General features: G+C 43.9%; 8 protein-coding genes and 3 long non-coding RNA genes across 36 annotated transcripts; 3 read left to right on the top strand and 8 right to left on the bottom strand.

The window, feature by feature from the left end:
- Window positions 1–10,123: 10,123 nt before the first annotated feature.
- Window positions 10,124–12,250, bottom strand: LOC105018356 (complement C1q-like protein 2). The gene is made up of 3 exons (XM_010883697.1): window positions 12,152–12,250; window positions 11,602–11,754; window positions 10,124–10,485 (listed from the first exon to the last, which is right to left on the bottom strand). Exons 1-3 carry the CDS (start codon window positions 12,225–12,227, stop codon window positions 10,196–10,198), a joined length of 519 nt encoding a protein of 172 aa, XP_010881999.1. The 5' UTR covers window positions 12,228–12,250; the 3' UTR covers window positions 10,124–10,195.
- Window positions 12,251–32,553: 20,303 nt separating this feature from the next.
- Window positions 32,554–33,652, bottom strand: LOC117593425. The gene is made up of 2 exons (XR_004574821.1): window positions 33,549–33,652; window positions 32,554–33,448 (listed from the first exon to the last, which is right to left on the bottom strand). It is a non-coding gene; the product is annotated as an uncharacterized LOC117593425 (long non-coding RNA).
- On the top strand, window positions 33,266–149,868 carry tjp1b (tight junction protein 1b). 7 transcript variants are annotated; one of them, XM_034288438.1, is made up of 33 exons: window positions 33,266–33,738; window positions 34,984–35,074; window positions 62,494–62,716; window positions 115,288–115,344; window positions 117,241–117,365; window positions 118,102–118,204; window positions 118,648–118,969; window positions 119,667–119,773; window positions 119,949–120,135; window positions 120,783–120,927; window positions 121,693–121,713; window positions 122,034–122,096; window positions 127,020–127,156; window positions 128,271–128,376; window positions 129,093–129,243; window positions 131,377–131,485; window positions 131,738–131,957; window positions 133,044–133,228; window positions 133,538–133,633; window positions 133,742–133,824; window positions 134,101–134,311; window positions 135,296–135,396; window positions 135,561–135,743; window positions 135,834–136,013; window positions 136,773–137,054; window positions 138,606–139,505; window positions 140,016–140,107; window positions 140,946–141,155; window positions 141,344–141,459; window positions 141,646–142,135; window positions 142,702–142,919; window positions 145,445–145,588; window positions 147,943–149,868. In XM_034288438.1, exons 1-33 carry the CDS (start codon window positions 33,297–33,299, stop codon window positions 148,035–148,037), a joined length of 6,195 nt encoding a protein of 2,064 aa, XP_034144329.1. In that variant the 5' UTR covers window positions 33,266–33,296; the 3' UTR covers window positions 148,038–149,868. The 7 variants fall into 7 exon arrangements, with proteins under 7 accessions (XP_034144329.1, XP_028971104.2, XP_028971103.2 ...); XM_029115271.2 differs by lacking the exons at window positions 121,693–121,713; window positions 122,034–122,096 and having other exon boundaries at window positions 119,670–119,773; window positions 119,949–120,117; window positions 145,445–145,528; XM_029115270.2 differs by lacking the exons at window positions 121,693–121,713; window positions 122,034–122,096 and having other exon boundaries at window positions 119,670–119,773; window positions 119,949–120,117; window positions 145,445–145,549.
- On the bottom strand, window positions 45,248–45,749 carry LOC117593426. The gene is made up of 3 exons (XR_004574822.1): window positions 45,681–45,749; window positions 45,467–45,555; window positions 45,248–45,342 (listed from the first exon to the last, which is right to left on the bottom strand). It is a non-coding gene; the product is annotated as an uncharacterized LOC117593426 (long non-coding RNA).
- A 2,103-nt stretch (window positions 149,869–151,971) lies between the features above and the next one.
- On the bottom strand, window positions 151,972–162,977 carry LOC105018359 (very long-chain acyl-CoA synthetase). The gene is made up of 11 exons (XM_010883710.5): window positions 162,168–162,977; window positions 161,527–161,648; window positions 161,305–161,392; window positions 159,939–160,097; window positions 159,605–159,729; window positions 156,458–156,652; window positions 156,274–156,364; window positions 155,023–155,221; window positions 154,710–154,807; window positions 153,428–153,558; window positions 151,972–153,099 (listed from the first exon to the last, which is right to left on the bottom strand). Exons 1-11 carry the CDS (start codon window positions 162,643–162,645, stop codon window positions 152,923–152,925), a joined length of 1,863 nt encoding a protein of 620 aa, XP_010882012.1. The 5' UTR covers window positions 162,646–162,977; the 3' UTR covers window positions 151,972–152,922.
- A 403-nt stretch (window positions 162,978–163,380) lies between these two features.
- Window positions 163,381–171,936, bottom strand: LOC105018378 (very long-chain acyl-CoA synthetase). Of its 3 annotated transcripts, XM_034288441.1 has the most exons (11): window positions 171,793–171,936; window positions 171,094–171,481; window positions 168,648–168,857; window positions 168,166–168,321; window positions 167,059–167,183; window positions 166,213–166,407; window positions 166,028–166,118; window positions 165,227–165,425; window positions 164,888–164,985; window positions 164,185–164,315; window positions 163,381–163,852 (listed from the first exon to the last, which is right to left on the bottom strand). In XM_034288441.1, exons 1-11 carry the CDS (start codon window positions 171,934–171,936, stop codon window positions 163,676–163,678), a joined length of 1,914 nt encoding a protein of 637 aa, XP_034144332.1. In that variant the 3' UTR covers window positions 163,381–163,675. The 3 variants fall into 3 exon arrangements, with proteins under 3 accessions (XP_034144332.1, XP_034144333.1, XP_012994374.2); XM_034288442.1 differs by lacking the exons at window positions 171,094–171,481; window positions 171,793–171,936 and adding an exon at window positions 169,975–170,506; XM_013138920.3 differs by lacking the exons at window positions 164,888–164,985; window positions 165,227–165,425.
- cep152 (centrosomal protein 152) lies at window positions 171,891–196,597 on the bottom strand. 6 transcript variants are annotated; one of them, XM_010883713.4, is made up of 30 exons: window positions 196,268–196,597; window positions 195,986–196,101; window positions 186,247–186,353; window positions 185,529–185,598; window positions 185,165–185,320; window positions 184,683–184,907; window positions 184,287–184,443; window positions 183,584–183,724; window positions 183,199–183,338; window positions 181,803–182,003; window positions 181,387–181,534; window positions 181,193–181,284; window positions 180,920–181,092; window positions 180,320–180,515; window positions 180,059–180,193; window positions 179,589–179,719; window positions 178,892–179,020; window positions 178,666–178,801; window positions 178,073–178,258; window positions 177,488–177,771; window positions 177,045–177,171; window positions 176,650–176,781; window positions 175,742–176,476; window positions 175,242–175,317; window positions 174,801–174,968; window positions 174,300–174,390; window positions 174,132–174,214; window positions 173,895–174,051; window positions 173,429–173,541; window positions 171,891–173,250 (listed from the first exon to the last, which is right to left on the bottom strand). In XM_010883713.4, exons 2-30 carry the CDS (start codon window positions 196,070–196,072, stop codon window positions 172,277–172,279), a joined length of 5,550 nt encoding a protein of 1,849 aa, XP_010882015.2. In that variant the 5' UTR covers window positions 196,073–196,101; window positions 196,268–196,597; the 3' UTR covers window positions 171,891–172,276. The 6 variants fall into 6 exon arrangements, with proteins under 6 accessions (XP_010882015.2, XP_010882014.2, XP_010882013.2 ...); XM_010883712.4 differs by having other exon boundaries at window positions 195,986–196,097; XM_010883711.5 differs by lacking the exons at window positions 195,986–196,101; window positions 196,268–196,597 and adding an exon at window positions 186,857–187,226.
- Window positions 179,770–186,850, top strand: LOC109614695. Its single transcript, XR_002195639.2, has 5 exons — window positions 179,770–179,913; window positions 180,077–180,242; window positions 180,368–180,536; window positions 186,274–186,422; window positions 186,754–186,850. It is a non-coding gene; the product is annotated as an uncharacterized LOC109614695 (long non-coding RNA).
- A 261-nt stretch (window positions 196,598–196,858) lies between the features above and the next one.
- On the bottom strand, window positions 196,859–202,513 carry cops2 (COP9 signalosome subunit 2). 5 transcript variants are annotated; one of them, XM_010883719.3, is made up of 13 exons: window positions 202,276–202,513; window positions 201,795–201,908; window positions 201,615–201,692; window positions 201,041–201,166; window positions 200,750–200,839; window positions 199,610–199,744; window positions 198,957–199,131; window positions 198,524–198,702; window positions 198,361–198,413; window positions 198,132–198,229; window positions 197,904–197,986; window positions 197,755–197,813; window positions 196,859–197,670 (listed from the first exon to the last, which is right to left on the bottom strand). In XM_010883719.3, the coding sequence occupies exons 1-13, from the start codon at window positions 202,327–202,329 to the stop codon at window positions 197,526–197,528; spliced, it is 1,389 nt and encodes a 462-aa protein (XP_010882021.1). In that variant the 5' UTR covers window positions 202,330–202,513; the 3' UTR covers window positions 196,859–197,525. The 5 variants fall into 5 exon arrangements, with proteins under 5 accessions (XP_010882021.1, XP_010882018.1, XP_010882019.1 ...); XM_010883716.4 differs by having other exon boundaries at window positions 196,862–197,670; window positions 202,261–202,513; XM_010883717.4 differs by having other exon boundaries at window positions 196,862–197,670; window positions 199,622–199,744; window positions 202,261–202,513.
- A 58-nt stretch (window positions 202,514–202,571) lies between these two features.
- Window positions 202,572–209,003, top strand: galk2 (galactokinase 2). 2 transcript variants are annotated; one of them, XM_010883722.4, is made up of 10 exons: window positions 202,572–202,820; window positions 203,033–203,121; window positions 203,544–203,667; window positions 203,856–203,946; window positions 206,056–206,202; window positions 206,425–206,523; window positions 206,929–207,081; window positions 207,435–207,645; window positions 207,884–208,091; window positions 208,323–209,003. In XM_010883722.4, the coding sequence occupies exons 1-10, from the start codon at window positions 202,771–202,773 to the stop codon at window positions 208,528–208,530; spliced, it is 1,380 nt and encodes a 459-aa protein (XP_010882024.2). In that variant the 5' UTR covers window positions 202,572–202,770; the 3' UTR covers window positions 208,531–209,003. The 2 variants fall into 2 exon arrangements, with proteins under 2 accessions (XP_010882024.2, XP_019896104.2); XM_020040545.2 differs by lacking the exons at window positions 202,572–202,820; window positions 203,033–203,121 and having other exon boundaries at window positions 203,655–203,745.
- Window positions 209,004–209,859: 856 nt separating this feature from the next.
- On the bottom strand, window positions 209,860–243,425 carry atp8b4 (ATPase phospholipid transporting 8B4). 8 transcript variants are annotated; one of them, XM_010883723.4, is made up of 30 exons: window positions 243,319–243,425; window positions 237,240–237,310; window positions 232,283–232,341; window positions 231,850–231,963; window positions 231,219–231,317; window positions 230,940–230,998; window positions 230,641–230,713; window positions 230,011–230,081; window positions 225,658–225,740; window positions 224,695–224,853; window positions 224,258–224,346; window positions 223,907–224,109; window positions 220,480–220,600; window positions 220,266–220,353; window positions 220,072–220,115; window positions 219,477–219,642; window positions 218,909–219,097; window positions 218,446–218,561; window positions 217,605–217,769; window positions 217,008–217,119; window positions 216,717–216,822; window positions 215,891–216,032; window positions 214,741–214,924; window positions 213,429–213,652; window positions 213,075–213,158; window positions 212,331–212,576; window positions 212,036–212,174; window positions 211,678–211,808; window positions 211,405–211,554; window positions 209,860–210,850 (listed from the first exon to the last, which is right to left on the bottom strand). In XM_010883723.4, exons 1-30 carry the CDS (start codon window positions 243,393–243,395, stop codon window positions 210,563–210,565), a joined length of 3,852 nt encoding a protein of 1,283 aa, XP_010882025.1. In that variant the 5' UTR covers window positions 243,396–243,425; the 3' UTR covers window positions 209,860–210,562. The 8 variants fall into 8 exon arrangements, with proteins under 8 accessions (XP_010882025.1, XP_019896180.1, XP_012994412.1 ...); XM_020040621.2 differs by lacking the exon at window positions 243,319–243,425 and adding an exon at window positions 237,738–237,798; XM_013138958.3 differs by lacking the exon at window positions 237,240–237,310.
- Window positions 243,426–245,045: the final 1,620 nt, after the last annotated feature.

Genomic DNA, 245,045 nt, shown 5'->3' with positions numbered 1-245,045 from the left:
CCCTAAAGAATCGTCTTGACAAGTTTAATTGAAAAAGAAATCTGATGCATCAGACATTTTTAAGGTTCTTGAAAAATAATACTCCTACAGTGCTTGTCATTGACACAAAATGCTTCAAGAGGAAAAAACAAACAAGAAATATAATGTGTCATGACAGGCCTGCCAACTGAGGCCAAATCTTTGAGTGCTACATCCTCCAACAACAAATCAATCAATCACATTTATTTGTAAAGTCCTTTTTACATCAGCATTCGTCACAGCCTGAAACTCCAAGGAGCATACAACAATAGTGTTGAATTTCAGTGGCTAGGAAAAACTTCCCAAGAAGACCGAAATGTAGGAAAAAAACCTAGAGAGGAACCAGGTTCAGTGGGGTGTCCAGTCCTCTTCTGGCTGTGCCGGGTGAACATTTTAAGAGAACAAGTGGTAATAATTAGTAAATGCATTTGGGTTGTGTCCAGAGTCTATAAATTCTTAACCAGGTCAGAAGAATGACCAGATGGACAAGGACAGGGACAACCAGGTGGAGGGGGGGTTATCAGACTAGCAGCTGAGATCATCAGGAATTGTCTTGATCTGCAACACAGCCAGGAGGACTTTGGACAAAGAGGCTTGGACAGGGAGGAGTAGTCAGAGGTAGATGATAGAGGATGGTAATAGAGTCTGCTGATAATCTTGGTTCCCTTAAATCAATATTTGTTTTGCTAAAGTATTTGGCCAATGCTTAATCTGCCCAGACAGCCCTAACTGAAACTAAGTGAATCATATTTATATTCTGTGAAACAAGGAAATACAAGAGTATCATCAGGTTACCTTGTAAAGCCTGATAAGTATGTTTCAAGTTGTTTCATGTACGTGTCTATGTCGGGAACCTCATTGCTGCTGCCCCTGCATTTCAGTTGCACATACTACCTTACACCCCCAACTTGCTCGATTGCACAGTAAGAATTGCCATTTGTACTTACATTTGCCTCATTGCCCAACTATTGATTTCCTACTTCTACATACATTATACATACATTTCCTGCCCTCTTCTATTTGCACTTTTAGTTAGATGCTAACCGCATTTGATTGTACTGTACTCCATCCATCTTCTTCCGCTTATCCGGGGCCGGGTACTCATACTGTTTAATGACAATAAAGTTGAATCTAAAAAAACAAAACAGGTTCAGTGGAGTCCCATACTTTATGAAGCACAAGGGCTGCCATCGATGTTGACAAGCCATCCCTTAATAACTTAAAAGATATATTTTATATTTCAAATACCCATCTGTTTGCACGCTTCACACAATCATGAAAAGGGTTTTGTTTAGCCTTAAAGCAAAATTGGCTTCATGTGACATTGGTAAATAGGACAGATTATCTCCAAACTGCGGGCAGTGATGTGACATTCCTGTATTGAGAAATGGAGCCTCACAGGCCAGGTAGCAAGGTGAAGTAGCAAGGTGGAGGCCAGAATTCCTTTGTCCAAGTCATCATGAAAAATACTTATCACAGTCCAATGCAAATACGTACATTCCTGACACCAAATGGACCAAATACTTATCTTTGGTGAAAAGGGAGATTTAGAGACACACAGAGATTTAGAGAGATGTCAGAATGTCACCAGGATGTACTGTGGGAAGACGACAAGCCAGTTGAGGGACTGTGATGCAATGGGCAATGTTCTGCTGGGAAGCCCTGGGTCAGGGCATTCATGTAGATGTCACTTTGAAAGGTGCCACCTACCTAAACACTGTTGCAGATCACGTGCACCCCTTCATGGAAATAGTGTTCCATGATGGCGGTGGCCTCTTTCAGCAGGATAATGCACCCTGCCACCCTGCACACACTGTTCAGTAATAGTTTGAGGAACATGATGAAGAGTTCAAGTCGTTGCCCTGTCCTCCTAATTCCCCAGATCTCAATCCGACTGAGCGTCTGTGGGATGTGCTGGACCAACAAGTCTGATCCACAGTGACTCCACCTTGCAATTTACAGGACCTGAAGGATCTGCTCCTAATGTCTTGGTGGCAGATACCAGAGGACACCTTCAGAGGTCTTGTGGAGTCCATGCCTCGGCTGTATTGGTGGCACGCAGAAGACCAACAGCATATTAAGCAGATGTTCATAATGTTTCTGGTCATCAGTGTATTTTATACTACTTGGCCTAAAGTGGACTGGCCCCAGGCAGGGGTGCCGCCAGGAATTTTGGAACCCATGACAAAAAATCTAATTGGGCCCCCTCTGCGCAGCTGTTACCTATTTTTTGGGGCCCTTGTCAGTCATGGGCCCTTGGAATTGTCCTAACTTTCCCCCCTATACTGTGCCCCCGGCCCCAGGCTTCCCCAGCCAAAACCAACCAATTGTTCATGTTTAGATTAAGCCAATTTAATTGCATTGGCAATTAATGCCCATAGGGTAAAGTCCTATTATAATGTCTGTGGTGGTAGAGAGGGAGACCTACACCCTGGATTTAAACCGTAGCTCCTGTCGTCTAAGACAAGAGCCTAACCATCTATACACTCTAACTAAGAAAGGTTCCTGGATGATCCTTTTAAAAGGTATCTTTGAGGAACTCATAGAGGTTCTTCCTAAATTTCAGTTTGTAGTACCCACTAAAGGATATTCTAGAAAATGTAAGTGGTTCTACCTCAAACCAAATGATTCAACCAAAAACTGTTCACCACCGAAACAAAAAAAATATTTTCACAGCCAAAGAACCCATATGGAAAACATTTATTTTGAGTGGCTGTGTGTATTACCAGGTTGAATCGAGCTGAGGCTGAAACTGAGAACAAGTCTTTGAATGCTGCTCCCTCCATAAAAGGACAGGGTCAGGACATGGCCTGAGCACAGAGAGGTGGCAGGGGAAGAAAGTAGAGGACAGCAAGGGAGTCTGGGAAAACAACCTGATCTTGAAGCCCTGGCTGTCACAATATCAGATTTTCGCTACACGATTATCGTAGCCAAAATAATTCACGGTAATGATATTATTGCGGTATCTATAGAAAATTGTAAGTAAAAAAAAAGCTATCAGTCAAATGAAAACGTTGTTTAATACGTTTTTTTTCTCTTTTTTGGCAAATTAATAACATTACGAGTGTATGGAGGTTGAGAGAGTCTGTAACCATAACTCTACAAATAAAAAATAAAAAGCATACAAGAAGAACAATTGCACTTAATTACCTCATTTGCTTCCAGCTTCCAGCGTTTACGCACCTGTACCCAGGCACGTGCACAGATAAGGCTCGACCTGTGCAGATCACATGCCCCTTTCCAGGTGACATGTGCCCGTCGGCCTTGGTGATGTGCGTCGCGCACCCTGACGGTCATGCGTTGTCTGTCTTAACTAGAAGCGCCACTCACTCCGTTGAGCATACGTCATCCGTTTGTTTGCATCACACACTCCAACATATTTTCCGTCCGTGTGATCAAAATCTAATTAATTTACAATCTGTTAAGAATAAGTAGGCCAACAGTATTCAACCAGCTGATAAGGGACTTGATTGCATTAGTGTCTACAGGATACAGGCACTTGTGTGTCCCGGAATTATGTCGGCTGCAGGAGAGAGAGACAGGGCAACTGGGACTCTGAGAGAGGAGCTGAACTAACTGTACACTCTAAAAAGAAAGGCTCCTGGAGGATCCTTTTGAAAGGGTTTGTCCACTTATAGAACTTCCTAAGCAGTTTCATTTGAAGAACTCTTAAAGTATCCTTAAGGAACTAAAACGAACCAAAATAACACACTGCCCTTGTACAATCTTGGTTGAAAGTTTATCCCAAATGGTACCCTTCTCTATATTTAGTCCACAACCTTTGACCAGGGGGCTTTGGTACAATGTGCACTCTAAAAATAAAAGGTTATCAGGTTATCAGGTTATCATTCTAATTGAAACTGTGGGGAAACACCTGTAAGTTCTTCCAGGAAAAATGTGAGAGTATATTCAATGCCTTCTACTTGTTACTCATAAACCTTCAATCTTCAGATAAAAATGTTTGGTTTAGTGCCATTATGTACAAGTGAACCTTTTTGTAATACACACCTATTGTTCTTCATTGTTGGGACAAAGCACTACACACTGCTGTTAAAACACAACAATCAATGCTACTGACTCCATTAAAGAAACAGCCCTTTGATTCATTTGAAGATTAAAATGAAGACAATAGCTACATAAAAAAAGAGTAAACACAAAATAATAATTACAAAACCTATTAACATTTAACAATAGGTCATGTGATGTGAGATATCAGAATCGCCTTTATTTGCTAAGTACATTTACACAAACTCAGACTTGTACTTGGTGTAATGGTGCTGCTGGTGGTAGACAACATGTAAGGACAGAAAATGTAGCTGTGAGTACAATCTATGACAAGCTGACACACCATTGCCAAGTTTAACAAACACATTAACATACTACACCGAGATTGCCTGGAAAAACAAGAATAAATTAGAGTGACTGTACTCAGTAAGGCAGTTGGCAGTAAGGCCTGGCTGCTCATTGTGAGCTGATAATTTAATAGGGTGTGATGGCAATTTCATCGATCAGAACTCTTTAATGAGGAAATACAGAGACGAAATTCTCTTGGCACAATTTAACAGTTTATTACTTATTTGCAATTAAGAGAGACGCGTCAAACGCTTACAAACATAATCGTCCGAGGAGTCTCTAACTCAATACAGGTCATTCCACAGTATTTATTACAGTTAAAAGGGGTGTGGTCAGTTGTTGCCCATGTGACCTAGGTCAATTGTCACGTCCTGGCTATGCCCCTAGCCATCTCTGCGCTGGGCTCGGGGCATAGTCAGGACAGGACAGGAAGTGGCACATCTAGCCACCTCCAATCCTTTTGGTCTCCCCAATTGGAGGCAGGTGTAGATTGTTGCCTCTAATTGGGGATCCTATTTAAGTTCCTTGTTTTGCTTTGCCGGTGTGGTTCGTTTTGGTTTTGCCTGAGTATCAGTTAGCCCCAGGTCACTGGTTGCTGCTTTTTGTTTTGTTTGAGTTTTTGTTTTCATTAAACATGGATTATCCCCGTTATCTCGACTCTGCGCCTGTGTCCTTCCACACTTCAGCACGTGACATCAATAAAACACATACCCTTTGTTCTGTTACTACCTGAGCTTCACACAAAGGACAAGCTCTCCTTCCCCCTATAGGTAACTTCTTCAATTCTAAGAGTTCTTACAGCATCTGGACAGACAACAGATGCCCTGATGAGTTATACAGATGCGTAGATAAAGAGTGACCATTTCATCTGCTGATACCAGTCAATGATGCCCCCTATGCAAATACCAGATCCCCCACTTCCACATTCCTTTCCCAATTTGAACAATGGAACTCAGTCGTTTGATCAGTGAGAATACATTGATTAGACACATTTCCACAACATAGGGCCAGCTATACGATTAGCTTCCATATTATTATTCTACACAGAGAACATTCGTAATATACTTAAATGTTTCCTGTTGCCAAGCAGTAATACATGATTGAGCTGTAAAAACGTAGGGTACAGACCAGTCATTGCATAATGGAATGTCACAGATTAGCTCAATAATTAAAAAAGATAGGATACCCTGGCTGCTTTTACAATGTTTGGATTTTGGGTAAAATAGCACATCTGATTGAGAAAATACTAGATCAGAATCGAACTGCCTGTGTAAATGCATCAATCAAAATAACTGCTCTTGAAAACCACCAACAGCCTAGGCCAAAGAGGAAATAGTGCCAGTGGAATTTACTTGCCCAGTTATTAAGATATTTAATAGAGATAAAGAAACATATTTATTGAAATTTTGTTTTCATAGTTTGTCATGCTATTGTATTTCTATATATTGTGGTCTTCCAGCTCCTGGTTCTGCAACTCATCATTAGATTTTTGTTGCGTGTGCTGTTTTTTTTTTGTATCCACAGCTGCGTGTCTTAATACAGTACATTCAGTGAGGTGGAGCATCAGGGAGGAGGGAAAGCTGCTGTGCCATGTGGTGCAGACATTACAGTGCCAGGGCTCGGACCAGTTTAACCCCTGATTGTTCCTTTTGTAAAGTAACAGGACTGGTTTGCTTTCAAAGTTCCTAACGTAAAGGTAAATTAAATGTAACTTTTAGCAGAATAAAACAACCAGGATAAAGTTTTAATACTAAGAATGTTTTAATATTTGTAAGAGGTGAAACAATGTACAATAAATCAGAGTAATTATCAAATCTAAGGTACAGTCACCATAGTGTCTAAGACGGTTTTTCTCAACCCTGCTCTAGGACAAAACATTTTTTAATAAAATATGAAGCTCAACTACCATAAAACCTCACACACAACCGGGTATATTCAGTTGTATTTAGATTCCATCAAAGAAAAGTTTTTTTTGTTTCTTATGTAATTTCAAACAATGTATTCAGGACAGAAAATATGCAAGACTATTTGGAAAGGGAAAATCCATTATTAAATAATATTTGAAAAATAAATACAATTGTAATTTTTGTTTGTGTGGTTTTTAAGCAATTGGTCAATTTGCCCCCAGAAGAGGCAACTTACCCCTTGTCTAGGATCCACTTATCCCTACCCTGGGCAATCATATTTTCAAGGCCCTTTGTCATAGATGCATTACTGTCATTTCACTTGACATCCTGAACTAAGGGCAGATGTATGTGTTTTATTTTGGTCTCTAGTCCCCTTGACTATGGGACAACCTAAGTAACATTTTAAGGGAACCAATGAGGAAGGGTTTAAATGTGAAAGCAAATTGGGATTAGTTAAATCACTGTAAATATATTAATACAAACCCTGAGACAACCTCTCATAGCTGAGACTATAACATGTTGGATCTTCATGTATCTGCTGTACTGTTGCCCTCTACTGGTGAATGTGGAGAACAGATCTTCCAAGAAAAGTATGTGCCTGTGTACAGTATTACTTTGATGATCATCATCATGATGTATGTATTAATTGCATTATGGACACCAATAAGATTCAGCATGAGGTGTATTGTGTTTATTGATAAGAAACCTATTAAACTGCTCTCTAATACCTAGTGCAATAAAAGGACAGTGTCATACTAGGCCCAAATTTGCTTTAGGCTGTTCATGGATGACAAGGATAGACGAAAACCCAGGTCAGCATGCCCTTATCTCAGACGGGATTGTAGCTACAACCGAAGGCATCAGACCTCAACCTATCATATCTATAACACCAACCTGGTCTCAGGGGAATAATGACATTGCTACAGATAGCTCTAAGGTGAAGTGGCTTGTGTCTCTTCTGTCCTTATTTTTGGGTAGAACAGAAACAAGTGGTAGCTAAGATCAGAGGGTCTATTAACTTGGACCTAGCACTGTGGTTGCCATGATAGCATAAAGTTATTCACTGGACTTGAGCGGCTTCATTTTTTCTTTAATGGGGATGTTCTAAGAATTTTGACCAGTAGTGTATCTCTGTCTGGTGCCACTAGCCCAGGACAAGAACAAAACTATTTTTTTTCCTCGGTTATTGTCAAACCACAAACAGAACAGACTATAACAAGAGTAATTCCAAAACAAAATACTGTAGTTAGCAGTTAGATAGTTAGCTACTACAGTGCCTTGCGAAAGTATTCGGCCCCCTTGAACTTTTCAACCTTTTGCCACATTTCAGGCCTCAAACATAAAGATATAAAACTGTAATTTTTTGTGAAGAATCAACAACAAGTGGGACATAATTATGAAGTGGAACGAAATTCATTGGATATTTCAAACCTTTTTAACAAATAAAATACTGAAAAATTGGGCGTGCAAAATTATTCAGCCCCTTTACTTTCAGTGCAGCAAACTCTCTCCAGATGTTCAGTGAGGATCTCTGAATTATCCAATGTTGACCTAAATGACTAATGATGATAAATAGAATCCCCCTGTGTGTAATCAAGTCTCCGTATAAATGCACCTGCTCTGTGATTGTCTCAGAGGTCCGTTTAAAGCGCAGAGAGCATCATGAAGAACAGGGAACACACCAGGCAGGTCCGAGATACTGTTGTCGAGAAGTTTAAAGCCGGATTTGGATACCAAAAGATTTCCCAAGCCTTAAACATCCCAAGGAGCACTGTGCAAGCGATAATAATGAAATGGAAGGAGTATCAGACCACTGCAAATCTACGAAGACCCGGCTGTCCCTCTAAACTTTCAGCTCATACAAGGAGAAGACTGATCAGAGATGCAGCCAAGAGGCCCATGATCACTCTGGATGAACTGCAGAGATCTACAGCTGAGGTGGGAGACTCTGTCCATAGGACAACAATCAGTCGTATACTGCACAAATCTGGCCTTTATGGAAGAGTGGCAAGAAGAAAGACATTTCTTAAAGATATCCATAAAAAGTGTTGTTTAAAGTTTGCCACAAGCCACCTGGGAGACACACCAAACATGTGGAAGAAGGTGCTCTGGTCAGATGAAACCAAAATCAAACTTTTTGGCAACAATGCAAAACGTTATGTTTGGCGTAAAAGCAACACAGCTCATCAACCTGAACACACCATCTCCACTATCAAACATGGTGGTGGCAGCATCATGGTTTGGGCCTGCTTTTCTTCAGCAGGGACAGGGAAGATGGTTAAAATTGATGGGAAGATGGATGGAGCCAAATACAGGACCATTCTGGAAGAAAACCTGATGGAGTCTGCAAAAGACCTGAGACTGGGATGGAGATTTGTCTTCCAACAAGACAATGATCCAAACATAAAGCAAAATCTACAATGGAATGGTTCACAAATAAACATATCCAGGTGTTAGAATGGCCAAGTCAAAGTCCAGACCTGAATCCAATCGAGAATCTGTGGAAAGAACTGAAAACTGCTGTTCACAAACGCTCTCCATCCAACCTCACTGAGCTCGAGCTGTTTTGCAAGGAGGAATGGGCAAAGATTTCAGTCTCTCGATGTGCAAAACTGATAGAGACATACCCCAAGCGACTTACAGCTTTAATCGCAGCAAAAGGTGGCGCTACAAAGTATTAACTTAAGGGGGCTGAATAATTTTATAATCAGTTTTTTATTTGTTAAAAATGTTTGAAATATCCAATAAATTTCGTTCCACTTCATGATTGTGTCCCACTTGTTGTTGATTCTTCACAAAAAATTACAGTTTTATATCTTTATGTTTGAAGCCTGAAATGTGGCAAAAGGTTGAAAAGGTCAAGGGGGCTGAATACTTTCGCAAGGCACTGTAAATCTATAGTTGTAATTAGATATATTCTGCTATTCCCCATGTAGATGCTAGAGGGAGGACATTACCAACTTGTCCTTTAATTGCCAGATATTGTTAGCTTTGTTTGACACTTTATCACAGTGTCACGCTGGTAGATATGGAGACGGAGGCAAGCGCAGAAGTTCGAGGGTTTCTGCGTTTTATTAAACAAAAATAATGAATAACTAAACTGAGTGCCGGGCACTACGATAAGTCCAATGGGGCAGGAGCACATAACAGATACACACACAATGACCAACAAGGACAAGGAGAAAAGGGCTGAACTAAATACACTGAGAAACGAGGAGAACAGAAACAGGTGGGGGCTAAAACACAGGTGAACTGAATATACCGTTTAACAGAAACAAGAACAGGAAAGACCATACAAGGACAAGACAAGGACACACAGAAAACACGAAGTGGATTGGCCCCTTCAGGAAGGGACCATTACACACAGTTAGCAGATTGCCGGTTGCAGAAGGCCGAAGTACAGGGAAATATACTGTACTGGTTTATTGGTCATCATTTACCTGTACAGTAATGAATTGCAGTTTACTTCTCCAGAAAGAAGATTCACACCCAAACCAGATTGAGGATATTAGGATGAACTCTAAAATGAATGTGTACATTTTAAAAGAAAACGGTCAGAAAAGATTATTGAAGAAAAGGGTAGAACTTTGAGTCTCTGAACTCTCTGGAACTCTTGTTCTGCTAATTCTAGACCTTGCTACCTCCTCTATCCTCACTCAACCCTAAAACCTCTATCCCAGTGTCCCTCACTACACATATCTCATTAAAACATCTTGCTGTATTATGACACTTCTGTTTTTGCAGTTGGTAAGAAAAACCTAAGAACTTGAATTACAATAGTAGAACTGATTATCAATAACAACAACAACATATTTTAATGCTTTAAACATACTTTTATTGTTGAAAGTATTGTATTTGAAGACATTTTGTGTTTACAATTGATGTCTCTCACAAAGGGTTTAGTATGAAATACCCTCTCACACAGAGTTCAGGAGGAACCCACTGAAGGTGGTGACATTAGAGCCTTCACGGCTAGTTATTTGCATCCCTTGGGGAAGACGCACATTAACAGTGTCCCCCTTTTCCAGCTGCAAAACGACTGCATGGGTGGCAAAATCTTCAGTGGATACTTTTTTGACTCCCAGCCACGCCAAACACATTTCTGTACCGTTCTTGTACAAGCCTGCACCAACGGTCTCTGCATTGGCCCAGCCATAAATGGTGAAGGTCATGTAGTAGACTCCTTTTTCAGGAGCAGTGAACACACCTGTTTCAGAGAAGACGAAAAAGGCAGGTGTGCATTTATAATCATTGCACACTTAGTGAAACAAATAGCTCCCAGAAATTTGCAATAGAGCCAGTAGTGTTAACATTTGGCAGAAATGTGATATTGTTTACTGAGACCTGTATTGACATTTATATGAAAGCATTTACCATGTGTTAAAGTTACTGCACTGTATTTTTCTGTTTAGGGATATTACTGTAGCTGTAATTTCACATTAGTCTAATTGAACTGCTGATTCTTGACAGATATTCTAGGTTTCAGGGCGAGGTTTTTTATGTTAAAATATGGCTGAAATTGGAAGTTGTTTCAGTTCTGCTAGCCAGTCATCAAGCCTCCCTGATCTTCAAGGGTGAGGCAGTATTGTTGACCAAAACAAAGTCTGTTTCAGACAAAGACATTTTTGCAATGTTGTTCTGTTGACTTCATGTTGGAAGGGAAGAGAAGGTTTTATTTGACTCCAATGGGTATCCTACATAAGTTTATTAATATTTATTTCAGATCTCATTTAGTGCTTTAGTATCTTAGTCAAATATCTGTGTGTATCCTGTTTGCTTCGCCACCTAGTTTATTCAGACACTCCTCGTCCTGTGGACCCAACCCATCTAATGTGGTGTCCCCTTGATTAGCTCATTTCCTGACAATGACCCAACAACTCATAATACTGGATCACTTCAAACTTTTGCCATCTTTCCCACTCTTTTTTTCTTTTATTAAACTCAATGTTCTTCACCCCTCCCACTCACAAAGCAGGGAATTTGCTTGATCTCATCCTTAAGCTCCTGTCAATTGTTTCATGCTGTAATTTTCTTTACTACAATGAAATAGATTTGTACATGCATTTCTACAGTAATAGAGCTGTACTCCTAAGTCTTTTTTGATAAAACAGATGTTTACTTGTATATATGCAGATGGATAACATCTCTGATTTTATTATTACCCTGAGAAGCTGCTGTCACATTTATTTTGAAGCACTTCCTTTTACAACTGTGCTGCAGTTAATTGTTTAATCTCTGATACTAACACAGTACAACTAAGTAGAAAGTTTATATAAAGTTAAGTGAATAGATGCCCAATCAGAAATATTAATAAGAAGCTCACCTGTTTTTTTGTCATAAGCATCACCAATGTTTGTGATCGCCTCCTGGAAGATCACATTGGCGAGGTGGTTGAATGGTCCAGTTTTGCCATAACCATCTCCAATTAATGGTCCTTCTGGCCTAAGTGATGCAGAAAAAGCCACCATGGTTCTTTCTAGGAAAGAAAAAGGAAAACTTAACTTAGCTGTTCATGTTCTGTTGGAATGATTGGTCCAGAACCATTAATGTAAAGTCTTGATAAACACATTGTATCGGATCTCCAAACAGTTTAAATATCCATATTCATCCAATATTCTCACTGATGACATTTAGTACAAACAGTATATGGTCTGTTTAATATGTATTGATCTTTATGAAAACAAATCTGTTCATAAAACTCCATAAGAGTTACCTCTACATACACCCAATACACCTGACATTACAATTCAGGAAAACACCATTTCATTTGACCTCAATCATCCAATATATTTTTTTGGTCCAATATATTTAGTCCAATATATATATTTTGATTTTGTCAAATTACATGAAGAAAATCCAAACTGTGTTCTTACTGCCTATGGTTTTCTTGAGGTCCTCCACCATAGAACGCAGAGCTTTGATCTCACAAATGCAATTACAGTCACCCATCCTGATTCCTGGTCTTTAAGATTTCTTTGTTTCTTTCTTTGCGGTTTGGATCCTCTGAGATGCAGAGCACCCCTTTATATTCCCTGAAACACAACAAAGAAAATTAGCTGGAATCAGGGTGTGACCTTATGAATATTCCTTTACTTCCTGATCTGATTCTAAAGAAAATCTATGAAACACATGTTGTGTTGGATGCTGATATGGGAAGGGTAAACATGGAAAACAGATTATTATTATTTAGAGGCATATCAACGATACGTTTCACAGACAAATATGTTGCAATTAAAGTAAGAGTGTTGCGTAACAAAGAGTTTTCAATCAATGATTGGAGAAGATGTCTTCAATAACCACATATGGGATGGATTTCTTTTTCAAATGTGATAGTTGGAGTGAACTCTAAGAATTTTGCCTATTGTGAAACATAGAAATTAACTGTAACAGATCACCTTTCGCTCTTGGACTAACTGATTGTAACAATGACTGAACATAAAGAATTGCACTACATTATGTTTTGATTCCATAACCAGTGTAGTCATTATACATAATCTAAAACCTCTTGAATATTTCTTTAGGGTCCCGTGTGCTGTTATTAAGGGCACAGATGACAGATCCCAGTTGAGAGATTTAATGAAGGTTTTCAAAAGAACTGGGATACAAAATAGCACGGTTACATAACATGGACTCCATGGTATGTAGCTTGACAGTTATTTGAATACATTTGTGTGTGTGGTTCTGAAAACGAGGAGGAAATAAATGCAATAATGATTAGCATGTGTTAACTTAATATACCTGTAATATAGCATAGGGTATAATCAATAAGGAACAATGAGCATAGTGATAATAAAATATATTTTAAAACTCCTGTCAAAAGTAATGCATGTACATTGTTTGAACATAATGTATTTCAATGTGAAACGTCTTTCTAGACGACACTTCAATGTTTGATGTTGTTTGTTGTACTCAGATGAGCTTTACATTTAAAACAAATATAAGATTTAGATAAGCTGTTACGTTTTTTTGTACTGAAAGTGGTGAAATATAACAACATGTGTGAAAAGTACCAAAATGACAAAGAATACTGCATTTAGTATTTCCAGTAGGATCAATAGTTTAGGATCAATAGCTTATTTCAATAGTTTAGGATCAATAGCCTACTGTTGCTGTTAATTATGTATTATCATGCACACATGTAGTCTGTTTGAGTGTTATACATTACATTATGTCAATCTCAGAGTACCTATTCATTTTGGTCATTTGAATGGTAGTTTACTAAAAACATAACATTCTGTCTTGGAAACCGACCAAGAAATTCAGATATGCAGACAAAATGAATGTCTGTTATAACTTTCACTCATAATATAAACATAGTGTAATTCACGCAAGTCTATACAATTGCAATGTTTATTTTTTTAAATTGCAAAACCTTTCGCCACCCATGACATACGCAAACTGTTATGGAAATAGAATTGCTTCTAAATTATTGCGAATGTGCAGATCACAATGTAAACATTTATATTGCAATGTGTACAATTTACAAATGAATACAAAATCCACAAACAAATGTCTCATGATCTGCAAATAAAAAATACGATCCACAAATATATTTCACTACCCATAAATAAACTCCTTCCTACTTATACCTCAAAGCAAGGATTTGAATATATGAAAAATTATTTCCGATTATCCCACACCTTTGAACAGTTACGCTGCTATATTATTGTGCTGTGGGATATGAGGAATGCACTTCTCAGGTCCTGGTCCACATCTGCGGAGTACCTGGTTTGGGTGGCCTGTTGCTGTCCCTGTCCTTGTCGACCTGGTCATACTTTTGACCTAGTCTAAAATCAAATAGACTCTTGATTTAGCCCAGAGAAATTTATTAATTATTCCAATTGGACTCTTAATATCTCACCTGGCACAGCCAGAAGAGGACTGGTCACCCCACTGAGCCTGGGTCCTCTCTAGGTTTCTTCCTTAAATTCGGCCTTCTCAGGGAGTTTTTCCTAGCCACTGAAATTCAACACTACTGTTGTTTGCTCCTTGGGATTTAAGGCCGGGTGTTCCTGTAAAGCACTTTGTGACAACTGCTGTTGTAAAAAGGGCTTTATAAATACATTTGATTGAATGATTGATTGATATGGTGTTGGTAACAAGTTTATAATAGCAAAAACCCACCTTGGGGGTTTCTGGCACATTTATTGCTTAATTAACACCCCTTCCTATCCATAGGTGTGTCTAAGACCACTACCACTCAGCTGTCAGAAAAGAAAAGGTCCCACGATTTGGAGATGGCCAAGATGAAAGCAGAATGGCAGCAAGAGAAGATCAATGAGCTGACAAAGGAAAGACACTTTCTGAAGGAGCAGTTGGTATTAGGTGAATCTCAACAGATTACTTACATAAATTATAGGTAAACTTGATCTGAACTGAATGTTTTGTTGGCGGCTAAATGTATAGTGTCATTCAATTACAATTAGGTCCAGAAATAATTGGACACTGACACAATTTGTGTTATTTTGGCTGTTTACCAAAATATATTCAAGTTACAGTTAAATAATGAATATGGCCTTAACGTGCAGTCTGTCAGCTTTAATTTGAGGGTATTCATATCCAAATTGGAGAAAGGGTTAAGGAAATACTGCTCTATAAGTTTTAGCCCCCTCTTTTTCAAGGGACCAAAAGTAGGTTTGCGCTATTCCTATGTTATTTCCTCATCAGTTAAGCAGGTAAAAGGTCTGGAGTTGATCAGTGGACAGTAGAGTGAGATACAAGGTTAATTTTTGTTTACTTTCTTGTCGTACCATTGTACCTTAACTCCACATAAACATTTTAACAACATTGCTGATTAGTTTACAACAGTTCAAGTTTTCAATTGGTTCAACAGTTTGCCTATCTTGTTGGTGCACCTTTCATTTAGAAAATTTGCAATTGCCTAAAATAAATCCATATTGAGAACATTTAGACACTGCCCTTATTTATTTATTTAAGAAGGGCAGTGTGTTAACCCAATACTAAAGCCACTCATTTTAGTATTCTATAAAAATGTAAGCAATGTCGACACAGGCTTGATCTTTACTTTGCTCTGATTCAGCCAAATTCAGCCATGTTGATTGGATGGCGCTTCTGCAATGACCAAGTCAGTCACCTGATCTCAACCCAATCAAGTATGAATTTCACTTGCTAAAGACAAAACTTAAGGCAGAGAGACCCACAAACAAACAACAACTGAAGACAGCTGCTGTGAAGGCCTGGCAAAGTATCACAAAGGTGTAAACCCAGAGTTTGGGGATGTCCATGCATTCCAGACTTCAAACAGTCATTGCCTGCAAAGGATTCTTGACAAAGTATTATAAGTAAAAATTTTATTTATGATTGTGTCAATTTGTCCAAATACATTTGAGCCCCTATTAATAATAATAATATTCCTTTTTTTGTAAGCATATGCTGTGAGATGCCATGCGCTACAGACATGCCACTTTGCCCATAGGTGTATACCATCTGCTGAATTCATCTATAATTAGACTATGGGTCCAGTTGAACCCTAGGTGGCGCTATAATAAGCAATCTAAACCACTTTAAAAGCTACACTGGCATATCCACCCTATATGACCTAGAGGTCTGAAATTCATTCCATAGGTCCCTTGGGGTCCCCTGCTGGAGCTGCTGCCCCGCGACCCGATACCGGATAAGCGTATGAAGATGAAAGAGGTCCCTCTTCACTTATGGAACAAATTTACCTCAAGAACCCATCAAGTCTGTTATCTTGGATTTTCTGCCTTTTTTATTTATGTCTAAAACACTCAAATGTTATCTAGCTCTGCACCGATCTTCACGCCTCTCGGTGTGTCATCTTGGGACATGTACCTTAAGATTCGATATAAGGATTGTTGATATCTGTAACAGAGTGACTGATATAGACCAATGAAAATTTGTGTAGGCGTGGTCTCAATTCAAATGCTCATATATGCATGATAGTGAGGCCAACTGCAACCAAACAAATTATATGGGTTCAGGCCTATGGCAGGAAGGCCTCCAAAAAATGTTTGGGGTCAAAGGGGTATGAATGGGAGTCAGTGGTGATTCAATGGTAGTCAGTGGGGAATGAATGGAGACCAATGGGGAATGAATGGAGATCAATGGGGAATGAATGGAAGTCAATGGGGAATGAATGGAGATCAATACGGAATGAATGGAGGTCAATGTTGATTCATTGGGAGTCTATGGGGAACACAGAAGTCAACGGGGAATAAATGGGGGCAATGGGGAAATAATTGGGATCAATGGGGAAGGAATTTAAGTCAATGGGGAATGATTGGAGGTCAACAGGGAATTAATTGAAATCAAGAGTAATTAAATGGGAGTCGGTGGGGAAAGAATAGGAGTTAATTGGGAATGAATGACAATGAATTCAGAATGAATGGGTGCAATGGCGGTCCTGGAAGGAAAGGACTTGTTATGGAAATTCTTGAACTAATGTACATTTGAGAAATGTCTGCCTTTCTATTACCTGGTATGTAACTCTGGTCTTTGGTTGTGACACACGTCTGTATAATATCAGAGCATCACTAGGTACTCTGACCATCTGTTCTTCTGCCTAGACCAGTAAGGGTATCTGTCCTATGTTCCTTAGGAATGTAGGAGAGGGGGATCTGGTATTTGCCTAGGGGGGCATCTTTGACTGGTATCAGCAGATTATTGAATTACTCATTAATATGCCAATCTGTATAACTCATCAGGGCATCTATTGTCTGTCCAGGGTTGAAGAGGTTACCCATATGGGGAAAGACACAGGGAAAGAATAATACAGGGAAAAACATTTCAAAAATGATTCATATCAATGTTTGTTGGCAGCTCAGTTATCAGGGTGTGTGATCTTGACATTCAGTTATATTTATGTGTGTGCCATACCATGGAAATTGGTAGAATACAATAGGGAACTCATGAATAGCCAGTGTGAAATACCTAGCCAGTCATCCGTCAACTCCTGCTACATTTCAATCGTTGAGTCACTTGTTCAAAGACCTTAAAGTAGTTTTTCTCGCAAGTCCTTGCTGAACTTTCATGGGTACATGGCAAGCGGAAGGCAGTTATACTGTTACACTAGCGCACCAACTAAACCCAATACACTGCTTAATTATATTGAATCATAACCTCTAGTTCCAGGGTTGCCCAAAGTTTTGGTCTTGGTAGTGTAGAAAATGTATTTATTGTTATATCCTTGTTTATTCATTATTCTGTTAGAAGGCCTTTGTACCCTGTATGCTTGAATAATTACATATACTAAAATACTTTTCTTTCTCTGTTTCCAACTTATGAGGCCAGTGTCTGTGTTCAGGGACAGTGATGAATGGAATGTCAGCTGAGCAGGGTCTTGGCTCCTTTTAGCAGTATGAGGCCTCTGCCTGTGCCATAAAACCACCATAAGAGACTGTTCTCTACGAGGAAGCTCTGGAACAGCAGGAGGTTATTATTACTTATATCCTACAGGTGAACAGAACTCTATTCCTTATTGGAGAAAGCTTAGTTAACCAAAGGCCCCATATAGTAACTGTCCAGATTGATATACCTCAGCCTTTGACCGGGTTGTCAGAGCAACCAACATTCTATGCTTTTCTGTGCCTCCTGGAGCCGTCTGTGTGTAACCTTGCATTTTTAGACTACCTCATAGTGGCGACTATTCCTAAAACGTACATTCTGCAAATGCTAATTCTGTCATCTGTACTGTAGGCAGAGAAAATAAGCTTGAACCTGAAATGCCATAATCAGACCAACTGTCATGACACCACTCTGTGTTGATCTCTGTATTTGTACTCTTTTTGTCATGATGCTTGTTCCCGTATATACAATTAAACCTGAAATAATTAACTGTTATGCTAATGACGAAGGAGTTTTTACTTGATAAATTGCAAACATTTCCCATCTTCCACAGTAGACCAAAATATATTCTGGCTGTTGGTCTCCAGGCTGGACAGAAACATGATCTATTATGTATAGAAATGTGAAAGATACAAAAAGATATTGTTTGGTGTCACGGTCGTGGGATGGAAAGGACACAGGCGCAGAGTAGAGGTAGGGAAGGTAATCCATATTTAATCAAACAAAAGAAAGAAGGACTCCAACAAACAAAAAGGCAGCAACCAGTGACGTGGGTCTTCCTTACACAGGATACACAAAACCAAAATAAACCACGCCTTGGGGCCTACAAACTAAACTTAAATAGGGTCCCCAATTGGAGGCAATGACTAACACCTGCCTCCAATTGGGGAAACCAAAAAAAAAGGAGTAGAGGTGGCTAAAGGCCACCTCCTGTCCTGTCCTGGCTATGCCCCGAGCCCAGCGCAGAGATGGCTAGGGGCACAGCCAGGACGTGACAGTACCCCCCCCCAAAGGCGCGGGCTCCCGACCGCAAGACCGGGACGACCACACCCGGACCGGCGGAGGCTCAGCGCCCGGAGCCGCCGGCACAGGCCGGGGAGGCGGAGCCGCAGGGACAGGCCAGGGAGGCAGAGGGTCAGGAGACGGGAGAGCCGGCGGAGGGACAGGAACCGGCAGGAGAGCCGGCGGCGGGTCGACAGCCGGCGGAGGAGCAGGAGCCGGGGGAACCGGCGGAGGGTCGACAGCCGGCGGAGGAGCAGGAGCCGGGGGAGCCGGTGGAGGAATAGGAGACGGGGAAACCGGCGGAGGGTCAGGAGCCGGCGGAAGAGCCGGCAGAGGAGCAGGAGACGGGGGAGCCGGCGGGGGAATAGGAGCCGGCGGAGGAGCAGGAGCCGGGGGAGGCGGCGGAGGGTCCGGAGCCGGCGGAAGAGCCGGCGGAGGAGTAGGAGCCGGGGGAGCCGGCGGAGGAATAGGAGACGGGGGAGCCGGCGGAGGGTCAGGAGCCTGCGGAAGAGCCGGCGGAGGAGTAGGAGACGGGGAAACCGGTGGAGGGTCAGGAGCCGGCGGAAGAGCCGGCGGAGGAGTAGGAGCCGGCGGAGGAGCAGGAGCCGGTGGAGGAGCAGGAGCCGGGGGAGCCGGCGGAGGGTCCGGAGCCGGCGGAAGGGCCGGCGGTGGGTCCGGAGCCGGCGGAAGAGCCGGCGGAAGAGCCGGCGGAGGGTCCGGAGCCGGCGGAAGAGCCGGCGGAGGAGTAGGAGCCGGGGGAGCTGGCGGGGGAATAGGAGCCGGTGGAGGAGCAGGAGCCGGTGGAGCCGGCGGAGGGTCCGGAGCCGGCGGGAGAGCCGGTGGAGGAGTAGGAGCCGGGGGAGCCGGCGGAGGAATAGGAGCCGGCGGCAGGTCGGCAGCCGGCGGAGGAGCAGGAGCCGGGGGAGCCGGCGGAGGGTCCGGAGCCGGCGGAAGAGCCGGCGGAGGAGTAGGAGCCGGGGGAGCCGGCGGAGGAATAGGAGACAGGGGAGCCGGCGGAGGAATAGGAGCCGGCAGCAGGTCGGCAGCCGGCGGAGGAGCAGGAGCCGGGGGAGCCGGCGGAGGGTCAGAACCCTGTGGGAGAGCCGGCGAAGGAGCCGGAGACGGGGAAGCCGGCGGAGGGTCAGGGAGAGCCGGCGGAGGGTCAGGGAGAGCCGGGACAGGCGAGGGCGCCGCTGAGGCCGGGACAGGCGAGGGCGCCGCTGAGGCCGGGACAGGCGAGGGCGCCGCTGAGGCCGGGACAGGCGAGGGCGCCGCTGAGGCCGGGACAGGCGAGGGCACCGTAGGACGATGCGGGGGCTCCTGGGCAGGTGAAGGCGCTGCGGGACAAGGCGGCCAGTCCACCGCGGGCTCGGGCGGCGGCCAGTCATCCGCGGCCTCGGGCGGCGGCGGCCAGTCATCCGCGGCCTCGGGCGGCCAGTCAACCGCTGGCTCGGGCGGCGGCGGCCAGTCATCCACGGCCCCGGGCGGCGGCGACCAGTCATCCGCTGGCTCGGGCGGCGGCGGCCAGTCATCCGCGGACCCGGGCGGCGGCGGCCAGTCATCCGCGGGCCCGGGCGGCGGCGGCCAGTCATCCGCGGGCCCGGGCGGCGGCCAGTCCACGGCGGGTCCTGGCGGCGGCGAAAACAGGGCAGCGGGAGGAGCTGGCGGCTGAGGCCACTGGGCAGCGGGTGGAGCTGGCGGCTGAGGCCACTGGGCAGCGGGTGGAGCTGGCGGCTGAGGCCACTGGGCAGCGGGTGGAGCTGGCGGCTGAGGCCACTGGGCAGCGGGTGGAGCTGGCGGCTGAGGCCACTGGGCAGCGGGTGGAGCTGGCGGCTGAGGCCACTGGGCAGCGGGTGGAGCTGGCGGCGGAGGCCACTGGGCAGCGGGAGGAGCTGGCGGCTGCGGCCACTGGGCAGCGGGAGGAGCTGGCGGCTGCGGCCACTGGGCAGCGGGAGGAGCTGGCGGCTGCGGCCACTGGGCAGCGGGAGGAGCTGGCGGCTGCGGCCACTGGGCAGCGGGAGGAGCTGGCGGCTGCGGCCACTGGGCAGCGGGAGGAGCTGGCGGCTGCGGCCACTGGGCAGCGGGGGGCGCTGGCGGCGCTGACTGCGGCTCCCAGGCAGCGGGGAACGCTGGCTGCGGCTCCCAAGCAGCGGGGGACGCTGGCTGCGGCTCCCAAGCAGCGGGGAGCGCTGGCTGCGGCTCCCAGGCAGCGGGGGACGCTGGCTGCGGCTCCCGGGCAGCAGGGGGCGCTGGCGGCGCTGGCTGCGGCTCCCAGGCAGCGGGGGGCGCTGGCTGCGGCTCCCAGGCAGCGGGGGACGCTGGCTGCGGCTCCCGGGCAGCAGGGGGCGCTGGCGGCGCTGGCTGCGGCTCCCAGGCAGCGGGGGGCGCTGGCTGCGGCTCCCGGGCAGCAGGGGGCGCTGGCTGCGGCTCCCGGGCAGCAGGGGGCGCTGGCTGCGGCTCCCGGGCAGCAGGGGGCGCTGGCTGCGGCTCCCGGGCAGCAGGGGGCGCTGGCGGCGCTGGCTGCGGCTCCCAGGCAGCGGGGGACGCTGGCTGCAGCTCCCAAGCAGCAGGGGGTGCTGGTGGCGCTGGCTGCGGCTCCCAGGCAGCGGGGGGCGCTGGCTGCGGTTCCCAGGCAGCAGGGGGTGCTAGCGGCGCTGGCTGCGGCTCCCAGGCAGCAGGGGGCGCTGGCTGCGGCTCCCAGGCAGCAGGGGGCGCTGGCTGCGGCTCCCAGGCAGCAGGGGGCGCTGGCTGCGGTTCCCAAGCAGCAGGGGGTGCTGGCGGCGCTGGCTGCGGCTCCCAGGCAGCAAGGGGCGCTGGCTGCGGCTCCCAGGCAGCAGGGGGCGCTGGCTGCGGCTCCCAGGCAGCAAGGGGCGCTGGCTGCGGCTCCCAGGCAGCAGGGGGCGCTGGCTGCGGCTCCCAGGCAGCAGGGGGCGCTGGCTGCGGCTCCCAGGCAGCGAGGAGCGCTGGCTGCGGCTCCCGAGCAGCGGGGGGCGCTGGCTGCGGCTCCTGGGCAGCGTGGGGCGCTGGCGGCGCTGGCGGCGCTGGCTGCGGCTCCCGGGCAGCGGGGGGCGCTGGCTGCGAGAACCGGTACGGCGGGTCCTGATAGCCCCACCAGTCCTCACATCTCCCTACATCAGGGAAAGCCCTCATAGGCCCCCCCGGCGTTGTTGCCCGACGCCTAGGAGCTGGCACCGGGCAGGGCTGGGGCACCTGGACTACCCCACACGTGAGCACGGGTGGCACGGCCGCGTCCTTCCATTCCGCCTGCCCCCACAGCACCCCGCCAAGAAATTCTTGGGGCGGACACACGGAGGTTTGCTTACGTCGCCTCCGTCGACGTCTCCTCCGGGGTGGATGCTGTGGAGGCCCAGTGTGCCGCAGAGGACAGTAGGGGTTCTCCTCCTCCTCGGTGTCGCTGTCCGGCCAACCGAGGAGTTCCCCTACCGTCCATTTCTGCTGTGTCTCTTGGTGGTGGTTTATTCTGTCACGGTCGTGGGATGGAAAGGACACAGGCGCAGAGTAGAGGTAGGGAAGGTAATCCATATTTAATCAAACAAAAGAAAGAAGGACTCCAACAAACAAAAAGGCAGCAACCAGTGACGTGGGTCTTCCTTACACAGGATACACAAAACCAAAATAAACCACGCCTTGGGGCCTACAAACTAAACTTAAATAGGGTCCCCAATTGGAGGCAATGACTAACACCTGCCTCCAATTGGGGAAACCAAAAAAAAAGGAGTAGAGGTGGCTAAAGGCCACCTCCTGTCCTGTCCTGGCTATGCCCCGAGCCCAGCGCAGAGATGGCTAGGGGCACAGCCAGGACGTGACATTTGGTCTGAATTTTGAAGATATGTTCCAAGACTGAAAAGTATAAAATCTTTTTTGTAGACTGCCACACAAATGACCAAAATGTCAAAACACTCAGAGACTGTTAGGTTCTGGTTTCGTTCTGTTTGGTTTTTTCCTTTCTTCTTGAATGTAGCCCTCCTTTTTACATTGTTTTTCAGTGTCTCGTTAGCTCCCTGTTTAGTCTGCCCAGTTCTGTTCAGCCAACATTGAGTTCAGCCCGTGAGATGCGTTTAGCAGCTGTGCTGCTCAAAACTGGAATTAACTACCAGAAGATCTTAGACATTCCCCAAACATATCCATTTTTATATACAGGTTAAAAACACTTCTCTTTCCACGTGCCTATGACTGAACGCTTAAAATTAACATCACTGTTAAGCCTTACAGCTTTTATAGCTTCCTCATGGAATATTTCTATTTTTATATTATCTCTTTCTTTGATTCAATGTTTTATTATTTTGTTGCTATTCTTTTTCTATTTTGCTATGTTTCACCAATAATTTTTCTGTAGTGCAACTACTGCTATCAGAGGAATAACCTCTGTGTAAATGTAGCAATCAGCTGATGACGGATAATGCAAGTTCTTGTGCTGCTGTTTAGACATCGATGTAGGGTATTATCTCACAAATGGACTGACAGGTTTATCCAAGAGCTGGAGTGTGAGGATTGAGAATCCGGGGTGGTTCAGTAAACAATTATGGAAACTGTAATTAAAATGCATGTACAGACATGCTAAAAAATTTCTACCTGGAGAGTGGTTAGAAAATTGTAACAATCTGACTTTTTTATTCTATTGCATTTTCATATTTTTCTTTTCATTGTAAAGCATACTGAATTGCTTCTATGTATGAATTGTGCTATATAAAGACGCTTGCTTGCTTATTGTGTGCCTTGCCTGCTGTTCTCTGTGTTTCTGCCTGCCTGCTTTGTTCCTGCCGTTTGGTTGTTTTTACCTGTTTCAGTTTTGTTATTAAACCCTTCGTTGTCCGTTAATTCTGTGTCTGGCGTCCTGTTTCCTTAAATCGTGGTGGAGACTGACACACTGAGATCAATAAAACTCAAACTAAATGTGTGCATGATAAAACACAATTAACAGCATTAGAAAATGAAATAAGCTATTTATGGTAAGCTATTGATCATATTGAAACTATTAGCTAAGTGCTGTTTTTTTTTTTTTTTACGTTTCTACTACTATTCACACAAGTACATGTACTGTATGTGGTTATATTTCACCACCAAAAACACAATAATCAAAAAGTGTTTTTTCAAAAAATCTAAGCACATCTGACATTAACTGAGTACAACAAACTACATGGGGTTTAATAACTGCTCCACACTTTATACCCAAAAGATATTCATCCTGACCCTGTGTACCCTCCGGTACCTCCTGTAGTGTACCACTTGCCCTGTTTGGCAAGATTCGGTGCCTCGTTGCCTAAAGCCCTTATTTGGGCCTCCGGATGTAATTCAGTGGTAGAGTAATTGTCTTAACTATCATAGGTTAAGGTTACAATGATAGATTCTATATAAGCAGGAGGGATCAGCTAATTCGGGAGAGATTCCTTGCATGCGGACTCTCTCCATGCAGCATGTTAAAACTTATTAAAAGACTCAGCTATACTTTGTAAAAAAAAGGTGTCTTTGTATTATTAATCTATCAATATCTATGTGAAATTCCACGACAACTGCTTATTACATTACAGCCTCAAGTTCAGGGGGGGTCCAAAGTTTTGGTCTTGGTGGGCTGAAACATATTCTGGCTGTTGGACCGCGGGCTGGACAGAAATATTATCTACAGTGTAAAGTGATGTGAAAGACAAACAAAAGGTTTATGTCATCAGTGTGTGTCATCTTGGGAAAAGTATCTAAAGATTTTGATAAAGGATTGATGATATCTGTAACAGAGGGGCTGATTGTGGGCGTGGTCTCAAAATTATTGTGGGCGTGGTCTCAATTCAAATGCACATATATGCAAGATGGTGAGGCCTACTGCAACCATACAAATTATATGGGTTCAGGCCTTTGGCAGGAAGGCCTCCAAAACATTTCAAGCTGATCAGCCTGATGGTGGAGCTATAATCAACAAATAAATGGCGCTCCATAGGAAATGAAAGGAAGTCAATGGGGAATTAATGCAAGTCTATGGAAAATAAATCAGGTCAATGGAGGGTGATCGGAAGTCAATGGTGATTTAATAAGAGTCTATGGTAAACATATGGAAGTCAAAAGGGAATGAATAGAGGTCAATGGGGAATTAATGGAGGTCAATGGTTAATGAGAGAATGGGAGTCAATTGTTGTTCAATGAGACACTATGGGGAACACATAGAAGTCAATGGGAAATGAATCAGTCCAAATTAATTAATCCAAATTGTCAATAAATGAATGTAGCAAATTTAATTTAATATATAAAAAGTGAGGGGAAATTATACTGCTACACAAGCACACCAACTAAACTCAATACACAGTGTGGGAGAAATTTTATTTATCTAGCCTTTAATTTCGAATCCTTTCCATGTGTTATATTTCTAGCATAGAAGCCTCTTGAATAATAAAACTAAATGTGTGTGTGATTACACACAATTAACAGCATTAGAAAATAAAATAAGCTATTGATCCTAAGCTATTGATCTTATTGAAAATACTAAATACTGCTTTCTTTGTCATTTTGGTACATTTGTGGTAACATTTCACAATTTCTAGTACAAAAAACACAGACAATCAAAAATTTCCTTTTTTCAAAATTTTAAGCACATCTGATATTAACTGAGTACGACAAACAACATCAAACATGGATGTGTCATCTAGAAAGATGTTTCACATTGAAATACATTATGTTCAAACAATGTACATGCATTACTTTTGACAGGTGTCATGGTGCGGTGAGCAGCAGCGCCACCGTGCCATAGTTCCTCAGTTCCCATACCTCACAAACACATCCCGGACTGTCACATGTTTCCAATCTTCCACACCAGGTCCCAATTTGTATCATTTGTATGTGTATATATGTTTCCCCTCTGCTCCCCACATTGTGGATCATTGTTTCTGTCGCTGTCATTGTTGCTGTCTGTATGCTGGTGAGTGTTGTTTGTGCTACTGTTTGTATGTTAGTTGTTAAGTCGCATTGTTGCGCACTTTTATTTTCATTCAGTAGAGTAGTTATTGTTTTCTGTTCGTGTTCGGTTTGTTGTTTGTTGTTTTAATAAACCAACGAACGTGATCTCTGCCTGCGCCTGGTTCCTCCAACACTACACCACAAGTGTTACAGAATGATCCACCCCAACTGGAGCCAGCAGGCAGCCCCTCCAGAGAGGGTGTATACGTGAAGGGGCGATTGGGGGTCTGACTCCCTCTCATCGGATGATGACGAAGCTGTCTATGAGAGAGTGGAGGAGGATCCCCTTGGGGAGCAGTGCTGGGGGTTGCCCCAAGACTGGTTCGTGGTGCCGCTGTGGGGCATGGACCAGTATGGAGTGGTCAAGCCCCTCACCAAAGAACAAGGGGAGCTGGTGAAGGGTCTCCTGCAGGACATGCAGGAGGCAGGAAGGACAGGACGCAGGCGAGGCCGGAGGAAGAAGAGGGCGAGGTGCCCAACGCTCGGTCCGAGGTCCCCCCAGGAAAATTTTAGGGGGGGGCTGAGTGGGTGCCCGGGGGAAGTCCTGACGACGCCCCCTCTATGTCCGGTGCCTCCTCGACCCCGTGCAGGCTGGCCAGGCTGTAGGCTGGCAATTAGGCGCACACCGCTTCCTGCTCACCGCCTGAGGCCGAGGAGGAGTGGCCTGCACCGCCTGAGGCCGAGGAGGAGTGGCCTGCACCGCCTGAGGCCGAGGAGGAGTGGCCTGCACCGCCTGAGGCCGAGGAGGAGTGGCCTGCACCGCCTGAGGCCGAGGAGGAGTGGCCTGCACCGCCTGAGGCCGAGGAGGAGTGGCCTGCACCGCCTGAGCTTGCCGGGGTTTGGCTGCCACCGCCCTCTCCTGTCCCGGCCGCCCCGGCGCCCCTTCCTGTCCCGGCCGCCCCGGCGCCCCTTCCTGTCCCGGCCGCCCCGGCGCCCCTTCCTGTCCCGGCCGCCCCGGCGCCCCTTCCTGTCCCGGCCGCCCCGGCGCCCCTTCCTGTCCCGGCCGCCCCGGCGCCCCTTCCTGTCCCGGCCGCCCCGGCGCCCCTTCCTGTCCCGGCCGCCCCGGCGCCCCTTCCTGTCCCGGCCGCCCCGGCGCCCCCTCATGTCCCGGCCGCCCCGGCGCCCCCTCATGTCCCGGCCGTCCCGGCCCCTCCTTCGGCTCTTCCGGCTACCGACCCACCGTCGGCTCTTCCGGCTACCGACCCACCGTCGGCTCTCCCGGCTACCGACCCACCGTCGGCTCTCCCGGCTACCGACCCACCGTCGGCTCTCCCGGCTACCGACCCTCCGCCGGCTCTCCCGGCTACCGACCCTCCGCCGGCTCTCCCGGCTACCGACCCTCCGCCGGCTCTCCCGGCTACCGACCCTCCGCCGGCTCTCCCGGCTACCGACCCTCCGCCGGCTCTCCCGGCTACCGACCCTCCGCCGGCTCTCCCGGCTACCGACCCTCCGCCGGCTCTCCCGGCTACCGACCCTCCGCCGGCTCTCCCGGCTACCGACCCTCCGCCGGCTCTCCCGGCTACCGACCCTCCGCCGGCTACCGACCCTCCGCCGGCTCTCCCGGCCTCTGACCCTCCGCCGGCTACCGACCCTCCGCCGGCTCTCCCGGCTACCGACCCTCCGCCGGCTCTCCCGGCTACCGACCCTCCGCCGGCTCTCCCGGCTACCGACCCTCCGCCGGCTACCGACCCTCCGCCGGCTCTCCCGGCCTCTGACCCTCCGCCGGCTACCGACCCTCCGCCGGCTCTCCCGGCCTCTGACCCTCCGCCGGCTACCGACCCTCCGCCGGCTCTCCCGGCCTCTGACCCTCCACCGGCTACCGACCCTCCGTCGGCTCTCCCGGCCTCTGACCCTCCGCCGGCTCCTGATCTTCAGCCGGTTCTGCCTCCCCGGCCTGTCCCGACGGCTCCGCCACCCTGGTTAGTCTCGGCTGTTCCGCCCCCTCGGCGGGTTTGTGCCGATGGGGGTACTGCGCTGCCCCGCCCCCCCTCCCTTGGGCTGGGGTTCGTCTTGGCCCGTCCGGTGGCCGGGCCTTTGGGGGGGGGTACTGTCATGGTGCGGTGAGCAGCAGCGCCACCGTGCCATAGTTCCTCAGTTCCCATACCTCACAAACACATCCCGGACTGTCACATGTTTCCAATCTTCCACACCAGGTCCCAATTTGTATCATTTGTATGTGTATATATGTTTCCCCTCTGCTCCCCACATTGTGGATCATTGTTGCTGTCGCTGTCATTGTTGCTGTCTGTATGCTGGTGAGTGTTGTTTGTGCTACTGTTTGTATGTTAGTTGTTAAGTCGCATTGTTGCGCACTTTTATTTTCATTCAGTAGAGTAGTTATTGTTTTCCGTTCGGTTTGTTTGTTTTAATAAACCAACGAACGTGATCTCTGCCTGCGCCTGGTTCCTCCAACACTACACCACGACAAGTGTTACAACAGGAGTTTTAAAATACCTTTTATTATCACTATGCTCATTGTTCCTTATTGATTATACCCTATGCTATATTACAGGTATATTAGGTTAATACATGCCAGTCATTATTGCATTTATTTCCTCTTAGTTTTTAGAAACACACACACAAATGTATTCAAATAACTGTCAAGTTACATACCATGGAGTCCATGTTATGTAACCGTGGTATTTTGTATCCCAGTTCTTTTGAAAACCTTCATTAAACCTCACAACTGGGATCTGTCATCTGTGCCCTTAATAACAGCACACGGGACTGTGCTTTACAAAGAAAAAGAAAAACAGTTTACAATACAATTGGATAAAAACATATACTCAAATGAAAACATCAAAACAACATCATAATATTAAAACATAAAATAAGAAAATAGAAGTAGAATAAAAATGGGATGAAAACATAGGAAGCTTTAAAATCGGTAAGGCTAAACAGTGCAGGTAATTTTAAGTGCTCAGTCATAAGCATGTGAAAAGAGATGTGTTTTTAACCTGGATTTAAAAATGGATATGTTTGGGGCATGTCTAAGATAAGGTAGTTTCAATGAACATGGGACTAAGGTAGTTTATTCCAGTTGTGTGCAGCATAACTGCTAAGCGCAGATTCTCCATGTTTGGTTTGGACTCTGGGTTCTACTAGCTAACCTGTGTCCATGGATCTAAGAGCCCTGCTTGGTTTATATTCTTCAAACATTTGAGAAATGTATTTTAATTCAAGCAGGTGGTATAGCTGCCCATTTGTCTTGGCAAAGGGCCTCCAGGTCATGCAAAGTCTTTGGTCATCTTGCATGAAATGCATGTTTGAGATCTCCCCAGAGTTCGATGATATTAAGGGCAGGAGACTGTGATGGCCACTGCCGAACCTTCACCTTTTAACCACTGGAGGGTCAACTTGGCCTTGTGCTTAGGGTCATTGTCATCCTGGAAAGTCCAAGAGCATCCCATACGCAGCTTTCGTGCAGAAGAATGCACATTTTCTGCCAGTATGTGTTTACATGCTGCATTCATCTTGCCATACATTTTCACACGATTCCCAGTGCCTTTAGAGCTCACCCCCCCCAAAAAACATCAGTGAGCCACCACCATGCTTCACTGTGGGGATGGTATTCTGTTCACTATAGGCCTTGTTGACCCCTCTCCAAACATAGCGCTTATGGTTGTGACCATTAAGCTCAAGTTTGGTTTTGTCACTCCAAATTACAGTGTGCCAGAAGCAGTGAGGTGTGTCAAGGTGCTGTTTGGCATATTGTAACCAGGGTTTTTTTGTGGCATTGGCGCAATTGTAAACACAAAATGTCTTCAAATACAATACTTTAAACAATAAAAGTATGTTTAAAGAATTAAAATATGTTGTTGTGTTATTGATGATCAGTTCTACAAATGACACTACCACACAGTTCAGTAGTGAGTACATTCTAATCAATGAGTCGCATAATCACTGGTGACGTTGAGACTGGTGTTTAGCAGGGACATGAAGCTACCAGTTGAGGACCGGTGTGGCCTCTGTTTCTCAAACTAGACATTAACATATTTGAATTTTGCTCAGTTGTGCACCGGGTCCTCCCACTCCTCTTTTTATTCTGGTTAGGGCCAGTTTGCGCTGTTCTGTGAAGGGTGTTGTATACAGTGGTGTACGAGATCTTCAGTTTTTTTCCAGTTTCCCACATAGAATAGCTTTAATTTCTCAGAACAAGAATGGACTGATGATTTTCTGAAGAGAGTTATTTGTTTCAGTCCATTTTGAGCCTCTAATCGAACCCAGAACGGCTGATGCTTAAGATACTGAACTAGTCTAAAGCCTATTGAGTGTAAATTAAGAAAATTAGATTTCCGCCTATACTGCCATTGCCCACTATAACTGCAATTTATGTGCACATACAGTGAGGGAAAAAATATGTGTACGTTTGCCCACTGACAAAGAAATTATCTGTCTATAATTTTAATGGTAGGTTTATTTGAACAGTGAGAGACAGAATAACAACAACATAAATCCAGAAAAACGCATGTCAAAAATTTTATAAATTGATTTGCATTTTAATGAGTGAAATAAGTATTCGAACCCCTCTCAATCAGAAAGATTTCTGGTTCCCAGGTGTTTTTTATACAGGTAACAAGATGAGATTAGGAACATACTCTTAAAGGGAGTGCTCCTAATCTCAGCTTGTTAACTGTATAAAAGACACCTGTCCAGAGAAGCTGTCCATCAATCAGACTCTCCACCATGTCCAAGGATGTCAGGGACACAATTGTAGACCTACCGAAGGCTGGAATGGGCTACAAGATCATCGCCAAGCAGCTTGGTGAGAAGGTGACAACAGTTGGTCCAATTATTCGCAAATGGAAGAAACACCAAAGAACTGTCAATCTCCCTTGGTCTGGGTAGTTGCAATGATCATGAGAACGGTGAGGAATCTGCCCAGAACTACACAGGAGGATCTTATCAATGATCTCAAGGCAACTGGGACCTTAGTCACCAAGAAAACAATTGGCAACACACTACGCCTTGAAGAACTAAAATCTTGCAGCGCCCGCAAGGTCCCCTAGCTCAAGAAAGCACATGTACAGGCCCGTGTTCATGGAAGTTTGCTAATGAACATCTGAATGATTCAGAGGAGAAATGGGTGAAAGTGTTGTGGTCAGATGAGACCAAATTTGAGCCCTTTGGCATCAACTCAACTCGCCGTGATTGAAGCAGGAGGAATGCTGCCTATGACCCCAAGAACACCATCTCCACTGTCAAACATGGAGGTGGAAACACTATGCTTTGGGGGTGTTTTTCTTCTAAGGGGACAGGACAACTTCATCGCATCAAAGGGACGATGGACTGGGCCACGTACCGTCAAATCTTGGGTGAGAACCTCCTTCCCTCAGCAAGGGCATTGAAAATGGGTCGTGGATGGGTATTCCAGCATGACAATTACCCAAAACACACGGCCAAGGCAATAAAGGAGTGGCTCAAGAAGAAGCACATAAAGGTCCTGGAGTGGCCTAGCCAGTCTCCAGACCTTAATCCCATAGAAAATCTGTGGAGGGACCTGAAAGTTCAAGGTGCCAAACATCAGCCTCGAAACCTTAATGACTTGGAGAAGTTCTGCAAAGAGGAGTGGGACAAAATCCCTCCTGAGATGTGTGAAAACCTGGTGGCCAACTACATGAAAGCCTGACATCTGTGACGGCCAACAAGGGTTTTGCCACCAAGTATTAAGTCATGTTTTGCAGAGGGATTGAATACTTATTTCACTCATTAAAATGCAAATCAATTTAGAACATTTTTAAACATGCGTTTTTCTGGATTTTTTCTTTGTTTTTCTGTCTCTCACTGTTCAAATAAAACTACCATTAAAATGATAGACTTATAATTTCTTTGTCAGTGGGCAAACGTACAAAATCAGCAGGGGATCAAGTAATTTTTTCCCTCACTGAATGTTGTCAGGACATGCACAGTGAAGGCATTCTGTATAAAATACACCTGGGAGATTGAGGAATTCATCAGAATATAGATTGGAAGAAAAAAGTTTTTCATGCACAAGCTAAAACACACAACAAAAAAACTTTTTTACTTTTTCTATTCTTTCATGGACAGGCTATAACTCAAATATTGATATTCTCAGCTATACACACATCCTATGGTTACACAAGCATGTCAACATCATTACGAAATAAATGTGGATTTATAGACATACGTGCTAGATCTGGGCAGCTATTTGAGTAAGTGGTGTCAAGAGCCATTTCCAAGTGTCCCCTTTACTTCAGATCTGTACATTTCATCATTCTACTGTTTGATGTACATCTGTAATGTTTTTAGTGACATTTGTATAGTATTGAAAACCATTTTCTACAATAAAAACACAAACATTCTGATCCCATTGTCTTTACATGGGACTTTCGACCTATTGCGCAATGAGGAGCCTACAATGGGCCCATGAGCATCAGAACTGGGTGCCTACAATGGGCCCACGTAGCAATGGAAGAAGGTGGCATGGTCTGATGAATCATGTTTTCTTTTACATCACATGGGTGGTCGGATGTGTGTGCATTGCTTACCTGGAGAACACAGCACCAGAATGCACTATGGGAAGAAGGCAAGCTGGCGGAGGCAGTGTGATGCTTTGGGCAGTGCCACAAAGCAAAAATGGTTCAGGAATGGTTTGTGGAACATAACAAGTTCAAGGTGTTGACTTGGTCTCCAAATTCCCCAGATCTCAATCCAATCATGGATCTGTGGGATGTGCTGAATAAACAGGTCCGATCCATGGAGGCCCGACCTCGCAACTTCCAGGACATAAAGGATCTGCTGTAAATGCCTTGGTGCCAGACACCACAGCACACCTTCAGAGGTTTAGTGGCACCCATGCCTCGACGGGACATGGCTGTTATGGTGGCAAAAGAGGGACCTACACAATATTAGACAGGTGGTCATAATGTTAAGGCGTAATTTCAGATGACAAGGTCTGTGGCAGTGTCTGTGCAGTTAACTTGCCAACTGTTGCCCTCTACTGGTGAAGAAGGAACACATAGCCATCTCTGTATTATCAAAGGTCTTTATTGAGTAGGAGGTCTAATCTGGCAATATTACATTTTTTATAGACAAAGCATGATAGCTGTATTCTTCCTCATTATAATCTAGAAAGGCTGATCCTGGATCCGCAATACTAAACAAGGACACTTGATACATGCAACTCCACGGCCTGTAACAGATCTAGGATCAGTGTAATGAATTAGACACAGGGCCTGTATCCAGACTGAGAGTCGGAGTATTGATCTAGGATCAGTCTAATGAGTAAGATACACCCTGTATCCAGCCTGGTATTGGGTCTGATCCTAGGTCAGCGTACATCCTGTGACCATTGACTGGATCATTTCTCTTCGGGATGGATCCAAATCTAGACAAACAGTATATTCAATGCATGAACAGAAACACTAAAAATAGATTTTTTGAATCAAGTAACCATAACCAAACTGACATTGAACCCATGTGGTGTCTTCCAGGTGCACCAGTGGCACTGAGCAGTTTGGAGCAGTGTACTTAGACAACTCTGATAATCCTCTTATCTCATCCATCAGCACCAGGCTACAGTGGGATTTTGCTGCAGGCCACTGTCCAGATTAGTCTCTTCCTGTCCCAGACACTCAGTGAACCACAACAAAGCCGGGACGGGTGTTTGTTTCCAGGGGGAGATGGTAGGACATGTTGATGCCTAGGCTTCTCCACCAGGGGATGCAGGACGTGTCATGGATGGTAGCCTCACCGGTTTGAAACATCAACATGCGATCTTTCTCTCTCAGTCGCTGTATCGAAAGAACCGTTGAAGAAGCCTTGGTCCAACTCGTCAGCCTCAAGATGTTCGGGAGTGGAGCCAAGAAGTGGTTCATCACGAAGCAGAAGAAACAAAAACCCGCGAGGTCGACCAGGAAACCCTTCGGCCGGGGGAGGAAGAAGAAATGGGCAGCGAGGGTCGTGAGACGGAACCGTGAGACGATTCTGAACGAGCTGGATGTAAACAGCGTGCTGCCGTACCTGGTGAACGACAAGGTGTTCTCCCTGGTGGAGTACAAGGAGGTACTGGGCCAGGACTCCAGCAGAAAGAGGGCCGAGGTGTTCCTGGACCAGTTGTCTTCCAAGGAGCCGTCTGCATTCTGCGCTTTCTGTTCCGTGGTGGAGGAAGTCTGTCCCCACCTGCTGACCTGCTTTCTGTTGAATTGTGAAGGTACAGACATTGTGTGTGTGTGTATTTTAGGCCGTTAGGCCCATTAATTAACCAACTGTTATAGCAGCTAGCCATGATAGTCACCGGTAAAAACAAGAACTGGGGAAATTGTACATAGTGAGAGAGAGAATGGAAGTGAGAGAGGAAAGGAAAAGTTGGTAGAAAGGGGGGGAAAGACATCAGCCTGCCTGTAGACTCTAGGCCTGTACAAAAGGACCTGTTACAGTACAACTAACAGATGTGTAGAAAAGACAGAACAAACACAGGGAATTCCATGTACAGAGAGAAACAGAGACAGATGAACTGTAGAGAGAGAGACCCAGAGAGAATGTGAATCTGTTTATGTGTGCACTGTTGCACAACGCTCTCATGGAGCACAGATTAGCATCGAAGAAAAAAGACCTAGAATAAAACATAATGAAAGAGAACACAATAGATATATACTCATTTTGGATCATATCGCAACAGACCACTTGACAGTAGAGCAAGTTAAGGCTTCCTGATAAGGAAGCAAAAAATAGTATCTTAAAACTGTCCGGTTTAAGAGATTAGGCTACAAGACTAGCCAGCTCCCAGTCGGCTCCTCACATACCTGACAGAGACCATATGGACTCAGCAGGGCTTCTGTCTAGTTTTGCTGAACTGCAGCTCAGTCAGTAGAATATGATGCAGCAGAAGGATTATCAGTGGGATTGGGACTTTAAAGGCCGGTTTCAGACTCCGGTTAAGCCTAGTCTAGGACAAAAAAATATCTAGTTCAATAGAAAACTCCACTGAGCTTGTTTTTGAGTCCTACAGTAGACATGGCTTAATCTGTCTCTGCGAAATTGTCTCAATGTCACTTAAATAAACGTGTGTTTTCATTATTATTATAAAACTGTAAATTATTATTAATATTAGTATTAGTAATGGTAGTAGAAGTACTGTAGTAGAAGTAGTTGGAGTAGTATTAATAGTAGTAGTAATAGTAATATTAGTAATGGTAGTAGTAGTGGTAGTAATAGTAATAGTAGTAGTAGGTACTAGTAGTGGTAAAAGTATTAGAGGTTGTAATAGTACTGGTAGTAGGAGTAGTAGTGGTAGTAGTAGTGGAAGAAATAATAGAGATGGTGGTAGTAGTGGTGGTAGTGGTAGACAGAGTAGAAGGTGTATTGGTAGTAGTAGTGGTAGAAGTAGTAGAGGTAGTGGTAGAAGTAGTAGAGATAGAAGTAGTAGTGTAAACAACTTTCATGTCTCCTCCCACAGAGGGTCCCTGTGAGCAGGGCAGCAGGAGGAAGGACTCCCAAGAACTCCTGCTGAGCACCTCCATGTCCGCAGACCCAACATATGATCCCAGGTCAGGTCTCCTCCTACCTCCCATCTCTCCATCTCTTCAGTTACCCTGCCATCAAAATGTTGTTTTACCTTTTTTCACATTGGCAACATATTAGACTACAGTAGGAATGGCAATTCCACTATCAATATCATTTATATAGTTATAGTTAAACAACTATAGTTTATCATTAATATCACAGTATGATACAGATGATACAGTATATCCTATACTATGTTTTAGTACAGTTAGTGTTCATTTAGTAGAGAATAGTCCAATAGTCCAGTTATCTGGGAAGGCTGTCATTGTGTCAGCTCCTGTCTACCAGTGGGTCATTGTGTCAGCTTCTGTCTACCAGTGGGTCATTGTGTCAGCTCCAGTCTACCAGTGGGTCATTGTGTCAGCTCCTGTCTACCAGTTGACCATTGTTTTAGCTCCTGTCTACCAGTGGGTCATTGTTTTAGCTCGTGTCTACCAGTGGGTCATTGTTTTAGCTCCTGTCTACCAGTGGGTCATTGTTTTAGTTCCTGTCTACCAGTGGGTCATTGTGTCAGCTCCTGTCTACCAGTGGGTCATTGTTTTAGCTCCTGTCTACCAGTGGGTCATTGTTTTAGCTCCTGTCTACCAGTGGGTCATTGTTTTAGCTCCTGTCTACCAGTGGGTCATTGTTTTAGATCCTGTCTACCAGTGGGTCATTGTGTCAGCTCCTGTCTACCAGTGGGTCATTGTTTTAGCTCCTGTCTACCAGTGGGTCATTGTTTTAGCTCCTGTCTACCAGTGGGTCATTGTTTTAGCTCCTGTCTACCAGTGGGTCATTGTTTTAGCTCCTGTCTACCAGTGGGTCAATGTTTTAGCTCCTGTCTACCAGTGGGTCATTGTTTTAGCTCCTGTCTACCAGTGGGTCATTATTTTAGCTCCTGTCTACCAGTGGGTCATTGTTTTAGCTCCTGTCTACCAGTGGGTCATTGTTTTAGCTCCTGTCTACCAGTGGGTCATTGTTTTAGCTCCTGTCTACCAGTGGGTCATTGTTTTAGCTCCTGTCTACCAGTGGGTCATTGTTTTAGCTCCTGTCTACCAGTGGGTCATTGTTGGCGGTGGGTTTCTGTGGTCAAGCCCTGGAGGGCTCTACCCTTACGGGGGGAGGGGTGAGTGGTCAAGGAGTGAGGGGGGGGACAAGGATTGAGGGGGGAGAGGGTTGGAGGGTGACACGCAGAGAGAGAGGAATTGAGAGTATGGGAGAAAGAGATCGGGTGACGGGGAGAGAGTGAAAGGGAGAAAGGCAGAGGGAGGGGGACAGAGAAAGGGAGAGAGAGGGGGGATGAGAGGGATGGATTGCTCCGCAGACCATTATGAAGGCCTCTTTTCCTGTCTGACAGACAAGTCAGCTCAGAGGCAATCGTATCCCAGCAGTCTAGCCCTGAGCTAGTAGCAACCACTGACACTCAGAGCTAGGATGAGGACATGCAACAATACACACACACACACACACACACACAGCTCTAAACTAGGGCATACTATGGAGAAAGTTACCTTGTGTGTTACCTTGTGTGTTGCCGCTGGATGAATGAGAAGAGGCACAATGTGTTCAGGGCTACATGGTGACGTTTCTGGCAATTACCCGAACGAACAGACCCGTGCCTTGTGGGGTGAAAAGAGATGTCATGGTACACACACTGAAACATCTTACGGTGTAAAGCACCTGCTCAGGGACATTGTCAATGCTTGCAAGTGTTTCTTCATGAGGTGACTTGAGGGCATGTTTGGCAAATTAAACAGCGCCGGCGAGACGTTCTGCTAAATGAACAGATACCTGGTACTGAGGCAATGTGAGGAGAGATGAACGCGCATTTCGTGTTCAGAAACAGCAGTGACATGTGTATCCCATAATCAGAGGGGGTGGTTGCGTGTAGGAAGGCTGGTAAACATGATGCGTGAACACGCCTTGTTGTTCCATCTTGATATGTTCTCTCACTATCTATGTAGAAGTAGGACAACCAGTGCCTCCATACACAAATGCTTTACTTTTGAGTGTTTCTATTCTTTTGTGTCTATGTGTATATGCATTTGTGTGTGTGCATGAATGTGTGTGAGAGAGAGACAGTGTGTAGGTTTAAGCAAATGTACACAAGAAAACAATATTATCTACACCACAGAATAATAATCGAGATGATATTCAGAGGGTCTACTACACATTGTCTGTGTACAGTCTAGCAAGAACAAAACAACTTGTTTATTTTGAAAGCTAGGCTTACAAGAACTAGAGTACAGTTGTATAAGCAGATGGATTGTGGGATAAGTAGTTTTAGATTGATGGGATGTTGTGTATCTTTCTATATGTCAGGCCGCTGGTCGGTTCCCTGCTGACTACTGGAACCAGTTCATCCAATCGCTGGATCTCTGGGGTGCCTGAGTGTTTGGGGACCCCTTCACGGCAGCCATGCTTATTTTTGCGAAGTAATGTTTCCCTTTGGGTCCCCGCATATGTATAGTTTTTTTGTCTCTGTGTGTCGGTGGAGGGTGGGTTGTAGGTGTGCACACATTTAAAGAAAATAATAAAATTACAATTAAATTATGGTAATATAGATGGTTAATTGATTCAACACTGTTTCCAAAAAAGTTGAGAGGCAGCATAAAATGCTAATAAAAATAAAATACATTTATCTCTATATTTAACAGAAAATAGTACAAAGACAACATATCAGATGTTTAAACTGAGAAATGTTTTACCACAAATTTACCACTGTATCGAATCATCTCTTCTTTTAACAATACTTGCTTGATGTAGTTTTCAATGGGTGACAGGTCTGGACTGCAGGCAGGCCTGTTTAGCAGCCAGACTCTTTTACTACAGGGCCATACTGTTGTAATTTGTGCAGAATGAGGTTTGGCATTTTCTTGCTGAAATAAGCAAAGCCTTCCCTGGAAAAGACATTGTCTGAATGTGTTGCTCCAAAACCTGTATATATTTTTCAGCAGAAATGGTGCTTCCACAGATGTGCAAGTCATGCCATGTGAACAATTGAACCCTCATACCATCACGGATGCTGGCTTTTGAACTGTGAAATGATAACAAGCCAGATGGCCCCTTCCTCTTTAGCCCGGAGGACCTGGTGTCCACAATTCCCAAAAAGAATGTAACATTTTGATTCGTCAGACCACAGGACAGTTTTACAGTTTGCCTCAGTCCATCTTAAATGAGCTCCAGAGAAGGTGGTGGCGTTTCTGGATCTTATATATGGTTTCTTCTTCGCATGGTAGAGTATTAACATGCATTTGTGGATGCAGCGACGTACTGTGTTCACAGACAATGGTTTTCAAAAGTGTTCCAGAGCCCATTGTATCTATTTTTAATGCAGTGCTGCCTGAAAGCCCTAAGATCATGGCCATCCAGTATTGGTTTTCGGCCTTGTCCCTTGCGTACAGAGATTTCTCCCAAATTTCTGAATCTTTGAAAGTTTACATTGAGAAACATTATTCTTGAATTGTTTCACTATTTGTCTGTGAAATTATTCTCAGAGTTGTTAACCCCTCCCAATCTTTACTTCTGAGAGACTCATCCTCTCTGGGATGCTCTTTTTTATAACCAATCATGTTACTGACCTATTGCCAATTAACCTTATTAGATGACAACAGGCCCAGAGAAGGTGGCAAACATCTCACAACATATTAATTGTGAGATGTTCCACCAGGTTTTCTTTTAGCATTACACAACTTTTCCAGTCTTCTGTTGCCCCTGTCCCAGTTTTTTTTTATCGTGTTGCTGGCATCAAATCCAAAGTGGGCATGTATTTTTCAAGAAACAATAACATTTCTCAAGATTCAGCATTTGATATGTTGTCTTTGATATGTTGTCTTTGTGCTATCTTCTATTGAATACAATAATTAATTGCACATCATTGCATTCTGTTTTTCTCTACATTTGACACAGGCGCCCCAACTTTTTTGCAAACAGTGTTGTATTTAAGTCCTGCTTGACAAGGTTTGGTCCCATATTTCATAAGCTGAAATAAAACATCACAGAAACAATGGGAGGGGTACATTTCACCAAACCTTGGCATCTGGCATTGTAGCCAAACAAAATGTCAATGATGTGATGGTAAAGGTAGAGGTGTGTTGCAGTCTATTTGTATCAGTCTGTAGCAGTCTGTAACAGTCTGTAGCAGTATAAAGCAGCGTGTATCAGTCTGTAGTAGTGTTAATCAGTCTGTAGAACAGTGTACCAGTCTGTATCAGTCTGTAGCGGAGTATATCAGCCTTCATACTATAATACACACACAGTACACCATCTGTATCAGTCTGTACCCGTGTTTATCAGTCTGTAGAAGTGTGTATCAGTCTGTAGCAGTCTGTGAACACGTGAAGTATGATAATACCTCCCAGATTTTCCTGAATATGTTGTTGATTTGCTGAAAGAGTCACACACACAGAGACTTAGGTGAGCTGAGTGGAGTCGTGTTGGTCATGTGATCCCAGGGATATTATAGTATGTATGTGTAGCTACACACGCACACACACACACATGCATGGCTACAGCTTTACATAAGTCACTATGCTGCTGGCTGACCTAAGTGAGCCAAATTGAGAATTTGGCAAAAGGAGAGGAGATTAGTGCGTGTGTGTGTGTGTGTGTGTGTGTGTGAAGCTACTAGGTATTGCTGCATCTCTGATAATGACTCACCTCACAGCTCACAAACACACACACACACACACAGTGAGTGGGAGGGTGAGAAAAAAAGAGGGGAAGACATTGAGGGAGGGCAAGGGAGAGTTAGAGAGAAAAAGAGAGAGAGTTGAAGAGAGAGGGAAGGTGAGAGAAAAAGAGATTGGGAGGTTGAGAGAGTCAGGGGGGAGAGATAGGGAGAAAATGACAGCTAAGAGGTAGGACTGTGGATGTGTGGGTGTGTGTGTATATATATTTGTCTGTGTGTGTGTTTGTATATTTGTGAGCGAGTGTGTGTGTGGTGTAAATATGCTTGTGCATGTGTGTGTGTGCATGTGTGGTGTACTGTAGATATGTTTCTGTGTGTGTGTGTTTCCAGCCTGCAGGCTGTGTGTTCCAGGTGTGAACCTGCATGGTCGCCTTCTGTCTGATCTCTCCTTGGTGCAGCTGAGAACTTCCTCTGTGAACTTCTCTGTTAGTGCTGAAGTCATAAATCACACCTTCCAGCAGGAGTCTCCGTGTCCCCAACGGAGTCCCAGGGTAGTTAGGCTCTACTCTGGACCTGGGCCCATAGGGGATGCATTTGGGAGTCCTACAAACCAGTTCAGGGGTTTTTTGTTAAACAAAAGATAGTGGACAGAAGGGAGAAGATATCAGGACACAAGAAAGAGCACAGGACCCTGTGTGTTTGTGTGTGTGTGTCGTCTTTGTGAGTGTGTATGTTTGTGTGTGTGTGTGTGTGTGTGTGTGGTGTCTGTGTAATCAAATGACACAGGAAGGAGGCTGGTCTAGCTACTTACAGAGACACATCACTTCCTGCAGTGTTGGGCTGTTTATGTGTCCATGATGTATTGTCAGTGTGTTTCTGAAGAAAAGTGCTTAACTGCACAAAAATGAGCCATACTAGAGGGAAAGGTGTGTGTGTGAGTGAGTGGGTTCTTGTATGTGTGTACATGTTTGTGTGTGTGTATGTGTGAGTGAGTGTGTGTATGTGAATGTGTGTTTCTGTACAGTGGGGAGAACAAGTATTTGGTTTTCCCACTTACAAAGCATGTAGAAGTCTGTAATTTATATCATAGGTACTCTCCAACTGTGAGTGACGGAATCTAAAACAAAAATCCAGAGAATCACATTGTATGATTTTTAAGTAATTAATTTGCATGACTTAAGTATTTGATACATCAGAAAAGCAGAACATAATATTTGGTACAGAAACCTTTGTTTGCAATTACAGAGATTTCCTGTAGTTCTTGACCAGGTTTGCACATACTGCAGCAGGGATTTTAGCCCACTCCTCCATACAGACCTTCTCCAGATCATTCAGGTTTCGGGGCTGTTGCTGGGCAATACAGACTTTCAGCTCCCTCCAAAGATATTCTATTGGGTTCAGGTCTGGAGACTGGCTAGGCCACTCCAGGACCTTGAGATGCTTCTTACGGAGCCACTCCTTAGTTGCCCTGGTTGTGTGTTTCGGGTTGTTGTCATGCTGGAAGACCCAGCCATGACCCATCTTCATGGCCAAGAGATGGCCAAGATCTCGAGATACATGACCCCATCCATCCTCCCCTAACTACGGTGCAGTCGTCCTGTCCCCTTTGCAGAAAAGCATCCCCAAAGAATGATGTTTCCGCCTCCATGCTTCACGATTGGGATGGTGTTCTTGGGGTTGTACTCATCCTTCTTCTTCCTCCAAACACGGCGAGTGGAGTTTAGACCAAAGAGCTCTATTTTTGTCTCATCAGACCACATGACCTTCTCCCATTCCTCCTCTGGATCATCCAGATGGTCATTGGCAAACTTCAGACGGGCCTGGACATGCGCTGGCTTGAGCAGGGGGACCTTGCGTGCGCTGCAGGATTTTAATCCATGACGGCATAGTGTGTTACTAATGGTTTTCTTTGAGACTGTGGTCTCAGCTCTCTTCAGGTCATTGATCAGGTCCTGCCGTGTAGTTCTGGGCTGATCCCTCACCTTCCAGATGATCATTGATGCCCCACGAGGTGAGATCTTGCATGGAGCCCCAGACCGAGGGACATTGACCGTCATCATGAACTTCTTCCATTTTCTAATAATTGCGCCAACAGTTGTTGCCTTCTCACCAAGCTGCTTGCCTATTGTCCTGTAGCCCATCCCAGCCTTGTGCAGGTCTACAATTTTATCCCTGATGTCCTTACACAGCTCTCTGGTCTTGGCCATTGTGGAGAGGTTGGAGTCTGTTTGATTGAGTGTGTGGAAAGGTGTCTTTTATACCGGTAACAAGTTCAAACAGGTGCAGTTAATACAGGTAATGAGTGGAGAACAGGAGGGCTTCCTAAAGAAAAACTAACAGGTCTGTGAGAGCCGGAATTCTTACTGGTTGGTAGGTGATCAAATACTTGTCATACAATAGAATGCAAATTAATTATTAAAAAATCATACAATGTGATTTTCTGGATTTCTTTTTTGATTCCGTCTCTCACAGTTGAAGTGTACCTATGATAAAAATTACAGACCTCTACATGCTTTGTAAGTAGGAAAACCTTTAAAATCGGCAGTGTATCAAATACTTGTTCTCCTCACTGTATATGTCTGTATTTGTGTGCAGGGTTAGTGTGTGTGTGTCTCTCTGTGTGTGTGGGTGTGTATGTGTGAGTGAGTGTGTGTATGTGTGTTTCAGTGTGAGCATGTGTTTCAGTGTTTGTATGTGAATGTGTGTGTTTCTGTATATGTCTGTATTTGTGTGCAGGGTTAGTGTGTGTGTGAGTGTGTATGTGTGTGTGTGCGCGTGTGTGAGTGTGAGTGTGTGTGTGTGTAAGTGTGTGTGTGTGTGTGAATTGGAATAAAATGTGTCAGCAGTGGGTGCTCATGTGAGAAGGGTAATGATGGGCACCAGAGAGGAGAACAGAGGAGGGAAGAGGAGAAGAGGGGAAAGAAGTGGGTTTAAAAGAGAAGGGGGAGAAGAGAAGGACATTCGAAAAAGAGGAGAAGAGAGGAGGAGGGGTAGACGAGGAGGAGAGGAAGATGAGGAGAAGAGGAAGGGGTCATTCTACTTAATACATAATGTATATATAATACCGTTCAATACTTTAGAGACGGGTAACATCCTTGTGAATATTAATTGTGTGTTTTGCAGTAGAGAAAGATCCATTCCCATGATGACAACCGCTTTGTTCCGATGGTCTTTGTTCTAAATGTAGCCCTCTGGACACAAACAAATGATCTGAAAACCGATTGATTAGGTTGTCATTCTAGATGCAGCTACTGGGTCGAATGGAGTGACAGTGCACTAGACCAGAGCCATAAGGGCCCTTGGTCAACAAAAGAGTACTGGGCAAGGCAATAGAGTGGCTAGTTAGGGGAAACGGCAAAGTGAACATGACAAAGGAGAGTGAATGTGGAGAGTGAACGTGTAGAGAGAACATGGAGAGTGCAATGATAAAGGAGAGTGAAAGGCGAGAGTGAACATCAGTGCCGGCTCTAGCTATTTGGGGGCCCTAAGCAAAATTAGATTTGGGGACCCATCTCCCCTAGCGGTCAGGGCTTACTGGCGGATGGGGGCCCCCTAGTTGTCAGAGACCCAAAGTGACTGCATAAGGCTCTTATGCTTAGAACCGGCCCTGGTGAACATGTAGTGTGAATGTGGACATTGAACATGGAGAGTGAAATGACAACAGAGACTGAACATGGATAGTAGACATAAAAAGTTATCTTGGAGAGTGATCAATAAGAGTGTGAACGTGAATAGTGTAATCACAAAAGAGCATGAACATGGAGATTGAACAAGGAGAGTGAAACGTGTAGAGTGACTGTGAAGAGTGACTGTGAAAGTTAAACATTGAAAGTGAAGATGGAAAGTGAACATTGAGAGGGAACATTTAGAGTGAAGATGGAGAGTGAACATGGAGCGTGAACATGGAGAGTGAGGATGGAGAGTGAGGATGGAGAGTGTGGGAAGAGTGAAACTTCATAGTGAACATGAAGAGGGAAGATGGAGACTGGACACAAAGAGTGAAAATGGGGAATGAACATGAGGAGTGAACTAGGACATAATGGAACGAACATCTTCCTGCAGTATGATACAGCCCAGGGCTCAGCTGAAACATACTAGTGTCCCAAAAAGTACCCTATTCCCTATTTCCCTACCATTCCCTACTTCTCTACCATTCCCTACTTCTCTACCATTCCCTACTTCTCTACTATTCCCTACTTCTCTACCATTCCCTACTTCTCTACTATTCCCTACTTCTCTACTATTCCCTACTTCTCTACTATTCCCTACTCTAAAGTTCTGTTGAAAAGTAGTGCACTATTAGGTGAATAGGGTGCCAATGAAACACATATATCGGCAGCTGTGTTTAGTTTCCTCTTATGTCCTGAAGGCTTGAGGCCTCATTGCCAGTGGTGACCTGGAAGAAACTAAGAGGCAGCCATAAATAGGACAGTTGTGAAGGGGGAAAGAAGATCTTCCAGCAAGTTCGTTCAGCCTAATACAAGAGGACAAGGATGAAGGAGAAGAAACCCTTTCTTTGGGCATGTTTTCACATTGTGCTGCTGGGTTTTTAAAACGCAGTGTCTTTAAAATGCCCCTTCATCCACATCATGTAAATTCCCTGGACTGTGAGCGAAGGCAAAATGCATAAACTACTAGGTTATTGGTATGTTGTTATTGTATCATACTGTCAACAACTGTCATATTCATTTTCTGAGTGCTCAGAGTGAGTTAAGAGATCATCATAAACCATCAAAAAGGAAATCAGGTCCAAATTCTATCCTTAAATACAACTGGTCAATCCCCAATATGTACTTTACAATCCCTGATATGTACTTTACAATCCCCGATATGTACTTTACAATCCCCGATATGTACTTTACAATCCCCGATATGTACTTTACAATCCCCGATATGTACTTTACAATCCCCGATATGTACTTTACAATCCCCAATATGTACTTTACAATCCCCATATGTACTTTACAATCCCCGATATGTACCTTACAATCCCCGATATGTACTTTACAATCCCCAATATGTACTTTACAATCCCCATATGTACTTTACAATCCCCAAATGTACTTTATGTTGCCTAACCATAGATAATGACATGGGACATCTGTAGTTACTGCAGAACTAAGTCTGATAGATGCTCCAGACTATGAGGATGGTCTGTGGAAGCAGCCATTGTTTGAATAAATCTACACATTCACAACTTCCACAATGCATCCAGTCCCTCAGCCTGAACAGTCTTCTGTTGTCTAGATTAAAACAGTCCAGACCTGTTGGCTTCTAATGCTTTGTCGTTGCTCAGGTGGTTAGACTTATTTAGAATACTATACAACACAAGTCATGAACACACACACATTTCCTGAACACACACTCACACTTCACTTCATCAGTAAAGTAGAAAACAAACTTCTGAAAAACTGTAATTGGTCAGGCCTGCATAAGACTGTAGCCTATATTCAACTAACCTAATCCCTAAATAAGTCTCTGGGCCTAAACATTTTTGTAGTGGGGAAAATTCAACTATATTTAAAAAAAGGGACTGTTCCCACCTGAAATGGTCGCTGTCCATTACCGGGCGGTGCTGAATCGGTCTATGGACTTTAGGGTCTGTCCCTGTTGCCCTTCCTGGTGCTGAATTTGCTACAGGTGCTGCACAGGAAAGTAAGCGTCCAATGACTAGTAATCTTATGTCACTCAGCACAAATGATAAAATCAGTATTAGTGTTGTTTAGACTCATACTGATACAAATACTTAATGATTAGTAGGACTTACAATCACGGACTGTGCGAAAATAAAATGGAACATGTTTTTCTTTACTGTGAGGAGTTGAAGGTTGAAAGTATAGCTCCGATGTTTGTCTCCTTAAGTAAACGCGACAAGGGATCACATTCTCAAAACGTATTCACTTCCAACTGCCTCCTCCCCTCCCGCCCTGCTTCACTCTCCCCCCTCGAGCTCATTACAGCCTACACACACACTCTCCTACCTCACGCGCGGAAGCTAGAACCAACGCCGCAGAACAGATCGTTTTTCCAGACTGTTTTCCAGAAAAGTGCCCGCGGTCCGGAGGAAGAAGGAAGGACATAAAATAATGTGTATATCCTGACCAACGGTCGAATGGATTGCTGATCTATTCTGAGTGCTAATACGATTAGACGAGCGAAGCCCAGGCAGCCTCGTGTGTCACTGCAGACATGGCTCGTAGCCGCGGTATGGCACCTTTCGCGCTGCTCCTTGGGGAGTGTTTTCCCCGTCAGTCCTTCACCGCTACTGGAAATGGCGTTGTGATGCTGCTCAGCAAGGAAGACGCAGTGAAGGCGGACGCTGCCAGGGAATAAACTACTACTAATATATGATTACCTGTGCTTTTCTTTGGGTTGGATTCTTAGTAGCGGTGGACAATACCATGGTGAATTACCAGAAATATATTACTGTTATGCAGCTGGCTCTGGGGGTGACCTCTTACAACAAAGAACATCATCTTCCACCTAGGAAATCGTTGTGGTGAGTATATGAATGTGACTTCGTGTAGCTGCTGCTGCGGATGATTCCGAATTATTATGGGATGCAGGCAGGCGGTTCAGTTTGAGCCGGGCTGATCAGGGAAACGCTACAGCGAGGGGCCACGCGCCAAGCTGTCGCCCCCGGCTTCCGCACATCCTTTTATAATAAGGGGTTTTGAGCAGAGACGATCAGAGGACCGTTGTACGTAGTTGCGTTAGCTCGACCGAAGTCAAATTTGCAAAATTAGCATTTTGTGTGACACTAACATATTTTACTTTTATTTTAGTGATTCTTCTATATCGTTCTTACAGCCCGCATGCAGGAGGAGTGCCCGATCTTTAACCTTGCATCATGTTGAAATTATTAGGCTACAACAACCTCAGGTAGTTTAGTGAATGTAAAATAGACTAGATAAACTAAGCATGTCCTGAGTTTCCCAGCGCGCATGTTTGTGTACGCGGATGTCTTTGAGTGCGCGCTTGCATTCATGCGTGCGCTTGGGGTTGGTGCTTAGACACCGGTGCGTTATAGCGTTTTTTTGATATACTTCATAAACATAACCAAGTTCACTGTCATAAGATGATGTCATTTCATTATATGCTACTCACTGTTGTTTTCTTCTCAGTAACTTCATGCTTTGTTCTATGCTTCAAATTCTGCTTTCTCATACACTCGTTCATTACCGTAACTAATTGCATAGTCTTGTGTTAAGTCATCAATAAACCCCTCTGTGAATTATCACAATGCAAGTAATTAATTAATAAAGATGAATAGCATGAAAAATGTACACTCTTCTCCTGTTTTTCTTCAGTATTTTCTATTTTAATGTGCGGCGTTCCGGGCCTTTCACAGCCTTGCATCCCGTCCCAAATGGTACTTAAACGTCTACGTGGAGCACTGCTTCTTACCCCAGCCCCGTGGGTCCCAGTATGTTCAGTGCACTACATAGAGAAATAAAGTGCCATTTAGGACACACCCTGTCCTCTCCTCTAGACTCTCATTAAACTATTCATACTTCACTCTTTCCACTGTGTGTTTCTGTGTCCTTTGTGTTTACAGTGTTCATTCATTTCACTCAGTGGCTTCCATCTGTTTTAGAATGCTGTGTATGACCTTATCTCCAGGGCCTGTCAAGTGTCTCGGAGTGGGAGCGCCGGTCTGGGATCAGTTCAGCCGTTTCAGGTCATAATGAATCCGATTATGAGGACTGATTTGAGATCGGCAATCCTGCTCTAAGACGCTTTACGGCGACAGGCTTTGATCCTCCTGTCCTGCAAAGCTCCCCTGTCCGCCGTTGTTTTCCTCCAAGGGAAACTGTCTTTGTTTGGTCACTCCTGCAGCGAGGCAGATTGGTTCTGGGCTGTGTTCATAGAGCATCTCAGAGTCTGAGTTTGGACCCAAGATCTTGTTCTCTCTTTCCGTCTAATCTTCATTATGATCTGAAAGGCAAAAGTGGTCGTAGATCAGCAGTTACAGACCCAGAAGAACGATCTGTTTTGTAGTTGTCAGTCATTCTAGCAGTAAGCAGAATGGCTCAGTAGTCTTTATAGGAGCTGTGCTGGGAGAAGGCTTTCCCTACTTAGGACAGGATTACAATCCTCTTCAGTAGAAAAAAAGATGGTTAATTATCAGTCAAGAGCCTCTTCAGCACATCGCTGTTGCTGTCTGACTGACAAATGTGGTAGAACTCTGGATTCGCTCCATTTGAGGGTTACATCTTCACAAGAACAATTTCCAAACAAACAGAAAAGATCATAGAATAATATAATAAGATACAGTAAAACTGAATAGAATAGATTACAATAGATGGGAATGGAACAGAGTTGATCAGATTAGAATAGAACTAGAATGTTGTCTAAGAAGGCTCTCTGATCTTGATCATTTCAATTTCTAATTAATGTCATAAAAGAATACTTCTCCTTCTGAATAACATCCTTTATTATGTAATTGTGAGGTCTCACACTAATTTGGTCTCATTACATTTGTTAATTCTCAGAATAAATTGAAATACTATTTGTTCCAACTCAGGCCTTTATCTTGTCCCATCCCATTAATGTCACTGAACCATCCATTCTAATCAACCTCCTCACACCTTGTGCTTGTAAAGCTAGCACTGCCGCTTATGTAATAATAATGTCAGTTCTAGTGATTTTGTTTCTATGCACAAAATCCTTTTTCTGTAATATCCAGAGAGGGGTGACATCACCCCCAGTCAGTTAGGGACCGAACACAGAAATGTGATTAATAGATGGGTAAAATGCTTATCCAACCACGGTAGTTAAATGAGGATTACCATTCTAGTAATTGTATTTATATGCGACCAACCATCGTTGCCATGGCTCCGAAAATCTTATAAAATATTTTCACATCTGTACAGTGGAAGCAGCTACAATATTTACTGCTCATACTGGGCTGTTCAGACATTGTAACGTTGAGGGAGTTTCAGGCCAACAGGCTGCTCTACTGGGGCACAATGCAACAGAGAGCAGGCAGAGACCAGCCACAGAAATAGAATTACTAGAATGGGAATTGCCTCAGACTAAAACATTTCTAAAGGTTCTACAAGATTGTCCACCACGGTCATTCTCTGAGTACTTCTATTGGGTCATCAACCGTGGTCGCCCTCTGTATATTTTCCATGGTCCGCCATGCCTGTCCTTAGTGTATTTCTAAGGGGTTTTCCACCATCCGGGGGCTGTGCCCTCAGCCAGACAGTAGGTGTCAGCCTGTCAGACTGTTGTAGTCCTGTTGCCACGCAACTGCACTTCATTCCAAGGCATAGCCAATCATTTTCCTCATTCATAAACTACCATGATTTCTGCCAGTTTTAAGAGGAAGAAAAAAACCACTGATGTCGTTGTTACTCACATCTCATTCCCTAACCGATGTGCTGGGCTAAGGTGATTCTAATCATTTTCAGAGTAGGAATTAAACTATTTCTTTCCAAAGTGGTATCCTGTCTGCATTACCTGCCTGGCTAATGTGTTTTTGCTCCTTGACCTTGGCTAAATGCACATTTTGTTGTGGCTCTCAAGCTGTGTAATGAAATGATATTATCAGTCCAGTGACAACAGCTTTAGCATCATTTTGGGAATCAATAGCCCAAATTATATTATTCTGGTTCAGAATGCTGTTGGTTCAGAATGCTGTTGGTTCAGAATGCTATGGGTTCAGAATGCTATGGGTTCAGAATGCTATGGGTTCAGAATGCTATGGGTTCAGAACGATATTGGTTATTAATGCTATGGATGTGGCTCTGCATGGCACATTGGTCCAAGTCACAGCTTCTGCTACATCGGGCTCCGCCCCCCCAGGCGTAACAGTACAGCAAGCGCCGACCCATCCCACCCGTGCCTAACAATAAGCCCTTTATTTTAGTTATATCGAGACCAAGGACATCTCAGAAGGCCTGACAGGGAGGGCTAGCCTTAGGAGTCATCTGAGGAAAATTAAACAAAGTTACTCAATCTCCAATCAACCTTAGACCCTCTCTCCGGCAGGACAACAGCTGTCACCCCGACTTCTGAAGATAATGATTGGAGAATAAATCAAGGAGTGTAACTGATCACCTTTTCAGGATCAAACCCCAAATCTTCTCAAGTAAAAGGATCGAATGTCGTGTGAGGATGAAAGTGTCTCGTTCCCGTGACAAGAGCCACACAATGGATTTCACGTGTGGTCGTGAATGTCAGACAGCCAATCGAGGCGGTGTTTAAAGGTGTATTCAGCTGGCAACATGGTGGTTGTCATGTCAACTGATTAGTTCTTAGACCCAGGCTGGAATACCATTTATACATTCGCTCTCATTTCGCTTTCTTTTTATGGAAAGCAAATTGAAATATATTCACGTTGGCCTAATTTGTATGATCAAGTGAAAGAAGGGGGGATTTCAATTCCTGTTTAGTGAATATATGTAGCCACAGCACAGCAGTCTGTGTCTATCAAAATCCAAAATGTGTATGTGCACATAAAGCAATGATCTAGAAGACTGGACCGTTAACTTACATTTAAAGGTTCTCAGAAGAGCTCAACTGTCAACATGCTGCTGTCAAGTATAACGCTGTTGACCCTAACAGGTGCAACAACTTCAGTCCTGTGTTCTCTAAGCCCTGTGTTCTCTAAGTCCTGTGTTCTCTCAGCTAATTGTTCTCTAAGCCCTGTGTTCTCTAAGCCCTGTGTTCTCTAAGCCCTGTGTTCTCTAAGCCCTGTTTTCTCTCAGTCCTGTGTTCTCTAAGCCCTGTTTTCTCTCAGTCCTGTGTTCTCTAAGCCCTTTGTTCTCTCAGCTAATTGTTCTCTAAGCCCTGTGTTCTCTCAGTCCTGTGTTCTCTCAGTTCTGTGTTCTCTAAGCCCAGTGTTCTCTCAGCACTATGTTCTCTAAGCCCTGTGTTCTCTCAGTCCTGTGTGTTCTAAGCCCTGTGTTCTCTAAGCACTATGTTCTCTAAGCCATGTGTTCTCTCAGTCCTGTGTTCTCTAAGCCCTGTTTTCTTTCAGCTCTGTGTTCTCTAAGCCCTGTTTTCTTTCAGCTCTATGTTCACCAAGCCCTGTGTTCCCACACTCGTGTTCTCTCAGCTCTATGTTCTCTAAGCCCTCTTTTCTCTCAGCCCTATCTTCCTGCAGCTTTGTGACCCTCGGTCATGTGTTCTCTCCCCCCTACGTTTTCTCAGTTCTATGTACCCTCAGTCATGTGTTCCCTCCGTTCTACATTCCCTCAGTCATGTGTTCTCTCAGTTCTATGTTCCCTCAGTCATGTGTTCTCTCAGTTCTATGTTCCCTCAGTCATGTGTTCTCTCAGTTCTATGTTCCAACAGTGATGTTTTCCCAGTTCTATATTCCCTCAGTCATGTGTTCTCTCAGTTCTATGTTCCCTCAGTCATGTATTCTCTCAGCCCTCATTGTCTCACATCAGATGGTGTCCTTGCATACTGGATGCGTCTCCAGGAGCCAGTTCAGGCGGAATCGACGCGCTCTCTGACGTGAGACAATGCTCAGCTCCATGTTCCCTGGGGCATAGACATGCATGCCGTCGTTTACTTACAAAACAACTGACTGAGAACGAAAATGAATTTTTAAATGTCAAGTAGATGATCTTCAAGTCATATGGTCATAAGAAATGTTAGTAACGACCACAGGAGATACTTGCTTCATTGCCTTATTTCGGGGATGACATTTTACTAGCTACTCTGAGGCAGTATCTCAGTGGGAGGTTTTCTTTAGAAAACCCCTGAGTAATTAGGAGAAGAAACATGTATCCTCCCCAAGGGCAAGAAGAAGTTAGTATTACAACATAATAATGAAAACATTATTTATTATTCATCATATTACAAAACATGGACGGTTTGCAGAACAACGGATAACACTGCATGTGTGCTAGGCTGACAGAAACTGGTTGACTGAATCACAGCATGTAGAGTTTAAAATGCTAGACTGTATGTCTATACAATCTGAAAGGTTCCTGGAGGATCTAATGGGATTTTTAAAATGTATTTTAACTACTAATTCTTTGAGGAACACTTGAAAATGTTTCTTCAAAAAATCCTGGTTTCTCAAAAACAAAATTTTTGAATTTCCCCACCTTTTTTTTTTATTTAAGGGACATTTGAAGTACCCCTTGCATATGTGTTGCCCAATAGTTTCATTTTGAAGAAAAACATCTTAGGGAGTCTCCCACTGTATGGCACCCCATCCCCACTGTCTGTGTTTGGATACATGCCTGGATCAGGAATCTGGTACATATGACATGGCGTTGGACACAGCGAACATGTTTACACACGTACAGCGAACTTGGATTAAACATCCCTGTATCACATTTACGACATGTGACATGTGCCTGGTTACCTGCCTGGGGATGAATCTGAGGGAAACTACATTAAACAGTGTTTCCCGTGTTGACATTCATTGGCTGTGATGTTTTAATTTCTGGGCCATCCTTGCACTAGCTACCTTTCGTCCCATTGGCCAACACACAGAGCTACTACCTGGAGTATCCAAATGACAGCTGGCCATCAGAGGGTGGGACATACTGGTAAAATGACTGTGCAAGGGAGTGTTCATATTTTGCAGGAGACATTAGTATCTGTACAAAATAATTAGGGCCTAGTTCCAATGTTGTCTGATCTGACCTTACGGCCTGGTTCTAGTGTTATCTGATCTGACCCTTAGGACCTGGTTCTAATGTTGTTTAATCCGACCTTAGGGCCTAGTTCCAATATTGTCTGATCTGACCTTAGGGCCTGGTTCCAATATTGTTTGATCTGACCCTTAGGACCTGGTTCTGATGTTGTCTAACCCGACCTTTGGGCCTAGTTCCAATATTGTCTGATCTGACCTTAGGGCCTGGTTCCAGTGTTGTCTGATCTGATCCTTAGGACCTGGTTTCAATGTTGTCTGATCTGACCTTAGGGCCTGGTTCCAATCCAAGTGTTAATAGCGTTTTACTCCAGGCGTTTACATCAGGTTGTTGCCCTTATAACATTTATTTTCCCTTGTTTTTCTGGCAAGTCTTCCAACAGGTCTGTTGTCATTGAAAGGGGGGTTAGTTTTGGAGACAAACTTATGGTAATTTTTAGTTATTTGGAGCCCATTTTATACACTTGATTTGGATAAATGTTTTTTTGCTTATTTTTCAAAGTGCCATTAATGTTGGTGGTGAGTGTAGACTGTAAATGATTACACAAATACTAATGTTCCAGTACGCCAGCAGTAGAGGATTTTGAGTGGAACCAGGCAGGTCTGATCCACTGTCACAGTGCAGAACTCAGCCATGTTCCGCCAGGTGAACGCTACAGAAAAAACGTTCTCTCATTAATAACCAGGTTTCACATACACGTAAAAAAAAAAAAAGAAGACTGCGATGAAGACTGGCTGAGACCTTCTTCCCCTTAAATAACTGCTGAACCTGAACAGCCACCCAGTCATGAATAGAGGTGGGTGGTTTGAGGTGAAAGCATATGGAGAATATTACCCATAACTCCCCTGGAAGAACAAAAGACACTGCTCTGACACAGTGCTGCTGACGGGGTTGAACACAGGAGCAGTGACAGGACAGCAGGCTGTTCTACTACACTAAATCAGTGTTACAGTTAGCAGACAGCTGTTCCCCTCCCCTGCAGTCTTGAAAAACCCATTTCCCTTCACACACACGACGCACACGCAGCACGTGACTATGCACATGCCTACACACACAAGTGCACACACAGCACCTGATCACGCACACGCGAAAACACAGATACAAATCACAAAACCATGCACACACCAATACACACGCAACCGTGCACGGCACGCAACCACACGTATGCCCGGAAACACAAAAATACTCACACAACACGCAGCTACACCCACGCCCCAAAAACAGATAAATGGCATACAATCACGCACACGCCTATTCACATACACACACACACACACACACACACACAACACGCATACACATGCACATATAGGAGCACTCACAGCTCTACTGTCTCTCCACTCCACTGTGATCTCCTTGAGCTCTTCTGTCTCTTCACTCCACTGTCTCACCACTCCACTGTGATCTCCTGGAGCTCTACTGTCTCACCCCTCCACTGTCTCACCACTCCACTGTGATTTCCTGGAGCTGTACTGTCTCACCACTCCCCTGTCTCACCACTCCACTGTGATCTCCTGGAGCTCTACTGTCTCACCCCTCCACTGTCTCACCACTCCACTGTGATTTCCTGGAGCTGTACTGTCTCACCACTCCCCTGTCTCACCACTCCACTGTGATCTCCTGGAGCTGTACTGTCTCACCACTCCGTTGTCTCACCACTCCACTATCTCACCACTCCATTGTGATCTTCTGGAGCTCTACTGTCTCACCACTCCACTGTCTTACCACTCCACTGTGATCTCCTGGTGCTCTACTGTCTCACCACTCCACTATCTCACCACTCCACTATCTCACCACTCCACTGTGATCTCCTGGAGCTGTACTGTCTCACAACTCCACTGTCTCACCACTCCATTGTGATCTCCTGGAGCTTTACTGTCTCATCACTCCACTGTCTCACCGCTCCACTGTGATCTCCTGGAGCTCTACTGTCTCACCACTCCATTGTGATCTCCTGGAGCTTTACTGTCTCACCACTCCACTGTGACCTCCTGGAGCTCTACTGCCCACCACCTCACTTTGAGCTCCTGGAATATTATGGTGACAGTGACACTAGCCACATTCTGACAGCCTGGCTTTCCTTTCCTACACTTGAGTGAGCTGTCCCTAACTGACCCTCCTGTTATCTCTCTCAGAACAATCTCCACGACCCTAACCAGTCAGGCTTCAACTCGGGTCACTCAACCGAGAATGTTCTCCTCTGTGTCACAAAAGCTCCTTGCACTGCCCAGACTGACCCTATCTCCCCTGTTCTCATCCTCCTATATTCATCCTCTCCTGTCGACACTATGAACCATCAGATCCTCCCCTCCGCCCTCTCAGGGCCGGGGGTCTCAGTCTCAACAGTCTGGGGTTGTATCCCACCTGGCAGGCTTCTCCAGATGATGTGGGGAGGATCTGAGTCCCCTGGTGTCCCCCAGGGTTTGGTTCTAGATCTTCTTCTCTCTAAACAACAAGTCACCTGGCTCTGTCATATCCTTACATGGTCTCTCCTGTCATCGCTATGGACAAATTTTTCAGTCCTCCAATTGACTTACATCTTCAAACCTGCAAGGGTCCACAAGGGTTCCTGGATGTCGCACAGCTGGGATGAAAACCCCTGTAGTGACAGCGGGAAGCAAACCTGCGCACACGCGAGGTCTACAGCAGTTAATGCAATAGACAGGTTGCCAGATCGAATCCCAGAGCCGACAAGGCAAACAATTTTGAGTCCCCGTGGGGGAGAGCGTCCACTAAATGACTGGAACGTAAAATGCCCAGAAACTGTGTGTGACCGGATGAGAGACGAGTTTCTGCCAACATCCATAGTGTCACTCGGGGCAACGTCATATTTCTGAGTAAAAAGGGAATGTTCACCGCCCACTCTGGTCTTGGCACCTGCTCTCTAGCCGGCAGTCCCTAAATACAGAGAGTGTAGAGCACCCTGGAGCGCCGGCTACATGATGAGATTATTGTGGATAAGAGCGAGATTATTTCCATGTCAAACGGCCGTCACGCATCAGTCATCATGTCACCGGGATGAGACCCTCGATGATTATCGTAAAGGAGCATTTTAGCTCATTCCCATGCACTTACAACCGCCCTGCGAAGTTCGTCGTGGTGTCTTTTTATCGTGCGCCCCAGTTATAGTGGGAGGGCCATAGACGTAATCCATGGGTGGCTGTAATCACGACGAAGGACTAGAAAGAAAATGTTGTTGCCACAAAATAATAAGAAAGATACATGAGGAACAGTTCAGATGCACAGATGTTTTAGTAACAGAAGGACAGTTTGTGGTGTTTCTGAGAGAATTAGCATTTTTAATTCAAGCTAATGTATTTTAGTTAAAAGGGATGGTGAACTAGTCCTTGTGCAGAAAGTTGTATGGTTTGTTTAACTTTCTATTTAGTTTGACATAAGAAATCGTCCCAGAAATGTTTCAAATGCACATACATTTCATTTATTTCATGTGTAATCCATGTATTATGTCCTAATGACTGATTTACATACAGTATCTCACAAAAGTGAGTACACCCCTCACATTTTTGATAATATCTTTTCATCTGACAATACTGAAGAAATGACACTTTGCTACAATGTAAAGTAGTGAGTGTACAGCTTGTATAACAGTGTAAATTTGCGGTCCCCTCAAAATAACACAACACACAGCCATTAATGTCTAAACCGCTGGCAACAAAAGTGAGTACACCCATAAGTGAAAATTTCCCAATTGGGCCCAAAGTGTCAATACCTTAATCCTCTTGGGCATGGAGTTCACCAGAGCTTCACAGGTTGCCACTGGAGTCCTCTTCCACTCTTCCTTGACGACATCCCGGAGCTGGTGGATGTTAGAGACCTTGCGTTCCTCAACCTTCCGTTTGAGGATGCCCCACAGATGCTAAATAGGGTTTAGGTCTGGAGACATGCTTGGACAGTCCATCATCTTTACCCTCAGCTTCTTTAGCAAGGCAGTGTTCGTCTTGGAGGTGTGCCCTGCTTTAATACTGAGTGTTCGTGTTGGAATACTGCCCTGCGACCCAGTCTCCGAAGGGAGGGGATCATGCTCTGCTTCAATATGTCACAGTACATGCTGGCTCATGGTTCCCTCAATGAACTGTAGCTCCCCAGTGCCGGCAGCACTCATGCAGCCCCAGACCATGACACTCCCATCAACATGCTTGACTGTAGGCAAGACATACTTGTCTTTGTACTCCTCACCTGGTTGCTGCCACACACACTTGACACCATCTGAACCAAATACGTTTATCTTGGTCTCATCAGACCTCAGAGAGGTTCCAGTATGTCCTTAGTCTGCTTGTCTTCAGCAAACTGTTTGTGGGTTTTCTTGTGGATCATCTTTAGAAGAGGCTTCCTTCTGGGATGACAGTCATGCAGACCAATTTGATGCAGTGTGCGGCGTATGGTCTGAGCACATGACAAGATATACTCAAATATTTACAAAAATGTGAGGGGTGTAACTGTAACTCAGTAATTTTATTTTACAAATTGTATATATTTTTCCCAGTAGTCCTTCTAAACTATGCGTCTAAGTGTCACTTTTAAGGTGGAGTGTGCTGGTCAGACTGGACACCTTTGTATATGCACGTATGGTATGTACAGGGTTGGATTATGGCAAGAGTTAGATTTGTGGCTAGGGAATAAAGATTTCACTGAGTTAGGGTTAGATCTCGACAAGGATGGAAAACCACAAGCGTGTGTATGTGTGTGTTTGTTCGCTTGTGGAATAGGGGATATGACACCATTTCTAGTAAAATGTGAAATTAGTATTAGACAAGCTGGGAGGATGGAGCGTAGTATCATGTATTGATTTGCTGATGAGGCAGAACTCTATCGCTTCAGCCAATCACACCTGATGGCTCTACAGGACACTGAGGCACACACACACACACAGAATTAGAAAGTCTGAGACAAAGATAAATACAGAGAGAGAGGAATGGACAATGAGAGAAAGGGAGCAGGAGAGACAGAGAGAGAGCAAGAGAGACAGAGGGACAAAGCAATGAACAATGTGAGCCACAGAAAGATAGACAGAGAGAACGAGAGAGAGAGAGCTGCAGACAGAGAGAGACCGAAAGAAAGAGAGAGAGAGAGAGTCAGTGAGAGAGACAGAGAGAGGGAAAGGGGAAAAAAGGAAAGAAGGAATATAGGTTTGGAGGAAATCGGAGGAGTCCGCAGGTTGTAAAATTCCATGAACCTCCAACAAATTCCCTGGTTTTAGATTCCCTGGTTATAGATTCCTTGGTGATAGATTCCCTGGTGATAGATTCAGACAGCATTAAATCCTAACCCTCTGTACTGGACTCCATTATTAGTCTCTGTGCTAAATTGGTATTCGGCGTCATGGAACTTGGCAAATTGGCATTGATCTTCTTTTTCACTTCTGTCTCTCTCATTCTAATTCCAGTTTGCAGGCTCTATTGAGACCACTTAAAGACACCCACATACAGATGGAATAAGACAACCTTAGCTTAAAGACACCCACATCCCCATGTAATCAGACATATTAGTTTAAATACACCCACATACCCATGTAATAACACACCTTAGTTTAAAGACAGCCACATACCCATGTAATAAGACACCTTAGTTTTAAAGACACCCTCATACCCATGAAATAAGACATATTAGTTTAAAGACACCCACATACCCATGTAATAAGACACCTTAGTTTTAAAGACACCCACATACCCATGTAATAAGACATATTAGTTTAAAGACACCCACATACCCATGTAATAACACGCCTTAGTTTAAAGACACCCACATACCCATGTAATAACACACCTTAGTTTAAAGACACCCACATACCCATGTAATAAGACACCTTAATTTAAAGACACCCACATACCCATGAAATAAGACATATTAGTTTAAAGACACCCACATACACATGTAATAAGACACCTTAATTTAAAGACACCCACATACCCATGTAATAACACACCTTAGTTTAAAGACACCCACATACCCATGTAATAAGACACCTTAATTTAGGTGGAAAACCTTAGACTTTCCATCACCATATGGGGTATTGAGGGCATGATGTGCTCAGTTAATGAGGAGGAAGATTAGGAGTTGTCTTTTTAAATCTTGTTTACCCTTGTTGTTGTTTGAATAAGTGTTTACTTTACTGTGGGGCCTAAAACATGTATTTTGTCTTTTCTCTCTGTTTCTCTTATCTCTCTCTCTCCCCACATTTCTTTCAGTCGTTCTTTCTATTTAATTTTTCTCCGCACACGTTGTTTCCTGTGTTTCACTGACGGACATGGCTCTGCAGCAGCATCAATACTTACATCAAACTATGTGAAACGCTTGCTTGCCGCATTGTGATTGTCTGTGTGTTGTTTTGAGCGTATTTGTGTGTGTGTGTAAAACACCAATAATCCTGATGTCCTGATGTAGTGTGGATTTGCATCCCTCCCGCTCTTCTTCCACTGGGTTAAACTGAATAACTCAGACGGTCCAGTGTTGTAATTGAAAATCAAAAACATGATCTGGCTTGGTCTTAACCATACAGGTATGTGTGCTAACATGTCATGCCAAGATCAAAATGTTTTTTTGTCGGACCGCATAAGCGGAGCAGGCCAAGTAGAGCGAATGTCTCTTACTGAGTGACTTACTCTTGTTAAATAGCATAGTGGTTAGAGACGCGGACTGCCATGTGATCCTCACCTCGGGCAGAACTAAGTATGCATTAGGATTTGTTCAGGATAGACAAAACATTTGCTGGCTAACAATATAGATCACAACCCCTTGCACAGTAAAAGAGGATGGGTTTCGCCGATTCTCTTGTCTTTTCACTTAACGAAAAAATCTGTCATCTTCACCTATATTGATAGTTATTGTATCAATGTCATTCACAAATGAAAGAAAAACGAATGCCGTGCCATGAAATGAAGTGTAAAGTTAATCTTCAGTTTCACTAGCAATTGCTCAATTCTTATGACTATTCCAAGTAGTAAGTTAGTAGATACTAGTAAGCCTATTACTGGCTAATAAGCTGTTAAAACGGCCAGTGGCAAAAGCCATACAGTTCATCGATGCTATTTGTGGTAGATGTTTAGCTAAATATAGCTAAAGTCTAGCTAAATAGTCAAACTTTGGAGACGCAATTTTATGACGAGGCAATATGAACAAATCCCTACAGCAATCTCTTTCTAATTTAATGTATTGAATGTTGTGTATCAACCCTGTTATACCTGTTGTTGGTTTGGATGTTCCCTAATGTAGGGAACTAGTTTTGAGAACCGTGGAATTTCGATTAATTGGTTTAACAATGCAGAACACTGCATACGTATAGCTTAGTGGGGTAGTGGATGAAGACAGCCTGTCACACAGGAGATCCAGGTTCGAATTCAGCGAGTACAACAACATTCATTCCTTCTAATCGCAGGCCGGCCAAACTAGGCTTTTTTGGTTCCTTTTCTTGGTTTTAAATAAAAGCAACCAAATAATTGTGTTTCCTAAATGGCACCTGTACATAGTACTCTGACTTAACCAGAGTTATCAAGAGTTACACATACATAGTACACTAACTTAACCAGAGTTATCAAGAGTTACACATACACAGTACACTGACTTAACCAGAGTTATCAAGAGTTACACATACATAGTACTCTGACTTAACCAGAGTTATCAAGAGTTACACATACATAGTACACTGACCTAACCAGAGTTATCAAGAGTTACACATACACAGTACACTGACTTAACCAGAGTTATCAAGAGTTACACATACACAGTACACTGACTTAACCAGAGTTATCAAGAGTTACACATACACAGTACACTGACTTAACCAGAGTTATCAAGAGTTACACATACACAGTACACTGACTTAACCAGAGTTATCCCCACATGGTGCATTGACTTAACCAGAGTTATCCCCGATATAGAGCAATAACTCAGAGTTATCCACTACATAGAGCACTAATTCAACAAGGGTTACCACCTACAGTACATAGTACACTGACTTAACCAGAGCTGCCCTTCATAGTACACTGACTTAACCAGACCTATCTTCTACATAGAGCACTAACTCAGAGTTATCCACTACATAGAGCACTAATTCAACAAGGGTTACCACCTACATAGTACACCGACTTTACCAGAGCTACCCTTCATAGTACACTGACATAACCAGACCTATCCTCTACATAGAGCACTAACTCAGAGTTATCCACTACATAGTACACTGACTTAACCAGACATACTGTAACCAGAGTTTTGCTGAAAATTAGAGCAGTATGGACATGCTACCATTCTGGGGACAAACACCATCATGCAAGCCAGTCCTCTGTCCTCGCTCTAATGACTCTGATATGTCACGCCCTCCGGCCGAAGGCTATTGGCTTGTGTCCATGCTAGAGTCCACCTCTGAGAGGAGGCAGCCGATCGTGCAGGTCTGACTCCAGTCTGTGATACATCCAGAGGGGCCAGGTCTCTGTCCTGTCAGCTGCTGTCCTGGTCACTCGGCTGCCCCTCGAGTACACTGGACTGTAAGATGAAACAGCCTGACGGAAGTGTATTGGCCGCATTCCAATAAGTCCTCCAGTCTCCTGAGGTGTTAACCCTTTCACTACTCCCATCCAAGGCTTTTAAAAGCGTTTGACTGATGCAGGGATGAATGGAGTTTCCACCGTACTTCCCTTATTACTTTTCCCTCTTTATACCAGAAAATGGAAGAGACTGGATGCGCACTTCACAGGGAAGTGGATGCTTTTGGCACGCCTCCAGTTAACATAATGAAGAGGTTAGAGGTCGTTGCTATATTAGAGTGTACAGTGTCAGGAAAAAGGATTAGAGGTCATGTTTAGGGGTTCTCTCAGGGGGTAAGGATAGCACTATAAGCTGGGTAGCCAAAGTCACAAAGTTCAGCTGTACCTCCTCCCACCTTTTAAAATGACTTATTTTATTTTTGTGGTCAGGGTTGGTCCAGTGTTGTGAAGAGTTAATCAAAGTCCACAGACGCAGAGACAAAATAGTCCAGCCTCCAGTTGTGACGTAAATGCCTCTGAAACAACAGGCCACCACCAAGGACTCAATGTATTAGCAAAACGTGTACAGGCAAGCACAGTAGTGTTGTAGAATAGAAGGCGTTCAGGCCTCCCTAAATTTCAGCAAGGGTTCAGCGGTTTTCCTGTTGAATCAATTTGCGGATGTATACTCAGAGTCCAGTGGTTGCAATCTTTGGGGAGTCACTGTTTTGGTTATGTGTCCCCATGTTTATAAGCCGGTACTAGATCTGAAAAGGACGCCTGACTATCTGGTCTCTATGCACCTTGAGAGATTTACAGCCTTGGTTATTTAACACGACAAGACAATAGAAAGATAACCTCTCCATTACTCCCAAACAAGCTGCTCTGGTACACTCTGTCCTCTGTTCATATGAATGAGTTGACAGCTGGAGCTGTGCGGAGAGTAAAAAAATAAAACAATGAATGCCAAAGGTCCAATGTTCTTAAACACTGATGTGCTCATTCAAACACATTATTGGACATTTTAAACCATGGAAAGGTAACAACAGTCAACCTGCGGTTTGATCATAGTTCCTGGTATAGACATTTGTGTGGCCTGTCTCAAGGCTGTTCGGCTATCAGGAGCTCCAGGTTCAAGCCAGAAGAGTCTCCACCACAGGGCCTGGATGGTATTCAATCTAAATGTAATCATGTTACACACAGCTGCTTTAAATGCCACTTAATACAATGGAGTGTGGTTTCCCCTGTTATGTCTGTCTGTCTGCTTGTTGTGGTGTTTCTGTTTTATTGTCATTTACTCCATCAGGCTGGTGGCTTTTTGGCTCCTGATGAAAGCTGACAGTTGAATTTTTCTGCGTGTGATGTCAAATGTAATACAATCGCGGATTTCTCAGGCAGGCCAGAATTGAAGACAAATTCTTTAATTACACGCAGAGATCATAAAACAATTCAGTATGCTTTTTTTCTGGTGCAGATGGTCTCAATCAAAAGTGTTGTTTAGTCCAGGTACTGTTCATGTCCAATAAATAGAAAATTGCCCACTGATCCACGTTTGTTATTTAGCTACAACTGCGATTTATCTGTCCGGGGCATTCTATTCTATTCTCTTCCATTATACAGTATGTATATTATATTATTCTAATATGTTCACTGTAAAGAGGTCTCACTATCTTGATGTCTGACCTCGGCAGGATTCACCCCAGCCTCCTTCACCCCGGTAACCTCCCCCACGGCAGAGCCAGCCGCGGCCAGGGCCTCGGAGCTCACGCTCACAGCAGCGTTTACGGGAGCGGCTCCATCTCCGCGTCGTCCTCGGTGAGCACCATCCACCAGGCAAAGCCTTCGCTGCGCCGGATCAAGGGACGCATCCACCGGAGCAAGAGCCTCGACAGCATCGACCTCCTGGACGCTAACGTAAGGCCCCTCCTATACCCTAAGTCACTGGTTTCTCAAACGATGGTACGTGTGGCTCCCTTTAGTGCATATATATTCTGGGAAATAACTGCCTAAGTGATGCGTTTGATGATTCTGCATCGCCTTCATCCTAACTGTCACGCGTAAAAGATGGACAACTGCTTGTTTTTCCAGAAAGAAATGAACCTGGCTGCGGTTGCCATGGCAGCCATTTTGGAATCAGATTTTTCGTAGGTTAAAGGTGACGTGACGTACATTCCATGCATGGCTGCTTTGGCTACAGCTAGCAGGGATTAGGGCAAAAGGGGAGGTTTTCTGGAAATAAAAGCAAATGTAATAGTAGGGATGATGGGAGAACTGAGTACAGACCCAGTTCATATACCTGGATTGGGGTGTGATCCACAAGCCATTTGTCACAGTGGCTTCCAGTTGTCAATTTTTTGGCTTATTTAAACTAAAAGTGAAAGAAAAGATCAGGTCAGCTAGTCTGGCTAATGTAGCCTGTTCTTTTAACCAAACAGACCAAACTGTCAAGATTTACCGTGACACAGCATTTATAGACACACACACACACACACACAACTGTATACACACACATACACACACATGCACACAGACGGACACAAAATGTTGCTTTGAATTGGAATGCGTGGATCTGTGTGTAGGAACATATTCACACTTCTGCGTGAAAGACACCATGATACCACAACCAAGAGTTCCTCGGTGGACCACCCTCACTAAAGTGCTGCCAGTGGCTTAAAGTCAAGTCAGGGAGTTCAGGACAGTGGATCAGGCTAATGAATGTAGCCATAAATCTCAGGCGTGTGTTTTGCTAACATTACAATCACAGATGGATGTTCTCCGGATCCTCACAAATATAAAGGGTGCAAGAGACTAATGTCTAGTAACACAAACTCTTGGTAAGCGTGTCTATGTAAGGGCTTGTTGGTTTAGATTAGTCTGGACCTGGCCCATACATCCTGGTCTGGTTAGGATCTCAGAACGCTGGTCGTGGTCTGGCTACCGAAGAGATGGATAGAGGACTGAACTCTGCTACGTTGTCATGTCAACTCAAGTGAACACAGCAGATACGGGTCAATGTGAAACTCAGAGTTACAAACTGAATTACCCTGATTTAATATAATCAAAACCCATACAGGGTCTACACCGTCCGCCTCTCACAGATGATTAAGAACTCACCATCCAATCCCTGCACAGTAAATCTGACTATTCTGACGTTGTGGTTCAGGGTAACTGACAGGTTAATGGATGTCCGTGGCTCAGAGGCAGCAGGAGAAGCTGCTCAGGCTGGCTAGCCTCCATTTTTAATAGCTAGCGGACGGAATAAGTGTTCTTGGTTCTGTTTTCTCTTTTGATTTGCGTTCAAGTCATTTAGCAGACAGTCTAACCCAGAGCAACACACTGTAGTGAGTATGTACATAGAAGACTGCTCCAGCAGGAGACAAAGTACACCAATTATCAGGGATAATAAATACTAATGAATAATAATGAATGATAACGATAATAGGTTTTTTCCATTGTTGTCCCTCTGTCGGCTGTTCTCTGTCCAGAGAGAGATATGGAGATGGAGAAATAAAAAGTGATAGAGAAAGTGATAGAGGGATGCAGACAGATAAAGAAAAATACTCACATTTTATCTGAGATTTCGATCTCAGAGAACACACGTCTGCAAGTTCACACAGACACACACACACAAACACACACACCCACAGGTTTAAACTCTACGCCGCGCAGTCGTACAGTCCCTGACTCATTTTGGGGGTTTAGATGCCGTGCCTCATCGCACTCAAGCAGACTCTTCAATCAATCAATCAATTAAATGTATTTATAAAGCCCTTTTTACAACAGCAGTTGTCACAAAGTGCTTTTATATAAACACCCGGCCTTAAACCCCAAGGAGCAAACAACAGTAGTGTTGAAATTCAGTGGCTAGGAAAAACTCCCTAAGAAGGCTGAAATTAAGGAAGAAACCTAGAGAGGACCCAGGCTCAGAGGGGTGACCAGTCCTCTTCTGGCTGTGCTGGGTGAGATATTAAGTCCAGAGTCTATTTAAATTTAGACTAGGTCAGAAGTATGACCAGATGGACAAGGACAGGGACAGCAACGGGCCCCCGAAACCAGGTACTCCGCAGGTGTGGACCAAGACCTCATGTCCTCCTAAAGTTTAAAACGGGAGGAGACTGGGAAAATTCAGTAGTAATTCAATAGTGGAGAAAGAGAACTTAGTGGGGAAGGAGAACTGACCCAATCCCCCAGCACAATAGTATAGCAGCTTGTGGCTGCTGGTCACCTCTGACCTCAATCTAGATGATAAAAGAGGGTGTGTCCCACCCAGTGTGTAAGGCTTGACTAGACTTGCTTGAGCAAGGGGTATAATGAGAATCAGAATGGCAGAGGTGCGTCGGAAGACACACATCTCTACATCAACTGTCCCGGGTGTGCCAGGAGTTGCTGCGATGACGCACAGACTTGATCACTAATTGGACACCATGAAATTGGGGAGGAAAACAAAAGTAAACTTTTTTTTTTAAGTCACTGAACACAGCTGATGGCCTCTGGCCCTTAACACTGTGTAATTCTTCAACACACACTAGTTGTGTGTGTTTTTGTGTGTGTGTGCCCATGTGTGTGTTCGTTGTGCGTATGTGTACACATCCATGTGTGTGTGTGTGTATACCACACAAGAGGGGGAAAGGGAAACTTGCTGACCAGCTGGAAACCCAAATACAGCTGATGGAAGGAAAGGAGCAGCTCACACTGAGTGATGAGGGTCCGCAGCCAGGAGGAGCGGGAGGGGAGGAGGAGTGAGGCAGGAGGAAGGGACAGAGGAGCTGTCAGCTAAGCTCAGAGAGGTCCCGGCACTAGCACAGCACCACCCATCCCCAGTCGGGCCGGATCGGAACCAGAGGACGTCCCTGGCATTTCTCCCACACCAGTCCCGTTTTCAACCCCTTCAGACTGGCCCATTACTCTGCTTGAGGCCAGTGATTATCAAACAATCGTTTTGCTAAAAATAAAAATAAAATATGTGTTGGCCCACAGGGCTCGAAGTGAGGCGGCCCACGTGGCATTTTCCAGAAATGCTGCAAGGTTAGAGAAGGGGACAAGACTGCCGCTACAGAAATGTTTTATTCATTCATAGTTTATTTGGATAGGGACAAATGCATTGAGTAAAGACAGCAACATCATCCCGCTAAAACCTTTAGCTGAGGTGGGGGTGGGAAGTGGATTTAAGGATCCCAATCAGCTCCTGCCAAAAGCCACAAGTCCACACCAAGCATTACATAACAGAAAACCCTTAACATACAAAGCTTAATAAAAGGTCACTACAACCTATATTTAAAACGCGTGTATAACATAAAAAAACAGAGAGAAATGTCCATTACTGTGAAGTCTAACATTTGTTTCAACCCTGAAGAAATATAATTAATTCCAAGCTGCTACGTTTAGACAACACCAGTGCCGAACACGCAGACATGTCTTACATGTTTTAGCCAGCCCATACATCCTGATCGCATATGTTCTCTTAACACGGAGAAATCAAAACAGTTCACAAGGCAATGAATCACACAATATCCCATTGAACAATAACAACAGTGTTGCTGTCCATCACTCTGCTGAGACAATCGAGGGCATGCTGTCGGACTTTGGAGCAATGAACCTTGACCTCGTTGTCAGACACTGAGATTTACGGGTCTCTGATGGCATTGCACTAGGACTCGGTTGTGTACATGAAATAAAGCTGAACACTCATAAAAGATGTAGTCGCATGACGGTACTGTTTTCTGCAATGCTCTAAATATCACATGTAATTTATAGTGACATGCAACATTATGACCATTAGTTTAATTTAATTCTCTCAAAGCTAAAGTCTCCCTCACACAGTGCAGGAGGACAGTCTTCTGAAAGCCAAATTAACGTTTGATCTTGCATTAGGTTTTGATAGAAGATGTGGTTCTTAGTGACTATTTCATACATTACTTTTATTCTGGCTTGATGCAGAAACGTTAATGTTTTAATGTTTCAAACTTCTTCCGTTATCATAAAAAGCACGTCACAGAATGTTACTCTGAAATTTATATTTCAAGTTAGTGCATTTTCTTTTAATTGCACTAAAATATTAGTTTAAACATTAGTGTTGTTATCACCTTAAACTTTTAGTGTTTTATAACAATAAACCTTATAGAAATGGTTTGATGACACTAAAACATTATACAGCAATAAAACCTCTTAGCATTGGTTTTATAAGGGGTAATCCAGCCACACAAACAATGTCATCCAACTCCTATCAATTTGGTAAAAGGCTTTGTTCTATCAGTGGGTAAAGTACACAGCTCACCACCAGATTAATATCCTTTCTTATTCCAACTACCACGATGCAAAACAGTTTTTAACTCTCTTCCCACGTCTCCCTTGTAGCAGGGAAACTATGAAACTATTTACCTGGTTCGATCTTAACTATAAGGGTGTGTAGTTACACATCAAGATCAAAATACCTATCTGAGGCCCTCAGAAGAAACGTTATTGATGCCAATGACTCTGAGAAGGGTTATAAACCCATTTCCAAACAACTGAAGTACTTTTCACCGTCTGACAGATCATCTTCAATGGAGAAAACTCCAGATCATTGCCAATCTACATAGGACAGGTTGTCCCACCGAATTCAGCTTAAAAGCTGACCAAAAGATGCCCATAGAAGTCTTTAATGGCAACATCAAGGGATCTGCAGGCCTCTTACCACAACCATTGTCAAAGTTCATGAGTCAACTGTTAGAAAGAGATACACAAACTTGGCCTACATGGGAGGAAGAAAGCATCTGCTCTCAAAAACCAATATTAAGACATTTGCCAGACAACTCCTGGGTAAAGACCAAAACTACTGGACAGATGAGTCAAAGGTGAAGTTGTTGGACCACAGTGCCATAAGCAATTTTGCGAAAAACAAATAACTGCCTTTGAACAGAATAACCTCATTCCAACCGTTGCTGCTTCAGGGACTGGTAGTGGGCCATGGAAGCAAGACATAAGAGTAGGACAAAATCACTCCAAGTTGATGTAGACGACTGATGGACAGTTACAAGAAATTACTAGATGAAGTTATTTCAGCCACGGGGCCAAGACCAGCTGTTGAAGCTAGAGATGTACATACTTTTTTCTGCACTGTAACATTTTATTTCTGCTGATTTTTGATGAGTAATTTATTGCGAAGTATAATCTTTCAGGGTAATTTGTTAAATAAGGTTAGGTTTATCCGCCAATAGGTTTGAAGTCAAGATTACATATCCATATGTCCAAATACACTCACCTAAAGGATTATTAGGAACACCTGTTCAATTTCTCATTAATGCAATTATCTAATCAACCAATCACATGGCAGTTACTTCAATGCATTTAGGGGTGTGGTCCTGGTCAAGACAATCTCCTGAACTCCAAACTGAATGTCAGAATGGGAAAGAAAGGTGATTTAAGCAATTTTGAGCGTGGCATGGTTGTTGGTGCCAGGCGGGCCAGTCTGAGTATTTCACAATCTGCTCAGTTACTGGGATTTTCACGCACAACCATTTCTAGGGTTTACAAAGAATGGTGTGAAAAGGGAAAAACATCCAGTATGCGGCAGTCCTGTGGGCGAAAATGCCTTGTTGATGCTAGAGGTCAGAGGAGAATGGGCCGACTGATTCAAGCTGATAGAAGAGCAACTTTGACTGAAATAACCACTCGTTACAACCGAGGTATGCAGCAAAGCATTTGCGAAGCCACAACACACACAACCTTGAGGCGGATGGGCTACAACAGCAGAAGACCCCACCGGGTACCACTAATCTCCACTCCAAATAGGAAAAAGAGGCTACAATTTGCACGAGCTCACCAAAATTGGACAGTTAAAGACTGGAAGAATGTTGCCTGGTCTGATGAGTCTCGATATCTGTTGAGACATTCAGAGAATTTGGCGTAAACAAAATGAGAACATGGATCCATCATGCCTTGTTACCACTGTGCAGGCTGGTGGTGGTGGTGTAATGGTGTGGGGGATGTTTTCTTGGCACACTTAGTGCCAAGTGCCAATTGGGCATCGTTTAAATGCCACGGCCTACCTGAGCATTGTTTCTGACCATGTCTATCCTTTATGACCACCATGTACCCATCCTCTGATGGCTACTTCCAGCAGGATAATGCACCATGTCACAAAGCTCGAATCATTTCAAATTGGTTTCTTGAACATGACAATGAGTTCACTGTACTGAAATGGCCCCCATAGTCACCAGATCTCAACCCAACAGAGTATCTTTGGGATGTGGTGGAACGGGAGCTTCCTGCCCTGGATGTGCATCCCACAAATCTCCATCAACTGCAAGATGCTATCCTATCAATATGGGGCAACATTTCTAAAGAATGCTTTCAGCACCTTGTTGAATCAATGCCACATAGAATTAAGGCAGTTCTGAAGGCGAAAGGGGGTCAAACAGAGTATTAGTATGGTGTCCCTAATAATCCTTTAGGTGAGTGTATGTAAAAGAAAAAAGATAGGGGTGTACTTTTTTGATTGATAGTGCTTGATTATAATTGTGTAGATACCTGTATGTTTTGTAGACGGAGGAATTGAACCTAACCTGTCTGCCAACAGAGAGCATTTCACTGCAAAGCATTGGTTTTATCACACTAAAAACTCATAGCATTGGTTGTATCACATAAAGCCTTATAGCACTAGTTTTATTACATTAAAACCTTATAGGGTTAGTTTCGTTGCTGCAAAACCTCATAGCATTGGTTTTTGTCATACTAAAACATTGTAGCCTTGGTTTTATCATAGTAAAACCTCATAGCATTGGTTTTATTACACAAAAACGTCATTGCATTTTTTTTAATTGAAGACAAGACTGTAAGAGCTGTGGTGTTTCTGCTAAGGTCTCAGGTTTTCTTGTGTTGTCAATACTCATAAACACAATCCACGCTTCATAGCATTTAATTCATTTATGGATTCTTTTTGATAGACCCATACAGAAACACACTGCTGTATTGGATAAACAAACGATGCCCCTGATCCTTTGCGCTACAGCGTGTTTATGTACTGTGTAATCTATGCTAGTTTTCAACACCTAGGCCTTGTGGTATATAGCAATATCATTTTGAGCCTTGTTTCCGGAAGAAACTTTGCGGTAGCATTCTAATATATGAATTCAGCAGCTACTGATGAAACTACCGGGCCACAGTATTGTTTCCTGGGTATTACCTGTTGGTAATTTGGATTACTGTTGTTTTGGTTTGCCCCTTTTTCATCTCTTCATGGCACGGGAAGAAATTCAGATATTGGCCTACTTTCACCATCATCTGTGTTGGCAAGATGAGCACTTCATCACAGAAAGCGTGAATCTGCTGTTCTTATTAAAGCCACAGAAAGTCCTGGGAATACATGGATGGGATTGCTGAGTCCCTGGACGAACAGAAACGGACAAGGGGACGAGAAGCGGATCAACCGTTTTTACAACTTTCCTGACATCTCTTAATAAATTAATGCATTTGTCTGTCCTTATTTCTAGAAAGCATGACAGTAATTACATTTACTGTATATCTTTCCATAGAGCTCTTTGTAATTCTCGATTATACTTTATTCCCAACCAGCACCCATGTCTCTGCTGTTCAATCACTCTTCTGTCCTTTCTTCCACAGACATCCTTATCTTCTCATTGTACTTCTCCACTTTCTACCATTTTATTGTTCTGAAATGTCTTTCTTTTCACCTTAACCTTTACTGTCTTCCTCCTTTCCTCTCTCTCTCTCTTCTCCCCCATTCCCTCCATCCCCGCCTTACTAAGGACAATCTCAATGTCAGGGACAGAACACACAAGTCCCAAATGCCACCCCATTTTCTAAGTAGAGCACTGCTTTGGACCAGGGCTCCTACAGTACAGGTTCTCAGGTCGGCGGCCTATGTAGGGACAAGGGTGGCACTTGAGCCACAGTATGAGGAACTGTATGGTGATGTAACTGGACAACGAAAGCCTGATCTCTCATATTCAGCAGTAAATGTATCATCATACACGGTTTGCTTTGAGGACATCAGGATTTCTTGGTCAGGAATAAAGTTATGTGAGTCCTCTGTCCCACTGTTCAAAGGCACTTGAATCCCGACACACATTTGAAGTTACACACTGTGGCACCCTAATCCCTCTGATCTAAAGTAATCACACTGTGTGGGCAATAGGCTGTGGTTTGGGATGCAGGTTTAGTTTCATGCGGTGGTGTCCTGGGGTGTTCCTCAGCATCTACTTGCTCCCATTCCCTGAATGATAATTTGACTTCTAAGAGCCAAGATATTAAAGATATGGAACTAAGAAGATGTGTTTTTATAATGCAGCGTTTTTCTTGCACCCCTCAGCTATTTGAGAGTTTAAAGATATCAATGTTTACCGCAGTGATGTTAGTGTTTATCCCAGCTAGACCTGATTCATTCCAGATAGGCCAGATGTTAGGATTCATGCCAGTTAGACCAGATGTTAGGATTCATTCCAGATAGGCTAGATGTTAGGATTCATACCAGACAGATAAGATGTTAGGATTCATTCCAGATAGACCAGATGTTAGGATTTATTCCATATACACCAGATGTTAGGATTCATTCCAGATTGACCAGATGTTAGTATTCATTCCAGATAGACCAAATGTTAGTATTCATTCCAGATAAACCAGATATTAGAGTTCTTTCCAGACAGACCAGATGTTAGAGTTCATTCCAGACAGACCAGATGTTAGGATTCCTTCCAGATAGGCTATATGTTAGGATTCATACCAGACAGATCAGATGTTAGGATTCATTCCAGATAGACCAAATGTTAGGATTTATTCCATATACACCAGATGTTAGGATTCATTCCAGATACACCAGATGTTAGGATTCATTCCAGATTGACCAGATGTTAGTATTCATTCCAGATAGACCAAATGTTAGTATTCATTCCAGATAAACCAGATGTTAGAGTTCTTTCCAGACAGACCAGATGTTAGGATTCATTCCAGATAGGCCAGATGTTAGGATTCATTCCAGATAGACAAGATATTAGAATTCATACCAGATAGACCAGATGTAAGGATCCATTCCAGACAGTCCAGATGTTAGGATTCATTCCAGACAGACCAGATGTTAGAGTTCATTCCAAATAGATTCTCATTAGATGTAGACATGCAGTCATTACATTTTTAGAACTGGGTTTCTAACAATTGCACGCACCCTATCCCCCACCAGACTCTATTCCTATAAAGTACACTACTTTAGACCAGAGTCTATTCCCATAAAGTACACTACTTTAAACCTGAGTCTATGCCCATAAAGTACACTACTTTAGACCAGAGTATATTTCCATAAAGTACACTACTTTAAACCTGAGTCTATTCCCATGAAGTACACTATTTTTGACCTGAGTCTATGCCCGTAAAGTACACTTCTTTAGACCAGAGTATATTCCCATAAAGTACACTACTTTAGACCAGAGTCAATTCCCATAAAGTACACTACTTTAAACCAGAGTCTATTCCCATAAAGTACACTACTTTAGAATTGAGTCTATTCCCATAAAGTACACTAATTTAAACCTGAGTCTATTCCCATAAAGTACACTAATTTAAACCCGAGTCAAATATCATTAAGTACATTACTCAAGACCAGAGTCTATTCCCATAAAGTATACTACTTTAAATCCGAGTCTATTCCCATAAAGTACACCACTTTAAACCTGAGTCTATTCCCACAAAGGGCATTAATTTAGACCAGAGTCTATTCCCATAAAGTACACTATTTTAGAGGAGAACTGCCATTGTGAATGCAACCAAACAGGAAGGGTTGTAGTTATCTGATGAACCAGATGCAGCTTTAGGCCCGAGATAAAAGCTCTAATTAAAATAATCACCATTTAAAGGTATAAGGATCACTCAACTCATTGGCATTCTGATTGACCTCGCTTAAAGTCTCAATCTGTTATTCAGTCATATAGATCTGTCTCACACAGCCTCCCGTTGTACTCTCACACACACACACACACACACACACAGTCCCCTGACTGCAGTGTGGTCCACTGTGGACAAAGCACCCCTCCCCCACCACCACCACCCCTACTGTACCTAAAAACCCAGTCGTAAGCACTTCCTCTCCGCTCCCTCTGCTCAGCCTCCTGAAAGTGCTGCAGATGCATTTTATAGAGCGGAGAGCGGACAAGCAAATGCAGCTGAATGAACTGATTTGCATATTCATGGTCTGTTGGAGGGAGATGACTCCCGTGTAAGGGGACGGGGACGGGGGGCATGGAGGAGCCCTGTCCGAGACTGAACAGGTGAATAGGAGAAAGAGGGGAGAGAGGAGGAGAAGGAGGAGCATGGGTTGGAGAGATCCAGTAGAAGGGAGGTCTAGGAAGAAAGAGGAGAAAGGATGAAGGTAGCCCCCTCTTACCCTGAATGCAGCAGCACGTTTGCTAACAAAGGCCAGAAAAAGAGCACGCATATTTTAGAGTCCCTGAATTGGCTGCCTTTTAGTTTTACAATAGATTTTTAAATGGATGTATTGATTGTTAAAGCCCAACGTTGGGTTTCAAGACATGCTTTTAAGATATATGCCCATTTGGTTCCTCAGATCCTCTGTAACTGGCCTTTCAGGTGTTACTCAGGGGAGGGAGAAGGTCTGGGGGTAGAGGATTGGACAGAGGGGGGGGGGGGGGTTGTGGGGGGGAGTGGGGGAGAGGAGGAAACTGGGGAGAAGACTGGTGTGTTCTGGAAGAGGGAGTGATATAGTTATACAGTAGTGTGAAATGTGGAAAAAGGATAGGGCGGGATTGGACAGGACAGGATGGGTTAGGACAGGACAGGATGGGTTAGGACAGTGAGGGTTAGGATAGGACTAGATGGGTTAGGACCAGATAGGATGGTTTAGGACAGGGCGTGTTAGGACAGGACAGGATGGGTCAGGACAGAATAGGACAAGATAGGTCAGGATAGGATAAGATAGGACTGGGTAGTATATGGAGAAGCTGAGTTTGGGTTAGCATTAGGCTTGGGGATTGGGTTAGGGAAAAAATTGAGAAATGTTTTGGTCTCCACAAAGATAGTAAAAATGTATGTGTCTATGCATGTGTATCAGGCCAGACTTAAAGCGTGATCAAGACACCACTGTCCCTGTGGACAACAGCAGATGTTGGAAACAGTGAATCAGGAGCATGGTCTTTGGAACAGGTTGTGTGTGTGTGTGTGTGTGTGTGTGTATGTGTTTTGTGCATCAGTTTGTAGGTGTGTGTGTGTTCCTACAGAACAGGCATATGGCACTTCGTTGCGTGTGCTTTGACTGTGGCGAAATAGAATACCACCGCTACGCTTCTCCTACTTTGCATTGGCGGGCGAGCCAGGAGACCGATAGAGGACTACTGCATGTTCTCTGCGGTGAAACATATCTGATTTATAGTTCCTGTCCGCCTCCCCTTCACATCTATGGTATCAGAAGCCTGTCTACTGTAGGACTTCAGGGCTTCAGGGCTCCACTCATATATCATGGAATAGGCTTATATAGGGTAGACATATCCCACTGAATTCAATATATTTTCATTATTCCCTCCTCTCTATTTCATAATATCAAATTCACCATAACGGCCTCGCCTCGTCTTAACAACTTGTGTGTCTGTGTGTGTGTGTCTGTGTCTGTGTGTGTGTGTGTGTCTGTGTGTGGGTGGGACAGTCCAACATCTAAACGTATGTCCTCTGATGTACATTTCCCCAGGCCGTCCTGCTTCTTGTCACATCACTCGCTTGACCAGGAGGTTTTCACCAGCACGCACACGCACACGTTTTCAGTGATCTTTGAACAGGATATGAACACCTGGCCGCAATGAAGCGGACATGGTGAGAGGGGGGACTCAGGGCAACACACCAATCGGGGGCCTGAATTAACTTGATTGACATTTTCCAATCAGGGGAGGGATTGGGTAAAAAACTAATGAAAGAGAAAGGAATAAGGGGGGACATTTCTGACATTTTCTTTATGCACAGCTTGTAATTTAAAAGTCGATGAACCCCATGAAAAATGTAAATAAAATATTGATACTCATACTGAATTCTGAATTTCTAATCTACATGATAAATTTTGGTTGAATGTGGATGATGCCACCACATTCTGAACACTATAATTGTACTGTTCACACACACCAAGGTCAATGCTTCATTAAGGGAAATCAAATAGGAACTCAGCGATGATGAAATACGTGTTACATTTGTTAAGGTCAGACAGGCCTTGACTATAATAAGCTTTAATGGTTGGTAGTGACAGGTCTTGACTATAATAAGCTTTAATGGTTGTTAGTAAGGGGTCTTGAGAAAGTGCTTATTGTATCATCATCGTGATTGTGTGAGAAGAGTGCGAGTGAGGGAGAGCAAAAAGGAGGGAGTGATAGAAAGACAAACAGTGGGCGAGAAAAAGTGAGAGACAGGGAATGAGAAGGAAAGGATGAAAGTCAGGGAGACTCTGCAGTAAATCCCAATGACTCTATTGACTTTCCGTTCATGATTTACGACAGAGGCAGAGACTGTGAACATTAAGCGCAAACAGTAGCCACAGGATTAGTCCAAATAATGAAGAACTTAGCTAATAAAGGATGGATTGTTTAGATCTCCTACCAATCTGTTTACAGAAGGTTTCAGTTAAGCTTTGATAGGGGTTTGAGATGTGGCTTTAAAGAGAGGTTGATACGTTCCCAGTGGTTTGTGATCGCTGAGTTGGGGTTAAATGAAGGACGTCGGCTTCAGCAGTCAACCCAGCGCTGATTCACATCTGGAGTGTCACAAACAAGATGGCGGCTGTGGAAGAAGATGTTAGAAAGGCAGAGGTTGCATCCTAAACAGCTTCCTATAACCCTACGGGCTCCGCGCGCTAGCTTAACATGGGTGTCATTTGGAATGCAGCGCACTGTCATCATATGAGCTCTGCCTTTTCATAGGTGTTAAGAGACAGTTTAAGGGCTCACAGGGATCATGACGGGAGGAATGTGGACATTCAGACAGTGAACCCGTCGGTAGACAGCACTGAGAGGACACGCTTGGGACATCACTGAGAGGACACGCGTGGGACAGCACTGAGAGGAAACGCGTGGGACAGCACTGAGAGGACACGCGTGGGACAGCACTGAGAGGATACACTTGGGACACCACTGAGAGGACATGTTTGGGACACCACTGAGAGGACACGCTTGGGACATCACTGAGAGGACACGCGTGGGACATCACTGAGAGGAAACGCGTGGGACAGCACTGAGAGGACACGCGTGGGACAGCACTGAGAGGATACACTTGGGACACCACTGAGAGGACATGTTTGGGACACCACTGAGAGGACACGCTTGGGACATCACTGAGAGGACACGCGTGGGACATCACTGAGAGGACATGCTTGGGACATCACTGAGAGGACACGCTTGGGACATCACTGAGAGGACACGCTTGGGACATCACTGAGAAGACATGCTTGGGACAGCACTGAGAGGATACACTTGGGACATCACTGAGAGGACACGCTTGGGACATCACTGAGAGGACATGCTTGGGACATCACTGAGAGGACACGCTTGGGACATCACTGAGAGGACACGCTTGGGACATCACTGAGAGGACATGCTTGGGACATCACTGAGAGGACATGCTTGGGACATCACTGAGAGGACACGCTTGGGAAAGCACTGAGAGGACATGCTTGGGACAGCACAGAGAAGATACACTTGGGACAGCACTGAGAGGACATGTTTGGGAACGCACAGAGAGGACACGCTTGGGAATAGCACTGAGAGGACATGCTTGGGACAGCACACAGTCCACACAAAATACTCTGGTCAAAGTAGTGTACCCTGAAGGGAAAAGGCTGATACTGGGACCACGTGACAGGTTTGGACAGTCTAAACCCATCCAGGGTTTTTGCATTGGACTCTAACATCGCCAGTGAAATTCAGTATTAGCTACGGTATCTCCGGTTGGCACCCTATTCCATTTATAGTGCACTATTTTTGACCACAGCCCACTATAAAGGGAACAAGAGTCCATTTAGGACATCAGGGTGCCACTATAAACAGAGTAGGGGCAGTTTAAGATATCAGGGTGTCACTATAAAGAGACTGCAGTCCATTTAGGACACCAGGGTTTCACTATAAAGGGAGCAGGGTCCATTTAGGACATCAGGGTGCCACTATAAAGGGAGCAGGGTCCATTTAGGACGTCATGGTGCCACTATAAAGGGAGCAGGGTCCATTTAGGACATCATGGTGCCACTATAAAGGGAGCAGGGTCCATTTAGGAGGTCAGGATGTCACTATAAAGGGAGCAGGGTCCATTTAGGACGTCATGGTGCCACTATAAAGGGAGCAGGGTCCATTTAGGACGTCATGGTGCCACTATAAAGGGAGCAGGGTCCATTTAGGACATCACGGTGCCACTATAAAGGGAGCAGGGTCCATTTAGGAGGTCAGGATGTCACTATAAAGGGAGCAGGGTCCATTTAGGACGTTAGGGTGACACTATAAAGGGAGCAGGTCCATTAAGGATGTTTGGGTGCCACTATAAAGAGAGCAGGTCCATTAAGGATGTCTGGGTGCTATCTCCAGCTGATTGGGTAACTCTATCAAGGGGGATTATCACACAGTGAGTCAATTGTATTAAATTGAAATATCTGGAATGGAAGAACGGCTAAAAGAGTTTCCGTTTCAATGGACAGTGATGTTGTGTTCAGTTATGCATGCATTCTTTGTTTGTTGTAATGGAAATAATTTTAAAACTCACATTTAAATTCCGTCTATATCTTTATAGCAACTTCTGCTGAACGAGCATAGTGTCTAATGTACTACAGACGTTCGACACTATGTGTTCTGCAGATTTTTAATAGGAAGGTGTAGAGTTGAATGTCAGCTCGGTTAATTAACTTAATTCAGCTGTATCTACATGTGTCATAACCTTACATTCAGTTAGTGAAAAGCAGAAGGTTATATCAATTAGATCGTCTGCCACAGACAATACAGTAGAATAATATGAAAGCAGCATTTCCATTGGCAGCAAAGTTCTTTCCACTAAATGGTCTTTGGAAAAATCTCTCTGCAGCTGCAGAGTTGACCTGATTTATATTTAAAAAAAAACTGTCAAGTGAGAAAATAAAATATCAGATTGTCCAAAAAACAAACTAAGGCATGACAAAGACTGAAGTGATTCACCTGAAGTCTGGGAATTTCAATTAACTGTCTGGTTTAAATCAGTCTTCGTCTTTTTTTTTTTTTATGAAATTGTGCAACTTGACATGAACAATGAACGATAAAATGATTACGAAATCTTACAGGAAGACGAATCGGTCCTAATGTGATGGAATGTGATATACATCTGTCCGTGTGTTTGAGTCAGTTTGTCATTGGATAGTTTATCAATTAATAACTGTGTGATTTTGTGTATATGATATTACTGTGTGTATGTCTGTGTGTGTATGTGTGTAAGTGTGTGGGTTTGTGTGTGTGTGTGTGTGCCCTCTGCTGTGTTACTGGTCATGTGTTGGATCTGTATAGACGCCCAGGGAGCCACCATCTGTGTTCAGGAGAAATACCCTGCCACACACACACACACACACACACACACGCACGCAAATGTGCACTGACACACGCATAAACACCAATTTATGAACACACACATATACACACAGAGACTCAGTGATACTCGTTTCACGGGTCACGCGACTACGCGCCGTAGCGATTTCTCCGTGACAACCTTGACGCGGGCGTCCTGTGTCGTGGCGGGTCCCTTCCTGTCTTCACGTTCATGCTGATTTGCCAGGTCGGCTCATCACACTGCAGGTGGCAGGGTGAAAATCAACCCAACATGACACCGAGTGGCATCCATAGGGCCATTATGAGCCTGTCTCTGTGTGTGCCGGTTCAGGCTGGTGTGTGCCATGGGTTTTGAGTGTGCAGTGGCGGTACAAGGCCGGCTTGATCAGTGCGTGGGATCACGTAATGTGCGGCAAAACGTCCTGCAGAGGGCAGAGTTTTACTACCTAAAATCCCATAAGAGCCAACCTGGTTATTGTGATCCATGCCTGCACATTTGAAGGATGAGGGAACCAATTTGCGCTGCAGTTTCCATAGGCCGCATGGTGCAAGGCTGGGTGTCTCCATCTAATATGGTTGTTAGTGTCCTTAGAAAAACAGGCATGCTAAATTTTTATAGAGGTTCAAACTCTGACTGGGAGTCCTGAGTGATGTGCCTGTTTCATTCTGATTCACTTACTGATTGACTCACCCACTCACTCACTCACTCTCTCACCCATTCCCTGATTCACCCATTCACTCTCACTCTCCCAAGCACACACTTGCATTTGCACTCCTTCAGGAATCTTGAATGGGCCAACCCATCCTGGCCAACATTATAATTTGCCCTTTTAAACAGGCCAGCATTGTATTTGATAGCTATTTTTATTTTTTTTTTTACATGTTTTATCCATGAACAAACCTGGTTGGAATGAACAAAGAGCCACTCCAGTAGAAGTGGGAGGTGTTGGTATAGTATAGTATTGTCTGGGGCCATTTTGCGCAGTGCGGTCGATTAGCCCCTGGTTGATTTGCCCCCTCCCCTTTTCTCTCCTACTCTCTTACCCCTCAACCCTCTCACCCCCACGCTCCAATAGGAACACCTGATCCTCTCACCACCAGCCCCGCTACTTTATTGCTTTCACACTTTGAGTCTCCAAATGGGTGTCTTCTCTCCTCTCCCAGCCTCATCTCTCCTTTAGTCTTCTCCTCTTCTCCTCTCCACTTATCACTCCTCTAGTCCTCTCATCCTCTTCTCCCCAGTTATCTCTCCTCTAGTCCTCTCCTGTCCTCTCTTTTCCCAGCCTTATCCCTCCTCCTCTCCCCCATCCCTCCCCTCTCCTCCTCTCCTCCTCCCTCTCTCCTCCATCCCTCCTCTCCATCATCCTTCCTCTCTCTTCCATCTCTCCTCTCTTCTCCTATCTGAGAGCTTGCATCTAAAGACAGCCCCCCCCCATGCCAGTATCATCCCTCTCAGATTTAAACTGCCTTCAATTCAAAAGACACAAACGTCCCTATAACGCCCTGTAGGCAACATGCTACACTGTGCGAACATTATGGTAGATCTGGGAGACATAATGTCTGCTAAATAAGAGAGATAATTAAAGGGATGACAGTAAAAGACTTTGAATAATGAAGAACCTACTGAGGGGCTCCTGTGCTGTGGAGACACGGTAGTCTCTGATACTCACAACACACACACACACAGGCATACATATACGTACACACACACACACACACACACACACATACATATACGTACACACACACACACACACACGCATACATATATGTACACACACACGCATACATATACGTACACACACACATACATATACATACACACACACACGCATACATATATGTACACACACACACACACACTCATACATATAAATACACACACACATACATACACACACACACGCGCGCACCGACCAATAACCTATTGTGTCAGTTGGAGCCTAACTAGAAACAGGATTGTGGAAGACGTGAACATGAGACGTTATTATTGTTAACTGTTTTAAGTGTTTTAATGATCCAGAATCAGAATAGACACACACACCCACACACCCACACACACCAAGCCTTTAGCACCTGTAGAGATAATTAATATGATTCATTAATCTTCCATCTCCCTTCCATCTCAACTGACAGTCTCCAGTGGCCCAAATGGCCCCCTAAGCCCTCTGCAGCACACTACTCTGACCAAGGCCCTAGGGGGGAATAGGGAGCCACTTGGGACCCCTCCTCTCTGTCTCTCTGGGAAATTAGAGTTGCATTGATCAGTATCCAACTGCGTCTAAAAGCTTTCATCCCCTCGGGGGAATACATCCTTGTTGGAGCCGGAATTTCCTCTGTAATCCGCGATCTTGGCTCGCGTTCAAAAGCAAAAACAATTATTCAAAACACTGTCCTGCCAGCTTTTCAGATCCGCTTCCTTCAGAGGGAGTCATGCATTGGTTCTACATCCCTGGTATCTGCATTAACTGATTGATTCAGATGGTTCATCATTATTAGCATTTGGGTCGCTCCCCCACCCACCCCCCGCATGGGGTAAACATACTTATGAGATTGTTTCTGAGACAATTACAGTAACTGTACCGTGCTGAACATGTCACAGTCTAGCCCATTCCTAAAGAGGGAATGTCAGAACATGTCACAGTCTAGCCCATTCCTAAAAAGGGAATGTCAGAACGTGTCACAGTCTAGCCCATTCCTAAAGAGGGAATGTCAGAACATGTCACAGTCTAGCCCATTCCTAAAAAGGGAATGTCACAGAACATGTCATAATCTAGCCCATTCCTAAAGAGGGAATGTCAGAACATGTCACAGTCTAGCCCATTCCTAAAAAGGGAATGTCACAGAACATGTCATAATCTAGCCCATTCCTAAAGAGGGAATGTCAGAACATGTCATACTAGCCCATTGGCAAATGGAGTGTATTCATTCCCATTTAAGGAATGGTGATTAAGCTGTGAGGAATACTGAACAGTCTGCGGTGCTTCGTCAGTTGGCTGCCTCTAGTGTGCAGCGAGAGCACACTCACAGCCACGTGCGCATGTCTTACGAGGTATGAAGACCGCTCCCCAGTCAGCTTGAAACGATGTGTGAGGCCTCAACCCGATGCAGTACTGGGAAAGTGGCTGGCCAGGTGTGTTGTGACACACCTCAGTTAGCAGCGTGATGTCATTTTCACACACACTCTTCTGCATCATAGCTCAGACTCCCAGAACATCAGTCGGGGTTCGTTGTGTCCTCTAGACACCTGACAGCACCGCTCCCTTTAAATGAAATCTCTGTTTGTTCCCGGGTCTGAAGTGATGGTTGGTGAATGGCACTAGTGAGGACTTTATCCCCTGAAACTAACCCTAACTGTAACCGTAATCCAGAAACCCTAACCCTTAACGTAGCCATTAACTATAAACACCAAACCTCATTTAGGGAGGTGCAAAATGTATGTACTTATTCTGATATGCCATGTTTTTTTATATATCAGAAGTAGAGTTACACACACAGACAGACAGACACACACACTTAGGAAACCAACACAACGTCATTTGTAATGAGAATGGAATGGTGGTTAAAAAGAAAAAATTATCTTTACTTAATCACTCCCTTAGCTGCAGTATTGACCGGCCTGGAGGCCCAAAATGAGTCCTCCTCAAAATCAATTGCTTAATTGCTTAACAGTTTGGCCTGCCTTATCAAAGCTGACAACACAAAAAACGTTGAAGGGGCAAGAATGGCCTGCGGCCTGCATCAATACCCGTGAAAATTGTTATCCGAAAGAGAGAAATCTAATCCACAAACTGCATGCTTTGCATCTGACTGCAATACAGCTAGCTAGCCGTGTACAGTAAGTCAAGACGTTATGTACAAGCCGTGCTAGCTGTAGGCTACTTCACTATGAAGGGTTACATAACTGGGCACACGTAGCGTTTCCTAGCAGTGCGCTGTTCGAAAGATGACAACATCGAGGTACATCTCAGTCCTTGTATTCTGATTGGACAGCTGAACTCTTCGATGTCATGACAGGCTTGCACAGCAGTTCTCTCTGACGGTCCATGACAGAGGTTCGCCGAGGTCACATTACGGGTTGCTTAAGCTGCGGACCTTTTATTTTTCAGAGCAAAACGGAGACGATTGCGATTCGCTCCCAGATACTGTTGGCGTGCTGGAGGTGCAGAACAACAATTAATTTTAGGTTAACTGGTGACGAATGACCCCCTCTGCTCTTTCTTACATAAAACACTTTATTTCTATTAGATGGTTTTAATGTTTTTATTATGTTGAATGGACTACAGGGAAATCATCTGCCCCTGGCTCCTGCAGTTCTTTATCCCCCCCCCCCCCCAACCTCCCTCTCTCTCACCTAATTCTATCTGTTCAGTCCAGTGTGTTAGTCTGTGGGATGGCCAGTGTGCTGACCTTTGGACAGAACAGACTACTAGCCAGGTATATAATATATCAGGGTGGCCCAGCAGTCTGCATCTACACTCCTGAAGAATGGATGTAAAACCGGCCCAGTGCTTTTCCAGCTAAAACTCTATCCTATCCCCCCCCCACTGTCTCTCTATTAAATCATCCGTCAAAAAGCCTGAAAATATAAAATTAAAAACAATGAAATCTTCTCTAGTGTCAGTTTTTGTGTTAAGAACAGAGGGCTAGATTTGAACTTGTGCTGCAGCAGTACATCCGCCAGACTGCCCCAGGCCACAGACTAACACGCAGAAGCATCCGTCATCCCGGGATATCTGGTATTGACTTAACACTGTTACTCTGCATTGCTGTCATGTCTTATGAACATCCTTTGCTTTGCTTAGTGAGCTGTTTGTGTATTTTTGTGTGTGTGTGTGTGCGCGTGTGTTTGCTGTGAGGTAAATCAGTGGCAAGGTTGCTACAGTAAACTTTAACAGAGGAAGAGCTCTTTGTGTCCCAAATGGCACAGCAGTACTATTATGGTCCAGATGTAATGCTCTATACAGGGAACAGGGTGCCATTCAGGACAAAGACCCTGTTGTGAACACAATTAATTAACATTTTGCACCCGTGTGATTTGAATTTGATATGGGAATCAGTTGGAATCCTTTTATTCTAATCTTAAAACTGTCTGGGGATGAGGAAATTAACTACATTATTCTGTGGTACTAGGATTGAAACTCCCACTGCGATATTTGTGGAACGCACAAATAAACACGCACGTGGGCATTTGAGCCACACACACCCACACACACACACACACAGAGGTGAGGAGGATATTAAACTTACTGCTTGTGAAACTCCTGCTCGGATTCAAGCTGGCAATGCATACAAACACACACAGCCATATACTGACACATGCACACACAAACACATACACACATACAGTCTAGTATTACTTACCTGTTGGGGAAGCACAAACATTACCTTAAGCCTAACCTAATCGTAACCTTAACCTCAATAACCTAACCTTTACACATAGACTTAACCTAGCCCTAATGCCTAACCCTAACCCACGATGCCTAAACTTAACCTAGCCCTAATGCCTAATCCTAAACCTAATTGGAAGTTTCTCTCAAAACCAATCAAGAAAATCAAGCCTTTTCTGAGTCGCGACATGCCCACAAGATAAATTTTTTCTGTTTTACTTACATTCTGTGGACTTTTGCTGACTTTTTGTCCCCAGAGGGTAAATAAAACATGCCTACACACACACGCCACATGCTCTCACACTCCAAACACAGTATATGAGTATATACACTCCAAGTACAGTATACTTAGTAGAGGTCATTTTAAGGGCTGAATGTAGCTAACACTGACGATAAGCCCCATGAGCCAACACACGAATCCCTCTGGATGGAAATCTTGGAAACAGGCTCATTCATATATGCAGAAAGGCTTGCTGTTCTCATGGGAGCTTATACTGTGGATGACGGATGGTTCCATTATCTGGACCTTCTAGTAAGCACCCGTTGCTGTAACGCTGCGAGCATGGTGTCACAGCAAAAATTGTTAAATTGCCGTCATTACCCAGAGCGACTTACAGGAGCAATTTGTGCTAAGTGCCTTGCTCAAGGGCACAGCGACCTTGCTAGGCTTACCTACGTGTGGTTTGCAGAGCCAGGCTTAGGGCGCAGGTTGAGGTCACTTTATTTTCCTGCCTCCTTTATTGGCTACTGTGTGACCACAGAGCAAGGTGTTGGTTTCCTTAATGACAGGTGTCTGTCCCACGAGTGGAATATTATCCAAGACAGTAATCCAGGATAATAGCCCAATACGTTTTCTCATAGCTCTGCTGTTTGTCATATTATTCAATGCGACTGATTTGCAGTCCATGACCAACTGTCCTTGTTAATCTCCTTCTCATGACCTTGGCTGACTCACCCTCCTGCCTACATTCTAGATCTCCCACCATCCCTCACTCAATATCCCTCATCATCCACTAGAATCAGAAGCAGCAGTGCGTGGGTGGGTGTGTGTGTGTGGGGGGGGGTTTGTGTAGGTGGGTGTGCGGAGGGTGTGTGCAGCTATCATTACGTCACCGTCATCACAAAATCTCCATGCTCTTCACTCCAACCTTATTTCAGCCCCTACCTTTTACTCCTACGGTAGAGCAGTGTGTGTGCGTGCACTGGTTCGTGTGTGTGCGTGCCCGTGCACTCATTAAAGCACGTAGCTTATAGGTGACAGGAACGGTCACACTGTCGGAGCCACGGAGCTACTGAGGAGCGCTACAGAATGTGCTCCGAATTAGGAAGTCCACCACCAGTTCTAAGGCCGGGGAAAATAATATGGAATGCAGCCGCCTCTCAGAGGGAGTAGAAACCCTGTAGTACAAACCATGAAGCATGCCTGGATTTGGTGCAGTGCAGAATATACATTTCCTATTGATTACATCGGTGTTCCATGTGGGAGAAAAATAGCGAGTATCACGACTAAAGGAGCCTGGTACCTGGGTTTAGGGTTTCCTCCACCTCTCCCCCTCTGGAGGCTGTAACGGTCTCCCTGTCCACGTCCCCAAATTGCTTCCTATTCCCTACGTGGCGGACTACTTTAGACCTGACAGGACACAGGTTTTCAAATGTAAGCCCCTTAAAAGTATATGTACAGTCCCAGCTCTGTCTCATTGAACGACAGGTTATCTTTGACATGAACTTTCTCCATTTTTGTCCATCTTTTCCTAAACCTGCAATTTTATTTAGCTTGTCCCAAGAAAGGTCTTGTGGAAAATGACATTTTCGGGAAAATGACACATTTTGCTGACTCCGCACTGAGGCGCCCAGTGAAGAGGTTTTACTGTGTGCTGTTCGGGTAGGTAATGAATGGCTAGTACAGGATGACGTGTTTTAGTTGCTACTCACACACCGACACACTTAAATCCACATAACATGCAGTACCAAGTGCAGTGAGTTTCACAGGCGTCATCTAATCCCGTACGCCTTTTTTCTATTCGGCACTAAAGCACTTCGGGAAGAGTGCATCCAATGTGGCATGGTACTATTTAAATGCATCATTTTATATGATGTAACCTTGTGTTTCACAAGGTTGTATAATTTAAAAAGTCAACATGTATCACACTATATTGCCAATATTTCAACACCGATACCTTCAGAAAGACACCAACACATAAGCCTATACTGGTGATACTAACACGCTCTGCATACACAAACACTGCAACGTATATGTCAGAAATTCACAGACCACCCTGAACTATTTCTGTGAGACAAGCGAATGAAGATTAGCCCACCGGTGCCAAGTCATGGGTTTTAATTATGGAGGCTTAACCTCTCCGCTAAATCATGTAGAGACAAAGATTGCAGCCTAAATGGTACCCTATTCCCGACATAGCGCACTACTTTTGACCACGCTCATAGTTCACAACGCAGTGTACCGTTTGAGACATGGGAAAAACTTGTGGAGCGCAGAGAGTAGAGTATCAAATCGTAACGACTATCCTGAATTTACTAAAAAGATAATTCAGAATGCAACAACCAATGCCTTTTATACAGCATTATTATTCCCGCTAATAAATATGTTATTATTGGTAAGTTGTTTTTAGCATCACACATGACACGGTTATCCATTTCTTTTCCAAGAAGAATACTTGATAAGGCAAATGTGATAATGTGTGAATGTACTGCACCAAGTTCAACTCGATTAGGCCATGGTTATCTGGGAATATTTAACACGGCATTCTTATTTTTCTGCGCAAAACCCTACTTACATAATTAACGCATGGGCCAAACCAATATAATTACCAGTAACTGGTAAAATATTTAATTTTTTGAATAGCGAAGTGAATGACTGAATAAAAAATTAAACAGAAATATTGACAACATCTTAAAAATATTATAGACACCTTATTTTCGACACCTGGTATCCTTGACACGACTCCATTGGTGTCAAACATGGGGACTTCATTTTAGCTTATCTTGTCCAGGTCTGAGCCACAGGTAATTTAAGAAAATGCAGAACGTTGTTCATCTCATGACTTGGTGCTTGAGGACATTGGGTAGTTAAATTGACTCGACTTCCTATGGCCTTTTTGTTAAGATACTGTTACTAATTGATTTGCTGGGTTATTTTTGTGCATTCATCTGTAGCATAAACTCATTTTGGCTCTGACGGAATAATCTGCATGGCTAACTTAATGTACGTGATTAATATATGTGATTTAATGCAGCAAATCCCAAGGAAATCTGGACCGGCAATGTCGTGACACGTGTCTTTGGCACATCCGATGCCATTCTGGTTTTTATAACACTGTGTACACATCCAGTTCATACCAAAATCCTCATCCTCTCCAGACCTCTACATCAACAGTCGCCATTCGGAGTCACTAGAGCGCAACGAGGCAAGTCACCCATAATCGATTACTAAACCGACAAACCAGTACCAGACTGGTCTAATGCACCCCCTGAGCTAATCCATGAACCAGTTTTAAACCGGAAGATTGAATACGGGTAACTTGGTTGATGCGCAGAGGTGCAGGTAAATTGTATACAGTACATGTAAGCTACATAACCTTTCTGGAGGGTGCTAATCAGCTAGGCTATTATTGGGGGTGTTTTGACGCAATCTCGGCCCTGCCTGGAGCCCCACATGGATTGGATGATTTTCCAGGTTTATTACTGATCTGTTCATTTAGAGGCGTGGCCTAATCCCCATTGTTTGCCCTGCAAATCCTCTCTAATCAAACTGAGTAAGAGCCCAGCGGCCGTTCGATTGCAGACTAAACACCTTCTTGTCCGCAGAACAGAGCCTGTCTCCCTTCCTACACTACAATACAGCGTCAATTTGCAGTGTTCGGTACCGTAATAAACATCCTATTGTCCTGCCTATTTTGTTGCCACAGGCTACTGGGCTTGATTGATGGAAAATCCATGCAATCGTAGGGATCGGTAGAACTGCATACAGAGAAGCACATCGACAAGTGACAGGCTAAAAAAAAAACAAGACACGAGCCAAGAGTTACCTCTGTATTGAAATCAATAAACAGTATAAAAGTAATCCAAATTTTGTTTACTCTTTTGCAACATAAAATCTGTATGGGTTTGTCGTCTTTTCTATCAAGAGTGCAAATGAAGAAAAAACATCTGTGACAAATGAGAATAGGAATCATATTTTCTTTATTCAAGTGACCTTCTAAGTACAGAACCCATGCCAGTCAGTTCTTTTCACAATGCTGCCCACTTCATCAAGTAATAGGCTAACACCAGAGGAGAACACCCACAGCCAATGACCACAATGTTGAGCTTGTAAGTTTCCCAAACACCACAAGGAGTCGCTAGATCATAGTGCAGCAAGGCAACCCTGTCTGACCATCCCTCCCTAACATGGACCATGCTGAGACAATTGACACACAATTGCAGTACTCTCAGGCGTGGCCCATATGGCGACCAGAATATGAACCTGGGTCACAATGCCCTGCAATACAATGCCTCTCTATAGAAAGTATATTAAATGTACACAGTAGATGCTATTATTTATTTTTCCTCGTGACACTCTCCCTTGCTTAATTACGCTACAGTTGAATTAAATTGAAAGAGCATCAATTTGTGGTTCAAGCACACCAATTTGTTTTGGCTGTAGGCTATGATGTCACAAGACCCCCCCACACACAAACGCAGTATGTCATTTGTTTGAATGCATGTCACATTGAAGGTTAGTACAATGGTTGAACTGAAAATCGTATTATCATTTTAAATGTAATGCTCGATAATTACGCTGGTGCTGAGGCATGGCTCAGCCTACCGAACTTGTATCAAAACGCTTTAACAGTGGAATGGCGCGTGATGCTACTGTCTTGCTTTTCAAGTACCTCTAGTATTCCGCTCTATCCCACCCCTGGAGAAAAGCATTGGTCTATCCCTGGCAGACCTGTCACTGTCGCCGCGCTGTTGTGAAGAAAATCGAATCGCACTGGTAGAGGGGGGGAAAGGCATCCAGTGCCTGCCATTGCAGTGCGGCTGCTTTGGAGCCACGCGGGACGATTTATCAATTCCTTTCCTAAAAGGATTTCACCCATACATTTTAAGGACCAGTACACCGAAAAGGTGAATGCATTTATAAATACATATGTGTTATACGTTTTAGAGGCAGAGATGCCCGTGTGTGTAGTGCGGGTGCGGACTGTGATTAGCGAGAGCATACGCTTCCACCCGTTTAGCCAGCTAGCTGCCTTGCTAAGCTAGCTAACTAGCTAGGTCAAACTTTTCATACATTTGTTGTCATGTTGTTTAGCTAACGGTTGAGGTTATACAGGCGGTTTGCAATGATGTATTAACGTTGGTGCTATGAAACAGATTTTTGCTGTTGCGATAGCTATACGATAGTTTGCTTTACCGGGAGTAACAAAATGTCGGCCACGGTTTCTTCGAACCGAAGCCGAAGGAAGCTCCGCTAATCGATACTATTGTAGCTGCCTGGTAACATTAAACCGAGGACGTCTGTGAACAACATGGTGTTTGAATTGTGCCACTGTAGTTGCTATACTTACGTTTAAGACTTAGGAGTGTTTATATGGATGTTATTACTAGAGTCGAACACCTGTCTCGCTCAACTTCAGTCTGACGTCGGCGTTGTTGCTCATGTCAGCTGGGTTTGAGCTGTACCGTTAACTCTAGGTAATTGCGGTTGCTAGCTAAGGTCGCTAGCTAGTAGCTCCGTAGCTAGCGTAGCCAGTTGGTTGTCTCTGACCGGCCGCAAATTTCAGGCAGCAATGAATGATAACACGAACTATATCAGACACCCCATGTTTGTGTGAATTATATACAGATTCTACTGAGTTGGTAAGTTAAGTGACATTCTAGGTAGATTAATAGGTGAAATATCGCTTTGTCGTCGAGAGCAGGGTAGTAGCCAACATAACGCACCCCTTACTTCGCGTCTATATCATGGGAGATGACTAGGCTAACGTTAGCAATTTGGGCAAAATTGTCAGCTCAGCTCTTTGGATCACATTACAGTAGTTGTTTAACAATGATATTAGATCGGATGTATGCTTGGTGATTGTTTATTATAATAGCAATTTATACCTATCTAGCCAAGTATATAGTTCTACCTAACCCGTCAGCTGGCTAACTAACGTTAAGTTGTACTGACCGTACTGTTCATCCATAACCGACCTGTTGAATATCGATGACCATGCAATAAACATCTTTCCTTGGTAGCTACCCCCAGGTAGTTACATGCTAGACCGGTAGGTAACGTTACAAGGTACCTACTTAGGACAGACTACGGTCTGACTAGGTTACACTGAGAGACAGAGGCTATGACTGTTGGTTGTGTTTATTTGACATTGTCATTGGTTTTGGTGTGTACTGTAGTATTTGATTAGAGTGTTTTCTTCTGTTCTCAACCCTTTTTTTTTTATCAACTCCAGTTCACGGTCACTAGAACATCCCCTGTGACTGATTTTCCTTTTGTATTATATGATGAATGATTACCCAGAAACTAGTTCTAATTATACACATTACAACTAAATTGAGCTTTTGTAAACAAAATCCTTCAGTCACAGAGAAATGGCACATATTTTTAAGTGTGCCATGTGAAATGGCACCTCCATTTATTGCTGTGTGTCATGCAAGGTCATACAATCAAAATAAACCTGAAAGGTTATATGCACTTGTCATCCGATGCTTGCTTAAAAGATTAGAGATTTATCTGGTGATGAAGCACCGAAAATAAGAAAATGGTAGCGTGCCATTTTTCCTATATTGTGCTGTAATCATTACTGACATTTAAAGTCTCTTGAGCAGAGCTTCTTCTGCAAAAACATTGGTGCTCACCTTGAGAAAGGTTTAGTTTGTAGCTTGTCTTATTAATTTAGCTTCGGTAGGCCAGGCTGGGATGTGGCATTTTCTTTTCTCAGAGTACAAAGTGATTTAAGGAGTAAGGTCATTATTTTTATCTTTAGGTCAAACTCCTTTGTTAACATCCAGTGATGTCTTAAGTTTCATAGCTTTTAAACAATAGTAAACAATTGACATGTCACATGGTGATAAGATTAATAATAGTAATAGTCTGCGAAACAGTCTTGAGTCTTACAGTCGCTGACATATGCCCAGTCATATGCCCAGTGAGTGTCAGCTGTGCCCTTGATATGGTTCCAAAGAAAGCGATGGGAGTGCTGTTACGATATGCTGGTAATATGTAGAATCCATGCGCTCCTAATATCATGGGTCAGCGTAACATCCAACAGCAAGCAAATCTGCAGTATTTTTGTAAAAATAATGGCTAGCAATGGTCATGTAACTGTTGCAGTAGGTGTCTAAATCTGTAAATGGGCACAGCACCATAGCCTTGATTTAGTTGTATAGTTAATATAAGCGTCATACATTTACTCAGAACTTCTTTGTGTTAATACGTCTTAGCCTACAATGGTTAATTTTCAGGAATCCTGTGAAATGAAGAAATATATGCAGTGGGGAGAACAAGTATTTGATACGCTGCCGATTTTGCAGGTTTTCCTACTTACAAAGCATGTAGAGGTCTGTAATTTTTATCATAGGTACACTTCAACTGTGAGTGACTTCAACTGCACCTGTTTGAACTTGTTACCTGTAAGAAAGACACCTGTCCACACACTCATTCAAACAGACTCCAACCGCTCCACAATGGCCAAGACCAGAGAGCTGTGCAAGGACATCAGGGATAAAATTGTAGACCTGCACAAGGCTGGGATGGGTTACAGGACAATAGGCAAGCAGCCTGGCGAGAAGGCAACAACTGTTGGCGCAATTATTAGAAAATGGAAGAAGTTCAAGATGACGTCAATTTCCCTCGGTCTGGGGCTCCATGCAAGATCTCACCTCGTGGGGCATCAATGATCATGAGGAAGGTGAGGGATCAGCCCAGAATTACACGACAGGACCTGGTCAATGACCTGAAGAGAGCTGGGACCACAGTCTGAAAAGAAAACCATTAGTAACACACTACGCAGTCATGGATTAAAATCCTGCAGAGCACGCAAGGTCCCCCTGCTCAAGCCAGCGCATGTCCAGGCCCGTCTGAAGTTTGCCAATGACCATCTGGATGATCCAGAGGAGGAATGGGAGAAGGTCATGTGGTCTGATGAAACAAAAATAGAGCTTTTTGGTCTAAACTCCACTCGCCGTGTTTGGAGGAAGAAGAAGGATGAGTACAACCCCAAGAACACCATCCCAACCGTGAAGCATGGAGGTGGAAACATCATTATTTGGGGATGCTTTTCTGCAAAGGGGAAAGGATGACTGCACCGTATTGAGGGGAGGATGGAAGGGGCCATGTATCGTGAGATCTTGGCCAACAACCTCCTTCCCTCAGTAAGAGGATTGAAGATGGGTCATGGCTGGGTCTTCGACCCGAAACACACAGCCCGGGCAACTAAGGAGTGGCTCCGTAAGAAGCATCTCAAGGTTCTGGAGTGGCCTAGCCAGTCTCCAGACCTGAACCCAATAGAAAATATTTGGAGGGAGCTGAAAGTCTGTATTGCCCAGCGACAGCCCTGAAACCTGAAGGGTCTGGAGAAGGTCTGTATGGAGGAGTGGGCCAAAATCCCTGCTGCAGTGTGTGCAAACCTGGTCAAGAACTACAGGAAACGTATGATCTCTGTAATTGCAAACAAAGGTTTCTGTACCTAATATTAAGTTCTGCTTTTCTGATGTATCAAATAAAAAACCTGCAAAATCGTCAGTGTATCAAATACTTGTTCTCCCAACTGTATTTGATAACCTGCAAAATCAGCAATGTTTCCCACCTACAAAGCCTGTAGAAGTCTGAATTTTTATCATAGGTACACCTCAACTGTGAAAGACGGAATCTAAAACAAAAATCCAGAAAATCATATTGTCCATCCATCCATCTTTTTCCACTTATCTGGGGCCGGGTCACGGGGGCAGAAGTCTAAGCAGAGATGCCCAGACTTCCCTCTCCCTAGACACTTCCTCTAGCTCTTCCGGGGGGACACCGAGGCGTTCCCAGGCCAGCCGGGAGACATCCCCGGAAGGTGTTCAGGAGACATCCGGGACAGATGCCCAAGCCACCTCAGCTGACCCCTCTCGATGTGGAGGAGCAGCGGCTCTACTCTGAGCTCCTCCCGGGTGACTGAGCTTCTCACCCTCTCTCTAAGGGATCGCCCAGCCACCCTGATTTTTAAATAATTTATTTGCATTTTATTGCATGACATAAGTATTTGATCACCTACCAACCAGTAAGAACTCAGACTCTCACAGACCTGTTAGTTTTTCTTTAAGAAGCCCTCCTGTTCTCCACTCATTACCTGTATTAACTGTTTGAACTCGTTACCTGCTAAGTTAAGTATTTGATACATCAGAAAAGCAGAACTTAATATTTGGTACAGAAACCTTTGTTTGCAATTACAGAGATCATACATTTCTGTAGTTCTTGACCAGGTTTGCACACACTGCAGCAGGGATTTTGGCCCACTCCTCCATACAGACCTTATCCAGATCCTTCAGGTTTCGGGGCTGTCACTGGGCAATACAGACTTTCAGCTCCCTCCAAATATTTTCTATTGGGTTCAGGTCTGGAGACTGGCTAGGCCACTCCAGGACCTTGAGATGCTTCTTACGGAGCCATCAGACCACAGGACCTTCTCCCATTCCTCCTCTGGTCATTGGCAAACTTCAGACGGGCCTGGACATGCGCTGGCTTGAGCAGGGGGGACCTTGCGTGCGCTGCAGGATTTTAATCCATGACGGCGTAGTGTGTTACTAATGGTTTTCTTTGAGACTGTGGTCTCAGCTCTCTTCAGGTCATTGACCAGGTCCTGTCGTGTAATTCTGGGCTGATCCCTCACCTTCCTCATGATCATTGATGCCCCACAAGGTGAGATCTTGCATGGAGCCCCAGACCGAGGGAGATTGACAGTCACCTTGAACTTCTTCCATTTTTTAATAATTGCGCCAACAGTTGTTGCCTTCTCACCAAGTTGCTTGCCTATTGTCCTGTAGCCCATCCCAGCCTTGTGCAGGTCTACAATTTTATCCCTGATGTCCTTACACAGCTCTCTGGTCTTGGCCGTTGTGGAGCGGTTGGAGTCTGTTTGATTGAGTGTGTGGACAGGTGTCTTGTATACAGGTAACAAGTTCAAACAGGTGCAGTTGAAGTCACTCACAGTTGGAGTGTACCTATGATAAAAATTACAGACCTCTACATGCTTTGTAAGTAGGAAAACCTACAAAATCGGCAGCGTATCAAATACTTGTTCTCCCCACAGTACTTGTTCTCCCCACTGTATGTGTGTGTATATATACAGTGGAGCAAAAAAGTATTTAGTCAGCCACCAATTGTGCAAGTTCTCCCACTCAAAAAGATGAGAGGCCTGTAATTTACATCATAAGTACACTTCAACTATGATTTTATTTTTCTCCAGAAAATCACATTTTGAATGAATTTATTGGTATATTATGGTGGAATATAATAATAATAACAAAAGTTCATCTCAATACTTTGTTATATACCCTTTGTTGGCAATGACAGAGGTCAAACGTTTTCTGTAAGTCTTCACAAAGTTTTCACACACTGTTGCTGATATTTTGGCCCATTCCTCCATGCAGATCTCCTCAATAGCAGTGATGTTTTGGGGCTGTCGCTGGGCAACACAGACTTTCAACTCCCTCCAAAGATTTTCTATGGGGTTGAGATCTGGTGACTGGCTAGGCCACCCCAGGACCTTAATGCTTCTTACGAAGCCACTCCTTCGTTGCCCGGGCGGTGTGTTTGGTATCATTGTCATGCTGAAAGACCCAGCCACGTTTCATCTTCAATGCCCTTGCTGATGGCAGGAGGTTTTCACTCAAAATCTCACGATACATGACCCCATTCATTCTTTCCTTTACACGGATCAGTCGTCCTGGTCCCTTTGCAGAAAAACAGCCCCAAAGCATGATGTTTCCACCCCCATGCTTCACAGTAGGTATGGTGTTCTTTGGATGCAACTCAGCATTCTTTCTCCTCCAAATACGACGAGTTGAGTTTTTACCAAAAAGTTATATTTTGGTTTCATCTGACCATATGACATTCTCCCAATCCTCTTCTGGACCATTCAAATGCTCTCTAGCAAACCTCAGACAGGCCTGGACATGTACGGGCTTAAGCAGGGGGACACGTCTGGCACTGCAGGATTTGAGTCCCTGGCGGCGTAGTGTGTTACTGATTGTAGCCTTTGTTACTTTGGTCCCAGTTCTCTGCAGGTCATTCACTAGGTCCCCCCGTGTGCTCACCGTTCTTGTGATCATTTTGACCCCACAGGGTGAGATCTTGTGTGGAGCCCCGGATCGAGGGAGATTATCAGTGGTCTTGTATATCTTCCATTTTCTTATAATTGCTCCCACTGTTGATTTCTTCACACCAAGCTGCTAACCTATTGCAGGTTCAGTCTTTCCAGCCTGGTTCAGGTCTACAATTTTGTTTCTGGTGTCCTTTGACATCTCTTTGGTCTTGGCCATAGTGGAGTTTGAGGTTGTGGACAGGTGTCTTTTAAACTGATAAGTTCAAACAGTGCCATTAATACAGGTAACGAGTGGAGGACAGAGGAGCCTCTTAAAGAAGTTACAGGTCTGTGAGCGCCAGAAATCCTGCTTGTTTGTAGGTGACCAAATACTTATTTCACTGAGGGATTTACCAATAAATTCATAAAATGTCCTACAATGTGATTTTTCTGGATTTCTTTTCTCTCCATTTTGTCTCTCATAGTTGAAGTGTACCTATGATGAAAATTACAGGCCTTTCTCATCTTTTTAAGTGGGAGAACTTGCACAATTGGTGGCTGACTAAATACCTTTTTGCCCCACTGTATATAAGCAAAAATATACCTTTTTAAGACACGCAGCATGCTTTTTCTGTGTCTTAGTGGCTAAATTCCAACTGTCCAAATGATAGCATGCCCCTTTCACTTACTCAGTACATTGATGGACTTTAACATAGAAATATAACTGATTTCCCCAGCTTGTCATGTAGCCACCATGGAAAAGGCAGTTGTCCTGGTGCATTCTGGGGTGTTTTGCTTCCGACAAGTTTAGGTCCGTGTAGGCTCGCTGCAAAGATTTAAACACAAGGATCCAGGGTATAGCCTCACAAACCTCACTGGTCATCAATGAGAATTGGAACAGACTTCACATTTGGGGATGTCCCAGAGTGAATTTCAGGAGTGAATTTTCACTCACTCAGTCTCACACACACACACACAACAGAGTCTGTCATTTACCTACTCAGCCTACTTATACACACTAAACCTAACCAACACCTACCCACACTGGCCCAGTCTCAAATTAAGCCCTATGCACTTGAGATGATGTGATTGGTTGAAGCATTGAGGTTAAATGTCCACCTGTCTTATCAGAAGGCCAAATGGAGCCACTGAGTGCATGTTATTTCATACTGATATACAATTCAACCAACAAAAGTTATCTTGCTCTCTTAAAATAGGCATGGATTTAGGCTAGGGTCCTAGGTAAGTGGAATCTTATTTGTCTGGGTCACAAAAAAATAGAAGAAGCCTAACATTGCAAATTGAACACCCATCCGTGGTGCCTTCTGTAACAGATATAAACAGCAATCTTACAGTTTAGCCCTGTGCTTCATCAGCAGATATTAGCTGCCTATATTAGGCAGATATCACACACTACACACTTTTTTGCCAGGCCTGTTCAGTCCAAAACAGGTAAACATTACTAAACAGCAAAACATTTTTATGAAGCCCGTTTATACCTTCCTAAAACCCTGAAGAGCAAGCATCAGCTGAAGATCTGACACTGACTTCAGCAAGGCACGCATCATTTAGCAGATCCTGTGTGACTTGCAGTAGTAATTAGTACCTACATTTATAACGCTTACTAGCCTGTACCAAACCTAGCCTGTGTCAGTCACTACATCCACTCATTTGAAGAAAAAATACATGTAAAATATATTTATGCTGCATTTTAGGACACGTGGAAGAGAACTATTGTGCAAATACAATGTTTAATGCATTTTGAAATGGATGCCACATTTGTAAATGTGTTTGGGCCACATACAATTGTTAGAAAAAACATTGTTCACGGAAACAATATATTTCATATGTTTTTGAGGTTCTTCATCTGTATTGTTTTCCCTGGTGTTGGAAGCCTTCCAGGATTGTTCAGTCATCCAGGTAAACAACCAGTACATTAGCTAGTGAAACAACTACCCTGTCCTTAATGGGGTTAATGAGCCTTGGTTTGAACTTCCTGGTACCTTCTGTAGTATTTCCTGCCTGATGACACCTGCTGTTGTAGCCCTGCCTATGTCCTACCTCATAAGTATTACGCACTAGCTGACTCTTTCTGCAGTATTCAGGTAGAAGGTGAGGTCTTTTATCTGCTGTCTGGTTAAAGGCTTAGATGTGCATACAGAAGTTCTCTGGTTTTTGTGTATAAACATACAAACACCGTTTACTCTGCTAAGTAAGGTGAAGGCAGTCGGCCACATATATTTATTTTACTGTGCTTCATCAGCAGTGGTCGTGGTCCGTGGTTGGTGCAAGTTGCAAGGACTGACTGATCTGCCAGAGTAGCAGCTCTGTGGTGATGCCTGCAGCTCACCCTTCAGTAAATCACAAGTCATCATAAATCTACCATCCTGGCTTTTGTGATGACCGCGAGGAGCGGAAGAGGGAATTACTGGAGGCCAGGAGAGGGGCTGCCTCGTTCTGCCCACCCCTACATTATTATCCAAGATCTGCGTGGGTCTCCCATATGTGCGGGTGGAGATGTGGCCCCAGGCTGCATCAGCCCACTGTCTCCACTGTTCCCAGACGACTCCCTATTGTCTTCTAATCAGCGAAAGAGAGAGCAGAGCCCGGGGCAGGACGGAGGCACAGACAGAACTGGCCCTTATCAGCCCATTCCTGCTGTCAATGTGCAGCTCCGATAACTCCCACTGGGCTGACGGAGTCTTGTAGATACCGCCATTGATTTCCTGGCACACGTGGCCCGGAGCAGCCAGACTGCCCAGCTCTGACGGCGGCCTGGTTATCATCACGGCACTTATCAACCCTCCTCCGCGGTCTTCACCAGCTTCCACCGAATACAGGAAATAGACCACTAATTGCCAGAAAACGGATGGCCCTCCAGTCGACACTGTTACAACTGGATACTGGAAATAGCCTAGAACCTGGTTGTAAATGAGTCGGAAACTAGTTGCCAGTCACAGCCGGTTCTTGTCTGTTTGGGTTAATGGATAGATGAAGGGGACTGTTAGTTGTAAAGAAAACCTTTCACTGTCACACAAAGCTCCTGCGGTCAGTATCCATGTCTTTGTATGTCGTTAGCCAGATTGTGTGACAGCAAAGTGCAGAGCTGCATCAAGGGTTGCTCTGCTCTGAGCTAACAACCTTCTCTCTGTGTTCGTACTCCCCAGTCATTGCTCTTAAGCAGGGCTTCTCCGTCAACTTACCTGACCAAATTTGGTTAAGAAGAAAGACAAACGTATCACAAACAAACCTATCCCTGTCTCCACACGTGATCAGTCCTCCATGCTAACGCCACACAGCCCCAGTGACTGGAAAGTTTATCCTGTGAAATATGCTGCAGGCTCAGCCAGCCGGAGGTGTTCTATAGTACACGGACCGGACATCCTAAATGATTACCTATGCCCTAGTAAGTTCACTTCCTTTGATCGGGAAACGCGATTACATCATATGGACATCGGGTACAGAATGCCTTCTTTCTCACCAACTGGAATCTGAGAACCAATCATTACATATGGAATTCCTTATAATACAGTGGTGTCAGCAACCTTGGGCTATAAATAAACCTTGATGGAGAATAAATGCCAGACGGAACCCAAGCGTGCCTTTTACCTCTTATCCACCTCTTTTTCATGGCTGTTTAAAAGAAATTCAATCTCTGTACAGTCCTATGTAACCCAACTCATCCATCGCTATAAAAGCGCTCTTATTTTCTGTATAATCTACATCAGTATGTTTGATGTGACCTTGTCACTCTTAGATGTGGATCTATTGTAGGAGGACAGTGACACATTATCTCAGGATGAAGATCAGGTCTGTTAGGCTACAAAATACCAGTAATTCAACCATTTCATCTGAATGCTGTGTCCCTGTCTCTTGTTGATGGTTATTTCTTTAATTCAATCCCAGTGACTGGCCTGAGGTGAGCGCAGCAGCAAGCCAGCGCAAAGTGAGACGTCTTGCTGGGGAATGTCTCACCATTCCGTGGCTCTGCGCTGGTGAACACTGTAATCTGTCTTGTTGACAGATCATCTGCGAAGCCGGAGAAAGTATCTCCTCAGACTTGGGCTGCAACTAGCAAGTCTTTTGTTAATCGATTAATTTGTGGTTTGCTACTTTGGTTATTCGGATAGAAAAAATATGTATAAATGTACAACAATAATTCCCAGAATTAAATGCAAGTGTTTTATTTAACATAAGTTAAAGTTTTCAGTGTTGGTCCTCCTGTTAAACGCCCACAAACGCGCAACTGTTGGTGAAGCGAGTGTAGCTGGATTAACCTATCAGCGGCTAAAGACCACCCACTTGGATTGATTGACATATTCTTGTGATCATGAAAAATGCTTTGAAATACGGCATTAAATGTTGAAATATGCCTTTAAATTATAGAATACACCATGAAATTATGAAATATGCCTTGAAATTATGAAATAGGTCCTAATATTATGAAAAAGGCCATGATTTTATTAAATATTATGATGAAAAAAAGGACTGGCAAATACAATGTATTACAATGAAATATATCACAATTTTAAAAAGGGGCATTATAAAAAGATTTCCTATTTATCCATCTTTTTTTACAATGCCTTCATTAAAGTACAACTTTAGGCAGTTGTTATAAAACAAATACAAGTTAATCACTCACGTAGATCACCGGTTTGGTGGTGGAAAAACTTGACATTAACTAAGCCGTGCGTTCAAGATTATTTCTCAATTAAAACCTTTACTCCTTGAATGCAGACCAAAGTTAATGATGAATTTGTATTATTATAATGTACCGTGCTGAGCCCTCATCTTCTGTCATCAAGGCAACCAACGTGTTTTCTCTTTAAATGCTCATGCATTATAGTCCTGCTGCAGTACCGTGAGAGTTCTGCTTTGCAGATTTTGCAACAAACCTTTTTAGTTGAATTCTTCAACGTAATGTGGTCCCACACTTAAGAGGTTTTGGGTCGTACGTGACTTCCCTTTAGTGCATTCTCTGCCATCTCAGCCTCCGCCATCTTTTTTTGTTGTTGTTGCTGCTTATGACCCAACTTCGCAACAAATGTCCATTTTGACATTTGTTGCAAAAAAAAATGATCATCGCCCTTATAACTGTTTTTTTTTAATGGATTAGTTGTTGCAGCCCTGCCTCAGACACTGGACACATTGCGGGTCCGACACAACGGGAACATGTCTGGCTTCGTTGTTGATCCTCTAAAGTGTAGTCTGTCCCTCTGGCCTGATGATTTGGGGACCTGGTCGGACTTCATTGTCTTCAGAAGAGCCTGAATTCTTCAGGGACGTTGATCTATGCTGACGTCATGGTAGTGCATGATTACATATTGGTACATTCATGCTGCCAACAGGGTGCCTACATGTAAACAGATTGTTTACGGAGTAAAAACTTCCTTTTATGAGATATTTGGGTGTTTGATGAGCTGACGGGCAGGAAAGTTATTTGGTTCAACAATGTTCGAGGGGAATTCACCGTAGTGACTTCTTCCCAGGTTAACTGTTGCTTTCGGCCAGTTGCCCTGTATGTTGTATCAAGCTGTGACCAACCATGTTTTGTATCAAGGTCGGCGTGTTGAATGTTTAATACACCTTTCCGTATGTCTCTGCGTGGAACACTACTCTGGTGGTCCTTAGGAGGGTGTTTTCTGCCCTGTAATGTCATTATCGCAGCAGGTTGGGAAGGTGTGTGTTGTTTGTACTCTCCAGTCTCACCTCTGGCGCGGCGAGGGTTAACTCCGATACAGCAGTTTTCACTGCGGTGCGCTGGCCGCTGTTCTGTTCGCCGGTACTTAGAGAGAGAGAGAGTGAGCAAGATTGGAGTCCTAGGCTATAGCGGAACTGCAGAACCCAGATAGAGAGATCTCTGCCAAGCCAGGGGGATTCACTTCCATCCTAGGACTGTTTACAGGACACTAGGCGGTGAGAGATTGAAAAAGAAAAGAGAGAGAGGGGCATGAAATAGGGAGAGCAAGAATGGAAGAGAAAAAGAGGGTGAGAGAGCAAATGGGAACAAGCAATAAAGAGAGAGACCGAAAAAAGGCAGAGTGAGGGAGAAATAATTGAGGGGCGATGGTAGATAGGGAAAGAAGAGAGCCGTATTGAGCAGCTTGGCATACGAGGGACCTCTGAAGCAGCAGGTGTATAGTGACTGATGGTCTCTTCTCTGACTGTGGAGGGATTCATTCCACCATAATGCCTCACCTGTACTGCTACTACAGAATCTATAGATAGACAGTTGATCCTGGGAAAAGAAGGGAGGGGCCAGTGTTCTCTTTGCTCCAATTGGCTGCGAGGCATAATGCTCCGTAGTACGGAGGCGACCACTGCCGATGTGCGTTTGCAGGAATCTCCTGCTGCTGAATCTGTTGGGGAGGAGCAGTTGGAACTGGACTAGGAGAAAGAAGCGTTTTGCTTGGCTCTGTGAGTTTCTGTACTTGTCTGTCTCTCAGACTCTGCTGACCAGGATGAACTAGTAAGCTGTAAGTACAAAATTCTGGTCATTCCATTCGGCGAGGCAGAATTTAGCCTAGCTTCTCCACAGCTATGTAGCTCAGTGCTGTTGCTTTCAGCCTATCCGGTCAAGCAGTGTTGCTCAGCACTGCTCCTTTAAAACAATTGATTTAGGTTAGACGTCATCGTCCCTAAGAAGGAATACAAAGCTGTGCAGTAACGTTTTACTGACCGCTCCTGTGTCAGCATCATTTCTGTTTGATTTAGGCTTTGTGTTTTTGAAGTTGTTAATAATAGGTGGTAACTCATGCGTGACCTTTGCTATCAGCAGTGTGCTGCTGCGTTAGCCTCTCTCCTTAACGGCTCTGCAGTGTAACCAGTTGCACTAGTGGTCTAGCATTGTGCCATGTTCACAATGTCACCAAACTCCCTGGGGACCCCACCTCCCCCTCTCTACAGCCATACTGCTTTGTCTCTGTCTCTCTCCATCTCTTGCCCTCTCTCTCATATCAGCGTTTGAATAGTTACTCTGAGTCTGAGGCAGGGTTTTAGTGGTTGTCAGCAGTTGGTCCCCCTCGGCGCATCGTTTTCAATTTCTGAAGTGATCAATCATGTGGTTGGGCTTGTTTTCGGACTCTGTGCCAGGATGGGCCCACGCCGGAGGCCCTGGGATTCGGATTCCTCCATCCCAAGTGTGTGTGTGTTGGTCTCTATCAATCTTCCTTTGTTTGGCCGTTGTACAACCCAATGTTCTCAAATATTATTCAGCCGTTTGGTGCTCTGTTCTTTGTCGTTGTGTTGACAGGGGTCTTCGAGATCTTAAAGGGGAATTTGGTAGATTTTTATCTCATCAGAACCAGTCAATGTTTCACATCTCAAAGAGGAGCTACAGGGCGAACTTCCCGAAACTCTAAAGACGAGTACTGCCTCTGTTTTGAAAAGCCTACCTTCAGGGGTGGGAACCGGCATCTTGTCAGGCTGTCTTTGTATAGCCGGAGAAAATTTGTTAACCTGGTTATCCTGCTATGTCATGACCAAGAGGAACGTTGTTAAGACAAGTCCAATCGCTCTATTAAAGAGGCACAATCATATCTACCCACCACTAGTGTGATCAAACAATCGGCTTTGTTAAATACTACAAAACACGACTCAGTTCATTTTTAGATCAGAATGCAGAAACAATGAACTTTCACCAGAGCAAAATGTCAATAAATATGTCTGTGGTGCATAATTATGTCTGAAACACCACCAGTCACCACCAATCATTATACATTTTGTAAGAAAACTGAAATACCCTAAATAGTGGTTTAGGGTGGTATTTCCCTTTTAAGATTATATGCTGCTACAGTATTAATAAATATTAACACTGTGCACTATTTTGAGTGCCATTAACTAAGCAGTAGAAACTTGGGACCATTTTCTCTTAAAACAGCTGTTTTTCCAATCCAGCTCTTCTGTCATCTCTTCCCCCTCTCCATACTGTTCCCCCTTTGTCCCTCCTCTTATCCACTGTAGAACCATACTGTTCCCCATTTTTCCCTCCTCTTATCCACTGTAGAACCATACTGTTCCCCTTTGTCCCTTTTATCCACTGTAGAACCATACTGTTCCCCCTTTGTCCCTCTTATCCACTGTAGAACCATACTGTTCCCCCTTTGTCCCTCTTATCCACTGTAGAACCATACTGTTCTCTCATTGTCCCTTCTCTTATCCACTGTTCTGCTGCATCCAACAGCAGAGCTAATGAGAGCTATATTTAGCCCTTTTTCTCTCCCATGGTGGTCAGAATGGAATTAGATCTGCTTCATAACTCCCTCAGACCACAGCATACTGTAAAACACTGAGACACACACCTCAGTCACATCATACTGTAAAACACACAGACACCTCAGTCACAGCATACTGTAAAACACACAGACACACCTCAGCCACAGCATACTGTAAAACACTGAGAAACACACACCTCAGACCACAGCATACTGTGAAACACACAGACACACCTCAGACCACAGCATACTGTAAAACACTCAGACACACACACACCTCAGACAACAGCATACTGTAAAACACTGAGACACACACACCTCAGACCACAGCATACTGTAAAACACTGAGACACACACACCTCAGACCACAGCATACTGTAAAACACTGAGACACACACACCTCAGACCACAGCATACTGTAAAACAATGAGACACACACACCTCAGACCACAGCATACTGTAAAACACTGAGACACACACACCTCAGACCACAGCATACTGTAAAACACTGAGACACACACACCTCAGACCACAGCATACTGTAAAACACTCAGACACATAAACGCCTCAGTCACAAGCACAACACTACATCTGTTATACTAATGAGAGAGTTAAATCGCCTCCACCAGGACCTTTTATATTGTCTGCTCTTCACAACACCAGGATCTCTTAGATCGGGTCATCTGCTCTTCACAACACCAGGATCTCTAGATCGGGTCATCTGCTCTTCACAACACCAGGATATTTTAGATCGGGTCGTCTGCTCTTTACAAAACCAGGACCTTTTAGTTTGGGTCTTCTGCTCTTCACAAAACCAGGACCTTTTAGATTGGGTCTTCTGCTCTTCAGAACACCAGGACATTTTTGATTGGGTCTTCTGCTCTTCACAAAACCAGGACCTTTTAGATTGGGTCTTCTGCTCTTCAAAACACCAGGACTTTTTAGTTTTGAATGAGGAACAGAAGCATTCAATTTGCAGTGGTCTCTTAATTTGAACCCTTCTGTTCCTCACTCAAAACCTTCCTTGTTGACTTTTTTGGAAAGGAAAGAAAAAGGTGCTGTGGTCTCTTCGTTTTTTCCGGAGCTGTATGTATATAGTGTTTATGCTGTACATAACCTACTGTGATTAGAATTGACCCCCAAACCAATGTCCTATGTTTCCTTATTTCGCCACTGATGTCCGGGTCTCTGAGTGTAGAGGTGGAATGATGTGTTTTTACAGGCTGACATTGTGACTCTGCCTGTTTTCAGTTCAGGTTCTTCCCCGACTCAGGACCGACTTTCTAAAGAGTGGTGTTCAGTTTTGGAAAGTACAATTCATCAATACGGGCTCTAGCTAGTTGCATCGGCTACTTAAATCACAATTGGCCTGCAACATTGACGAAGGAAAGACTAGTGGATTGGAACAATTCCTTTGTGGATTATAGTGTGTTGTTCTGCTTGCATGACTTGTTTCGAGATTTTACATGTCTGGCTTGTCATGTTGGCTAGCCAGAGACCGGGGCCTGGACGACTGCATCTATCACACAGCAAATGCTCAGCTGTCAGTTCCATCTGGGTTGTAGAGTGCCACAGCAGCGTGGGTTCTCTGCACAGAAATAGCATTACTAGAATGGAAATTCCCATTGATGTCAGTGGTTTAATAACGGGTGCACATGTGGCTGTATTGAATCCGTTCGTACCAGGCGGTGCACCAGTCAAAATCTCTGTGCTGGTGGGGCCTGCCCCGGCTGTTCTATTTCTGAGGTAATCCTCTTGCCATGGTTCGACGGGACGTGGCCAGCCTCCCAAATGGCAAACAATTCACCACATGGTGCCCAACGTTAGTGAATAAGGCAGTGTTTGGGACCCGGCCCTGGCCAACGCTGTTTGTCCAGAGGCCCCCGGCTGCTAGCACTGCCAAGCCCTAGTTCCAACCAGTCAGAGTAGAGCCTCTTTCTGCTGGCACCGTCTGGTGGACTTAGTGCCTGGCCTCAAAGGGGCTGCACACACACACACACACACACACAAAGTACATAAAAGGGTGGGGGGGTGTTCACACACGGTGCACAGCGGCGCTGCAGAGTGTAGAAGAATTCCTCCGTGCACAATAATACAATAATGTTTTTTTGTTTTGCTTTGTAGTAAAGTTGATTGGGGATTGGTCTCTGGGCCTATAAAGAGGCTCTGCGCCAGTCCAGATTAAGTGATTACTTACTTTGGGATTCAAGTTTAAAAATGCCATTGATAATATCTGGCGTGCGCGGGTCGTATCTGGCGTGCGCGGGTCGTATCTGGCGTGCGCGGGTCGTATCTGGCGTGCGCGGGTCGTATCTTTGGGTCATATCTGCCGTGCGCGGGTCGTATCACCGGGTCGTATCTGGCGTGCGCGGGTCGTATCTGGCGTGCGCGGGTCGTATCTTTGGGTCATATCTGCCGTGCGCGGGTCGTATCACCGGGTCGTATCTGCCGTGCGCGGGTCGTATCTGCCGTGCGCGGGTCGTATCTGCCGTGCGCGGGTCGTATCTGCCGTGCGCGGGTCGTATCTGCCGTGCGCGGGTCGTATCTGCCGTGCGCGGGTCGTATCTGCCATCCGCGGGTCGTATCTGCCGTGCGCGGGTCGTATCTTTGGGTCGTATCTGCCGTGCGCGGGTCGTATCTGCGGGTTGCGGGTCATATGTTCAGGTCGTATATAGGCCGGTTGCGGGTCGTATCTGCGGGGTGCGGGTTATATCTGCCCATTGTATCTGCAGGACACCTGGCTTTATGCTCATTAGCTGCTAGTTAGCATCTTTTTGTATTTATCTGTGATTGAACTGAACTGAAAGTTTTCCAGATCAAATTCAAAATGTATCAAATTCACATGTTTTTTTTCACATGCTTCATTAATGACATTTGTTGACTAACAGTATGTATGTGTGTTTGTATGTGTTGGCATAGTGTGGTGTGCATATATTCCATACTGACAGTATAGTGCAAAAAGAGACATTTGATAATCATTGACATTCGTTTGCCTTGTTTAAATCTGATGCCTTGGGTTAGAAGCTGTGTGTGGTTCTGACGGTTTCTGTCTCGTTTAAGTCTGAGGTCTGGGGCTAGAAGCTGTGCGACGTTATGATGGTTCGCCATATGTTATTGTAGAGAATAGTCTGTGGTGTGGGTGGCTGGAGTCACTGACTATATTCCAGATTTTTCTGATTCCTTTTTTTTTTTTTTTAAGCTGCCAGCACAAACACCTTTGAACAGCTACTACATTAGGTTAGTGTGGTCTGCTGTTCACACTGGAACAACTTAGTTGGTCTGTAAAGAAACGGTCAAGCATGGTTGGATTAAGAGTTGCTCTCCCTCCCCTCAGACTGACCCACATGCTTTGCTCCAGTCAAAATCACTCATTCATTTCACAGCACCACTGTGCCCTTCTGTCTCCAGCCAAACATCATTTGTGAATCATAGCTTGATATTGTTGTTCTAGCTATCAATCTGTGTTTTATGGTGACTTTCTGTAGGCAGTAATTATTTGACTTGCCATTGTTTACTAAGTTGTGTCTGACCAAAATATTCACCACCTATATTATCACAGAACGATTTTGGGTTTTCTTCGGGTTTCTGTCATATCAATCAATCAAACTTTATTTATGTGTCACAAATCATAACATAAAATGCATTTCAAAGTGCTTAACAAGTAAAGATTGGTTGCAAAATTGCAAAACCACAATGGTTAGAAAGTAATTAATATAAATAAAAACAAAAAATATAATATCAATAAAATAAAGTTATTATTAAGGCTATCAAGGAGGTTACTACTTCCAACAAATTTTCAGAAAGGTTGTCCCAAAGGACAGAATCTAAGTGGCTGAAAGCATCAACATATTTTCTTTCTGACCTTTGTGACAACTAAAATGCCAGTGCCAGAAGATCAGTGGGACACACCAGGCACATCTAAAAGAAAATGACACATGTATTTGGATAAAAGGCCATGAAGGACTATAAAAATAAATAAAGCAGTGTTATAATCGGGTCTAAAGCTAACAGGCAGCCAATGCGGGGATAACAGGAGTTGTTCTCTAGTTTTGGTCTTTGTTAAAACTCCTCTGCATTTGGAATTGGTTGCGTCCTGAATAATTTATTAACTTCGTTTTTTCGGGGTAAGATCAGAAGAGAGAATTGCAATAGTCAAACCTGCTAGTGATAAAATAGTTGGTTAGTCTGTGCTATGTTGGCCTGGCAGAGAAACCTTTGCAACGTTTGATGTTTCTTAATCGATAAAGGCTGATTTTTATCTCAAAATCGAGTTCGATAATCACACCTGGAGCTTTATGTTGTCGTGTGCAGTCTAGATCTAGTGAGTCTGGATGTCCCGGCAATTTCTCTTTTTGGTTCTTAACATGGCAACCTGTGTGTGGGTCCTAAGTGTTGACTGCTGGCCTTAGACTTTCCCTATCACATGTAGTCGGGCTGTTTAGTGTTACAGATGATTGTTCCCTCTTTAACACAGGGACTGTTGCTTTATTAACAGCAGAGAGAGGGAGAACCCCTTCTGGTTCTAGAAGCTAAGCCCCCCAAACAGCCCACATCTTTGTTGTGGCCCTGGACAATTCAACCAATTGAGGGCCTGAGAATTTAAAACTTGAACTCAGGTGTGCTCGTCTGGAGCTTCAGTAAATATGTATCCCGTTTTATTCAAGGACTGGAGTTCGTGACCAGTGTTTTACAGCAATGTGTGTTTGAACAAGTTAATTGTCAAACAATTATAAAAAAGTGCTTTTACAAAAAATACCCAGTGCTATAAATTCTGACAAAATGCTTCAGAGTAAAGTTGCATCAGCGTTTTCACAGCGGTAAGCAGCTTTGAAACAAATGCATTAATCCAATGTCCCTTAAAAACAGAACTTTTCCGCACAGATTTCAGGGCCAAGGCCTGTCTGTAATTATACCCTATTCCATATGTGGTGCACTACTATTGGACCCCGTAGGGCGCTTCTGACTGGGGGGGGGCCCCCGTAGGGCGCTTCTGACTGGGGGGGGGCCCCCCGTAGGGCGCTTCTGACTGGGCGGGGCCCTGTAGGGCGCTTCTGACTGGGGGAGGCTCCTCGTAGGGCGCTTCTGACTGTGGGGGGCCCCCTGAAGGGCGCTTCTGACTGGGGGGGGGGCCTGTAGGGCGCTTCTGACTGGGGGAGGCCCCTCGTAGGGCGCTTCTGACTGGGCGGGGCCCTGTAGGGCGCTTCTGACTGGGGGAGGCTCCTCGTAGGGCGCTTCTGACTGTGGGGGGCCCCCCGAAGGGCGCTTCTGACTGGGGGGGGGGCCTGTAGGGCGCTTCTGACTGGGGGGGCCCACCGTAGGGCACTTCTGACTGGGGGGGGGGGGCCTGTAGGGCGCTTCTGACTGGGGGGGGCCCCCCGTAGGGCGCTTCTGACTGGGGGGGGGGCCCCGTAGGGCGCTTCTGACTGGGGGGGGCCCCCCGTAGGGCGCTTCTGACTGTGGGGGGCCCCCCGAAGGGCGCTTCTGACTGGGGGGGGGGCTGTAGGGCGCTTCTGACTGGGGGAGGCCCCTCGTAGGACGCTTCTGACTGGGGGAGGCCCCTCGTAGGGCGCTTCTGACTGGGGGGGGCCCCCCGTAGGGCGCTTCTGACTGTGGGGGGCCCCCCGTAGGGCGCTTCTGACTGTGGGGGGCCCCCCGTAGGGCGCTTCTGACTGGGGGGGGGGCCCGTAAGGCACTTCTGACTGGGGGGGCCCCAGTAGCGCTCTTGTTAGAAATGGTGCACTATGTTGAGATTGAGAAAAAAGGTTTCCCTCTGGAGATTAAATACGAGAGCCTGTGTTTCTTTCTGCTTTCCAGTAACCTAATAAATATTCACAAACCACTCTACTTTTCCCTCTCATCTTTGTGAAGTGAGTGCATAGGCCTGTTCAAAGCCAGCGGGAGTTCTCTTCTTTGTTTAAACGTTTTGTTTGCTTAGCACCTTTTTTGTGGTTTTATTTCCCCCTAAAGCTGCTTATTTGAAGAGGGTATTCACTGTTGCTGTTGAACCTCTGTAGCAGGCCCCTGTGGGGGGCCATTCAGTTTCCCATAACCCCTGTTCTGCTCTCCAAGGCTAAGGGTTGGCCCTGTGCCTACCCAGCCAGCAGGAGGAGACTCACATCTGGGCCCTAATTGCTGAGGATTACAGTAGTACTTAATTGTCGATCTTACAAGAGTTTTCCTCCAACTTAGTAAATGCGTGCTATTCAATATGTAGCACACGTTTACCAAGTGTCTTTATATAGATGCGGAAACAATGGTATTAAAGTTTCTTCCCCTTGAGGGAGTGACAACTCCTTTTCCTCAAAACCCATTGAAGGACAAAGCGGGAGGTCACTCCAATTGGACCGTCTCTTCTGATGGGTTTAGAGAAGGAGACGAGGAGATCAGCTACTAATTCTTGTTTTAAGATAGTCATGTCGTATGTGTCCATGCTAGAAAATATAAGTACGGTTTTGGATCATTTATGTGTAAAACCGTTTATTTTCTGGTCTCATTTGATAGTTTGTAGTGTTTCCCCTTTATGCTTGGTTGCAGTGTAGACCATACAATATTGAGTTTAGAGTGCATAGTTTGTCATTTGCATGCCTTTTTAGCACATGGGAGGATAGCCACATTTGGAAATTGACTGGGGAATATAAAAGGAAGGCATTTGTGGAAGGTGGAACATGGGCCTTATGAATTGTGGTACTGGTTTAGTCTAGGACCCTTTGGTAATACAATGTATTTTTACATCACTTGTCATGGTATTGGAGTTGGGTGCTGGGAATAGAGTAATCTGTGAAGAAATGAAAAAGGTGAAGTGGTATAATTTTTTTTTCCCCAGAGCTGTATATTCCAGAAAAAAGAAATACAGTAGCAGCAGCAAAAGAACGTGAGCTAGCATGTCAGAAAATTGCTGACCGAGACAATGCGTGAGCATTAATAAAAATAAAGTCACATCTCGAATGTTCCTCTCATTAAACATGTATATAATGTGTGTCTGGGGGTGTAATATCAAGTTCAGAGTTTATTCATCAAATGCACCGAGTAACGCAGCGTCATTCTGACCAGTGAAATTCTTGTGACATCCACACATCAGCCTAGTAAGATTTAAGAAATATATAAAATATAGCAATAATATACATAAGTAGCAATTGTAAAAGTAGGATGGGAAATATGAACAATATGGGTAGAAGTATTGAATATTATAATGAGTATAATATGCCGATGAATGGTACGTAATGGTACACAAAAGCATATTCTAATGTACATTACATAGAAAGACATCAGAGCATTTGGAATGTTTGTGTGTGATCAGAATGATAATAGATCAGTGTTGCTGGTTGAGGAGCCTTATGGCCTGAAGGAAAGAAATGTGAGTCTGGAAACGCGTGCCCCTATGCTCCGGTAGTGTCTACCAGACAGCGGTAGTTTTGATGATGTTCCGTGCTTTCTGAAAGCATTGTGTATGGTAGATGCCTTGCATGGAGGGGAGGTGGCAGCTGATGACGCGCACCACAGACTTTGCCACACTCTGGAGGGACTTGTGATCGGAGCAGCTGCCGTGCCAGGCAGTAATGCAGCCTGAGAGGATGCTCTTAATGGTGCACCTGTAGAAGTTGGTGGGCGTTTTTACAGACATGCAAAACTTCTTTAGGCTCCTCAGGAAGTATAGTTGCTTTAGGGCCGTTTTCACTGCGGAGTTCGCTTGCCTGTACCATGTGGGGTCATTCATTTATACAGGTGCAACCCTATCTGCACATTAATGCCGTGGAAAGACTTCACATAATTCACATAATCTCCTTAATTTACTGAAGGAGCTGTGATAGGTGTGCCATCTATGCAGCCAATCCCTGGACACCCTACAATATGGACTGATAAGTGCTTTAAGTCTCAAAGCTTCGTACTAAATAAACTGATTACTGCTTAGACTGATACCTGCAATTCTTTGGAATTCATTTTTGATGAGTCTCGTGGGTCTGTGACTTGGGAACACTACAAAAGTGTACAGAAAACATTTCAGTGCAAGAGTCACATCTATGACAGCCCGACAGATACGATTGGCTTGGACATAATGCTCAGCATCACCGATGTTATACGGGAAACTGCAACACAAAGAATTTGTTTCGATGTATAATAGGAACGATATGAGGGCTGAGAATATTGTTCAGAAGAATGATCGCTTGTGCAGAAGAACGGTAATGCTCAAACAAATAATAATTAGGGAATTATAAAAAATAAAAAAACATCCAAGCGGGGTCTGATCACTTCCCGACAGAGATTTCTGCAGAGTATTTGTGCTTCAAGTGGCTCTTCGAGAAAAGGACACGCCCTGTCTGACACGTTCAGAGAGCACGTTTCAGTTAAAGGGTAGAACAAACTCAGTTAGATAAAACCTGATAGCGAGCAGTTGGACTTCACGGAGTATGTTGCCGTAGTAACTGACTCAGAGTAACGCTGATCTGGCTCTTTGAAACCGTAATCCCAGAGTTGCCCTCAACTCTGAGTCAACTAACGGCGAGTTTTCATTAAATCCGCTTTCTGAAATACCCCCGATGTCAAGGTTCATCGAAGACATCTGATGTTGTGTGGTGAAGTCAAGGTTCATCCATAGGTGGTAATCCCAGGGGGGACATGGCTCCCCCATCCTGGGGAAAACTATGACCCCCCCCCCCCCCAACACTCTGAATTACAGGTCACTCGTTATGTTAGCTAGCGGTTAGCTGATGTTTGGTAGCAAGCCACAGTAACATCAACCAGCTTTTGCAGCTGTTTGAATTCGAGTCAACGAGGGAAGCTTGCACTGCAGTGTATGTAGTGTTACTTAACTTCCTTAAATGAACGTGAGGCTAATCCAGTAAATGTGTTTTATGTTGGTAGGGTTCACACACAATAGCTGAATTTGCAGAGCTACAGTAGCAAGCAAACCGATGGTGCAAACTAAAACAGTATTACTGCACTACTTTTGGTGTCCCCCTTAAAAATTGCTCTTGAGAAAATGTAATTTTATATTCCCCTACAAACTTGATTTCAGATTTTCACCCCTGGGTTCATCGAAGGGAGGTCTTTTGACAAATGTACATCTGATCTTGTGTGGTGAAGTTATGATGGAAAATGTATTTCATTTCTTCATTATTATTATTTTTTTGCCAAGTGCCAGTTTTGTGAGAATCAACCAATTAGGCTAATCCCCCCTTTTTACTAATCCCATTCCTGCTTCATTATGCTTTAATGTGCCTCCTTAAACATAAGCTCGTGATTTGGCCAGTGTGCTCTCCTTTGGTGGTCCTACGTTCTGGGTAGAAATCTGGGAAAAACTAGGCCAACTGAATTTGGAACAGTCGACACCCATGTGATAACCAGTATATACACATATAAGGTATGCGCACATAATATGGTGAGCTAGCCAATCACCTCGGTTCAAGTGTATTTGAGTTCTCCCACAGACACTAAGTGGTTTGAGTCAGAAGTAGGAGTCTCAGGCCAGTTTCCTAGTGTTCGACTGCCACTGTAACACATGGGCTCAGCTCAAGGTTGAATTGGAGTTGCATTTCTTGTCAGTCTGCTGTAGGGGAGGTTGGGTGCCAGCAGTGATGCTTTGTGGATGAGTATAGATGGGGTGACTGAGGAGGGCCACGGCTGTATTCACCATGTACCAAAGAAGCAGACGGCAGAGTTCGTAGCCGAATCTCTCTGGACAGATGATGCCAGTAGATCTGTTACTATAGATCTGTCATAAATCATGATGCATCCACATACAGGAAGAACAGGATCAATTCCGGAGTGGATATTTCACCTGTTTACCCAGAGTCTGTAATTTTCAAAGAGAGAACGTCAATTGGGAAGATTAGAGAGATTAGTCCAGTTGTCAAACCCTAATTATTGAGCTGAGTTTACTTGGTGTTGAAAACAGAGGACCGTCAATGTGCTTAGTCCACAGCTATAGATTAAGTAGTGTTCAGTAACTTGCCCCGGGACTGCAATCAAAATAATAGCATCTGGCTAAAACTACTGCTTTCACTGAACATTTTTATTATTTTAGTATGTCCCTGCTAAAAAATGTTATACAGTATTTTCCGTGGCCTCTGCTTCACTTAGTTTAGTTGTGGTTGTTGTTAATGTGTTGAAGTCATTCATTGAATGTTTAATGACAATCACTGAACACACACCTCAACTTGCCTTGTGACAGTGGGGTCGTTACCGTAGCAGCCAACAGCCCATGGTCTTCTGTGGCCTGTCGAGCAGGGTCCGCTCGGCATTCTATTATCCCCCTCATTCATTCACTGTGTAAGGTGTTAAAATATCTTTAATGTTGTGTGTGTGTGTGTGTGTGTGTGTGTGTGTGTGTGTGTGTGTGTGTGTGCAACATGGATGACTGAACTGTAGCTCAGTTAGGTTAATCCCTGTAGCTCTGTTCAGTAAAACCAACCAAGCACAAGACAGTCAGTGGTGCTTTTTATAGGTGTGTGTGTGTGTGTGTGTGTGTGTGTGCGCGCGTTTGTTTGTGTGCGTGTGTGCAGCACCAGCAGCAGCGTTTAGCAACAGCGTTGTGAACCCAGAAACAAACCGCTTCCTCCCAGACAGGTGCTTTCTCCCAGCCTCCATAGCTGGCCGTTTGCAACCTTTCTCAGTGGAAATTTGTGAAGTGTTGAGTGACTGGCCACTGTCTGTCTGGGTTGAGTGACTGGCCACTGTCTGTCTGGGTTGAGTGGCTATCCGCTGTCTCTCTGGGTAACCTGTAAAGCCAGTAAAGAGAATACTGTTATCCACGGTAATTAAGGAAATATGTTCCCAAGTATTCCCAGAAATTCAATGAGAAGTTATGTTATCATGTCTCTATGTAATCACGGTATGAAATCATTTTCAACGACACTCTCTTTGTCTTCAATTAGCCGTCTGCAATTATACATCTGCGTCATTGTGTCCGGGAGTACCAATCCTGGTTGGGTCATACCGACAGATCCCTAGGGCGGTGCAAATTGGCTGAACACTCTCAGGGTGGGATGCCGGACCAGACTGCCTGCCTCGTCATACTCCAGTGATTCATTGTGTTGGCTCAGGTGCTATGATGATGCAAGGCTAGCTTTTGTGCCTCCTTTTGACCAATTGTTGTAATGATTTTTCTTTTAAGTAACTAAACAGTGAATGCCAGCTGACTGGGTATGAGAGGTACTGTAAAAATCTAGTTCTGTCAATGTTAGCTGACTGGGGATGAGGTACGGTAATTGTCTAGTTGTGTCAATGTTAGTTGACTGGGGATGAGGTACGGTAATTGTCTAGTTGTGTCAATGTTAGCTGACTGGAGATGAGGTACGGTAATTGTCTAGTTGTGTCAATGTTAGCTGACTGGTGATGAGGTACGGTAATTGTCTAGTTATGTCAATGTTAGCTGACTGGAGATGAGGTACGGTAATTGTCTAGTTATGTCAATGTTAGCTGACTGGGGATGAGGTACGGTAATTGCCTAGTTTTGTCAGTGTTAGCTGACTAGGGATGAGGTACGGTAATTGTCTAGTTGTGTCAATGTTAGCTGACTGGGGATGAGATGTACAGCAGGTCCAATCTGACTCTACAATCTGACTTTCACTGCAATGCAGGAGCCATGTAAATAAATAAATTAATAGAACCAGCGCCCTCTCCTCAAAACCTCTGCTGGCTCAGTTGCAGATCACCCAGAGGTCTTTTTTCCTGTCTTCCTGCCCCCCTCCCCAACACAATGAGCGAGTATCTGCTGCAGGATCTAGTGTTGGTAGGCTGTACTCTGCGCCTTAGGATGTTAGAATGGTTGCTGTTCATACAGTATGATACACTCTCTTGTCCATTTTCACTAAGTTGATTTGGAATGTTTGAGGAAAACCGTTCATTTTGGCGGAAAAGCTCTTCCGTGCCATGATAGACCTGTGATGAATACTGGTTGTTCCAAATGTTTGTTGGATTCTGTGTGGTGTTTTGAAAATGTATTTGTTGATATATTGGGGCAGGGAAGTGTACTTTCCTTAAATGACAACATCTAAAGCCTGGGGACTCTGGTTCTAATTGGAGTGATCATCATGGTGAAAGTAACACTGTTTCTGTCTTTTCTTTTAACAGAGTGCAGCGATGGAGGAGACCGTAATCTGGGAGCAACATACTGTTACTCTCCACAGGGTGAGTACATCACTCTCTCTCTGTATATACAGTACCCGTCAAAAGTTTGGATATCTACTCAGTCAAAGGTGTTTGTTGAGTTTTATTATTTTCTACATTGTAGAATAATAGTGAATACATCAAAACTATGAAATAACCCACATGGAATCATGTAGCCTCTTGAATAAATCCCCCCTCTATCAATACCGCGGAGGAACGCGGAAACGCTGTGAAACAATGCAACTTTGTCTTCCTAATTCCTTCAAAGCATCCATTAGTATCAGTCTAACTGGGCTAATACAAAGACAAGAGCAATGGTTATGGACTTGTGATCCGTGGTAGAGAAAGGAAGGTTTCAGTACGTTCTAAGGTGTAGTGTCCCTCCCCTACTGGTTTCAGCAAGCTGGTAGTATCCACTCGATGCCATGTTTCCTGCCATGTTTACATATTGCGCTTTATTTTGTGCTCTCATCAGGCATTATATATTCTTCCTGGATCAGTGTTACGTCTTTTGCCAAATCAACTAAAAACAGATTTTTCCTATCCTGCTCTCTCTTCCCTCCTATCTCTTTCTCCCAATCTCTTGCTCTCCTGTTCTTTCTTTTTCTTTCTTTCTTTCACTTTCTTTCATTCTCTCTCTGTCTCTGTGACCTTGCCTGCCTTCCATCTTGTCATCTTTCAGTCCCTCCATCTTCCCTTCCCACCCTCCTTCCTTCATCTTCCCCCTCTCCTCCTCCCACCATCTTTCCATCTCTCCCTCCCCCATTTTCCCCACCTCCCACCCTCCTTCCGTCATCTTCTCCTCTTCCCCCTCTCCTCCTCCCACCATCGTTCCCTCCCTCCCTCTCATCCCCTCCTGCATCCATTCCCTCCCCGGTCGGCAGCCTGCCAGCCAGCTGTAGTCCAGTCCGCTTGCTGAACGCACAATTACAGGGCCTTGTTCATTAAGCAGCAAATGGAATTAAACTTTCACAATAAAAAATGTTAACCATTGCCAGCCTAAATCATGGAATAGTTGGGAGGAGAGGGTGAATCTAAATTGGATTTTGAAATGTTTTATTCCTGCTGTCCTCTTGTCTTGATCTGTGACCCCTGCCCTCCAAGGGGGTTTGAGACGGGAGGCCGAGAGGGAGGATGTGTGTGAAGACTGAGCAATTTGGCTTGTCTTGGCTCTGTGATGGTCTGCTGTCCCAGCGAGCAGCCGAGCACAAGGTCACTGCCTGACCTGTCATACGGGACAGGGTCACAAGGTCACAGCCTGACCTGTCATACGGGACAGGGTCACAAGGTCACAGCCTGACCTGTCATACCGGACAGGGTCACAAGGTCACCGCCTGACCTGTCATACCGGACAGGGTCACAAGGTCACTGCCTGACCTGTCATACGGGACAGGGTCGCAAGGTCACAGCCAGACCCGTCATAAAGGACTGGGATCGGCCATATTAACACAACACACAGTGAATATGAATCCTCCTCCCGTCATCACCTGTCATCAGATTCCCTGTTACTTTCACCGGATGTTGACATAGTCGTTAAATCTCTGTGTCAAAGTCACCACAGACGGCTTGTTTGTTGACAATTGACCCAGTAACTAAAAGGTTGCCAGGGGTTTGTGTTAGATCATGACAAAACCTATCTTGGCTTGGAGTGCACACATGCACTGTAGAAGTGACTCCCTTCACTAAAGTACTTAACTAGTAGCCCGTTTACTATTCTCGGCTCGGGGGGCCAATGCAGAGCTTTGTCTCCACGGTGACATAATGGAGAAGTAGGGTAGTTGTTGGCACCGTGACTGGGCCCAGTGGTGGTGATGAGCGCTGTTGTGTTCCAATGTTTTCTCTTTCTCTCTTACACACTGTCAGTCTCTGTCTCTGCTGGGATAGCCACCTGACATGCTGTTCTCCGTCTCTGTGCAGGCACCAGGTTTTGGCTTCGGGATTGCCATCTCAGGAGGTCGGGATAACCCTCATTTTCAGAGCGGCGAGACCTCCATCGTTATCTCAGACGTCCTGAAGGGAGGCCCAGCCGAGGGCCTTTTGCAGTAAGACACTCTCCTTAAAGAATTACATTGATAGCTGGTTACCAAACTGCACCCTGTGTATTGCACTATATAGAGAATCAGGTGGAATTCGGGGCCCACCCTTGGATTGGGATGGACCTGGTCCATTCTCTCACATTCACAGAGCTGTTTTCTGACTGGCAGTCTGTTACAGGACCCTTTTTCTCTTGTGTTACTGCTGGATTTTCAAACTGGGTTGTTATTACCATTACATTTGTCAGTAAATTAGATGCTGGTTTTAATGTAAAAAACAAATGTTTGTTGAGGTCATCAGTCTTCCAATATTGTTTGCCCTGAATGATTATCAACAGCCATTCCTCAATTATTAGTAAATCAAAATGCTTGAGAGAGAACAGGCATTGGACTTCTCAAACACAATTGTGAGGAGAACAGAGAATAGATTTGGTTCTCAGCTTCATGTAGTATTCATTTTAAGCTTGATAGCGACTCTCTTACTATGGATTTGATATGGCTTTGAGATATGGATTGCCAATGCTTGATTGGGAAGTAGCTACTCAGCAAAAAGCTGCATGTGACTCATGAAAACGTTAACTTGCTGGCTCTTGATAAAAAGTAGGGTCTACTCAACCTTTAGGGTCATGGATGTTAAAAAATTTGGAAACCTCCAGCATTGGTGCATACCCATTTGATAAGATAAAAGGGGCTGTTTGCATGGTTTTGGTTTATCCAGTCCTTCTGCTGCTCCTTGCCTTCACAGGGAAAATGACAGAGTCACAATGGTCAACGCCGTCTCAATGGACAACGTGGAGCACGCATATGCAGTCCAGCAGCTACGGAAAAGTGGCAAGAACGCAAAAATCGTGAGTGTAATTTTGAGGAAGATACAGTTATTAAAGGTCCTGTTGAGTCTGCACTTCCACTGCACTGATAAAATCCCCGCTGGTACTAAAGTAGGACAGTCCTTTATCTTAACTACTTGGAGCATAGCACACTTGGGACTGACATTTCACCTGCTCTAAACTGTGGTCATTTCTTCCCACTTCGAACGCCACTGAGATAGAACTCCGTGCAGGCGGGCAGACAGCCTTAACAGTTAGTGCTGTGGGCCAGTACCCTTGTGTTTGATGGTTCGAATCCCTGAGCTGATAAACAGCAAATCTGTCAATGTGCCTTTGAGCAAACCTAATTGCTTCTGTATGAGCTTCTGCTGAAATGACTGGGATTTCTATATGAAGATTTATTCACAACCAGAGGTTGTGAGGGGGGCTTTCCACAGAATTCAGTTAAGTGACTTCCTCTCCAGACAATCAGAAGGAAGCGGAAGGTGCATGTTCCGGTGGGTCGGCTCGGGGAGAGGGAGACCATGTCCGAGCATGACGAGGAGGAGGAGGACAGCTACGATGAGGAGATATACGAGAGTCGCTCCGCCCGCAGCGCTTACAGCGGCGTGGGAGGGGCCTCCGCACGACGCAGCGGGAGAAGCACCGGAAGGCGGGACCGGGACAGGGAGCGGGGCCGCAGCGGCTCGCGGGAGAGGAGCATCTCGCCCCGCTCTGACCGCCGCTCACTCAACCAGCCCCCGCGGCCCGCCAAAGTTACCCTTGTCAAGTCCCGCAAGAATGAAGGTGAGCATCACAAAGTTGGGAAATATATGGCTTTCCAGAATGTCTGAATGGACATTCTCTGAGCTCAGTAACATAGCCACATAGCCTACTGAGCTCAGTAACATAGCCACATAGCCTACTGAGCTCAGTAACATAGCCATATAGCCTACTGAGCTCAGTAACATAGCCACATAGCCTACTGAGCTCAGTAACATAGCCATATAGCCTACTGAGCTCAGTAACATAGCCATATAGCCTACTGAGCTCAGTAACATAGCCATATAGCCTACTGAGCTCAGTAACATAGCCATATAGCCTACTGAGCTCAGTAACATAGCCATATAGCCTACTGAGCTCCGTAACAACCATATAATAGCCTACTGAGCACAGTAACACAGCCATATAGTAGGCTACTGAGCACAGTAACATTGCCTTATAGCCTACTGAGCACAGTAACATAACTATATAATAGCTTACCGAGCACAGTTACATTGCTGTGAGAGTTTGGCCGATGCAGTATCTGCATTATGTTACATTCCCGGGACACTTCGGCATTCTACTGCAGTCATATTATCCCTGCTAATAATGCTGGTCAAAATAACGTTCTACAGTGCGCAAACCTCCTGTACAACACCGACATGCTGTAGCATGCTAACCTTGCACTAGCCCTCAATAAAATGCTAACACTCTCTTTGTTGCTGTTCGTTCGCTCTGTAAGCAGAATATGGCCTTCGCCTGGCCAGCCACATCTTTGTCAAGGACATCTCCCCTGAGAGCCTGGCAGCCAGGGACGGAAACATCCAGGAGGGAGACGTAGTACTGAAGGTGAGGGAGGAAATACGAGTCAGAAGGAGTATACAAATCAGCGACGCATCATCGAAATAACATTGTTATATAATCAACCAGTGTCTCCAAGAGTTTTTAGATTTTTCTTTTGCCCCCTCAAGCAGATAATCCCAATTAGCTAACTGGCTATTTGCTATTCCGTCTCTCCCCTCAGATCAACGGCACAGTCACCGAGAACCTGTCGCTGATAGACGCTAAGAAGCTAATAGAAAGGTCAAAAGGCAAACTGAAGATGGTGGTGCAGAGGGACGAGAGGGCGACACTGCTGAACATACCGGACCTGGACGACAGCATCCCCTCGGCCAACGCCTCTGACAGAGACGGTGAGGGCGAGTACATAGGTGTGTGGTGTGTCTGTGTGCACGTGCATGCGTGTGTGAGTGCATGTGTGCGTGCGTGCACGTTTGAAATGCCGGAAAACACGGGGTCCGGAGTGGCGCGGGAATACAGAATGCACATTGTGTCAGCAGTGCACTATGCTGACATGTCATAGCATGCGGATGGCGTGTTGAAAAAGCGGTGCACGTTGCTTCATCAACGGGACAGTTTGGCGGGACGGACACCGCGCAGGGATGCCTTGACACGCCGCGCTCTAGCTCAGTGGTGGTAGTAGACCGGAAATAGGAGTGTGATTTGTTTCTTTTGAGAAAATGTACACATTGCATCTAAGTATGTTGTAACACTTGCACAGAAACCGTGTGGTTAAGTCATATGTAGAGATGTTTGAACTTCCCCCTGGAAATGCATGCAAGGTTGACAAATACGCTTTTGGATACAAGCATCTGCTCAAGGTCATGTGGTATATTTAACTATTCATATTGTTGCTGTCAGATGAAAACCATGTTACTCAATGGACATTTTATCCAGTGAACATATCCAAAACACGTATGCTTGTCAATGGGGAAAATGAGGCAGAATGTCTTGAAACAAGGAGGTTTTCATCCTACAGTGACAGTGTGTTGGTCATTTGGCCCTGTTGTCACAACAGACATTTCAGATATCCATTCCCTGGCATCGGACCATTCCAACCGCTCCCACAACAGACACCGTAGGAGCCGCTCCCGCTCCCCTGACAGACGCTCTGAGCCCTCCGACCACTCCAGACACTCCCCTCCACAGATCAGCAACGGCAGGTAAGCACCTCCTACTGCCAGGCTTCTGCGTTTTTTTTTTTTTTAGCACTTTTTTTGACACATGACAACACAAACATTGCAGGCAAACAAAACTTTGAAACGTACATTTTAAGGACATTTAAATAAAAACAGGAAACCATAGGTTACTTGGAACACTAGTTTAGTTAGAATGCTTGGTCTCGTTAGCATCTCATTTACCTGGGATCAAAGCGGTATAGTTTTAATGGAAGCAAAACAATAGAAATGCCATGGATACCTAGAGGAAAAGAGGTCAAAACCATAGTGTCCACAAAATGGACATTGTTTGTATGTGTATTTGACATGATGTTGAGGTAAAAATATCCATAAAGAGCTTTTATGGATGTCAAAACAAATAAATGTTAATGACATTTTCACAAATCAACTTTACAGCAAACCATTACTTTGACTGCAATTTATGATTTCTATGTGGTGGCTATTTTAACAGCTTACACAAATTAGAGTAAGCATCTAGTAGTCACTTGGAAGTTCTGGTAGTGGAAACCTTAATGTTGTGCAGCAAAACCACCAAATATATCCAACTTAGAGTTAAGTAATCACATTGTGGACTCAATATCGTCTACCTTTTAACTGGAAGGAATTCATTACGTTTGAACTTCACAAGTGGTCAAACCCAGATGAAATTAAGGCACTACCACCAGAAACTGACCTCTTAATTATATAATTGTACTGTTTTTAAGGTTTTCTTAAATGTCTTTGTCCTTTTTTGCCAACATAACAATAAAGACGCTTCAGTTGGAGAATACCGTAAGTTGGTCAGATCTTACTTCATGCGGCTCCCTCTGTAGAGACCTGTGTAGTTGAAGACTGGCTAATTTCAGACCTGAAGGGCGCAAACACTTCTGGTTTTCGTCCTCTATTTTATACTGTTACTGATTCAGACCTGTAACACCAGGTGAGTGCTATTTTCTTCCAGGTAGAAACATAAACCAAGTATTTCAGCCCTCCAGGATTGGAGTTGAATTGCCCTGCTTTAGTCGATGCTGTTTAGCTAATGAAATGGTGACTTTAGTTGATAATGTATAGCTAATGAAATGGTGACTGAACTACACACACTCTTTTCACAGTATCATGCCATCCAAACAGCGGAACACAGCAGAACTCTGCTTGCCTTGTTTCGGCTCAGCTCGGTACGGCAAAGAGGGCTCAATGTATGTTCGACTGTAGATGGTTAGTTCTCCATGGAGATGGCATAAAGCTTATTTGAAGTACCCCATTATTACTCTCCTTTAAGGTACAGATACCTCCCTGTATAGCCACTAAATTGAATCTACGCAGTGTGTGTTAGGCCTGGACTCTGCTGGTCGTGACAGTGAGAGAGACGCAGGGTGGGCAATGCAAGCCAGTGTTCTAGAATGTGATTATTCACTGCTGGCTGTGACAGTGAGAGAGACGCAGGGTGGGCAATGCAAGCCAGTGTTCTAGAATGTGATTATTCACTGCTGGTCGTGACAGTGAGAGAGACGCAGGGTGGGCAATGCAAGCCAGTGTTCTAGAATGTGATTATTCACTGCTGGCTGTGACAGTGAGAGAGACGCAGGGTGGGCAATGCAAGCCAGTGTTCTAGAATGTGATTATTCACTGCTGGCTGTGACAGTGAGAGAGACGCAGGGTGGGCAATGCAAGCCAGTGTTCTAGAATGTGATTATTCACTGCTGGCTGTGACAGTGAGAGAGACGCAGGGTGGGCAATGCAAGCCAGTGTTCTAGAATGTGATTATTCACTGCTGGCTGTGACAGTGAGAGAGACGCAGGGTGGGCAATGCAAGCCAGTGTTCTAGAATGTGATTATTCACTGCTGGTCGTGACAGTGAGAGAGACGCAGGGTGGGCAATGCAAGCCAGTGTTCTAGAATGTGATTATTCACTGCTGGTCGTGACAGTGAGAGAGACGCAGGGTGGGCAATGCAAGCCAGTGTTCTAGAATGTGATTATTCACTGCTGGTCGTGACAGTGAGAGAGACGCAGGGTGGGCAATGCAAGCCAGTGTTCTAGAATGTGATTATTCACTGCTGGCTGTGACAGTGAGAGAGACGCAGGGTGGGCAATGCAAGCCAGTGTTCTAGAATGTGATTATTCACTGCTGGTCGTGACAGTGAGAGAGACGCAGGGTGGGCAATGCAAGCCAGTGTTCTAGAATGTGATTATTCACTGCTGGTCGTGACAGTGAGAGAGACGCAGGGTGGGCAATGCAAGCCAGTGTTCTAGAATGTGATTATTCACTGCTGGTCGTGACAGTGAGAGAGACGCAGGGTGGGCAATGCAAGCCAGTGTTCTAGAATGTGATTATTCACTGCTGGTCGTGACAGTGAGAGAGAAGCAGGGTGGGCAGAATGTGATTACATCTTTTTTTTTTTTTTTAACAAGACCTAGATGTGCCCTTTGTTTGACATTGAGCCTGATATCAGGAAATCGGTGGCCAGTGAACCGCTCAGGATTTACTGTGTCCAACCCTGCAGTACTCATTGAGCTCAGAGGACACACACTCTCCCATAACTATACTGTACTTGCAGTGGATTAATTATTCAGGGACGGTTCTTGTTCTGGCTCGGGACAATGAACACTGCCTGTATAAGTGCTAGTGTCACACAATCTTTTTGGAGAGTGAAAGGAGACCGCGTGTTTGGCACTCCGGCAGTGAGCTTCTCTAACAGTAAATGGTGCTAACGGGGCTTTTGCAGTCACTCTAGATTTTTGTTTGGGGCGTGTGCGCGTGTCCGCGTGCGCGCACACCAGACAGAAAGATATGAAAACGTTTGTCTCCCATATGTAGGGCTCTGTACATTTTAATTACATTTCATTAATTTCTTTGGGTTTTTTTTTTTTTTGTTTTTTTTGTTTCTTTTGCTGAGTTTCAGTTTTCACTGTGGCTTATTCTTAAAAAACAAAAATAAATCTGTCACATTTGTTTTTTAAACATAAAATAGGTTTGCTTAAACCACTTTGGCAGACACTTTGAGATCTGGGAGGAAAAAGTAAATGCTCTCTTGGTGTACGATGGATCACAGTTAATTACCTGTTTAATAATCAATAATTTTTTAAAACATTCAGAATTTTCTTTTCAAGTATGCATTCCTTGATTCCTTCCGTGTTTTCTACAAAGTGTATTAATATGCACCGACATTATGCTTTGACAGCCTGACTGATCCGGTCAGATTATCTTAAACAGTACGCAAAGCTTCCCGGATCAGCTGGCTGCGACAGACTAATGCTTTGAGTAGACAAGAAAAACAGAAGTGTTTTGGCTGTGTACCATTTGAAGGAGTTTGAGACCGGAGAGTGGGCTTATTCAGTGTAAAGGAAAGGTCAGGTCAGGTCAGGGCAGATGGATTTGTTCGGGCTTGACCTGTAAGTGACCTGCTTCATATTGATCACTAAACACCATAGCTGTGACTTTGTGAATTTCCAAAACGTATGACGTTTCAATCATTCAGAAGATGCTGTCAGCCAGAGAATGTTAGGGTTAAGTGCTTTGCTCAAGCACAACAACATATTACACCATCCCGGCTCAGGGATTCGAATCTGTAATCTCTCAGGGTTTGTTTACATTACGAGAGAGGAGAAAACGCTAGATAGACATATCTTTACTTTGCTTAAAATTTTTTTATCGTTTTTGAAGTTACACTGGCATGTTGGAGACACCGTGCAGAACTGTGGATTAGGGCTGTCATGATATCAGATTTTAACTAAACGATTATCGTGGCCAAAATAATTCACGGTAACAATATTATCGTGGTATCTATAGAAAATCTTAAAAAAAAAAAATGCTATCAGTCAAATTCATCAACTTTGTTTAATGTGTTTTTTTACCTATTTTTTGGCAAATGAATTACACTCAAAATACGAGCGTATGGAGGTAGAGAGAGTCTGTAACCATAACTGTACAAATACAGGAAGTGTTCAAAAAGAACAATTACATTTAATGGATAGTGAAAAGGCAACCAGATGAACTGATAAACAAAAGATCCACAAGGCTTAACAACTTGTTTTGGAAAAATAAAGTGTATAGATCCAGACTTGTAGTTTAAGTACATGCATTGTTTGTCCATTAATATGTTTTTGGAAACATTCAATATCCTTTTTTCCATGTGAATGGCCTTCAAAAACGGTGCATCTTTGTGGATGTCTCCCAGGTGTTCTAGTGGGGTTTTAACACCAGTGCATAGGTCCAGTCTCCTTGTTTAAGCACATGCATCGTTTGTCTGACATGAATATGGTATCAAAAAACCGAGTGGGTTTTTTGGAAAAATGCAACTTCAATTTCGCCTAGTGTATACGATATTACCTAGTGAATATGATATTATTATTGTGTATTATTAACATGATATCAGTATTTAATTTTTAAATATCATGATTATCTTCAATACCGGTACATCACGACACCCCTACTGTGTCTATTGCGTGAAAAACTAGCAGTTTGCATGGGCAGTGCACAGACTTGATACTTGTCTTCACACTCCAGGGGGGCTTTATCTAAAATGTGACACACGATACCTTGGAAGGTAGCATCTCGAGCTATCGATACATGCAAATTTACACAACAAAATGATCAAGCCTCGAGTCTTATTCAATGTCTCTGAAAATGTTAGCGTAATGTAAACAAGTCCTCAACTACTAGCCCATCTGCACATGGCAGTCGCCTGACCTGGCCTCCACAAGACAGTCAAGGGCCCTTTAGAGTTGCCTCCGCAAGACAGCGAAGGGCCCCTAGCGCTGCCTCCGCAAGAGAATGAACCTTTATGCTGCATCCATCAAGACAGCAAAGAGCCCATAGAGCGGCCTCAGCAAAACAGCAAAGGGCCCCTAGCGCCACCTCGAGCCAGACAGCAAAGGGCCCTTTAGCACTGCCTCCATAAGACTCTTCCAATTCTGTTTGAGCTGAACAGGCTTACTTTGTGTTCAGTTCCTTTCACACAGCCGTTGACAAAGGAGAACTGTGTGTGTGTGTGTGTGTGTGGTAACTTTACACTCAGTCACGACCACAACACAGTTTACATCAGTTATCAACTCTCTGTTCTCTCTCCCTCAGGCTGACCAACAGAGCATAGGCTCACTGATCCTCTCGTCACTAATTTCCCTCCTCCGCCAATTGTTACATATTTCCACAGATCTGTCAGACAGTGATCTGTGTCTGTTAGCCATGTACCTGATCTGCTTGTGCTGGCCATATTCACGCTGGCCCACAGTAAGAACTGGCAAGACATCACAAGCTGCTGTTGGCTCAGGCTTTATGTTTGTTTCAGCTTGGGATTAATCAGTATGAACTCTGCGTTAATAGTCTGTTGGTTTTAAGTCCAACCGTTCCTGGTTCTGAGCCAGAGGAACACAGTGAAGTGCACCTGGACTACAATCCTCCCTATCTCTACCCCTCCCCCCCATCACCTCAGATAGGCTTCTAAAAATAGAGCAAGGAGAAGAAAAACAGAACCGAACGGTGACCTTCAAGACCACAGTGCCACCACACACACACACACACACACACACACACAGTCTGAATGTTCCTTGATTTCTCGGTTTAATCTTCAATGATTCTGCATGCCCACTGCTGTTACCAGGGTTCTATAAAAGTATGGGCAGCCTAAAAAAATGAAGATATATTTACAGACAATTTTGGCCCGGAGGTTTAAACCTGTCCTGTGTGTACTGCTATTTCAGCTGTGTGAACTATGATGTATATTGTTACTAGACGTTGTGTATACTGTTACTAGACGTTATGTATACTGTTACTAGACGTTATGTATACTGTTACTAGACGTTATGTATACTGTTACTAGACGTTATGTATACTGTTACTATAGGATGTGTGTATATACTGTTTAGCAGCTGGTTGACCATGACACAACGCCAAGTTTCAGAATTCGATTCCAACAAGAGGCTGCTGTGATAGAATGAGCACCTGCCAAAAGACTACAATGTAATGTGAATGTATCTGACTTTTCTGGTGATCTCCATGGTGATGATCCCTACACTGCTATCTGTGGGTTGTTAAGTGGCACAGAAGTAAAACTTTTTTTTTTAAATGACAGATGGTATTCAGGGTGTTCTTTGTCTCTAGTCACAGAAGTCGTGAGGAAGAGAGGATGTCAAAGCCAACAGTGGCTCCAGCCAAACTAGCAGAGGATGTCCCTGTTTTGTCCAAGCCAATGGAGCAGCCGCTGGCTAGAGAGGAGAAACAGCTTCCTCCTCTACCAGGTTTGTACCAGCACCTCACAGGCTTAGCCACACCATTATGGGGGAGGCGAGATTGTAACCCACTGTCTTTGTGTCCTTGAGCAAGACAAAATAGCAGACTGTAATTGTTTGTTTTCTTTTTTCAAAAGGGGAAGCTCATCAAAAATGTTGTATTGTTCACACAACTTCCCCTTTAATGAATCTGTCAAAATAAATGAAATGCTAAAGTAGAACAGGAATACTGAGCTGTTTTTACCCACACATTTTTAATTTTTAATTCAACTCTACTGTTGTTTTCTCTTTGGGTTTTAATGGCAGGTGTTTTGTAAAAGCACTTTGTGACAACTGCTGATGTAAAAAGGGCTTTATAAATAAGTTTGATTGATAATTTACAAAAGATATAAGTTGTAATTGTGTCTCCATCTCAGTTCAATTGTTGTACCCCATCAGAACCCAACATATTTTACTCTTATCTTTGTATACAAAATGGTTGGTTAAAAATAATTTTGAAGCATACACATTTCCACAGGCCCTTCCATCACCATTTTTCTACCAAAACATTGATTTCTCTTTTAACGTGTGAAACAGTAGACTAGTGAGGTTAACTGTAGAAGCTGGCTGTGCTGACACTCAGCTGTGTGCTTGGATGTACTTGACGGAGGCTGTAGCTGCACTTCCAAAGCAGATGAGATGGACTCTGACATCCTCCTCCAGCCCTGCGGCCTGCAGCCTGCCTCGCGTGTCTGACCTCCCATTGCAGAATACACTGTTCTGTCTGTCTGTCTCTGTGTGTCTGTCTGTCTCTGTGTGTCTGTCTGTCTCTGTGTGTCTGTCTGTCTCTGTGTGTCTGTCTGTCTCTGTGTGTCTGTCTGTCTCTCTCTGTGTGTGTGTGTGTGTGTGTGTGTGTGTGTGTGTGTGTGTACGAGAGGGTGTGCACATTTTGTTCCTTGAGTATTTACTTTCTGGTTTGTGAGTTGAGATGTGTACATATGAAGGCTGTGTGTGTTTACTCAAATTGCTATCAAAATGAGGAGCCGTTTGAGTTGAGCATTACTTAATTGAGAACCTTTTGGCAGAGTTCAGTTCATGGTTGGGGTTACACACAGTGTAGTTTTGTGTGTGTGTGTGTCCTCAGAGCCCAAGCCAGTGTACGCCCAGCCCGGCCAGCCTGACGTGGACCTGCCAGTCAGCCCCGCTGATGCTCCGGTGCCAAGCACCGCACACGACGACAGCATCCTACGGTAACTATCACCTCGTCATTAGTATGTTGTTGTTCCTGTATTATTGCCATGTAGGTTCTTACTATGCCATTGCTGTACTATGTTGTTATTACTGTATTATTAGCATGAAGACATTTCCCTCTCATTACTCTACAGTGTTATTACTGTATTATTAGCATGAAGACATTTCCCTGTGATTACTCTACAGTGTTATTACTGTATTATTAGCATGAAGACATTTCCCTCTCATTACTCTTAGCATGAAGACATTTCCCTGTCATTACTCTACAGTGTTATTACTGTATTATTAGCATGAAGACATTCTCTGTCATTACTCTACAATGTTATTACTGTATTGTTAGCATGATGACATTTCCCTGTCATTACTCTACAGTGTTATTACTGTATTATTAGCATGAAGACATTTCCCTGTCATTACTCTACAGTGTTATTACTGTATTATTAGCATGAAGACATTTCCCTGTCATGACTCTACAATGTTATTACTGTATTATTAGCATGAAGACATTTCCCTGTCATTACTCTACAGTGTTATTACTGTATTATTAGCATGAAGACATTTCCCTGTCATTACTCTACAATGTTTTTACTGTATTATTGGTATGTAGTTGTTGCTATTTTCTACAGTATTATTTCATGTTATTAGTGTTCCCATGTTATTACCATGCTGGGCCATTAACTGTCCCACCATCTTGCTCTGTGTCCTCACTCCCCAGGCCCAGCATGAAGCTGGTGAAGTTTAAGAAGGGGGAGAGTGTGGGTCTGCGCCTGGCTGGGGGGAACGACGTGGGCATCTTCGTAGCAGGAGTCCTGGAGGACAGCCCGGCTGCTAAGGAGGGTCTGGAGGAGGGCGACCAAATTCTCAGGGTATTTAGATGACAGAGACTTGATGACAAATTGTCTGAGATAAATAAAAAATAATGTTAACTGATAGCAATGGTCACAGGTCACCTTGCGAGTTGATGTGGGACACTATACCAACCTATAATCCCAGATTCCACTGAGGTCTAATGACGTCGTCTTGCTCAACGGGTTTTGAAGTGGAATGAGTGGTGACATGGAAAGTGTAGTTCTATAGGTTCTTTCAGTTCCATAAACAGATGTATTTGTTGGAAAGCAGGTAAAAACATCTCGCACTGCCTACATTTCGCACTACCATCAAGAGCGCTTGTTTGACACTGAGCCCTGCATTAGTTACCGGGTACACAACATTTTCAGTGAGTTTCTACACCTTCCAGGTCAGTGGTCTAGCCGAAGAGTTTTGTGTGCCTGTGTTTCAGCTCACGGCGCGTCAAGAGTAACTCATTACTCATGTCAATTGAAAATTGTATTTACACTTTGTTAATGTTGTTTAAATTGAAATTGCGACGGTTAATGTAGTGTAAATAGGCTCCAAGACAAACGTACTGTCAGACTTGACACGTTCATACGGCACTGCCATAAAAGTTCACCTGAACACGCCATCACTAAAATAAAGGTACCATTGTCCTTTTAGTGTCCTGGGCCTTGGGAGTAGTAGATGGTGACCACCTCTGGGAATACATGAACAATCCCACACTGAGGATAATTAGTTCACCAGAGGATGGACAGTGTTTCATTCGGGTTCCCCTGAGTGCTCAGCAATAACGTTTGGGGACTTGTGACTTGCTGACACTACAGTTTAAATGACTAGATTGCAGGGGGAAGCTGAGGTGCAGCAGTGGTAAAACACGAGTGGAGACTGTAAACGCACGTGTTTTAAATTCATGGGAGCCCCCCCACTGCTTCGGCCCGTTGATCTCTCCAGACCCGTTGGTCGCCGTTGCCATCCTCCGACACCAACATAAGACTTGCTGTGTTTGCTAAAAAAAAAAACTTAACTTCAGAATCCAGAACAATTCTGGATGAGAGACACAGAGGAATTTGAGCAGTTCCTCGGAAATTAACAGTTTCCCGTTGCGAATGTTATCTCTGAAGGTACGACAACATGGGTTGTGTTGGTGAGTTTAATAAATGATAGCTAGCGAGGTGTACCCACTTGTCCAATTTTTACTGGTGTTAGAAATAAAGAACAGAAACATTTTGCATACACCAGCAAGTGTGTGTCAGCCCGGTGAAAAATGCCATCCGAAGCAACAATCGCGCGCTACAGGGTCTGCTTGTGTATTCTGTTTTTGGAAGTGTTGTTTTTCACCACCTATGGTAAATAGCGTCTGTAATGGGGGCATTGTTTTCACAGCAGTTTTGCATTTCAATGCCGGCGTCCCAAAAGGCGCCCCATCCCCTCCGTAGTGGGCGAAAGTAGCGCGGTACACGGTCAATAGAATGCCATTTGGGTCTCATGCAGTTTCCTCCCATGGTTTATTGATGCTTCAAAAACTACAGACGGTTCCAAGATGCCGGCACTTCTGGAGTCTGTCTCCTAGTGATGTGCTCCAGGCATCGCACAAAAACGCTCTGTTTTCCTTCCTTTCTTTCTGTCTCGGCTCTCTTCCTCCGAGCCATATATCTTTCCTGTTTGCACTCCTCTCCCCCTCCTCCTGTGTCTGTAGATGTATAATGTGCAGCAGTGTGGATCTTGGTTCACGGTGCAGTAACGCTTTCATGGTAATGGTCACCGTGGGTGAGGCTGGAGGGGTGAGGGAACGATGAGTGTGTTGTGTAAACATTTAGAGAGTAGATCTTCAGCAATGTGTACTATACTGCTGACGTGTGTATCAAGGGCCTGGCCGGTTAAATACAGTGTCTGTACATTATAATACACATATGTGGGCCCTGTGGGAATGGTCCCACAACCTTCCCCCACAATTTGTGATGTAGTTGCTAACCAAGGCTACCTATTCCACAGAATGATGAAAAACATGTCATTATGGTGAAATCGTTCAGATCTTCCACACAATAGCATGTCACCAGCAAACAAAACAAAAATGAAGAAGAATGATTTTAACTCTCTTCCTCTAGTCACCATTAGACCTTAGTGTACATTGGACATTCAACCAATGTAGCTGTTTTTTCTTCCAGGTAAACAATGTGGACTTTGCTAACATAATCCGAGAAGAGGCGGTGCTGTTCCTCCTGGACCTCCCTAAAGGTGAAGAGGTCACCATCCTGGCTCAAAGGAAGAAGGATGGTGAGTCCAGGCCGGAGGGATGTGGAACGGACAACACCCTGCCGTGATTCTCCTGCCATTTAGAACACCCTGCCGTGATTCTCCTGCCAGTTAGAACACCCTGACTTGGTTCTCCTGCCAGTTAGAACACCCTGACATGATAGACCCATTCAGATTGTACCTCGCCCATGGACTTCCTTTCGGATGGTACTCATGACATTCATTTTAGGGCCCACTGATTATGATCCCCTCTGGTGTCCTTCTCTGCTCCAGTGTACCGGCGGATCGTGGAGTCTGACGTTGGTGACTCGTTCTACATCCGGACCCACTTTGAGTATGAGAAGGAGTCTCCATATGGCCTTAGCTTCAACAAGGGAGAGGTGTTCCGGGTGGTGGACACCCTCTACAACGGCAAGCTGGGCTCCTGGCTCGCCATCCGCATCGGCAAGAACCACCAGGAGGTGGAGAGAGGCATCATCCCCAACAAGAACAGGTAGACAGAGAAATCATCCCCAACAAGAACAGGTAGACAGAGAGATCATCCCCAACAAGAACAGGTAGAGCGAGGCGTCATCCCCAACACGAACAGGTAGACAGAGAAATCATCCCCAACAAGAACAGGTAGACAGAGAGATCATCCCCAACAAGAACAGGTAGAGCGAGGCGTCATCCCCAACACGAACAGGTAGAGCGAGGCGTCATCCCCAACACGAACAGGTAGAGCGAGGCGTCATCCCCAACACGAACAGGTAGAGCGAGGCGTCATCCCCAACACGAACAGGTAGACAGAGAAATCATCCCCAACAAGAACAGGTAGAGCGAGGCGTCATCCCCAACAAGAACAGGTAGAGCGAGGCGTCATCCCCAACAAGAACAGGTAGAGCGAGGCGTCATCCCCAACAAGAACAGGTAGAGCGAGGCATCATCCCCAACAAGAACAGGTAGAGCGAGGCGTCATCCCCAACAAGAACAGGTAGAGCGAGGCGTCATCCCCAACAAGAACAGGTAGAGCGAGGCGTCATCCCCAACAAGAACAGGTAGAGCGAGGCGTCATCCCCAACAAGAACAGGTAGAGCGAGGCGTCATCCCCAACAAGAACAGGTAGAGCGAGGCGTCATCCCCGACAAGAACAGGTAGAGCGAGGCGTCATCCCCAACAAGAACAGGCAGAGAGAGGCATCATCCCCAACAAGAACTGGTAGCGAAAGACATCATCCCCAACAAGAACAGGTGACGGGGAACACTGTCCCGGCTTAGCCTGGGCTCAGGTCTTTATGAGGGCCGCCTCCCATCCTTTATGAGGGCCGCCTCCCATCCTTTGAGGGCCGCCTCCCATCCTTTGAGGGCCGCCTCCCATCCTTTATGAGGGCCGCCTCCCATCCTTTATGAGGGCTGCCTCACATCTTTTACGAGGATCGTCTCTGTGCATCTCCTCTTTCATCTTCTAAGTTTATCTTCGCTAATGAACGGGTGCCTTTTTCCACTTCAAGCACTAAAATTCCATCGGGAAATACATCTTTGTGTAGTCAATCTAACTTCCTGTCCTCCACACTATCTGGCCATGCCTCCTCCTCCCCCAGAGCGGAACAGCTGTCCAGCGTGCAGTACACCCTCCCCAAGACAGCAGGAGGCGACAGGGCAGACTTCTGGAGGTTCAGAGGCCTGCGGAGCTCCAAGAGGAACCTAAGGAAGAGCAGGGAGGACCTGTCGGCCCAGCCTGTCCAGACTAAGTTCCCCGCCTACGAGAGGGTGGTGCTACGGGAGGGTGAGGACAGACACAGTGACACACTAACCCCTCCTACCTAGCAGCCCCCACAGCCACTCGTCCATTGACCTTCGCCCCTTGACCATTAGCCTTTCATCCCTGTAGACCTTGGTAGACCTAAAAACTGTTGTTGTATTCAGAGGAGTTTTTTAGGACAGCTCTGTATTCTTCCTCTATTATGTCATCATTTCTGAAGGTTTAGAAGTGTATATGGATTGTTATAGATAGACAGATTGGTATGTAACATCCAGTCCGTCTTCCTTTGCGGTCCGTTCTTTGATTGGCTTGTGTTGGTCTGTGGGTGTCCAGCTGGGTTCCTGAGGCCTGTGGTGATATTTGGACCGATTGCAGACGTGGCCCGAGAGAAACTGTCCAGGGAACAGCCGGATCTGTTTGAACTTGCTAGTGAGTTACAACCTGGCATCAAAAAATCCCATTGTGGTCCTTCTTGACTGTAGGATGTATCAACCGAACTGTGTGACCAAACCGTTCCTGTTACCCTGTCTTTCCCAGAGAGTGAACCTAGAGATGCTGGCACTGACCAGCGCAGTTCAGGAATCATCCGTCTTCACACCATCAAGCAGATCATCGACAGGGTGGGTTATTAAACACACACGCACCCCGTCAGTCATTTAATTAGGACTCATTTTTATTTGAGGAATTAAGGATTTGCTTTTCCACAATTGCAATTTGTTTGGTTGTTATATTCAAATTATTTTGATGACTGATAATAACTCTTTAAAGATAACAGATTTATCCATTCTGTTGATATTCTGATGAGAAGAAAACCGATGGGAAAATGATTCCTTATTGATGTCCATATCTCCATATTGTAGCTAAAATAAGTTGTGAGGTCTCCCTGTCTGGTCTAGGATAAGCATGCCGTGCTGGATATCACCCCCAATGCGGTGGATCGTCTGAACTACGCCCAGTGGTACCCCATCGTAGTCTTCCTAAACCCAGACAGCAAGCAGGGTGTCAAGACCATGAGGACCAGACTATGTTCAGAGTCCAGGAAGTCTGCCAGGAAGCTGTACGAGAGAGCCCTCAAACTAAGGAAGAACAACCACCACCTCTTCACCAGTGAGTTGAGAGAGCGGGGTGTTGTTGGGAGGGGTGGACAGGGGAGAGAAAAAGAGGGAGAAAGAAAAATAGAGTAGTGAGAGGGGAGAAGATAGAGCCCTTAAGAACAACTATGTTATGTAATAACCTGTGATACTCTAAACACTATAGTGTTTAAACACAATATTTCTGAGACATCAAACAGTTTTGATGGTTTTAATCTCACAGTTCTGACACTTCTAATTCTTCAGAAAATCGTTCCTTTAACAAGTTTTGAGACATCAGAAGATTGTTAATTTGAAACACTTCTTCAAATGTACTATTTTACTGCAATTTTTTTTTTGCCTTGAATCAAGCCCTGGTGACATTACTTGTAAATTTCAAATCTGGTTTGTATTGAGTTTATATCAGGGTTATGTTTTCGGTGGACCTCGGCCATTAGTGGCTCTGAATCTTTTGAATATTCTGTAAAGAGGTTTAGGAATCGTGTTTAAGAATCATTGACAGACATCAATTTCCAAGTGCTGTTTCTGGGAGTGAACCACTCAGGAAAATATGACACCTACTGGAAAGACGATCTGGTGTGGCTTTGACATAAACCATAGTTTCATTTCAGTCCATGTAGGTTATTGGCTCTGCCCTCTAACCACTAGACTATCTGCCAACCCAACTTCGTTGAACCTTTTGTATGTCCAATTAGTGTAGCATCATGTCGTGGGTCTGCTTTTCACCAACAGGGTCGGGTAAGTTTCTTAAGACGAAAGAAAATATGGAAAGTGGCCAAGATTTTAAGGCAACAAAGTGTGGACTATAAAAGTGGTGTGTAGACTCTAATATTTTCATTGGGAAGTGTTTCAAAATAAAAAGATGCGACCAGTGCTATTGCTGACTAGCAGAGCTGCTCCCTTTGATTACAACTCTTCTTCTTTCATGCATGTATGGAGAGTTATTGGATGTTAGAAACGCTTTGTTTTAACCTAGTGTCGTATATCCCTTCTGCCCCAGCCACCATTAACATGAACAATATGAATGACGGCTGGTACGGAGCCCTGAAGGAGACCATCCAACAGCAGCAGAATCAGCTGGTCTGGGTGTCCGAGGGCAAGGTGAGACAATCTCACGTCTGTCATCCCCTGGAGTAAATATTTTATATATCTCTGAATTATTGTATTTGCAGGGCTTTGTTTGAGCGAGTCCAGGGCAAAGCGTACATTATCTTCCAGTCCAGTAGTTCACTTCTGCTTATGTTCTCCCCTGCTCTTTTCCACAGGCGGACGGAGCACCGGACGACGACCTGGACATCCACGACGACCGCCTGTCCTACCTGTCGGCCCCAGGGAGCGAGTACTCCATGTACAGCACAGACAGCCGCCACACCTCCGACTACGAGGACACGGACACAGAGGGCGGGGCCTACACCGACCAGGAACTGGACGAGACGCTCAATGATGAGGTCGGTTTTGATTTCCAGGATCAGACTTGGGAACATTTGTGTTCATCAAGTCTCGGTTTGTAGTAATGCCAGGCATACTCGCCCTGTCAGGTCGGTTTGCCCACTGAGCCGGCCATCACCCGTTCTTCCGAGCCGGTCAGGGAGGACCCGCCCGCCATCCAGGACCCCATGTCTGGTGGATATCCTGCATACCAGCACGTCGCCCCGCCACCGGACCCCGCTAACCGCATCGACCCGGCCGGGTTCAAGATGGCCGCCGCGCCTCAGCAGGTAGGACAGCGCAGGAGGAGGCGGGGGGTGTAGAGGTGCTCACAGTTGATCTCGATGGGTGCGGTGACGACTTAAACTGCTGCAGAGCAAGCAACAGATTTTTTACATTACTTTCTTGGGTGCCTAGTGTTTGTGCTGACAAAATGTTTTGTAATTGATGTCTCTTTGTATGTCATAGTATAGATAAAGAATGTATATTATAAAGCTTCGGGCTGTGACCATTTTGCCACGACTGTGGTTTACGCTGGTTTCTGGATGGTTGATGTAGAGATGATCCAGGGAGAAGAAACAGGGTAAAAGAGTTGACTAGACAAGGACGGAGACAGACAGATAGACAGACAGGGATGAACAGGGAGGGAGATATGGACAGACTGGGACAGGGAGGGACATACAGACTGGGACAGGGACAGACTGGGTCTGGGACAGGGACAGACAGGGACATACAGACGGGGACATTCAGACTGGGACAGGGACAGACAGAGACAAACAGGGACATACAGACTGGGAAAGACAGGCAGGCGGGGGCAGACATAGACAGGGACAGACAGGGACATACAGACTGGGACAGATGGGGACATTCAGACTGGGACAGGGACAGACAGAGACAGATAGGGACATACAGACTGGGAAAGACAGGCAGGCGGGGGCAGACATAGACAGGGACAGACAGGGAAACTGCTGTAGTTTGTGGAGTGTGTTGCTGTGCTCTTCCTCTTGGCAGCCTGTTGCAGTGAAATGTCTCTTAACAAAACTTCACAGCAAGACGATGCTGCTCTGGCTATTCCTTCCTCACTGCTGCCCTTGGCGGTGGCAGCGCCCCCTACTGTCGAGGCAGAGTTACAGCAGCCTGTACTGCAGCAGCTTGAGGGTATGACCCTTGACCTCCAGGAGGAGGCTCCGGCTGCAGTTCCTCAGGCTGCAGACTCACTTCTTAGCAGCCCCAGCCCCGCCCCTACTGAGCTAGCCCCGCCCCCAACACCACCGTCACTCGAACCCCAACACCCGTCTGAGCCGCTGCTCGGTCCTGGTTCCCAACCAAAGGTACCCACCTACCTACCAGCACCAACCCAGCACCTCCCTGCTGCCTCACTAGATCACCTGGACTGGGCTCGGGCCACGCCCCTAACTGCCCCGCCCGCCCCTCCCCTCCGCCCTGGCCTGCTGTTCTGTTTTAACTTGCCTGTCTTCTACGCACACGCTTTTTTCTCCACTGACTGGCTCTCTCTGCATGCCCACGCTGTGTAACCGCCCACTGTGTGACCACTGACCAATCAGAGAGAGAGAGAGAGAGAGAGAAAGTGTGGCCAATCGGCGTGTTTGATGGGAGGAGTTTAGTGGAAAGGCTCAGAATCGCTAATCTTGATTTCCCTCTCAGCCTCTGAGTAAACATTTTGGGATGCAAGCGAGCAGGTGATTTTTAGATCAGCGATTCTGCGTGGCGTAGCGGATCTCAAACACCTTGTGAGTAGCCGGGTCAGAACGCACATGTGCCGCAGCGGCCAGCCGTCTGGTTCAGTGGCACCCTGTGGGCCAATCTGAAACTGCACCCGGTTCCCTACTCAGTTCACAGCTCTGGCTACGTAGTGGACTAACCAGGAAACAGGGTGCAATTTGGAAAACGTGTGACCGGGACCAGCTCTGACTGTCAGCGCGGCCCTCTCTCCTTCCTGTGCATGGCTCAATGACTTCCTGGGCTCAGCATCTTCGACTGGTCTGACTGACTCCAGTAGACCTGTAGAGACCTGCACTTACGGCGGTAGATGTAGTTGGTTGGTGTGCTGTCTGTTGTAGTGCTAGTAGTAGATGTACTAGATCGTAGTTGCATAAGATGCAATACTGAATGATAGTTGCATGTCTACGAAACAAGTGAGAACTAAAGTTAACCGGTAGACGGTATTCTTGGTATTTAATACTGTCTGTCAAAGTTCAGTCTTCCTATGGAAAAAGCCACACATTTAAACCGCATTACTGTGTGGTACAGATCTTGGCTTACTGGGTTTGTTCCATAGGAAGATAGTGTCTGGTGTGGCTAGTTGTGCTGTCTACAGGCTACACGTCCCCCGTTTCACATTAAGCCTTTCAGAAATGTTCACAAAACGCCAACAGATTTGTTCCTTAGGTATTTTGACATTTTCAGTCATTCTTGAAAGGCCTCTTGTCAAACTTGCATTTAGAAGTGATTTGGAATAATTAACAAGATGACTGCCTGTGTACTTGCACTTGACTGGTTTAATTTATTTTGTATTTGTTGGTTATTGCAATTAAGTTGTACGGTCGTTTGTTGAATTTCATTGGATCTGCTCAGTTCCTGAAGTTTGGCATTCAAATCTTTCAGGAAATCTTTTTTTGTGAATTATCAATACAGTATATTTAAGTATATATATTTTTTTCCTATCCTCTTATTTGGCAAATGAATCGATCTCGACTTAAAGGTGTTCAAAACGGTAAAGTTTCCAGTTTATTTGCCCATTTAACAAACATGTTGGTAATTGCGCCTGTCTTAAGATCTGTAAACCACTGCGCTGGTCTGTTCTCCTGGTGACCGGGTCCTTACCTCTGGGTCACACGTCTCTCCCCCCCCCCCCCCCGCAGATGTACAAGAAGGAGCTGTACAACGTGGACGAGCCAGTGAGAGTGAACCATGGCGGCATGAAGCCGTCGCTGAGCTACAGTCACCAGCCTCACCAGCCCTACCAGGACAAACAGCCATACCGCCAGTACGACCACCCGCCTTACGCCTACTGTAGCGACGGGGGTGGCGGAGGCTACCCAGAACCAAAGGCTCACCAGGGGAACTTTGACCCTCACTCCCCACACCCGACCTACGACAACCGCGTGCCTCACCACTACGGCCAGTGGCCCCCCTACGACCAGCAGACCTCTCCTCCTCAGCCCCTGGGGTATCACCAGCAGGGAAATGCGCCCAGGGTGACCCCCTACGAGGACGGCCCTGTCAGGGACTACAGCCCCCCACAGCCCCGCTACGACGAGCCCCCGGCCGGCATGCAGGGCTACGACGGCAGGCCGCGCCACGGGAAACCAGCGGGGCCTGTACGGTATGACGAGCCACCACCCTCGGCTGGCACGCACGACCCCCGCTCCCCCTACGAACCCGAAGCCCCTCATGGCTACCCGCTCAGTTCTCCCCGCTCTCCGGACGGCCCTAAGCAGTATTATGGAGACTCAGTTCCTGGTCTAAAGCCCTCATATAACCAGGGTCCTTCCAGCCGGGGAGGGGGCTACAGCCGTGAGCCCTTAATGAATTCTGAACCGCCCCTGCCTCCTCCCAAACCAGAGCCCCTGGCATCCCCGGGAGAAATGGGTGTGAATGCAGGGTCCAAAACCCTCCCTCCAGCACATCGTGGGGTTGACGGGGAGGACGACCCGGCCATGAAGCCACAGTCAGTGCTCAACCGGGTTAAGATGTTTGAGAACAAGAGGTCTGTGTCAGTGGACAGGGCTAAGGAGGCAGGAGACCCCACAGTGATGAGGGTAGGTTTACTCTGCTCTCCTGTTCTCCCCACCACACGGTCAAACACACCAACCTGAATGCTTATTGGAATGGACGTATGTCTGACCCTGGCAGATTTACATGTTGGTCACTTAACACTCGCTGTCATTCAGAGTTACAGGTGCATTTAAGGGACTGTTCCATTGGGGTACCTAGTCTATCTGAAGGGGGTTAGTTAACTGGTCTATCTACTGAGGGGGTTCGTTAAATGGTCTATCTACTGAGGGGGTTAGTTAAATGGTCTATCTACTGAGGGGGTTAGTTAACTGGTCTATCTACTGAGGGGGTTAGTTACCTGGTCTATCTACTGAGGGGGTTAGTTAACTGGTCTATCTACTGAGGGGGTTAGTTAACTGGTCTATCTACTGAGGGGGTTAGTTACCTGGTCTACCTACTGTGGGGTTAGTTGTCTGGTCTATCTACTGGGGGGTTAGTTACCTATAGGAGCTTTAGGCCCCTGGGTTTAACCTCTGTCTCCTCTGGTGTTCCAGCCTGCAGACCTGCCCAGACCCGTGACTGCACCTGGCCCTGTCCCCAAAGCCAACTCCCTCAGCAACCTGGAACAAGAAAAGCCTTCGTACAGGTACGATGGTCATGGGGTCAACTCCCAAAGGACTTACATTCTGTAATAAGAAGTATGTAATTGGACGCGTGTTGGATATAGTCTGTGGCATATATGAAGATTTGGCTGGAAGGTGAAGCTGATATTTGCCCTTTTAGAGATGAATTAAAGCCACCTAGTCCATATATCACTGTCAACCCCATAGCTCCACCTAGTGGATATGTTACACATTGTAACCACCAGGGTATCAGTGATTGTCTGAAGAATGTCTAGTGAGAATATTTATATCTGTCTGTATCTCTCTCTTGCTATAATGTGAGTTGTATGTGTTTTAATGGGACTAACAAAAGTTCATAAAGTTCATAAAATGCATGAAGTTATTTTTGGACGGTCTCTGCACGCAACTCTGTCAGTCAAGGAGAACAAGGTTGACCCAATTGATTGTGGTACATAACATATGCGTTTAATCTGATGAATGTCACTCACAGGTTTGAAATTGACCTTTTCTAACGTCTTCATAGACTGCTCCAACAGGTTAACAGATTGTATATTTCTCATTATTCCTCTTTAAGGGGTAATTTTAAGTGAAATTCAAATAATTTTCAATGCCTGTCATTTAGAAAACATTTTAAATTGGTCCACTTTTTGAGTTTGGTGCGATTCAATAAAGCAAAATAAACCCAGATTTTTCTTATCTCTGAGGCTGCGTTCGCACTGGCCGCATAAATGCGATTTTCTTCTTCCCACAACAGATCTGAACTGATTAGTCAAAATACCAATTTACGAAAAGGAAAGCTGACTTTGGCAGCCTATTAAAAACGCAGCTTGACTGTCCCCTTCATCCTTTCCTCCCCCCCAGAGGTCCTGAGCCCCAGAAGGCCCCTGGTTCCAGACCCACGGACGACATGATTCGCTGCTCCAACCACTACGACCCGGATGAGGATGAGGAGTACTACAGGAAGCAGCTGTCTTACTTCGACCGCCGCAGCTTCGACAGCAAGGCCATGAACCCGGGCCCTGGAATCAACCGCTTTCCACCGCAGACCCAGCTAGCCTACCCTTACAACAGGTAAACTACGCTACCCAGAAGTCAACATGTTCAGACGTCAGGCTTGACGTTCAGCTTATTTCAGGGGGATTGCGGCAGAAGTCCTGAGGCAGAACTGTTTATCCTGAGCACATAATGTGTTATTTGAGATTTGAGGGGCACACCGATGCCACACACGATGTCGTTGATCTTTTCTGTGACTTCTCCAGGGCGGAGTCTGTGGACAAGAGGTACGAGCCCCCCCAAATCAGCCCTGTGTCCCAGTACGAACCCCCCAGCCCAGCTGTTCCCCCAAACAGCCTGCCCAAACTCATCACTAATGACGGTAAGGCACAGGAATGAGCGGGAACTCATGTCTTTTGTAGTGTTTAAAAGAATCCCGGTCAACTGTGCGAAAACCTGGGGATTGGGGGTTAGGGATTGGTTTAGTCTCTGACCCATTTCTGCTTTCCTTTGTTGATTTAAGGTTATGCTATCTGATGTTTAATGACATGTCCTCCTCTGTCTCTAGTAAACTCCCACCCTGACCAGCTCCACAGCTCCTCTCCCAATACTCGCCCCACTACCCTCCAAGACCCCCCTTCCCAGCCCCAACCATACCTGGTCCAGAGGTCCCCCGTGGGGGTCAATGGCACCGACGCACCCCCCAAAACCCCTGGAACCACCCCTACCCTGCAGAGCTACAACCGTTATGCCCCTAAGCCCTACACCTCCGCAGCCCGGCCCTTTGAGAGGAAGTTTGAGAGCCCAAAGTTCAACCACAACCTCCTGCCCAACGACAGCGGGAAGACGGACCTCTTGATCAGCAGCAGCAGCCCCAAGCCCAGTGTGGTCATCAAAAACAACAACAGCAGCAGCACCAAGCCACAGCTGTCTCCTCAAACTCTGGACCATGACAGTGGCCTGGATACATTTACACGCACCATGGACAACCGGCAGCCCAAATACCAGCAGCACAACAACCTCGTCAACAACTCTGTGCCCAAGGCCATACCTGTCAGGTAGCAATATGACATTACTTATCCCATACCTGTCAGGTAGCGATATGATATATTACTAATCCCATACCTGTCAGGTAGCGATATAACATTAATAATCCCATACCTGTCAGGTAGCGATATAACATTAATAATCCCATACCTGTCAGGTAGCGATATAACATTAATAATCCCATACCTGTCAGGTAGTGATATAACATTGCTAATCCCATACCTATCATGTATGAACACACACATCCCAGTAAGCAGCAACAGTAAGATGAACAACCAATTGTACAGCCACATAAATGGATGGGCCTATAAACAGCTGTGTTAACATGCTGTTGTTCATTATCATAAGGGGTCTATTCCATTCCATACACTGCAGAATACAGGCCAGGGCGCTGGAGTTACAGGCACCACTAGAATGCAGTTATGACATGAGTTTGACCTCATGATGACCTCAGTAGCGTATGCTAACTGCTGTTCCATTTGTCCTGCCTACGCCCCAGCACCCCCCCTCCCTCGCCTCCACCTCTCAGCAAAATGACTAATGAAACCAACCCTGACCCCACCCCCCTCCCTTGTAGCCCTAGTGCTCTGGAGGATGATGAGGAGGATGAAGGTCATACGGTGGTGGCCACGGCGCGGGGGATCTTCAACTGTAACGGAGGGGTGCTGAGCTCCATCGAGACGGGTGTGAGCATCATCATCCCTCAGGGGGCCATCCCTGACAGTGTGGAGCAGGAGATCTACTTCAAGGTCTGCCGAGACAACAGCATCCTGCCCCCCCTCGACAAGGAGAAAGGTATGTGTGTCGCCTATATCATTGGCAGTTTACCTTCTAATGGATTATGGTCTGTATCACCAACACTTTGTCCTTCTTTTGATAGTGGCCTATATCAATGGCTGTTTATCCTCTAGTGGATAGGGGCCTATATCATAACCTACAAAAGTGGGTAGTAGTACAACACCCCTTATCCTTTACTTAATATCATGTATAACACCCCCTCTCCTTTACTTAATATACTGCATAACACCCCTTCTCCTTTACTTAATATGCTGTATAGCAGCCCTCTCCTCTAGTGAATATCATGTATAACACCCCCTCTCCTTTACTTAATATTCTGTATAACACCCCCTCTCCTTTACTTAATATACTGCATAACACCCCCTCTCCTTTACTTAATATGCTGTATAACAGCCCTCTCCTCTAGTGAATATCATGTATAACACCCCCTCTCCTTTACTTAATATTCTGTATAACACCCCCTCTCCTTTACTTAATATTCTGTATAACACCCCCTCTCCTTTACTTAATCTACTGCATAACACCCCTTCTCCTTTACTTAATATGCTGTATAGCAGCCCTCTCCTCTAGTGAATATCATGTATAACACCCCCTCTCCTTTACTTAATCTACTGCATAACACCCCCTCTCCTTTACTTAATATGCTGTATAACAGCCCTCTCTAGTGAATATCATGTATAACACCCCCTCTCCTTTACTTAATATTCTGTATAACACCCCCTCTCCTTTACTTAATATTCTGTATAACACCCCCTCTCCTTTACTTAATATTCTGTATAACACCCCCTCTCCTTTACTTAATATACTGCATAACACCCCCTCTCCTTTACTTAATATGCTGTATAACAGCCCTCTCCTCTAGTGAATATCATGTATAACACCCCCTCTCCTTTACTTAATATTCTGTATAACACCCCCTATACTTTAGTTAATATCATGTATAACACCCCCTCCCTCTAGTGAATATCATGTATAACACCCCCTCTCCTTTACTTAATATTCTGTATAACACCCCCTCTCCTTTACTTAATATTCTGTATAACACCCCCTCTCCTTTACTTAATATTCTGTATAACACCCCCTCTCCTTTACTTAATATACTGCATAACACCCCCTCTCCTTTACTTAATATGCTGTATAACAGCCCTCTCCTCTAGTGAATATCATGTATAACACCCCCTCTCCTTTACTTAATATTCTGTATAACACCCCCTATACTTTAGTTAATATCATGTATAACACCCCCTCCCTCTAGTGAATATCATGTATAACACCCCCTCTCCTTTACTTAATATTCCGTATAACACCCCCTCTCCTTTACTTAATATTCTGTATAACACCCCTTCTCCTTTACTTAATATGCTGTATAGCAGCCCTCTCCTCTAGTGAATATCATGTATAACACCCCCTCTCCTTTACTTAATATACTGTATAACACCCCCTCTTCTTTACTTGTTATACTGTATAACACCCCCTATCCTTTAGTTAATATCATGTATAACACCCCCTCCCTCTAGTTAATATCATGTATAACACCCCCTCTCCTTTAGTTAATATCATGTATAACACCCCCTCTCCTTTAGTTAATATCATGTATAACACCCCCTCCCTCTAGTTAATATCATGTATAACACCCCCTCTCCTCTAGTTGCATCGGGTGACAGTTTTTGTATTTCGCTACATGCTTACTCTGGACGTGCCTCTGCAGATTGTACTCTTTAAAAACTGAGTTGTTAGCTTAACATATTAAGCAAGTTGCTTTATCAGCGACATATACAAATAAATATTTCCCTGTCAATAGTTTTTTTAAATACCCTGCTTTTGTTATCAACTTTTCTTAGTCTCATTTCCAGAGATCGCTAGCCATCAATTGCGTATAGTACAAATGATAACTTCCGCGCGTGGATTGTGGTGCTGGTCCCTACGTATCATAGCAACGCAAATACCTTGTTTCAACTTAAAGGTATTTTAAACAGACAGTATGATACTGCTGCACTTATTACTGGGAGTGCCACGGGACTTTTAATTTGAAAATAAATAAATATGCAACTGTAAATAAAGTAACGTTATCTGCGGACCTCGTCAGGTATTTTTTATTATTTTAAAAGTTTTGGATGTATTGCAGGCCGGATAGAATGACTCAACGGCCGGATCCGGCCTGGGAGCCTTATCTTGCCCTGGTCTGCTCTAGTTTATATACTGTATAACACCCCCCTCCATCTAGTTAATATCATGTATAACATCCCCCTCTCCTCTAGTTAATATACTGTATAACACCCCCCTCTCCTCTAGTTAATATACTGCATAACACCCCCCTCTCCTCTATTTAATATAATGTATAACACCCCCTCCCTCCAGTTTATACTGTATAACATCCCCCTCTCCTCTAGTTAATATACTGTATAACACCCCCTCCCTCTAGTTAATATACTGTATAACACCCCCTCCCTCTAGTTAATATACTGTATAACACCCCCTCCCTCTAGTTAATATACTGTATAACACCACCTCTGCCCCTCCAGGAGAGACCCTGCTCAGTCCGCTGGTGATGTGTGGTCCTCATGGCCTGAAGTTCCTGAAGCCCGTGGAGCTCCGCCTACCTCACTGTGCGTCCATGACCCCTGATGGTTGGTCTTTTGCTCTAAAATCCTCCGACTCCTCGTCGGGTACGCTGTCCTCTATCTCTGTCCTTTTTGGGGGTTGGGCCAGACTTCGGGTGGCTTGTATGATTGGTTGATGTAGTTATTAGTAGGTGGTGTGATTGAGGGAGTTCTATTACTGCCTCCAGCTTACCCCAGCTGAAGTGGGTCAGCCAGAATCATGAACCCAATGCACCAGTGTTAGACAACAGACAAGTCTGATGAAAAATAAACTGGTTTTTAATGTTACCATACCATATTTTATAGGGAAGATATGGGTTGTTTTTGGCCAATACACCATGCAGCCTTGTAGACAACCACATGTGCAGATTACAGTTTAGTTAGTGAAGGGGGAGAGTTGGAAGTATATTTCATACTGGTACCAGACCAACCATGACATGGTTGTCGGTATAACCAAGGAATTAAATTATATGCAATTCTTATAAATTTTTTGAGCCATGACCTTCATGTTTTCCAGGTCTGTTGGTGTAGTACATTTTATAAGGTATGATGTTGTTGTGCAGCATCAACGTAACCAGTGATGATTTCCCGTCACCTGCGCCAGCTCGTTTTTTGGCCATTTATCTCCTGCTCTGGCTGTGTGTTCTAGGCTAATCAAAATTCATGTTTGGGATGCTATACATTTTCTAGTCAATTGACGTTATTTCAGTTGACGTGATAATGTTAAATAATGGTGAGGTAGCCTGTCGACTTCCTGGTTAACTATTACTGGTACGGCATCACTTCCTTTATCCAGTACGGTGGTGCTGGCTTACTTCTAGTAGTGCACTCCTCCCTCCCGGTGTAGTGACATTATATTTAGCTTCAACACAGGCTAGCTAAATAGAACTCCCTCATTGGATGGTGCTGTGATTAATAGAACTCCCTCATTGGATGGTGCTGTGATTAATGGAACTCCCTCATTGGATGGTGCTGTGATTAATAGAACTCCCTCATTGGATGGTGCTGTGATTAATAGAACTCCCTCAATGGATGGTGCTGTGATTAATAGAACTCCCTTATTGGATGGTGCTGTGATTAATAGAACTCCCTCAATGGATGGTGCTGTGATTAATAAAACTCCCTTATTGGATGGTGCTGTGATTAAGTCACTGACCAGGGAGCAGGGTTGTGTTCAGCTCCATTTCAATTCACTCGGCCAATAAAATTCACTAGTCAATAAAACAAATAGCTTTTCTCTTTAGTTATCAAAAAAAAAGAGATCTGCTTCAATATTTTCTCCTTTTTTACAAAATTCTTTCCTGTTGCGAAATGGATTTTACCCCAGCCTAGCCAAAGACTTATTAATTAGTCATTATTAGTTGTTTGAATAATCTCATTTACTGGTCTCTACTGGTCATTCTATTACTCTTTTCTATTTTATAGTTGCAGTGTTACATTTGTCTTTGTTTAGGTTTGCAATATTGTCAACATCTCTCTACTTTCAACAACATTGTGTTGATCAGCTACTGGATTTCCACCAGTATTTACTGAATTATGTTGACCGTGTACTGTAACAACATTAAAAAAAAGCCTGAATTAAATGTTTACCATGTAACAACACTTAAGGAAGTTGGAAAGTGTTAAGCTACTGTCTGTTTTGTGGTATGGTACAGGAGTGGCCAAACTAAGGCCCACGGGCCGAATCCGGCTCTCGGGGCAATTCCATCCGGCCCGTGGAAGGTAATAAAAAATTCTGAGGGGAAGTAAAACATAACTCACCAGCCTGCAACTATACATCTGAATCTGGATTGAATTTATTTAGACTTTATAATAAACCTACTGTATAAATGTTTTAATTACTGCTCTTTCCTGGCCCCCAAATCATTTGATTAACAAATAACAAAACTGTTTGCCCTCCATTTACTTTCAAAATCCTAATGTAGTCCCTGAGCCAAAAAGTTTGCCCTCCCCTGGTACAGAACATACAATGACTACTTATTGTGTAAGTTTGCCCTCCCCTGGTACAGAACATACAATAGCTACTGATTGTGTAAGTTTGCCCTCTCCTGGTACAGAACATACAGTAACTACTGATTGTGTAAGTTGTCATCCTACGCCAATCTGTTTCCCAACTCCAGTCCTCCGTTAACCCCTAACAGTCCACATTTTCATTGTAGCCCCAGTTAAGCACACCTGATTTTACTCATTATTAAGCCCTTGGTGGGTTGAATCAGGTGAGTGTCAGGCTCCACAATAAAATGTGCACTGTTGGGGTTACTGGAGGACTGCAGTCAGGAACCACCATCCTACACGGTCCTTTACTGGCTGTGGACCACTCTAAACAACAGCAGGCCTTCAGAACAAATGTGCGCTCTGAGACCGACGCTGGCAGCCAAGCAACAGGCCGATAACCGTGTTCCTGCGTGTCTTTCCACTAGGTGACCCCAAGACATGGCAGAACAAGTCACTCCCAGGAGACCCCAACTACTTAGTGGGGGCCAACTGTGTGTCCGTGCTCATCGACCACTTCTGAACATAGAGGGAGACAGCTGGCCTGTTACTGAATGTGTTCCATCAGGGGACGGCCACAGAAATGTTGCCCCCCACATCCTGCTGCTGTGACCCTCGTCCTGCTCTCCCCCCTCCCCAACAGGCAGTGGTGGGAAGTACTGGTTGACTTGATGTACTGAACTTGGTTCTTTAATATAATCTTGAACATTGATATGTTGTTTACTGTGCCACCCTACCCTCCCCCCCATAAAAAAAATTATAATGAAATGGGAGGAGTTCCAGTTAAATGGGAGGAGTCTCAGTGTAGCGTCCCATCCCAGTGCCGTGCCCCACCCACGCCTCCTTTTGGTTTTTGTTGGTGCTTTAAAAGCTTGCAAAAAAATTAACTTTTTAAAACGAAATATACTATATTATAGAAATGGAACTGTTGTCGGGATGCATGAACAGTGCCACAGACTGACTGAAGAAAATTCTCATTTTGAGCAAACGTTTTTAAACAAAGTCTGAGCAGGTTGCAAGACTTTTTTTCTTTTTATTTTTTGAAAAAAGATTGAGTATTGCAACAGGAATTATACATTATATAAATGTATGCGCTCACAAACAGAAAAGTTGGTATATGCAAAAAACTTTTTTGTTTGTGAGGATGTCTGGTCCTACGTTTCAAGGATATCGACAGAGTTTGGAAGGTTATGAAGGAAGACAGGAGATTCGTACTGTAGGCATTGTTTATGAAGATAGATATATATATATATATCTACACACACAGTAAAATACTGTATGACTGTAGTACTGAAGGTCTGATACTGGAGAATGAAGGTATGGTATTGGCGTTGGGATGCCCTTGTGTGGTTGGAAATGGGCTCTCTCTGTTTAGAAGAATGAAATCTTTTGTAGCTATGTTTTATCGTAGGTAAATGTAACCAACTTGATTTTACAAACTCCTGCAGCTGTCTAGAGATCTATGCATGTGCTATGACTCAGGTCCAGAAGCCTGCTACTACTAAGTTCAAACACATAAAAAGTCCCATCTAACACTGCAAGCAGTGATGCCTTATCTGCATATGAATCTTTTTCAGTATAAAAACATACTTAAAAACATCAGATCTTTTTAAGTTGTAGTGGTTTATCAATTATGGAAGAAAAAAATACTTGCATTTATCTGCATTTTCAACCCATTATATCAATGAACTTGGATTTAGCACACAGTAATATTTGAGGCTGATGAGGTGTGGTAATGCTTTCTTTTCCTGCTATGCATATTGAAGTTCCACAGGAAATACTACAAAAACACTAGAACATATTTAAATTGTTGCTGTACATAATGCTAGCATATGGCCTTGGTTCGCTGTAAATTAACTTTTGTACATCTTTGTTATTTTGTATAAAATAGTTTAAAAAATGTTTCTTAAAAAAAGAGAGAAAGCTCTGATGATTTCATTGGTTATGTTTGTATTCTGGTTCTACGTACTTACCCTGAGCCATGGAACTGACCTAAGCAGTAATAAAATCAAACTTTTCTACCAACGTGCATACACACACACACACACACATACACACACTACACTACAACTTAAAGGCATTTTTAACAGTCAGAAATAATTTGTATTCTTATTTATGAAAAAGTAGAAAAAATGCTTGGTTTGAATAATTTGAAAATATCTTTCCTTAAGATGGGTGCTGATTCAAGGAGTGGCCCTGCCCCATTGTTTGTGATACTGGATGCTTTAATCTATTGTGTGCCCTGAAATGTATTTTTGTACTAATAGACGATTTATTATGGCACATCCATTTTGTTTTATTTTGATATGATAACACCGCTTCAATCTGACACTAGTTTATTTTTCCTGTGTGGCTGACATTATTTATTTATGTTAATATTTTTTTTTTCTTTGCAACATTTCTAAGTATACCACTGTATTAATAAATAAAATCATTTTTAAAGTAGTGCTTGGTTAATGCTTACACGCTGATATGAATTAAGGTAACTTGCGAGAAAGATACCGATGAGTGTTATTTCAGCTGCAAAAATCTTTCAAAACACGCATGTCTTCAGATATGTACCAGCAGTATGTTGTCTTAAATCATCTGCAAGTCATGTTGAAACTCCTTTCTTGTCTCTAAACACTCATGGTGTAATGTGGGTTATGGGGAATGAATGGTGTACAAAGGTTACAGATTGCCTAGTGTGCTGTCACTGCGGGTCAGTGAACTCTGCTTGGTTCAGAGAGGACAAACAGGCCCGACTTCACCCTGAGCACCAGTCCGCTCTCAACTCCTTCCCACCTGTTATCATGTCAGCTAGTTTACATCCCCCCCAAAGGTTTGGCTAGACAACCGTGGTTTGTTGTGTTCAACAGAAAGTCTTGTGTCCATTTTGCAAAATGCAGGTGAAAAATGCCTTTGTTAATTAATGGGATAATTACCATATACGCTATATGGCCAAATGTATGTGGAGACCCCACAAACATACCTATATGAGCTTGTCGGACATCCTATCCCAAAACCATGGGCATTAATATGGATCTTGCACCACGATTTGAGTGTCTCTGGGGGAATTTTTGAGGTCAGGCGGTCATTGGAGATTCTAATTCTTCCCAAAGGTGTTCAGTGGGGTTGAGGTCAGGGCTCTGTGCAGGCCACCTGTTCCTCCACGCCAACCTCATCAAATTTTGTCTTTATGGAGCCTGTTTTGAGCACAGGGGCACAGTCATGTAGGACCAGGAAAGGGCCTTCCCCAAACTTCACTGGAACTAAGGGGCCTTGCCCAAATCTAAAACACATCCCCAGACCATTATCGCTCCCCTACAAAACACCCAGATTCATCCATCAGACTGCCAGATAGTGAAGCATGATTCATCACGCCAGAGAACACGTTTCCATTGGCCATGGAAACCATTTTGGTGAAGCTCCCGACAGAGTTCTTGTGATGTTGCTTCCAAAGGCAGTTTAGAACTGTGGTAAGTGATGCAACAATTGATAAGCGATTGTTCTGTGCTATGCGCTTCAGAACTCAGCAACCCAAAGCTCTGAGTTTGTGTGGTCTACCACTTCGTGGCTGAGCTGTTTCTGCTCCTATACCCTTCCACTTCACCATTATGGCACTTACAGTTGACTGGGGCAGATTTTCACAAACTGGCTGGCAAAGTGGTATTCTACGACAGTGCAACATTTACAGTCACTGAGCTCTTCAATACAACCCATTGTACTGCCAATATTTGTCTATGGAGATTTTATTGCTATGTGTTGGATTTTATACACCTGTGAGCAATGGGCGTGGCTGTAACTCCTGAACTGAATAACTACTAGGGGTGTCCACATACTTTTGGCAATCTAGTGTATATGGTAAAGACGACATGGGAAAAAATGGTTATACTACTGTAATTCCACTGTGGTTTAAATCATGGACTTGTACATAGGTTAAACTTTGAATTATGATGGCACTACCATGTACCTAAATAATACAACATATATGGGTCATGGCACAGCTATGGTATTTTAATATCTTAACATGGTGTAATTAACCAATAAGTTAAGAGGGTTAGACACAAAAATTACTGTTCTATATACTCTGAACTTTTGAATTTTTGGGGGTTTGTATAATGTTTGTCTTTTGGGGTGCATTTAACCCAGATCAAACATGTACGTGTACACCCACATGAAAATGGAAACCAGTGAAAAGTTGTCTTTTTACATATTTGGACACGTGGATCAAACATCTTCACTTTGACAGATGGTGACTTATTTTAACAAACGACGCTGAAAGATTATACTTTGCAATCATTTATTTTACCAAACAACTACAGAAATGCAATTTCAAGTTGAATAAAAAAGTACACCCCTAGCTTCAATTGCTGGTGTTCAAATTCAATCAATCAAATGTATTTTATAAAGCCCTTCGTAGCAGTTGTCACAAAGTGCTTTTTACAGACACCCAGACTGAAAACCTAAAGAGCAAGCAACAAGAGTTAATGCAGTGTCTAGGAAAAACCCCACAGGAGGGAAAAAACCTAGAGAGGAACCAGACATGGGTGGCCAGTCCTCTTCTGTCTGTGCCGTGTGAAGATTGTAAAAGTACATTAACTTTTGGGTCATGTCAATGTTTTTGCATAATCAGGTGACAAGCAGGTCAATAAATGCATGTGGGCTGTGTCCTATCTTGGATAGGTCTTCTGATCTTAGCATGATGTTACCATACACCCATATTGTTAAGATCAAACCAGACTGTTTAAGTGATGGTAAATGTTGGGGTGTACTAATATTTTCCACATAAGGAAATAGCATTTGTTAAATTGGGTTACCTTCATCAAAGAATGTGGTTGGAATTTAGCTTATATGTCCATGTGTAGAGACAACTTGACAGGGTGTACCTTTTCACATACTGACATATTAAAAACATGTGAAGTCTCATTTTTACAAACTAAACGAAAACCAGAGGAGGGTGTTGGGAAGCCCTGCTCTACATTGTACATATAACCAAACATCTAGTCTTGTTATAACTGAGAAACAGGATAAAGTTTGTGTTACAAAATACAGTATATAAATCTATCCCTGAGATTAGTAGACAAAGCTACTGGTTAGTCTAATACTGCATACATTTTTACAGTAAAGTTGTCAATGATAGTATGTTAATATATCTACTATAACTAGCTTCGCAGAACCACTATATCCTGTGCAATCTAAAAACCAACTACATTCAACATAATTGCTGACCTGGGTTGAAATAATGGAATTATTGCAATTGTTCCATTAAACCAGGCAAGCTAAATCAAACACAGTTAAAGTATATGAGATTACATTTTACAGTATTGAAACCAAGATCTGAACATTAAATACACAAAATTAATAATTTTGACTTTTTTGTCCATTAAAATTAATTAGCTACCGTGATTTGTTATCACATGTTGATTTTATAACTTAATTTCCCTGTTGTTTATAGAAGTGTATATCTCCTCAGTTAGTGGTACGTATGTTTTCATAGCTGGATCTAGGAAATACAGAGGATCATGGACAGCTGCTGGGTTGAATCCATCCTCCACCAGACTTACTTTCTTCATCTTAAAGGTTCCTGTCATCTCGAAGGAGCTCTAGAAAATGTATAAGAATGTTTTTAAGAACATAAGAGTATATTTTTTACAGCTAATGGTATACAATGGCACTAACACAACCAGCCCATTTCTGATCTTTTGCCAAATATTGGCAATGCATCTGATTGGATGAAAAATAAAAAAGTGGAAAAATATCAGAATTAAGCTGCCTCTACAAAAACTGCCTTTAAGACAATGTTCTTTAACTTAAATAGACAGATGTTACAAGAACACTTCAATAGTTGAAAAATTAGGACTTTGAAATACAAATACAATTTAGGATACCACATCCACTTCAAATTTGACTAAAACAACAACAGAACATCACCTGTATTCTAATGAAGCGGGGTCTTGCGTATGTAGGGAGATAGTTGGTTACTTGGCTGAAGGTGTTGGCACCTTCAAACTCTTTCCCTTCTTTTAACTTCACAGCAGCCATTCCAATCCTTCCCTCATGACCTGGAAAGAGGCAATATTTCTATCTGAACCCCAAATGGACTTATGCGGTATGCGATTGAGGAGTTGTCAATTTTATTTATTATATATTGATGAAAAATCTTTTATCATTAATTCTTTAGTGTAATACTTCAGTCAAATTATTGTACAATAACAAACTTATAAACCACAACCATTTGCAGGAATCATATTCAGACCCTTTATTCAACAATTAGTAGAAGCACCGTGTTGTGCTAATTGATGAATCTTCCTCTCATTCTGAGGTCCTTTGCTCTGTGGATCAGGATTCCTTCAACAACCTCTTCGTATTTTGCTCATCATCCTTCCCCCAATCTCCACCCGTCACTCAGTCCTTGCCACTGAGAAGCATCCCCATAGCAGGATGCTGTCACCACCATGCTTAACTGTACGGGTGGTATTATGCAGGGGATGATTGTTTTTGCCAGATGTAACCCTTGGCATTCAGGCATAATAATTTGATTTTGGTTTCATCCGACCAGAATTTCCTTATAGTCCTTTAGGTTGCATGTCATGTGTCCTTTACTCAGCTTCCATCCAGCCACTCTACCGTGAATGGATTGCTGATTGATGGAGTGCTGTAGAGATTGTTGTCCTTCTCTCTGCAAAGAAACTCCATGACCTAGGCCCTTCTGGCCTGGTTACGTCTTTTGTCCACAAACTCAATGTGCAATTTTACTTATTTTTTTTACATTCTCCATGTGTTTGACTCAATTCTTTCTTGGATGTCTACAGAGAGTTCCTTGGACTTAATGGTTTGGTTTTTGCTCTGACATGCACTGTGAAGTGTGGGATCTTATACATTTAGATAGGTGTATGCCTATCTAAATCATGTACAATCATTTAAATGTGCCAGAGCTTGACTCAATCAAGTTCTACAAACATCTGATTAAAGGACGCAGGAGGCATCTGAGCTCAATTCGGACTATCATTGCAAAACTCTCAGTATGTATGTCCATGAGATATTTCAGTTTTCCATTTTCAATAACCTAGTACAATTTCCGAAAACATGTTTTCACTTGGCTGTGATGGGATATTATGTGGCAAAATACAAAAGGGTCATCAATTATAAACTAAGTTACAACAAAATGTGGAGTACTTGACAGGGTGTGAAGCTACTGTACTATCATATTTACCTTCAACTTTCACACCATATACATTTGCTTCTTCGATGCAATCAACCATTGTGAGGATATCCGCTACTTCAGTTGTAGCAACATTTTCTCCTTTCCACCTAAAATTAAAAATTAAATACCTCTACATTATACATCCCCAAGAGATGATTGGAACAACCAAAAGGTCTAATTGCAAACAGAAGTGAATTTTGTGTAGAGGAAGATCCTGTGAACTATCCCTAAATTCCAAGTGTAAGATTGCATTTTCCAAGCGGGTTTTCCAGTAAGCCTAGGAATTTGGGGAAAGTTCTTGGAATCTGGCTACACTGCCTACCTGAAAGTGTCACCAACTCGATCCTGAAACTGTACAAAGTTCTGTTCATCAATCCTTAGCAGGTCTCCAGTGTTGAAGTAGAGATCCCCTTTCTGTAAGACATCCCGTAGCCTTTTCTTCTCAGTCTGCTGGTTGTTTCCAGCATAGCCAACAAATGGGGAGTACTTGGTTATTTTCCCAACCAAAAGACCGGTCTCGCCTAAAAGTACAAACGTAGTTCAACATAATGATGATATCAGTAATTTTTTTCACCAAGCAACTCCATATGACAACTGACTGATCCAGGAACTGTCCATGCAAGCGGATGTATTGGGAACGAAAAATCTAAACTTGATCCCAAATCAGCAATCCTACTTCAAATCACTGGATACACACCCACACAACCAGGATCTTATTTGGAGCGCCAGAACTGGCTCATGTTTTACACACTGTTGGTCTGTCAACATGATGCAACCTCTTGCTCTCAGTGGTAAACATGACAAGTTTACAAAAAACAAAAAAACACTTGGTAAACAAACTGAATGCCAAGAAGTGGAAGTTCACAGTTCTAAATAAGTGGGGGAAAAGTAATCTAAACATCAAACTAAGTGAAAATGCTATATGACCCTACACGACATGACCCGACAGGGGGGAAAAGGTTACAACATGACAATGTTACTAAATCCAATTCCTTTCCCAATGTGGTTCCATCAGCAATATTACACACACACACGTTTGCCTAAACTGCGTCATCGCAAGGTAAACACAGGTTATCTAAACTAAGACAGGTCACGTTGTTGGTAAGTGAAAGGAAAGTTGGCAGAAAGTTAAAGGAAAAACATAGTGAAGAAATTACAACCCTGTGCAGAATGTTGAAACATGATGATTCTCCCAAATTAATATTTGTTTATAAACTGGAGCCCAATGAAGACAACTGGCAAGGCAGCCATTTTCATTTGTAATTTTTCTGGTTTAGCATAATTATGTAGATGCAATGTGCAGAGAGCTGTTTTTAGATTGATTTCCCTAAGGATGTTACCTCGCACACAGTTCATCTGCCCTTCACAACCGAATACTAAATTAGTTTGAGTTCCCAGAAGGGTTAACATTTTTGATAGTTTACAAACAGAGTAAAACTAACTGATATTTAGGATTCTGGTGGGGTTAGACAGTCGAACTAAGCATAAAAGGCATTTATAACCTACAGTATATTCTTTAAATAAAGTCAAAACATTTAGAGAAACTTGTAGGTAAGTGAAAAAAAAGACATACCTTTAGCTGCTTTAATACACAGACCATTGGAGTTTCGAACAGGTTCCTCTTTCTCAATGTCAAATTTGATCAAAGTATATGGAAACATTCTCTGGAATTAAAAAATGACTTCATTGTTATTTTCTCTTAGTCAGGCGCATTCACTTCCTTTATTGTGTAGTCTGAGGCAAGACCTACTACCCACCCGGTGGAGGAAGTTGACGCGTCCCACCACTCCGATCTTACTGGTGTAGTTTATAAAGCCGATGTTTCCCTCCGTGGCAGCATACAGTTCCCTGATGGCGATGTCTCCAAACCGGTTCAGAAACTCGGTCCAGATGTCAGAACGGACGCCATTGCCGATAGCGATCCGCACTTTGTGGTCTCTCTCGTTGTCTTTCTAAGAATAGAACAGTACACATACTGGACGGTGAGGAAATGTTATTAGAGCAGAGGTAATCGAAGTAAAGGTCACCAAATATAATAATAAAGTTTGTTTTTTTATTAAAGGAAGAAAAGGTTCTTGTAGGATTGTTTAGAGGTTATTCACATTGAAACTATGGGTTAACCCATTTAAAAGGGTTATACAAAAGGGAGCAAATACATTTTTCCTCGAAAATGTTAGAGATTTCTCCGCAAGTACAATCTGAAGGATCTTTAGAGTGCAGAGTGGAGGTTACAGGACATTACAATCTCTCAGATTTTGGAAATGTGTTTCAAACTCCATTAATGACCAAAGCTTTGCCTTAACAGCCACTAATAGCTACACCAATCTAGTGCACAGAAATAATATTTTTCAATACATTTGAGCTCAATTTGGCTCCTTAGCTACCTAGTACAGCTACATAGTTGTAGTATGATGTAAATTCACACAGGTAGTATACCAGATAATGAATGAAAACTGCAATTGCTCTATAGGAGATATAGCAGCTAACAGTGTCTGCCTATGAAGCTAATGTTTTTGTATTTGATGATGACGTAGCTTTATAATATCAAGTAGGCAAGTTCATTTATAAAGCACATACATAGAAGCAATGTGCTTTACAAAGAAAAAGAAAGAAAAATAGCATAAAAACAATAAATCAAATGAAAACATCTAAACAACATCATAATAATAAAACATAGGATAAAAATGGGATAAAAACATAGGAAGCTATAAAAGCTGTAAGGCTAAACAGTGCGGTTAAGTTTAAGCGCTCAGTCATAGGTGCATGTATTTAACCGGGATTTAAAAATGTATACGGTTGGGGCATGTCTAAGATCTTCTGGTAGTTTATTCCAGTTGTGTGCAGCATAACTGCTAAACGCAGCTTGGCCATGTTTAGTTTGGCACTGGGCTCTACTAGCTGACCTGTCTTCATGGATCAAAGAGCCCTGCTCAGTTTACATTCTTCAATCATACCAGAAATGTATTAGAAATGCCTAAATTATTCTATAAACTAAAAGCACCACTTTACAATATATTCTGTAACTGACTGGAAGCCAATGCAAAGATTTAAGAAACAGAGTGATGTGCTCTGTTCTCTTGGTCCTGGTTAACATTCTAGCAGCAGCATTCTTTATGAGTCCAGTTAAGAGGCCATTACAGTAGTCAACCCTACTAGATATAAAAGCATGGATGTGCTTCTCTTGGTCTTTTTGGGACACAAAGCCCTTGATTCTGACTATATTTTTAAGATGATAGAATGTTGTTTTGGTGACCGCTTTGAAATGACAAATGTGTGGTCTGAGTCTATCAGAACACCAATATTACGCACTGGTCCCAGGTTTCTAAGGGCCCAAGAATCCAGCTCATTACTAAATACTATTCATTTATTTTTTTGGCCAAACACAATCTGTTTTATCTTGGTTTATTGTAGACAATTTGGTTCATCCAGGTATTTATGTGCTCTATACAGTGACACAGTGAGTATATTGAGCTGTTGTCATTTGGTTTGAGCTCTGAAACAAATTTAGACCACAGCACCTTTTTCTTTCCTTTCCAAAAGAGTTGGAAAGGAAGGTTTTGAGTGAGGAACAGAAGGGTTCAAATTAAGAGACCACTGCAAATTGAACACTTCTGTTCCTCACTCAAGACTTTCCTTTCAAATTTTTTCAGAAAGGAAAGAAAAAGGTGCAGTGTTCTTTTAAGTTTTTCCAGAGCTGTATTTGAGTATCATCTGCATAGCTATGGTACTCAATGTTGTTGTTCTGTAGAATTTGGCCCAGCAGTAGCATATAGAGATTGAACCGAAGCGGTCCGGGAACTGATCCCTGGGAAACTCTGCATGTCATAGCCACCCTATCAGATTCATGATTACCAATGGTGACAAAGTAACTCCAGCCATCTAGAAAAGATCTGAACCAATAAAGGACTGTCCTGGAGAGTCCTAAATAATTTTCCAGCCTATCTAGAAGGGTTGTATAATGTACAGTGTCAAATGCTGCACTGAGATCTAATAGAACCAGACCTGTTATTTTATCTGAATCTGTATTCAGCCTTATATCATTTAAAACTTTTATCAGGGCTGTTTCAGTTCTGTGGTGAGGTTGGAAGCCTGATTGATTGAAATTGGTCTAAGAGACCGCTTGAGTTCACAAAATTGCTCAGATGATTGAAAACAACCTTCTCAATTATCTTGGCTATAAAATGGAGATTTGATACAGGTCTATAGTTGTTAAATATAGATGCATCCAGTGTTCTCATTTTTAATAGGGGCTTAATGACTATACCCAAATGAAATGCCTTCCCGCTTATTAGCAGTATCCCCAACCAATGATACGAATGATTACATTTTAGTCCATTTTGCTATAGGAAAGATTACACAGTAGGAACTGATGTAAAGGGAACCAGTGGAAAAGTGTGACATGCGTTTTCTGATTGGCTGTTGCCCACCGCTGACAAGCGAAGTTACATGTTCTAGGCTACTTCAGTTGCTAAGTTACGGCTCCAAGATCCATCTCTGGAGGAAACTAAGTTCAGAATATTTGTTTCACATGCAATAAAAAAAGTAACTTGTGTGTGGTTAAAACTAGACTATATTAATTCAGATCACAACGCGTACTGAACCGAACATCCTGTACCAAACGGAACGGATATGTGCACTGTCACACCTCTACCATCAACTAAACACCAAACTGTATACTTCTTTGTGAAAAAAAATAAGAAATAAAACTGTCCCACATCTCTCCAGTAGATTTCCAGACACTGACAGAATCTTTGCCATGGGGCATTACATTGGTTCCAGTGGCTCAAGTTGGCCCAATATCCCATTAAGACACTATGTTTCCTTTATTCTGACAGTTCCCAGCATTCCAGCACTCATCAGAAAGTTGGCATGCCACAACATGACTTGAACAACTTGGTCCTTACCTTGGGGGTGTTGCACAAATACCTCATGGTCTCCCCAATGTACTGCATCACTGTCACATTGTGCTTGCGGCAGTCTTCCCAGAACTGTGATGCCGAAAACTTCCTCTTCAGGACTACTGTCAGGCCTGGTACAGGAATTACATTCCTGAGTAATACCATCTTGTTTAGACGTTACAACATGTGTTGCATATGTGTCGGTATGGCGAGTGTGTGTCATTGGAGCAGGGACAGATACAAACTGACTGAATAAAATGATCTGAATTTCCAAACCAGATGCATAGCTTGTGCCAACATCCAGCAGTATTCTATAACTTTCTCAGATCAGACTCCTTACCCCTCTCAATGGCGCCAGTGAGCCCAACGAGGAAGCCAGCACTGTGGTACAGGGGCAGGTTGATGTAGAGCACATCATCTGATCTCACTCCAGACACTGCCTGGATAAAGGAAGCAGCCCATACTCTCTCATGGGTGACTAGGGCTGCTTTCGGTAGACCTGAAATTAGAGGACAGTAGGTGGCATATTTCACAAACCGTCAGACATACCTTCAGATAGTGACAGGCAACCATTGTCACAATCATTAAGCAATATAGTAGGTGCCATTTTTCTTCTGTCAGACACTGACATACACTCAATTAACCTCTAAAAGTTACAATGTTTTTGATTGACAAGTTAGTTACCTATCCTACTGATCTTATTAGTCCCTCTGGGGCAGCAGGTAACATAGTGGTTAGAGAACCTGACCAGAAACCAAATGGTTTCTAGATCAAATCCCTGATTAAGGCAGGGGGAGAAAATGATAATTCTGTCCCTGAGCAATGCTCTTAACCCTAACTTGATACCTAGCCGGTAAGAATGGATTATTTTCAGATACATTTTGCATGGGGCCCTGAAAGGCTATGGCCGAATCTAGCGTCTTGAGTCTTCTTCGATATGTCTCAGGAAATGTAACAATGTAAACAAGCCCTCGGACTCAAGATCTAAAGCAGGTTGTATACATTTGTCCTGTTTCATACATACATGTTGAAGTGCTTCACAAGTTTGTTAGCTCGACAGGGAAATGTGTTTTTCTCAACTACCCCTGAGATTGTGGACGAGTGGGTTCACAACTAGGGATCTGCCAAAAGAGATGCCAGCCAGGGACCAAATGACTTGCTTATCTGTAAGTGCGTATGAATGGGGTAAAAGGATGTGTAAAAACAAAAAAAAGAATTGTTGTAGTCCCTTGCTCACATTAATGGTTCCCCATCTCTGCCATAAAATATAGACACACTGAATACAGAGTGAAGAATCCCATAGCTTTGTCCCAAAACTACTTTTGACCACTGTTCCCCAACTATCCAGATGGGATTGCTGTATGCATTAAAGAAAACACAAAGAGTTGGCTAACGCCATATTGCTCACACATCCAGCACGTAGATGTTAATTTCATGCTTAAGAGGAACATGGGGCTCTGGTGCCTAGATTTCTTCAGACTGGTCCGCTATCTGTTTTCGCAGTCTTTCGAACTCCCCTGGTCATTGACATGCCTGACAATAGAAGACAAGGCGGACAGCGCAAACAGATAGGAAACTGGGCTAAGATCAGGGTATGAGACAAACCCGGGAGGTGTCAGTGTGGAGAGCAGCCCTTTCGAATTAATTGTCATCTACATGAAATGTCTGCAGGAGACAAGCAGACACACAGGGAGAGCTAGTCTTACCGGTGGTCCCTGAGGTGTAGATGTAGAGTGCAGGGCTTTTAAAGGTGATACTGGCCCTCAGGTCAGCTGACAGGGGTTCATCTGAGGCCTGGAGGTCAATTACAAAGGATCAGTGCAACACTTTAAACACAGCATTTGTCATGAGAAGGTTTTTTTTTTTTTTTTTTTTTCAAACCCATTAAACACAGCTTTTGTCTTAAGCTTTGTCTTTTTTTTCTTTACCTGGTAGATGTGTTCTGAGAGGGTGTGAATGCCGTCTACACTGCATTCCTCTGACAGGAGGTAGACTGAGATCCCCTGCTGTTTTAAAGTAGGGAGCACCTCTTCAACCGCTTCCTTCATCTCTGTAAAAGTCAGATAGAGGCCGAGTTACTTGGAGTAAAAAGGTTCTGCTGTGAGAAATGCATGCAGTACATGATCCTGGCGGGTCAGTAATACTTCACTACAGAACAGACTTTCCTTGAATTAAGTAGTCCCCAACTAGTGCATTACCTTTGACTATATAGTCTTTTATTGTGTAGGCCTCTGGTCAACACTGAGCAAAACGTGCCACAAGATGTCTAAGAACTTGTGTTAATTACATGTGATGTTTCAGGTCAAGTATACCAGACGTGACTACCGGAATTATCAGTAACAAATCTTACCTATGAAAGCATTTATTGTTCCTCCAACCGATAACGTGTTATTTGTTGCATACAACATTCACGTCGTCTGCGTCTTGTGCAACGGGCGCATGCTTTTTGACAACTCAAGCGCTCCATTCACACAGGTATAGTTGCACAGCGGCTTAGTGTTTTTGGACAGATGTATTGCAGCCATTGGCCGGTTATAGGGCCTAGTAAACACACGCAAACCATCCTTACCCGCAGCCGCGATTATCACTTTTGCCCCACAGCATGAGAAACAGTGTAGCAAAGATTTGGACCGTATGTTGAAGTTGAGAAGAGCAGCCGCACATCCCAGTTTGGCGAGGCCCATCCATATCCATACGTAACAGGGATCGTTACCCAGAAAGAGGGCTACCGTGTCCCCCTGTTTCAGATTTGCGCGAGTCTGCAATGCTCTGGCAACTTTGTTACTCTGTTTGTCCACCTCGACGTAAGAATGCGATGTACCCTCAAAATGCAGAAACGTCTTGTTCGGTTGTTTCTTCACCGCGTCCAAAAAGCAGTCCAAAATACTATAGAAAGGTTTTTTCTTTTTGTATTTTGCCAATCTGATTCCATGTTTCAACGCATTAAGCATGTAAGAACAGTCTTGGACAAAGTATGGGTCAAACAACGTTTTCAGAAGAACGGGCAAAATTGCCAAACCGGCTATGATTGTAAACCAGATGTACATTTTGTACCTTCGGGTAACAGACACATTTGCCACTGAGAATTTAAAAAGTTGTAGAGCTACCCCGCAATAACGTGGAAGCTACAAAATAACAGATTAGTGACAAAGTTCAGTGAAACCCTCGCATAACAAGCAGCTGAGTGAAGTGGGCGGTGTTAATTTTTCCAGGTTCCTCCCCTTGAATCTAGAACGTTTTCGAGTTGTTGCCAGATTGGTTTTTAAGATCTCGTTCATCCAAATTTAATAAAATAAAAATGTCGGAGAACAATGGATCTATATATCTAATTAAAATGAGAGCGCATAGGAATACATGTATAAAGAGATGATCTTCCTGTATGTTGCTGAAAAGGACATTCACAAACTTGACTCACTCTAAGGATGAGGCAACGCTTTAGAGAGAATAGTGGGCGGGCACGTCACCCAATCACTAGTTCTTCCCTGGTTGGGTGAGATTTATGAAAAGACCCCTTGTGAATGGACCCGCTGAATGAGAGCTAACGCATTGTGCCATGTGTGAGAATGTTTTTGGGGACAGTAGAGTACCTAGAATAATCCCATTCCGAACGATGCATTTGCCGGCTGTGAAGGCACGCGCGTAACTGGAAAATTATACACCGATGTTTTATTCTTTAGTCATGGATTGAGTTTGATTATTCTCACCGGCCACGGCCAGTGAAGTGAATGGAAAATTACTTAATCGACAGATATTTGAACAAATAATTTACAGAAAAGATGAACAACTGCTTTATAACATTTATTTAAAAAGAAAAAGGTCTTGTAGTAAAATGTTGATTTCTTAGTAGAAGATCATGCAAATAGCATGCTTACTGATCAGGCTAGCATCACTTTTTTTTCAAGCTTACATTTCTGTCTCTTGTCCGTTATCATAGCTTTATAACAATTTATGCAAGTGGGAAAACATGCAGCACTTTATTAGAACATGATATGAATGGAGGGATGAAATTTAAGCAAGACAAATACTTAAAGAAAACATCCATAAAATGAGCACAAGTCCTTGGAATTGAATAATGTTTTAAAGTTTGATCATCCCTGATACAACTGAATCATACATCCTCTGTGTCAGAGGAACATAACACTTGTCTTTGTCATCCAGAATGTACAGACGATCTGAGATTTCATCTGGCTTGAACCCTTCCTCTACCAACTTCACCTTCCTGTGCTTGAACGTTCCCGTAACGGTCAGACAGTTCTGGAACGAAGAACACTTGGAATTACTAAAACAATGGTGAGCGTAAGAGACACACTGTTCCAGACAGTCAGATTTATTTTGTGTAAATTGCCAAATTCAGTTATAATGATCAAAGATAAATATATAAAAATAATAAAATAATGAATGTACTCAGACACTTCAAAACAGTTGAAGTTGCAACTGTCCCGTACAAAATATATACTCTGTTCACTCATGTCAACAACTCAGTGATCAGAAGGTTTTAAACAAATGCAATTGCAAGCACCACATATTTGACCTTTTAAAATCCGGTGCCAGATGCAAGAGTTAGAGAAGTGGGAAGCAGAGGTTACCTGAATCCTTATGAAGCGGGGTCTGGCATAAGCCGGTAGGTAGCGGGAGACATGTCTGAATGTACCGGTGCCATCAAAGGGCTCTCCTTCTTTCAATCTAAGAGCAGCCATTCCAGCCCGTCCCTCTTGGCCTGGAAAGAATGGACAAAAAAACACAGTACATAGACCAACAACCTTTTAATGATTGACTATATTTACATGAAGCATTCACCAAAAGATCTATTCCAGAATGATAAAACCATACATTTTACATATTTTTGTCCTGGGACAACTCCAGAGATGAAAGCACTACAACTGTCTACCATCTGACCCTTGCTGCGCTAGCCGAACCATGCTCCACCAGGTGAGGTACACTAGTAGAAGTACTACTCTACAGAAATATATGCACTCTCTACTGTAAGCTGCTCAGACTAGAGCATCTGCTAAATGACTCAGATGAAAATGCACATCCCAGACCAAATCAAGCTGGACTGAGCTGACCTGGATACACATCCACCCTAGTTACTGGAACCAGGCTTAAAACATTAAATTGTGAAAATAAAATACTGTGAATGAGCTTTCCTCCTTCTGTGAATAACTCTTAACTTCTACATTCAGTGAAATCCACTTACTAATACTGGGTTGTGAGGTTGTCCACCCAGCCAAACGTATATGATGAATGCATTAACACATTTCTGAATAGAGAGATGAATAGTGAACTAACCGGGCACTTTGACACCGTAAACATTAGCCTCCTGGATAGAGGGCATCGTTGTGAGGATATCTGAAACTTCATTTGTGGCAACATTTTCCCCCTTCCACCTGAGCATAACAATCAATATAGTAAACACTTATCAATTTATAAATCAATAATTGATATTTGGATTATTGAATTAACTGACTTCCATCAAGCTGAAAATGTAAAAAATGCATTCTTGATAAAGTTGAACATTTTCAAAATTACTGTGACATCAGTTTTAAAAAGCCATACCTTAATGTACCAAGATATGTACCAAATAAAATGATGAAACAATGAAACAAAAGCCTGTAACAAAGACCGGACCTGAACGTGTCCCCGATACGATCCTGAAAATATATGAAGTTCTCTTCATCGATCCACAGAAGATCTCCTGTGTTGAAGTACTGGTCTCCTTTCACAAAGACATCATGGAGCCTCTTCTTTTCAGTCTGCTTTGGATCTCTGGCATAGCCAATAAAAGGTGCCTTCTGTGAAATCTGGGAGATGAGCAGGCCAGCCTCACCTGAGTTTGATAATCAATAGTTACTGATAACATGTCATGTTATCAATGTGAAAGTGTACAACTTAATTGTTCTTGATGAAAAATAAAAATGTTACACAGACATTTTAAATATTATATATATATATATATATATATATATATATATATATGTGTGTGTGTGTGTGTGTGTGTGTGTGTGTGTGTGTGTGTGTGTGTGTGTGTGTGTGTGTGTGTGTGTGTGTGTGTGTGTGTGTGTGTGTCATGTAACAACACTGAAGAAATTACCCTGCTACAATGTAAAGTAGTGAGTGTACAGCTTGTATTACAGTGTAAATTTGCTGTCCCCTCAAAATAACTCCACACACAGCCATTAATGTCTAAACCGCAGGCAATAAAAGTGAGTACACCCCTAAGTGAAAATGTCCTACTCACTACTTTACATTGTAGCAAAGTGTCATTTCTTCAGTGTTGTCACATGAAAAGATATAATCAAATATTTACAAAGATGTGAGGGGTGTACTCACTTGTGAGATACTGTTCACACACACACACACACACACATGTTTAAACTATAACCCAAGTAAAACGTGTTCATTATGTTTCTATAAATAGTACTAACATACCTGTAGCTGCTTCAACACAGAACCCCTCAGAGTTCCTCAAAGGCTCTTCTTTCTCAATGTCATATTTGATAATGGCATAGGGTAACAACCACTGAGACACAAAGCAACAGCCCAGTTAAGCCTTGCATCACGTTTAAACATTAAAATAAAGGCCAAAAATAAATAATACGGTATTGCAGTTTCACCTTGTGAAAGAAGTTGACCCGTCCAACAGCACCGACCTTCCCAGTGTAGTTGGATAAGCCAATGTTTCCTTCTGTTGATCCATACAGCTCTTTGACACTGATGTGTCCAAAGCGGTTCAGAAACTCTCTCCATACATCTGCTCTCACACCGTTTCCTATCGCCATCCTCACCTTGTGGTTACGGTCACTGGGTCTCTGTGACAGAAGGAAAACAGGTCAAACATCCAAACTTTGACAAAGAAGCCAATATACTGTAAACGCTAACAAATGTACTGCATGGGTTTACAATTCATAAAATGTTTATTTAGCTGACGGTTAAGAAATGCTTTTCATGAGTGATACCATTTTGGGTTTATTCAACATGGAAGATAATTGAGAACTCTTTGCCTTTTACCATAACAACCTAACTGACAGTGCAACTATAGGGTACAGCAATAGTAGACCTCTAACGCCTCAGTAGTAGACCTCTAACGCCTCAGTAGTAGACCTCTAACGCCTCAGTAGTAGACCTCTAACGCCTCAGTAGTAGACCTCTAACGCCTCAGTAGTAGACCTCTAACGCCTCAGTAGTAGACCTCTAACGCCTCAGTAGTAGACCTCTAACGCCTCAGTAGTAGACCTCTAACGCCTCAGTAGTAGACCTCTAACGCCTCAGTAGTAGACCTCTAACGCCTCAATAGTAGACCTCTAACGCCTCAATAGTAGACCTCTAACGCCTCAATAGTAGACCTCTAGGAATCAATACTAACTGCTAGCAGTGAAAATAAACTCTCTCTTCACATTCTCCTGTGACTGTCTGATGTGTCTCTCGGTAACCGTGGTTACCATAAGGCCATGTAAACAAACCTTCTGAGTGCTGCAGAGATATCTCATGGTTTCACCAATGTAATGTATCACTGTCACATTGTACTTTCTACAGTCGTCCCAGAAGTGAGAGGCAGAAAATTTACTCCGCAGGGCTAGAGTAGAACCTATAAAAAATAAAATAATAATAATAATAAAATAAATGTAATCATCATTATCCCAATGTATACAGAATTTGTCATAGAAGTAATACTTTAGTGTTGCAGGGTTTTCAAGTGATCTGAGCCAATGTCTCTAATAATCTATATCATGCCTTGGTCGTGCTTTAACAAAAAACTCAGGAAGCATAATCCCTTCACTAATAGTCAATGTTTGAATTTCCCAAACAAGACAATCACATGTATGTTGTAGACAAATTCAATGACATCAAAATAAGTCAAACTGTGAAGATAATGTTGTCCTTTTTATTTAAGAGCTATTAAATAAAAACTGGAAAGTTAGCCTGTTCAGGTAAAATGAAAATACCCAACATTGGTCAATAGAACAAAATAGTTCAATTCTCCGCCCCACATAAACAATAAAAAAAACACTGCCAGCCAGTCCCAGCCAAATTCCTTTTTGAGAAATTGATGGGACTTCAACCAAACCCCGTACAACAACTATTCCTTGGTGGTTGCCTCCTGCTACAACCTCTACAACCTCTGTATTGTAGGGGGAAAAAGTATCTGGTACCAGGTACTATCCTAACTTTTCCCCAATGGAAAAGCAGAAATGGCGAGGTGAGTAGAGTTGAGCTGGTACCATTCAGTGGAAAAGCTCCCAAAGTGAGTAGTCGAGCTGGTACTATTCAGTGGAAATGCACCATGTGTCTTACAGAGAGCATAAGGGTGAAGCAGACTTAGACCAGGTATACAATTGACAAAGTCAGTTTTACAGTAATCATAGCTCATAAAGGAAGTATCACAAGGCCGGTTCTAGGCATAAGTGATGTAACCGGTCGCTTGGGGCCCCTGACCTCCATGGCCCTAAGTGAATCAAATTTTGCTTATGGCCCCAAAAAGGCTAGTGCCGGCACTGCAGTATCACAATCATTATACCTACAAACAACGTGTTATTAATGCCTGTAGGCTAATGTCACTATCCAGGCACCTCTCTCGATGGTTCCTGTGAATGCCATGAGACCAGATGTGTGGTATAGGGGTAGGTTCAGATAAAACACATCTGTGGAAGACACTCCAAATGTTGACTGTACAAAAGACAAATTCCACAGTCTCAGATGGGTCAGTACAGCTGCCTTGGGGAGACCTGCAACGAAACAAAATAAAAAAGAAACAATACATACTGTTTTAGTACAGCTGAACTTTCCGTATTGAACTTCCAAGTTCTTTGTATAATCATGTGTAATACATACTTCAGAACCCTTAAATTGTGTGCTCCAGTGGTTAAAAGCATACCATTCTCCAAAAATATTTACATATATAGGTAACATAATAGGAAATCCTTCCACGGACAGCACACAATGGCTACTACAGGGAATAAACCAATGATACACCTAAGCACATAGAATAGTTGCACTTTTTCCATGTAGCCTACTGTCAGAATTTAAAAAACGAGACGCTGAAGGAGAACACCTGTTGTGCCTGAAGTGTAGATGTAGACCGCAGGACTCATCAACCTCACATTTGACCTGACATCAACTGGTATTGGTTCAGACGAGGCTTGTCGGATCTTGTCGCTGAAAGTCTCCATGCCGGCCGTGGTGCACTGGTCAGCGAGGACGAACACCTTCACCTTCTGCTCTGTCAGAGTCGGCAGTATCTCCTCGACCACCTCTTTATATTCTGGTAGAATGAAACGAAATGTCTATTTGGCGCTAGTATCCATCAAGTAATTACGATTTAATCTACTCTTGAAGGTAGCCCGGTAATGCAATTGTTGGACCATTGAACTATAGCGAACGGTTGTAATTCAACAACTAAAAGGAGAAACGTGCGTTGTGTCCTTGGCTTGAGCAAGGCACGTAACTATAATTTTGTCAATTCCTATGGATGAAAGCAACTGCGAAATTACTCAAATGTGGTTGCAACTTTACGGTGAGCCGTCAACCAGACAGTGCATATGGTCCACGACCGTGGTAAAAAGTTTGACGTTCGATTTGAGATATTCAAACATCCAAAGGTCAATAGCTCGCAAACAATTGAGGCTACAGACCCCGGGTTAGTGTCGTTATGAACGAAAAAAGATGGACAACACTGCACAGGTCTCGTTCTCGATTCCGACACGCGTTTTCAAATGGCAGGAGACATTTATGGAAATGTTGTAGTCCGTCTGCATGTAACCAGCCAACGTCACAAAGGTAAGTCAACATTTTCAATTCTCAACAACTCTGATAACATCACAAACCTCAAACCAATGTTAAACTGTTCAAGGGAAATTGTCTGCCCTTTATAGATTAGACTTTTATATGGATAATATAGATTTCAAAATATTTCATGTGAAGACATTCAAACGTACTGTACAGTTTACAATTACAATAGCCGATTACATGACCTACATGTTTCAAATCAATGTTTTATACTTCAGAGGGAAAGGTCACACTGCCTTTGGTTTCCCAGTAAAGCGCCTTCACAGCTTGAGAATGATTTGAAAATATAAAATGTCAATAGCTTTCTCAGCGTATGACTGAGACATATCATTTGGATGCTATATTATTCCCTACATAGAGCACCATGTTGCAAAACCTTTAGTTTTCCCAAATAATGAATCCGGATTTTTATAAAAGTAGGCTACATATATATCAGACAAAATCGCTAGGAAAGCTCCCCGATCACATGACCTAGATCCTTCAAATCACTGTTGTATTCCTCAGATGGTCACACATCCTTATATCAATTAGGCAATATCCTATTACATTTTCTAACGCGCATGTGTTCTCCGGTCGCAATAACGACGATTTACCTAGGAAAGGGTTATGTTTGTTTCTCAAAGATAGATGGTTCACCGCAAACGCAACATAAATACCCCATCAAGATCTGTGAATGTATTTAGAGATTTTACTGCCATGTTAACTTTGCTAGCTACTGTTGCACTGAAGGCACTCGTGAGCGCCTGTGTAAGCCCTTCCCAAGCAATGAATTTGACTGTTTTAAGGCGTAAGCCCAAAGCAATGAATTTGATTGGGCTTGTTTTGAGACGTTACGGACAAAAAGTTTTCCCCACCCATTTGCAACAGAAGTCCTATAGGTATTCCACATGTCTAGCGACATTTTAACCCTGGTTAAAGAGGCTGTGCAGACAGACAACAATGTCGCCATGTCTCCTGCGATTTGAAAACGACGAATCAAGAAAAAGAGACGTGCTGTGTTGTACAACTTTTTTTCCTTTCATAACGAGACAAACCCGTGGGTTGCAGCTTAAATTGTTTGTGAATAAACTGTAGCGTACTCCACATTGCATACTCCTCAGTTTTCAAATTATGTTGCTTTACAAAATGTGAATAAAATATATTTATTTTGCATTTATCAGTGGCCACAAAATATTTTGTATTCTTAAAGTAGAACAACTTATGTATCAATGAAAATAAAGCACTGATATTGTCTGTGCTTTATTGAACTCTGTTGTGGTTTTATACACACCAATGACCTCGTTTGGACACCAAGAAGCAGTTTTCCTGTCCAGTTCAGGTCAAACGCAAATGCACAAGAAATGTGTGATTCATTACTGTTACACATCAACCAATCCCTGCCCTTTATTTCATTGTTGTGAGCATAGAGGGAAGGAAGGGGCAGATATTTAAAAATGTATTTGGTGTAGATCAGTGACAAATAAAATCACAACTAGATCCATTTCAATCAGACATTGACAACAAACTGAAAACATTCAAAGGACAGGTAATAATTTTCTACCCTCTTCAATTTGCACTTCTGGTTAGAAGGTAACTGCATTTCGTTGTACTGTACACTTGCACTGTTCAATGATAAAGTTGAATCAAATCTAATATTACATAATTCATAAACCTATCACAGTCCCTAGAGCTGTTCTCAATCTGCATATTTTAAAACGAGAAACCAACTGTACCTTTTCCTGCTATTAATACATTCGCCCCACTGCAGGAAAAGCAATGCAACAATGATCTTGATCTCATGTTGTAGTTCAGAAGTGCAGCAGAACATCCTAGTTTAACAAGTCCCAACCATATCCACAGAAAAAAAGGCTGATTTCCAAAAAGAATTGCGACTGTATCTCCTTCCTTGATGTCAGTGTGTTGCTGCAAGGCCCTGGCAACTTTATTGCTCTGACGATCCGTGTCCAGGTACGAGTACGATTCATCCTCAAACAAAATGAAGGGTTTGTGCGGGTGTCTCTTCACACAATCCAAGAACCGATCTAGAATTGTGTCATTTCTCTCTCTGACTTTTGACAGAGTGTATCTGACCAATGCAAATTTGACAGAGTTTTGAACATCCTGCAGAAAGTAAGGATAGCGGTGATATAAAAATCCAATCCAGAGCAAACAAAACAAGAATGTCATCCAAATGAACATGGTGCTGGGGTTGTTCACACCGTGGTCACAGTGAAGAATGACTAACCAGATGACCAGTGACCTGTCTTTTATAAGTAAAGCCCTCTGTCAATAAAGAACCGTGGTGAAATACAGAACCCACATGGAGGAAGAACAATCTTGTAACTTAGGCAAACTCACTGCCTAAATCTCTTAGAGCCTTTAAATAAGAACTAAATGAATGCTTGATAATAAAAACTGTATAATATACTTACCAGCGTTAGGAGGACCAGGTGTACAGCAGGTGGTACCGCAACAGCAAAAACAATTATAGGACATTTATCTGGAAATACGCACAGCATCTCATGCAACGTTGATATAAAGTTGTTTAATTTAGAAATAAAAAACTTAAAATCCATCAGAATTTATATGCATTAAAAGAACACAGAACTTTTGTGTTGTAGAAAATTGCTAGTTACTGACAGGGCCATTACAAAACTTTAAAAATACTCAAGGCTAAAGGGTCTGGTGAAGTCCCTGATTAATGAATAAAAGCCCGTCTCTCACAAGACTTCAAAGTTCTTGTATTTTTTAAGGCACATTCACTGCACACCACAACCTAGACAGCCATTGGTCCTTGAGGACACATTCACTAAATACTTCAGAACATTTCTGCTAAATTATGATTACCTCAGCCACACACACACACATTCATGGCTTCTGAAATATTCTGTAATCTTCTTACTCCAATCCATTCATTTATTTCTGTTGAGAGAATGGACTCTCAAAACCACTGTCCGGCTGTTGGCTCAGCTTTAATTCAGAGAACTGACTCTTAGAACCCAGTCTGTTCTGGAACGGATCCTGCCTGCCCCCCTCAGAGCCTGGGACAGGATATCTGTGAGCAGATCTACCACTCAGTGTTGTCATACCGGGAACAGACTGAGTCAAGTCGTTGCTCTGAGGTGGGACACTGGGGAAAGTCAAGGCTTTGGTACAAGACTGAATATTGACATTGACCATGTCTTTGTAAACAGTAATGTCAGAGTTGTCAACGGTTAGGCTTCCAGAATAGCAACCGAATCTACCCAGGTTATCGGTGGAAGAAGGTGCACACAGGGGGAATGACTTCACAGTATCCATTTTTCTACCTGGGTAAGAGGAACCTGCAAGGACTCGTGGGCCATCTTGGCACCCGTCATTTGACAGACTCCAGTCATTCGATCGTCTCTCATCCCTGACAGGATGCTCTTCCTGGATCAGGAACGGTTTAGAGTTACTGCGGTGACACAGGAAGTTGTCATCATCTGATCTCCCAGACTCCACCCCCTCCAGGTACAGCTCCCTGCTGCTCTGGTTCCTCAAAGTAACATTAGTAAAATCCCCGTGATAAGAGGCAAGTGTGGAGTTCTGACCAATCTGGTGTGAGGGTCTGTGAGGAAGTGAGAGGAAGTGTCCCGGAGGGGGGAGATGGGGTTGCCCTGCAGTATCTGCAGGGGCTACTTTTTCCCTTTCATTGGTCAGGCGGTCCTGAATGGGCCTCCTAGACGGAGAGGCTTTCTCTGCTGCAGCTGGGTCCGCAGAGCACCATGTCAGGCCCCTCCCCTCACCTGCACCATTCCTGGAGGTCTCCGGAGGATCAATAGCTGCAGATTGTTGGGTTTGGCTAGAAGCAGAACCGGATTGGCGGGTTCGACTTGAGGCAGTAGATGCATGCGTCTTCAATGACAACCCTATTGACACAAGCTCATTTGAAACTACAGATCAGACAGATTATATATATATATTTTTTTATAGAACATGGGGTCACAGAGGCAAAACAGACTAGAAGCGAAGTTACATTGGAGGATCCCGTTAGCCATTGGGTTCCATCTTACGTAGCATTGCATGCACTGAGACTGAATTACTTACCTGTGGCTAGGGGTAAACTGTAGCTCTTTCCAGTCTCTCTCTTCGTAGGGGTCTCCAGGACTTTGGCCATGGCGGCCAGCTTGCTCGCAGCGTTAATGATCTTCTTCTCAGCGCTAAAAGGGAGAGAAGCGAAGATTAGACAGTGTTCCCGTGGCCCTGGGGTGACCGATGTCTGAGGCACACGTACTGCTGCAGTATGGGTTCAAAACCGTACCACTGCTCTTCCAGCAACTCTTTCCCCACATTCCTTTCAAATAAAGCACAACATCCCCCTACAATTTCTTTATTTTTCATTATATATTTACAGTACCAGTCAAAAGTTCAGACATAACTACCAACTTGAATAGGTGCGTCCAAAGCTTCAGCTGGTACTGTGTATAGACATATATTCCACTGGACTCACATGGTGACGGATCTTGTCATGGACTGGGAGATCACCCTGTCTAGACATTATGACAGCTCTCACCCAGTGGCCTGTCCACCATCCTCCAGCAGCTCCTGTAGACAGGCGAGGTAGTAGCGCCTCATCTTCCGGGCCGTGTCCTGTCTTTCTCTCAGCACCTCCACACGGATCATCTCCGCAGCACGCTCCTTACTCTCCTGGAGGTAGCGCAGCATGTCACCTGGACACAGACCCACTGGTGAGGCAGGCTGAACCTGGCAACGCGGGCTGAACCCAGCGACGCGGGCACAAGTTACTGACCTCTGATCTTCTCAACAGCCTTCAGGTACTGTCCCTTCATCTCTTCCAGACCAGCGTGGAGACTCTGGTCAACATCTGAAACTCTGCAATGAAGGTGTATAGATCATTAAAACAGAATTCATGGCAGATCATTGGGTTAATCAGGGGCAGTGACTACACATATATTACCCAGAGTGCCCTTTGGCTGCAGATCTTTTCACTTCCTCAAGTTTTTGCAGACTGTCCTCTTTCTCCCGCCGGAGGGCAATCTCATGGTCTTCTACGAAGGACAAGGACAGTCAGACTTCCTCAGAACTAGCATTTGAACTGACTTGAATTTTTTATTAATAACATTTCATAAGCATCTATTGGTAAATTCCTACAACATCAGTGGAATCCAGCTCTGTGTTCCGGGCAGAAGTAATATATATTGGAGGCAACAGTGAGTCATTTCCCAGAAACATAACCGCCAGAGACGTTCATAATGAATAACATGACTCTTTCTGTTGAGAGGCACGACGGCCAGTGAATACTACGGTGAAATTTACCATAGGGCAATAACCGGCCAACCGCTTTTCTTCCATTGTGGTGGTTTCTGGGAAGGGTTCCCAGAGTACACTGTCAATTCCTCAACTAATCCAATCCTTGGGTACCCATGATCCCCAAAACCCTACAGAGGGGTGCGTTTACCTTTGAGTCTCCGCATGGAGGCCTTGTGCTCCTTCACAGCAGCCTGTAGCTGCCTGCAGGCCTTTTCCAAATGCTTCTGGAGATCCTGACTCTTCTTCTGCAGTTTGGCCCGCGTCTCAGCACACTGCTCTCCACAGACACCGCCATCACTCTTCTGAACAGGGGAGTCTGAACAGGTGGGGGGAAAAAAACATTTAATTATTATTATTTTCTTCATACATGGGGGTTTCATTAATATAAATACATTTAATAATTACTTTAAGATTTTTATTAATATCTGTCATTTCCAATGCTTTCTTAATGGCTGAAAGCTGCATGCAATGACAGACAGTGGCGATTACCTTTTTTAGATTTACACAGAAAAGCCATTGGCCTTTTCTTCGAATAAGGTAAAAGCTTAACCTTGTCTCACACAGCACATTAAGTCAAAAAGGAACATACTCTTAATGCATTCGATTTCTTTCTTATGCCGCTCCTGAGTGTCTTTCAGCAAACGGCCAAGCCTCTCCTCACTGACCTTGAGGAGAAAAACAACATGGGCATAAAATTCAGAGTTAATGTCTTATGACTAACAGATCCAGCCCGCCAGCCACAGCCCACCCGCCCGCCAAAAACAGCCACAGCGCTCTAAAGTGACAATTCCACAACTAAAAATAGAACCCATGAAATAGAACAATAAGAATCATAAAAAGTATTCCCTCATTCTGATTTCAACAGCAAAAATTAGCCTACAGCTCAGTGCAGTAATTGTACACCATAAACAAACATTTTAGAACATAATTTAAACCTGTTGGTATAAAACAGCTGCACACTACATTTGTCAAAGACCACGTTAGAGTCGCAAGGGGCTGTTAAAGAAGACAATGTCTGTGCGCTCAGACTTAAAAAAAAGCACCTATGCTACTTGCAAAAAAAGCCAGCGTAGACAGACAAACAGAGACCTTCTTCCAGTCCTTTTTGGCCTTGGTTACAGCTTCAGAAAGGAGATCTTTACAGGTGGACATGAGGAGATCTTTAACACTTCCACTGGGCCTCCTCCCATCCACCTCCCCGACTTTATTCTTCTCTTTGTAAGGCCCGCCGTTGAGGAGAACAGCCTGCACCTCCTTCAGCCCAACATGAAACTCCTGAAGCACCTCGGACCATGCCTCTTCTCTGCCCCGTTTCCTCTGTTCCTGGCCCCTGCTCTCCTCCAGACATCTCCACTCCTCCTCTCGGCTCCTCAGAGCCTGTTTCAACTCAGCCTCCTTCTGGAGGAGCTCTTTGCTCATGCGCTCCGCCTCCTCTCGAGCCAACTTCTGCACCTCCTCCTTAGCCTCTTGTGCCTTCTCCTGGGCCCGTCTTAGCTGCTCCTGCTGGAAGGCCTGCAGGGTGGAGATCTCCTGCTGCTTGTCTCTGTTCCAGGATGCCCGGGCTGCGGCTAGCTCCGCCTTGAGGAGGGTAGCTTTCTGCACCCTCTCATGGTCCAACAGGCTCTGCAGATCGTCGACCTGGCTCTGCAGATGTGCCACCTCCTCCACCTCTTCCTTCAGGTCCTCCTCCAGCTGCCTCCAACGCAGCACCTCCTCTTGGAGCTCCTCAACCCTATGGTCTCCTTCTGCCTCCTTCTCCCCCTCCCTGCTCCTATGCCTCTCCTCCAGCCACTGCTCTTCTGCTGCCCTCAAGGCCAGGGACACCTGACAGAATCACAGGGTGAGAAAGGATCACTAAGAGGTTCTCTGACAACACAGAGGGGGAAGAGAAACGTAATACAGTTTTTTCACTGTACAGTAAATATTCTGGATTTTCAGTAAATACAGTTGTGTTTTCTTTCTGCTTGTAAAGTGACAGCTGGTTGTGGAGTCGTTACCCTCTGTTGAAGATGTGGCTCTTGTTCCTTCTCCCATCGCTCCCGTTCTCTCTGGAGAGCAGCTTTATACTGTGGCAGAGAAGTGAGGTCCTCCAGCCAACGGCAGTAGGCTCTGGTTACCGCTCCCTCAACCTAGAACAGAAGACAACCAGCCCCGTTAACCCTTACACTTCATCACAAACACCCTGTGTTTCACACAACCCTTCATGCCCAGGACAAGAACTGTCCATAACACGCCAGACTCTGAAAGGCTACAGTATTTAATTTCACATTAGGAAACACCACACGGGAAAAACACATTCTTCCAGCCTCCCTGATCATCAACTTGAGACCAACTAAGAGAGAATTACGCAGCACTGAGACAGAGAACCGGTCATTATGAAATATTTCCTAACCTGTCGCGCCATGTCCTCCAAGTGTTTTTCCTGTAGTTCTCTCTGGACACGCTTCCCAGCATCCTCCACTGCTCTGCATTGAGCCACATCTGCCTCCTGCTTCAGCTGGAGCCTCTGTTCCCCGAGTCTGTAGGAGGAATTATTAGAGTTATTAGTAGAAGTACTATTAGTAGAGTTATTTGTATTAGTACAGTTATTAGTATTAGTGCTATTAGTAGTAGTATTAGTAGAGTTATTTGTATTAGTACAGTTATTAGTAGTAGTATTAGAACTGAATAGTGGTTTGGTTACTGGGTTCAGTCATAGACGCGGTCAAATCTGAAAATAATGGCACAGTTCATATATGTCACAGAAACAAATTGTGTCACGCTATTTTGCCAGTCCATCTGCAGATTCTTCATGGAGGTTCAGGATAAGGTATAATAGACCATCAGGATAAATACCTGGCCTCCAGCTCCTCCCTACTGAAGACCAGGCCAGCCTTGGGCTCCCCAGGGCTGAGTGTCTGACATGCCATCTCCTCCCCAGGGCTGAGTGTCTGACATGCCATCTCCTCCCCAGGGCTGAGTGTCTGACATGCCTTCTCCTCCTCAGGGCTGAGTGTCTGACATGCCTTCTCCTCCTCAGGGCTGGATGTCTGGGAGGAGGAGTCCTTGGTGTTTGTGGCTCTCTGTCTCCTGGCTTCTGCGACGGCTTCCTCCAACCTCAGAGCCCAGGACCTCTCTGCCTGCCCAGGGGAAACCAGAGACGCATCCCATCACAGATCAGTCGTTCAGGTAGTTATTTTTTATTTTTGTAAACAGCAGTCACCTTGGGAATTGAACCCACAACCCTGGCATTGCAAGCGCCATGCTCTACCAACTGTGTCATAATGGATCATTAATCCGGGAGTCAGGGAAACTGTTTTGTTTTAGGAGTGAAAATTGAATTCAGGTTATACAGCAAAAAATCCTGATTAATATCACAGGGGAAGACCGCCAGATGAATTGGTGGCAGCACTGATATGAGAGCTGTGAAGGATCCCCTACCTTCTCCTTTTCCTTTCTCCAGTTGGACCCTGCCACAGCCAGCTGGGTTTGGACCAGACGTTCCAGTTCTGCGTCCTTCTCCTTGGCCCACTGGGCTCGGAGCTGGGTCAACGCCACCTGGTTCTCGGCCTCCAGGTCAGCCCTCAGCTTCTCCAAGGCAGCTCTGCTCTCCTCTCTAGTCTTCAGCTGACGAGAGACAGAATCAAGTGCCAATGAAACCCAAGGCCGTTCAAACATTTCCCCAGACGTGTAGGGTGATTTTATAACCACTCTTTATTTAGTATTTTCAAATCTGTGTTACGGGCCTAGCCTCTTCCTAGCCAACACTCAAAAGGCATTGGAGAGCTTAAGACCAAGACACCACCGTTTTCACACGGCTGCGTGCTAGGAGGAGACTAGCACTCTCTGGCCAACAATCACCACCAAACAAGGAGTCGCTAGAGCACAATGAGACTAGGTAGCCTTGTCCGACACCCTACCCAGGCGCCACATCTATTTGTGCCGTTTTGCAAACTTTTCTAGCAGTAGGCAAGACAGCACAAATAGATCCGGGGCCAGGCTATAGTTGGAATATAATAAGAGCATCATCACACCTCGTTCTCCCTCCGTTTCTCCTCCTCCACTTTTGTGGCCCGCAGGTTTTCCTCCAGTCGGTCTTTCTCCTTGCAGACGGAGATGTAACACTCCTGCACGGCCAGCATCTCCTCATTCACCTCGGTCACCTTGGCTCTGCGGAGAGGAGACGAACGGCCCGTTAGGTTACACCCCGAAGCGCGTTTACAAATGTGTAAAGGGGCCGGGCCCTCCCGGGACACTTACTGCAGCAACTGGAGGTGTTGCTGGTTTTCCGCCGTGAGGTGCTCCACCTGCGCCGTGTGCTCCCGGGCCAGGTCAGAGCGGACCCGGTTCACCACGTCATCTCTGAACTGCTGCTGGGTCCGCTCGTGCCTGGACGGCAGGGACAAATGCCATGCCAGAACACAGATTATACTGATTTCAGACACAACCGGTTAACCCTTCTCAACACGCCGCAAACATCTCAGCCATAAAGCATCACGGTGGATGGTGATATATGGCCAGCGTACCCGATCACAGGGCTGTACCTGGGCTTTTTGCATGACGAAAACCTTGTAACAATTACTTGTGCCAACTGACTAGTTTTCAAAATGACATCAAAGGAAATTCTGCATTTTAAGCTGCACTTTTGTATGCAACAAAAACACTTTCGTGTGAATAAGTGTGGTGAAACACTATCATTTCAACTAATACTGCAGATACATAATAGACATTTTCTTATAGTACAACATTTCTCATGAAAACAGATTGCAGAGTATGTTCCCTCCCTTTATCTGACACTAACTCAGATGTTAATAACACTATTTAATGTTCTATTTAATCACATGTTAATAACACTATATAATGTTCAATTGAATCACATGTTAATAACACTATATAATGTTCAATTGAATCATGTTAATAATATTATATAATGTTCAGTTTAATGACATGAACTGACCTCTCTGCAGCCTCCTGCTTCTCCTGGTCCAGCTCCTGAATCATCTCTCTCATCTTGGTGCACAGCTCCAAGTTGGCAGCCTTCACTTTCTCTTCGCTCTGCTTCAGCTCAGCGTTCCTATTCTCTAAGATCTGGGGTGGGGGGCAGATGCACAAAACACTGTGGGAATGTTGAGGAATCATGTAACAAGACTTCCATTTCAACAGATGGCTTCCTCGCACTTGAAATACGTGGGGTTCATTATGAGCTGAGTTTGGCTCAGTGAAAAAAAAGGCTAAGACCAATGTTTCTTAAACTAAGGGTTGGGACCCAAAGTTGGCGCTGGGTAAGTGAAAAATGTAGATTGCAAATAATGACAAATACATAATTTCTACCTAATTACAGGGAGGATTTAGGGTGACGGTCAATTTCTCAATTGGTTCCCAAGCTGAAAAAGCTTAAGAATTTAGAAACCAAGTTCAGAAACCAACCTCAACATGTTCTTGCAGACGCTGCCGGTCCTCCTCTAGTTTGGAGAGCTCATTCTGTGATGCTGGATTCCCCAAAGGGGTTTCTGCTGTGGTGATGGTCTTGGCCTGGTCCAGCTGAGTCTGTAGCTGGCCCACCTGAAGGTGCCAGCACCAGAGAAAATAAAAAATACATTTTGGTAAAAGGGTGAGGATCAGTTGTGTACATACAAATATGGTATACATGAAAAGCTGAAAAACATTTTAATTAAATCAGGAAATAACCTTGAGGTTAGTCGTGGAATTCCTCACCTGTCCTTGTGCTTCTCTCAGCTCCTCCTGCAGCAGGTCGATCCTCTGTCTCTTCCCCTTCAGACTGGCCAAACAGCGCTGGAGCTCCGCCCTCAGCTCCCTCACAGCCCAATCATCCTTTTCCCCGGACCGCTGGGGGCTGGCCTCAGACACCTCCACCAGTGGAGTACTGCCAAATTAAACAAAATATGTAAGATGGCCGGCAGACAAATTTGTTGTGCCCTTGAGCAAGGCACTGAAACCACATTGTAACACTACTGTACATCACTCTGAATGAGAATATCTTCCAATATCTTCTAAAAACATAAACCTTTAGCAGATATTTTGATCCAAAGTGACTAAAAACACAAAAACACTAAAAACACATACATGTGGCCCCAAGTATCAGCATTATAAACAGGTTGGGGTCAATTCCATTTACATTTTTCATTTAGATTTCTTCCTGATTTCACTAAATTAAAAGAGAACCCCTGTCCAAGCTGAAGATGAAACCAAGAAGATAACAAGAAGTTCAAACACCACCTATACACACCTGAGGGGCGTAACATCCAGTTGTTTTATTGAATTCAGTACCTGTGAAGTCGGCCATTTTTCCAGTTGGACCTCTTGATCCCAAGGTCTACGTAAGAGTCCGACAGTTGTTTTTCCCAGCTGCAGTTATCCGTTTTCCTCTCTAGAGAGATGACTCCATGTTTCACTGCTGACTCATACAGACAGATCTGCTCCTTCAGGTCAGACAGTTCCTCCTAAGAAGTTATTCAAAAGAAAATGTTGATACATTTACATTTTGTTATCCATTTCTCCGCATCCAAGTTAGTATATGAAGACAAACTAAATTAGCAAAACCTGCAAGGCCCGGTTCATGTTGTCGGTCATGGTCTTGGCTGAGAGGCTCTGCTGTAGTTTGACCTGCAGCTGGCCCATCTCCTGCACTGAACCTACAATGCACCAGGAAGAGCACAATTAGCAGGGCATAGACGTTAGCGGGACAATGATAAAGCACTTCTCACAGTGATGACATCACTCAAACAAAAACCCACCGGTCTGAAGCAGGCCGGCACACCTCCGCTGGCTGTCCTCCAGGCACTGTGTGAGAGAGTTGACCACGCCGGCCTTCTCCACCTGCTCCTCCTCTCGCTGCCTCTCCTGCTGCTTCAGCTGAGCCTGCAGACGCTCAACCACCACCGCCTGGGAAAACAGCAATATAGTAATGGTATAGCCCGGGGGACAGGACAAGGGCACAGCCCGGGGGACAGGACAAGGGCACAGCCCGGGGGACAGGACAAGGGCACAGCCCGGGGGACAGGACAAGGGCACAGCCCGGGGGACAGGACAAGGGCACAGCCCAGGGGACAGGACAAGGGCACAGCCCAGGGGACAGCCCAACCAAACAAAACAGTAGCAGTGCTGGCTAAGACGTCCTACTTAGAAGGAACCAACCCATTCGTGTCCTGACCTGTTCGTCCAGGGCCCGGTCAGCGGCGTCCAGCCTCTGCTGCAGGACCAACAGCTTGGCGTCGTGCTGCTCGCGGACCACCGTGAGGTCCCGGTCATGTTGCTCTCTGACGCGCGCCAGGCTCTCCGACCGACACAGCTCAGCCATCTGCTGCTGCAGGCTGTCTACCGCTGCCTCCGCTGCTCGCTGATTCTTCACATTCTGCAGGCAGGCAGGCAGACACATGGCAAAATGAGTACTAGCGTTCCGCAGGCTGATTCCCAGCTATCCTCTCCAAACACTCCCAGTCTTGGATCGCGGCCTGAGGTCAAAATGGGTCTGGGGATTTTCACTATTACGTGTATTACAAGTGGTGGGTTACTCTCATATCTATGGAGGCCACAATTGACAATCCATGATATCAGCATAATAATCCAAACCACCTTCTGAGTCCATAGAGTGCCACTAGGAGCCTTGTGAGATGCACTTCATGTACTGGATTGAGTTTAAGTTCCCTTGGGCTTGTTATACAACTCCATCCAAAATACCATGGCCCTCATTCATGAAACGTATGATCAAATTAGAAGATATAAAATGAAGATCATTTCACCAACAGAGCTGGTACTCATCAGTATGATCTTTGGCGTATCCTTACGATCAAATGCATGTCTGGTGGGAGACTATGTAAACCAACGTCAGAAAATAAGATCATGCCTGATTCTCAATATGACCATCATTATCACGAAAAACAACAAGCGTAACAGCCTCAGTAACAACAACCACAATTAGAATTATAGGTAATAAAAAATATGACAAAGAATTTAACAAACGTACCCGAATATTATATATTGTATTACTACCGTAGGCTGTTATTGTATTATTTTTTCACATTTTCTATTTCACTTTATTCTGCATTTTCTTATTTCTGTTGTCCATGCATTTGTAAGTTTTGAAACGCCTTTGTGTATGTAATGCCCTAGATATATAAACATGATATGACAAACTTTTTCTAAGTCACTCAGGCAGTATCGACATACTTGGAGATCATAAATGGTTGTTATAATTTTGTTGGCTGGCAATCTTAATTGGCTAACAGGTTTTAAACTGACTAGTGGAAAGATACCTAACGATGGCAGAGCTTGCTCTTTTAAAGGACTTTGGCTCTGGGCTGAGACATGAGTGTTCCGTAACTGCACCGATTTTGTCATGGAAAATGACAAATGGTTAATTAGCCATTTCAGTCTTTAATTTATGTTCAAATATGTCATTTCATAGGTTGCTGAACACCACATCCGAGGAAAACCAAAAGCAGCAACACCATAATGGTCTAATCTGACAGTACAGAATTAAACAACCCAATTGCATTCGAACCGTTACATACATCATAGTCAACGACTTAAACGGGCCAGAACCCCACCTCGTGATCCCGGTCATTCAGAGCCTGAACCTGCAGCTCCAGAGTCTTGATGCTAGCCTGAAGCTGCACCTCTCTCTCCTGGGCGTCCTCCAGCAACCGGCCGGACTCCTTCAGACTCACCCCAAGGCCCTCCTTCTCATCTGTCACAGGAATAACACATCAGACACAGTATCCATCATGGGCTGGTTACAATACTCTGTGGAGGACACACCTTGAAAAATCCCTGCGAGCTAAAACCCAGAAAGCAACTAGTTTAAGGTGTTTATACCCCACCAGTCCAGGAAATAAACCAAACTTGTTTCTTTTATCCCCAACTCCGCTACCAATTCTAAAGTCTGTCAGTGGATTGACCATAGCCTTTGAGCTGACGAACACATCCAGCTACCTTTCACAATGGCAAACTGATGCTCCAGGTATCTCACGCTGCGTCTAGAGTCCTCCAGTTTCCTCTCTAGGTCTTCGATCTGTCTCAGCTGGGCCTTGTTCAGGATCTGAATCTGGGCTAGCTGCTGACTATCGGCCGTCTCTGAAACACATGAAGAAACACTTCAGTGAAGCTGGTGCCCGAGTTCACTGCAGAAATAGGATATGGTTCACCTATCAGAAGATGATGATTGTGTGACCAACCGGGGTTTACCCAGTTAAACATCAGCACTCCTACTGAGAGATTGAACACAGGCCCAAAGACAAGTATCAAAGTAAGACAGGGTCAGTGCCGCTATGAAAATAGAAAACTTATTTTGTGACTTAAGCCCTGATTCAGCACAGCAACTCCGGGAGAACCCAGAACAGTCAATGTCGAGATACGGGGCATTAATTCCGAAGCTCATCCAATGTCGTTCTTACCTTGCTGATGGCTAAATCAGAAAATCTAGACTGGAATCTTCACGCAGCCCAAAAAACAAATACGGTGTGGGACCCCTCGGCTAACCTGCGAACGGCGTTCAAATGTTGTTGTTGTTGTGACGCAGCTAATTGTGAGGCAGTGATTTCACTGACCGTTCAGGGGACCCTTGAATCTAATAATTCATGTGACTCTCACAACACCGTCACAAGACCTTGCCACAAGACATTGCGAAGAGGCTCACTCTGTGCAGAGTCCAGGAATTCCCTCTGCAGCTGATCGAAGTTGCCATCTTGGTGCTGGAGGGGGACCTCAGTGTTGAACATCTTGGCCTGGCTGTCAAGCTGGTATGGGTTGTAGCTGGCCTTATAATGGTCACCGGATGCTTCACTGGTGAATTTCTGCCGGAGCACAACACATAACCGCAATAAAACAACAGAACAACAAGAGCAACAACAGTATGAAAAGATAATAATGAGCACAAATTAGAAACGCCGTTCATTGCAAGTTACAGTATGCATCTTAATTGAGCTTGTTTATAGAAAATAAGTTACTATACAACAACACAAGTAAAATTACCAGACACTAGTTAGCATTACAATGACAATTTCCTGAGCATGTTACGAAACACTTTGTTCACCTGGAAATGTTTTCTGGGAATGTTTTGAGCGCCAGCGTGGCGCTGCACGTCCCTCAGCACCCCTGTCCTCTGTTGGTACTCCGCCCCGGGGGCGGCACTTCCGTGTGGGTACGGCTCACCTGCATACCCGTCCTCCACTGACAAATCACGGTCGGTGGCTAAAGACTGCTCCGTGCTCACGCCGGTGTAGGCAAAACCCTCACCAGGGTCGAACGGCTGGTAGTCCTGTGACAAGTAGATGTTTTAACCAACAAGATGCAACCAGATTTGAATGAATGAACATATCTACATACATATACACTTTTTTCTCAATCACTAAACCTATTTTGACCACCAACCAGGGGGTCACAAAGAACAACCAGGGACTAGATTCCCTGGACAAACAGTGCCGGACCGAACAAACACTTTCAACGGACAATCTCCTTTGAATATGCTCCTGGTTTTCTATTCAGCTTTTCCGACATATAAATCATGCGACGTGCCTGCTGGTACTCCTGTTCTGGCTGGTCCCAGGTTGGGGCAAGAGGATAACCCTGTTGAGGGTTACCGGCATGGCCGTTTATCTGCCCAGCAACAGTCTCACTCTCATATGGGTACTCGTCATGGTAGGACGCGTTCTCGTAGTCTTCCTCGTAGTGCTACACAGAGATAAGAAGATCACATTGTTTCTCTAAAAGTATACTTGACCCAAAGAAAATGCAGTATAAAACTGAACCGCTTCTCGGAAAACCTAGAAAATACAATCAACATTTATGTTAGCTAATATTACATTTATTTTTACGTTAAGGCAGAGAAATGCATTTGAAACATGACGTTTATTGAACAGAGGTTAGAAATCTTACTCACCTCTTCGTGTGAGGCTGGCGTTTGGTGATCTGACCATCCATTTAGCGGTTGGTTCCACGTGGGCTGTTGTCTGAGAGATCAGTACAAAACAACTTTACTGCCTCTCAAGTCTCTACTAACTCACAACACTTGTCTGAGCAATCCACCACTGAGAAGTGTGAAATTAATTACATTCTTGATCAACATCCAACAGAAAGGTGGGTTCCACACAATGCCATGACAACAGGTTGAAACACAAACTGACAGTAAGAGGATAAGTTTAAGAGATTAGTTGTGTATGTGCCAAGACTTAAAGGGTGTGTGTGTGTGTGTGTTGGGCTAGAGGATGTAATAGTGGAGAACACCAAGACAGAACCCACAGCTTGGGTACAAATCCTACCCCAGCACAACAGCAGGCCTCCTATACCCAAACAGATTTTTCCCTTTAAATTTAAAGGCTGCTTCCTTCACCTGCTCATGTTTATGAGTTACTAATTTCAGGATTTTGATTCATGGCAGTGAGGTCTATGATTTATTTTTATTAGTTACTGAAAACCGTTCCATGTTGCCCATTTGTAACTTTGAAATAATAACTTGCTGCTAACCATCTTGGCCGGGACACTCTAGAGAAAGTGATTAATGTCCATGAGTCATTCCTTGTTAAATGAAAGTTAAATAAACTTTTAAAAATTCACCAACACCTGTGAATTAATACAAAAGAAAGTTAAACTATGCCCACCTGTTGCGTGCGTCTGTCTGGTTGCAGGGAGAGTCCAGTTCTGGGGAGGAGCAGTCCCGGCTGTCCTCCAGCATGTCATCAGGGAGGTCTGTCAGCAGCTTGTGGAGCTAATGGAGTAGAAATGGAAAAACACACACCAGCACACAGCCGTGACTCACCACCCTCTCGTTACCTAGGTAACCGCTACACTGTGACAATAGCCCTCGGGGCGGGGGCACCATCCATGTCCAGTCCCTCACAATATTTTTCAGGAGTTAATAAGCAACTCAGACAGAAAGAGAGAAGGGGAATGGACACAAATCCCCTCGGTTATCTTTCCACACAGATCCATTTCAGACTTGGCTAAAACAAAACAGCCACGGACAACACAGTAATGTGACGCGCCCTGGCCAGATTAGTCTCCCTGACAGCCAGTGACATACATGCGCTCTAACCTGAAGAGAGCAGCTACAGGGATCCCACAGTGAAGAACAGGTCTGCTTCTAAAATGCTTCTTATTCCTCACAGTTAATAACTAACCCTGGACGAAAGCAGAAACCACACAGGGATCGGGGTGAGAAGACACTGGAGATAAGAACGAGAAGAAAAAAACGCAGAGACATCTACTCACTTCCCAAAGGGACTGTTGGATGTTCCGCACATCCTCCACTGTGTCCTCAACCATGGGACCCATGATGACCCCGATCACAGCCGGACTCATGTCCCGCCCGCTCGGTAAAAAACTAAAGGGTGCCCGAGAAAAGGATTTCACCTACCCACATCCCCCTCACGCACTTATCAGCAGAACCGAACGAACACTGCCTTAAATGCCGAGCCACATAATTCCAGTCTTGTCTCACAGAGGCTCATTTGTTTTGACTGAAACGCTGAGAGCAAAGCACATTTTAGACTACTAGGCTGGCCTTGTGTGTTTAAGTTCCAGATAGGCTCGCTCTATTGTCTGTATACACACACACACACACACACACACACACACACACACACACACACACACACACACACACACACACACACACACACACACACACACACACACACACACACACACACACACACACACACACACACACACACACACACACACACACACACACACACACACACACACACACACACACACACACACACACACACACACACACACACACACACACACACACACACACACACACACACACACACACACACACACACACACACAAAACACCCTAGGTTAACTGGAGCAGAAATATTGCCACCAGAGACTAATATTCCCCCCCATGCACATGTAGCATGGTGTACATACAACACGAGGAAAATAGTTCTCTTCTTCACATCGAATACTTTCCAGTCCTGTATGATTGTGCAGCGTTAATCCAATCAGGGTGGACATAATCCAGCCACGCATGGTCTAGTCCAGTTAAACGCAGCTCTGCTGCTTTATAATCCAGGCTCAGGGCCATGCCGGCACCAGCCTAGTCTGACACGGCACCACACCAGCCTCCCACTGAGAGGGCGTAATGAACTGAATTACATAAAGAAAAATGACGGAGTATTGGGGCAGAGCAGAGCTAGTTTCAGTGTGACACACCTGCGCTGCCTACATCTAGCCAATAACATGGCAGATGCAGGTACGGTGGGGAAGACAGCCGACCGGTGAGTAAAGCTTTAGGCATGTCCATATCTGACTGGAGCATTTCAAACGCAAAAAGCCTGGGGCACGGGTGACTCAACTCCAGTCTCTCAGGTCCCAAACACTACTTGCTTTAAATTTTAGATGGATTCAAATCTCAGAAGCTCTGAATGCAATAAAAAATAAATTTAAATGATCTTTTAGCCCTTCAGGACCAGATTTGAATACCCCTGTCTTTGGGGAGTTGAAGATAGGGACAACAGCAATATTTGCCCGTTCTTTCTATAGTTGGTCAAGCTTCATGGAGTTGGAGATCTTTGAAGAGCAATTTTCTAAAATATCCTAAAATTTATATTTTTTAAGCTGTGTCAGTACTGTATGTTTGGGGTCCTTATCCAGCTGGTAGTTCTACCAAGTCCTTATCCAGCTGGTTCTACCAAGTCTCTTGCAGACATCAGAAGGATTTCTTCCAGGATTTCTGTCCTTTGCTGTATCCATTCCGTCATGCACCGTGACAAGCTTTCCAGGACCTCACACAGAGAAGCATCCCCATAGCCTCCATGTGTTGCAGTAGGGATGGTGTTCTCAACTTGATGTGTTAGCCTTGTGCTTATGCAATAAATGTATTCTGGTATATTTGTCATAAACTTTGAACAATTTGTGGATTGCTTCACTTTGACATTACATATTTGTCATGTGTCAAATTAATTGTATTCTAAAGTAAGTATTTATTTTTTTGCAAAAGCATAATGATTAGAAACACACACACACACACACACACACTTAGTGTAAGATTCACAGAAGAATTATAGAATTATTCTCTAATGCCAGGTTCCACAGCACAACGTCTTATTAGATGCTAACTGCCATCCTTTGCACCATTCCACAGCACAACGTCTAGCGTTTTTATAATTTGGATAAGCCAAATTCAGGTATAGTGCATTGAACTTGAGCCAATGGAATGGGTGGCTAAGAAAGTGCTGTGGGCTATACCCTGTATTTTCCCCCAAGAATTGACACTATATGGATTTTTTATACCCTAATGAGTAATTCTCTAATGTCATGTTCCACAGCACAATGTTATGTTTTTTATGTTTTATAAGGCAACTTGCATAGACCAAATTCAGGTATAGTGAAAGTGCTATTGTGATTTAAATTATTTTATACCCATTTAATTATTATATTTTTTGCTCGTTGCATTCATTACAAAACTTGTTGAATGTCCCATCTTTACACTTTACTGTCTTTAGAATGAATTACACACTATACATTATATTGAGATTGGCGCTTTTATTCTAAACATTAAAATACGATAATGATGTAATTGTTAGTGTTACCGGCAGAATACTTGTGTCAGTAAGAGGAACTAGTCCAAGGTGGCGCTGTGAGCACATTCAGAGCTGTGCAACAAAAGCTATATCTAATTATTAAATTGAGGTAATTAAGCGACTGCCAATCGACAATTTATTAAATTAATCTAATCTACAAAGGAAGGAATCAATCTTGGTGTGTTCGCCACATGTAATGTCTGACAAGAAGCAAAAGAACGATGAAAAAAAAAAAGGTTGCTAGCTTGCTTGGCGAACCTTCATCACCCTCACTAGTTAATAACGTGCTTATGGACAATTGCCACAACTACGCTGTCACGTCAGACTCAACAACATTTTAACGTACTATTATGAAAGAGGAAGACTTCCCATCACACATAGCAAGCTACCGCTGTCAAAACGAGGCAAGTCTACTTTAATGATCGATTCTGCGGACATCGTCTCCACCCTCTCCCATCTTATCAATTCCAGAGCTGACAAGTTGGAAAACAAAATTGAGGGTATAATTAAAATAGTTGACGATGTGTGCGGTTAACTACTATTAAAAGGAAAATCTGCTCAGCTTGAACAACAAATACAAGACGAACGCAGCAGAGCCAGCCTGCTGGAATGAATGTAAACATTATACAAACCAGAGTCCAAAAAAGTTGGGACACTGTACAAATTGTGAGTAAAAAAGGAATGGAATAATTAACAAATCTCATAAACATAAGTAATTCACAATAGAATATAGATAACATATCGAATGTTCAAGTGAGACATTTTGTAATGTCAAGCCAAATAGTGGAGCAATATCAGAAAGGAGTTTCTCGCATGAACTGCCACCTTAACGTGGTGGAGGGGTTTGAGTACCCGAGTGACCCTAGGAGCTATATGCCCCTGGTAGGGTCTCCCAAGGCAAACAGGTCTTAGGCGACGGGTCAGACTAAGAGCGGTTCAAAACCCCCTTAATGATGCCTAAGAATGAGTTCCGTGACGTCGCCTGGTATGGCGCAGCCGGGGCCCCACCCAGGAGCAGGCCCGAACGGGCGACGTGAGGCCGCCTTCCCGTGGGCTCACCACCCACGGGAGGGACCATAAGGGGCCGGTGTGAAGAGGAGGCAGTCGAAGGCAGGGGCCTAGACAACCCGATCTCTGGACACGGAAACTGGCTCTAGGGACGTGGAATGTCACCTCGCTGGCGGGGAAGGAGCCTGAGATCGTGCGTGAGGTTGAAAGGTTCCGATTAGAGGTAGTCGGGATCACCTCTACGCACGGCTTGGGCTCTGGAACCACACTCCTTGAGAGAGGATGGACTCTTCACCACTCTGGAGTTGCCCATGGTGAGAGGCGGCGGGCTGGTGTGGGTGTGCTTAGAGCTCCCCAGCTCTGCCGCCATGTGTTGGTGTTTACCCCGGTGAACGAGAGGGTTGTTTCCCTGCGCCTACGGGTCGGGGATAAGTCTCTCACTGCTGTTTGTGCCTACGGGCCGAACGGCAGTTCAGAGTACCCGACCTTCTTGGAGTCTCTGGGAGGGGTGCTGGAAAGTGCTCCGACTGGGGACTCTTTCGTTCTACTGGGGGACTTCAACGCCCACGTGGGCAACGACAGTGACACCTGGAGGGGTGTGATTGGGAGGAACGGCCCCCCTGATCTGAACCCGAGTGGTGTTCAGTTATTGGACTTCTGTGCTAGTCACAGTTTGTCCATAACGAACACCATGTTCATGCATAAGGGTGTCCATCAGTGCACGTGGCACCAGGACACCCTAGGCCGCAGGTCGATGATCGACTTTGTTGTCGTTTCCTCTGACCTGCGGCCGTATGTCCTGGACACTCGGGTGAAGAGAGGGGCGGAGCTGTCAACTGATCACCACCTGGTGGTGAGTTGGATCCGATGGCGGGGGAGGAAGCTGGACAGACTCGGCAGGCCCAAGCGTACTGTAAGGGTCTGCTGGGAACGTCTGGCCGAGTCTCCTGTCAGAGAGATCTTTAACTCCCACCTCCGGCAGAGCTTCGACTGGATCCCGAGGGAGGCTGGAGATATTGAGTCCGAGTGGACCATGTTCTCCACCGCCATTGTCGAAGCGGCCGCTTCGAGGATTTCCTTAATCCCGCTGTCACGTCTTCCATTGAGGAAGCAGAGGACGAGGGCTCAGAGGTGGACTTGTCCATCACCCGGGCTGAAGTCACAGAGGTGGTCAAGAAACTCCTCGATGGCAAGGCACTGGGGGTGGATGAGATCCGCCCTGAGTACCTCAAGTCTGAATGTTGTGGGGCTGTCTTGGTTGACACGCCTGTGCAACATCGCGTGGCGGTCGGGGACAGTGCCTCTGGGATGGCAGACCGGGGTGGTGGTCCCTCTTTTTAAGAAGGGGGTGTTCCAACTACAGGGGGATCACACTTCTCAGCCTCCCCGGGAAAGTCTATGCCAGGGTACTGGAGAGGAGAATACGGCCGATAGTAGAACCTCGGAATCAGGAGGAACAGTGTGGTTTTCGTCCGGGCCGTGGAACACTGGACCAGCTCTATACCCTCTACGGGGTGCTGGAGGGTTCATGGGAGTTTGCCCAACCAATCCACATGTGTTTTGTGGATTTGTAGAAGGCATTCGACTGTGTCCCTCGCGGCATCCTGTGGAGGGTGATTCGGGAATATGGGGTCCTGGGTCCTTTGCTAAGGGCTGACAGGTCCCTGTACGACCGAAGGAGGAGCTTGGTCCGCATGGCCAGCAGTAAGTCAGATTTGTTCCCAGTGCATGTTGGCAGGGCTGCCCTTTGTTGCCGGTTCTGTTCGTAATTTTTATGGACAGAATTTCTAAGCGCAGCCAGGGGCCGGAGGGTGTCAGGTTTGGGGACCACACGATTTCGTCTCTGCTCTTTGCGGATGATGTTGTCGTGTTGGCCCCTTCAAACCAGGACCTTCAGCATGCGCTGGGACGGTTTGCAGCAGAGTGTGAAGCGGTGGGGATGAAAATCATTACCTCCAAATCCGAGGCCATGGTCCTCAGTCGGAAAAGGGTGGCTTGCCCACTTCAGGTTGGTGGAGAGTGCCTGCCTCAAGTGGAGGAGTTTAAGTATCTAGGGGTCTTGTTCACGAGTGAGGGAAGGATGGAACGGGAGATTGACAGACGGATCGGTGCAGCTTCTGCAGTAATGCAGTCAATGTATCGGTCTGTCGTGGTGAAGAAAGAGCTGAGCCGCAAGGCGAAGCTCTCGATTTACCGGTCAATCTACGTTCCTACTCTCACCTATGGTCATGAGCTTTGGGTCATGACCGAAAGGACAAGATCCCAGATACAGGCGGCCAAAATGAGCTTTCTCCACAGGGTGGCTGGGCGATCCCTTAGAGATAGGGTGAGAAGCTCGGTCACCCGGGAGGAGCTCAGAGTAGAGCCGCTGCTCCTCCACATCGAGAGGGGTCAGCTGAGGTGGCTTGGGCATCTGTTCCGGATGCCTCCTGAACGCCTTCCCGGGAAGGTGTTTCGGGCCTGTCCCAACGGGAAGAGACCCCGGGGAAGACCTAGGACACGCTGGAGGGACTATGTCGCCCGGCTGGCCTGGGAACACCTCGGTGTCCCCTCGGAAGAGCTGGAGGAAGTGTCTAGGGAGAGGGAAGTCTGGGCATCTCTGCTTAGACTGCTGCCCCCCGCGACCCGGCCCCAGATAAGCGGAAGAAGATGGATGGATGGATAACTCAAATTGAAAATGATGCTCTGTTGGATAGTCTAGAAAATGGAATCCTTCACTGGATGTCTACATTTCCCAATGCACTGCTTTGACTGATGCCTGACAAACATACATCTTCAGCTACAAACCTACAGTTGTTTCTGCAAAGGTACAATTTAACTGACATTTGGAGAGGAGTTTCAGAGTGAGAAATTATTTACATGGAGTAACCACTCAAGATCCAAGCAATCTAGAATTGACTATTGGCTGCTCTCTAGAAATATTCGACATAACGCTGGGGTAGAGATTATGGCCACCCCTTTTAACTGATTACAAAGCAAATTCTTATCTGTATCATTTTATTACAATCAAGCTCTGATACCTTTTCTCTTCTTATTGGAAACTCAATAACTCTGTTTTGAAGGACGAAAGGGTCAAATCAAATATAAAGATCAGATCTATTTGAACAGGGCACAGGTTAAAAACAAGTATGGCCGCACATGAGAACTCTCGAAATTCGATACTGCCAGGTACAGCAGTGATTTAGCTAAGGCCAGAAGGAGAGAATATAAAATAATTCACACTATTACCTCACTCACCTCAAGGCCTCCTATAAGCTTGACTTTTTTTTAAAATAAAATCGGCGGTCATGAATACATATGAGAATGTTGGCCTTCATTTTTATACAATGAATAATACCCTTAAAATGAATTGTATCAAACCCCAAAAAAATCCAACTTCTATATGGAACTTCATCTCCCAGCATTCTCGTGTAAGGGTACAATTTATTTTACTCTGCAGTTATAATGTTGATTAAATCCCTGCCTCTCTTTCAAAATTCCACAAACAAGTGTTTCTATCCTCATGTTTGGTATACAAAAATGTTGTTTTCTCCGCACAGGTACAGTGGGGAGAACAAATATTTGATACACGGACAATTTTGCAGGTTTTCCCACTTACAAAGCATGTAGAAATGCTATGTAAATCTGTAATTTTTATCACAGGTACTCTTCAACTGTGAGCGATGGAATCTAAAACAAAAATCCAGAAAATCACATTGTATGATTTTTAAGTCATTAATTTGCATTTTATTGCATGATATAAGTATTTGAGACATCAGAAAAGCAGAACTTAATATTTAGTACAGAAACCTTTGTTTGCAATTACAGCGATCATACGTTTCCTGTAGTTCTTGACCAGGTTGGCACACACTGGAGCAGGGATTTTGGCCCACTCCTCCATACAGACCTTCTCCAGATCCTTCAGGTTTGGGGGCTGTTGCTGGGCAATACAGACTTTCAGCTCCCTCCAAAGATTTTCTATTGGGTTCAGGTCTGGAGACTGGCTAGGCCACTCCAGGACCTTGAGAGGCTTCTTACGGAGCCACTCCTTAGTTGCCCTGGCTGTGTGTTTCGGGTCGTTGTCATGCTGGAAGACCCAGCCACGACCCATCTTCAATGCTCTTACTGAGGGAAGGAGGTTGTTGGCCAAGATCTCACGATACATGGCCCCATCCACCCTCCCCTCAATACGGTAAAGTCGTCCTGTCCCCTTTGCAGAAAAGCATCCCCAAAGAATGATGTTTCCACCTCCATGCTTCAGGCTTGGGATGGTGTTCTTGGGGTTGTACTCATCCTTCTTCTTCCTCCAAACACGGCGAGTGGAGTTTAGACCAAAAAGCTCTATTTCTGTCTCATCAGACCACATGACCTTCTCCCATTCCTCCTCTGGATCATCCAGATGGTCATTGGCAAACTTCAGACGGGCCTGAACATGCGCTGGCTTGAGCAGGGGGACCTTGCGTACAATGTGATTTTCTGGATTTTTGTTTTAGATTCCGTCTCTCACAGTTGAAGTGTACCTATGATAAAAATGACAGACCTCTACATGCTTTGTAAGTAGGAAAACCTGCTAAATCAGCAGTGTATCAAATACTTGTTCTCCCTACTGTACATTTGGAACATCAAAGACATACTTTATAAGAACAAGTGATTGTTTTTTGAGAATTGGTTTAGGAGCAACATAGTACGTGTGAGTCAGCTCTACAGTGATGGAGGCAGTTCGGATTACAACATTACAATGTACCAGTAACACCAAGACCATTTGCAATCTTTTTTGATGCCATCTTCTCTGGGGTGGAAATGCTATCTCAGGGTGCATTTCCTCAAACTCTGTCCAGGATGTCTTTTGAACCAGCTGACACCCATTTTGGCAATATATGCTTCAACCCTACCTTAACTAAAAAACAACAAAAGAATCCGGTCTTTGTTCCAGAATGGCATTGTTTCTGTCCCTTATGTTCTTGCATTTTGGAATACACAAAGAAAACTTGATCCTTACCTAAACCAATAAGATGAGGGAAGTCTCATAAGGTCAATCACAGATGTTATCCGGTTAAATCATTTCTTGTCAGATTTAAAAATGATATTGATGTAAATTGTACCTTTTGTGAAGTGTACCCAGAGACAATCCTCCATTTGTTTTGGCACTGTGAATTTACCCGTAAAATGTGGCAGGATGTCGTTATATATCAGACAATGTTCATGCTGGATTTGAACTTTGGATTGAAAACATTATTTAGCTTTACAAAATGTTATGTGGCTTTGAAAGAAAAATACTTTATTATTAATCTGATTACACTATTTTCTGAAGACCATATTCAAAGGAGTAAATTCTCAACACCCAAACCGCTATTTGTAGTCTTACAAAAATAAATTGAGTTATATCTAAAAACAATCTCGGGAATCTAAGAACCAGAAAGCTGTAAAAACAATAAGGATTTTACCCTATTTTTTTTTTTATAGTTTATAGTCGTCTTTTGTATTGTCAAGCTAATTATTTACTTCTTATGCGTTTGTCTTGCTCTTTGCTGTATCTTTGAACCCCTGCCAACTCTGTTTTTTTTGTTTGTTTTACATCGGTTTTTGAATTGTTAAAAAAAAATAAAAATAGTGCCAGTAATCTCAAATCATGTACTGACACTATGTGGATACGGAATAATTATCATTGTAAAGCTACGGTTTTCAAAATGTTTTGTCAGTGAAAACAATTGTAGTTAAAAAGAAAATGCTTCTGTAGGTACATCATACAATCCTGAGCCAGTGGTTTTGCGGAGGTAGTCTAGCAACAAACAAGCGTGTCAGTGTGTCTCACCTCTTGTTCCCTTGCATAGTCCTCCGGGTCGTACTCCTCTTCCTCATGTTGAGTTTGTAGTGCAGCACTATCAAAGTCGATGGACATGATGACGACGTGATCACAGCGCTAACTGACTTGACATGAAAAAAAGACTCACAAATGATGTGGTGCATTGGATAGAGAGATGGAGGCCTAATTTCTCCTTCACACAAATATACATGACCACCTCCATGTACAGCTCGTTAACTAAAACTATCCATGTTGTAACTAAATACACCATTCAATAACTGAAGGTCTTACCTTTTGTTTTAGATTGCAAATGGTATCCGATTATGTAGTCATGTTATCAGTGTGGAGAACATTAAAAAAAGTAAAAAGTTCAAGTGCGTATATCAGTACAGTAGCTAGTCAGAAAATAAACATGGTACAGCAGGCTGTAATAGTTTGCTAGCCAGCCATCATCAGCCAGATCACATAGCTAGCTAGCTAACATAGCAACCAGTGAACACAAACGAAGCACCTGGCCGTTTGTTGGCAGTCATTGAGAAAAACGAGTTTGTCGAAGGTAACTTGGTAGGAAATGTGAATAACAAAAACCAACACGTCCACTTCCTGTTGGTTCTCGACGCCCCTTGAAAGCTCGCGCGCCCAAACAGCGCCAGTGCTGCTCAGTTGCTGATTGGTGGATTTAAGAACAGTCTTCAAACTACGACATCAAAAATGCCCACGTTAATCTTACAGCAAATTGTTTAATTTGCTACCAACCAACGCTATGTAGTGAAAATATTGCTTTTGGAGGAACATTAAATATGATTATTGCTGCTGTATAATATTAAGTTTAGTTACCTATAGATTACTTGCAAAAACACTTTCGGAAGTTGGTGACACTGATCATATGAAGCAACAATTAGCCTTTATTTATAAACAAAACAAAAGCTCAAATATACATTTCTAACAGTTTCCAAACAACATACCACATTAAATCTGGACCTTAACTGTAGATAACGTAATAAACAAATTTGCAGAAATGGGCATGCCGATATCAACACGGCACAAGCTCAACATTGACAAAATCTTCAAAATTTGGATTTTAACATTTCAATGAAATGGGACCATAAAGTGGATAGAACAGATACTTTATCAGTATTGTAAATGTAGGTAAGTTTGATTTTACAGTCACCTGTATAATGGATGGCAATTTTAGATTTTCATTGTAAATAAAGTCTCTTGGTATTGAAACACTATCAGCCATCTCTATTCCAATATCAAAAAGCGTCTTCATTGACCATGCTTCTTAGTCCAGGACTGGGTTTAGCTGTGCGGAGAAACTGGCACAAGGCCGTGAAACACAAGCTGGCGACGGTCATCTCTGACCTCTAAGATCAGTGTTGTGAGTGACTAGGTTTGCCATAGGAAGCTCTGGACACCATCAATCCATTGTCGTCTTGACAACGTGGCCCGCAGTTACCGCAACAGAGTTGAAAGGGATTAACTCCTCAAGTTTAAATACCTCACCCGCACCGCCTTCAAACATCACTTTTCACTTACACTCCCCCAATTAGGCCAGCTTGCTAACAACAGCCTGGTTGAGTGTGTTTAGCTGATTTGTCCATTTGTCTAAAGCCATGTATCGGGCTCCATTCCTCTTCTGATGATCCAGTTCCAGCAGTTGGTTGACTTGGTCAATTCGTCCGTTGATTGTGCTGTAAGTTTTATGGAAAGAAAGTTCAATAGAATTTAGGTTAAGCTTAAGTTCAGGAATAATATGATACCAACATGCCACTAACCTGTCGAGAATGCACTGAACTAAAAGGCTCTCCACATCGCCGGCGTCGATGTTTAACTCCTGAAGGAAACAACGCATTTGTTCACTTCAAATCACAATAACTATTTTATTTGCAATACAACACAGCGACAGACCTTGGGCTGAGCTTACCTTTGAAATAAAAGGTATGTGTATTCTTGTGTAAGGCTTGATTAATTTGATGAGCACTTGTGTTCTTATGTTTCGTAATAACTCTGAAAGATAAAAGCAACCAGAAGACATGGTTTTACTGTCAACTTCCTGTTAGGATAACCACTGCTAATATTTGGACACTGAAGGATCACAATTATAGTATTTAAAACATAACATAAAAAATAAAAAAGGCAAGCTAAAACACACCTTCTATGTGTTCCCGTATAAATGGATCATCCATGATGTTGCTATGATTGGTCTTCAGAATCTTCTCAAACTCTGTGATGTCATTGTTCTGGTAGGAGCTAATATGGAAAGTACAGTACCCGTTCCTAAATCCTGATTTAGCAAACACTGATGTGTATGAGAAATAGCCATAGTAAATCTACCCTCTAAAGGAGTTTGATTGTAACAGTGAATGAGATTGACCTCTTACCTGACCAAGTTTGTCATCGCGAGGATGTCTGGATCATTTTTATATGGTTTAGCCTAATAGGAACAAAAGTCAGAATAAGTAATGGATACTTAAGTAACTGACCCATAACTATGAGTGTGTTACACATTGTCAGTCTGCCAGTCTTATACGAGTCAATCCACACCTCCTGTGAGTCAAAAGGATTGATTCCTGACTTCATCAACATGTTGGCTAGCACCAGGTACTTGAGACATGTGGTACGCCGAGGACTTCCTGATTCATCATAATTCTTAAACGCCTCAAAGAAGTCGGTGTGAGCTTTCTCAAACTCCCCCTCTCGCAAATGCATCTTCCCGCCACACTCTGGAGAAAAAAAAACAACAACAATGGCCAGTCAGGGAAGACTACTTAACACACAAATGTTGGTCCCGAAAAAGTCCTTCATAATAATTGGTGAATAAGATCAGAGGGGCAGGGACTCTGGATATTTTCTCCAATGCACTTAGAGAAGGAGGAAGTGAAGAGAACTAATCGAGGAAAGACAGCTGCCAAAGAACCCCTAAACCAATCCGTGCATTGCTGAGATCAGTTATTCGGTCAGAAGAGACCGTGTCTACCTCGGATTACTCCCATGATGAGCGGGTGGGGGATGGCTGACTTGATGTGCAGAGACTGTTCGTAGAGCGCCTTCAGCTTCTTGTTGTTCTTCTGGGCCGTGTACATCTGGATCTCCAGGGCGTAGATCTCCAAAAGCTGTGTGCCTTTTTTCAGGTCATCCTCGCCATCATCCGTCTACACGCAAAACAGAGCATGGAAGAAATACACAGTCTATTTGCCATAAACCATGGAAGAAATACACATCAGTCCATTTGCCACAGGAAAGTATGGAAATGAATGAACTGTCTATATACTGACACAATGAGACATATGTTCCATCCAACTACACACAATTACAAACATGAAAATAATACAATCATTCCTTTAAAAGACCTAGAATGGAACAAATACTTGAGATAATTGTACATTTGACAGTTGAGGAGAGGAAGAGAATTTTGACTATTACACTGATTTCCCAATCACACCAGCCTGGTCCCAGATCAGTTTGTGCCATCCGGTCAAATCATTTGGTGGTCGTCATGACAGTACTAGCAGATCTTTGACCAGGCTACAATCATACAACACTATGTGAATGACAGACTGTTACTAGGCACACACAGGTATGTTTTTTCGTTATGATGTTATAATGCTGAATTAGATTTGGTGGTAAAACCTCTGTAAAGACCTCTGTGAAAACCTCTGATTGCATTGATGAGGAGTGTTTCTTCACCTGACAGGACTGGTGCAGCTGCCTTAGAATCTTCTGAAGCTTGCCGTACTCTTCTCTCTCCAGGTACAACTTCCCAAGCTGAAACAAAAGAGGAAAGGTGAAGAACAAAAAAAATAAACCAGAATTTCTTTGTGCAAACATTTTATTAACCTTTATTTGAGCAGGAATACCTTTTCAATTACACCTCTTTCACGATATTAAATCCAAAATGTTCATGCTTTGACAGAAAAGTGGTGAAAGGTGGAGAGTACATTGTCACATGCGGTAGGTTCCACACGGGTAAACTGTCACATGCGGTAGGTTCCACACGGGTAAACTGTCACATGCGGTAGGTTCCACACGGGTAAACTGTCACATGCGGTAGGTTCCACACGGGTAAACTGTCACATGCGGTAGGTTCCACACGGGTAAACTGTCCCATGCGGTAAGTTCCACACGGGTAAACTGTCCCATGCCGTAGGTTCCACACGGGTAAACTGTCCCATGCCGTAGGTTCCACACGGGTAAACTGTCCCATGCGGTAAGTTCCACACGGGTAAACTGTCACATGCCGTAGGTTCCACACGGGTAAACTGTCACATGCCGTAGGTTCCACACGGGTAAACTGTCACATGCCGTAGGTTCCACACGGGTAAACTTTCCCATGCGGTAAGTTCCACACGGGTAAACTGTCCCATGCCATAGGTTCCACACAAGTAAACTGTCCCATGCCATAGGTTCCACACGGGTAAACTGTCCCATGCCGTAGGTTCCACACGGGTAAACTGTCCCATGCCATAGGTTCCACACGGGTAAACTGTCCCATGCCGTAGGTTCCACATGGGTAAACTGTCACATACGGTAGGTTTCACACGGGTAAACTGTCACATGCGGTAGGTTTTTTGTTGAATGTCTAAAATGGTACCGTTAAGTAACATACAACACTGAGATTCTGCTGATGTACACACATCGTCTGTCCATTCCACATTGGTTATATACCAACTTGCGCTTGGCCATTGTCCCTCCCCTTAATCAAACCATTTCCTGCAGCCATGCATGTAATCCATGACAGTGTAGTAATGTGTTTCTTCTTTTTGAACTTACCTTTGTGTTGGTTTTAAACCAAAGTCTGTCATTTTTGGCATCCTTTAATGCATCCAGTGTTGTTTCATAAAACTCTTGCAGCAAGTCCATCTGTAGATAAACAAGGCAGTCTAGTAATGTCCATGTGTAGATAAACAAGGCAGCTTAGTAATGTAGGTCTGCATACAGTAGCTTCTCCATTCAGCATAGTACTACATCGTGGACTACATTTAAACAATATATGAAATTACAGCACATATATGAAATCTCCAGAATTAAATAAATTGCGTTCCTAAATGTTACAAATATCACCTGCTTTGATGTTGAGATATAGTCAAGGATGGAGTTGATTGATTTCTCTGAGTAATTCCTTGTAACTGCACTCCGTATGTAGGTTAACAGCTGCTTATATCTGTTCATCATCTCAGGAAAATTTGTCTGGGTAAAAAATGGTGGAAAAAACATTACCCCCTTCTATCAGAGACTCAGCAAGAAAACAAATGTTTATACTCAGGCATTTTTGTTTGCCACTTTTGTCCAAACGGTCAAATTCTAACAAATCCTTGTTATCAGTGATGGCCAAAGGCATAAATTACAAGATGACAGAACAACACACAGAACTATATAAATAACGTCAAAATGTAAATGCAAAGATACACCAAAATATATATACATAGACTGATTTATATAGAAATCAGGGAGTCTGACTGCTTGTATAAAGCTTCTATAGAGTAAAGAAACAGAGTATTGGAAGGGGTCAGACGGTAAACGTTTCAGTGTGAGATGCATTGATGGCAAAGCAGATGTTGGATTCTTTTTACATTAATTTCTTCCAGTATATTTAAACTTCAGACTAGCTCAGTTATCAGTCATGTTTGCTGCTTACCAGTTTGAAGTTAATCTTAATCATCTGTTTCAAAGCTTTAAACCCCCATTCTCCTTTCTCCCCTTCAAGCTCCAACACCTGAGGATCAGAAAGATTAATTTAGTAAAAGACTAGGGACAAAGTGTGTTAGTTTCGCCCTACAATATAAGGTACTCAACTGTGCGTTTGATAATCACTAACCTTCTGGAAGCTACTGAGAGCTGCTTTCGGGTCATCCTCCTTCAGGGCTTTGGAATTGTAATACTGATTCTCTAAATCAACATTTGGCTCAGAGTTGCTGTCCTCTGAATATTCCTGAAATCACATAAGTCACCATGACTGCAGTTTACAAGATCAACGACCATTGTTGACGTTGAGCTAGCTAGCGAAGTGACGTGTTGTTTTGGTGATTTTTAAACCAGACAGCTGGGTTACTAAGGGTGTAGAATATTTAACTACAACTAGTAGCATTTTGCAGGCATATGTGAGCATTGCAAAAATTGTTACTGTAGTTAGTTTGCGGTCAATTATAGTAGCACCAACAGCTAGCTACCGAGTGGAATACTATATGGAATATTTAGCATTAGCAACGCTGGTTAGGTAACGAAAGCTTATTAGCTTAATACGTTGTATATGGTAATCAGCTACAATATCCATATATATTTACTTCTGAGGAGTTTACCAGATCATAATCCTCTTCATCATCGCACATGAAGTCATCTTCCATATCAGACATCTTGACTACTACGATGCTAGCTAGCTCGATAGCAACCTTACTGGCGTGTGGCAGAGACAGTCGCAGTTTTAGAACCTACGTAACCCACCACAGTGCCTTGCTGCGCAGCATGCAATCGAGTAACCTTGATTCCTCGGAACTAGCCCCTCCCTATGCTTCCGTATTGTTACATTTTATCACAATGAATCTGGACGAAGCTGATCTAGAAACAGTTTCTTTGTTTAACTGAAAGGGTTTGAGGTTGAGTCTTCAGCGGAGAGAGCTGGGCACAGAACAACCTTCCAGTAATATCCGGGACCCGCGTGTGACAGTCAGCTGATAGCATTGTGGTTTAAATATTTTACTTCAGTACAGTAGCTAGTCTGTTTAGATCTGTTTGCAGTTAGATTTGATATTTTAAGAATAGGCTAGGTAGACCGGTTAGAACTGGTGTGTGGAAAAATGGCTGCACACCCGCCAAAGACAAAGATTTTGATCAGTGCCAATGAAAGGTGAGTTTATTTTAATTGGGGATTTCACTGGGAATTGGAAGTGTCATACATAACATGTGGCAAACCATTGCTCTACCCCAAATACGGGTTCAAACATGTATCATAGAAGTAAAGCAGCCTACTCTCATACAATGTATTACTTTTTTCACTACCCAGTCCACTTCTTAAATTGTGATTCAATTGTGATTATTTTTCATTTGTTTTGTTTCTAGGTTGCAAAGCCTGAAAGAGGCCTTTGAGAAAAAATATGGAGAGTCGCCTTTGTTTTATGCACGAGCTCCTGGAAGAGTAAATTTAATAGGTATTTAAACAATTCGATGGATTATACATATATGTATGAAGCAGTTGTAGTCGTCATCTGTTTTGATCTACCGGTTGGCAGCCCCATTATTGGCGTGCTGAAGGTACATAAAATGCCTGTTGCGGGCTAGGACCAGGGATGCCTTCCACTGTATTTAACTTTGTAGTTTGTACATGCTTAGCTCTTCGGGGTCTCTAGGCTAAGAGGCGGGGCGTCATCAGACCCGGTCTTTCATTTCAATTGGCCGCCACCCCATCAGCACATGACGGGAGCCCAATTGAAATTCTAGTGTCTGGACGGTCTGGTGATGTTACTGCTATGGGGTTACTCAAGAAGTATTTCCTTTGTGACAATTGTTCGTATTGTCCGTGGGGCTTTGGGAATGCCAGGGATTGTTTAACAGAGCCGCCGTTTTCTTGTAGGAGAGCATATTGACTACTGCGGCTACGCTGTGCTCCCGATGGCAATTGAGCAGAGTATTCTAGCTGCTGTAACTGTCAACGATGCCAAGACAATCCACCTGGCCAATGCAAATCCAATATACAAGTAAGATCTGACAGTGAATCTTCACACCAAACCTTCCTCCTCGTTTATATGCCCCTGCAATTCACCTATAATCTACATGTAAGCATCTTCTTGCATTCGTCTTGACTTGTTTTGCATTGTATTACCAATTGAATGTATTTTGCTAGAGGTTGCACTCAGGAAACTGTTATTTATTTATTTTTTTACAGGGATTTTACTGTCTCTTCAGAAGACATCAAGATAGACAGAAATAATCCTCAGTGGTATTATTACTTTCTATGCGGAGTCAAAGGGATCCAGGTGAGAAACGGGTGGAGAAAAGACAATCATAGAAATATAATTAATTAATTCCCAATTATCTTCAAGGGTTTATCTGCTTTTTTCACTCTATTGTTTTACATAATCTTAGCCGATTCCTTAGAGGTTTGAAGCACTCTCTTATGGGTGTGTTAAAAACAAACAAATGTACTCACTGTGAAAACTCCCATCTCGTCAAAGCAGGCTGCAATCTCATTTCAAAAAGGCCTTACACTAAAAGGGCAGTATAAAAATTTTGACAAATGAACAGTATTATTACAGTCTCATTATGTGGAAATGTATATCACACACAATTTTTATTCAGCTGGGTTTTTAATCTTATGCGGTTTCTATTAGAACATTTAAAGACACAGTCTGAGATTTTTGGTCACATGGTGTAGAAGGGGCACTGTCAAGCCAAAAAGGGGAAATTGTGTACAATTTCATGTATATGCCAATTTGTGCCCCATGTAAATACAACCATTTGCTTTCAAAATCAAAATGTAAAAACTAACTGAGGTACGATAGCAAATATACTTATATATATTATGCACATTTAAACAACATTAGATTAGATTAAACTTTATTGTCATGAAATGCAGTTTGCATCTAACCAGAAGTGCAATTAGAAGAGTACAGAAAAATGTACAAATATTAAGTATAATATTAAGTGGAATGTATAGGTGTGCAATTAATGCAAATGCATTATAGATGGCAATTCTAAATGTGCAGTGGAAAATGTACGGTATGAGGTTCCCGAGGCTAATCTCTTGGTCATGGAGTTTGTTAACCAGCCTAGAGGGGATGACCATGTTGAATGCTGAGCTGAAGTCTATGAACAGCATTTTCATGTCCAGATAGATCATGGCAGAGTGTAAAGATGTGGAGATGGCGTCTTCTGTAGACCTGGTCGACCGGTGGGCAAACTGGTAGGGATCCAGTGTTGTGGGGAGGCAGGGCATGAGGTGGGCCAGAACTGGTCTTTTGAACCACTTCATGATCGTGGGGGTGAGTGTGACCGGTCGAAAGTCATTCAGGCTAGACACAGTTGACTGCTTCATCACTGGCACAATGTGTGTGGTCTTGAAGCACGTGGGGACCACCGCCTGGGCCAGTGACTGGTTGAAAATGTCAGTGAAGACCTCGGCCAGCTGCCCAGCACATGCTCTGAGCACACGCCCGGGGACGCCATCGGGACCAGCAGCCTTGCGTGCATTCACCCTGCTCAGTGCAGAGACACATCTACGGCGGATAGGATGGTGGTGGGGGGGGGTTCAGCTTTAATGGCTGGCTCTTTGTTGTCCCTGTCGAAGCGAGCGTACAACCTGTTTAATTCTTTGGCGATGGAGACGTCGCTGGCTGTGGTGGTGGGGTTCTATGGCCGGAAGTCGTGATGGCTTGGATGCCCTGTCGCATGCGTCGAAGGCCAGAGTTGTTGTGCTCCCCGATCTGCAGTTTATGGTCATTTTTAGCCGTCTTGTTGCCCCTTGGATGAGCTGTAGGCCTCTGCATCGCCGGATCTGAAAGCTGCATCTAATGCCTTTAGCAGTTGTTGGACCTCACGGTTCATCCAAGGCTTCTGGTTGGGGAAGGTCTTCATTAGTTTATGGGTGGTGATGTCATTGGTGCAGGTGTTGATGAAATCCAGAACGGAGGAAGCATATGTTTCAATGTCCGTATGGGAGTCAAGGCTGGCTTGAGTGGCGAACAGTCTCCAGTCTGTGTGATGAAACTGGTGTTGTGGTAGTGAGTTTGCTCCCTCTGGCCACACTTTGACTGACTTCATTGATTGTTTCACCCATTTAATGAGAGGTAAATATATGGGGTGTAGGAACAATGAGAGGTGGTCACACAGACCCAGGTGGGGCAGGGGAATGGCTTTGTAGGCCTCTGGGATGTTTGTGTACACCTGGTCCAGTGTATTGTCTCCTCTGGTGGGACAGAAGAAATTTTGATGGATATTGGCAAAAACGGTGATTGAAATCGCCTACTACAATAAAGTCACCCTCCGACTGGGCAGTTTGCTGCTGCTTGCTAATTACATATTACACATCTGGGCAAAAATGGGAGATACTACATCCTTCATTATTCTGTGTTGTCATCCCTCGTCAGGAGCACCTAGGGGGTGACCCACTGTCTGGCATTAAGTGTGTTGTGGATGGCAGTATTCCTGCTAGCTCCGGCCTGTCTAGCTCCAGTGCTTTGGTCTGCTGTGCTGCGCTCCTCACCATGGAGGCAAACCACAAGTCCCTCAACAAGGTAAACATGTAAACTGAGACTACATTGGAATTGGAATGTCTGAAGGACTGTAGCATGTCAAACCAGTGCTTTGTAATTCTGCATATTGATTCAGCACCATTCCTATTCAAATTCTGATTGGCTCAAATATTCTTATTTAGAAAGGTATTTGTTGCTGCTCTTCTCTATTTCTCCTCTCTATTTCTCCTATCCTCTCTCTTGTTCTTTGGTTCCGTCCTCCAGGTGGCGCTGGCAGAGATCTCAACTAAGTGCGAGAGGTATATTGGCACTGAGGGCGGGGGCATGGACCAGTCCATTTCATTCCTCGCAGAGGAAGGAACTGTAAGTAAACATGCAGGCTCGTACACACATAAACACTTACACACACACACACACACACAATCATACCACTCTGAATCATACACTTAACCACCACTGAATCCTTGACTCTGAAAATTCCAAGTCACATGATGCATATTAAACACTAAAGAAAACATTTTGTTTTACAATATTTTGCAGTGTTATGATAAAAATAATTCAAAAAAAGCGAATACATTTTTAATGACATTGCAAAGCTTTCTAGATTCCCACAAGCAAAGCAACTTTATACCCGCATGCTTTACATAGAGTCCCAAAATCGTATTTGTATTTCAACAGAGGAACTGAAGCTGGTGTTTATAGACAGAGTTTGTGTGGCGGTGCTTGTTGTCTGTCCGTGACCTGTCTGTCGTGGTGTTGCCGCCCCAGGCCAAGCTGATCGAGTTCCATCCCCTGAGGGCGAGTGACGTGCGTCTCCCGGACGGAGCGGTGTTCGTCATCTCCAACTGCTGTGTGGAGATGAACAAGGCCGCCACCTCCCACTTCAACATCCGCGTGGTCGAGTGCCGGATAGCCACCAAGGTACCGGTCAAAGTCGATGTGATCACAAGAAGACACATTTTATTGTCATTAAAAAGCTCATGCCGCTCAGCCAGTTCAAGACCAAGGATACAAATGTTTTCCTCATCTGGTAGTACATCAAAGCAAATGCTAATTAGCTGATATCCGAACGGGTGTCATGTTGTGAGGCCGGTGTGTTGCACATAAATCAAGCCTAGAGGGTGCACCCATTCCAAAAGACTGAAGGCACGCATCATCGTTAAGTAGTCAAATATGACGGGGATACATCTCTTTGAGGGGCTCTCCGGGAACACTAGAGAACTCTACGGAACTCTATGGTCGCATGAATTCACTGCGTTGTCCTCTCCACTCAGATGCTGGCCAAGGCGAGGGGCTTGGACTGGGCCCGTCTGCTGAAGCTGTCCGAGGTGCAGGCCTCCCTCGGCGCCTCCCTGGAGGAGATGCTCAGGCTGGTGGCCGAGGTGCTGCACCCGGAGCCGTACAGCCGGGAGGAGGTCTGCAGGGTCCTGGGCATCACCGCGGAGCAGCTCAGCACCGACCTGCTCAGCCCAAACACACAGCACGGTGAGGCACCTCCCAAAGCCTGGCCGGGTCTTCCGTCTGCTGGGGTTGCTGTAATGCCTGACGGCTATGGGACAGAGCTGCTAATAGCAGCAGTACTTCTAAATAGCTGTGTGTTAACTGGGTACAACACGGTATCCGTGTATGCATTTGTATCTTTCTTCAATAAGCAATGGATATGTGTTTACTCAGTAGTTCCCGGTTTGAACGAACTTGTCATGTGCTGCCTCCCTCTCCCCAGTGACACAGTTCAAGCTGTACCAGCGGGCCCGGCACGTGTACGGCGAGGCAGCGCGCGTCCTGCGCTTCAAGAGCGTGTGTGACGAGGCTCCGTCGGCCGGCAACGCCGTGCAGCGCCTGGGAGACCTGATGAAGCAGAGCCACGCCAGCTGCCGGGACCTGTACGAGTGCAGCTGTCCGGAACTGGACCGGCTGGTCGAGATATGTCTGTAAGTTCTGCCCTTTCTCTCTGAATGTTCCACGCGTTTCATTTGGCGTGTTTTCAATAACAGACCGTCTCATCGTTAAGAAGTGATGGATGTCATAGGCGGCCCGGGAGTGGCTAGTTTTGGATCAAGGTGTTTGATAAAATGCACGATTAATCCCGAGGACGGATGGAAGGAACGCCGTTGTACACAAACGTGTGTTGACTGTTCTCCCCGACTCTCCGTACCCTCCAGACAGTCGGGTGCAGTGGGATCCCGGTTGACTGGGGCTGGCTGGGGGGGCTGCGCCGTCTCCATGGTTCCCACCGACAGGGTAGAGGCGTTCCTAACAAGCGTCAGAGAGCTGTACTACACACCGGACCCACACCGAGCCGCTCTGGAGAAACAGAGCCTCTTTGTTTCCAAGCCAGGCGGAGGTGCAGCCATCTACCTGGAGGAGTGAAACCAGGGAAACCTGTCCCTGCAATTCAAGGTCACATGTCTTTCTACTGGTTTGTGACTTTTCTAGTATTTTTTTTAAATACTACTATTTCAAAATAATTTCCATGCCAAAATGACACTTGATGATTTTGTGATGTCATGGCCAATGGAAATCAAAGATGGCCTGGGTCGATCTGTAGGCGCTTCAACCAACTTCATTTGACCAGCTGATAGCGCAGACATACTGGCACTTAAACTGCCTTTATTTTGAAAATACAATAAACAGATGGTTACAGCTGAACTTTGAAGTAATGAAAAAAACAATCCAACTGACTATTTACATTGTGGGTTTGGGGGTGTGTTCATACAGAAAAGGGGAGGGGCTGTGGAAAAGGCCACTGATTGTCCACACAGTGCAAACAGCTTGCTTCCATTGTTGTGTGTCTGTTATGTATGTTTGTCGGAATCAAGGATTAAATTTGTTTGTTTACTTTCTCTTGCCCTTCTATTTGCATTATCCTCACACAAAAGACAGACAACATACACCATGTATGTATATTTACTATATATTTGTGTAAAAAGCCACTCAAGGCATTGACCTTTTTTTTTACATTGACAAATAAAATGCCATTGTGTTTCAAAGTTACCATGACATGGAAATTCTGCATCAGCTTTCAAGGAAATTAATTCAAGGAAAAATTGCAACTTGGAACGTTTGCGTGTGTGGCTACAGGGCCAATTAAATAGGCTGTAAAAAGCTGATAGTATCTCTCTTGGCCTTTGTTTTCTGCAGTGTAGGTTTTCTTTTCATAACAGGAAGTGGTGGACAGAAAAGGTTTGTCAGCATGCAAAATGTATCATTTACAGTTCAGTCATTGAGCAAATACAGCTTTGGAAAAAATTAAGAGACCACTGCACCTTTTTATTTCCTTTCCAAAAAAGTCAAAAAGGAAGCTTTTGAGTGAGGAACCGAAGTGTTCAATTTTCAGTGGTCTCTTAATTTTAACCCTTCTGTTCCTCACTCAAAACCTTCCTTTTCAACTTTTTTGGAAAGGAAAGAAATAGGTGCATTGGTCTCTTTATTTAGCTGTTTCTTTAGCCCTGACACTTTTTATGCTATGAAAGTAAGGAGGCTATATTTAAACCCTTTCTTTATAGATAAAGCTATGGTTGCAAGGACTGACAATTTTTGGAAATTGTTATTTAGCACCTTTAAATGCAAATGAATGGTAAAACACACCTAATAAGACCTTTAGTCTTGAAATGTAATGTCTATGATAAATGCTAGAAGGCATAATTATTTACTCCCCATATGCGGTAAAAACATGCTTCTAGATAGAACAGTCAAGAACATTCTTCAAGTGCTTTTAGTGGGAGCATTCCAAACCTCAATTTCGTTGAGGTAGTCATAGATTCAATTATCATGTGTGTATCATATGTGCAAAACCTGGTGAAAATAACATGACAAACAATGTCTGTACAAATTGTCATTCACGGTTATCGGTAAAACACGATTTCCAACAATAGTTATTCTAACAATTATCAAATTGTGCTTAATATTTCCCAGAAGCGTACATTCCTGTATTACATTATAATTTCAATTGTTCAATTGTCTACAGTACATTATGACCAACTGGCAGTCCAGCCCAGGCTGCTGAGTTGGTGATAAGGGTCACATTCTACTCTGCACCTATACTTCTCAAAAGGAGAACTCCAACCAAAGTTGTCACTACAGTCCTTTAGGAGGATATTGAAAACTCCTGTGCTGGTTCTTCGGAGTCTGCATGCCGTTATGCAGTTGATGTGCTCTGACAATTGAGATTAACCCTTGGCTGTTGCTTGTCAAGGGTCTACAGTCTGGACATTTATCAGACGCTTTCATCTCAGAATGGTGCACGTTCCTCTGATGTAGGAGCTAGACCATCACGAACTTGCTTGCACAGTGCTCTGACCTTGTCTGATGGAGCCAGGTGTAGATGAACTGATCAGAATTCGACAGGATCATCATGCATTGTATGCTCTTGTTCAGAATATATAAAGGCTGGGTGTAAAGGTCATGTCTGAATGGCCCCATTGGCATCACTTCTGGAGTCCATTAGAGTCTGCTGAGTTTCATTGGAATTAGAGCTCCGATTGGAGTCCAGAGTCTGTTGAGTTCCATTGGAATGAGAACCCACATTGGATTCCAGAGTCTGTTGAGTTCTAGCTCGGACTTCCCAGGTCCCTGAGGCCTCCTCAGGGGTCTCCTCCTTCCTCTGCATTGTGTTCTCTAGAAAATGTCTGCTGTTACGAACCCCAGGGGAGGATAAGCAAGGGGATGGACCAGCAGTGCTGGGGCTGACCTTGTTTAAACAAAAAAAAGAAGAAAAATCACACTCCTAAATATTCAATGGAGACATTATGGGGTCCATCTATTTCTGAGACGTTGGACAGTTTAAATGCTTTTGATCTCACTGGTCCAACTTCTAATCCACGATTAATATTTCTGAACCTTAATACTCTAATCCTTCAAAGACATTCTGTTCCTTAAAATAATTATGTTACATCAAAAGATTGTTCAAAGATTGTTCAAACACTTAATGGTTCCTAAAACTGACCAATGTACCACTCAGAAATGTAGGGCATTGAAGCAAGCCCAGAGTAAGTTTACTTGTAAAGTTCAAACCGTGTAAAGTTTTCCCTGACCCTTCCACTGAGATCCATGACTAAGTGAAAATGTAGGGCATTGAAGCAAGCCCAGAGCAAGTTTACTTGTAAAGTTCAAACCGTGTAAAGTTTTCCCTGACTCTTCCACTGAGATCCATGACTGACTAAGTGAAAATCTGACCTGAGTGGATTAAGGATTTGACCCCACTGTTCCTGTGGGTTGATCTTGTGTTAGTTAATATTGGCCAACCTTCATGTTCTTTCCTGAGGTGATGAGCTCGCCGTAGCCCTGTTGGTGTGAAAAGGCGTAGCCCGAACGTCGCGAACTCGTCCTCCGAACGCGTCGCAGGTTCTGCTCCCGGGGACCCTGCTTCCTGCTGGCCTTCTGCAGCCGCCGCACCTGACGTTAGAGGAAGAGCACAGGAAACGTGAACATACTTCTGCGATTTTGATTGGTTGTGCCTGGGTTTGACCCTCCCCTGTTCCCAGTGGTGTTCACCACGGCGTGGCTCGGGGCCGCTACCTTGTCCGTCAGAGTCGGGTAGAGATCAGTCTTCAGAAAGCGCACCGCCATCCCCGGCAAGACGCATACTGCTGTTGTCAGAAGGATCACCAGCCACACACTCCACTGAGCCAGGCAGCTACGCGCCGTGCCTGGGAAAACCACAGTTAAATACTCCTGTGTGTACAATCTTTCTGTTTCTCTTTCTGGTGGAGTTGCGTACAGGATGTAACCGACTGCACTGCCTAGGAGCCAATACACACCTGCTGCTACGATGTGTCTGTTATCAGTAAAATGCAGAAATCTAGATTCCTGTGATCAGATTCTGAAACAACAGGTCACTCACATATTTGGGGATAAATGTGATTGATTGACTGACCAATGTATGGGAACTGGCTGGGGAATATGCTGAAGAGGCCGTCGCTCTGCATAGCGAGTAATATAGCGAAGTAGACCGCCAGACTTCCCCACACAAATAGATGATTCACAGCCGTCCAATAGTATGTATCCAGTCCGATCTGTAATGATTTGAAACCCTTACATGTTCATATTACATCAGATTGAAAAGCAACTCACTAACAAACCATGCCCATCTGGACACAATAACATGAGCGCAGACAGAAACAATAAAACAGGCAAATAAAATAAAACCTCATTTTGAGACGGATGCTTACCTGAACACTCACCACTATGACCAAGGACGTCGCTATGGTGACAGCGAAAGACTGCTGATCCGAGAGGTGCAATCCGTCAGCCCTGACGCCGAGCGAGAAGGCTCCGTAGGGTACGAAGAATAGGAGGAACGAGGTGACAATCCCCTGGAGCGTACAAAGGAAGAACTGTCTCTTGTTGAACAGCAGGTTGAGCTGCCCTGGTCTGTAGAGACCTGGGTAGCGGTGGCTGTTGGCTTCATTCACGTCCTGGAAGAAACAGGAGGAAGACGGAAGGTGTGTTGCTGTTTGAGTAAGCTGGACTGTATGGTCAAGTTCCTGGACATGGTGTTCAGGACATGAACTCCAGTACTAGATTTAGAAGCATTTATAATGGACATTCTTCATTGGTCATGCTTTTTAGCCCAGTAGTCCAGAACTAGGGTCAAGTTGTGCCCAGGATGTTGACTTTATATGGGGATTAATGGGTTAGAGTTGGGTGAGGCTAGGAGGATGTTAATTTGGTTTCGCTGGGGTAGAGGAGATGTAGGTTTAGCGTGTTTTGCCACAGCACAGCGAATAGGGATCTAAAAACATTTTAAATATTCACCTGTATATATATGGCCAGACCGAATCTTGAGAAGGACACGAAAGACAGTAAGCAAAGAGAAAACATTTAATGGCTTGTAAAGTAAATTGGGTTACAGTGGCAACCTCTCCATGAAAGAACACATCGAGTTGTGGCGATTGGTTTCCACACAGCCTCACCTGATCAAACAGCCCCATGGCCAGGACCGGCAGAGACGTGTAGACTATGTTGAACAGGGTGATGAACCACTGGTCATAGACCGTCTGGGGAGAAGAGGGTGGGTAGAAGTCGTGGGTGTGCAACAAGAAGTTAACAAATACACAAAACATTGGTGTATTATTGAAATTGCACTGTTCATTCCTTCTCTTTTTTCATATGGCAGTGGTGTGAAAAAACGTTGCTGCCTGGGAGAATTTAACTATAACAACCCTCTTAAACTCAGTCTTGTAAGGCTTCCCACTTCACAGTTTCCATTTCCTGACAAGCATGTTTTATGAAGCCCAACACCTTCCCAACATATCACACATTTTTACCTGAGCAGAGAAACCACAGAAGAAGCCGAACCAGAAGTGCACCAGGGTGAAGGCAAAGTTCTTGTAGAAGAAGTAGAACAAGAAATTACACATGCGGAAGTAGGACCAGCGGCCGTGGACCAGCAAGAGGCGCTGTAGATAGCGGAACTGGGCAAAAGAGTAGTCTGAGGCTAGCACCGCCTGCATTCCTTCCTGGCCTGATATACCCACACCTATATGAGCCGCTGGAGAGAGATAGGGATCAGGGAGAGGAGGTAGAAGGAGGAGAGGCAGAGAGAGGGGTCAGGGTAAGGAGAGAGGAGAGACAAAGAGAGGGAGGGAGAAAAAGTTAGGAAGGACTTGTCTAAGGCTAGCACAGCCCGTATATTAGGTTTAATATTATCTAGACACTCTACTAATTGTGCTTTCCAAGAAAATTGCAAGAAATGACTGGGCTTCTGGAAGACATCTGACATGATTACACCACTGTAAATGGGTTGGTCCGTGGCATATCCTTCATAAAATAGCCCCACTGATTGCATTGACACTTCCTTCATAGAAATAGAGTTACGCAAGTAAAGGCCAACGCTTACTATTTTGCAACTGACACATAAGAAGGGCTTTCTATTTCACTCCTACAGTTTTGACTGTAGCTTTTAAACCACTTGAGCTATTAGCTAAAGTATTATGACCCCTTCAATTAAAGGTCTCTGTGAGGCTCACACATTTTGCGTGACCAAAAGGACTGTGGGAAAATTGCAATTGAAAGCAACGGCTCTTCTATTCTACGGTGAATACATTCTTGATGATCCTCACTGACATTTTCAACTACCTAATACCATTCTGTTTCTTGGCAATCACTCCAAACAATTAAATCCTTCTGATTTGGTTTACCTACTTTATTTTGGCCAAATACTGTGGTTTTATATAATTATTTGCAATAGCCCCCCTGTGTCCTAAAGTAGAGAATGAAATTGCTAGTTGGACCATGTTAAAACAATTAATTGTGTTGTTAGGGATGTTTTTACATTTTTTTTTTTTTTTAAATTAAATGGTCAAGCAATGGCAGTTAACCTCCTGTCAACGAACGACAGCTATAATGTGTGCAGCTGACAAGAAAACATAAAGGTCAAACCACACAGGTCATATTTGGCAACAGGAAACAGGTCTAACATCCCGGACTCAGACTATACCAACACTGGCAGCTGAATCGAGATTGGTAAACTGGCCTTTTTGTATGTCAGCCAAACCATATAATCCAGACTGCAGCCACGTATGTTAGTTGTGCCTGTGAGACACGCCTGAGGCGCATGGTGAGGTGAATGTGCCTTACTCCTGATCATGCTGACGTCATTGGCCCCGTCTCCTATGGCCAGGGTGACTGCCATCTTGTTGGTCTTGACCAGCTCCACCACCTGGGCCTTCTGCATGGGGGTCACCCTGCAGCAGATCACCGTCTTACAGAGGCACGCTGTCTCCAGGAGGACCTGCTCCAATTCGGGTTCCAGGGCGTGGGCCTAAAGAGGATGGAGGGAGGAGTAGGGGAGTTGGGAGAGATATTACAATATTGTGTACTGTCCATGTAGAATGGAAGTCTTCTGCCTTTCTCTTCAAGACACATAATGCCTATTGAATGGTCCTTGTCATCACCAACCTCTAGTACTGTTAGGTAAGGTGGTGCTAATAATGACATGCTGCTAAGTGGTTAACTTTCCCAGTCCGACTGCCCTACACACAGGGCACATGGAACCAGTGGTTCTCTCTGCTTTGCAACATACAGGACTTCTTACGGAGCCTCAAGAGAAGAGCCCTTGGTATGCTCACCCGAAAAGAAGAGCGTTTGGTATGGGAAATTAAACTGCCTCGCACCTGAGCAATAAAGATTTTGTTAATCTGAAAGTCTGAGACAGCTTTAGGACCAGGAGACTAGTGAGGCTCTGTGTTTGCTGACGTGAATCCCAGAGGCCAAACCAAATGGGGAGATATTGGGGTTATAAAGCTTTTCCAAATCTAAAAGTGAATGTGAATGGCAGAGAGCTCCAGGGCTTAGCTACATCCTGGGAGGCTGTAATGATATGAGGCTCAGGCTGCAGATCTGAGGCCATGGCTGGATCGGGTGTTGGAGTGAGTCATAATAGCAGGTTTTCTCTCAGAACTGGGGACTCACTGAACACCACCAATCTGCTCATTAGAGATTGAAAAGACTCAGAAGGTAAATTCAAGGTTTTAGGCATAAGTGACATAAGCGGTTGCTTAGGGGAGGGGGCCAAATCTAATTATGCTTAGGGCCCCTGAAAGGCTAGAGCCGGCCCTGGGTAAACATATTGCAGTCCATATTCCATAGCACACAGAAAACCACCAACAAACAAATAGGAGTATAAAACAGTGCAGGCAGCAGGTCTCCGAAAGCCATTTCACTGTATTAGGAAGAATAGCATGGCAATAGCGTGGCACCATGACAGCAACCGCCCAGTCCTCCTCACCAAACTGTGGCCATTGACGATCAAGGCGTACTCCGCGATGATGGTCTCCTCAAACACAGAGTCATTTGAGAACATTTCTGTCTTTTCCTCATCTGCAGTATTGCTGACTCTGCTCAGACCAAGGATGTGCTCCCTGGCACTCCTGAAGAAACACAAAGGGGGGAACATACATTATGTCCTCAAGGTTCAATCAATCAAAGGTACTTTAAAAAGCCCTTTTTACATCAGCAGTTGTCACAAAGTGCTTATACCAATACCCAGCCTAAAATCCCTAAGAGCAAGCAACAACAAGATATTGATGTGCATTGGCTAGGAAACACTCTCTAGAATGGTAGGAAGAAACCTAGAGATGAGCCAGACTCTGACGGGTGGCTGTCTTCTTAGACTGCTCAAGTGGAATTACACTGTAATTTTTACAATCTGGAAAGATGCCATTTAGTGGACGCTTTAAACCTGAGCCAGAAACACATGGCTCCTTTTTTTTCCCAAAACAACTTATAGTCATGCTGCCGGGAAAAGAAGACATTATTTTTATTATCCTCTTTCTTTCAGCTTCTCTGTTGCACTTTAAAAAGAACATGCTGGAGTTTCCAGTGTTCGTTCGAATCTTATCACATTGCTAGGATGTGGAGCTGACGGAGCCGGCTGGCATACTGACAGATTCCCTCTGGAGCCAATTATCGGGAGAATAACAAGCTCTCATCCCAGCTGCGGTAAACAGATGAGGAAACAGGCCGCCAATGCAAAGTGACAACCCCAATAACTCGACAAGGTTTGCATCTCACCTTTACTGTCGCGAGGAACGTCACAAGACCCGAGGCCTCACCTGAGCTGTTGCTGCACCTCTGCGGCAGTGTGTCCTGATATTATGAACACCTCATTCATATCGTCTCTCAGCATGTTGCAGGAGTAGCCGATGTTCATTGCAGTCTCTGCAACAGAATACCATCGTAAATAACTGAATGAAATACAACTTCTGTGAATCCCACAGTATCAAAACCATTACGTTCTCAACTCAGGGGACTAAAATGTCTATGCTGAGCTCCAAAAACATTTTATGTTAAAGGAGTCAACTTTAGGGTGCAAAACATAGGTCCATCCATTCATTGTAGCTCACCTAATTTGTCTCCGGTGAGCACCCAGATCTTAATGTTTGCTAGAGTAAGGCAGGCAATGGTTTCAGGAACCCCCTCCTGCAGTTTGTCTTCTACTGCAGTGGCTCCAAGGAGCTTAAGAGAAGAAAACAAGCAATCAGTTGTTTTTAATTGACAAGACCTTCTAAGAAACAGATGCACTTGACAAGAGGTTTGATGTAAGAGTGTGAGGTTTGAAGCCAGGGTCAGAGGTTTGAAAACAGGATCAGAGGTTTGAAGTGAGGGTCAGAGGTTTGAAGCCAGGGTCTGAGTTTAGAGGTCAGAGTCAGAGGTTTGAAGTCAGGGTCAGAGGTTTCAAGCCAGGGTCAGACATGGTGCGGTATCCCTGGCGAAGTTTAATGGTTAAGTGCCTTGGTTACGGCGTCAGGAGGTCTGGGATACCGTTTTCAATCGATACACCAATCTTTATCAGTCTATATCAATCTCTATCTGTGTACAGGCCAGTCTATATCAGTGTAGGTCAGCCTAAATCAATCTACAGGCCAGACTAGAGTATATCCGTCCATATTAATATATAAGCCAGTCTATACTGTATATCGGTCTATAAGCCTTTGTCTTACCAGCAGGCCGGTCTCTATCTCTTCATAGAGATCCGCCAGTCGTTGCTCTCTGTTCTCCATCACAGTGCTGGCCAACAGAAGCCTTGTCATCCATTCCTCAAAGAAATCCCTATCCAGGACTTTGTAGGCCAGGGCTAGTGTTCTCAGGCCTTCTCCAGCAAACTCCTGAAACAAACATGATTAGGATGATTCAATCATTTTCTATATAAAATAAAAACAGCACGGAGCATGTTGAGGGTCATTCAGACACATCCATGTCATCATCTATTCTGATTCAGGAAGTGTGTTGAGAGCCATTCAGATACATCTATGTCATCCCCTATTCTGAATCAGGAAGTGTGTTGGGGGTCATACGTGATGTCATAATCATTCTGAGCCAATGGTCCACACAGCCCACAATAGACAATACATTAATTACTGCTTTCAGCTGAGAACCCCACAGTCCCTCTCAACACATCAACCTTGGATAGAAAGCTGTCATATGTTCAAGAGACTGAGAGTGTCATTCAACTGTCAGATCTCCTTTATTTTATAGTGCCTACATGAAAGTCTCTGTGGGATCCAGGCGTACAAGCAAGGCCTCACAAAAATAGCGAACCCCAGAATATCTGTCCCGACAAGGTTTTTTGGCAGGACCCCAGTAGGGAAAATTGAATTTCAGACTTATGGGTTTTGTTTATGCATTACCAGTCATGGTTTGGCATTACGGCAAGGTTACGTTTTGGCAAAAAGGTTTAGTTATTGAGTTTACGGTTCAGTTTAGATTAAGGGATTTCTGGAGACATGGAAACATTTTGTTTGTGTATATGTGTGTGTGTGAGGTAAGTAGTATATAATATACGTTGAGATGCTCAGAGGTAGTGTCCATTAGGTCTTCATTGGACGGATCCAGTCTGTCAAAGATAATGGTATCAGCTCCTTTACAGTACAGCTTTGTCTGACCTGCTGGGTTCCTCACTGGAAGACCAGAGACAAGAAGACAAACAGATACCTTAGTCATCCCACTGACTCTTAAGGACACAGGCATTTCTAGTGATGGTCACAGAAGATCGAAATCTATTGATTAAAGGCCTCAGGGAATGCCTAATGATGTCAAGGTACAAGAGAAGAACACCATGCGGGCATCGGTTTGAATTACAGATACAAAACACTGTTAAAATATTTAAGGAGATTCGGTCAACAGACTGCATTATAGCTTATACTTCTATCAGCACTCCAGAACTTTGGCTGGGTAACTTTGCGACACAATATATTTGGTTGTCAGCAAAACCAGATCTTCGCTTTATTAAAGGTGAGGACCTAACCAATGACACTCATTCTCTTGCGCACGTTGTTGAAGTCGAGGATCGCCAGAAGCTGGTAGGTTACAGCTGTCCCCATCTCGTACAGTGTGATGGTCTCTGGAGTTCGGGATCGGAACACAAAGCCAAAGTTCCGCGCAGCTGAAACCAGGGCTCCCTCGTCAGGTGACTGGGCCTGGTATAGGAGATCTCCTTAAAGGAGGGATGGATAAAAGGAGGAAGCAGAAAAGGGATTTGTTAGATTGCAAAGCGCAACATTGATTTGCATTGATCTGGGCTGATTGCAGGGTGAATTGCCAGGAGTTTTGAGTCAGTTACATTCTACTGAGCAAGACCGCCTGATTAGATGTCATAAGAGGCAGTTTGAGTCCGCAAATCTAGAGATAACGCACTTTTTCCTTCCAACCACAGAGGCTAATCTCCTTTATAGCACCTCTTCTCCATGACTTACACATGAAAATGTGGCCCAGAGTCCATAGTCTGCCAAACCTCTGCACTAAGCTTCTCACTGTACAGCATCTATGAGTTACATTACCTACGGATTACTTACTTACATTTTCATGCACATTACCTTCGTTCTTTTCTTCGGACATCACAGTGTGACAAAGGGCTAGCAGTCTGAAGAATTCCTGCACGGATGGCTCCTCCATCTTAATGGCCTCAACCAGGCTACTGTCATGGAACGTGAACTTCCTGTCACTCAGAGGATTGAAAGAGAAATCCACACAGGCCGTTCTCTGAAAGGGGATGGACCACAACAGTTGCCATCCTACATTATCAACTGGGTAGGTTATCTGGCAGTGGTTGCCTAAAATTGCTGCATTTTGCCTGAGAACAGCCCTTAGCAACAGCCTAATGGCGATGCACCAGACCCACTTACTGCTTGAGTATTGCACAGGTCTTAACAATATGAGGTCTTAACGGTATGTTTTTTAAAGCTGAAGACCAAAATGAGAAACTGACTCCCTGTCATCTGAATTAACCTCCAACAACCCAATGAAGGAGAAATAGTGTGAGTTGTAAATTATCTCATAACTTGTTCCTCACATGTGGAAGGCCATATCAGGTTTCTAGTAACGCGGCAGAATGAAGCATCTGAATCCTTCTCTATGATAGTTGTCATATCCCAGTGATTTAAATTATATACTAAATGAAATTATCCTTACCTCGGATACCTCTACTTTGTGACCAAATTCATCATAAACATCTCCTGAAAGCAAAAAAGCAACAGTCCTAATCGGACATATCCAAGCACTTCAATCAAAATTCAATAATCAAAAGCGTGATACAGCCCCGGGAATTGAACCGACAAACCTTGCAAGCACAATTCACCAGGAACAGACCTGTGTGCAGAACCTACCATAGGTATTCCCGTTGATGGAACATTTGTTGAAGACCATGATGTTCTGTGTGAGGGTTCCGGTTTTGTCTGAGAAGATGAACTCCACCTGGCAACAACGACCAGCCACAAATGTTCATGTCACCTGGCTGAAGCCAGTTATTTGTACATTCTTTCGTTCTTCTACACTGTTTCTCATCTGTTAATTCGTTTGTTCACTCATGCCTCAACCCACCTGACCTAGCTCCTCGTTCAGTGTAGTGGTTCTGGCCTCAGCCGGAGTGTCTTTCTGGCCGTAGTACATCTTCCCGTCCCAGTTAATAAAGTAACTATGGCCCAGACGAATGACCTCCACACTGAGAAGAACAAAATTACAAGATCCGATTATGGTGATTTACTATATATGCATGCCTCAGATTCTGTACTCAAATCTCTGGATGCAGTCTGTCATTCAGCCTTGCATTTTATCACTGGTGCAACATTTTGCACTGTCTGTTATATTCTTCACTTGGCTGGGAGTCACTGAAATCTAGATGGGTCAGACATTATTAATGATTTTATATAAGACAGTCATGGAAAAACCTCCTGATTATGAAACAGAGAAAATTGGTTGGAAGCACAGCAGGGTGAATGCACGCAAGGCTGCTGGTCCTGATGGCGTCCCCAGGCGTGTGCTCAGAGCATGTGTAGCTGGGCAACTGGTCGAGGTCTTTACTGACATTTTCAAACTGTCACTGACCCAAGCGGTTGTCCTCACGTGTTTCAAGAACGCAACCAATTTGCCAGTGTCAAAGCAGTCGACTTCTGACCTGTTGCACTCACCCCCACGATCATGAAGTGCTTCGAAAGACTAGTTCAGGCCCACCTGAAGTCCTGCCTCCCTCAACACTGGATCCCTACCAGTTTGCCTACTGGTCGAACAGGTCTACGGAGGACACCATCTCCACAGCTTTACACTCTGCTCTGACCCACCTGGATAAAACCAACACCTATGTGAGAATTCTATTCATAGACTTCAGCTCAGCATTCAACACGGTCATCCCCTCTAGGCTGGTCAACAAACTCAGTGACCTGGGGATCAGCCTCTCTCTCTCCAACTGGACTCTGGACTTCCTAACCAACAGACCCCAGGCTGTCAAGTTAGACAACTTCACCTCCTCCACCCTGATTCTGAACACTGGTGTTCCACAAGGCTGTGTGCTGAGACCCCTCCTGTACTCCCTATTCACCTATGATTGCTTTCCTGAACACAGTTCCAACACAATCGTCAAGTATGCAGACTCCACAACGGTGGTAGGCCTGATTAGAGACAATGACGAGTCAGCCTACAGGGAGGAGATCAAGTGCCTGGCGGTATGGTGTGCTGACAACAACCTGGCCCTCAACACAAAGAAAACCAAGGAGCTCATTGTGGATTACAGGACGTCTAAGGGCTGCAGTCTTGCCCCAGTTCTCATCTATGGCACTGAGGTGTCCAGATTCAAATTCCTGTGTCCACATCTCCGAGGACCTCTCCTAGACCCTCAACACCTCAGCCCAGGTCAAAAAGGTGAAGCAGTGCCTGTACTTTTTGAGGAGGCTGAAGAAAGCCCTCCTGTTCTCCAAGATCCTTGTGAACTTTTACCGCTGCACAATCAAGCGCATTCTGACAAACAGAACGACAGTGAGGTTTAGCGGTTGCTCGGTAGCTGACTGGAAGGCCCTGCAATGGGTGGTGAAAACTGCCCAGCACATCACTAGTGACCGGATTCCTGCCATCGTAGACATCCAGTACAAGCGGTGTCTGTGCAGGATCATCCGGGACACTTCACATCCATGCCACAAACTTTTTGCCCTTCTACCATCAGGCAGGCGGTACAGGTCTCTTCGTTCCCGCACCAGAAGGCTCAGGAACAGTTTCTTCCCATCTATTGTAACCCTCTGTGATCCATCACTAACCATACCCTTCCCTGCCTCCCAGGGACCTTGTTGCACTACTTCCTTTGTACTACTCTGACACTGCCTTGCCAAGTCTGATGGAATGGATGGAATGGAAGTTTTCAGTTGTTCCATGTACGTGTCTTCCTCTGGAACCTCACTGCTGCTATCCCTGCACTTCAGTTGCACATGCTACCTTACTCCTTCAATTTGCCTCGATTGCACATCTAGAATGCCATTTAGAATTGCAAATTGCATCTGTTCAACTATTATCCCACTTGTAAAATACCCTATACTTAATACTTGTAAATTTTCTGCCCTCCTCTATTTGCCTTTATTGCACATTTAGTACTGCATTTGCCTTCATTGCACGTCTATACATTCCACTTGTAATATACAGTTGCTCATAGGTTTGCATACCCTGGCAGAAATAGTGAAAATCTGGAATTGATTTTGAAAATATGACTGATCATGCAAAAACAAAAACTGTATTTTTTTTAAGGATAGCGATCATATGAAGCCATTTATTATCACATAGTTGTTTAGCTCCTTTTTAAAACATATTCACAACAGAAATCACCCAAAAGGGCCTGATCAAAAGTTACATACCCTTGAATGTTTGGCCTTGTTACAGACACACACAGGTGGAAATGGCAATTAAAGGTGAATTTCCCACACCTGTGGCTTTTTAAATTGCTATTAGTGTCTGTGTATAAATAGTCAATGAGTTTGTTAGATCTCACGAGGATGCACTGAGCAGAAAATAACTGTCAAAAGACCTGCGTAACAAGGTAATGGAACTTTATAAAGATGGAAAAGGATATACAAATATATCCAAAGCCTTGCAAATGCCAGTCAGTACTGTTCAATCACTTATTAAGAAGTGGAAAATTCGGGGGATCTCTTGATACCAAGCCAAGGCCAGGTACGCCAAGAAAGATTCCAGGCAAAACTGCAAGAAGAATTGTTTGGGATACAAAGAAAAACCCACAGAGAAATACAGACTGCTCTGGAAAAAGAAGGTGTGGTTGTTTCAAGGAGCACAATACGACAATACTTCAACAAAAATGAGCGGCTCCACTCTGGGGAGATCTCATTCGTGCGGTTCATGCAAGATTGAATCTAATCTAAGCAGTTACCAAACATGCTCTCAAGACTGGTTAGTGCTGGAGATACCATGGTCCTATTCAGAAGTGGGTAAACCTGCTTTTTAATAATTTGCCCCACTGGAATGCCATTCAGTGAACTATAAAGTGAATTTTTTTAGTACCCATACTTATTACATTTGTTATAAATTATATTTTTATTGTCAATTGTGATATTTTTTCTTCTAATGTATGTTTTATTTACATTTTGTATGTGTTTTTATTGTTGTAATGCAGGGATCAGCTGTAAGAGAGAACTTGGTCTGAATTGATTTCCGTATAAATTTAGGTAAATAAGTATCTCAAATGGTCTGTTACTGGTTCCGTACCTGGACATTAGACAGAGAGGGAGAGCTGACAGACAGAGAGACAAGCTGACAGCAGAGAGAGAGACAAACTGACAGACAGAGAGATAGAGAGAGAAAAGCTGACAGAGAGACAAGCTGACAATCATCCTGACAGACAGGGAAACAAGCTCACACACAGAGAGAGAGAGAGAAAAGTTGACAGACAGAGAGACAAGCTGACATGCAGAGAAAGAGACAAGCTGATGGACAGAGAGACAGACAGAGAGACAGGCTGATAGAAAGACAGGCCTACCTGACATAGAGCGATATGGGAACCACTGTGTTGAGGATGATGATGTAAGACCAGAATGTGAGGAACCCAGAGAACACTGCGTTGTTGTTGCTGACTGGTCTTTCCCACGGGAGATAGACCTGGAAGCTCCTCCCGACCTCCTGCTCCCAGATGGTGTTCCCAATAGCCAGGATCACACCCATGCAGACCAGGAAGCCAAAGATCTGGGAGAAGAGCACATTCGTATTCAGTATACTGTTCACACAATGTGTGTAGCATAATGTCATTGAATTGGCTGCAATATGGACTGTTTTTTTTGCATCATAAGATTATATTTTGCGAGCGTCTCACAGGATGTAGAAAATGTCTCACCCATAATACTAAAGTGTTCATCAGTTTATCAATGCTGGTCCTTTTCAATGTAGTCCTCCCACAGTTCTGCATCAGTTTAGTTTGCAGCCCTAAAACGCGGCAGGCAAGACATCACATCCAAGAGCAAAAAAGAAAATTATGTAAGACGTTTTGACAGTCACAGCAATGCAAAGCTAGAGTTAGAAATGAAACATACTTTCTTATTTAACTACTAACCAGACTATTACCCCGTTGGAGGGGAAGGTGAAGATATAATCCCCATAAAAATGAAGCCACACACTCTGAACACATTCCAAACAACTGAATCAGTATGCCTAACCAACATTTCAGCCAGTCCCCTACACCAAAACACCAACAATACGGGAATACGTTTTAGGAACTCATTGCAGGTCAGCCAATGGGCGTGTTGAACGTTCACACGGTCCATTCAGTCATACCTGCGAAGATGACCATTCCGAAGCACCAGTCGGTGTTCCGGAGCACGCAGCCTCTCAGGAGCATTTTTTCATTGTCCAGTGGGAACTTGCTGCCCCTCCAGTACAGGGTCCCTTTGAACTTGTCAAGCTTGTTGTTTGGCGCCTCACAGATCACTTCTCCTAAAGAAAAGACACAGTTGACTCATTCACCGAAAGACGTCATCACAGCAGGCCACAGTACTGTGTCTAACACAAGAAAATTCAAGTGCTGGGATTTTTGGAAACCACAATGTGTGTTGCATCCTGTTCTACTCTGTTCTACTACTGTTCTACGCGGTTATCTTTCACCACAGGAAACTTGCCAGCACAGCAGGCCGTGGCAGGGTTGTTCTGTCTGGTCTCCCTGTGGCTTAGTCAGTCACCTGTTGCATTTGATGTGCTATTGTGCCTTATGTGTCAAACACAACCCCGACCTTAATGATAAGCAGGGAATTCACAGATTTGAACCATGGGAAATGAGATGAGACAAGGGACGAGGGACAAGACGAGGGACAAAAAAAAGAACAGGACATACACTAGCACTGCTCGTTCATTTCCACTGGTTACTAAGAGTCGCTGCTTTTTCTGAATCAGTATTTGCACAGGACAGCAAAGCCTTCATGGAAATGGCAGTTCTCTAGTCAGACAACAGATCCGCCGCTTATCGTGAAGACGGTGAGAAGCTGTGGTTCCACACACCACATGTTGGATTGCCTCTAAACAATACTCAAGCATAGGCAAAGTTACCCACCCTATTCACCATAACAGACTATCCAAGGTCACATCCAGGAAGAAAGGGCCAAGAAAAGGCAATGCGATATCATCAACTATGGTCCAATTTTCTTATTAATGCATGTGGAATTAGTTCCATCATTAAAACAGACAGGGTGGGTCAATTATTATTATCACCACGGACAGAAGCTGATTTGAAATGATATACTGTACCATTGAATTCAGCCAGCTTCAATATGTCTGCTCCCAACTCTGAGGTCACAGTCAAAGCCTGGCGAACCTTCAGATTGGTCTCTCTGTGTGAATGAGATGTATAGAGAAACTTGGTTAACACTTCATACACTGCGTGCACAATTATTAGGAAATTCGTATTCCTCAAGATTTATTTTATTGTTGAACAAACACAATGCTCTCAGTCAATCCAAAATATAATTGAACCTCAAACCTGAATGTTCAACAAAGGAAACATGAGTTTTGATATTGCCTCATTCTGCTTCAGGCATTGACATAAGTGTGCACAATTATTAGCAACAATTAGGCAACTCACTTGTTTATTCAAAAAATGTTGATTAAGTGCAACAAATGAGTAACACAAAATGAAAATTAAATAAAATGTCTGGACTTATTATATATTCAGTGACCAATATAGCCACCCTTCTTTTCAATAACTGCCATTAGCCTTCCATCCATGCAGTCTGTCAGTTTCTTGATCTGTTCACGATCAACTTTCGCTAAAGCAGCAACCACAGCCTCCCAAATACTGTTCAAAGAAGTGTATTGTCGTCCCTGACTGTAAATCTCACGTTTGAGAAGGGTCTACAAGTTCTCAATAGGATTTAAGTCAAGTAAGGAAGCGGGCCTGGTCATTTTTCAGGCATCTTTGAAACCCTTGCTTGCTAGCCAAGCAGTGGAGTACTTGGATGCATGTGATGGACCATTGTCCTGCATAAAGAACATGGCTTTCTTGAATGCTGTGGACTTCTTCCTGTACCACTGCTTGAAGAAAGTATCTTCCAGAAACTAGCAGTAGGTATGGGGGTTGAGTTGGACCTTTTTTGGACCTTTTCAACCTGAAAAGGTCCAACTACCTCATCCTTGATAATAGCAGCCCATACCAGTACCCCTACTCCACCTTGCTGGCGCCTGACTGGAAGTGTTGCTCTGTGTCCATTAGTGATGGCCACAGGCCCATCCATCTGATCCATCAAGAGTCAATCTCATTTCATCTGTCCATAAAACCTTTGAAAAATATGTCTTCAAGTATTTATTTTTTCCAATCTATACACATCAACGTGTGAATATTATTCAGTGGTGTTCTTCTTTCAGCCTTCTTGACCTTGGCCATGTCTCTGAGCACTTGACACCTTGTACTTCTGGACACTCCAGGTAGGTTGCAGTTCTGGAATATGGTGGCAGTGGAGGATAATGGGTTCTTGGTAGCTTCACATCTAATTATTCTCAAGTCTTTTCTTCTCCATACATGTTTTGCACCCCAGTTGACTATTTGCAAAAAAAAAAGTTTGAGTGTCCGGTGGTCACGCCTCAATAGTTGAACTATTTCAAGAGTGTTGCATCTGTCTGAAAGGCATTTTACAATTTATGACTTTTCAGTGTCAGTTAAATCTCTTTTTTGGCCCATTTTACCTGAGGTCATGAAGCTGCCTAATAAGTATGCACACCTTGATATAAGGTGTTATTCACTGTTGCCACACCCTCCCTCAGTACACATATACCATCACCTGAAAATGATTAAATCAAATGAGCATTCACATTTATATGGTTTGGAGTTGGAAAATGTGCATAGAAATAATAATACGACCAGAATACTCACTTGCCTAATAATTGTGCATGCAGTGTAATACGTGACACAATATTTATCAGTTACTGGACAGAATGTTCCAGAGGAGTGAAATGTAATTAGTGAATAAGCAAATAGATGATTAGTTATTGACTTAAAAACACGGCTTCTTGGTGAAATTATATTACACACTGGTTCCTTGTTTATTACTAATTTGTTTCTTTAAAAAATCAACACAACACCATCTTCAGCAGTTTCAAATTCTCTCAAAAGTCAGTTTCAGAAAATAGTATACATGCTAATGTAAAGTACTATAGAATAAGATTGTGGTGTCTGGCGAGATAAACATCCATTCTTTGTGGGTTTCCTGCTAACAGTTTGTGGGCCACTGACTCATTAATGTAGTTAACTAAAGTTGTCTCTGAGTTGAAACACAGAACACCTAAATGTGGGACAAATCCTCAACCACCAGAGACTGATTTCCTGATTATGCTTGACTCTGAGGGGGCAGCAACCACAGCCCACACACTGAACAACCTGCAGCCTCTTTGCAAACAGCACACTCCCTCAGAAAAAAAACAGTGATGAGGCAACTCTGAGATTATGGCCCTGTATCCCAATCTTCCTCTGTCCAGTGTCTGTGTTCTTTTGTCTATCTTAATCTTTTCTCTTCATTGGCCAGTCTGAGATATGGCTTTTTCTTTGCAACTCTGCCTAGAAGGCTAGCATCCTAGAGTCGCCTCTTCACTGTTGACGTTGTGACTGGGGTTTTGCGGGTACTATTTAAAGAAGCTGCCAGTTGAGGACCTGAGAGGCATTTGTTTCTCAAACTAGACACTCTAATCTGTCCTCTTGCTCAGTTGTGCACCGGGGCCTCCCACTCCTCTTTCCACTCTGGTTAGAGCCAGTCTGTGCTGATCTGTGAAGGGAGTAGTACACAACAATGTACGAGATCTTGCATTTCTTGGTAATTTCTCACACGCCTTTGTTTTTCAGATCAACTGATGAGTTTCAGAAGAAAGTTATTTGTTTCTGGCAATTATGAGCCTGTAATCAAACCCACAACTGCTGATGCTCCAGATACTGAAGTAGTCTAAAGGCCAACTTAATTATCCCAGCAGTTTTCAGCTGTGCTAACATAATTGCAAAAGGGTTCTCTAATGATCACATAGCCTTTTAAAATGATAAACTTGGATTAGCAAACACAATGTGCCATTGAAACACAGGACTGATGGTTGCTGATAATGGGCCTCTGTACACATTTGTGAATATTCTATAATAACCTCTCTCAATACAAAATCTGCTGTTTCCAGATACAGTAGTGGTTTACAACATTAACAGCGTCTAGACTGTATTTCTGATCAATTTTATGTTATTTTTAAAAACAACAAATTTGCTTTTCTTTCAAAAACAATGACATTTCTAAGTGACCCCAAACTTTTGAAGGGTAGTGAATATTATGTAGTATTGCATAGGACCCCTTTTGCCTCATTCTGCTTCAGGCATTGACATACTGTGTATTCAAACATGCCCTTTTGCCTCATTCTGCTTCAGGCATTGACATACTGTGTATTCAAACATGCCCTTTTGCCTCATTCTGCTTCAGGCATTGACATACTGTGTATTCAAACATGCCCTTTTGCCTCATTCTGCTTCAGGCATTGACATACTGTGCATTCAAACATGCCCTTTTGCCTCATTCTGCTTCAGGCATTGACATACTGTGTATTCAAACATGCCCTTTTGCCTCATTCTGCATCAGGCTTTGACATACTGTGTATTCAAACATGCCCTTTTGCCTCATTCTGCTTCAGGCATTGACATACTGTGTATTCAAACATGCCCTTCTGCCTCATTCTGCTTCAGGCATTGACATACTGTGTATTCAAACATGCCCTTTTGCCTCATTCTGCTTCAGACATTGACATACTGTGTATTCAAACATGCCCTTTTGCAGACCACTGTTGTGAAGACTGGTTATTTGAGTATTTGCGTCTTTCCTGTCAGCTTGAGTGAGTCTGGCCTTTCCTCTCTAACCTCTCTCATTAACAAGGTGTTCTTGTCCACAGAACTGATTCTCACTGGATGCTTATTGCACCAGTCTGTGTAGAATCCTGAGACTGCAGTCCATAAAAATCCCAGGAGGCCAAATGTTTCTGAGATGCTGGAACCAGCTCCTCTGATTACACCACAGTCCAAGACGATTAGATCACATGTATTTGCCATTCTAATGTTCAGTCGATCAACAATTAAACCCTTTCACCATGTCTGCATTTTTATATTGAGTTACGCCACATGATTCACCCTTCGGCAATTACAAAGAAATGCCTTAAAAGGTAATGTGATGTCATGCCTATGGTGAAATGTCTCATATGTAACATCTGCTCCGCGTGGCACAGTGGCTCCCCTTCCTCTCCGGCGCTCCACCTCGCCAGTTTACTAGCCACCGGCAGGAGAGTGATGGCAGCAGCGCATCCCAAAGATGCACCGGTTTCCAATCACTATTTAGTTGTGTTTATATTCTGTTGTTCACCCACGGCACCTCATGGATTATTGTTCGTATGTCGTTACCGTGTTGCTGCGCTCGTTACACTTGCACCATGACATCATAAACCACAAGTTTCAGCCAAACAGCAATCTGTGTTCAATCATTTAAAATACATTTTTGGTGCGCTTTTCACTAATAAATCGCACCAGAATTGTGTGAATGTTGTGTCATCAAAATGCTCGTCTGCCACTGGCATATGCAAATACACAGAGTGACTTACCCATCCAGCTCAGCGGTTTCAATATAGCACAGTCCATAGGGTTCACTGCTGGAGAGAAGCAGTATATCTGCCTGTATGAAAAGAAATTATTCACTGGAAGGCAACAAGCACAATCAGTCAAGATCTTTTATTTTTTAAGTGTGTACTATGTCATGTATGCGCTGATTTGTGTCAAAGGTCATCAAAACCACTCAAATTAAAATGTGGAATTTCATTTCACTGAGGAATGATGGTGATTCTGCTTAAAGAATGTTTCAAAGTCTCATACTGCATCTTTAACACATTTCTTACAATAAAATCCCTTTCAATTAACTTCTAAATGAAATAAAGAAGGTAACATTTGAATTTTATCAAATATAAATATGAAATAAATATTTAACAAGATTAATAACAGTTGATAATCACCATGAATATAAATAGAAAAGTAAAAGTCTAGACACAAATGCTTTACTGTAATACTAAAAGCAAAAAGGGTCAGTGTAAGAACGCCTCTCATTGCAAGAAACAACCTGGATGGAAGGAAAAATATATGACATAATATTTTACTAACACATTTTTAGCTCATTTAAAGTTCTTATGGGGGCTATCTAAGTACAAAATGAATCGCTTAAAACGCAAAAAGCAACTCACCGCCACAAACTGATTGTTTTCCAGCTTGATAATGTCCCCCACACGTACATTCATCCACTTCTCATTCTGTAAACTGAAACACAGTCACTCTCAGACAGCGGCGACAGTGACACATTAAGATCCAATGTAACATTCTGGGGGTGGGCAACATATTGACACAGCATGGAAAATGAGGACACATAATTACTCTGTTATCCTATTATATCACATCGGAATCAGAAAAAGTTGCCTCTCTGCAGATCCCTCAGTGAGACGGAGAACGTTCATATAGACAGTTATGACAGAATGTATCTACTTACACTCCCCTGAGGACCTGAGACTGACGGTTGTTCACCTGCTGATCACTTTTGTACCTGAACTGGAAGGGAGGTCACAGCAATTCACAACACGGAAATGTACAGCAACGCTCATCTGGGTGACGTATACGTACAAACATCAAAGTGCAGGGTCGGCGGAGGTCGGCGGAGGTCGGCGTGAATTCAGTGAACGAACTTCACGCACTCCTTTCTTTTCTCCATTCATCAAATAAACGAACCGATATGCCCGTAATCAATTATCAGTGCCCACAGCTGACTCACGTAGTCGTCGGTGGCATCTTTGACGGCGGTTATGACCAGCACCATCACCAGGGGAACGGTAGTGGTGACCCACGGTAAGGAGGAGATCTCTGGGATCAACTGCAGAAACCAGAAGGACTGCTTTAGCACAAGGGCCCCGGGCGGAACACAGAAACCTAGGCCATGTCTTCATGCAACTGCAGGATGATCAAATTAAAATGTGTGTCTACGTCATTCCAGCGTTGTCTAGCTGACACCCTCATCCGGAGATGCTCACAGTACTGACTGCATACATTTCCCAAGTTGTTCTTTATTTAAGGAATACGGCACGAGGGTGCGTGGTCTGGGCTAAGGGCTAGATTGGCAACATACCACAAATCCCTGAGATGCCTTATTGCTATTAAGAACGGTTTACTGACGCAATTAGAACAGTTAAAAGTGATGTGAAGTCATAACTGTGATATATTTTGTCATGTGCCACAGCTTTCAGACAATCAGCAGTCAAGATTCAAAACACCCAAGTCATGATGATTATTTAGCATTGAATGCACTGATTTAACGTGGAATAAACTTAGATCTGACTTGATTATTACACACAAGCTAGAATTATTATTCCTCTGTACATTGACAATGTGATGGTGAATCCACATACCTGTAGTATCAGCAACACCAGGAAGTAGGCATTAGCCACCCTCTGGAACTGCTCAAACAGATTGATGGGCAGGAAGGTAAAGACGTTATACTTTGAGGTTTTGATGTGATTGTCCTGGGAAAGAAGAATGGTAATAATTCAGCTATTATCCATTGCAGTATCTTATAACACAGTGTATACATGTGAGTTATTCCATATATACTTTTACATTGTAATATAACAGTCTCAACTCCAGGCCTCAGGGCTCAAAGTACTGCTGGTTTTCATTCCAGCCCTCTTAATATTTACTCATTCAGACCTGGGACACCAGGTGAATGCAATAACTATCAGGTAGAATAGAAAGGAGGTAGTAGTCTGGGTCCCCAGGTTCGGAGTTCTGATATATAACATTTAAACAAAATTCACAGTGCAGTCACACACTTGTGTCACTTACAGCATAGAAAAACTTGTCATTGTAGTTCCTGTCGTTGGCTCTGACATGGCGCTCCTCCTCTATGAGCAAACAAGAGGGGAAAAAACTGTGTGGTTCAACAAGGTGACATAAAAAAACATCGTCGTCAAGCAGCTAGACAGACACTGGGGAGCGACAACACAGCTGAGGGTGCGGCAGGGCTGCAGACGAGTAGCTCCAAAGCCCAGACAATACAGGCGCGAACACCGAGAGCCGCCCGTTGTCTGCGTGACAACGCGGCCCATTCCTGCCAAGCGACCAAGCGTCAAGCGTCCCACCACCGTGACCTACCCGCCAAGCCCAACCACCTCCACGTAACAGACCGCTTTACCTTGTCCAACACCGTTGCCGCGCCCGTTCCGGCACAGCCTCCACGGCATCAACATCCACAACCACCTCTCCGCCATTTCTTATTTACGCGTCAGAAACAGTCAGAAAATAGTCCCGGCGGATGGGCCGCGACAAACTCCAAGTGTTGACTTTACAACGTCCATTTCCCCTGATGTGACAGAGTGCGTAGCCTTCTTTACCAGGCCTTAGTGCGTACTGGGGCCAAAACAATCAGGACCACCACCTGTTCTAAGACAAAGGCGGGTTAGAGTGCACCAGACTGGTGAGTCGGCATGCCCTGCTTCCTCTTAGCATCTGAGCTAATTAAGGTAATCTATCCCACGGATATGTTTTCTGAGTAGGCATGTGGACCCGTCTGTACTTGCCCTGTTCAGTTAAACAGTGTTTAATCTGCAGTATGGAATGTAACCTGTCTGGAGGCTAAGAGAAGAGGCTGGGGGCTATGAGGATTTATGCCTCACTTTGATTCATAAACCACCTTTGTGATTTAACAACACAGCCTAAACTTAAGAAGACAAAAGCACACACACACACGCGTACATCAAAAAGCCTACACCATTTAAGTAATTATTGATTGGGTTGAGCGTTCCGGATATGCAAGAAAACAAACTCCGACATTTTAGGTGGAATTCCTCAGCCAATCTGCACTCACCACGCCACAGTTTAAGGTAAATATTATATCTAGAGCATCTGTTACGTAGAGAGATAATTGCAAAAAGATCTACAGAGCAAGTACAGACAGATCCTTGACGAAAACCTGCTCCAGGGTGCTCAGGACCTCAGAATGGGGTGATGGTTTACCTTCCAACTGGACAACAACCCAAAGCATGCAGCCAAGACAACGCAAGAGTGGCTTCAGGACAAGTCTGTCAATGTCCTGCAGTGGGCCAGCCAGAGCCTGGACCTGAACCCGATCGAACACAACTGGAGAGACCTGAAAAAGCTGATAGCGGCAAACCTGGGAAGAATCAAGGCTGCAAACACTGCTGAAGTGCTGAGTGCAAAGTGCTGAGTGAAGGGGTCTGAATACTAATGTCAATATAATATTTCTGTTGACTGATTACTAACATTTTTCAAAACCTATAAATAATAAAATATACATAAACAATTGTTGAATAAGGCATTAACTTAACCAAAGAGAATGCAGAGGTGTGAATACTCTCCCATTGCACTTTTTATACATACATTATCTCAACAAAAGTGAGTACAACAAAAGTGAGTACACCCCTAAGTGAAAATGTCCAAAGTGGGCCCAATTAGCCATTTTCCCTCCCCGGTGTCATGTGACTCGTTAGTGTTACAAGGTCTCAGGTGTGAATGGGGAGCAGGTGTGTTAAATTTGGTGTTATCACTCTCACACTACCTGATACTGGTCACTGAAAGTTCAACACGGCACCTCATGGCAAAGAACTCTCTGAGGATCTGAAAAAAATAATTGTTGCTCTACATAAAGATGGCCTAGACTATTAGAAGATTGCCAAGACCCTGAAACTGAGCTGCAGCACGGTGGCCAAGACCATACAGTGGTTTAATAGGACAGATTCCACTCAGAACAGGCCATGGTCGAACAAAGCAAATTTACGCTGTTATACAAGCTGTACACTCACTACTTTACATTGTAGCCAAGTGTCATTTCTTCAGTGTTGTCACATGAAAAGATACAATCAAATATTAGCAAAAATGTGAGGGGTGTACTCACTTTTGTGAGATACTGTATATATACTGTGTATACTCTATGTCCATTCTTTAACTAGAAATAACATAAAAAGCACTTAAAAAGAACTGCTATCGCCTCTTTGTAAATGGCAGTCCATGAAACCTAAACTGGTTAGGGTATCACATTGCGAAAAGGTGTTCGTTGAAATCTGACTTCATCCTGATGCAGCTATGGACACAAGCACACACACTACATCAACAAAATGAAGCGTTTTTTGGCCTTTACAACTGTTTGCTTTACATTAACCATTTTATTGCTACAGAATGGCAGAGTCCAGACCTAGAAACAACAGTACGGTCCAGGAAAGACAAATTATCCTTAGATTTTACATAACTGCCAATTTCAGACAAGTTCAGCACATACACACACCCCCCCCCCCCCACACACACACACACACACGTCCACACATTAACACCCACACATAGTGAAACCAGAGACACCTTCTCTGCACTCATTTAACACCTTAACTTCCACATGCTAGCATCCATGGCTGTAGTGACGAATAATTGATGTCTGGGCTTTGTTCACTTATTTAGTTACAGACCAGGGTTCAAACACTATTCTAAAAACACAATTTTCATACACTTTAGCTAAATGTGATTGAACAAGCCTGTTGCAACAAAACATGCCAAAAAGTGCCAACTGTTAAAAACCTGGCCTTTTATGCAGGTTTCAACAGACATTAGCATACATGATTTCATATGATATTTGCAGAAAGGTGTCCCTAGCAGCCATTTGGGCCACCATTGAGTCAGGTGTGAAATATAATCTATGTCAACAGCAGAAATCAACAATCACTACACTCTTTACATTACATAAGCTTGTTTATGATAAATATCAATCGTGGTGTCAAATATACAGAGTTAAAATGAGGCCATATGTTAAAATAGGAAGGTTTCACCTTTAAAAGGATAGTTCCAAATGTTGCCATATAAAGCATTTTGATGTATTTGCGTTGATAAGGGATACTGCAAAGTATTGTTAGCACAGTTGCTTACTAATCTAAGGGGCTAGTAAGCAACTTCCGATAGCTAGCAGTGGCTCGTAAAATCACCTCTAGCGTATTTAAACTGAATGTAGAGATATAAAAAGGTATCCATGAATACTCCCGACTCGAGGGAAGTAGATAATGGGCTTGATTGCCAAAATCCAGAACAATCCTGTTAATGATTTTCCAGGGATTCTGCCAAGCCTATTGGCATTCTGTTAATCAATACACTGAGTGCCAAAGGGCCAGTAACCTTGTAAACCAATTGCGTGGAAACGGTGCAAAACATTTCAGACCCAAAAAGATACCCTTCTATAGCCACATACTCTCTGTTATAACACAGACAGCGCAAACCCACCGTGATACTCAGTGGGCTATACTGCTGTAGTATGAATTGCAGGAAATGCACACGTTTAGATTAGTCAGGGTTTGAAAAATATAATATAGGTTCTAAAGTTTGGAATTTCCACATTCATACGTCAGACCAAAAATGCATTTAAAAAAAACATCCATCACCAACCAGATAATAATTCACATTTTCCTGTTTCTTTTCCTGCTGTTCCAATTATTATCTTACATATGTGACACCAACAATACACAGTCCACATAGCCTGTATATAATACATACAGCCTATATGTGGACCATTCAATACACTGTCCACATATCCTGTATATAATACATACAGCCTATAGGTGGACCATTCAATACCTGCCACAAATCCTGTATATAATACATACAGCCTATAGGTAGACCATTCAATATACTGTCCACATATCCTGTATATAATACATACAGCCTATAGGTAGACCATCCATTACACTGTCCACATATCCTATATATAATACATACAGCCTATAGGTGGACCATTCAATACCTGCCACAAATCCTGTATATAATACATACAGCCTATAGGTAGACCATTCAATATACTGTCCACATATCCTGTATATAATACATACAGCCTATAGGTAGACCATCCATTACACTGTCCACATATCCTATATATAATACATACAGCCTATAGGTAGACCATTCAATACCTGCCGGTGCCACCATCCCCTTCATCATCAAATCGAATCTAGGAAATAGTAGTTGGCTTTCCAGCGTCCAAGCGGTTAGCAGGGTACTCCCAGTGGAAGGACGTGAGTAGATTTTATGTGGAGGTGATATGCCTCTGGATAGGTGATAGAGGCAATGATCCCGGGGTTGGACAGGGTCACAGAGGAACGGCGCCTCGCCACACGCAGATATTGCATTACAAGGCCACATGCACCACACACACACACAAGAACGCCCATACGAGAACATCACGGAGAACACACACACACACACACACCACAAACACACACCCTATTCCCTAGTGCACTCTTTAGTTTTTTGTCGGATCTGATCAAAGTAGTACGCTATGTAGAGATGATAGTGCCACATAGAACAAAGCCGTGAAAATAGATGAAGCTGTTTCCAACATTTCCACACTAGATAAAAGTAAACACGCTGGACATCTCGGCAACAGCTGAACTGCGCCCCGCCCAGTATTTCAGTGGCGTAGGGTGTCACCATGCTAACTGTGAAGAGGGTTTACGCTACGATGATTACAGTTCAAAGGAGCAGGACGCACGTCCGAATATAATGGTAGATGTGCAAAGGCAATAGTCAGCACACAACAAGGTTGTAGACATAGAGAGCAAGAGATGCCAGGTACACCAGATATGTCAATCTAACTTTATTTCCATGTAAATCTCTCACGCAGTGTGTATGAAAGTACCATTTATGGCAATAGTATGAATAAGTTATACGTAGAGGAAGAGATGCTAATAATATTAAAATTGAGTAAAAGTAAGAAGAGGGGGACAATGCCGGAGCAAATCTAGCAGGGTCTTACCGATGTGAATATCACTGTTGGACCATGATGCCATTGTATCAGGGGACCTCCTGCCGTAGCCAAGTGTTTTTCTGCAAAACAAGAAAATGACCTTGTCAGTGTTCAAAACAACCTTGTCGAGGTTCGAACAGTACTTAGGGTCGGAGGGGGGGTATAAAATTGTGGGGACAGTTGTGGTTTTTTTTGGCCATCGTTGGATGCTAGTGCATTCAATTCCTCAGCCATGTTAATCCTTTAGGAGGTTCCTTCTCTGTTTAGCTTAAAATGTCAATAAATAATTATTTCATTACTTCAGAAGGGAAAGAGAGCTCACATGAGAACAACTCCACAGCAGTTGGGCAAGAGGTGAAATGCTCCAGAGAAACTCTCGCCACAACCATTCCCTTCTCATCGCAGCACTCAAACTACCAGGAGGTGTTTTTGTCAGAACACATGTGCTGGAGGAGAGTGCATTCCCCAACAACCAACCACAATTAAGTTCACAGGCACCCCACCTACCACAAGGAGTCTGTCCAAGCAGTGTTGGTATGCCTCCACCAGCATTCAAACACCTGGTCGCAGTGACGCAGTTGTACTGTTGCTGGTCAATTAAAGAAAGTTTGAACCAATAGAATGTCAGAATAAATGCTGGTTATTGACAAATGAGAATGTGTTTATAAAATAATTCACAATTTTCTATTGCCGGACTATGGCTACATGTCACGTTAAAAGAAAGTCATGAATGCAAATAAATGGTCAACTGTGCAGGTTTTAAATAACTACTAAAATTGTTAAGCCGTTTGAAAATGCAGACGACCTCTTATTAGACTGTAAGGTGGATGACATTTGCAGTGGTCCTTAACAGAACTCCCGTTTACCTTAGAGCATCTGAACAAACCATGCACTGACTACAGGGTTGCCAGATTTCATTGACTGTAAACAGAACAATCACCCGCGGACTCCACAAAAAAGCCGCTAAAATAGCATTTTTTCTATACAACCCTATCTGTAAACCTGCCCACCCAAGGTCATTTTTGCCCACACACTGTCATTTAAAATATCCTAATTGAGCAGGAAATCCCACAATCTGGCAACACTGACTGACTATGATTTCACTAGCAACAAGCCTCTTCAGATATATATATTTTTTATAACACCTCAGTAAATATCTTATACATTTTCATACTCAGGGCTGTATCTCATTATCTCAGTGACAAACCAATCACCAATTAAAAATGTGTCACACAGCAAATCAATCACAGATGACTGACACACAAAAAACTCTTGAAACCAAGTGAAAGATAATGCAATTTATACTGAGGACTCATTCTATGATGTCACCGCTGTATGAAGCTGAAAGCTAAATATAGGATGAGGTATAGCAATATCTAACTGAGTTCTGTGTCTAGGAGTGGAGTAATGGCTCACCAGTCAACCAAGAGTGCTGCATAAAACTGGCCTGTGTGGGAGAGTGCAGAGAAAGAAGCCGTTACTCCAAATGTACCATCCGAAAACACGTTTGGAGTTTGCCAAAAAGCTTAACTGTAGATGCAGGTTAGATGAGACCAAGATAATGCTTTTTGGACCAAACTCAAAGTGGTGTGTGTGTGGCGCAAACGTAGGACTGCCCATGCCTCAAGACACACCATCCCTACAGTGAAGTATAGTTGTGGCAGCATCATGCTATGGGGATGCTTCTCATTAGCAGGGACTGGGCATAACATATAAGAAAGAATGGATAGAACAAAATACAGGTAAATCCTCCTTGGGAGGTAAATTTACCATTCAACTGAACAATTACCCCAAGGTCAAAGCAACATTGGATTGGCTCAAGAACCAAAAGGTTAATATTCTACAGTAGCCCAGTCTAACTCCTCATCTCAATCTTATTGAGAATCTGTTGCACTATTAGAAAAATCAGTACCACAAGCATTGTCCAATCTACCTGTACAGCCTGGAGCAAATCTACCGAAAGGTTTCAGACACTGAAGACTTTAGAAGACTTTAAGATGTTATTGGTGGCTTTACCATATATTACAGCTTTTCCCGATTGCTCACAAGCATCAAACAATACAGATGTTACAGTAACAAAACTCTTCACAGTCAGCAAAATGGAATTGTATGTGAACCAAACTGTTAATAATTTCTCATTGCTTTCACACAAAATGCATTCACTGAACACATTCCCCAAAATCCATGAACTCTTTTCTCATTCAAACTCAACCATCTACAAAACAACATATTCACAGCACATGTTTTCTCAAATGCTTACACACTGTTCTAAAAAACTGTTAATAACACATTCAAAACCGAATGATGGCAACTGGTGTGCATTTCTGCAGTAACCAGATTGAAATATAAACAAAATGTTTGATATTTGTTAGAAAACTGACCCAAGTGTTGTACACTGAGCCCTTTGAGAGAAACGGCGAATGTGTGAAAGAACTCCAGTATCAATATATCCAGTTAAGAAGTCTGTTCAATAACCAAACAGGGTATTTACACATAATGTAAAGTACTGTAAAACTATGGATTTACTGTTTTTTTAGAGAGTAATGGAGATGGAAGCCAGTCAAACTGCACATTAATTCATCTTCATGGATGAAGCTGGATTCAACCTGGCAAAAACACGCCGCAGGGGAAGAAATGTGATTGGATAGAGAGCCACCATGGATGTCCCAGGCCAGAGAGGAGCTAACATCACAATGTGCAGCACTGTCCAATTATGGTTTGCTGTTACACAAACCACTCATTGGCCCCTACAATACACAAAGGCTAGTGATTATACTATACTTGTTGATGTTTGTTTTTGTTGCAGACCTGGAATTTGGGTAAATTCGTTTTCTGTTTGAACTTATTATTTTTCAAAAGTAAAATTTATTATATGCAAAGATGTAAAAAAACTTAAGGATATTCCTTCAAACTGCGGTGTTTGTGATTCATTCTTGTTCCATATACTTTAGTCAAGTCATTAAAGTGAGGGTTTTTTCTTATTCTATGATCAAATACTGATTTATGTATTTTTTTTTTTTTTAAACCTACAAAATAAAACTTAGTCATTTATGAAATGACCCCTGTTGTTAGAGTTTTTTAGGTCTGTGTGTTATGAGTGAGAATTGTTGACAGTGTTTTGGTGGAAAAGCTTGTTTTTAGACATTTATTACAGTTTTTTACAGTCGCTGGGACACATTTCCCAATACTTAGGTCACTTTTTCAAAACTCTTCACACAGTGAGCACAACAGAAGTATAAGTGGGCTAAACTGAGGATCAGTTATCATTGCTTTGGCACAAAATGCATTCAATGACTACATCTTTCAAATTACATTAATTATTTTCAACAACCGCCAAAACTCTGTGTACTTACAGGCCAATTTGCACATGCTTACATACTGTTTTCAAAGCTGTTAAACTTAAATTCAAAACAATAACGTAATACGAAACTGAATAAGACAGCAATTTGCTACAATTCTACAGTAATATTTTAATGAAATATATTTTAAATCAGTGGAAGAAGAATAAGAGGAAGATCAAGAGCTGTAGTCTCAGATGAGATCAGAGCTACTGTAATTGATCATGTAGTAAATCATGGTCTCTCAATGAGAGAGGCTGGTCAGAGAGTGCAGCCAAATCTGCAACACTCAACAGTGGCATCTATTGTTAGAGTTTTCCGGCAAACCAACAGGTAACTTGTATTCTGCAAGGGCATTTGACTGAGTTGCACATTACAGAAGTAAATAGACTTTTGTGTAATTACTTTTGCATATCTGCTTAGGACTCAATGGTTACCTCACACAGGTGGGAGAGGAAGGATGTTCACTGATGTGCAGGAAACTGCCATTGTTGATATGGTCATCAGAAACAATGGCATAAAACTCACTGAGATTCGAGACAGAGTCTTGGCAGACAACGTTACTTTTGCAAATATTCACAGTGTAAGCATAACAACTATTTCTAGAGTCCTGAAACAACATCAGGTAAGGATGAAACAGTTGTACATTGTGCCTTTTGAGAGGAACTCTGAACATGATTGGGAAGAGAGCCACAGTGGATGTCCCGGGCCAGAGGGGTGCCAACATCACGATGTGCGCAGCAATATCCACTGATGGACTGCTGTTACTCAAACCACTAATTGGGCCATACAACACTGAACGTCTCCTTGCGTTCCTGCATGACCTCTATGGAAGGGTTGTGCTAGGTGAGGAAATGGATGGAGAGAAAAAATCAGCCAACATTTATACTTGTATGGGACAATGTGGCATTTCACCACTCCTGTGCAGTCACCGAGTGGTTTGAAGCCCATCCCAGAATGGTGTCACTTTTCCTCCCACCTTACTCTCCATTCCTCAACCCCATAGAGGAAATATTTTCCTCATGGAGGTGGAAGGTTTATATACCACCATCCACATGATCAAATATCCCTCCTGGACGCAATGAACGCTGGATGCCTGGACATATCAGAAGATTGTCAGGGATGGATTAGGCATGCCAGAAGATTCTTTCCTAGGTGTATTGCCCTAGATAACATAAGATGTGATGTGGATGAGAACCTGTGGCCAAATGGAGAAGACCGAGTAGATTAGCATTACTATTGTATCTGTATCAGTGGATGGTGTGTATACAAATTCTTGTATTTTGGAATTACTCAGCGCAAAAAAAGAAAAATTAATAAAAGACATAAAACATATTGTGGCTGATTCATTCCAGTAACATATATTGCAGTGAATTATAAACAGAGATGTGTCCTTGTTTTACACAAGAAAACATTGTAAAATGCTACCTGTTGTTAGTGTTTTTTAGGTCATTGTTTTGTGGGTGACAAAGTGTGTTTGTTGTCTGTCAACCTTTGCTAGTGTTCTGGAAGAATTAGTTGATTTGAGATATGTATGAAGTGATCGGTAGTTTTAGTGCATTTTGAAAGTGAAATGAACTGCTGTGCCGAGCTGAAAGGTGGTTTGGAGAACTGTGTGAAGAGTTTTGAAAAAGTGACCAAAGTATTGGGAAATGTGTCCTAGCGACTGTAAAAAACTGTAAGCGTTTGGTGGTTTTAGTGAGTTTTGGGGGTGAGATTAACTGTTTTGCAACGATGCATGTTGGTAATGCACACTGGGTGAAGAGTTTTTTCATTGTGGTTTTAGTACTTACCGATGCTTGTAAGCAATCGAGAAAAACTGTAATATGTAAGGGTTGAATACTTATGGATGGGCGGTTTCAAACAAAATATTGAAAGACAGACAATAATTTCCCGGGAGACTTGCAATGTTTCTGTAAAGTCCCGTACAGCAAACTGCTCACGGGAAACCTAACAGGCTTCTTGCCTGATTTTGCACAGTACAATAGAGATATCGCTAATATGAATCCTCCTCAGACGCAGGGCTTGGTCTCATGCGCAGTACAATAAACTGGTAAACGAACTCAAAGTGCCGAATTGCTTTTCTAAACGACTGTCCTTTCTCTCATCTCTCAGATAAACCAATTAACCTACAATGACAAAATGTCAGTTGCAGTAATTTCTTGAGTTCTCTGGATGACCCACTGTCCATCACCTTACCTCAGGTTAATAGCAAATACTGTTCTGTAGCACATTAAAGAAAAACAATAATGGAAAGTTTTTATCAAAATTATTTACTCCACCTACATTTCTTTCCAAGTGGATGGTCTGACATTAACATTTAAGCTCTCCAATATGTTAAAATTCAAATAAAAAACAACCCCTCATCAGAAAATATAAACATTATACTACAACGAATTTACAAATAAGTAAAAAGGTGTGAACGAGGTGTGAACGAGTTCTCACAAAAGATGAGCAGTCTCCTTGAGGATTGGATTTTGTTGTCTGTTTTTGAATTTATACACCCATGTAGTCTAGTCAGTCAATTTCTCAGCAAAATGTTTTTACGGTAAAGACTATGTTTGAGACTTTAACATTGATTGGTAGCCTAACGTTGTAGCCTGTCGAGGCGTCTTAAACATTCTTGATGCATTAAAGCTAGCTTAACGGGGTTTCAACCTGGCTATTGTCGATAGCCTAACGTTACTTACGACTCACGACATCGTAACCGAATTAAAAGAGTAGCCCTGAATACAATTGTTTTTACTCACCTACGGCATTGTCCATGCAACTGGAGACGGTGTACCGGTATTCCCCGGTAAAGGAAATTAGGAAGATGTAGGCGCATCCGCAGCCCTTGCGACTCTTTGTGCTTCTCACTCTCACATTCTCTTTTTTTCTCTCTCTCTCACACAGACACACACACACTTTGCTCAATGCCGCATTCAGTCTTTCCAGAATGAAGCAGAGCAAATGATGGTATTTGGAGTGTCATGTAATTTAGTAAAATAACATTAGCCTATAGTAATGCAAAATAGAAAAGCGAAATAGAGAGGAAAAACCTGTTTTCAGTGTCTTCTCTTTTTGTCTATGTCAATATAAAAAGGGTAGGCTATGACAATCATAAATTTTTTTATGACTTAGTAACTATCAGACACTAGCCAGAAAAACGCATTTAGGAGTTAGAATTTCTGGCTACGTTAATGTAGTCATTAGTCAAATGAAATAATATATAGGGTGATATCAGGTAAATTAGGCCACTTTTTGGTAAATCGTTTGGGACAATAATACAATACCATATATGCCTTTTCCATGTGTTTTTATGATTAATAATAATGTTTTTGATAATTATGTGTTGAAATTATTTAATAAAATATAATTATTTAGGCCCTACAGACCTAAAACATCAGCTGTGCCAACTTTTTTTGCATGAGCAGTTTCAGGTAAAATGGGCCAGTTGTTTCAGGTATAATGGGCCAGTCAAACTGCAAAGGGAAATAGTAATTTATCATCACACAGTTGCTTATACAGCCACATGCTTTAAACAAACATGTTCATATGTGCCATTAAGAGGTCTGTCATCAGGCTGTCCAGGAGGCAACTCAAGATTTCAACAAGCAGCCCAAATGTTTACAGCCTGGGTCATACCTGCTGGGCCCCGAATATATTCCTAGGCTTGCAAATTCCTAGACGTGCAATGTCTCGCAACTTTAGCGAACGGCGAGGAAGGGCTTGTATTAATGAACAGGCCAGGATATGCCACACTCCACAGACTGAAGACTAAACAAACATTCACAGTGGGGAAAACAACAAGCCCAGCGTGAGGGAGAGAGAGGGGCAAGCAGAAACGACAGTGTGTCTGTACAGCTTGTGTCGTGCAACTGCTAACTTTATATGTTCAGTGCATTTGAGTTGTAGTCAGTCTGTTTCAATTGCTTGTGTTCATTGTTCTCACCTGTGTTTTGTTTTGCCCTCATCACCTCCTTATTTAGTCTCCCAAGTTCCCAATCTGTTGGTGGTAGATTCATGTGATGCCCCTGTTTTATGTTTTGAGCCTTTATTTACTTTTATTTACTGTTACAGTACTAGAGACATGATCATCTGTGTAATGCAATGTCTTGTCATGAAATATTGCACATTCACCAAAGAATGATTCACCAATTCCTCTCTGGTTTTATTGAATTGCCTAATTTGGTGGTTTAGAATGAGCCAGTTTCTGTCCACATGTACTGCTGCAGCATGGGTTTCAATCCCACCCACTGCTCCATCAGCAACAGCTTCTCTATCCTTCCCCCGTTTCTTGCCAATAAAGCTAAAAATGCCAGAAAACCTATATTTCCAACATACTTTCTCTTGGCCTTTATAGTGTGTTGTCTATTGGAGCTATAATACAACCAAGGGGACCTATCAAGGCTGTGTACATGAAGATGTTTTTTAAGTAGATGTCTTTGATCTGGGGAAAGATGGTATTTTCCCCCCCATGACAATCGATGTGTCC

The sequence above is a fragment of the Esox lucius genome, chromosome 19, assembly GCF_011004845.1.
Source record: "Esox lucius isolate fEsoLuc1 chromosome 19, fEsoLuc1.pri, whole genome shotgun sequence".
Lineage (NCBI taxonomy): Eukaryota > Metazoa > Chordata > Actinopteri > Esociformes > Esocidae > Esox > Esox lucius.
This window is presented reverse-complemented; position numbering and strand designations above follow the sequence as displayed.

What these genes read in the sequence shown, in the direction of transcription:
- cep152 (XM_010883711.5), bottom strand. Translation starts at nt 186,946, where the DNA reads ATGAGTCCGGCTGTGATCGGGGTCATCATGGGTCCCATGGTTGAGGAC. An exon ending in ATTCCTGGACTCTGCACAGA is followed by an intron (nt 183,725 to 184,286) that starts GTGAGCCTCTTC and finishes CATGTGTTTCAG; the next exon opens with AGACGGCCGATAGTCAGCAG. An exon ending in GATGGTGGACAGGCCACTGG is followed by an intron (nt 173,542 to 173,894) that starts GTGAGAGCTGTC and finishes TCTCCCTTTTAG; the next exon opens with CGCTGAGAAGAAGATCATTA.
- tjp1b (XM_034288438.1), top strand. Translation starts at nt 33,297, where the DNA reads ATGCGATCTTTCTCTCTCAGTCGCTGTATCGAAAGAACCGTTGAAGAA. An exon ending in ACGAGACGCTCAATGATGAG is followed by an intron (nt 135,744 to 135,833) that starts GTCGGTTTTGAT and finishes TCGCCCTGTCAG; the next exon opens with GTCGGTTTGCCCACTGAGCC. An exon ending in ATCCTCCGACTCCTCGTCGG is followed by an intron (nt 145,589 to 147,942) that starts GTACGCTGTCCT and finishes TCTTTCCACTAG; the next exon opens with GTGACCCCAAGACATGGCAG.
- cops2 (XM_010883716.4), bottom strand. Translation starts at nt 202,329, where the DNA reads ATGTCTGATATGGAAGATGACTTCATGTGCGATGATGAAGAGGATTAT. An exon ending in CATCATGGGAGTAATCCGAG is followed by an intron (nt 198,703 to 198,956) that starts GTAGACACGGTC and finishes TTTTTTCTCCAG; the next exon opens with AGTGTGGCGGGAAGATGCAT. An exon ending in ATCCTTTTGACTCACAGGAG is followed by an intron (nt 198,414 to 198,523) that starts GTGTGGATTGAC and finishes TGTTCCTATTAG; the next exon opens with GCTAAACCATATAAAAATGA.
- LOC105018359 (XM_010883710.5), bottom strand. Translation starts at nt 162,645, where the DNA reads ATGTACATCTGGTTTACAATCATAGCCGGTTTGGCAATTTTGCCCGTT. An exon ending in TCTCAGAACACATCTACCAG is followed by an intron (nt 161,393 to 161,526) that starts GTAAAGAAAAAA and finishes ATTGACCTCCAG; the next exon opens with GCCTCAGATGAACCCCTGTC. An exon ending in CACTGGCGCCATTGAGAGGG is followed by an intron (nt 159,730 to 159,938) that starts GTAAGGAGTCTG and finishes TTCCTGTACCAG; the next exon opens with GCCTGACAGTAGTCCTGAAG.
- atp8b4 (XM_020040619.2), bottom strand. Translation starts at nt 236,665, where the DNA reads ATGTTCTCGTATGGGCGTTCTTGTGTGTGTGTGTGGTGCATGTGGCCT. An exon ending in ATGACAAGTTTTTCTATGCT is followed by an intron (nt 231,964 to 232,282) that starts GTAAGTGACACA and finishes CTTCTTTCCCAG; the next exon opens with GACAATCACATCAAAACCTC. An exon ending in GAAGCTGGCTGAATTCAATG is followed by an intron (nt 224,854 to 225,657) that starts GTACAGTATATC and finishes TCTTTTCTTTAG; the next exon opens with GAGAAGTGATCTGTGAGGCG.
- galk2 (XM_010883722.4), top strand. Translation starts at nt 202,771, where the DNA reads ATGGCTGCACACCCGCCAAAGACAAAGATTTTGATCAGTGCCAATGAA. An exon ending in TGGAAGAGTAAATTTAATAG is followed by an intron (nt 203,122 to 203,543) that starts GTATTTAAACAA and finishes GTTTTCTTGTAG; the next exon opens with GAGAGCATATTGACTACTGC. An exon ending in GCGGAGTCAAAGGGATCCAG is followed by an intron (nt 203,947 to 206,055) that starts GTGAGAAACGGG and finishes ATCCCTCGTCAG; the next exon opens with GAGCACCTAGGGGGTGACCC.
- LOC105018356 (XM_010883697.1), bottom strand. Translation starts at nt 12,227, where the DNA reads ATGGGTGACTGTAATTGCATTTGTGAGATCAAAGCTCTGCGTTCTATG. An exon ending in CCTCAAGAAAACCATAGGCA is followed by an intron (nt 11,755 to 12,151) that starts GTAAGAACACAG and finishes TTTCTTTCCTAG; the next exon opens with AAAGAACCATGGTGGCTTTT. An exon ending in TGCTTATGACAAAAAAACAG is followed by an intron (nt 10,486 to 11,601) that starts GTGAGCTTCTTA and finishes TCTCTGAAACAG; the next exon opens with GTGTGTTCACTGCTCCTGAA.
- LOC105018378 (XM_034288441.1), bottom strand. Translation starts at nt 171,936, where the DNA reads ATGGATTTTAAGTTTTTTATTTCTAAATTAAACAACTTTATATCAACG. An exon ending in CTACACTTCAGGCACAACAG is followed by an intron (nt 168,322 to 168,647) that starts GTGTTCTCCTTC and finishes GTTTCGTTGCAG; the next exon opens with GTCTCCCCAAGGCAGCTGTA. An exon ending in CGTATCGGGGACACGTTCAG is followed by an intron (nt 164,986 to 165,226) that starts GTCCGGTCTTTG and finishes TGTTATGCTCAG; the next exon opens with GTGGAAGGGGGAAAATGTTG.